Source organism: Elephas maximus, chromosome 5, assembly GCF_024166365.1.
Source record: "Elephas maximus indicus isolate mEleMax1 chromosome 5, mEleMax1 primary haplotype, whole genome shotgun sequence".
In the NCBI taxonomy this organism is placed as follows: Eukaryota; Metazoa; Chordata; class Mammalia; order Proboscidea; family Elephantidae; genus Elephas; species Elephas maximus.
The window spans coordinates 32901571-33189928 of NC_064823.1; the positions used below are offsets into that span (position 1 = coordinate 32901571).

General features: G+C 37.6%; 1 protein-coding gene across 1 annotated transcript; it reads right to left on the reverse strand.

The window, feature by feature from the left end:
* Nucleotides 1–62801: 62801 nt before the first annotated feature.
* On the reverse strand, nt 62802–184687 carry LOC126077516 (uncharacterized). The gene is made up of 7 exons (XM_049887055.1): nt 184676–184687; nt 183970–184210; nt 183345–183616; nt 110444–110507; nt 106888–106955; nt 84554–84691; nt 62802–64233 (listed from the first exon to the last, which is right to left on the reverse strand). Exons 1-5 carry the CDS (start codon nt 184685–184687, stop codon nt 106888–106890), a joined length of 657 nt encoding a protein of 218 aa, XP_049743012.1. The 3' UTR covers nt 62802–64233; nt 84554–84691.
* Between the last annotated feature and the right edge of the window lie 103671 nt (nt 184688–288358).

The window sequence follows — 288358 nt, forward strand, 5'->3', positions numbered from 1 at the left end:
GTACTTAAACTGAGCCCTGGTAGTGCAGGGGTTAAGAGCTCAGCTTCTAACCAAAAGGTCAGCAGTTTGAATTCATCAGCCACTATTTGAAAACGTTATGGGGCAGTTCTACTCTGTCCTATACAGTCTCTCTGATGGCAATGGGTTGAATTTGTGGAGTACTCAAAGTATCGGTTGAGACACATGAAATTTATCAAAGAACATAGGTTGTTTGATGTCAAACAACTAATTTGACTGAATCTTTCAATTTATTTGTTGCTTTTATATTCTATTAATCACTTGCTTTTGATTCTATTCAGCAAAAATTGAATGAAAATAATTCAAAAGAATAAATTTATTCATTATTCTCTTTAAATACCTTTTCAAATATAAAGATTCTCTTTGTGGATGAAATGCTCAGAAAATCCCTGGCCATTTGATAATAGCCCTTCATCTTGCTTATAGTTGGTATTTTCATGCATTTTTTTTCTGAATTTGACCTTCTGAGTCCCTGCTGAGAAGTTAAACTGCTTTCTGAAATAAGTGTTCAGAACAGGCTGATGGGTGATTCAAATAAGGCTACTTCAGGTATACTGGGGAAATTAAAAAAAAATTGGTACTCTCACACAAGATTACTTAGGTCCTCAGGAACGGCATTAGTTTCTAAGAAAAAAAAATTTCAGTTCTTGAAATATCCCTCTCAACTGTATTTCACATTCATATTATTTATTCACTGCCTCTAGATATGTCTGAGTATTGCTCCCTGGTATAACAGCTTCTCTTCTTAATATCAAGTCCAACAAATCAGCAACCCTATAAAGATTGTGTAGGCTTTAAGGAAAATAATTTCTTTTTCTGTACATACCAAGGTAGAATCCCTGAACAGTGTTTAGGGAAAGCACTTTCTTTGATTATGTTCCTGAGAGATGGAAAACAACTTTTATGAGGAAACAAAGAAACCAAACTGGAATTGCTTAAAAATCTCTGTTGAAAGAAAAAAAAACAAGTTTTTTTTCTTGTTTAATTTCTTACTACTTCTACCTGCTTAAAATCCAAACAGAAGTATATATATATATATATATATATATATATATGTACATATATATTTTTTTCTCAAAATTATGTAATTCCAACAGTGGCAATTATTTGATCCTATACACATGAGGCAGTGGTCATATTTTAGATAGTTCAGTACAATGAACTATTGTTAGTGGTCACCCGGTTGATCTCGGCTCATGAGCTCAAGGAGATCCTATGCGTAACAGAAGGAAATGTTGCCTAGTCCTGTGCCATCTTCATGATCATTGGTATGTTTGAGTTTATTGTTGTGGCTATTGTATCAATCCACCTCAGTGAGGGTTTCCCTCATTTTTATCGGCCCTCTACCAAGCACGATCTCCTTTTCTAACCATTAGTCTTTCCTGATAACATGTTCAAAATAAAGATTTTTATGAAATGCTGCAATCTGAAACTGATCAAACATGCAATAAAAATATATTGATAATTACTATGATTGGAATTCAAAAGTTGGAAATAAAGAAGGGTCAGTTGTTCAAAAATATGGCCTTGATGACAAAAATTATGCCAGAGATCTTATGACAGAATTCTGCAAGACTAAAGACTTGTCAGAAATAGAAATACTTCCCCCTCAGCTAGTACAATACAAATACAAAGGGCTCAAGAACTGATAGTAACCCTGGGACAGTCACTGTAATATATACACATACACACAGCACTCCAAAGACTAAAATATCTGTGAGGACACTGACAGTGTCAGATGTAATTGTTCATTTCTTGTATGCAGTTGAGTAGTAACATACATATACATATTATTTACTCAGTAAATTCTTATTTAATTATTGCTGAACTTTAAAGTAACTCATATCAGGTTCACCTAAAAGCTTTTTTTTAACTACTGTACCTAATCCTTAGCAAGAGGACTAGAGCTAATTGAATGAGCATTTTCTTCTTTTTTTTTTTTCCACAATGTGTCGACATTCTTTTTGTTTCCAGTACTCTAGTTTCTCTGTCCCCGTATCTTCCCATCTTTGCTTTTGAGTAATTGTTGACTTTTTGGTCTCATACTGACGGCTTTTAAATTCAGTACCAATCTTACTGGTAATATCCTTTATTTAGTGTTTCATTCTGCAATTTTGTTAATAGGTGATCTCAGGGGATAGGCTTGGTTCTAGGTTTAAAGAGCGTCTCAAGGCAATAGTCTCAGGGGACTCCTCTGTTCGCTGTTCCAGCTTATCTGGCTTTCTTTCTTTCTTTTTTTTTTTAATAACAATTTGAGTTCTCCTCCACATTTTTCTCCCATTCTATCCAGGACCATCTATTTATGACCCCAGCCAGAACAGTCAGTGGTGGTAGCTCAGCACTATCTAGCATTACTCTCCTCAGGGCAGATGAGGTTGTGACTCGTATAGTTGGCTTGTTTCTTCTCTGAGGTTTTGGTTGCTGTCTTACTCTTTTACTCCTGGTGAGTAAACACTAGTAGTTGTGTCTTAAGTAGCTGTTCACAAGCTTTTAAGACCCCAGACACTACTCATTTCACTAGGGTTCAGATCATGATCTTTGTGAACTATGTTAGGCCAATTGACTAAGTTGTCCCATGAGACTATGGTCCTAAGCTTTCACACACATAAAACTAATCTTGGAAGATGTTTGGTTATGTCTGAGCAGTATGTGTATTTGTGTCTTCAGTGAATATATGTGCCTGCACACATATATTTGTATTTATATGTAACTACAAATACTTCTGTTCTCACCTATGTACACACCTGTACCTACCCATTTGCCAGTATGCCTATACCCATCCATATGTGCTCATACGCTCATTTTTACTTTGGTTGTGCTGTGCTCATTACATACACATTCAGTGCCACTTTTCCCGTCACCAAAAATAACAATAGTCTAGGGTCTAAAGCATATTTTCCCTTCTTCTCTTTTCTCCCTGGCAACCACCAATGAACACTGGTCTCTCTGTATTTTATTCTTATTTTCCCACAAAAGAGGGATCATACGATACTGTCCTTATGTGTTTGACTTATTTCACTTAACGGTATGCCCATCACGTCCATACACTTTATAATGTATTTTCCTTTTGATTTCAGACTATATGTATGCACTGCAAATTGCTTATCCATTTATCTGCTAGTGAGTGCTTGGTTGTTTCCATTTATTTCCTACTGTGAATAAAGCAGCAATGAACATAAGTGTACATACATGTGTGTTTGTGTCATTATTTTTAGGTCTCAAGAATACATACCTAGAAATGGGATTGCTGGATCATGTTGTTGTTAGGTGCCATTGACTGTGTTCTGACTCCTAGCAACCCTGTGTACAATAGAACGAAACACTGCCAGGACCTGTGCCATCTCACGATTGTCGTTATGCCTGAGGCCATTGTGGCAAGCACTGTGTCAATCCACTTGTTGAAAGGCTTCCTGTTTTTTGCTGTCTACTTTACCAAGCTTGATGTCCATCCCCAGGGACTGGTCCCTCCTGATAACATGTCCAAAGTATGTGAAACGTAGTCACACCATTCCTTGCTTCTAAGGAACATTCTGGTTGCGCTTCTTTCAAGATAGTTTGTTCTTTCTTTTGGAAGTCCATGGTATATTCAATATTCTTTGCCAACACCATAATTCAAAGGCATCAATTTTTCTTTGGTCTTCTTTATTCATTGTCCAGCTTTCACATGCACATGAGGTGATTGAAAACACCATGGCTTGGGTAAGGCACACCTTAGTCTTCAAGGTTCACCTTTGCTTTTCAACACTCTATAGTCTCTTGCAGCATATTTGCTCAATGTAATGCGTTGTTTGATTTCTTGACTGCTGCTTCTGTGGGTGTTGATTGTACTTCTAGTTTTTTGAGAAAGCACCATACCATTTTACAGTCTCACCAGCAATAGATAAGGGATCCAACCTCCTCACATCCTTGAAAACATTTGCTGTTATCTGTTTTATTTTTAATCAATGCCATTTTAGCCAGGTTAAGATGGTATCTCATTGCAGTTTTGATTTAGCTCTCTCACTGGGTAATGGTTAATAGGAAACCCTCGTGGCGTAGTGGTTAAGTGCTACGGCTGCGAACCAAAGGATCGGCAGTTCAAATCCTCCAGGCGCTCCTTGGAAACTCTATGGGGCAGTTCTACTTTGTCCTATAGGGTCACTATGAGTCGGAATTGACTTGACGGCACTGGGGTTTGTTTTTGTTTTTAATGATTAATAGGAAACACTGGTGGTGTAGTGATTAAGTGCTACAGCTGCTAACCCAAGGGTTGGCAGTTCGAATCCGCCAGGTGCTCCTTGGAAACTCTATGGGGCAGTTGTACTCTGTCCTGTAGGGTCGCTATGAGTCAGAATCAACTCAACGGCACTGGGTTTGGTATTTGGTTTTTAATGGTTAATAATCATGAACATCTTTTCATGTTTGTTTGTTGCTTGGATGTGCTCTTTGATGAAGTTTCTGTTCATGTCCTTTGTCCATTTGGTGATTGAATTGTCTTTTTGTTGTTGAGTTGTTGCAGTTTTCTATAGATTTTAGAGATTAGACCCTTACCCATTAAGTCGTTTCGTAAGATTTTTTCCCAGTCTGTATATTGTCCATTTATTCTTTTAATAAAGTCTTTTGATGAGAATAAATATTTAATTTTTATGAAGTCTTGCTTATCTATTTTATAGTCTTCTCTTTGTGCATTTGTTTTAGTTTGTTATCCAATTTTTACAAAAGAATTAGGTCTTATAGTTTTCTCTCAGGAATTTTATTGTTTTAGGTATAACATTTAAGTCTTTGATTCATTTTGAGTTAGTTTTTCTTTATGGTGTGAGGTATCAGTCCTGTTCATTTTGGTGCACATGGATATCCAGTATCGCCAGCACCATTTATTAAGCAGACTGTTTCCTCCTCACCGAATGGACTTTGACTCCTTGTCAAAAATCAGTTGTCCTTAGATAGCTGGGTTTAATTCTGAGCTCGAAATTCTATTCCACTGGTCTATGTTTCTATCACTGAACCAATACCAGGCTGTTTTTATTACAGTAGCTGTGTAGTACATTTTGACACCTGGGAGTATGAAGCTTCCTGCTTTGTTCTTTTTCTTCAATATTGTTTTGACTATTTAGGTTGTTTTTTTTTTTTTCTTTCCATATGAAGTTTGTCATTAGTTTCTCTACTTCAGTAAATAATGTTGGGATGTGGATCAGGATTTCATTCTACCTATAGATTGCTTTTAGGTCGAATTGACATTTTCACTGTATTAAGTCTTCCAATCCATGAGCATGGCATGTCTTTTCATTTTTGTAGGTCTCTTTCAGTCTACTCTAGTAGTGTTTTATAATATTTAAATGCAAAATCTTTTATGTCCCTGATTATGTTAATTCATAGGTATTTTATCGAGTTGGGGGCTATTGTAAATGGTATTGTTTTCTTGATTTCTTTTTTGGAGTAGTCTTTGTTAGTCATAGAGGAACCCAGCTGATTTTTGTGTATTGATCTTGTACCCTGCAATGTTGCTAAATTCTTCTATTAGTTCCAGCAGTTTTCTTGTGGAATCTTTACAGTCTGTATAGTATCATGTCATCTGCAAATAGAGGTAGTTTTACTTCTTCCTTTCCAATGCATCTTATTGCTCTGGCTTGTCTTCCAGTAAAATGTTGAATAAGAGTGGCGATAATGGACATTCTTGTCTCATTCCTATTCTCAAAGGGAAGGATCTCAGCCTTTCTCCATTGAGTATAATGTTGGCTGTTTATTTTGTATATGCGCCCTTAATTATGTTGAGAAATCTCCCTTCTATTCCTACTTTGCTGAGTTTTAATCAGAAAAGGGTGTTAAATTTCATCAAATGGCTTTTCTGCTTCAATCGATAAGATCATATTGTTCTTTTCCTTTGTTTTATTTATGTGGTGAAGTACATTGATTGATTTTCTAATGTTGAAACACCCTTGTAATCCTAATATGAATCCTACTTGATCATGGTATCTGATTTTTTTTTTTTTTTATGGTGCAGAAATCTGTTAGCTAGAATTTTGTTGAAAATTTTTGCAAGTATGTCCATAAGGGACATTGGTATGTAATTTTATTTTTTGTGATATGTTTCCTGGTTCAGATTTCAGAGTTATGCTGGCTTCATAGAAAGAGTTTGGTAGTGTTCCTTCCTTTTCTATGTTTTTGAAGAGATGGGAGTAGGATTGGTGTCAGTTCTTCTCTGAATATTTGGTAGAATTCCCCAGTGTAGATCTGGTCCTGAGCAGTTTTTTGTTGGCAGTTTTTTAATGATAACTCCTTTTTTAAATGGGTATGTGACATTTTCTATCTCTGTGTTAGTTCAGGTATGTAGTATGTTTCTAGGTATTTGTCCATTTCATCTATGTTTTCAAATTTGTTGGAGTACAATTTTTCAAGTAAACACAATTTTTACCTCTGTTGGATCAGTTTTAATGTCACCAATTTCATTTTTTATTCTGGTTATTTGCCTCTTTTTTTTCTTTCTTTCTTTCTTTTGTCAGTCTAGCCAGTGGTTTGTCTAATTTTATTGATCGTTTCTAAGAACCAACTTCTGGTTTTGTTGATTCTTAACACTGTTTCCTATTTCATTTATTTCTTCCTTGATCTTTATTATTTGTTTTTTCTGGTAGCTTTCGTTTTCTTTTACTCTTCATTTTCTATTTGATCAAGTTGTCTGTTTAAGGATTGTCAATATTTCTTTTTAATGTAGGCATTTATTGCTAAGGCTTTCCCTCTTAGTACTGCTCTACCTGTGTCCCAAAGGTTTTAATATGTTGTGTTTTCATTTTCAGGAATCTTGGTGGCACAGTAGTTAAAGAACTTGGCTGTTAACCAAAAGGTCAGCATTTCTAACCCACCAGCCACTCTGTGGGAGAAAGATGTTGCTCCTGCTTCTGTAAAGATTATAGCCTTGGAAACCGTATGAGGCAGTTCTACTTTATCATATAGGGCCACTATGAATTCTAATTGACTTGACAGCAGTAGGTTTTTTGGTTTTGTTTTCATATTCATTTGGTTTAGAAAGTTTTTAATTTCACTTTTGTTTTCTTATATAACCCAATAGTTTTTTAGCAGTGTATTATTTAGTGTCCATACATTTATTTATTTTTTTCCTGTTGTTGGTTTCTAGCTTCGTACTGTTATGGCCAGAGAAAACACTTTGTATGATTTCAAACTTTTCAAATTTGTTGAGACTTGTTTTGTGTCCTAGCATATGGTCTATTCTTGAAAATGATCCATACACACTGAAGAAGAATGTACTTTGTTCTGATGCTGAGTAGAGTGTTCTATATATGTTGGTTATGTCCATTGGTTTATGATTTTATTTAAGCTTTCAATAACCTTAGTGATCTTATTTTTAGATGTTCTGTCTATAGCTAAAAGTGGTGTGTTGACATCCCCTATTTTATTCTGGAGTTTTCTATTTCTCCTTTCATATTAATCAGTATTTTTTTTCATGTATTTTGATGCATTGCTGTGAGGTACATATAAATTTATAATTGTTATGCCTTTTTGGTGGATTGACACTTTTATTATTACACAATATCCTTCTTTATCTCTTGCAATAAATTTTGATTTAAAGTCTATTTCATCTTATATCAGTATGACTTTTTTTTTTTTTTACTGGCTACGTGGAATATTTTTCTCCATCTATTTATTTTCAGTCTGTTTGTGTCCTTATGTCTACTGTGTGCTTCTTTTAAACAGTAAAAGGATGGATCACATTTTTTTTTAAATCTATTCTGCCACTCTGCTTTTTGCATGGGCCGTTAAGACCATTTGCCTTTAAGGATGTTACTGAAAATGAAGTGTCTACTTGTTTTGCTTTTTTTTTTTTTTTTTGAGTGTTTCATATTGCCTTTTTTTAAATTCTGATTTTTCTGTTTTGTTTGTATTTGGCTGCATTCTCTTGATAAGCCTTTTTTTTCCTTTCTGCTTTTCTTCTGAATGTTTTTTCTTAGAAATTTCTTACTGGTTATCACATATATTACATTTAAAAAAAACTACATTACACAACTTAAAATAGTAACAATGTTTAATGTATGAACAACAGTTAACTTCGACATAATACATCTATTCCTGATACGCTCCTCCCTCCCCCATTTTTGTTGATGGGTCTCCATTAACATCAATATACAACCTGTATTTGATAAGTTTACTTTGTACTTATTTCTTACAAACTTGATGTTGTATTGTTTGTGAGATTTAATTATTGAGTTTATTCCCTGAAATCATACTTGGTCATTAGGATTGTCCGTGTTGTTGCATTTTTTGTAGCTCTATCTCTCTTATTTTTTATTTATTCATTTATAGATACTAGTATTTGTAGTATTTATTTAATGATCTTGTCTTCCCATTTGGAGTACTCCCTTGAGTATTACTTGCAAAACTGGTCTAAAAAAAACCAAAATCTAAACCCATTGCTGTCGAGTCAATTCTGACCCATAGTGACCCTATAGGACAGAGTAGAACTGCCCCATAGAGTTTTCAAGGAGGGCCTGGTGGATTTGAACTGCCGAACTTTTGGTTAGCAGCTGTAGCACTTAACTACTACGCCACTGGGGTTCCCAAAAATGGTCTGGTAGTGGCAAATTCTCAGAGCTTCTGTTTGTTTGGTTATGTCTTGATTTCTCCCTCATTTTTGAATGACAACCTTGCTGGTCAAAGAATTCTTGGTTGGCAATTGTTTTCGTTCACTATTTTATATATGTTGCTCCATTGTCTTTTAGCGTCTAGAGTTTCTGGGATGAAATATGCACTGATTCTTATGAAAGTGCCTTGGTATGTTATATTGCATTTTTTATCTGGCTGCTTTCAGAATTCTCTTCTTATCTTTGGTTTCCAAGAATTTTATTAGGATATGACACTGAGATGATATTTTCATGTCTCTTCTAATTGTGGTTCATGTAGTTTCCTGCACTTGTAGGCTTTGTTCTCTGTTAAAGTCTGTGAAATTCTCTCTAATTTTCTGTTGGAGAATTGTTTCTATGCCTTTATTGTTGTCATGGTGCTTTGAGATTCCAGTAATTCTAATGTTACATTTTTTCATTGAATCTCATATTCCCTTTTGGGTTCGTTCATTTTTCTTTGTTGTTTCCTTTTCTCTTGAGACTTGGTAAGTTCAGTTATTTTGTTTTCTACTTCATTTACTCTATCTTTTGTCTGTTTGATTCTATTATTGAGTGTTTCACTTGCTTTTTCAAATTCATTTGCTTTATTCTTTAGTCCCAGAAGTTATCTTTGTTTTGTTTTGTTTTTTGATGTTTTCAATTTCCTTGTTGAGTCTCTGATTTTGCTTCTCCATTTAGTTTCTCATTTTTTACCCTGATTTCTGCTAGTTTATTTTCTATTGCTCTTTGCTTTATGTAAACATATTTAGTGCTATACTAGGAAAATTATCAATTCTTTGCATTAGTTTGGACTCCATAGAAGAGGTTTCCTCCTCTTCATATTTTGTTTATAATTGGTCCTTCTTCTCTTGTAATTTCGTGTGTTTTACTATTTTTTGTTGAACTTCAGCCATTTTTTAAATCTTTTTATTTATTTTTTTACTTTAAATTTTGTACTCTGGTTTTTTTTTTAATTTTTATTGTGCTTTAAGTGCAAGTTTACAAATCAAGTCAGTCTCTCACACAAAAACTTATATACACCTTGATAAAAAAAAAATACTCCCCCTAATGAGACAGCCCACTTCCTCCATCCACTCTCTCTTTTCACGTCCATTTTGCCAGCTTGTATCCACCTCCACCCTCTCATCTCCCATCCAGGGAGGAGATGCCAACATAGTCTCAAGTGTTCATCTGATCCAAGAAGCTCAGACCTCACCAGCATCCCTCTCTGACCCATTGTCCAGTCCAATCCCTATCTGAAGAGTTGGCTTTGGGAATGGTTCCTGTCCTGGGCCAACAGTAGGTCTGGAAGCCATGCCCAAGGGGGTCCTTCTAGTCCCAGTCAGGCCATTAAATCTGGTCTTTTTATGAGAATTTGGGGTCTGCATCCCACTGTTCTCCTGCTCTTTCAGGGGTTCTCTGTTGTGCTCCCTGTCAGGGCAGTCTTTGGTTGTAGCTGGGCACTACCTAGCTTGTCTAGTCTCAGGTTGATGTAGTCTCTGGTTTATGTAGCCCTTTCTGTCTCTTGGGCTTGTAATTACCTTGTGTCCTTGGTGTTCTTCATTCTCCTTTGATCCATGTGGGTTGAGACCAATTGATGCATCTTAGAAGGCCGCTTGCTAGCATTTAAGACCCCAGATGCCACTCTTCAAAGTAGGATGCAGAATGTTTTCTTAATAGATTTTATTATGCCAATGGACTCAGATGTCCCTTGAAACCATAGTCCCAAACCTACACCCCTGCTTTGCTAGCCTTTGAAGCATTCATTTTATTCAGGAAACTTCTTTGCTTTTGGTTTACTCCAGTTGTGCTGACCTTGCCTTTATTCTGTGTTGTCTTTCCCATCACCTAAACTAATTCTTATATACAGTCTAATTAGTGAACATGGGTCTCCCACCCTTCCTCCCTCCCCCCCTCATACCCATCAAGGAATATTTTCTTCTCTGTTTAAACTATTTCCTGAGTTCTTATAGTAGTGGTCTTATACAATATTTGTCCTTTTGCAACTGACTAATTTCACCTAGCATAATGCCTTCCAGATTCCTCCACGTTATGAAATGTTTCAGATTCATCACCGTTCTTTATCAATGAGTAGTATTCTATTGTGTGAATATACCATAATTTATCCATTTATCTGTTGTTGGGCATCCTTGCTTCTATCTTTTTGCTATTGTAAACAGTGCTCAATGAACATGGGTGTGCATATATCTGTTTTTGTAAAGGCTCTAATTTCTCTAGGATATATTCCAAGGAGTGGGATTGCTGGATTGTATGGTAGTTATATTTCTAGCTTTTTGGAGAAGCACCAAATTTATTTCCAAAGTTGTTGTACCATTTTACATTTCCACCAGCAGTGTATAAGCGTTCCAATCTCTCCACAGCCTCTTCAACAGTTATTGTTTTGTGTTTTTTGGATTAATGCCAGCCTTGTTGGAGTGAGATGAAATCTCATTGTAGTTTTGATTTGCATTTCTCTAATGGCTAATAATCGTATTTCCTCATGTATCTGTTAGCTACCTGAATGCCTTCTTTAGTGAAGTGAATGTGCATATCTTTTGCCTATTTTTTAATTGGGTTGTCTTTTTGTAGTTGTGTTTTTTCAGTATCATGTCGATTTTAAAGATCAGGCGCTGATCGGAAATGTCATAACTTTTTCCCAGTCTGTAGGTAATCTTTTTACACTTTTGGTGAAGTCCTTGGATGAGCATAGGTGTTTGATTTTTAGGAGCTCCCAGTTATCTAGTTTTTCTCCTCCACTGTTATTAATGTTTTGCATACCATTTATGGCATGTATTAGGGCTCCTAACGTTGCCTCTATTTTTTCTCCCATGATCTTTATCATTTTAGATTTTCCATTTAGGTCTTTGATCCATTTTGAGCCTGTTTTGTGCATTGAGTGAGGTATGGGTCTTGGTTCATTTTTTTGCAGATGGATATCCAGTTGTGCCAGCACCATTTGTTAAAAAGACTGTCTTCCCCATTTAACTGTTTTGGTGACTTTGTCAAATGTCAGCTGCTCATATGTGGATGTATTTATGACTGGATTCTCAACTGTGTTCCACTGGTCTGTGTATCTGTTGTTGTACCAGTACCAGGCTGTTTTGACTACTGTGGTGGTATAATAGGTTCTAAAATCAGGTAGAGTAAGGCCTCCCACTTTGTTCTTCTTTTTCAGTAATGCTTTACTTATCTGGGGCCTCTTTCCCTTCCATATGAAGTTGGCGATTTGTTTCTCCATCTCATTAAAAAATGTCTGTGGAACCCCTGAGGGAGCAGGAGATCAGTGGGATGCAGACCCCAAATTCTCACAAAAAGACCATAATTAATGGTCTGACTGAGACTAGAGGAATCCCAGCGGTCATGGTCCCCAAACCTTCTGTTGGCCCAGGACAGGAACCATTCCCGAAGACAACTCATCAGACATGAAAGGGACTGGACAGTGGGTAGGAGAGAGATGCTAATGAAGAATGAACTATTTGTATCAGGTGGACACTTGAGACTGTGTTGGTATCTCCTGTCTGGAGGGGGGATGGGAGGATAGAGAGAGTTGGAAGCTGGCAAAATTGTCACAAGAGATTGGAAGGGCTGACTCATTAGGGGGAGAGCAAGTGGGAGTACGGAGTAAGGTGTATATAAATTTATATGTTACAGTTTGACTTGATTTGTAAACGTTCATTTGAAGCTCAATAAAAGTTAATTAAAAAATGTCTCTGGAATTTGGATCAGAATTCCTTTAAATCTATAGATCACTTTTGGTAGAATGGACATTTTTATAATGCTAAGTCTTCCTATCCATGAGCAAGGTATGTTTTTCCACTTATGTAGGTCCCTTTTGGTTTCTTACAGAAGTGTTTTGTATTTTTCTTTGTATAAGCCTTTAACATCTCTGGTAAGATTTACATGGTATTGATTTGTTGATTTCCACTTTGATGTTCTTTTTGCTGGTGTAGAGGAATCCAACTGATTATTGTATGTTTATTTTGTATCCCAATGCTCTACTGAACTCTATTATTAGTTTTAGTAGTTTTCTTGAGGATTCCTCACGGTTTTCTGTGTATAAGATCATGTCGTCTACAAATAGAGATAATTTTATTTATTCCTTGACAATCTGGATGCCCTTTATTTCTTTGTCTAGCCTAATTGCTTTGGCTAGGACCTCCAGCACGATGTTGAACAAGAGCAGTGATAAATGAATGTTTGCATAATTCCGAACAAGAAAAACCCTATGGGAAAAAAATACATGTGCAAAATTATAAAATAAGGATATTATACTTTAGTGGGTTAACTATCATTAAATATCAATAAACTCACAGTGCAATCAAATGGCATTTAATTAATAACTGTGTACTTGCAAATTAAATACTTATTTGAGCAACCTAATTGAAAGTGATTCCTTAATCTCTTTATTGATTTGACTAACAACTTTGAGTATTTCATCAGTTTTTGCTGTCTAAAGCAATTGAAGCAATCTTAAAAAAAAAGTAACCTTAGAATTTCATAGATGCTTAGAATAATAACTCTTAAATAGATCCCTACTGATCTTATTCAATTACATGAAACATTCCAAATTTTACCAGGTTTTGAAAAAATGTTAAGTTCACATTATGAACTTAAAATAATTGAGTCGATGGATGTATAAATGAAAAGAGGGACTAGAGATTAAAAAAGAAGTGATATTTTCCCCATAATTCAAGTTAATTAGATGTTAGCTCTATAGGCAAGGTCATTAAAGTAATTTTCTGTTTCAATTTACCAATTCAATCTAGTTAAAAAAAAAAAAAACTCCTACCCCTAAAGAAGAAATTGGATATGATATATAAACTTATACATACCCAAACCCAATGCATATGTATATGATATACATATATATGTGTGTATATATATATATATTTACACACAGAAATAGCTACTGTTTAGCTATTGAAGCTAAAATTTTAGTACCTCTCTTGAAATAATTGTTTATATAGAGTCTGGGTTATTTAAATGCCTTCATAAAATGATAAAATCAGTAGAATTCCAGGTACAAATTAAATCTTTTGTTAACAATAATAAGAAGAAGAAAAAGAGAAAATAATTTAGTAATCTGATATTGAAATCATTAGTTTGTAAAAGTGAATACTGGAGTGAAAGTTAAATGGTCACTGAGGTCTGAAAGCCTTTATCAAAATCAATAGTTTCACTTTTATCATGTGATGCACATGTTTTTCCATTTTATTCGCCGCTAAGTTAAAAAAATTATCTTAATGGAGTTGAAATTGTGCAATTTCCTCCAACTCAGTTCAGTACCTTCATAATATTATATTAAATTCCATGTATTAATGAAAGGTAAGATTGGTTTCTGATTTCTCTGTGAAAAAGTGTAAGTTTTTTTTATGCTTAGAGTTACATGGTCAGATATTTAAAGAGACTGGAAAAGAATGGAAGTAGTTTTTGTGAAAAATGGGAGAAAAATAGAAGATAGTCCTGAAAGATTGAGGGCAGAATTGAAGTTGAAGAATGTAAATTAATAGTGGCAACACATTTAAAGTTACATTATTTTATCCATGAGTATTCAGCAACTTCAGATTTGGTATACAGAATGCGTAGTAACCAACTTTTGATGATTTCCAGGTTTATTGTTTTACTAGATAAGTTCAGAAGGATAATAGAAAAAGAGTTGAAATTCTAGTTATTATATTTAAGCTAGAAATTTGACAAGACAAATAAGAAATCTAATTAAAGAAACTAACAAAGCTAAAATAAAAAACTTAGGGGGTCATGGGATTTGAGTTCTCAATAATGCCAAAGGAAAATATACTGGGAATAAGGCAATGAGAAGAATTGGTATAAAATACAGGATGCTTCAAGTCAAGATTTCAAAGATGGAGAAAGAGAGTATTATTAAAAAGAACAGCATGTATCTTTGAGAATGGACATGAAAGGAAATTCAATCGTTATGAGGGTAAGAAGCAGCTAAGAGACTTGATGATGTTGGATATTCAAGATAGAATAGTAAGCAAGCAAAACCCAAACCAAACCCACTGCCATTGAGTCGATTCCGACTGATAGCGACCCTAGGGGACAGAGTAGAACCGCCCCATAGAGTTTCCAAGGAGCACCTGGTGGATTCGAACTGCTGACCTTTTGGTTAGCAGCTGTAGCACTTAACCACTATGCCACCAGGGTTTCCAAGTCAGCAAAGATATTCAAAAGAATAGGAAATTTTGATCTAGGTTCCAAAATCAAGAGTAAACGAATATAAGTTCACTTGAAAACAGTAAGAGGTAAAAAGTCCTGTAGTTGATTCTGTTAACTTCACTGAATCAAGACTAGTTTATAAAAGGAAGGGGTGGGGAGTCCAGGAGCAATATCAAACAGAATATCTAAAAGTCTCATTCCTCACCTTTCCGTCTTTAGGGCCAAGACATAAAAAAAAAAAAAAAACAAGACATAGAGGAGGAGAATAAAGAATTTTCACCTGAGTAAGTAGCAGGGAGAGTTTCCAGTTTCAGTTAAAGCAAGGAGATGAAGGGACTGTGAAGGGAAAGAGTTAGAGATTACAGTTGGTTTTCTAAAAAGTAGAGGTTCCAGAGTATATAGTGAAATGATTTGAGGATTGAAGACAGAGCTTTGGGTGAGACTGAAGGGATGAGAGGCCCATATGAGGTAAAAGTGTGGGAGAGGACATGCATCCAAAGGGGACTCAATCTTGGTTAATGAACATTTATAATAGGAATATAAAACCTCATGATTTTAACTAACCACAGTATTTGTCGAGTATTAGTTAAAAGAGTATTCAAGTAGATTGGGGCACACCAGGCCATGCAGAAGATTGTCAGCAGTGACCTTGTTGCATTGGACCTCATATAGACTTTTAGTCTTGGTTAATTATGGGAACATCAGCTTACTGGGAAGGATTATTGTTTAGATTCATTGCTTTATCTAGACATGCTATGAGGATTTTGGTAGAGTCTCCACATTTACTGCTGCTTGTATTGAGGTTCCCAGGGTTCCACTTACCATTCAGTTGATTCTGACTCATAGTGACCCCACGTGTACAGTGTAGAACTGCTCCATAGAGTTTTCATGGCTGTGACCTTTTTGACCCAGATCACTAGGCCTTTCTTCTGAGATGCCTCTGGGTGGGTTCAAACCACCAATCTTTTGGCAGGTAGGCCAGCACTTAGTCTTTTCACAATCCAGGATTATTGTTAGGTGCTGTTGAGTCAGTTCTTTACTCATAGCAACCCTATGTAAAATGGAAGGAAACACTATCCAGTCCAGCACCACCCTCACAATCATTGCTATATTTGGGGCCACTGTTGCAGCCATTGTGTCAATCCATTTAACCCAGGGTTAGAGGTTTAAAATAAGTAATTCCAAGACAAAAATGCAAACATGTTTCACATGCTCAAGAAGGTAGAAAACATTGCTAATTTAAATACATGTAGGATTCCTCTGGCTTACTTTGGACATGTTGTCAGGAGTGACCAGTCCCTGGAGAAGAACATCATGTTTGGTAAAGTAAAGGGTCAGTGAAAAAGAGGAGAACCCTCAGTGAGATGCATTAACACAGTGGTTGCAACAGTGAGGATGGAAAAGAACTGGGCAACTTTTCATTCTGTTATACATAAGGTTCCTATGAGTTGAAATTGACTTGTTGACACCTAACAACAACAGCTGGGCTTTCTTAGAAAAGACTGGAGAATAGTATATCGATATTCAAGGCTGGCAATCATCTTAAAGTTCAATTCATATTAGAAGAAAAAAATATTGTATATAACTTAACAAAAGGAGGAGGTTAAGTTTCATTTAAGTGTCTGGATATAGGAGGAAACACAGAGTCTAATAAAATGATAAATATACTTTTCATCCTTGCTGGGTTTTGAACAAGCTGAGACATAAATTTTAAAAAGGGGTTCTTGCTGTTGTTAGTTGTCTTCGAGTAGGTTCTGACTTATAGTGACCCTACGTACAATGAAACACTGCTCAGTCCTGCACAATCCTCACAATGCTGTATTTGAGCCCATTGTTGCAGCCATTGTATCAATCCATATCATTGAGGGTCTTCCTCTTTTTTGCTGACTTTTCTACTTACATATCAAGCATGATGTCCTTCTCCAGGGACTGGTCCCTTCTGATAACATGCCCAAAGTACATGAGAAGAGGTCTCCCCATTCTCGTTTTCAAGGTGCACTCTTCTTGTACTTCTTCCAAGACAGACTTGTCCATTCTCCTGGCAGTCCATGGAGTATACAGTATTCTTTGCCAACACCATAATTCAAAGGCATCAATTCTTCTGTCTTCCTTATTCATTGTCCAGCTTTTGCATGTGTATGAAGCAACTGAAAATATCATGGCTTGGGTCAGGGTCACCTTAGTCCTCCAAGTGAAATCTTTGCTTTTTAACACATTAAAGAGGTCTTTTGCAGCAGATTTGGCCAATGTAATGTGTTATCTGATTTCCTGACTGCTGTTTCTATGGGTGTTGATTGTGGATACAAGTAAAAGGAAATCCTTGACATCAGTCTTTTCTCCAATTATACTGATGTTGCTGATTTGTTCACTTGTGAAGAATTTTGTTTTATTTATATTACAGTGCAATCCAAACTGATGTCTACAGTCTTTGATCTTCATAATTAAGTGCTTCAAAGACTCTTCCCTTTCAGCAAGCAAGGTTGTGTCATCTGCATATCACAGGTTGTTAATAAGTGTTCCTCCAATTCTGATGCTGTGTTCTTCTTCATATAGTCCAACTTTTGAAAATATTTGCACAGCATACAGATTGAGTAAGTATGGTGAAAGGATACAACCTTGATGAACACCTTTTCTGATTTTAAACTACTCAGTATCCCCTTGTTCTGTTTGAACAACTGCCTCTTACTGTATGTACAGGTTCCTCATGAGCATAATTAAGTGTTCTGGAATTCCAATTCTTTGCAATGTTATTCGTAATTTGTTAAAATCCACACAGTAGAATGCCTTGCATAGTCAAAAAAACACAGGTAAACATCCTTCTGGTATTGTCTGCTTTCAGCGAGGATCCATCTGACATTAGCAATGATATCCCTGGTTCCATGCCCTCTTCTGAATCCAGCTTGAATTTCTGGCAGTTCTCTGTTAATGTATTGTTGCAATCACTTTTGAATTGTTCTTGTTGTTGTTAGGTGCCGACGAGTTGGTTCCAACTCACAGTGACCCTATGTACCACAGAAGGAAACACTACCTTGTCCTGCACCATGCTCACAATCCTTATTATGCTTGAGCCCATTGTTGCAGCCACTGTGTCAGTCCATCTTGTGGAGGGTCTTCCTCTTTTCTGCTGACCCTCTACTTTACCAAGCATGATGTCCTTCTCCAGAGACTGATCCCTCCTGACAACATGTCCAAAGTATGTAAGACCCAGTCTTGCCATCCTTGCTTCTAAGAGGCATTCTGGTTGTACTTCTTCCAAGACAGATTTGTTTGATCTTCTGGCAGTTCATGGTATGTTCAATATTCTTTGACAACACCACAATTCAAAGGTGTCAATTCTTCTTCGGTCTTCCTTATTCATTGTCCAGCTTTCACATGCTTATGATGTGATTGAAAATACTATGACTTGAGTCAGGTGCACCTTAGTTTTCAAGGTGACATCTTTGCTTTTCAACACTTTAAAGAGGTCCTTTGCAGATTTGCCCAATGCAATGCGTCTTTTGAAGTCTTGACTACTGCTTCCATGGGTGTTGATTGTAGATCCAAGTAAAATGAAATCCTTGACAATATCAATATGTTCTCCATTTATCATGATTTTGCTTATTGGTCTGCTTGTCAGGATTTTTGTTTTCTTTTGTTGAGGTGTAATCCATACTGAAGGCTGTGGTCTTTGATCTTCATCAGTAAGTGCTTCATGTCCTCTTCACTTTCAGCAAGCAAGGTTGTGATATCTGCATAAAACAGATTGTTAATAAGTCTTCTTCCAATCCTGATGCCCCATTCTTCTTCATATAATACAGCTTCTCAGATTATTTGCTCAGCATACAGATTGATTAGGTATGGTGAAAGAATACAACTCTGACACACACTTTTCCTGACTTTAAACCACGCAGTACGCCCTTGTTCTGTCAGAACAACTGCCTCTTGTTCTATATACAGGTTCCTCATGAGCACAATTGTTTTGGAATTCCCATTCTCCAAAATATTATCCACAATTTGTTATCATCCACACATAGTCAATAAAACACAGGAAAACATCCTTCTGGTATTCTCTGCTTTCAGTCAGGATCCATCTAACATCAGCAATGATATCCCTGGTTCCATGTCCTGTTCTAAATCTGCCTGTATTCCTGGCAGTTCCTTGTCGGTATACTGCTGCAGCCGCTTTTGAATGATCTTCAACAAAATTTTGCTTGAGTGTGATATTAATGATATTGTTTGATAATTTCCACATTTTCTTGGATTGCCTTTCTTGGGAATAGGCATAAATATGTGTTTCTTCCAGTTGGTTGGCCAGGTAGTTGTCTTCCAAGTTTCTTGGCATAGATGAGTGAGCACTTCCAGAGCTGCGCCCGTTTCTTGAAAAATCTCAATTGATATTCTGTCAATTCCCAGAGCCTTGTTTTCTGCCATAGCCTTCAGTGCAGCTTGGACTTCTTCCTTCAATTCCTGATCATATGCTACCTCTTGAAATGGTTGAACATTGACCAATTCTTTTTTGGTATAACGGCTCTGTATATTCCTCCCATCTTCTTTTGATGCTTCCTGCCTTGTTTAATATTTTCCTCAAAGAATCCTTCACTATAGCAAATGGAGACTTGAATTTTTTCAGCTTGAGAAATGCTGAAAATATTTTCAGTTTTAGTTTTCTATCTCCAGTTCTTTGCACATGTCATTATAATACTATACTTTGTGTTCTGGAGCCACCCTTTGAAATCTTCTGTTCAGTTCTTTTATTTATGTACTTTTTTTCTTTTTTATTGAACTTTGGATGAAGGTTTAAAGAACAAACTTGTTTCTCATCTAATAGCACACAAATTGTATGACATTGGTTAACAACCCCACCACATGTCAACACTCTCCCTTCTCAACCCCGGGTTCCCTATTACCAGCTTTCCCGTTCCGTCCTGCCTTCCAGTCCCTGCCCCAGGGCTGGTTTGCCCCTTTAGTCTTGTTTTGTTCCATGGGCCTGTTGAATCTTTGGCTGAAGGATGAATCTCAGGAGTGGCCTCATTACTGAAAGGGTGTCTGCGGCCATAGTCTCAGGGTTTCTCCTGTATCTGTCAGGCCAGCAAGTCTGGTCTTTCTTTTTGAGTTAAATTTTTTTTTTCTACCTTTTTCTCCAGCTCTGTCCATGACTCTCTATCGTGATCTTCGTCAGAGCAGTCAGTGGTGGCAGCTGGACACCATCTAGTTTTACTGGACTCAGTCTGGTGGAGGCTGCAGTAGATGTGGTCCATTAGTCTTTTGAACTAGTTTTTCCCTTGGGTCTTCAGTTGTCTTCAGTCTTTCTTGCTCCAGAAAGGATGAGACCAGTAAAGTAGCCTAGATGGCTGTTTACAGGCTTTTAAGACCTCCGATGCTACTCACCAAAGTAGGATGTAGAACATTTTCTTTATAAACTGTTATGCCAATTGAGCTAGATGTTCCCTGATACCACAGTACCCACAGCCCTCAGCCAAGCAATTCGGTCCCTCAGGTAGTTTAGATGTGTCTATGGAGCTACCGTGCCTTGCCTTATACAGGTTGTGGTGGCTTCCCCAGTGCTGTGTAGTGTCTTACCCTTCACCTAATTTACCACTTATCTTTTGTCTGTTAAGTGTTTTTCCATCTCCACCCTTCCCTTGTAACCATCAAATATTGTTTCCTTTTGTATGTAAACATTTTCATGAGTTTTTACAGTAGTGGTCTCATGCAATATTTGTCCTTTTGTGATTGACTTATTACACTCAGCATAATGTCCTCCAGATGCATCCATGTTATGTTTCACAGATTCGGTGTCGTTCGTTATCGTTGATTTTATTGCTGTCATTTTGTAGTGCTTTTTTTTTTTTTTTTGTGTGTGTGTGGTGCTAACATTTTCTTTGTTCCTTTTACTCTCCTGTGCTGGGTTCTTTTTGTTTGTGGATTTCTTTTGTTTTTTGTAGATTTTGTTTTTATTGGGGCATTATGTTTTTCTTCTTTATTTTGATGAGTAGGTTTGTTAACTTCCTTTGTGGTTACTTTTAAATTCACCCTTTTCTTCCTAGTTTTGAACCAGTCTATTATTACTTGGCTTCCTCTCCATCAGAGAGTTCTATACCTATACCATTTATTCCCTCTTTTATTTTTCTCATATTGTTGTCATTTACAGATTAAACTCTCTGTTTCTCTGTTGCAATTGTTTTGGTTTTGCACAGTCCTTGAAAGTTCATTTCCTAGGTTGGTATCCGGCTGGTACAATGTTGCATCCGAGATTCAGACTGTGGTCTGATGTTGTTTGTTCTCAGACCAAAGGACTCCCTTTAATAATCCTTGTAAGTTTGGTTTGGTTTTTACATATTCCCTTAATTTCTGTTTATCTGGAAATGTCCTAATTTCACCATCATATTTGAATGAAAGTTTTACAGGATATATTATTCTTGCTTGGCAATTCTTTTTCTTTCAAAGTTTTATATATGTCATCCCATTGCCTTCTTGCCTGCATGGTTTCTGCCAAATAATCAGAGTTTAGTCTTATTGTTTCTCCTCTGTGTGTGACTTCTTGTTTTTCACATGCTCCTCGAAGGATTCTTTCTTTGTCTTTGGTTTTAGCAAGGGTGATTACGATATTCCTTAGTGTTTTTCTTTTGGGGTGTATCCCTTATGCGGTTCGTTGCTTCTGGGATGGTCAGCTTTTCATCATTCATGATATTAGGGAAGTTTTCTGTCAACAATTCTTCAATGATCCTCTCTGTGTTTTCCATTTTCTCCCCATTCGGAAACTCTAACCACTCGAAAATTTTTGCTTTTGATTATATCCCACATAATTCTCAGGGTTTCTTCTTTTTCTTCGTTCTTTTTTCTGATTTTTTCTCAAACAGGGTTGTATCCAAGTGTTTGTCTTCAATTTCACTGATTCTGTCTTCCATTGTTTCAAATCTGCTCTTCAGCCCTTCTATGACACTGTCCATTTCTGAAATCTTGTTTATCTTTTGGATTTTTAATTGTTGTTTTTGTATGATTTCTAGTTATGAATTTATTTTGGCATTTTGCTCCTGTATTACTTTCCTGGATTGTTCCATTTTTTTGTCTGTATTTTCCATGAATTTGCCTGCCTTTTCCAAAAATTTGTCTATTTTATCCTCATTTTTGTCTGCTTTTTGCTTCAAACTCTTGGATTGCTCTGAATATTAGAGATTTGAATTTCCTGTCAGGTAGTTCTAGTGCCTTTTCTTCTACTGGAAAGTCATCTGGTTTTTTATTTTGGACACCTACTCGACCCATCCTGACCTGTTTTTTAAATATGTTTTGATATTGTCTGCTGTTTTGGGGACATTCAGTAGTTATTTTCTTCATTTCTTGATTGTAGATTTGTTTGTTTCATCCTGCTTTTTTGTTTTATTTAGTTATATCTGAGCAGGTGGGCTATGCATTCTTTTTTGTTTGCTCTCCTGTAGTCACAATACTTTTCACCTCCTTGTCCAATGGGCAGGGCCAGTCATTCAGCTATGGTGCAGAGCAGGTCCAGCTGAACGGAAGGGGCTGGGATAGATTGTTTGTGGCACCTACTAGGGCCAACAGGGCGGGCCAGGAATCAGTGCTGGGCAGCTTCCAGTAGGCCTTGACTATACTGCTTGGAGTTTCAATGCTCAGTACATGGTGCAGGTAGGGCAGAAAAAGGGTGGAACTTGCAATATGTTAAGCTAATAGGCATATGGGAAAGAGGAGAGAAAAATAGAAGCCAAAAACAAAAGAGGAAACAAATAAAGAAAAAGAGTGCTAACAGAGCTTGCCATTGGAGTGGAGAGATGAGAATTCAAGAGATGGAGAAAAGCAAAAAGGGTGGGGGGAACAAAGAAAAAAAATGATTAGATAAAAATTTGGAAAAGAAAAAAAACAAAAGCCCCCCAGGAGTCCTGGAGTCCCACTGGTGGGGTTGCTAAGACCATGGAAGTGGCTCCCAGGCTGCACAGCATAGCCTGGCTAGAAGAGGTATAGCAGGAGGTCAAGCAGCAGCAGGTATTCAGGAGACAGGAAAAGAAGATAAATATAGAGAGATAAGAACTGAAAAATGAAGATAGAAAGGGAAAAAGAGAGAGAAAATAAAAAAAGAAAAAAGGAAGAAAAAAAATGCCCCCAGGGATCCCACCTACATGGCTACACAGATTGGGGGAGTGGTTCCTATGCTGTGCAGTGCATCCTGGATAGAAGGGGCTCTCAAGCTGTGAAAAGAAAAAGAAAACAAACAAAACAAAGCAAAATGAGGGAAAAAAAAGCCCCAAGGAGTCCACCAGTTTGGTGTCGTGGGCCGGGGAAGTGGTTCCCCAGTCAAGCATGGCTTCACAGCCTTTCAAGAAGAAGCAAAGATGGCACACTTAGCCAAGTGTTCCAGAGAAAGGAGGGGGAGGTGGTATGAGGCACAGAAGAAACCAAAAGAGACGGAAGGAAGCAATAACAGCTCAGGGGCCCGGCCAGTGTGGGCAGGGCGAAACCAAGCAGCTTGAGGTCAAAGCAGTTTCCTCCTTGACAAGAGACTGTAGCTGGTGGGAAGCAGAGGAGGCCAAAGTGGGGGATGAAGGGGGTGGGCTAGGAAAGCATATATCGCTCATTACTGGATGGTCTCTCTCCTGCTGGGATCTTCACGATGCTGCTTTACTGTACTCCCTGTCTGCTGACATGGGTGGGGCAAATCCAAGCAGCACAGATGCTGCACTTCCTGGTGGGCTGGGCCACCACAACCAGCCAGGAAGCCCGGCGGTAGAGTAGCAGGGTGAGAATGGGGGGTGGGAAAGCACGTATCACCGGTTACTAGATGCTCTGTTTCCTGCCAGGAATTCTGCAAAGCTGCTTTCTTGTGCTTCCTGTATGCTGATCCCCGACTGGAGTTCAAGATGGCAGTTTCATGCTGTGTTAGCTAATGGGGCCCTCTGCACGTATCTCTCCTCACTCTCTGCCATCTGTCAGTTTCTTATTCCATTCAGTGCTTGGTTGAGTTCTCTGTCTCTTCATTTGGCACTTCAGGTTATACAGGAATGACGTCTGTCTGTGTTTTACTTAGTTTTTTTGGTCTTTGCTGTGGAGGGACGGCATGGTGCTTCTTTCTATGGTACCATGTTTCAACAAGAATTTTTCTGTTCAGTTCTTTTACTTCATCATTTCTTCCTTTTGCTGTAGCTGTTCAACATTCAAGGTCAAGTTTCAGAGTCTCTTCTCACATCCATTTTGGTCCTTTCTTTCTTTCCCATCTTTTTAATGGCCTCTTCATTTCTTCACGTATGATGTCCTTGATGTTATTCCACAACTTGTGGTCTTCTATTATTAGCATTCAACACATCAAATCTATTCTTGCGATGTTCTCTAAATTCAGGGGGGATATACTCAAGGTTGTACTTTGGTTTTCGTGGACTTGTTCTAATTTTCTTCAGTTTCAACTTGAACTTGCATATGAGCAATTGATGGTCTGTTCCACAATCAGCCCGTGGCCTTGTTCTGACTGACATTGAGCTTTTCCATAGTCTCTTTCCACAGATGTAGTCCATTTGATTCCTGTGTATTCCATCTGGAAAGGTCCACGTGTATAGTTGCCATTTATGTTGATTAAAAAAAGGTATTTGCAATGAAGAAGTCATTGGTCTTGCAAAACTCTATCACACAATCTCTGGCATCATTTCTATCACCAAGACCATATTTTCCAACTACCAATCCTTCTTCTTTGTTTCCAACTTTTGCATTCCAATCACCAGTAATTATCAATGCATCCTGATTGCCTGTTCGATCAATTCAGACTCAGAAGCTGGCAAAAACCTTCAATTTCTTCATCCTAGTGGTTGGGGTATAAATTTGAATAATAGTTATATTAACTGGTTTTCCTTGTAGGTGTATGGATATTATTCTATCACTGACAGCATCATACTTTAGGATAGATCTTGAAATGTTCTTTTTGATGATGAATGCAATGCCATTCCTCTTCAAGTTGTCATTTCAGCATAGTAGACCATATGATTGTCTGATTCAAAATGGCCAAAACTAGTACATTTCAGCTCACTAATGCCTAGGTTACTGATGTTTATGCGTTCCATTTCATTTTTGATGATTTCCAATTTTCCTAGATTCGTACTTCGTACCTTGCATGTTGTAATCATTAATGGATATTTGCAGCTGTTCTCATTTTGAACCATGCCACATCAGCAAATGAAGGTCCTGGAAGCTTGACTCCATTCATGTCATTTTTGAATTATCTTCAGCAAAATTTTACTTGTGTGTGATATTAATATTGTTCAATAATTTTCACATTCTGTTGGATAATTTTTTTGAAATGGGCACACATATGGATCACTTTCAGTTAGATGGCCAGGTAGCTGTCTTCCAAGTTTCTTGGCACAGGAGCGTGAACATCTCCAGCAGTGAATCCACTTATGACCTGGAGTATATCCCACCTGAATTTGGAGACCATCTCAAGAATAGATGGACACACTGAAGACTAATGACCAAAGGCCATATGAGTTGTGGGATGACATCAAGGACATCATACATGAAGGAAGGAAAAGGACATTGAAAATGCAGGAAAGAAAGAAAAGACCAAAATGGATGTCAGAAAAGACTCTGAAACTTGTTCTGTAATGTAGAGTAGCTAAAGTGAATGGAAGAAATGATGAAATAAAAGAGTTGAACAGAGGATTTCAAAGGGTGGCTCAAGAAGACAAAGTATCATAATGAAATGTGAAAAGACCTTGAGTTAGTAAACCGATAGGGATGACATGCTTGGTATTCCTAAAGCTGAAAGAACTAAGCCTTGAATTGCAGTTTTAAATAATCATATTGGTAAAATACAGAAAGATGCAGGAAACAGCAGAAGATGGTAGGAATACACAGAGCCATTGTATCAAAAAGAATTGGTCAACATTCAACCATTTCTGAAGGTAGCATATGATCAAGAACTGACAGTATTGAAGGGAGAAGCCCAAGCTGCACTGAAGGCATTTGTGATAAACTAGGTTCCAGGAATTGACAGAATACCAACTGAGATGTTTTCACAAATAAATTTTTAAAAAGGGCCCCCCATTGTTGCCGAGTCGATTCCGACTCATAGCAAACTTATAGGGCAGAATAGAACTGCCCCATAAATTTTCCAAAAAGCAGCTGGTAGATTCAACCACTGCAGCCCCAGAGCTGTAGATGGGTAAAAATATCAACTTTATTACTGATAGAAACCGGATTGATGTTTTGGCTTTAGGAGTTCTAAACATTTTAGCCTCATATAGCATCCCAAATCAGGCATGTGTTCTCAGGGTAGACCTGTTCAAATTACCGCATGGGAAAGCACAGGAGAACCAGAGCTCCACTGAGCAGACTTTATTTGGAGAGAAAGAAAGATAGTTGTAAGTCAACCATACCTTATTGCTCTTCACAAATTTCCAATCATGTGAATTTCCTCCCTTATTAGGGATAAAGTGTGTGAAGGGAAAAAAAGAGTCTGAGAGCAGGCTTATGGGAAACCTGTCCACAAGAAAACCAGGAGTGGAGAAATATGTTTCTAACACAAAGAAATTAAAAACAGATAAAAAAGGAAAGAAATGCATTGCAAGCATTTTTCATTAGAGATTCACTAGAGGCATAATTGAACAAAATTTTAAACTTCAAAGAAAAAATATGTTTTCAAAGGAAAAAAAAAGCAAAACCTCAATCTTAAATGTATGAAGGCACTGGAATAATATCATTGATCAATGAAGAGTACATTTTTAAGTAAAATTGCTTCATGGATTTGAATTGTGTTTTATGCATAAATAGATATTTTTCAGATATATAAATATTAAAAATTTTAATTCCCAAACACCCTTGATAAATGCATTCATGGAAAACTTGCTTCAGAGAACTGGTATATTAATTTCAGCTAGTAACAAAATTATGTGTGCTTGTAAAGAACTGAAAGTAAGTCTATTCAGCATAGAGAGGACGTTTTCGATGATTACCCTAATTATGCTCATAAATTTAGTCTCAAAAATATTGTAATTGATTATGGCATTGAAAGTATAAATAAATTAACAATTATTAGCAAGATGTCCTATGAGAGAGATATAAGAGGAAAAAGTGCATACTTTTTATGAAAAGATTTAAGATTTTTGTACTGGGGATTAAAATAGTAAAGATTTTATTACCTTGGATTTTTTTGTTTCTTATAGGTGGATATTATAATGGTACCAATATTATTCTGCAACTTATTATGCATAATTATTATCAACTGTCTATATTGTCTGAGCCAAAATTCACTAAAAATATGTATATTCCAAACAAAATATTTAGACTCAATTATTTAATCTTGTTTTCTCTTTTTCATTCCAACCTATATATCATCGGTATATGCATCTTGCATGTATATTCATTTATTCATTTTAGGAACATTTATTCTTTATCTTTTTGTACTACTGATTGGTAAGGTGAGAAAGAGATTAAAAACAGGATCTACATTCCTTAGAAGTCCACTGTTAATCTGTAAACCAAAATTTTAATATTGACAATAAAAAAGGGGGGTTGATATAAATAACGAGGGCAATAGAAAACTAGACTTCTTAACCCAATTGAACAGGACCAAGAGGGCTTCCAGAGGTGTGCTAGCTTTGTATTTTGTAACCATGCACAATAAATAGGTCAGTGTGAACCACCGTTTACTAAAACATGATCATCCAGTTAAACAAGACATCACATTTCTATTGCTGTTTAGCCATTGCTTGCTGATGGAAAATTTCTTTTTCTGAAAAGTTGTCTTACGAGTCATTCATTTGTATTAAATTCAATTGACCTGTTGTTTGATTAATTGATAGAAGGATTTGTTTTACTTCTTCACAAGCTAGAATGTGAAAAGGAGAGATAAAACTGGCTTGCTGTTGCTGATCTGCTTGAGTCTCTCCTCACTTTGGACAATTTAGTGACATACACGGAAAAGAGAACATGTTGTCCCTAAAAGTTGAGAATTAAGTCAACTCAAATATATCTGTAATAGCTGCATATACTGCAGCTGCATGTGTTGTCAAAACAATCATCTTCAGTGGAACCTAGAAAATTCTTGTCCACATTTTATCTCAATATTGCATTAGGATCCTTTAGGTTACCAAATGTGAGGATGACGTAGCTCAAAAGATCATATGAAAAATAACTTGGCTTTATATTTCTAAGAGATTCTTTGGCTAACATTGCTTTAAATTGGATGTGTAATGAATATGTTACTGGAAAGACAGGGACATAAAACCTATTATAAACTTGAAATGAAAATGTGCAATGGCAAATTACTTTCTAAGCTGCAGAATTTTCTCTTCTACTGTTTTGCTTTATTCATTTGCTAAGGCTTTACTGAAAAGCAATTACATTACCCCTTCTCTTTATGTTTATTACTTATGACTTCTATGCTAACTTTGACTTCACTTCCATTTTATTTATATTTAAGAAACCATCAGGATTGCAAGGCTCCATTGACATGGTGACAGTGTTTTGTATTCTCTTTTCACCTATCATTTCAAAAATCTCTCATTCATGACCTGAAATGTTTGTAGAATCACACAACTTAAAAAAAATTAAAGGGAAAATTTCATTCCTTGATATGTACAACGTATAACTCCATAAAAGTATCGTGAAAGACAAGAAATCAAATATCCAGATTTTACCACTTTATTTCCTAAATTCTGTTTGGTGTTGGATATGTGATTAATTTAATTAAAAAGTCTACTTTAGTGCCACTAGATGTCCATTAGGTACATATATGCAAATTAGATCTCTTTTTACCTTCTTCATAGGGTATTGATGAAATATCAGGGTTAAAGATCAGTGTATAAATAAATTATGTCTCCTAAAAAAGAAAGTCAACTATTTGAGTAATTATGACACATTAGTTTGTGCAATAGGTTCCTGGGTGTTAAGAATAATTAAAATCACAGATGTATAGTAATATTATGTATATGGGAAAAACAGGATTAGTGGTCATTCAAACCTCTGCAACTTTGTAACCAAAGCACAAAGACATTAATGACAGTCCAAATCCATATAACGGTATAGTAAAATTTGTAGTGAATTTTCAAATTAAACTCTGTACACAACTTTACACCAGGGTTGTCCTTTCTCCACCCTCCTTCCAGTGGCTGAGGTTCCAGAGAAGAAAAAAATCTCTATATATATCTGCTAACTCAAAATATGGAGCATCTTGCAATAAAGTTTCCTGCACCTCAAATATTCTATTCTTTAGTGATTCTAAACTTTGAATTTGTTTTCCTCATGAAGTCCCTTCTAAAGAATTTCAACAGTCACATGGTTCACTTGGTTGTACCAAGTATCTGGATCAACTCCTTCACACCCTGAGAGAGAACAATATTTCCTCAGACACTTCTTTCCAGTACAGACTTCATATAAAATATTTCCACTACCTGCTCTTTCTGAATCTTTGTGTTTGCACTATTAAGAACAACATTAAAAATTAATATGTATATATTGTCAGGGGTAGGGGGATAATCCCTCTCAAAACCATCCAACTGGGAAGAAGCAAGTCCCACTCAACAATGACACAGTTCTTTCATAATGACATTATGTGGGGAAATGCCTCTCTGCCTTATGCTCTCACTAAACACTGTAGCTCCTGAGAGCTAGGATCATCAAAGGTATTGTGTTGATAATGCATAACAAAATGACTTATTCTCATGGCTTCTTTTTTGCCCCAAATACAGGGACATTCTCTTCTATATTTTCTTCAAGTAACAACCTTTGGAGAAACAACAATCAAAAATAAGTAAATAAAACAAACAAAAAACTTCTTGCAGCTTTGAAATGGCAGTTTTGATCCAAACTAAGGTTTGATCATGTATTTGTTGAAGTGTACATGGTATATTGTTGTTGTTAGTTGCTGTCGAGTCGCTGGCGGCCCCATGTGTGCAGAGTAGAACTGTTCCACAGGTTTTTCTAGACTGTGACCTTTCAGAAACAGGTAGTCAAGCCTGTCTTATGAGGGGCCTCAGCATGCATTCAAACTGCCAATTTGTCAGCTAATACCATATTTTTATGCAAATAACAGGCAGCGTCTACATTTGGTTGCCAACCACTCCCTCCCACTGTGAGACATTTTTTAAGTGCTACTATGCCAATTTTTTTGCATGTTGTTGTAAAAAAAAAAAAAGTAGCATAGTGCACTTTGGAAAATACTTTCTGGGGAAGGGAGTGATTGGCAAACAAACATAGAAAGTGTGCTTTATTTGTGGACAGAGGTTGAGCACTTAACTATTTGTGCCACCCAGGGACTGCATACAGGATAGTAAAAACTAAGTAACATTAATAATGCTTATCAAGATGTTAAAATATCATCATTACCCATTTCTAAGTTTTTTCATGACATTTATCAGAAGCTCAATGTTGTTCTAGCCCGCCTGTAGTAACCACTAATAAAATTTTGTCTCTATATACTTGCTTATTCTAGATATATCATTTAAGTGGCACTATACAATATTTGTTCTTTTTTTGACTGACTTATTTCACTCAGCATAATGTTTTCAAGGTTTATCCATGTTGTAGCATGTGTCAAAAATAAATTAAGTCAAGTTAGAATATGAGCAAATAAGCTTTATTGAAGAACAGTCTTTCCAGAGTGGGGGATATCCTCAATGAGGAGATTAACTCCTTAGATTACAATTTTAGATGATTCACATACACACTATAGTTAGGGGCTTTCTGTACAACCACTTTGGAGCTTTCTGAAGGGGAAGTTACAGTAATTGGTTGGCATTTGCTTAGTTAGCGGAGCATCTCCTATCTAAAAAGAGGGCTTTGGTTCAGATTGGTTGTTACATGGGTGGATCTATAATCTTAGTTTGTTGTTACTGTTGTTAGGTGCAGTCAAGTCGGTTCCGACTCATAGCGTCCCTATGTACAGCAGAACAAAACACTGCCCAGTCCTGTGCCATCCTCACAATCGTTGTTATGCTTGAGCCCATTGTTGGAGCAACTGTGTCAATCCATCTTGTTGAGGGTCCTCCTCTTTTTCGATGACCTTTAGCAAGCATGATATCCTTTTCTAGGGACTGATCCCTCTTGATAACTTGTCCAAAGTATGTGAAATGAAGTCTCACCATCCTTGCTTCTAAGGAGCATTATGGTTGTACTTTTTCCAAGACGGGTTTGTTCATTCTTTTAGCAGTCCAGGGTGTATTCAATATTCTTTGCCAGCACCACAATTCAAAGGCACTGATTCTTCTTCAGTCATCCTTATTCATTGTCCAGCTTTCTCATGCATATGAGGCGATTGAATACACATGGCTTGGGTCTGGTGAACCTTAGTCTTCAAAGTGACATCTTTGCTTTTCAACACTTTAAAGAAGTCTTTTGCAGCATATTTGCCCAATGCAATGCATCTTTAGATTTCTTGACTATTGCTTTCATAGCTGTTGATTATGGATCCAAGTAAAATGAAATCCTCGACAACTACAATCTTTTCTCAGCTTATCATTATGTTGTTTATTGTTCCAGTTGTAAGGATTTTTGACTTCTTTGAGGTTTAATTCATACTGAAGTCTGTCGTCTTTGATCTTCATCAGTAAGTGCTTCAAGTCCTCTTCACTTTCAGCAAACAAGTTTGTGTCATTAGCATAATGTGGGTTGTTAATGAGTCTTCCTCCAACCTTGATGCTCCATTCTTCTTTGTAGAGTCCAGCTTCTCTGATTATTTGGTCAGCATAAAGATTGAATAGGTATGGTGAAAGGATACAACCCTGACGCACACCTTTCCTGACTTTCAACCATGTTCTTCTTGTTCTGTTCTAATGACTGCCTCTTGATCTATGTGTAGGTTCCTCATGAGCACATTTAAGTGTTCTGGAATTCCCATTTTTTGCAATGTTATCCATAATTTGTTATGATCCACACAATTGAATACCTTAGCATACTCAATAAAACTCAGGTAAACACCTTTCTGATATATGTTGCTTTTAGCTAGGATCCATCTGACATCAGCAATGATATCCCTGGTTCCATGTCCTCTTCTGAATCCAGCCTGAATTTTTGGCAGTTCCCTGTCAATATACTGATGAAGCTGCTTTTGAATGATCTTCAGCAAAATTTTGATTGCATATGATGTTAACGACATTGATAATTTCTACATTCGGGTGGATCACCTTTCTTTTGAATAGGCATAAATATGGATCTCTTCCAGTTGGTTGGCCAGGTAGCTATCTGTCTTCCAATTTTCTTGGCATAGACAAGTGAACACTTCCAATGCTGCATCCGTTTGTTGAAACAACTCAGTTTTCCTTCAATTCCTGGAGACTTGTTTTTCACCAACGCCTTCAGTGCAGCTTGGACTTCTTCCTTCAGTATTGTTGGTTGCTGATCATATGCTACCTCTTGAATTGTTTGAATTATGACCAATCCTTTTTGGTATAGTGACTCTGTGCTTAATCGTTTGTGGTTAGGTTTTCTACAACTTGGCTATTTTAAAACCTGCTTAACTGCCTTTTCTCTGAGCTGTCTTTGCAAGATGTTCTCAGTTTTTCAGATGGGATTAAGTTCAAACAAGGAGGTCCTTTTTTCTGCAATACATGTATCAAGAATTCATTTCTCTTATGGCAGATTAATATGCCATTGTTATATATATATACATATATATACATACACACACACTCCACATTTTGCTTATCCACTGATCTGCTAATGGACATTTAGGTTGCTTCCATCTTTTGGATATTGTGAATAGTGCTGAAATGAACACCGGTGCACACTTTGAGGACTAAGGTGCCCCTGACCTAGCCCATGGAATTTTCAATTGCTTCATACACATGTGAAAGCTGGGCAATAAGTAAGCAAGACTGAAGAAGAATTGATTAATTTGAATTAAGTTATTGGCAAAGAATATTGAATACCCCATAAACTGCCAGAGTAACAAACAAATCTCTTGGAAGAAGCACAGCCAGAACGCTCTTTAGAAGATGGATAGACTTCATCTCGCGTATGTTGGACATGTTCTCAGGAGGGACCAGTCCCTGGAGAAAGACATCATGTTTGGTAAAGCAGAAGGTTATCGAAAAGAGGAAGACCCTCAACAAGATGGATTGGCACAGGGGCTGCAACAACGGGCTCAAGTGTGGCAATGACTGTGACGATTGCGCAGGACCCTCAGCATTTTGTTGTGTTGCACATATATATGGTCACTGTGAGTCGGAACTGACTTGGTGGCACCTAACAACAACAAAATAACAAAACAGCATGACCAATGCAATAGAAAATCTACTGTTTAGCCTCAAAAAAGTTGAACATATAAAGACGACAATCCATTAAAAAAAAAAAATTTTTTTTGGAATAAGAAATGACAACCAACTTCCCCCTATTAAATGATGTGTTAGAGATTGCACATGCCATGAATATCATTAGTTAAAACAGGCTGAAAAACTTGCATTTCTGTAGGTTGATCTTCAATCATTAAACTATTCTATTACAGCGTACCTACTATGTGACAGGTATTGTTCTGGGAATTATACCTGAGTAATGAGCAAGAGATAGGTGTGCTTTCATTTTATTGAGCAAGGATGAAAAATAGGCAAGTGAGCAAACAGACAAGATTGCTGTAGAAAATGTTAATGGCTTTGAAGAAAATAAAATGAGAAAAGTGGTTGACGGACAATCTACGGTGAGGGCTACTTTTCATAGGTTATTGAGCAAGGCCATTTAGAAGGTGATATACAATGGAGTTAAAAAAAACTCAGAAAATACTATTACAGGTAGTAGAGACAGCAAAATCACATCACAGCATCTCAGGTGAGAGGGACCTAGGGATAAATGAGGAACAAATTTTGTTTGGAGGGTAGCAAGGGAGGAGGCAGTAAGCGTAGGTTGGCTATATCTTGTAGAGCCTTGCAAGCCAAAATATGAATTTTGGATGATTTTCCTAAGTGTGGTGGGGAGCTCGGTAAAGATGTTTTAGTATGGGAGTAATGTAAATTTAATTATGGTTAAAATTTTACTCTGGCTGCTATGGAGAAAGAGAGCAGTTTGAAGGCTATGGCAGCCATCTTTGAGAAGATAAGCCTCACATGTACTTGTGTGGTCTCAGTGAAAATGGAGGAATTAGGATTTATTTTAGTGTTGGAGTCTCACTGGGCTTTCTTATAGACTAGATAATATGGAGGAGAGGGGCTGAGAGAAATCAAGGAGTTATTCTTAGGCATTGACTGAAAAGTAGTAATTATTCAGATAAAGGAGGATGAGGGAGGAACTGACCTATGAAGAAGAATAGTGTTTTGTGTATATTGAGTTTGAGATTAATCTTAATCTATTAATCATCCAGTTAAAGGCACTGAGAAAGATGTAAATTTACAAATCTTTAGGTCAGAGATGAAGTAGAAGTTAGAGATAGAAATAAGGGTCAATAGCATATTGACAGTCAGAAATATAAAGCAAATTTAGATAAAAGATGTGTGTTTTAACTGATAGTTTTGCATTTTGAATATTTTTATACAATCAAATTTAGTGCAACAGGAAAATTACCTAAGAGTTAGTTGGAAAATTTGGGTAAATATTTGAAGACATCTATCTATGTATTTCTAAACAAGTAACTACAGAAAAATACAAATAAACAGGCAATCATTCTGGGAAATTTTATTTAATTCATGATTTGATATTTATATAGAAACTTCTGAATACTTTCATCTAGAAGAGCTTGGAATTGTATTCATAAGTATTATTATAAATATTTTACATTTCTCACTTAGTGGAGTCTTTAATATTGAATATACTACTGTGGACTGCCAGAAGAATGAACAAGTCTGTCTTGGAAGAAGTATAACCACAACGTTCCTTGGAAGCAAGATTGGTGAGACTTTGTCTCAAGCACTTTGGACATGTTATCAGAATGGATGAGTCCCTGGAGAAGGACATCATGCTTGTTAAAAAGTAGAGGGTCACTGAAAAAGAGGAAGACCCTCAACGAGATGGATTGACACAATGGCATAACGACGATTGTGAGGATGGTGCAGTATTTCGCTCTGTTGTACATAGGGTCACTCTGAGTCGGAACAGGCTCAACTGCACCTAACACCTATGCACAAGAAAACTTAATTACCTACGGCAAGAATTTTATATACATATATGCTAGATATGATATAGAGGAATTTAATAGTTTTCATCTATGTAAGGGAGGCAAAGCTTAATTTTTTTTTCTTTTTCACATAATTTTATACATCTTGGAAAACAGTGAAAAAATTTACAGTTCAGTCCGATCAGTAATTTTACTGGTTAAACGCACAAACTGCAAAACCAACTACCATCTCTAAATGCATATTAATCTTTTTTTTACCAGCTCTAAACTCTTTTCTGATGAGAGACTGTCATTCCACATTCTATATTTAGCAACTGCAATATATTTTTCCTTATTTTACATAAATATTTCAACTATCTACATCACTGGAGTAACTGTAAATCTAACTATCAATTTGTTTAAATGCTTATAATTTGAAAGTTGGCTCCTCTGACATCAGTAGTGCCTATTTGATATGATAATGTATTTCATGGTGCCAATCGTATTGTCTCCAGATGAGATAATTTGTTATTTTGCATAGAAGAAAAAAATGTTATCTCCCCCTCCCCCCCCCCCCTTAACAAATCAAATGAAAGTGAAGTGAGAAAAGCATTGCTGGACCACACATCTGGAAAAAGTTGCCTCTGCCTCTTGAGAAGAAAGCTGGCTGAGATGCTGGACCTTTATAATCAGATGATGACAGCACTCAGCCAATTCTAATGACACCAGATAAATTGTGTGATGTGGATTAAAATGCATTTAGACATCTCTCCTGCTTACCAAATGCAGGCTATATGCAACTTATCCCTCTAAGCTTTTTCAAACAAATACAGCCATGAAAGATAGTGTTCCCTCTCCTTTCTGCTGCCACAGTCAATTTCCCTTGAGATAAGTTTGCTTCCCTTGCAGATAATGTGTGCAGTTCTCTTGCTGTGAATAAATTCTATCTGGGGGAAAGAAAAATGGAAACTCATTCTAGATTTAGTCCTAATCCAAATTTTTCTACTTTTCCTTTCTTTTTCAGTAATAAACTACATTTTTTATTTTAAGTGAAACAGGATAACCACTATTTTAGAGCATCTAAATATTTATCCATGTGCTAAGGAATAAGGAGGTTCATTGATCACTCATAATTTATTAACTTGTTAATGTTGTATTTTTCTCTTCCTCAGTAGAGGACATGGTACAGAAAGCTCATTTGATTAACATTTGGGTAATATTCCAGTGTATGGAAGCATCTCAATGTGTGTGTATGTGTGTGTGCATATTACACAATGATATACGGAATTGCAAAGAAAATTACAAGAAATACGAATGGAAAAAAAAAAAAAAAAGATTTAAACAAACCTTCTTTGAAGGAACTTCACTTCTGTCCTGGGGAGGAAGATGTCTTATAAATAGTTACAGCTCTCAGATTCTGCAGGAGTATAACTGGACGGTCACATAAATTTGGAGCAATCTAATCATGCTGTTCACCACCATTTTATGTGATCCGTCTTAAATTAGCACACTTAACTAACCCTTTGAAAAAAGTACTAATTCTAAGGCTACAAGAAAGGAAGAAAGAGAACTAATATTTGTTGTGTATCTACCATGTGCCAGACAATGTGATAGGAAATCAGCATCTACCGTAATTAGCAACATTCTACCCTTCAACAAGGAATCCCTGGGCTGTGCAAACAGTTGAGCTCTCAGTTCTAACCCACCCAGAGGTGCCTTAAAGAAAAGTACGGCCATCTACTTCTGAAAGGTCACCAAAATTTAAACTGTTACTGTTGAGTCCATTCCAACTTGTAGCAACCCTCTAGGACAGAGGAGAACTGCCCCATAGGGTTTGCAAGAAGAAGCTGGTGGATTGGAACTGCTGACCTTTTGGTTAGTAGGTGAGTTGTTAACCACTGCACCACCAGGTCACAGCCATTGGAAATCCTATGTGCAGTTAGTGCACTTCTACTCTGAAACACATGGAGCCGCCATGAGCTGGAATCAACTTTATGGCACTTTTTATTTATTTTTTAACCCTTTAGTAGCTTACCAGGCCAGACCCAGTTTGTTTATATTATGATCCACAATTGTTTTGTCCACATTTCCTACATTGAAAGATACTTGGCCTGGTTGCTTTTCAAAATTATTTTCCACTTAATGTTGTGCTAATGAAGTGGACAGTAGACATTTGTGTCATGTCAAAGTGAACTGTTCCTTTAAAAAGTAGTTGAACAAGCCAAGAAACAAACCAAAAATCTGAACACTACTAACAAAATCATTGTTTTATTTTGTTTGACCATAGAAAAATGGTACTTAATAAAACTTCACTTTTTTCCCTTCCAACAATATTGATATTAATGGTTGCTTGATGACGTGGCAAGAGTATGCAGTGAAGCAAGTACCATTCAAGATGAAAATTTTTCTGATTAGCTTTGTATGCCTACTTGTATTTCTAGCCATAGGACCTTAGAGAATAAAAGGAGAGTTGTGTCCTTGTGTGTGTAAGAGAAAGAGAGAGAACAGAAAAGGCTGATAGTCGTCTTCTTTGAACATGTTATCAGGAGGGGCCAATCCCTGGACAAAGACATCATGCTTGGTAAAGTAGAGGGTCAGCATAAAAGAGAAGACCTTCAAGGAGACAGATTGATGCAGTGGCTGCAACAATGGGCTCAAACATAACAAGGACTGTGAGGGTGCCATGGGCAGTGTTTTGTTCTGTTGTACATAGGGTCACAACGTATCAGAACCGACTCCAGGACACCTAACAACAATAACAACTTCTTTTTCCAATGACTATTGAAAGAAAAATGAAACTCTTACTACCTTTCTACACAGGAAGGCCAGTTTTGATGTAAATATATATATTTTTGTTTTGTGTTTTTTTGTTTGTTTTTGTGCTTCCTGTGTTTGAGGAGCCTTGGTGGAGCAATGGAGCCCTGGCGGCACAGTTTTTGAAAAGGTCTGCAGTTTGAATCCACCAGCCATTCCTCAGAAACCCTACAGGGCAGTTCAGCTGTGTCCTATAGGGTCACTATGAGTAGGTCCTATAGGGTCGCTATGAGTGAGAACTGACTGAATGGTAACAGGTTTGGTTTTATTTTGAGTTGGAGTAGTAGTTAAATTTCTGGGCTGCTAATCAAAAGGTCAGCAGTTCGAACCCACCAGTCGCTCCCTGGGAGAAAGATGTGGCAATCTGTTTCCATAATGATCTACAGCCTTGGAAACCCTATGGCGCAGTTCTACTCTGTCCTATAATGTCACTATGAGTTGGAATCGACTCAAGGGCAGTGGGTTTGGTTTGGTTTGAGTCCTGTGTTTGAATTTCAGTCATATTGAAATTGGTTACCTTATTGAAATCCCAAACCCTGTGTACGGTAGGTTAAGATTTGATAGGAATCCCTGGGTGGGGCAAGTGATTAATGTGTTTAGATGTGTACCAAATTTTAGAGATTTGAATCCACCCAAAGACTACTGGAAAGAAAGGTCCTGGCAATCTGTTTCTGAAAAATCAGCTGTTGGAAGCCCTGTGAAGCACAGCTCATAATGGACATGATGGCAGCTTTAAATTTTTTTTTTTTTTTAGGATTTACTAGCTTATATTTGTTTATTTCCCTCAATTTTAGTTCAGTTTATTCAAAACAAAACTCGAATTATTTTAAAATGCCAAGTACTGTAGTCTGAATATTTTTAATGATAAAAAGTCTGTTTAAATGTTTTTGAATATGACAGCATAAATTTTGTATTGTGTGGCACATGTCATACTAGCTTATTTCAAAATAAAGGTTCTTAATCTTTCTGAATTATTTTCAGGAATCCTTAATCCTATTGTTTCATCTTCACACGGGGGCCGTCTATTAGTTTTAGATTACATTAGTCCTTTGAGATCCTAAATAGTCCTTTTGCTGTTTTTTGTTTTTTTTTTCCATGTGGGAGTATTTCATAAAATCTTCTGGCTAACATTGTCATTTGAAAATACTCAGGAGCTTACAATATGATAAACATTATTAATGTCACTGAATTGCAAAAGTGAAGAATGTTGAAGTAATAAGTGTTTTGTTACTATATATTTACCAAAATAAAAAAAGTATATTATTTTTAGAGATGGCTTTCTTAAAATATATACATGAATGAATGCTTATTTACTGAAGAGAATTAGTAGTTTCTATTGCCACAGTTTTAAAACTTATTTTTATGGTTCAAATTAATATTCCAGGGATTCATTAATAAAATATTTGTTCTATGATCAGGAACATAATAAGTTCTAATTCAGCGCGGTCCAATAGAAATGTTCTATAGATTTGTGTTTTCTGATACGTTAGTCACTAGCCACTGGCCACTTGTACCTACTGAGTACTTGAATTGCTGCTAGTGTTACAAAGGAAGTAGATTTTAATTTACTTTATTTTTAATTATTTTAAAATGAAATTTAATATGAGACTAGCAACTATCAGACTGCATAGTATAGTGTCTTGTCATTATCTAACCTCACATAAACTTGAGTATAGGTTTTTCATTACTCTAATTCCTTCCCATTAAAGGCATGTACTTACATAAAAATATTTTATAATAAAGTATTGCCGTAACTTCTATCTTCTTCAGGTTCCCATGTTCCTCCCAAGTGCTTATCTTTACATTGAGCAACGAACGTAAGTGTACATTGTGCTTCAGCTAATTGCGCATTACGATCACAATTCTATTTTCCTTATGGCAAACTTTTATAAGATTATCCAACTCTATTTGTGTTCCAAATTTTGCTATCCCCTGTGATTTTCCACTGTGTGCATTTAACTTCTACTTCTGTGTTTTGTGTTGCCTGTACTTAATTAGTGCCTTCAGATTCTAGTTATTATTTTGCCTTTTATATTGACAATCTTTGTCCCCAAAAATAAGCCTTATTTTTAATTGCCATACATATTTTATAGTAATTTTAAATAGTTATATAATATTATATTTTTAGAGACATACTCTTTGCTGTAAGTTTATTTATGTTTTTACTACTGAGAATAAATAGCATGTATTTTTCACCTTTGTTCCTACAAGGAAGTTCTCTGGGACCCCTCTCTCCTTCATTCCACTCAACTAGTGGGGAGAGTAAAGTGGGTATGCACGGCTCATTTACATCCTTTTTTTTTCTCTCTGGAGGTCAGATTCTCCTGTAGACTTCATGAGATCTCACTGCTGTACCGTGCCCTAACACTTTCATGTGGCCTCCCATGTGGCTGAACCTGGCTAGTCCAAAGTTACTGCTTCTTAGAGGTAAGTCTGGGTCACGCAGAGCTGAATCTTTTGGTTTCCAGATAAACTTCAGCATCCAATGTGTTCTTGTCAATATTACCAAAAAAAAAAAAAAAAAACCAAACCCAGTGCTGTCAAGTTGATGCCGACTCACAGTGACCCTATATTAGAGGTACTCTTTTATTCTTTCTTTCCAAATTGTTTAGACTCAGGGCAAGGAGAAAGTGTACCCGTTATTTGATCACCTGGGACACCTTTAGAAGGGCATTTCTTCTTTTGCTAATTACTATTCTTGCTCTTTGCCTTTCTTTTCTTAACTAATTTTTGTCACATTATTTTATTGTGAATGCATACACCTGAACACGTGTGTGTGTGTGTGTGTGTGTGTGTTACCAGCAGGCCAAGCATATATATCCTTACTGATGGGGCATAAATAGTTCCCAGCACAACGTGGCAACAAAATTGAAAAAAATGTCATGGTGGTGACCCAGGAAAAGGTCTCAATGGATGAGAATGCTGTGACATTAGTATGATGCTGATATTTAGAAATAAGGTAAGAGGGGTGTAATGCCTAATAGAGAATTAGACTGGTTACTGCTAATTTTATTGATATTCTCCAGAAGGATTATGATTACCTGAAGGCTTTTAGCAAGTTGTTCAAGTATAAGATTGAGAGCCATAAGCCCTCTATAATAGGTTAAAGGACTCCTGTTTTAGCTTCTGTAACAAAAACACCACAAGTGGCTTTAAAGAATAGGATTTTTTTTTCTAACAGTTTTAGGAAAAAACAAAAAACTGACTCATAGCAACCCTATAGGACAGAGTAGAATTGTCCCATAGAGTTTCCAAGGAGCGCCTGGTGGATTTGAACTGCTGACTTTTGGTTAGCAGCTGAACTCTTAACCACGATGCCACCAGGGTTTCCTCTAACAGTTTTTTTTTAAAAAAAAAGGCTAGAAATCTAAATTCAGGGAGACTGAATATAGGGGAGGGCTCCCTCTCCATCATCTCTGGGAGAAGATCCTTGTAGTATCATCCACAGCCTCAGCATTCCTCAGTTCCTTGGCAATCTTCACATATGCCTGTCTCTGGGTCTATGCTGCTGCTTATAACTCAGAAGTAATTAGGTTTAGGTCACACCCTACACAGATATAGCTCATTAACATGACAAAGAAAACTTTGTTCCTAAATGCGATTACTTCCATAGGCATAGGTGTTAGAATTCCAATAAATATTTTGGAGGGGGGCACAATTCAATTCATAACCACCCCTTTACCACTTGCAGTAGAAGAACAGACACAGCTGAGTGGCCACACTCAGGCTTGCTGATTCACTAATAAGACTCACAGAAGTCAAGGTACAGGCTTACTCATAGCTCCACTTTATTACAGTCGAAGGTACAAGGAAAAGTCAGCAAAGGAAAAAGGTACATGGAATGAGGTCTAGAGGAAACTAGGTTTAAGTTCCCAAGAGTTCTCTCTCAGTGGAGTCACACAGGATGTGTTTAATTTCTCCAGCAATGAAGTTGGACAACATGTGTGAAATGATGTCTACCAGGGACACTCAGTAGGGACTCAGTGACCAGGGTTTGTAACAGATCTGGTCACGTAGGGACCCCCTGTTTACTGTGTACCAAAACTCCATACTCCCACATGGAAAGCAAATGTTTAGCATAAATCACATTTTTTACAGAAACAATTTAGGTACAGTGAACCATTTTTATCAAGAAATGGGAAGAACGGTTTGGAAATCTGAATTCCTAGCTGTTAACCAAGGGCTGACCTTGCAAGCAGACCTTTCTAAGGATAGAAGTCTCAGGCCTGCTATGTTAACTCCTATGTGCATAAAATCTAATTGTTCAAGATTCAAATGTATCTGAATGCCAGACAAGGAAGGTCTGTTGCAAAAAAAAGTCCAGATACTGTGGATAACCTGGGGCCCTGAAATATGGGATGGGTACATTTCCAGGGAAAGAGCCCTGGTGGTGCAATCCTTAAGCACCTGGCTGGTAGCAGAAAGGTCAGTGGTTCAAACTCTCCAGTTGCTCTGTAGAAGAAAAGATCTGGCAATCTGCCCCACAGAAATTTCAGCCTAGGAAACCCCATGGGACAGTTCTACCCTGTCCTATAGGGTTGCTATGAGTTAGAATTGACTTGACAGCACAATGACACATCTCCATGGATGCCTCTGAGTATCATCTGCCTCACCGAAGTGGCTCACAATTCTTTAGTGTGGTGTGAAGAATTTAACTTTACCTAAAATAATTTAGTCTTTGCTGTCGTTTTCTGAGAGGTAACTCTAAACCCTTCGAAATTTCCTGAGTAATTGAGGTACTTTGTTATCTAAACACCTGAGGATTTGTGCAAATGAGTCAAGCGCTGGCCAGGCCACAAAGATCCCCTGGTAGCCTGATATCAGCTGAACTCAAGGAGGAAAGGGAGCATGAACCAATCATTCATGCCTATGAAGTAAGGTTTCAATCATTATTATGCAATGTGGCCTCAATTATGACTACATAATTAGACTGGGTTGCTCCTCGGGCATCCTGGTCGGTGAAAGATATCCATGCTCATGGGAATGTAGCACCCTTTAAGGCATGGAAACTCTGAGTTGGGAACTCTCCCAGACCTCATTCTATGCATCTGTTTGTATTCTTTTTACTTTCATACAGCAGAATCATAAGTGTAGCAGTTTCCATCAGTTCTGTGAGTGATTTCAGTGAATTATCAAACCCAAAAAAATAGTGGTAGCCAACAGGAAGCCTGGGTGTGGGGAGTCTTCTGAGCTTTTTTGGCTGACATCACAAAGGCGTAGAGGGAATTTATAGCCAGCTGGCTGGAAGTGAGGGTGTGGTGTAGACTTCCAAACTTGTGGCTGGCATCTGCTATTTGGCTGTGTGTAGGGTGGCTTCTTTTTAATTTACGAAATCTAACCTACTCCAGGTGACCAGAATCAGAGAGAGAAGTGCTGCATGTTCAGCTGGAATCTGACATCTTCGTTGAAGGACATGTGTGAGATTTGACCTAGCTCCAGGTGGCTGTAGTCAGAGAAAGAAGTGTTGTATGGGTGGCTTGTGTCAGAACTTAACAGAGTAATGAAAAGTGAGAATTTGTTATATCCTCATAGTTGAGGACAGAATAGTAGGATTCTGAGAATACCACATAATACATCTAGTAAGGGCTAGCATATCTTTTATGCTGCAAGATTCTTCAAGGACCTCTTTCTCAACAAGGTAACAGGTGCCTCCTTCAGGAGTTGCCCTTATCTCCTCTCTTGGCTTCCAGGCAAAAAATTTTCATTAAATCTCAGCATAAGCTGACAGCAGAAATTGAAATAATTAGCCAGAGTTGCAAAAAGTAGCCAGGATGTACTGACAGGAGTCAGGGAAGTACTCCCGGAATTGGATTTTGAGAGTGCTTCATTAAGGGAACCTGGTCTGCAAAGAAGTATGAGTATGTTAGTAGAGCCCGCTGGCCCCAAGGGCAATACGTGAGTGCTGCTTAACATGTATAACTATCTCCCAAAAATTGCAAAAATAGAGAAGTGGGAGGCTGAGGGATATTGCCCCAATAACATATCATGAACTAATTTTCAGATCAAGAAAACTATTGACTTAAAAAGTAGCCAGATCCTAGGGAAAAGAACAGTATAACACCATCACAAACATAGGTCATGATAATTTCCAGACCTTGCCCAAAGAGAACTATGATCATTTACTTGGATGGCTGTTTAATGGGAAGAGGGAATAATCAGACATTTCAAGAACTATTGGCTAAAGGTTCTTTGTTGATACTGATACTAAGAAATTCATGTGTCATCATGGCCTCTTATACAGAGTTGTACCTTAAAGAAGCAAAACAATTCATAGTGTCTGGGCTAAATTCCAGCTCCCACTGTGCTCTCTGGTTCCTTGTATGCAACCAGTGATGATTTCTCCAGATGACCAGTATTGCAATTGATGTAGTCGGTAGTAACCTCCACATTGGATTTCTGATATGTGGATTATGAGCCATTACAGTGGAGGTGGCCAGTGGGAAATCTCTGAAACTGCTCTTTATGCTGGCTGAGATAGTTATTTAGTAAGTAAATAAATAATATATATATATATAAACACATATATATATATACACACCCATGTATTTTACCTTGGAGTCATGGATACAATTAGTGCCACTATTAAAGACCTAAAAAATATAAGGGACACACTCCTTCCATAACTCTATTTAATTTGCCAGGTTAATTCTTTCAGAGAACAAATGGGTCCTGTAGAATGGCTCTAAACCACCACAGACATAGCAGCCTCAATTGAAGCTTTTGCATCCTCTACTATCGTTGCTATGGCAGGTTAATAAGTCTCCAGTTCCATGGCATGAACCCATTGATTTGGCAAACGTTTTCTTTTCTATTTCAATTCTAAAAAAGGATCAGGAATAGCTCAAAATCCTGTAAGGCAGACAACAATATCTATTTAGAACCTCGGCAAGGTGACTCAGTGATTTGTGTCCCTTTAACCATAACAGTTTCAGCTCACTAATGCCTTAGGATATTGATGTTTGTTTCCCATTTCATTTTAGATGATTTCCAATTTTCCTAGATTCATACTTCGTACATTCCAGACTCCAATTATTAATGGATGTTTGCAGCTGATTCTTCTTATTTTGAGTCTTACCACATGAGCAAATGAAGATCCCGAAAGCTTGACGCCATCCATGTCATTAAGACTGACTCTACTTTGAGGAGGCAGCTCTTCCTCAGTCATCTTTTGAGTGCCTTCCAACCTGAGGGCTCATCCTCCAGCACTATATCAGACAATGTTCCACTGCTATTCATAAGGTGTTCACTGGCTAATTCCTTTCAAAAGTAGACTGCCGGGTCCTTCTTCCTAGTCTGTCTTAGAGTGGAAGCTCAGCTGAATCCTGTCCTCCATGGGTGACCCTGCCGGTATCTGAATACCAGTGGCATAGCTTCCAGCATCACAGCAATATGCAAGCCCCCATAGCATGACAAACTGAAAGACACATGGGGGCTTTAGTGAGCAGAAATGGACTGGTATGGGCCATTTTGAACAGGCAATCATATGGTCTACTATGCCAGGAATGACAGCTTGCAGAGGAATGGCATTGCATTCATTGTCAAAAAGAACATTTCAAGGTCTATCCTGAAGTACAACACTGTCAGTGATCAGATAATATCCATAAACCTACAAGGAAGATCAGTTAATATGACTATTATCCAAATTTACACATCAACTTCTAAGGACAAAGATGAAGAAATTGAAGATTTTTATCAGCTTCTGGAGTCTGAAATTGATCAAACATGCAATCAGGATGCATTGGTAACTACTGGTAATTGGAATGAGAAAGTTGGAAACTAAGAAGAAGGATCGAAAGTTGGAAAATATGGTATTGGTGACAGAAACGATGCCTGAGATCTCATGATAGAATTTTGCAAGATCAACGACTTCTTCATAGCAAACACCTTTTTTTCACCAACATAAACGGTGACTATACACATGGACCTCACCAGGTGGAATATGCAGGAATCAAATCAACTTCATCTGTGGAGTTGGAAAATATGGTCTTGGTGACAGAAACGATGCCTGAGATCTCATGATAGAATTTTGCAAGATCAACGACTTCTTCATAGCAAACACCTTTTTTTCACCAACATAAACGGTGACTATACACATGGACCTCACCAGGTGGAATATGCAGGAATCAAATCAACTTCATCTGTGGAAAGAAACGATGGAAAAGATCAATATCATCAGGCAGAACAAGGCCAGGGTCCGACTAAGGAACAGATCATAAATTTCTCATATGCAAGTTTAAGTTGAAACTGAAGAAAATTAGAACAAGTCCACAAGAGCCAAAGTACAACCTTGAGTGTATACTGCACCTGAATTTAGAGACCATCTCAAGAATAGATTTGATGCGTTGAACACTAATGACAGAAGACCAGACGAGTTGTGGAATGACATCAAGGACATCATATGTGAAGAAAGCAAGAGGTCATTAAAAAACAGGAAAGAGAAGACTAAAATGGATGTCAGAAGAGACTCTGAAACTTGCTCTTGAACACAGAGCAGCTAAAGCAAAAGGAAGAAATGATGAAGTAAAGGAACTGAACAGATGATTTCAAAAAGGACTGCGAGAGAAGACAAAGTAAAATATTATGACGTGTCCAAAGAGCTGGAGATAGAAAACCAAAAGGGAAGAACACACTTGGCATTTCTCAAACTGAAAAACTGAAGAAGAAATTCAAGCTTCAAGTTACAATAGTGAAGGATTCTATGGGGAAAATATTAAACAACGCAGGTAGCATCAAAGAAGATGGAAGGAACACAGAGAGTCATCATACCAAAAAGAATTGGTCAACATGTGACCATTTCAAGAGGTAGCATATGATCAGGAACCAGTGGTACTGAAGAAGTCCAAGCTGCACTGAAGGCACTGGCAAAAAACAAGGCTCCAGGAATTGACGGAATACCAGTTGAGATGTTTCAACAAACGGATGCAGAATTGGAAGTGCTCACTTGTCTATGCCAAGAAATTTGGAACACAGCTACCTGGCCAACTGACTGGAAGAGATCCATATTTATGCCCGTTCCCAAGAAAGATGATCCAACAGAATGTGGACATCATCAAACAATGCCATTAATATCACACACAAATCATTCAAAAGTGGTCCCAGCGGTATATCGACAGAGAACTGCCAGAAATTCAGGCCAGATTCAGAAGAGGCCATGGAACCAGGAATATCACTGCTGAAGTCTGATGGACCCTAGCTGAAAGCAGAGAATACCAGGAGGATGTTCACCTGTGTTGTATTGACTATGCAAAAGAATTTGACTGTGTGGATCATAACAACTTATGGATAACATTGAGGAGAATGAGAATTCCAGAATACTTAATTGTGCTCATGAGGAACCTGTGCATAAATCATGAGGCAGTTGTTCAGACAGAACAAGGAGGTACTGCGTGGTTCAGAGTCAGGAAAGGTGTGCGTCAGGGTCGCATCCTTTTACCATGCCTATTCAAACTGTATGCCGAGCAAATAGTCCGAGAAGCTGGGCTGTATGAAGAAGAACAGGGCATTGAAATTAGAGGAAGACTCATTAACCATCTGTGTTATGCAGATGACGCAACCTTTCTTGCTGAAAATGAAAAGGACTTGAAGTACTTACTGACGAAGATCAAAGACCACAGCCTTCAGCATGGATTACACTTCAACATAAAGAAAACAAAAATCCTCACAACTGGACCATTAAACAATGTCATGATGAACGGAGAAAAGATTGAAGCTGTCAAGGATTTTCTTTTACTTGGATCCACAATCAACACACATGGAACCAACAATCAAGAAATCAAAGGACATAATGCATTAGGTAAATCTGCTGCAAAGGACTTCTTCTTTCAAGTGTTGAAAAGCAAAGATGTCACCTTGAAGAGTAAAGTGTGCCCGACCCAAGCCATGGCATTTTCAATTGCATCATATGCATGTGTAAACTGGATGATGAATAAGGAAGACCAAAGAAGAACTGACACCTTTGAATTGTGGTGTTGGCGAAGAATATTGAATATACCATGGACTGCCGAAAGAATGATCAAATCTGTCTTGGAAGAAGTACAACCAGAATGCTCCTTAGAAGCATGGATGGCGAGACTGTCTTACATACTTGGGACAAGTTGTCAGGAGGGATCAATCCCTGGATAAAGACGTCATGCTTGGTAAAATGCATGGTCAGTAGAAAAGAGGAAGACCCTCAAGAAGATAGATTGACACAGTAGCTGCAACAATGTTCTCAAGCATAACAACGATTGTGAACATGGCGCAGGACCAAGCAGTGTTTTGTTCTATGGTACATAGGGTCATTATAAGTCGGAACTGACATGACGGCGCCTAACAACAACAACAACCACCACAACTGTAACCCATTGCCATTGAGCTGATTCTGACTCATGGTGACCTATATGGAACATTAATAATAATACCCATCTCTTAAGTTACTTTAAAAATTAAGTGAGGCCATTTATGCAAAATACATAGCACAGTGATTGATACATCCTAAGTTAGCAAATTCTGAATTAACTGTTTTCACTCACCAAGATATAGTTTTCAGCCTCATTCTTTCCTTTACTAGGAATCTCCTCAGAGACTTACTTTCTATCCATAAAGAAATAGAAAACTTGAATGACTCCTGAAACCACGCAGCAGGCAAATGTCCTAATGTTTTGAGTTAAATTGCTCTTCAGTCATAGAAAATACAACACATAGTGACTTTCAGAGTGTGGAGAGAGGACCATCTGTCCTCCCTTGCTGTGCAATGTCCCTTTGAATTATAAGAGTAGGATCGCTGGGATGAGGAGTGTACTTTCATGAACCAGTAAATAATCAAATGTGCCTACGATGAATGCTCTGTCATTAAATAGTTGACGGTGAAAGTAAAGAAGTGGCTGCTGTTATTGCATTCAACAGACGGGTGAGATTAAGTCAGTATTTCACCATTTGCAATAGCACTAATTTTTTTTCTCAAACAAATCTACCAATGAATTTTAAAAAGAAAAGCACTAGTTGATGCTGTCTTTTTCTTATAGCTTTCTAAAAAAAAATAAAAGCTCCATTTTATGAATTAACATGGTCTTTATATGTGAGGATGATCATGCTAAGCTGAAAAACTCTCCCTGTATTAAATAGGTCATTTTTTAGGCGAAAATACTGGGTTTCTATTGTTAGTGTATCTCATCTCTGAAGGAGATTGAAAACTGCAATTGGAGAATTATTAAGTAAAGCACAAGATCTCTCCCTGACCTCTTTTCTTCAAATAATAATAATAAAAAAAGATGCTGTTGTACTGCAGGGTGAAGTTACTTCCAAACCTAAGAGCAGCAGACTTTCCAAATACTGTTTCAGAGAGTTAAAATCAGTCAAGATGAACAAAAATCCCATAAACACGATTAATCCCTGTTCACCTCACCAGCCTGTGCAACTTCTAATAGTGGATTCATTCAGCATCATTTTGTAAAAATTTAAGACATTTGAAGAGAATTTCAGTTAAATACTGTGTTTTTCACATTGTACTCTAATACTCGGGAAATTGGTTCTTAATTAATGTTGGCATTTGAGAAGCTCAAACTAATGAATTTCTTAAGAAATTATTCAATCAAATAAAAGGAATCTTCAGGATATTTACTTCGACTACATTGTAAGATGTATTTTTTTTTTCTTTTCTCTCTCTTCTCAGTATAGCCCCATGGTAATTTTTATTATTTATACTACCAGTCAAAAGGTGAGCTACCAAGAACTAAAGTGAATAACAGACAATAAATTGAGGAAGAAAGTAATACTTGCTTTTGGTTAGCAGCCATAACACTTAACCACTACACCACCAGGGTTTCCAAGGGTTTCCTTTAGGAGGATAAAACTCTGCAGAACAAATTACATTAGTTTTCAAGCTTGAAAATAATCCTGTCCTCTGAGACTATCTGGGCAATGGTCCTGTCCTCCAGACTCTGAGTATTGGCCATACCCTCCAAATTATGGGCTTCAGCCCTGCTTTCCAGGCCCACTCGGATGGTAACTCTGCTCCTCAAGCTTTGGGCAGCCCATTCTCCTATTCCACTAAGTGGCAACCCCACCTTCTTTCTCTTTATATTATATACGGGCTTCACTGGTGCTCCTCTAGAGAATCCAGCCTAAAACAAGTACCTCACCATAGAATGGGTGACAACACCTTCAAAACTGTAATGCTATCATCTCCCTTTAGTAAACAAGTTTATTAATTTGCTTCAAATTTGGCAGAGGGCAGTTACTGTTGGGAGTGTAACAGCAGATATTTAATTACTGTTGCGTCTGGTACTCATAAACAGTGGCTAGATCTACCCCTAGTATAAACCCAGCCATTTCCCCTAGGAGATCGTGTGATAGATATAATCCTCTACTTACAGTAATGTTTAGGGACAAAAGTGAGAAGCCACCGCATTGATCTGATGCCAACCCACAGAGTGAATTAAAAGAAAAGCACTTAATGGTAACAACTGCCTTCTCTCTACCTCCTGGAAAAGCACAGCAAATTCAGTTACATTCATGAGGTCATTTAAACACTTGTTGCCAGTTAATCTGACACAAATCACATGCATGGCTAAGTCTGAAATGCAAATCTCACATACATAGAATAGCAGACTATCTCTATTATGTCACAAATTATTTTTTGCTTGTTTTTATTTGTATTACCAAATAATTTGCCTTTTTGTTTCAAATTTTTATTTAAAAATATATTTTTTACCTACAATAAATAGAATATCACTTTGTCAGTCTCTGAATTTACTGCACTTTGCAATTCTGTGTGTGAAAATAGCTTAATTTATCATGTTAAGAATTAAATGATATTTTCTAAAAAAAGTAAAAGAATCTATAGATTAAATGATAATGATTTGTAGTTCTTTGTTAATGAAAGATGCTTAGTAAGAAATATAAATTCAACAAATACGATTCATCTTTTAGTAGGTGATAATAACATAAAATTCATGGGCATATTACTTTCTTATCATAATACCCCAACATCACATTTTTGCCAATCTATTTAATTCATATTTTAGCTCTGTGCGACCACTGCCTCTCACACTACCAAAAAACCAAACCAAACCTGTTGCTGTTCAGTCAATTCCGACTCATAGCGACCCTATAGGGCAGAGTAGAACTGCCCCATAGTTTTCAAGGATCGCCAAATGGATTTGAACTGCCAGTCTTTCCGTTAGCAGCCCTAGCACTTAACCACTACGCCACCAGGATTTCCATCGCACTAGTATTCATGAAATTACCAAATTGTTTTTGGAATTGGGATGTTTATCTGTTCCGTTCTCCAAAGACATTGCTTTGTTTTGTTCTTATTGAGGAACAATTGATAATTTTCCCGTACTTCTCCTTGTCCATCCGTGCTTTTTTGTATAGTTGAAATGGAAGCTAATGACCCATTGCTTTTTGAGATAGCTTAAGAGCAATTTCTAGACTGAGGATGTGCTAACTGTTGGTTTGGGAAAGGTGGGGCTATTGTAGCTTATTTGAGCTAGGTGTTTTTTATATATATATATATACACACACACACCATCATTATACTGAGTTGTAAATTTACTCATACTCCTCTGTGAAGATAATATGTAGCTTTTTTCTTTGTATTTGATCTGATCTCCTATATTGGCCATTCCTCTTCTAGTGGGTAATAGTGAACTATTTATTTGAACAGTCTCTTGAGAAATGAGTTTTTCACACAAACACTCAAACTCTCAAAGTTTTGTCACCACTTTCTTCCTCTTTTATTCCCCAAACTACTTCTGGCTAAGAGTCAAAGAATTTGTGGCTTATGCAACCTATATGTAAAAGACAGACGGTATCTTTAGATCTACACAATGACTTCTGAACATATTCTGCAGAGGTGCCAGGCTGGTTTGTTTCTGCAAGTGGTGACTTTTGAAGTGTAACTTGTATCTCTGTTTGGACTGCTGGTATCTAACATTGGAATGTATGGTCCTGTCCATTTACTTTAGGACTTAACATTTCTAACCTCAAATGTCTCTTTATTGAAACCCAGGATTCTCCTAAACACATGCCTTCTAAATATTTCTTATCCGTTATTTGGATAAATGGGAACTGTGGAACCATGTGCACAATTCTAAGGCACGGTAATTCTGGAGTACTTCTTGATGTTCACCTATTTCCTACTTTTTACAATGTGCCATTGCCTCATACCATATTTGAAGTGGTTACATTCAAAGCTTTTCAGAAGGCTTGGAAGCATCCACGCATGAGTAAGACAAAAAAAAATTATACCATCAAACCTGATATGCTACGCCAAACAAACACACAAAAAACTCTTGATGATTCTGAAGTCTCACCCCCCTACTCCCTAATATAAGTGGAAGTGGAAGTATAAGAAAACAAGAATCCTGGAACCAAATCTTCTTGCATGACATTTTTCTTGCTTCCTGCTTCATTTCCACATTTCCCAGGACTGGAAAGGGAAGATTGTTTTACCTTCTCTACATTGTCTTCATTCACTGTAAGTTAGAAAGACTCATGTTGTTGTTGTCAAGTGCTATTCAGTCGGTTTGGACTCATAGAGAACCTATGGACAACAGAACGAAACACTGTCTGGTCCTGCGTCATCCTCACATCATTGTTATGCTTGAGCTCATTGTTGCAGTCGCTGTATTAATCCATCTCATATGTCCTCCTCTTTTTCACTGATCCTCCATTTTACCAAGCATGATGCCGTTCTCCAGGGACTGATCCCTCGTAACATGTCCAAAGTATGTGAGACGTAACCTTGCCACCATTGCTTATAAGGAGCATTCTGGTTGTACTTCTTCCAAGACAGATTTTTTCATTCTTTTTGGCAGTCCATGGTGTATTCCATAATCTTCGCCAATACCACAATTCGAAGGCTTCAATTCCTTGGTCTTACTTAGTCATCGTCCAGCTTTCCCATACATATGAGGCAACTGAAAACACAATGGCTTGGGTCAGGTGCACCTTAGTCTTCACGGTGACATCTTTGCTTTTTAACAAAGAGGTCTTTTGGAGCAGATTTGCCCAGTTCAAATGTGTCTTTTGACTTCTTGATTGTTGCTTCCCTCGGTGTTGATTGTGGCTCATAATTTAGTCATTAGAGGAGGAAAGTTTTTCTCCTGTACAACTAAAGAGAAATTGTTCATGATCGTTTATGTGGAATGTGGTATTATGCATATAATATATATATACACACACATATATTTATGAGTTGGGCACTTATAATTTGATGTATTTATGATTCTTTTTTTCTATTTTCAATTCCAGCATGAATATTTGAATTTTTATTTGTAGTTTTATAATTCAAGTATACATGTTTTGTTTGTTTTGAGTTTCTTGTAATGGCCATTTAGAGTGTGTCAACTAATGGGTATTGCTAAAATAAAAACAATTATTTCAATAAGATAACAATTTTTCATATAACGAATAAATATGTATTGAGTGAAAGACACGTAGGCCCCAGTAATTTACGAAATGATTGTATCAAAGCCCTAGTTCTCAAAAAATAATCTAGGAGTATTTTCTTCCTTCTTCTCTCTCTCTCTGTTTCCCTCTTTATTTCCAGAACAGGTTAAAAGCACATGAAGGCCATTAATAGCTGAGCAAAACAGCATGCATTATGTGAAGGCATATTTTGCACTAGCAAAATAATGAGTACACCTGTTTGGTTGCAGCTCAGCATGTGTACAGCAGAGAGACAAGAGCAATGACATGTGATGTGAGCTGATGTTAGAGCTGAATACTGAAATCGTAGGCTAAGATCTCTAACTTCAATAACAAGAATATCCAGTATAAGTTGTTGTGGTGGTTAATGGTATGATATGAGCTCTACTATAGGTCACTATGAGTCAGAATGGACTTCACGGCAACAGTTTTTTTTGTTGTTGTTGTTTATACGTAGGTGACCCCAGTTTCGCTATTAAAAAAAGATGAATTTTAAACGAAAGTAGGAAGTAAGAAGGTAGCAATTTTGGAAGAGATGTAAGATATATTGCTAAGTAAAAGCATTAGAAGTAGTTCTAGGATCTCATGCTTTTTTAACTAACAGAATTATATTATCCATAGAAAAAGTAGAAAAGGGCATTACAAATGAATTCATGTGGAAACTACATCTGGACACTACATTCAAAGCCCAAAGATCCATACTTATATCAATCCCTCTTGCTAGGTTTTCTTCTTGCTTGGCTCCCACACTGCAAGAGTCAGTTTATCTCTAGTCACTTGGCTTTATATGGGTTCACCATGCCTTGGAGTCCAAGGCTTAAAGCATGAAACCAAGGCCATTCCCAGGACCGCTCCGTAGAATGATTGTGAATGTGAAATTCACCAGATATTGACAGTATCTCAGAGTGGAGTGAATTACAATGTATCAAAATACTGTGTTATATATTTATTAACAAAATAATCTGGATTATTCACTCTTAACACCATGTGTAGGACTGTACCATGGTTATTTTCATGCCTCCTGAATGAAATGAAATCTTATGCTTTTGTGGCTTTTTTTTCAGTCCTTTTTTTTTTTATGGCTCTCAAGTTTGTATTTTCCACAAAAACACTTATACATGGACACAACTTTCTGACAACAAGCAATATTTTAAGACTTTCCTAGAGAGGGATAGGGCGGGGTGTACAAGCCAGATATGATTAAATTAAGTCAGCAAAATCCAGATAACTTGAGAATGGATTCATTTCTGTGGAGTTTCCAATTAAGTAAGTTTTAAAATCACTTTCTAGTAGAAAAATTTTCAGCAAGTGCCACGACAACAGCCAAGGGAGAGGATATTGAGTTCTGGTTGTCATAATATGTATGTGGTATAGACATAAAGATACTCAAGGGCCTGAGATCTGGAAGCATGTGAGTCAGAATCTGCAAGGCTTCATATTTTATAAAAATTATCTTTCATGTCCTACCTATTCATTATCAGTGCAAAGAGTGTCTGGGATACATGCTCTGAATTCATAATTTCTTTTCAGTGAAAAGGAGCAAAGTATTTTACCTGCCTGCGGTTTGTATGATCTAGGGATTTCTTAAGGGAGCAGCAGAACATGGTTTATAAAATCAATAAATGAGTGTACAGTTTCAAGCAAACATGATTTTGAATCAATGTTGGTTTATAACTAAGTTGTTTATTAAATAATTTTGGAGTTCATAATAACCCAAACAGGATATATGAGAATTATAATACTAAAACTATCATGGAATTTCCCCAACAACAAGACCAAACGATAAATACAGATATCAGACAAGAACAGGGTTCATGAACTGGGAGTGATACAGTTATGTTTAAATGTACTCACGTAGGTCATTGGAAAGTGAGATCCTGGTAAAAGGTTGCCGATATTTAACAAGGGTCTTCTAGACCCATCCTCTTTCTTGGGTTAGAGGAAGAACCCACTAATTAGCTTTCAGTGTGTCATGATGAATTGACAGTGGAATCATTACTATTTAGCTATATTTTCCTTTAGCTTTTTTTTTTTCCCAAAGTATTTAGTGAAAGTACATAAGCATTGAGTGTGAGAGAGTCTTTCACACTGTTATTTACGAGAATGATGAACATCTCGTATTTAATCTTCATACTGAGGTATAAGTAACTCAGAAGCACAGAGCCTAATGCAGGCATGCTATCCTCTACCTATTCTTACTGCCTTTACCTGGGAAGAATTTTATTCCACCGCTTCAGGGTGTTCCAGAAGAGGAATGAGTCTGGTAAAATCTCCAGAGTCTTCCAAAAGAAATTAGATTCTGCCTAGTAGAAATATGAGAAGCACGTATATAAGTGGTGACATTATGAACATTTTGGCCTGTCTTTGTAAGGATATTCAAAGTTTGAGAAGTGCGAAAGTAACACAGTACATGTACATTTATGCATAAGGTTTACCAACATTGTTTACTGGCCAGCTTCCTGGATATTTCTGTTCAAAACCAAAGAAATTCAGTATAGAAAACTAAGATTGGAAAGGAGGACCAGGGGCTGTTTGCTGTATTTTCTTCAGTGTGAGAAACCAAAGAATAAAATAAGTAGAAAGGAAAATACCCAAAGAACCATCTAGCATTGGTAAGTTAAAAGAATAGAGAGAATGAAATCAGATGAATGCCTGTTTTCACGAGTTATTCAACAATATTGTGTGTGGAGTTATGAATTGGATCCTCTATTATATTCAGTGAGAGATTCAGGTGTAGAAACAAACAAACAAACAAGTAAAGACAATCCCATTTCACTGGTTCCTTCCCTGGCTATTTAAAATCAAGCTGTGGCAAGAGACTGCCAGGCTCTAACCTGTACTTTGGGATGAAGAAATCCATGAAGTTGAGTTGTTTGCTTAGGCAAAGCACAGAGGTGAGATTTTCATTGACAGAGGCATTTATGGCAACTTAGGTAAGGACTGAGAATGTTTAGAGACCATTTGCCTTGACAACACTAAGGGTATAAATCATAACCCACATTATAAAAAGGTATATTTGGTTAATATACGTACATGTTTTCTGTGCTTGCTAACTTGGTAAAGAGATTTTTTTGAGACATTGGGACACAAAAAGCTTAATATGGTCATCTATGGTATATAATTAAGCATGAGACTATGCAAGTTTAATGCTTATCATGGACAACTGCATTTCATTTAACTTCATTTACCTGAAAGGAGTTTGAAATCTCTGCTTAGTCAAAAATGATCCAAAATCTGTCTCGTTTTCTTATACCAGGCCTATTAAGATATAAGATATACAGTGAATTGATTTTTAAAATCAAAACAAATTTAAAAGTTCTCTGTCCAAATACTAGGGTCTCTTTGTATTACTTTCACTTGGTGAATTTACTTCTAATGTGACATTTTGCAGATCCTGGACAATGCACAGCTTCCAGAAGCACAGCAACACACAATCCACGACACTATGACAAACGGTCTGAAAACTATGCCTCCAGTATTTCAAATATCAGCAGGGTCACCCACGGTGGACAGGTTTCGGCAGAGCTTCCAAGGAAAAACTTATGAATGCCATCGGAATATTGTCTAGTAAGTGCCTGAAGATAATTCCCTTAGGTCGGAAGGCACTCAAAATAAGGCTGAGGAAGAGCCGCCTCCTCTAAATAGAGTTGACTTTAACGATATGGATGGAGTAAAGCTTTCTGGACCTTCGTTTGCTGATGTGGCACAACTCAAAATGAGAAGAAACAACTGTAAGCATCCATTAATAATCAGAGCATGGAATGTATGATTACGAACCTAGGAAAATTGGAAATAATCAAAAATTTAACGGAACGCATAAACACTGACATCCTAAGCAACAGTGAGCTGAAATGGACTGGTGCTAGCCATTTTGAGTCAGACAATCACATGGTCTACTACGCTGGGAATGATAAATTGAAGAGGAATGGCACTGTGTTCGTCATCAAAAAGAATATTTTAAGATCTATCCTAAAGTACAATGCTGTCAGTGATAGGATAATATTCATACTCCTACAATGAAGACCAGTTAATATGACTATTATTCAAACTTATGCATCAACCACTAATGTCAAATATGAGGAAATTAAAGATTTTCACCAACTTCCGCAATCTGAAATTGATCAAATATCCAATCAAGATACATTAATAATTACTGGTGATTGGAATGTCAAAGTCAGAGACAAAGAAGGATCAGTAGTTGGAAAATATGTCCGTGGTGACAGAAACAATGCCAGAGATTGAATGAAAGAATTTTGCAAGACCAACAACTTCTTTATTACAAATATCTTTTTCAACAACATGAAGGGCGAACATACACATGGATCTCGCCAGATGGAATACACAGGAATCAAACTGTCTACATATGTGGAAAGAGACCATGGAAAAGCTCAATATCATCAGTCAGAACAAGGCCAGGGGCCAACTATAGAAAAGACCATCAACTGGTCATATGCAAGTTCAAGTTGAAGTAGAAGAAAATTAGAACAAGTCCATGACAGTCAAAGTACAACCCTGAGTATATTCCACCTGAATTTAGAAACCATCTCAAGAATAGATTTGAGGCATTGAATGCTAATGACCAAAGACCAAATGAGTTGTGGAGTATCATCAAGGTCACTATACACGAAGAAAGCAAAAGATCATTAAAAAGACAGGAAAGAAAGAAAACACCAAAAAGGATGTCAGAAGAGAAGCTGAAAGTTGCTCTTAAATGTACAGTAGCTAAGAAAAATGAAAGAAATAATGAAGTAAAAGAGTCACAGAGAAAATTTCAAAGGGTAGCACAAAAAGACAAAGTATAGCATTAAAATGACATGTGCAAAGACCTGGAATTAGAAAATTAAACAGGAAGAACACACTCAGCATTTATCAAGCTGAAAAAACCTGAAAAATTCAAGCCTGGAGTTGCAATATTTAAGGATTCTACAGAGAAAATGTTGAAGGACGCAGGAAGTGTCAAAAGAAGATGGAAGGAATACACAGAATCACCATACCAAAAAGAATTGATCAACTAACAACCGTTTCGGGAGGTAGCATATGATCAAGAACTGATGGTATTAAAGGAAGAAGTCCCAGCTGCACTGAAGACACTGGCAAAAAACAAGGCTCCAGGAATTGACAGAAGAGCGATTGAGATGTTTTGGCAAATGGATGCAGTACTGGAGGTACTTACTCACCTATGCCAAGAAATCTGGAAAACAGCCTTCTGGCCAACTGACTGGAAGAGATCCATATCTGTGCCCATTCCAAAGAAAGGTGATCCAACAGAATGTGGAAATTATCAAAAAATTTCATTAATATCTCATGGAAGTAAAATTTTGCTGAATATCACTCAAAAGCTGTTGCAGCAGGACATTGACAGGGAACTGCCAGAAGATCAAGCTGGATTCAGAAGAGGACGTGGAACCAGGGATACCGTTGCTGATGTCAGATGGATCTTGGCTAAAATACCAGAAGATATTTACCTGTGTTTTATTGACTATGCAAAGGCATTCGGCTGTGTGGATCATAACAAATTATGGGTAACACTACAAAGAATAGGAATTTCAGAACACTTAACTGTCCTCATGACGAACCTGTACACAGATCAAGAGTCAGTCATTTGGACAGAACAGGGGAACTCTGAGTGGTTTAAAGTCAGGAAAGGTGTGCGTCATGGTTGTGTCCTTTCATCATACATATTCAATCTGAATACTGAACAAATAATCAGAGAGGCTGGACTGTATGAAGAAGAATGGGGCATCAGGACTGGCAGAAGACTTATTAACAACCTGCAGTACGCAGATGACACATCCTTGCTTGCTAAAAGTGAAGAGGACATGAAGCAATTTTGATGAAGATCAAAGACTACAGCTTTTAGTATGGATTATACCTCAATATGAAGAAAACAAAAATCCTCACACCTGGACAAATAAGCAACATCATGATAAAAGGAAAAAAGATTGAAATTTTCAAGGATCTCATTTAACTTGAATCCACAATCAACATCCATGGAAGCAGCAGTCAAGAAATCAAACAAAGCATTGTGTTGGGCAAACCTGCTGCAAAAGGCCTCTTACAGGTGTTGAAAAGCAGATGTCACCTTGGAGACTGAGGTGCTCCTGACTCAAGCCGTGGCGTTTTCAATTGCCTTATGTGCATGCGAAAGCTGGACAATGAATAAGAAAGATTGAAGAAGAACTGACACCTTTGAATTGTGGTGTTGGCAAAGAATATTGAATATACCACAGACTGCCAAAAGAACGAATAAATCTGCCTTAAAAGAAGTACAACCAGAATGCTCCTTAGAAGCAAGATAGCAAGACTATATCTCACACAGTTTGGACATGTTATCAGGAGGGATCAGTCCCTGGAGAAGGACATCATGCTTAGTAAATTAAAGGGTCATTGAAAAAGAGGGAGATGGTCAAGGAGATGGACTGACACAGTGGCTGCCACAGCAGGCTCAATCATAACAAAGATTTCGAGGATGGTGCAGGGCCAGGCATTGTTTTGTTCTGTTGTACACGGGGTTGCCATGAGTCGGAACTGACTCGATGGCACCTAACAACAGCAACAAAGAAAAAATGCTATAATCTTAATATATAAAATCACATTAAATATACAAATGATGTGTCAGAATTTGTGGGGCTGATATATGCTATATTCATTTGAGCTGATCTATAAAGAAAATAATAATTTTCATTGCATATAAAGAAAATAATAATTTTCATTGCCCAGGTTCAATCAATCTTTCTAAAGCAATCTATATTCACAATGTGTACCTTCTTCCTTTCTCCCCAACCACAAGTGATGTCATCATAAATTGCTAAAGTGTGAAGAGATTACTTGCTGCTATCTGAAATTATACTGTAATCAAATCAGATCAATTTTGAACATCTTTATTCTGGGAGGGATAAATCAATAGCAAACTCACTTCTATAGAAAGGAAGAAATGCTTGTTTACAGGCTAGTTGATTAGACAGCCCTTAAATCATATATGAAATGTTATCAAGAAAGCATCAAATTATTTTATGATAAAAGTATTATTCAATCTAGTTGAAAATATGTATACATTTTATGAGTTATCCACCAGAGATTTAACTCAGGGGAAGAAACACAAATTCTCTAGGCTTGAGAAGTGATAAAATGTTCATCTTTCCCCAATAAATTTGTGTTTGAAAAACTGGAAGGTCAGGCAACCAAGCCACAGACACGAGACCTCCCTCAGAGCTAATAAAACCAAGAAATAAAGTAACAAAGGAGTGGGCTTTCTAAATGCTTGCATTACATTTTTTTTTTTAATGAAAAAGATATGTAAAAATATAGGATGAGAAAAATATGAAAATAGTAAGTTAAAAAAGGCAGCAAAAGGCAAAAAAGGGGAAGCAAGCAAAAGAGAAAACAGGAGAAATAACGAGAAACTGATATTTGCCTGTCAAAGACATACCAAGAAAGATACACCCTGGCTGCACACTGGTTAAACACCGCACTGCTAATAAAAAGGTCAGCATTTCATACCCACTACCTGTTCTGCAGGAGAAAGATGAGGCAGCCTGCTTCTGTAAAGATTCACAGCCTTGGAAAACCTATATAGGGTGCTATAAGTTGAACTTGACTTGATGGTGATGGGTTTGTTTTTAGTTTTTTCTTTATACACACTAAAGTCTTAGAAGGAGAGAAGAAGCAACTTGCGCACTGGAATAATAATGCAGGTGATATTAGTGATATTACTGGTATCTTGAAATTCAAGATAAAGTGTGTGTAGAGGTGTGGATGTGTGTGTGTGTGTGTGCACATGCATACTGAGAGAGAACGAGATAGCAAGCCTTACTGAGATGTATTTCGCATACCACAAAATTCACCTGGTTAAAACTGTACAATTCAATTTTTTTTGGTATATTCATAGTATATTCGCAATATATTCACAATCTACTTTTAGACATTTTCATCCTCCTGGAAGAAGCATAGTACTCATTTGCCACCAGTCACTTCCATCCCCACACCTCCCATCCCCCAGATCTCAGTAGTCACCTTCTGTCTCTATAGATTTACCTACCCGAAAAATCATATAAATAAAAATAAAATTATTTCAAGACATTAATGAATAAATGATCGTTACTATACAATCAATAAATTCTAAAGGTGCTATGCCTCATGTTCTTCAAAGGCTAAAAATATGTTTCTCTAGTCTTGCTTGGACCTTCTTAACATTAACAATGTTGTTTCTAAAGGAAAATGCAGGTCTATGCTTGTACTTATAATTTATGCATGAATATTGAATTTCAATTTATTTTTGCAAACCAAGAAACTCCTAAAATGACTACAGAGTCTCGGAGGAGCATGGAAACCTACAGGCAAATGCAAATGCGTGACAATTCAGGAAAGCACTGATAGCTGCAGGAAAATTCGTAATTTTTAAAGGCATGACTATTAATTTAAAATATTATGCAACTTTCCATTAACTTATATTGCCATTTTGTGCATACCATGATTGTTTTCTTATTTGTCAATGGTACTAACACACAAGGTGCTGAGAAGAAAAATGCAGCCAATTGTGCAGAACTACAGCAACAGAGTACAGAATTCCTTTCTTGCTACCACCACTGCTACAGTGTAAGACAACTTTTCTCCTCATCAAAGGGATCATCATACTATCCCTTAGGAGCACAGATACAAATGAGTTGAGGGTGATCTGCCCTTGAACCATCTGATGACTTGCTGTCACCTCCTCTCTATAAGAGAAATAGTCTTTGGTACTAGTTTGATAGATATGGCATGAGCTGTATCTATCAGGAGAGTGTCATCTGAGCATGTAAAGGCACCACAATCCATAATTTTCCCCCAAAATGCTGAGAAATACTATCCAGTATTCAGTATATTACAATAGGCCGACTTTTTGGTTAGCAGCCGTAGCACTTAACCACTTAGCCACCAGGGTTTTCATCCATTTATATACTTAAAGTAGAATTTTTTAAATACATGTGCAATTAAGCTGCATTTTTTAATTAATTAATATTATTTGTAGGTCATCCTTAAAAAAATGAGTTGGTTAAATATTGAAGGTATTAGCTGGTTATTTTCATGATTTCAATATTTACATGATTCAGCGATTACATTAAACTCTCCTATAACCATTACAGAAAAAGAGATGACAAAAGTTAAGATATTAGCTTTTCTTTGAATTTAATAGCAGCATGATGTAAAACCAGATTTGGAGATGACTTTTATTTCAAAAGGCCCCTAGGTGGCACAAGATGTTTGTGCTCAACTAGAAACTTAAAGGTTGGCAGTTCAAACCTACCCAGTGGTGCCACAGAATAAAGGTTTACCAACCTACTTTTGCAAAGATTACAGCCAAGTAAAGACTCTGTAACACATTGGTGGCTATGTTTTGTTTGTTTGTTTGGTTTTTCTAAACTAGTCACTTATTATAGAAATACTGAATTAAGGCCTATTACAGTGAAAGAGACTCGTCTTTGCTAGTATAAAAACTGATACCCTGAAGTCAATTGCAAGCAATAGGCGCTGAGGGAAATTGGGGAAAAATGAAATGTATCATCAGCAAAATTGGGGGTGAAGACAGTGAAAGTTCAGTTGGTGATGAGAGTCAGGGATTTGGTAGCCTATGATATCCAGCAATGAAACAGTTAATTAGAGTAACACCTATTGGCACCTGGAATGAAGAGACTTTTGAAAGAAAAAAAGAAAGGAATATATAAGCAGCTCAGTGGACATTGCCCTACACCAATGTGAATGTCATGAAAATTCCAAGGAAAATTGCATCTAATAACATTAAACTATTTAAAGAAGGAGATTATAAGAATATATCACTAAATTTTTTAATCAATATATAGCCTGGAACCCAGGTTGTTTATTTATTTATTTTAACTATACTTTTAGTATAATGTTTATCTTGCTATCACAAGGTATAGATGGCTGAATAACACACATACGCTCTTAGAAATCTTCAGGTTGCTGATCTGAAATATACCCACTCAAAAAGAGGTATGGACTTAACCAGAATAATGCGTAAGGGAGAGTGAGCCATCCTTCTTCTCACTGCCAGAATAGAAGATACACACTGAGAAATATTTAAAAATAGAGAGTAGTACATCCAGTAATAGGTCTTGATCTGTAGTCTTTTCAGAAAGTCATTTTTCAAACCACAGGTAGTACCTATTATTGGGCTATGAAATCAATTGATCCCAATTAAGTTTTTAATAAAGTATTATGGGGGGGGAACATCAGAGTGCATTTCACATAATAAAAGTACATGTTACTTTGTGTAACTCTTGTTTCCATTATATAAGGGTATTGTGTATTACATAAAATGTGGAATGTCTGTGTGTATGTGTGAGTGTCTTTGTATGTGCTAGGTATAGTGCCTGTTTTAGTTTCCTAGGACTGCCATAACAAGTCACCATAAACTCAATTGCTTAACAGAACAGAAATTTAATTCTCACACAATTCTGGAAGTCAAAACTCTGAAATTACGTTGTCCACAGGGCCACACTTCCTCCAAAGGCTGTAGAAGGGAATCCTTCCTCACTCTTACCTGCTTTGGGTGACTCCAGGTGTTCCTCATCCTTTGGCTGCATAAATTCAATCCCCACACCCATCTTCACATGGTTTTTATCCTCTTCCCTGTGCATCTTCTCCTCTTCATTGGCGTCTTCTGTCTCTTATAAGGACACATGTCATTGAATTCAGGCCCTATGCAGGTAATCCTGTGTTTTTGTTGATCAAGGCTGAGTTACCTGATCAGAGAGCTTTTCCTCTCATGATCTGAGGAAGGTAAAAAGCAAAAGGTCTACCCATGTAAAAAAACGATGCATAGCAGTTTATTAGCACTTACGGGGGTAACAAAACAAAAGAACCAAAACTATTGCTGTTGAGTCGATTCCAACTCATAACAACCATATGGGATGGAGTAGAACTGCCCCATAGGCTTGCAAGAAGTGGCTAGTGGATTCAAACTGGTTTTTTTTTGGTTAGCAGCCAAGCTCTTAACCACTATGCCACCAGGGCTCCTTATGGGGGATGCCAACCAGGAAATCTGACCATGCAGTGTCAGGGCATGGGCAGCCAGGAAGAACATCTGCGGGGTATTTCTTATGCCAGAGTTCAGTCAAAGTTGTTACCAGGTACATCTTCATGTCCTCCGAGAAGCAGCTATTCATGGAGGTGCTCACCCCTTTGGTGGAAGATGTGTGTTCCATCACTGACATATGTGTCTTTTAAACACCACATCTGCAAAGTAAAATTGGACTTTGTGACACATATCGTTCTTTTACACTTGAGAAACACCTTCTAGGTCAAAGTAACACATCATCCCAACTACGAGTCATTTTTTAAATCTAATGTGTTATTACATCCAGGATGATCTCATCTCAAGACCCTTAATTATATCTGCAAAGATCATTTTTCCAAACAAGGTCACATTCATATGTTCTCGGGAGCATATCTTTTTGTAGACCACCATTCAATCCACTACATTATGTATTTCTAATTGCTTATTTGGCTAGAAAATTTGAAGGTTACTGTCTTAAGAAACCAGAAATGGTTGAATGTGAGAGATAACCATCAAATCTTATCGTTTCTACCAAATCCACAGATGATGTTGCTCATAGATATGAAATTAATTTGTTTTATTTTTGTTATTTTAACATTTTGTTTAGGAGTTGGAGGGTCTCACATGTTTTGTGAGATACAAAAGTCTAAGAAGGACACAAGATGAGACAAATTTCTTCAGTAAAAGACAACCAATAGATCTCTAACAATGCAGTTATACTTGCTCTCTCTGTGATCATACACAAGCATAGTCAATACTACCGACCAATATAAAAATAATCTTAGAGGAACAGATACAGTTCTTTAGCAAAAAGAAAACTTCCCATATATACTTTTTCCTATTTTGATTACAGATTAGTGTTTATGCTTAAAACGTCAATAAGGAATTAGAAAAAAATATAAAGTTATTATTTAATGAGAAAATCTACTACTAGAATTGATTTTCCCTCTACACTATGAAAACAATTTGCAAAATGTTTCACAAAATATTTTAAATTTATGAACTTATTGTTTTCTTTTATATGCTAATTTGGTTAAACAAAAGAGAGGTAACTAATCAATAATAACAAATAATTTTAAATCATTAAAGTAAGTTGCTTTGTTATGCTTCACACTAAGCAAATATTTTTTTTAATTTTTACTGTGCTTTAGGTGAATGTTTACAGAGCAAATTAGTTTTCCATTCAATAGTTTGTACATAAGTGTTCCAAGACAGTGGCTGCATTCCCCACTCTGTGTCAGCACTCTTCTCATTTCTGTTCTGGCTTCCTCATTTCCTTTCATCCAGATTTTCTACTGCTTCCTGCCTTTTCATCTTTGCTTTTGGGCAAATGTTGTACTTTTGATCTTGTATAATTGATTGTTCTAAGGAGCACATTCCTTTCAATGGTTATTGTTTATTTTATGGGCCTATCCATTGTTTGGCTAAAAGGTAGTCTCCAGGAATGGCTTCAGTTCCAGGACAGAAGGATGTCTTAGGGCCATAGTCTCAGAGGTTTCTCTAGTCTCTGTAAAACTTGTAAGTCTGGTCTCTGTTGTGGATTTGATGTTTTGTTCTGTATTTTTCTCCTGCTCTGTCAGAAACCCTGTGTTGTGATTCCAGTCAGAGTGGTCAGTAGTGGTAGCTGGGTATCATCTAATTCTTCTGGTCTTGGGGTTGTGGTGGCTGTGGTTCATGCAGTCCACTAGTCTTCTAGACTAATTGCTCCCTGGAGTCTTTGGTTTTCTTAACTCTCCTTTGCTCCAGACAGGAAGTGACCAATAGTTGTATCTCAGACGGTTTCAAAAGCCTTTAAAACCCAAGACGCTACTCACTAATGTAGGATGCCTGACATTGTCTTTATGAACTATGTTGTGCCAATTGACATAGACGACCCCCAGGTCTACAGATCATTGCCTTCAAGCCTATGAATGTCATCCTGCGAGATGTTTGGTTATGTCTAAGAATTTTCCACGACTGTGCCCCTTGTGTGCACTATTGTCTATATCGATATACACGCAGAACCTACAACTATGTAGAAATATCCACAACCAAATCTACATCTGCAGGTGGGTGTGCTAACTTACACAACCTGACACCTCTTCAGCATATCTATCTACCTATGTATCCACTTGTAAATTTTTATTTGTTAATACTATCATTTCAGGATTGTCTCTGTTACAGTAATTACCATAGTTGCCCTTTACTCTTGTGTTCCTCTTAGTATTTTCCTTTTCCTTGGTCATGTACTGACTTCCCCATATTGTGTACTGCATTTCCCTTCTCCAATATTAACATGTGTCTTCTATCTTCTATCAAAAAAGCTAGCAGTTTTTTCTCCCTTCCCCTCCTATTCCTGGTAACCATCGAATAATTTTTTTTTTTTCCTTTGTGGGTAAACATTTTCTTTTTTCTTTTTAAATAATAATAGTCTCATCCAATATTCATCATCCTTCTCCAGGTGTTAGACGCTCCTGAAAACATGTCCAAAGTACGTGAGGTAAAGTCTCACCACGCTTGCTTCCAAGGAACATTCTGGCTATACTTCTTTCAAGGCACATTTGTTTATTCTTCTGAAAGTCCACCATATATTCAATGTTCTTCACAAACAACATAATTCAAAGGCATCAATTCTTCTTCAGTCTTCCTTACTCATTGTCCAGCTTTGGCATGCACATGAGAAGATTGAAAATACCATGGCTTAGGTCAGGACCACCTTAGGCTTTAAGATGAAGTCTTTGTTTTTAACACTTTAAAGAGGTCTTTTGCTGCAGATGTGGTCAATGTAGTACATCACTTAATTTCATGGCTGCTGCTTCCATGGGTGTTCATTGCGGATCCAAGTAAAATGAAATCCCTGAGAACTTCAATATTTTCTCCATTTACCAAGATGTTGCTTATTGGTCTGATTGTGAGGATTTATGTTTTCTGTATGTTGAGATGTAATCCATACTGCAGGCTGAAGTTCTTGATCTTTATCAGTAAGTGCTTCAAGTCCACTTCATTTTCAGCAATCAAGGTTGTGTTATCTGCATATCGCAGGTTGTTAACGCGTCTTCCTTCAATTCTGATGCCACATTCCTCTTCATATAGTCCAGCTTCTTGGATTATTTGCTCAGCATACAGATTGAATAAATATGTTGAGAGGATACAACCCTGATACACACCTTCCGGATTTTAAACCACACAGTATCCCCTTTTTCTGTTGGAACAATGGCCTCTTGGTCTATGTACAGGCTCCTCATGAGCACAATTAAGTGTTCTGGAATTCCCATTCTTCTTAATGTTATCCATAATTTGTTATGATCCACAAAGTCAAATGCCTTTGCATAATCAATAAAACAAAGTTAAACATCTTTCTGGTATTCTCTGTTAGTCAGGATCCATCTGACATCAGCAATGATATCCCTTGTTTCATGTCCTCTTCTGAATCTGGCTTGACTTTCTGTCCATCTACTTCTGCAGCTGTTTTTGAATTCTCTTCAGCAAAACTTTACTTGCATGTAATATTAATGATACCGTTCAATAATTTACACATTCATTTGGATCACATTTCTTTGAAATGGGCACAAACTTGTTAGTGTTCCAGTCAGATGGCCAGGTAGCTGTCTTCAAATTTCTTAACATAGACAAGTGAGTGCTTCCAGTGTTGCATCCGTTTGCTCAAACATCTCAATTGGTATTCCGTCAATTCCTGGAGCCTCATTTTTGCCAATTCCATCAGGGCAGCTTGGACTTCTTTCTTCAAGACTATTTGTTCTTGATCACATGCTACCTTCTGAAATGGTGGTCACTCAGCGTAATGTCCTGAAAATTCATCCATGATGTGAGATGTTCTGCAGATTTGTTGTTATTCTTTATTGCTGTGTAATATTCCATTGTTTGTATGTACCACAGTTAGTTTATCCATTCATTTGTTGATGGGTACTCAGCTTGTTTCTTTTTGATATTGTGAATAATGCTGAAATGAACATGAGTGTGCATGTCTATTTGTGTCATGGCTTGGATTTCTTTAGGATATTGTCATGGATTGAATTGTGTCCCAAAAATATGTGTCAATTTGATTAGGCCATGATTCCCATTATTGTATGATTGTGTACCATTTTGTCATCTGATGTGATTTCCCTATGTGCTGTAAAACCTATCACTATGATGTAATGAAATGGATTGGTGGCAGTTATATTGATGAGATCTACAAGACTAAATAGTGTCTTAAGCCAAGCTATTTGGAGATACAAAAGAAAGAAGCAGAGAGACATGGGGACCTCACACCACCAAGAAAGCAGTGACAGGAGCAAAGCACATCCTTTGGATCCCAGGTTCCTGCACTGAGATGTTCCCAGACCAAGGGAAGATCAATGATATGGACCTTCCTTCACAGCCAACAGAGAAAGCCTTCTCCTGAAGCTGACACCCTGAATTTGACTTGTAGCCTACTAGTTTGTGAGAGAATAAATTTCTCTTTGTTAAAGCCATCCACTTGTGGTATTTCTGTTATACCACCACTAGATGACTAAGACAGGTATATATCTAGGAGTAGGATTGCTAGATCATACGGTACTTCTATTTCTATTTTTTTAATGAAGTGCCACTGTGTTTTCCACAGTGGTTTTACCATTTTATATTCCCACCAACAGTGTATGAGTTCCAATCTTCCCACAACCTCACCAACATTAATTATTTTCTGTTTTTTGATCAGTGCCAATATTATAGGCATGAGATAGTATCCCACTGCAGTTTTGATTTGGATCTCTCTAATGGCTGATGATCATTCAAAAGCGGCTACAGCAGTATATCAACAGGGAACTGCCAGAAATTCAAGCTAGATTCAGAAGAGAATATGGAACCAGGGACATCACTGCTGATGTCAGATGGATCCTGGCTGAAAGCAGAGAATACCAGAAACATGTTTACCTGTGTTTTATTGATGATGCAAAGGCATTTGACTGTGTGCATCATAACAAATTATGGATAACATTGCAAAGAATGGGAATTCCAGAATACTTAATTGTGCTCATGAGGGGTCTGTACATAGATCAAGAGGCAGTTGTTTGGGCAGAACAAGGGGATACTAAGTGGTTTAAAGTCAGGAAAGGTGTGCGTCAGGGTTGTATCCTTTCACCATACTTATTCAATCTGTATGCTGAGCAAATAATCCAAGAAGTCGGACTATATGAAGAAGAACAGGGCATCAGGATTGGAGGAAGACTGATTACAAACCTGCCTTATGCAGATGACACAACCTTGCTTGCTGAAAGTGAAGAGGACTTGAGCGCTACTGATGAAGATCAAAGGCCACAGCTTTAGAATGGATTACACCTCAACATAAAGAAAACAAAAATCCTCACAACTGGACCAATAACCAACATCATGATAAATGGGGAAAGACTGAAGTTGTCAAGCATTTCGTTTTACTTGGATCCACAATCAATACCCATGAAAACCTCAGTTAAGAAATCAAAAGACACACTTCATTGGGTGAATCTGCAGGAAAAAAAACCTCTTTAAACTGTTGAAAAGCAAAGATATCACCTTGAAGACTAGGCTTCACCTGACCTAAACTATGGTATTTTCAATCGCCTCCTATGCATGTGAAAGCTGGATGATGAATAAGGAAGACCAAAGAATTGACATCTTTGAATTGTGGTGCTGGAGAAGAATATTGAATATATCATGGGCTGCCAAAAGAACAAATAAATCTGTCTTGGAAGAAGTACAACCAGAATGTTCCTTGGAAGCAAGGATGGCAAGACTACTTCTCACATATTTTGGGCAGGTTGTCAGGAGGGATCAGTCCCTGGAGAGGGACATCATGCTTGGTAAAGTAGAAGATCATCAAAAAAGAGGAAGACCCTCAATGAGATGGACTGACACAGTTGCTACAACAATGGGCTTACACATAACAGTGATTTTGAGTATGGTGCAGGACCAGGTAGTGTTTCGTTTTGTTATACACAGGGTTGCTATAAGTCGGAACCAACTCCACATCACCTAACAACAACAATGGCTAATTGGAGCCGTGGTGGTGAAGTGTTTAAGAGCTACAACTGCTAATCAAAAGATCAGCAGTGTGAACCTACCAGCAACTCCTTGGAAACCCTACAGGGCAGTTCTACTTTATCCTATTGAGTCACTATGAGTTGATATGGACTTAAAGGGAACAGGTTTGGTTTTTGGAATGGCTAATAATCATGAGCATTTCTTCATGTGTTTGTTAGCCATTGAATGGTTTCTTTGTTGAAATGTCTGTTCATGTTCTTTGCCCATTCTTTAATTGGATTATTTTCTTTTTGTTGTTGAGGTATCGTATTTTTTATAAATTTTAGAGATTAGACCTTTGTCAGATACGCCGTAGCCAAAATTTTTTTCCCAGTCTGTAGGTTCTCTTTTTACTCCTTTGGAGAAGTCTTTTGATGAGCATAAGTTTAATTTTTAGGAGGTCCTATTCATCTAGTTCATCTTCTGCTCTTTTGTGCATTTTTAGCTATGTTTGGTATTATATTTATGCCATAAATTAAGGCCCATAGTGTTGTCCATATTTTGTCTTCCATGATCTTTATAGTTTTACGTTTTATATTTAGGTCTTTGATTCATTTTGAGTTAGTTTTTGTGTATGGTGTAAGACAGTTCTGTCTCATTTCTGTATAGACGGACATCCAGTTTTGCCAGCACTGTTTGTTAAGGAGACTGTCCCTTCCCCATTTAATGGATTTTGGCTCTTTGTCAAAGATCAGCTGTTCTCAGGTGGACAGATTTACAGCTGGGTTCCCAATTTTGTTTTGTTGGTATATGCATCTGTCACTGTACCAGTCCAAGGCTGTCCTGACTACGTTGGCTGTATAGTAAGTTCTGAGTTCAGGTAGTATGAGGCCTCCTACTTTGTCCTTCTTCTTCAATAATGCTTTATTTATCCAGGACCTTTTCCCTTTCTGTATAAAGTTGGTGATTAGTTTTATCATCTCGTTAATAAATGTCGTTCGACTTTGGATCGGGATTGCATAATATCTATAGATCACTATGGGTAGTATTGGCATTTTCATGATGTTAAGTCTTCCTGTTCATAAGCGTGGTATATTTTTCCATTTACGCAGGTCTTTTTTGGTTTCTTGCAGCAGTGTTTTGCAGTTTTCTTTGTATAGGTCTTTACGTCCCTGGTTAGATTTATTCCTAAGTAATTTATATTTTGGGGGACTATTGTAAATGATATTGTTTTCCTGATTTCCGTTTCAAAGTTTTCTTTGTTGGTGTAGTGGAATCCAAATGATTTTTATCCTTCTACTTTGCTGAATCTTTATATCAGTTCCAGTAACTTTCTTGTGGAATCTTTGGGATTTTCTATATATATATATATATATATATATATATATATATGATCACATCACCTGTGAATATAAATAGTTTTATTTCTTCCTTACCAATCTGAATGCCTTTATTTCCTTTTCTTGTCTTATTGCTCTAGCCAAGACTTCCAGCACAATGTTAAAAAGGAGTGGTGATAAAGGGCATCCTTGACTGGTTCCGATTCTCAGGGAGAATTCTTTCAGTCTCTCTCCACTTAGAATGATTTGACTGTTGGTTTTGTATAAATGCCCTTTATTAGGTTGAGGAATTTCCTTTCTATTCCTATTTTGGTGAGAGTTTTTGTCAGGAATAGGCATTGGACTTTATCAAATGCCTTTTCTGTGTCAATTGAGATGATCATGTGCTTCTTTTCTTATATTTTATATTGTGTGGTGGATTATGTTGATTGGTTTTCCAATGTTGAACCATAGTTGCATACCTGGTATGAATTCCACTTTGTCATGATGTATTACTTTTTTTGATATGCTGTTGTATACTGCTTCTCCTGCTTTTCTTTGGTCTATCTGGTTAGTTGTTTGTCGATTTTATTGATCTTTTCAAAGAGCCAACTTCTAGTCTTTTGATTCTATTATTTTTCTGCTCTGTTTATTTCTCCTTTAATTTTTTATTCTTTACTTTCTTATGGTGAATGTGGGCTTCTTTTACTGCTCTTTTTCTATTTGTTCCAACTGTACGATCCATGTTTTGACTTTGGCCCTTTCTTCTTTTGTGTGTGTGTGTGTGTGCATTTATTGCTATAAATTGACCTCTGAGCAATGTGTCTCTGTGTCCCAAAGTTTTTGGTATGTGGCATTATCATTCTTGTTTGATTCTAGGATTTTTTTTTTTTTCATCTTTGATTTCTTCTATTATGCAGTGATGCATAAGCAAGGTATTATGCAGTTTCCCTGTATTTGATTTTTTCTTTTCCTTGATCTTCCCATTATTGATTTCTACTTTTACAGCAGTGTGATCAGAGAAAATGCCTTGTATTACTCTGATGTTTTGAATTTTATTGAGGCGTGCTTTCTGGCCTAAAATGTGGTCTATTCTGGAGAATGATCCATGTGCATTGGAAAAGAATGTGCACTTTGCTGCCATTGGGTGAAGTCTTCTGTATGTCATCTGTGGGGTAGAACTGGTTGGTTGTGGGATTTAGATCTTATGTATCTTTGTTGAACTTCTTTCTAGTTGTTCTGTCCTTCACTGAAAGTGGTATGTTGAAGTCTCCTGCTATTATTGTGGAGTTCTCTATTTCTCTTTTCAATGTTGTTAGAGTTTGTTTTATATATTTTGAGCCCTGTTGGTGGTTCATATATATTTATTATGGTTATGTCTTTTTGGTAGATTGACCCTTTAATCATTATATAATGTCCTTCCTTATCTTTTATGGTAAAATTGGCCTTTAAAGTCTAATTTATATGAAATTAATGTTGCTGCTTCTGCCTTTTTTTTCCATTACTTTTGCTTGATATATTTTTTTTTCCAGTCTTTGAATTTTAGTTTATTAATGTCTTTGTGTCTAATGTGTGTCTTTTGTAGACATCATATTGATTTTTTTTTTTTTTTTAATCCATTCTGCCACTCCATGTCTTTTTATTGGTGCATTTAAGCCATTTAGGCTCAATGTGATTATCAATACGTATGAGTTTACTGCTGTCACTTTTTCGTGTTTTGTTTTGTGGTGTTGAACAGTTTCTTTGTTATTCTTAATTTTCTGTGCTGAGTTCTTGTTTGTGAATTTTTTTTTGATTTCTTTTGTTGTTTTTGGTTTTGTGTGTTATTGAGTCTTTATGTTTTCTTTTTTATTTTGATCAGTAGGTTTGTTAACTCTCTTTGTGATTACCTTGAAATTTACTTTTATCTTCCTAAGTTTAAAGTAGTCTTTTATTTCTTGATATTGTCTGACTTCCTTTCCATATGAAAGTTCTACAACTACTCCATTTAGTTCCCCTTTTTGCTTTCATACCATCATTTACAAATTGATGTCTCTGGTTCTCTGTTTTCAGTCTTTTATCTTTGTCTTATTTTTGAAAGTTCTTTATCCATGTTGGTGTCTGACTGATGCTGTTCTGTGTCCTAATCTCAGGTTGTTGTCTGATGTTGTTGGTTCTCTGTCCGAAAGACTCCTTTTAATATTTCTTGTAAGTGTGGCCTGGTTTTTTACAAATTCTCTCAATTCCTGTTTATCTGGAAATATCCTAATTTTGCCATCAGCACTGACAGACAATGTCTTAGGCTGGGTTCTTTAGCGAGGCAAAACCAGTAAAGCGTATAAAAATATATAGAGAGAGGGATTTATATCAAGGAAATATAGCTCACGTGATTGTAGAGGCTGGCAAGTCCCAAGTCCGTGGATCAGGACAGAGGCTTCTATCGATTCACATAGCCGCTGGGGCTGGCAAACCCAAGATCAGCCGGTTGGAAGCAGGGCTCCTGCTCTCAGGCTGTGAAGATTGATGAATACTAAGATCTGCAGATAAACTGATAGCACAAGTCCCGAGAGCTGGCAATCAGAAGCAAAGGAGGCAGCCACAGGGTCCAGAATATTTGCTTATATTCAGATGCATGCCACACCTCCAAGGAAACGCCCTTTCAACTGATAGGCTATTCACAGCAGATTCTATCATGGGAGTGATCACATATAAACACTGAGAATCATGGCCCAGCCAAGTTGACACACAATCTTAACCATCGCAGTCCACCCCTTGTCAACTTGGCACATGTACACATCTCCTTAAACCACACATAATCTCTGAATAAAGACAATTATAAAGTCATACTTGTGCCTAACATGATACAACTAACATGCGTACAACTGAAAACACACTAGGCCCATTTACATCTTATATTTTATAAGCGAAGAAAATAAAAATATTTGATGCACACATATAAAGCCGAAATAACAATTATAGTCCTTGTTTCTGCAACTGGCTACATGGCCATAACTGATATTTAGAACTACTTTCTTCCACCACCCATTCCATGTTCCTTTTGCCCTCAGCAAGCACCTCGGCTGGTCATAATTCTTTGCCTGGTGGAGTGACATAAACCTTCATTCCTGAAGGGTCTGGGTCATTAAGTCATGTCAGAATTAGGTTGCTGTAGTTTTCCATTGACTTTAATCACAGATTATGGTAGTAGTAAGAGACATCCTGCGGAATCTCCTGCATTCCAGACATACTCTTCTTTACTTTCATTATACAGTATCAATCTGATTTCCTCTTGGTAATCAGAATCAATCACACTAGCCAGTACGGTAACTCCTATCTTTGCCTGTTGATCCAGAGGCATAAGGAGCGCAAAATGGCCAGGTAGCATTCTTAGCTTCCAGTTCAATGGAACATATCATCCTATCTACTTGATTGTTAAAATCATCCTCTGCTGAGGTCACCCTTTGGTGAGCATTCATATAAGACACAAGTATCTTCACGTCTTTGGCCCATTCAGGGAAGTCTATAGACATACCTCTTCCCCATGAATTCATGTCTCCAATTTTCCAATCATGTTCCTTCCATGTCCCTGATCATCCAGCCAAACCACTGACCACAGCCCATGAGTCAGTACACAATCGCACATCAGGCCATTTCTCCTTCCAAGCAAAGTGAACAGCCAGGTGCGCTGCTCAAAGTTCTGCCCATTGAGAGAATTTCCCTTTACCACTGTCCTTCAGGGAAGTCCCAGAAAGGGGCTGTAGTGCTGCTGCTGTCCACTTTTGAGTGGTGTCTTCATATCCTGCAGAACCATCTGTAAACCAGGCACGAGTTTTCTCTTCTTCAGTCAAGTGATCATAAGGAACCTCCCATGAGACCATAGGTGCAGACTGGAAGATGGAAGGTAACGAGATAGGAGTGGAGACCATGGGCATTTGGGCCACTTCCTCCTGCAAATTACTTGTGCTTTCAGGTCCTGTTCAGGTCCAATCTTGTATATAGCATGTCCATTTAAAGATGGAGTGCTGCTGTACACGTCCAACTTTATGACTCTGTGGGTCAGACAACACACAGTTCATAATGGGCAGTTCAGGCTGCATGGTGACTTGGTGTCCCATGATTAAGCGTTCAGTCTCTACTAGGGCCCAGTAACAAGACAAAAGCTGTTTCTCAGGAGAGTGGTTACCTGCAGAGGATGGCAGGGCTTTGCTCCAAAATCCTAAGGGTCTGCGGTATGATTTACCAATAGGGGCCTGTCAAAGACTCCAACAGCATCTCTATCTACCGCTGACACTTTAAGCACCACTGGATCAGCTGGATCATACGGCCCAAGTGGCAGAGCAGCTTGCACAGCAGCCTGAACCTGCTGCAGAGCCTTCTTTTGTTCTGGGCCCCACAAAAAAACTACCAGGTTTTTGAGCCACTTGATAAACAGGCCAGAGTTGCACACCCAAATGAGGAATGTGATGCCTCAAAAATCCAAATAGGCCCACTAGATATTGTGCTTCCTTTTTAGCTGTGGGAAGGGACAGGTGCAATATCTTATCCTTCACTTTAGAAGGAATATCTCAACATGACCCACCACTTGGACCCCTAGAAATTTCACGGAGGTGGAAGGTGCCTGAGTTTTTGTGGGATTAATTTCCCACCCTCTGGCACGCAAATGTTTTACCAATAAGTCCACAGTCATTGACACTTCTTCCTTACTAGGTCCAATCAGCATAATGTCATCAATATAATGGACCAGTGTGATGTCTTGTGGAAGGGAAAAGTGATCAAGCTCCCTTCAGACTAAATTATGACATAGACCTGGAGAGTTGATGCAGTTCTGAGGTAGGCAAGTGAAGGTGAATTGCTGGCCTTACCAGCTGAAGGCAAACTGCTACCGACGGTCATTCAAAACAGGTATGGAGAAAAAGGCATTAGCCAGATCAATAGCTACATACCAGGTACCAGGAGATATATTAATTTGCTCAAGCAATGAAACTACATCTGGAAAAGCAGCTGCAATTGGAGTCACCACCTACTTAAGCTTTTGATAATCTACTGTCATTCTCCAAGATCCATCTGTTTTTTGCACAGGCCAAATAGGCGAGTTGAATGGGGATGGGGTGGGAATCACCGCAGCAGCATCCTTCAAGTCCTTCATGGTGGCAGTAATCTCTGCAATCCCTCCAGGAATCTGGTATTGCTTTTGGTTTACTATTTTCCTAGGTAGTGGCAGTTATAATGGCTTCCACTTTGCTTTTCCTATCATAACAGCCCTTACTCTACTTGTTGATGATCCAACATGGGAGTTCTGCCAGTTGCCGAGTATATCTATTTCAATTATGCATTCTAGAACTGGGGAAATCACTACAGGATGGGTTTGGGGACCCACTGGACCTACTGTGAGATGGACATGAACCAAGACTTCATTAATAACTTGGCCTCCACATGCCCCAACTCTGACTGGTGGGCCACAGTGACATTTTGTGTCTTCTGGAATTAGTGTCAGTTCAGAGCCAGTATCCAGTAATCTGTGAAAAGTCTTATTATTGCCTTTTCCCCAATGAACAGTCATTCTTGTAAAAGGCTGTAGATCCCTTCGGAGAAGGGTGGGAGAGAGATTAGCAGTAAAAATTTTTGTCAGTGTACTGGAGTCCTTCCTCAAGGGGACTCAGTCTTCCCTTCATTCAAGGCGTTGTGGATCTTTAAACTTGCTCAAATCCAGGAATTGATTGAGGGACCGTGATTCTCTATTCTGGCTCCTAGAGTTAGACTGCTGTTCACCTGACCTAGAATTCACCCATTTGTATAGAACAAGTACATATTTAGTAGATTTTCTATCTATTTCACTCCTAGGGACACCATGACTAAGTAGCCAACACCATGAGTCCATATGAGTCAGACTGTTCTGATTACTGCTTTGACTCTGCTGTCCATTACTGTAACCACACCCAACTTGTCTTTGTTGATTGAGTGCAGCCACTTGGCCAATACTACCACAGGGTTCAATCAGCCCATTGTAGTTAGGTGCCTTAATTCAATTATGGCAGTTCCCACTGTCAAATCTGATTTATATAAAATAGCAATCACAGCAATCTACAAGGATGTTGGAGCTCCCTTCACAAATTTGTACCTCACAGTTGTGGTAAAAGGTGTGTCCTATGGATATTCCATGTGTGGGTTCGTGGGTCTAATGTGATAAATCTACTCTAGCATGCCAATTTCCCTAGGCCTTTGGATGCCTACTTCTACAGTATACTAAGGCAGTCTGGTTCTTCACCTTGCTTTAGTGTAGGTCACCTCGTAATTCATGCTTTAGCAATCCAAGTAAACTATAAGATCATTTCCTAACTTCTCGAGCTGAAACACTGAATGAAGAATCTGTACTTAGTGGACCCATATCAATAACTCAGACTGATCCATCTTTATGTTCCTTCTATCATTATTCCACACCCTTAACAGCCATTCCCACACATATTCCCCAGGTTTCTGTTTGTACATATTAGAAAATTCAAGCACTTCTGTTGGAGAATAACATACCTCCTCCTGGTTCACACTTTGTACTTCACCTTTTGGGGCTCACTGGAACTTAAGTCTAATTATAGGTCTAGAAGACAGGATCAGTAGGGTGGAATTGTTTTGAGAACATTCAGCATTGTCTTGTAAAGCATCTATCTCAGGTGATGCCCCTGGCAATGTCTCAGGTAAGGGCTCTTGAGAGGCAGCTAGGCTATGGCTAATCTCGTTAGATGGGAGTGGAGGGGCTAATGGTTTCCCTGGGCAGGGTGGTTTAGCAGACGAACATGAAGTAATCTCTTCAGATGGATAGTAGCTCTGCTGGCAGGAGTGATTAAATGGAATTTAGGGGCTCAGCATATCCAGCTTCCTGACTATCTGCCCATATGTCCCCATCCCAAGTTTCAGGATCCCACTTCTCCCCAATCAATGCCGTTACTTTAACTTCAGACACTTCTCAAGGCTGGCAATCGATGTGCCATGGTAATTCAGCCACTTTTACAATAAGGCTCTTGGTTTCATTTTCAGCAATTTCAGCTCTGTTAATACAAGAAATAAGGCTTTCTTTCAAAGCACAAGTGGAAGACTTAAGGTCATTTATGAGGCACTTGAGCTTTGACTCTGAAGCCCTGAGCACATCTCTTTTTTTCACCAGTTTGTCTAGTGAAAGTAGCATCAAATAACCAGCTTCCTTATACTTCCTGGAAACCCTGGTGGCATAGTGGTTAAGTGCTATGGCTGCTAACCAAAGGACCGGCAGTTTGAATCCACCAGGCGCTCCTTGGAAACTCTATGGGGCAGTTCTGCTCTGTCCTATAGGGTCACTAGGAGTCAGAATCAACTCGACAGCATTAGGTTTGGCTTTTTTTGTTTTTTATACTTCGCATTCTGACAAAATTGTAGAAAGATATCACTTATGTGTTCACCTGGAGCCTTTCATCAATACCTGATCTGCTGGTGGTGATATTTTGTGTAATTGTATCACCACCTCATGCATTAGCAGTGCCCTCTTTACTGCTAGGAGCAGAGTCATCAACATCTTTAAGACTAACAAGACTTGAGGACCAATTTAGAAAACTCATCTTTACAATTTTGTTTCTCTAGAACCACTCTCGATGCCAAATGTCTTGTGCTGGGTTCTCTAGAGAAGCAAAACCAGTATATAAATATATAGAGAGAAAGCTTTATATCATGGAAACAGCTCACGTGATTGCAGAGGCTGGAATGTTCCAAGTCCATGGACAAGGATAGAGGCTTCTCTCAATTCATGTAGCCGCAGGGGCTGGCGAACACATGATCAGCAGTTTGGAGAGCAGGGCTCCTGCTCTCAGGCTGTGAAGATCGACAAATTCCAAGATCTGCAGATAAGCTGATAGCTCGTCACAAGAGCCGGAGGTCAGACGAACAGGAGGCAGCCAGCCAAAAGCAAGAATGTCTGCTTTTATTTGGATGGAGACCCCCCCCCCACCCCAGGAAACTTCCTTTCAACTGTTTGGCTACTCACAGCAGATGCCATCATGGGAGTGATCACATATAAACACTGAGAATTATGGCCCAGCCAAGTTGACACACGATATTAACCATCACAGAATTTTTCTGGATATACAATTCTTGGTTGGCAACCATTTTCTTTCAGTGTTTTATATATGTCATCTAGTTGCCTTCTTGCCTGCATGGTTTCTGCCAAGTAATCAGAGATTGATCGTATTGGTTCCCCTTTGTAGGTGATTTTTCATTTTCCCTAAGTAGCTCTCAGGATTCTTTGTCTTTGGTTTTGCCTAGTTTGATTATAATATATCTTGGTACTTTCGTTTGGGGTCCATCCATGCAGGCTTTGTTGAAATCCTTTAATGGATATCTTCTCATCTAGGGGATGTTTTTTGCCAGCAAATCTTTAACAATTCCTATACGATTTTTGTTTGTTTTGCCTCCTCTTTGGGAATTTTGATCTTGCGTACATTTTTCCTCTTGATAGTGTCACACATAGTTCTTAGGCTTTCTTCTTTTTTTTTTCCCCTCAAATTGGTGCCAAGGAATTTGTCTATTTTGCTGATTCTTTCTTCCATTGATTCAATTCTGCTCCTATGTCATTTTATTGAGTTGTCTAGTTCCAAAGTTTTATTGTTAATATTTTGGATTTCTAGGTGCTGTTTATGTATGGTTCCTAATTGTCTATTTTTTTGTTTTGTTCTTGTATTGTTTTCCCGAATTCTTCTATTCCTTCATCTTTTTTTTCCTTGATTTTGTCTGTGTTTTCCTTGATATCTTTCTTGATCTCTTGGAAAGCCAAATACATTAGTCTTTTGAATTCCCTATCAGGTAGTTTCATTATCATATCTTCCTCCAGAAGGTTGTCTGTTTTTTCTTTTTATTTTGGTCACCTGCTGAAGCTGTATTGTCTTGCTTCTTTCTTTTGATGTCTGTTGTCTCCAAGGTATTGAGGTGTTATTGTATTTATTTATTGTAAGTTTGTTTAATGCATCCTGATTTTTTGTTTTGTTTTGATACATCTGAGAAGGTGGGCTGTGTGTACTACTCTGATCACTAGTCTGGTTGCCCTGGAGCTTTTGCCATTTGTCTTCATGCAGGTGAGGCAGTGACTGGGTGTCTCTGCTGGTTTTGTGGGGCTGGTGAAGATTTAGCTGGCTTTGCTGGTGAGATGATGTGTCTCTCTGGCCAGTTACCTGGATGTGAGTGCAGGTAGCATTCTCACTGGTCATTGGATTCGGTGTTGTCTGAGTGCACTGCTGGTTGCTGGGTGATTGGGGCAAGAGTAGCTGTGTCACTGGTCACTGGGTGGGTGGGACGGAAACACTCACCAATGGTCCAAGGTGGGCAGGATTACGTGGGGGTGGTCAGAGCAGGCACAAGCCTATGGTTGCAGGTGGGGGTGGTACAAGGAGTGAGGCAATGGGAATGCCACCAGTTAACAGGTGCCCACCAGGAGGGGATGCCCTAGTCCGCTAGGGCATGACATGGGGAAGGATATACCACTGGTCCTTGGGCCCCTGATGCAGGTGGCTGGTAGGAATAGGAGGCAACACTGCTCTGCAGGGCCCAGCAGAAGCTGCTGGGCATAAGAAAGGTTGCCAACAGTCTTCAGGCGCCCTGTAAATTTGGATGGGTGGAAGAGGGGGGCCACTGGGCCCTGGGCCACTGGTGGTAGAAGCAAGGTAGAGAAGTGAATGCCTTTGATCCACAGGCCCTTAGGGAGGCTGGATGGGAAAAAGTGGGGATACTGCTGGTTCAAAGGTTCCCAGTGCAGGTGGCTAACTGAAGTGGGCACTATCATTCTATGTGCCCCAGCAGTGGTGGCTGGGTGAAGAGGTGGGCACCTCTGGTCTGCAGGTCCACTGTGTGAGTGCTTGAAAAAAAGATGGGTACTGCTGGTCTGTGGGCCCCTGGCTCAAGGATGGGGTGGTGGTGGTACTGCTGGACCGCAATCATGTTTGGGGGGGGATGAGTGACAGGATGGAGGACACTGCAGGTTTGTAGGCCTCCAGCACAGGGGGCTGAGTGTAACAGGCCGGGGGAGGTGAGTACACTCAACTTTTGCAAGGTGGGGAGCACTCCTGCTGGCTCTGGACATGGGTGCACAGCTGTTTCTGTTCAGCTACACCAGGTGATGGGGGCTTCAGCCGGGAACGCTGCTAGCTTTTTCTTCATATAACTGCACTATGCGGATTTGGCTGGCAGGCTGTGACAATCTATAATTGTCCATGTCCACTGCTTTTGTACAGTCTCTCCTTCCACTTGGCACTTGGTCCTATTCTTTAGCCTTGCCTTTGATGCTCAGGGTTCCAAAGTTGTCATCTTTATCTGATTCATTTGTTTTCTGGGGTCACTGTTTTAAGAGGGACATTGTGAGGTGTCTGTCTATGCCACCATTTTCTCAGCTTCACATTAAGCAATTCTTATGGAAATACGGTAATGCTAGTGCCAATATCTTATATTTTACAATCCAAATGTGATGAATAGTTGTTAAATATTTATTCTTTGATGATTTACTCCTTTGAAGAGTTTCTAAAAAGTATTTCTACCTTAAAATATGTGCAATCAGAAGACACTGATTTTCATTACACTGGATTATACAGACATTCCCCATGCTGGCCAAGCATAAAAGAAAAAAGATCAACTAGGATAAAGAATAACCCCACAGAATATTTTGTTTAATCTCTGTCATTAATTTTGAGTTTGTGCAAGATAAAAGAACAAAGGAGGAAAACTGCTGTTGGTCTTAGTTAAAAATGTGCTTCCATCTGACATTTAGCAGTTTTCTAGTGTGATTTGTGTTATGCTAATGCATATGTAAATACACAGCTTCTTCTTGCCTTTGTCAACTTTCTCCTTTTCATCTTCCCCAGCTAAACAATTCAAGTTTTGATTTTTTTAATAAAGTGCATAGTTTAGAGAATCAGAATTCAAATGGAATGTTTCGTAAACTGACATGTACTACCTATAAGAAAAAACCCTAAGACCCAAAGTAATCATTGCTTGCACAGATGACCCCCTTGAACAGAAACTACAGAAATGAGCTCTCCTTTTTATCTATGCATTCTCAAATTTCCAGAACTTCCTATAATCTATTCCTTCTTTACATTTGTACTCATGAGATTATTAAAAGTAATTATATATATATATATATATATATATATATATAGCAGTTAAAATAAATGTCCACAGTGTTGGAATCAAGTCAGCAGCAACGACAATGGATAAGGAAGCTAAATCATCATTCTTTTGATAACAGAAACAATTTTATTTGAAATCCATAAAAGAAATATGCAAATAATGAACTCAGTGGGGAAGAGATGAGAAGCTTGACAGACTCTTCAGAGCAGAGTGAAGATGACAGGAAGTTTTGGTCTAAAGGGCCTTCTGCCTATATTAATGAATGCAGCTATGTTCATGTATCAGTTAACGATTTTATTTTTAAATAAATTAAGTCTGGATAACTGACTCTGGACAACTTAAGTGGGAAAACAATTTATTAAATGTATATTGGGTAGCTTATGGATTTTCCAAGGGGGTAGGAGAGTCAGGTGTAGAGACTGAGCCACAAGGAAAAATAAATACCCACAATCATGCTTACAAATGCTTCATAGGAAGCTATCCTTCTGATGTTCCCCATGCACCACAGCTTTATATTCATTCAAAATAGCTTCAACAATTAAAAAGTGAATATACATTTCTCCCAGTAATATCACAGAAAATTTTCAGAGAACTATAATATTCATAAACACCACTTACAGGAAACTACTCCCATTACCCACTCCTTGGTATAATTGTAAGGAAATGCACTGGATTTTGATGGTTTATTTTTTTTTTTATCTCATTCCACAAAGAAAAGGAAGGGGAAAAAGATAGAGATACTACAGTGTTTTTCTTTTAATGCTGGAATTGATGCTTAAAATACAAAAATCCAAACTAACTCAGTTTTATTTTTACAATGTTAAAAAAAGTTTAAATATGTGTATCCATGTAAGAAAAAAATTGCCTTAAACTTACAGCTGCATAATGACAATGTGCTCCCCTTTCAACTCTTCAAGGACAAGGAATTGTAATTGACTGTGAATTCCCAGGGATGCTTGAAGCTCAAACATTATCTGATTTACTTTCCTATGTCCATATTTTTCACACAACATTCCACTTCTCTTCCAAACTTGCCTGAATGGGAATACCCTGCCATTTGTGATACAACATTACATGGGTTCATCTTTTTACACTGTGGTGGGTAGAATTATTTCTACCAGGCATACTGTGCATATAATAAAAACACATTTGTACCAAATAATTTTGTTCCTAGACCAAATCTAAAGTGAATGGAATTTGTCTACACAGACTTCTAAGATTTCACTCAAATTTCTAGCAAATAGCTGAACTTTAATGATGAAATTTTGGCACTTAATCCAAAACCTTCTAGGATACATGTAGGATATATGATATGTATACTAATGAACCTTCATCTTCTGGCCCTCTAATAAATTTGTTTTTCAACTCTAATTCTTAATAATATTCAAAATATAATAGTCTACCTCATAAAGACTGTATAACTTGCTTTAAGTAATTTGGATTAATTTGAATCCTTCAGAACTGTGACTTAAAAAAAATGTTAAATGTAAATAGCAAATGTATATACATAATGAAATTATTTTAGATACTATATCATGATTTTTCCTGTTAATATGCTCACTTTAAATTTTCTCAATTACCATAAAGATATTATTTGCCCTTGTTTTGGTATAATACTTGGCAGAAATATGTTTCCCTTACAGATAGATAAGCTGCCAACTTCTGGACAGACTGTGTTGCCATTGCTAGCATATAAATGGTGGTTCATTACTGCATGTAATGAAAATCCATCTGTCCACGTCAATAATCTCCTGTGCAATTTCCCACTTCACCACTTATGTTTTAATGAAGGGTTAAGTATTATAAGTGGAATTTCTAAAGATGTTTTTGATTCCCGTAACACACAGAAACTTCAAAATTGCTCCACATAACAGAAAAGCCTACCGAAATCAATTGTTGTTTTAACTGAAAAAAAAAAAAAAATTTTTTTTTTTTTACTGAAGCTTTTAAAAAAAAGTCTGTTTTGAAAATTAATAAATTTTAAATCAGACCACTTAAGATACAAAACTCTGAAAATAATCTTTTCAACTTTTCAAATAATTTTTTACGGTTTTATCAAATTCAATAGAAATGTTTGGTGACTATTAAAAAAAGTAATAAAAAACCAAACCTGTTGCTGTCAAGTGGATTCCAACTCATAGTGACTCTATAGGAGAGTGCAGAACTGCCCCATAGGGTTTCCAAGGAGTGACTGGTGGATTTGAACTGCTGACCTTTTGGTTGGCCGCCAAGCTCTTAACCACTGCACCTGTTGTATATGTCAAAAAATAAAGGCATAGGAAGATGAGGTAAGTTACTTCCAGCTGTAATTCTCAACCTGTACCTCAAAATTGTCTGGTAAGGTGGTTAAAAACACAGACGTCTATACTGCCTTCCAGCTCTACTAAATCATAATCCTTGAGAATGAGGCTCAAGTATTCTAAACAGGTTTTGCAGGCAATTCTAAATTGCTGTTAATGTTAAGAATCATTGGACTAGACATAAAGGGATTTTGTACTAAAATTCAAGCTGCATAAAAGACACATAAAATACATATCAGTCCTGTTTTATAAAATACTGTATGTATACTCTAGAAATATTGTATGTAGCCTCACTCACATTCATAGTTTAAAACATGACTTTGATGTAATTAGCTCTGTTGATAAATTCAGAATTGCGTTCTTGTTTTGTTTTTCCCATTTGCTTATTCAGTCAAAAACTAGCTACCTTTCTGTACTAATTTACAACTGCAGAGCTATGTACCAATCTGGGACAAGTGTTACTCTTTCTATACAGAAGTTAAAGAAATAGAAAATTTGAAAGATTAAATAAATTGTTCAAAAGTATTTGCCTGGAAAATTATACTGTGAAAATTTGCATTTAGATTTTTCAGCAAAGACAGAGCAGTAAAAGAGAGACAGAGAGAATGATCACACACACACACACACAGAGAGAAATCAAAAGATGTATATATAGTGAGCATATGTAAAATTTAACATATTTAGCCAGATTCCAATACACAAATATGTACAAAGATACATTTTAAATTCTCAGTTATTCCATACTGAAGTCGTTTTAAAACACATTATCACACCTGTCATTTGAGTACAATTAATATATTACCTTCCTGAAGATTGTTCCATTGAAAATTTGATATTAACTTAAACCCAAAACTCAACTCATTTTACTTCCCCCGTACCAGCTACACAGAAATTCTCACTATTCTCCCAAGTTCCAATAACCTTAATCAAGTTCTCTAGAGGAGCAAAACAGTGAGACATAAACCATATTTCTTATGCAAATAACACACACCTTCTATGTCTGTTTGCCAACCACTCCTCCCCCCCCCACGAAGTACTGTCGTGCCACTATGCCAATTTTTTTTTTTTTTTTTTTTTACATGTTGCTAGAGAGAGAGAGAGACAGACAGACAGACAGAGATTTACTTCAAGGAAATGGCTCAGGAAATTGTGGCAGCTGCAAGTTGCAAATCCACAGGTCAGGCAGCAGGCTGGAGATTTTTGCAAGCTTATGTCTCAAGATCTGGAGGTCAGGCAATGAGAAGAGTGAAGGGTTAAGAGGGAGAGCGAGTTTCTCCATTTATATTGTGGAGGCAGAATGCACCCCTAAGAAAATTCCCCTTTCAACTAATTGGTTGATTGCATCATGGAAGATGATTACATTACATTGCATTGCATTACATTGCATCACGGAACAGCTACCAGTTCAGTGTCTGTCAAATGACTGAGAATCATAGCCTAGACAGGCTCACACATAAAATTAACCATCATGCATAACTTAATGGCTTGGAAGATACTGGTCTAGGCTACATTGCCACTACCCATTTTTCTCTCAATATCATACTTCTCCAGACACAGGTCATATATTACTCATTCCTCACTCAAGAGATAATTTATTTCCCTTTACAATGTGTTTCTACAACTGGTTTTGTTGTTATTATTGTCAGGTGCCTTTGAGTTGGTTCTGAGTCATAATGACCCTATGTACCACAAAACAAAACACTGCCCGGTCCTGCGCTATTCTCTCAATTGTTGCTATGAGTGAGCCCATTGTTGTAACGACTGGGTCAATTCATCTCATTGGGGGTCTTCCTGTTTTTTGCTGACCCTCTACTTTGCCAAGTATGATGTCCTTCTGCAGGGACTTGTCTCTCCTGATAACATGTCCAAAGCATGTGAGATGAAGTCTTCCCATCCTCTTAACATATTTATTTGAAATTGTGTATATAATTTTAAAAATAGACTTTGAGCTCCTAAAGATCAGGAACCTGGCCCTAATTTTCTAAAATAAAGTTTTGTAAACCATACAGAATCAATGAATGTTGTGCTGATGAATGAATTTTACTACTGGCCTTTAACATAAATAGTGACAATTTAGAGGAAAGGAAGTAAGAAAAATTGAAGTAGTTATGATCTAAACATCTTTATATTTCCCCATCCTAATTAATGCACTGGAAAATTTTCAATTTTTATTGTCCAGTATTGTTATCCTGGTTTTAACAACACCTCTCTTGTTTGCTAGACAATTATCTTTCTCATTTTAACACCTCCTATCACACTCTACTCAATCAAATATTCTTTCCTAGAAATTTATATCTGAAGCAGATTAATAAGCACAGTACACAGTGAGAGATTAGGCAACCTGATAGTAATTTATTGGGCTCTCCTGGCTCTTAAACTTTCAAGGCCGGGGTTCTGTGGCTTTTCTGTGATTTTGTGAGTTACCCAGGATCACTTTCGTTCATTATTTGGTTTAAGCCTCACAGAGTCAATGTTCCAGTGGTTTGCTACCAAGGAACCCAAACTAATATAGATGGAAAGCTAATAATATATGTTAGGCACATTCATTTGAAAGTATTATGGTGCATACATTTTTTTTTAAAGAAATAACTTCTAGATTCATAAGATGGGTACCCTTTTGGCACTGCCCCTACTCTCTCTTTCAGAAAATAAGTCATCATTCTCCAAATAGAAGTTTTTTTGCTTTTTTTTTTTAACTGGAGCAAAAGTCACCTGCAGACAAAATGAAACGACAACCATGGGGTCATTTCCAATTTTGACTCATTCACGCCCTGGCTATTTCAATTTGCTGTGTTGTGACCACGAAAAACACTTACGTATAGTGTAATTATAAGGCATATTGTGGCACTACAACTAGTGATTGACAATATAGGAATTGGGGCTAATATTCTTTCTTCTCCATATAAAAGCATCACTTCAAAGCTTTGGGACTCTTCTCACGATAGATATAATTCATAGAATATTTTTAAAATATTGGATTTGTATTGTGTACAAATAAATATCTTTAAGATCTTTAGATAAATTCAATAAGAATAAAACTGAAAGTTTCAAACTAATATTTTTATTTCATTATTTAAAGGAAATATCAATAGATATAGGTAGACTGGGAATAAACTGAATACCAAATTTTATTTCAGGCTAACTTTCAAAGAAAAGATTAACATAAAGCTACTATTTAGATACATGAAATAGTATGTATATATGGAACAAGCTGAAAATTCATAACTAAATTAGATAACAGTATTAAACAAAAACACTGACCCTGAACACATATAATATATAGTGTTGTTAGTTGCCACTGAGTGGAACCCAACTCAGGACAACCATAAATATGCAAAGTAGAACTACTCCATAAGGATTTCAAGACTGACTTTTTGGAAGCAGATTGCCAGGCCTGTCTGCTGAGGTGCCTCTAGGTGGGTTTGAATTGCCAATCTTTCAGCTAGTAGTCAAGCACTTAAGTGTGCCACTCAGGGACCCCACCTAATGCATAATACACAGTGTATAATATATAACATATAATTATACATGTATGCTATACATAATGCATAAGTAATAATATAGATAATGTAGAACATATATGATCCATATAGTGTGAATTATATACTGATGATATGTTGAATAATACATAAGTACTGTCATATATATGTAATACAATTACTCCCCCCAACTCATAACTTATCATTCAGGTCTTTTCATTATGTCTCTTTTCACTGGGAGGTATCACCTGAGTCTCCTCTTCATAAAAAACAGGGTTCTCATAGAACTATTATAATTGCCTGTTTCCCCGTCTAATTTCACCATTGACTGTTAACTATTTTGTTTATAAAAAGGTCAAAAATGACTTATAAAAAGTTACATACACACGTTTCATGTCGTTGTTAGGTGCCACTAAGTCGGTTTTGACTCATGGCGACCCCATGTGCAATACAACAAAACACTGCCTGGTCCTGCACCAGTCTCACAATCGTTGCTATGTTTGAGCCCATTGTTGCAGTCACTGTGTCAATTCATCTCCTCAAGGGTTTTCCTCTTTTTCACTGACCCTCTCTACCTTATTGTCATGGATTGAATTGTGGTATTTCTGTTATAGCAGCACTAGATGACTAACACAGAAATTGGTACTGAGAGTACACTGCTGCTCTAACAGATACCTAAAATGTGGAAGAGGTTTTGAAACTGAATGGATAGAGTTGTGATAGCAGCAGATGACCAGCACAGCAGAGAACCTGCAGCAGCAGAGAAGTGGCAACAGCATCAGAACCAGGAGACCAGTGCAAAATGGGACTGGAGCCGACCCACAGAGTGAGAAAGCTTGAGTGCCTGTGTGCAGGAGCCTTCCTGGCAAAGTGGGGTGCCTCCAGGTACTTATTGGTGGAGCTACTGAGCTTTGGAGCACTTGTCCCAGCAGGGCAGACTTGGGTATGAAGCCCAAGGAACTGAGGGGCCAAGAAAGCAGGAAACAGAAGCGGAAGAGACAAGCAACACAAACAGCTGAGTTGCCTCAGTCTCAAAAGGTATGGCCATGACCTCAGGGGTCTCAAAGGGTGGAGCCATGGCCTCTTAGTGTTTCTAAGGGTGGAGCTGCTAAACAGATAGACTAAGAATGGTGCTCTTAAAGCTGAGGGAGCCGGGTTGCTGTCCCAGTGGGCCTGGAAGGCAGAGCTGAAGCCCAGGGCCCAGGGGCCTACACTCAGAATTCAGAGAGTATGGCCAATACCTAGAGGCTGGAGGGCAGGGCCATTGTGTGAATTGTCTCAGAGAACAGAAGATTATTTTCAAAACTTTGAGGGCTAATGTAATGTGTTCTGCTGACTTGCTTGGTGGCTGTTACGCATTCTTTCAGTTTCTCCCGTTTGTAATGGAAATGTCTAGCTTGTGCCTGTTCTGCCATTGTACCATTGGAAGCAGACAACTTGTATTCTAGATTTCACAGATGAAGAGGAATTTATGGATTTTGGACTTGGAATTAAGACATTTGCTATGATATGATGAGATGAATATGTTTTGCATGTTGCAAGGATGTGATTTTTTGGGTGCCAAAGAGTGGAATATTATGGATTGAACTGTGCCCCCCAAAAAATATGCGTCAACTTGGTTAGGCCATGATTTCCAGTATTGTGTGACTGTCCTTCATTTTGTGATTGCAATTTTTTTTTTTTTAATTTTTATTGTGCTTTCTGGGTTTTAAGTGAAAGTTTAAAAACCAAGTCAGTCTCTCATGCAAAAACTTATATACACCTTGTTATATACTCCTAGTTGCTCTCCCTCTAATGAGACAGCACACTCCTTCCCTCCAATCTCTATTTTGGTGTCCATTCGGCCAGTTTCTGACCCTCTCTGCCTTCTCATCTCTTCTCCAGACAGAAGCTTCCGACATAGTCTCAGGTATCTACTTGATCCAAGTAGCTCACTCTTCATCAGTATCGTTTTCTATCCCATAGTCCAGTCCAATCCCTGCCTGAAGAGCTGGGTTTGGGAATGGTTCCTGCCTTTGGCTAACAGAAGGTCTGGGGACCATGACCTCTGGGGTCCTTCTAGACTCAGTCAGACCATTAACTCTGGTCTTTTTACGAAAATTTGAGGTCAGCATCCCACTGCTCTCCTGCTCCCTCAGGGGTTCTCTGTTGTGTTCCCTGTCAAGGCAGTCAACGGTTATAGCCAGGCACCATCTAGTTCTTCTGGTCTCAGGATGATGTGGTCTCTGGTTTATGTGGCCCTTTCTGTCTCTTGGGCTCAAAATTACCTTATGACTTTGGTGTTCTTCATTTTCCTTTGCTCCAGGTGGGTTGAGACCAATTGATGCATCTTAGATGGCCACTTGCTAGCATTTAAGACCCCAGATGCCACTCTCCAAAGTGGGATGCAGAATGTTTTCTAAATAGATTTTATTATACCAATTGACATAAATATCACCCGAAACCATGGTCCCCAAGCCCCCACCCCTACTACACTGGCCTTCGAAGTGTTCAGTTTATTCAGGAAACTTCTTTGCTTTTGGTTTAGTCCAGTTGTGCTGACCTCTCCTGAATTGTGTGTTGTCTTTCCCTTCACCTAAAATAGTTCTTATCTACTACCTAATTAGCGAAAACTCCTCTCTCTTCCTCCCCTCTCTCGTAACCATCAAAGAATATTTTCTTCTCTGTTTAAACTATTTTTCAAGTTCTTATACTAGTGGTCTCATACAATATTTGACCTTTTGCAACTGACTAATTTTGCTCAGCATAATGTTTTCCAGGTTCCTCCATGTTATGAAATGTTTCACGGATTCATCATTGTTCTTTATTGATGCATACTATTCCATTGTGTGCATATACCATATTTATCCATTCATCTGTTGATGGACACCTTGGTTGCTTCCATCTTTTTGCTATTGTAAACAATGCTGCAATGAACATGGGTGTGCATATGTCTGTTTGTGTAAAGGCTCTTATTTCTCTAGAATGTATTCCAAAGAGTAGGATTGCTGAATTGTATGGTAGTTCTATTTCTAGCTTTTTAAGGAAGCGCCAAATCGATTTCCAAAGTGGCTGCACCATTTTACATTCCCACCAGCAGTGTGTAAGTGTTCCAGTCTCTCTACAACCTTTCCAACATTTATTATTTTGTGTTTTTTGGATTAATGCCAGCCTTGTTGGAGTGAGATGGAATCTCATTGTAGTTTTGATTTGCATTTCTCTAATGGCTAATGATCATGAGCATTTCCTCATGTATCTGTTAGCTACCTGAAAGTCTTCTTTAGTGAAGTGTCTATTCATATCGTTTGTCCATTTTTTAACTGGGTTATTTGTCTTTTGTAGCTGAGTTTTTGCAGTACAAGCAGGTTTTAGAGATCAGACGCTGATCAGAAATGTCGTAGCTAAAAACTTTTTCCCAGTCTGTAGGTAATCTTTTTACTCTTTTGCTGAAGTCTCTGAATGAACATAGGTGTTTGATTTGTAGGAGCTCCCAGTTATCTAGTTTCTCTTCTGCATTATTAATAATGTTTTGTATATTGTTTATGCTATGTATTAGGGCTCCTAGCATTGTAACTATTTTTTCTTACATAATCTTTATCGTTTTAGGTTTTATATTTAGGTCTTTGATCCATTTTGAGTTGGTTTTTGTGCATGGTGTGAGGTATAGGTCTTGTTTCATTTTTTTGCAGATGGATATTCAGTTATGCCAGCACCGTTTGTTAAAGAGATGGTCTTTTCCCCATTTAATCGACTTTGGGCCCTTGTCAAATATCAGCTGTTCATATGTAGATGGATTTATGTCTGGATTCTCAACTCATTCCATTGGTCTATGTATCTGCTGTTGTACCAGTACCAGGCTGTTTTGACTATTGTGGCAGTATAATAGGTTTTAAAATCAGGTAGAGTGAGTCCTCCCACTTTGTTCTTTTTCAGTAATGCTTTACTTATCTGGGGCCTCTTTCCATTCCACATGAACTTGGTGATTTCTTTCTCCATCTCATTAAAAAATGTCATTGGAATTTGGATCAGAATTGCATTGTATCTATAGATGGCTTTTGGTAGAATAGACATTTTTACACTGTTAAGTCTTCCTATACATGAGCGAGGTATGGTTTTACACTTACGTAGGTCTCTTTTGGTTTCTTGCAGTAGTGTCTAGTTTTCTTTGTACAGGTCTTTTACGTCTCCAGTAAGAATTTTTCCTAAGTATTTTATCTTCTTGGCGGCTAATATAAAGGGTATTGATTGGGTGATTTCCTCTTCAATGTTCTTTTAGTTGGTGTAGAGGAATCCAACTGATTTGTGTGTTTCTCTTGTATCCTGATACTGCGCTGAACTCTTTTCTTAGTTTCAATAGTTTTCTTAGAGTTTTCTGTGTATAAGATCATGTCATCTGCAAGAAGAGATACTTTTACTTCTTCCTTGTGAATCTGGATGCCCTTTATTTCTTTATCTAGCCTAATTGCTCTGGCTAGGCCCTCCAGCACAATGTTGAGTAAGAGTGGTGATAAAGGGCATCCTTGTCTAGTTCCAGATCTCAAGGGGAATGCTTTCAGACTCTCTCCGTTTAGGATGATGTTGGCTGATAGCTTTGTATAAAACCCAAACCCAGTGCTGCTTTGTATACATGCCCTTTATTATGCTGCGGAATTTTCCTTCTATTCCTATTTTGCTGAGAGTTTTTATCCTGAATGGGTGTTGAACGTTGACAAATGTCTTTTCTACATCAATTGATAAGGTCATGTGGTTCTTGTATTTTGTTTTATTTATATGATGGGTTACATTAATTGTTTTTCTAATGTTGAACCATCCCTTCATACCTGGCATGTACCTCACTTGGTCATGGTGAATTACTTTTTTGATATGTTGTTGAATTCTATCTGCTAGAATTTTGCTGAGGATTTTTGCATCTAAGTTCATCAGGGATTTAGGTCTGTAATTGTCTCTTTTTGTGTTGTCTTTCCCTGGTTTTGGTATCAGGGATATGGTGGCTTCATAGAATGAGTTTGGGAGTGTTCCATCCTTTTCTATGCTCTGAAATATCTTTAGTAGTAGTGGTGTTAACTGTTCTCTAAAAGTGTGGTAGAACTCTTCAGTGAAGCCATCCGGGCCAGGGCTTTTTGTTGTTGTTGTTGTTGGGAGTTTTTTAATTACCTTTTCAACCTCTTCTTTTGTTATGGGTCTATTTAGATGTTCTAGCTCTGTCTGTGTTAGCTTAGGTAGATAGTGTGTTTCTAGAAATTCATCCATTTCTTCTAGGTTTTCAAATTTGTTAGAGTACAATTTTTCATAGTAATCTGATATGATTCTATTAATTTCAGTTGGGTCTGCTGTAATATCGTCCACCTCATTTCTTATTCGGGTTATTTGCTTCCTCTCCTGTTTTTCCTTTGTCAGTTTGGCCAATGGTTTATCAATTTTGTTAATTTTTTCAAATTGAAGGAGTCTTGTTAAGTCTTTCAATTGTTTTTCTGTTCTGTATTTCATTTAATTCTGCTCTAATTTTTATTATTTGCTTTATTCTGGTGCCTGTGTGTTTATTTTTATTGCTCTCTTTCTATTTGTTCAAGTTGTATGGGTAATTCTTTGATTTTGGCCCTTTCTTCTCTGTGTATGTGTGCATTTATTGACATAAATTGACCTCTGGGCACCGCTTTTGCTGTGTCCAAAAGGTTCTGATAGGAAGTGTTTTCATTCTCATTGGATTCTATGAATTTCTTTATTCTATCCTTAATGTTTTCTATAACCCCGTCTTTTTTGAGCAGGGTATTGTTCAGTTTCCAAGTATTTGATTTCTTTTCCCTAATTTTTCTGTTATTAATTTCCACTTTTATGGCCTTACGGTCCAAGAAGATACTTTGTAATATTTCAATGTTTTGGATGCTTCTAAGGCTTGCTTTATGACCTAATATGTGGTCTATTCTAGACAATGTTCCCTGTGCATTGGAAAAGAAAGTATACTTGGCTGCTTTTGGGTGGAGTGTTCTGTATATGTCTATGAGGTCAAGCTGTTTGACTGTGGCACTTAGATCTTCCGTGTCTTTATTGAGTTTCTTTACAGATGTTCCGTCCTTCACCGAAAGTAGTCTGTTGAAGTCTACTGTAATTGTGGTGCTATCTCACTTTTCAATGCTGTCAGGGTTTGTTTTATGTATCTTGCAGCCCTGTCATTGGTTGCATAAATATTTAATATGGTTATGTCCTCCTGGTGCATTGTCCCTTTAATCATTATATAGTGTCTTTCCTTATCCTTTCTGATGAATTTAACTTTAAAGTCTATTTTGTCAGAAATTAATATTGGCACTCCTGGTCATTTTTGATTGTTGTTTCCTTGATATATTTTTTTCCATCATTTGAGTTTTAGTTTGTTTGTCTCTAATTCTAAGGTGTGTCTCTTGTAGGCAGTATATACTTGAATTGTTTTTTTTTTTTTTTTTTTTTAACCCGTTCTTCCACTCTTTATGTCTTTATGGGTGCATTTAGTCCATTTACATTCAGCATAATTATGGATAGGTATTTTTTTTTTTATGAGCTTAGTGCTCTCATTTTGATGTCTTTTTGTTCATGTTGTTGACAGTTTCTTTTTCCTACTTAATTTTTTGTGCTGAGTAATTTATCTTTATATATTGTCTTTTTGTCTTATTCGTTGTAGTTGATTTTTTTCCTGCTGAGTCTCTGTTTTCTTCTTGTATTTTATTTTGATGAGTAGGATAGTTAGTCTCCTTTGTGGTTACCTTAATATTTACCCCTATTTTTCTAAGATTAAACCTAACTTTTATTTTTTTACATCACCTTGCCTTCTCCATATGAAAGATCTATGACTACGTTTCTTAGTCCCTCTTTACTGTTCTAATCTTGTCTTCTTTTACATAATGACATCGTTGTTTTCCTGTTCTGAGCTTTTTTTTTTTTTTTAACTTGATCAGGTTTTTTGATTTCCTTGTCTGGGCTGACATCTCATTGCTCTGCCAAGTGTTCTAGTCTTGAATTGATATCTGATATTATTGATTTTCTAACCAGAGAACTCCCTTTAGTATTCCTTGTAGTTCTGGTTTGGTTTTTACAAATTCCCTAAACTTCTGCTTATCTGGAAATGTCCTAATTTCACCTTCATATATGAGAGACAGTTTTGCTAGATATATGATTCTTGGCTGGCAATTTTTTTCCTTCAATGCTTTATATAATCATCACACTGCCTTCTTGCATGGTTTCTGCTGAGTAGTCTAAGCTTATTCTTATTGACTCTTGTTTGTAGGTAACTTTTTGTTTATCCCTATCTGCTCTTAAAATTGTCTATCTTTGGTTTTGGCAAGTTTCATTATGTCTTGGTGACTTTCTTTTAAGATCTACCTTATGTGGAGTTAGATGAGCATCTTGGATAGATATCTTCTCATCTTTCAGAATATTAGGGAAGTTTTCTGCCAACAAATCTTCAACAATTCTCTCTGTATTTTCTGTCATCTGTTCCTGTTCTGGTACTCCAATCATTCATAGGTCATTTCTCTTGATAGTGTCCCACATGATTCTTAGGGTTTCTTCATTTTTTAAAATTATTTTTAAAAGAATTTTTCATCAAATATATTGGTGCCAACTGCTTTATCTTCAATCTCACCAACTCTGCCTTCTACTTGCTCAATTCTGCTCCTCTGACTTTCTATTGAGCTGTTTAATTCTGTAATTTTATTGCTAATCTTCTGAATTTCTGATTGCTGTCTCTTTATAGATTCCTACAGCTTACTAAATTTTTCATTATGTTCTTGAATAACCTTTTTAATTTCTTCAACTGCTTTATCTGTGTGTTCCTTGACTTGTTCTGCACATTGCCTGATCTCCTTCCTGATCTCATTCCTGATGTCTTCAAGAGTTCTGTATATTAATCTTTTGTATTCTGCATCTGATAATTCCAGGAAGGCACCTTCTCCAGAACATCCTTCGATTTTTTGTTTTGAGAGCTTGTTGAAGCAATCATGGTCTGCTTCTTTAAGTGATTTGATATTGACTGTTGTCTCTGAGCCATCTATAAGTTATTGTATTAGTTTATGTTTGTTTACTATATCCTAGCTTCTTGCTTTGTTTTGTTTTGATCTGCCCAACTAGGTTGCTTGAGTGAGCTAGCTAATGTCCTGCCACCAGATGGCTAGAGCTGTTACCAGGTATATGAGCCTAAGGGTCCATTCACTTCTCTTGTAAGGATTCTACTTAGTTGTCTAGGTAGCTGGTCATCAAGTGTGTGGTACAGGCTCTGTCCTACAGTCTTAGAGGGGCAGTGGTGATTGGTGTAGGTACCGGTATCTGGTTGCAGGAGGGGACCACAGTCTGAACCAGGCGGGGGCTGACAACTGTCCCTCCAGTGTTTGTGAGGAAAGTGCATCCCTGTTCCTTAGAAAACACAGGTGGGCGGGTTCTGCAGACAGACTATGGGCACCCAATGCTTTTGGCTGTAAGGACTGGGAGGTACCAGCTATTCTTGGATCCCTGTCGCAGATGGCTGGATGACCTGAGTGGAGTCACCCATCGTTAGGCCCCTGAGGACCCTGTTTAATAGGCAAAGCAGTGTCAAACATCAAACACCCACCTCTCCACCACACAGCTGAAACAGTTGCAATCCGCCAACAAGCACCTATTCTCCTAAAATAGGCCCACACAGGTCCGTGCAGGGGGAAAGGTATTCAAAGTCCATGGACTGTTTATGCCTGGACAGGAGCCACTTCTGTCCTGAGCTCCCCAGGTTGGTCGACCTGGCAGATTATCTCTTCCCCAGTTGTGAATTTATTCCTTCTCCAAGGCCAGGAGAATGGCTCAGAACACGCAACAGAACCTATCTCAAGCCCAGGGAAATCAACAGCGATAGAAGCCCAGCTGGGCACTGCAGGCATGGTAAAATATACACAAGTACTTAGTTTTTTCTGAGAATGCCATTCTTTTTTGTTTCCAGAGGTGTGAGTAGGCTGTGCAGCTGGCTGTTTCTCCCTGAGGAAACTGCAGCCGAAAGCTACCACAGCCTGATGGTTCCCAGCAATTCAGGTCCGGCAACTCCTCTCCACTTCTCAACCATCTCTCCCTCCCTCTGCCACTCAGTCTATTTTCTAACTTTGCCTTTGATGTTCAGGGCTTCTAGTTTCTCATAAATGTTATCATTTCACTTGTTTTTTCAGGTCTTTGTTGTAAGAGGGTTCGCCGGAAGCATCTGACTACTCTACCATCTTGGCCCCGCCTCCTCTGTGATTGTAATTTTATGTTAAGAGGATTAGGGTGGGATTGTAACACCACCCTTACACAGGTCCCCTCCTTGATCCAGTGTAAATGGAGTCTCCCTGGATTGTGGTCTGTACCACCTTTTATCTCTCAAGAGATAAAAGGAAAGGGAAGCAAGCAGAGAATTGGGGGGCTCATACTACCAAGAAAGTAGCACTGGGACCAAAGTACATCCTTTGGACCTGGGGTCCCTTCTCCTGAGAAGCTCCTTGACCAGGGAATGATTGGGGACATATACCTTCCTCCAGAGCCAACAAAGACAGAAAGCCTTCCCCTGGTGCTGACACCCTGCATTTGGACTTGTAACCTACTTTACTGTGAGGAAATAAAACTTCTCTTTGTTAAAACCATCCACTTGTGGTATTTCTGTTATAGCAGCACTAGATGACCAACACACTTACCAAGCATGATGTCTTTCTTCAGAGACTGATCCCTCCTGATAATGTAACCTGACACTTCTAGGTCTGCTTGTGCAGATAGGAAGATACACAGAGTGGACGAAAAGTGAAAGAAGAAGCTTTATTTAGTTGGCCAAGTAAAGGAGCACAATGGGACTCAGGTCACCAAGGTGTCTCCCAGAATAATAGTGCAAAAAGTTTATATGGGTAAAGTAAATCGGGTCTGGGGTCCCCAGGAATACCCCAAGGTGGGGCCAGATGTTCTTTGGTTTGACATGCGAGGGCATTCTCTGGCAGTCTGATCTTCTGTGCCTGTTCAGTCTGAAATGGGGGGGGGGGAGGGCACAAAGATGACATTTTGACCACATCCAGTGCATTTTTTTTTTTTTTTTAGTGCATAGATGGGGGTGTGTTTTTCAGCCTCTGACATCAGTTAATCCTCTGAGGTGCAAGGTATTCAGTACTGCACCAGTTCAGGCAGGCCTGAACTGGTGCATGACTGGTTTTTGCTGAAATGAAGACCTTAGTCTCTTGTTTTCTTTAACTGAGTCAGAACTGTAAGTATACCTAAAAAAAGGGATACTCTAAAAGCAGAGGTTAGTTCCTATATTGCCTAATAAGGGGATAGCTTAAATACTGGGAGTTAACTCTCTATGTTACAAAAATAGCAGAAATGGCCCCTTGGCACTGCCCCTTGTTTATTCAATGTGCCAGTCTCAATAACATGTCCAAAGTACATGAGACCAAGTCTCACCATCCTCGCTTCCAAAGAGCACTCTGGCTGCACTTCTTTCAAGACAGATGTCTGTCACCTAGTGCTGGTGTAACAGAAATACCACAAGTGGATGGCTTTAACTAAGAGAGATTTCTTCTCTCACAGTCTACTCGACTCTGGATAAAGGTCCTTGTCATCAATCTTCCCCTGGCCAAAAAGCTTCTTAGGCACAAGGACCCTGGGTCCAAAGGACATGCTCTGTTCCTGGTGCTGCTCTCTTTGTGGTATGAAGTCCCTGTATCTCTCTGCTCACTTCTCTCTTTTATATCTCAAAAGAGACTGGTTTAAGGCACTATTTAATCTTGTAGATCTCATCAATACAACTGCCACTAATCTATTGCATTACATCATAGTGATGGGATTTACAATACATATGGAAATCACGTCAGATGATAAAATGGTAGATGATCATACAATACTGGGAATCATGATCTAGTCAAGTTGACAGATATTTTGGGGGGACACAATTCAATCCATGACAACAGACCGCAAGTTTCATAGCATTGACTATATAGCTATTTATCATAGGTAGTCTGAGTAGTTGCAGAACAGGAAGTAGAACACAATGGAAAGAAAATTTAACAGGAAATCAGAACATCTGAGCTCCATTAAAGTATTGCCAGCCTTTACTATGTAATTTCTAGGAATCTGCCTTTGTTTATTGGCTATTTTTTTTTTTTTTCATTTTTGGATTTCATTTTGATCGATAATTAAATTTTATTATTTTACACATAGAAACATTCACTAGATTTTGGAAAACTAATGTCCCAGACTTTGTTTATGCACATACAGAAATTGATCGTACATTCTCAGATATTCTTAAAATTATATGAAAAAATAAAATATAAACAGTAAAAATAATTTATTAACTTTAATACGGCAAGTGCAGACTCTAGCCTTTTAATAACTCAGGAATGAAAATCTTATATCACTTCTTTAAACTTGTTATAATGTATATAAGCCTCTATTGATTAAATATTGTGATTATTTATATGGGAATACAGACATTTAAAGGAAGGAGCAAACTCCCTTTTGAGGCATACTTTTATGAATTCCATATTTTACAAAAGCATCAGTTTCTATAATACAAGTGAATCTATATAATTGGTCACTGTTTTTTTGTTACTTATTATCTTTAAGACCATCATTCAATATTGCCAGGAACATTTTATTAAAATATTGAAATTATCACTTATCATAATTATAAACGACATATTTTCCTTTTATTAAGAAAGGCCTGTGATCTACTCCTAAAAATCAGTCAGTGAAAACCTTTTTTAAAAAACGAAACTAACTGATAAAAAAAAAGAAAGAAAAAGAGATCAAGGGAGAAGAAAAACACAAAATCCTTTCTAAGAATGCCTAAATAATTTGTGAAAAATTCAACATTGAGTCCTAATCGTTAAGATTTGATTAAACAGAAATATAAGGCCTACTTTCCTCAAACAAATAGTTAACACCTTATTTAGGGGTGAACCATTGAAGACATTTTCATTAAAGTCAGTAGCAGCAGAAGCACTATCACCACCCGTAGTTAACATTATGTTCTAACTGCTAGGCAATAAATCCAATGAGAAAGTCATAAATATCAGAAATAAGGAGGCAAATCTATCATTATTGAAAATTCATAGAACTCTCTACTTGAAATACCCAGAGAATATTAAAAAAAAATTAAAATTAAAAAACAATTTACTAAGGTGATTGATTAGAAATTAATGTTTTTCTGTATATCAACAGAAGTGTAATAGCTACAAAAAATAAAAATTAACTGAAGAGTAAATATTATTTATACAAAAGCTTTTAGAAAGTAACACAGATCATTAATTATACAGTGGATCCTGGGAGAGCCAGAACTCAATAGGACTGCCTTGTTTTTCAGGGTCTCATAAGTTTTCCACCTTTGAGAGGGTGCAGTCTTACCACTTTTCTGTCACCCGTTTTAGTGGAAAATATTTGAGTTTTCCTTCTCTGACAGATTTCTGCCTTACACAGGTTCTGGCTTTGGTAGGTGTTATTGTATATGCAAATTTCAATTATAAATACAATTTGTTGAATGCATTTGTAGGCCGCTTAAGCTCAAAAGTAAACCAAAAACCCACTGCCATCCAGTTGACTTTGACGCATAGAAACCCTATAGGACAGACCAGAACTGCCCCCATAGGGTTTCCAAGGCTGCAAATCTTTCTGGAAGCCACATCTTTCTCCTACAAAATGGTTGGTGGTTTCAAACATCTGACCTTTTGGTTAGTAGCTGAGTGCTTTCAGGCCCCATAAAATAGAAGTAAATAAAACTAAGCCATGGACAATGTGACTGAGTCTATTTTTAAAAGGTAGAGTTAAAATGATATTTAATTAACATGCTGTTAGTGTAATATTTACTTTTAGAAATATTTCTCTGTTGTTCTTTCAAAGACATTTTTCTTTGCTATTAGCAGTCATTATGTATAAATAGTATATTTCCAATTTAGGTAACTGCACAGAGTAACACAGCCTCAAAACATTGTTTAGGAAAATTAAAGAAGATCTAAATAAGTGGAAAGACATACTATGCACATGGAACAGAAAGAAGCCTCAATATTGTTAAAATGTTAATTTTTCTCCAATTGATTTATTGATTCCACAAAATGTCTATTAAAATTTCAGACAACTTTTTGGTAGATATTTACAAACTTATTTATATGAAAAGATAAATAATATAGGACCTAAATTAGCCAAAAATAATTAAAAATTTAATTTCATGAATTATCATTTTAGCCAAAAGCACATAGTACCAGAAAGATGTTTACTTATATTCTATAGGCCACACAAAGAATCCCACTGTATGGATCATAAAAAATTATAAATAATATTATAAAGAATGGGAATTCTAGAATTGTGCTCATGTGGCATCTGTAGATAGATCAACTGTGCTCATGTGGAATTTGTAGACAGATCAAGATAGAACAAGGGGATACTTCGTGGTTTAAAGTTGGAAAAGGTAATGAGTAGGGTAGTACCTTTTTACCTTATTCAATCTGTACGCTGAGCAAATGATCTGAGAAGCTGAACTATATGAAGAAGAATGTGATATCAGGATTAGAGAAAGACTCATTAACAAGCTGAGGCAATCTTGATTGCCAAAAATGAGGAAGACTTGAAGCACTTACTGATGAAGGTAGAAGGCCACGGCCTTCAGTATACCTTACACCTAAACATGAAAAAAATGAAAATCCTCACAACCGGGCCCATAAACAGCATCATGATAAATGGTTAGGAATTTGAAGTGTCAAGGATTTCATTCTACTTGGATCAACAATTCAGGAATGATACAACATTTTGCATTGGGCAAAAGAATACTTAAGGTCTTAAGAAAAAAAATACATATCTTTGATGACTAAGGTGTGCCTGATTCAAGCTATGGTATTTTCAATTGCCTCGTGCATGTGAAAGTTAGACAATAAAAAGGAAAACCAAAGAAAAATTGGCACATTAGTGTTTTGCTGTTTGCCAAGGATGTTGAATAAATCATGGACAAAAAAAATCGGTCATGGAGGAAGAAAAAATCAGTCATGGAGGGAGTACAGGCAGTATGACTTTAAATGCATCATACATGAATTTAAAGACAATTTCAAGAACAGACTTAATACGGTGCACACTAATGGCTGAAGATCAGAAGAGCTGTGGGAAGAAATCAAGGACATAATACATGAAAAAAGTGAAAGGTCATTAAAAATATAGGAAAGAAGGAATGTTAGAAGAGACTCTGAAATTTGCTTTTAAGTGCTGTTAGGCTACGATCTCTAAAGGAGGAAAACCAGTAAAGTGTATATGTAAATATATAGAGAGATTTATTTCAAGGAAATGGCTCAGGTACTTGTGGAGGCTGGTAAGTCCCAAATCCATAGGTCAAGTGTCAGGCTGGAGGCTTCTCCTAACTCACATGGTTGCAGGGGCTGAACAAACTCAAAATTGGCAAGTCAGATGGTAGGTTGCTGGCTCACGTTCCAAGAACCAGAGGTCAGAGGATGATGAGTTAGATGGATGATCGAGAAAAGGTGAGTTTTGCCAGAGCATTCATATATATTGAATGCAGGCTACACCCCCAAGGAAACTCTGCTTTCAAATGACTGGCTGCTCACATCAGTTCACAAAATGATGGATGATTACATAATATCTCCCAAACCACTGAGAATCATGGCCTGGCCAAGTTTAGCTAAATCGAACGAAGAAATGATGAAGTAAAAGATATGAATAGATAATTTCAAATGACAGCTCTCTACCTCTTCAAGGTAAAGTCTTATGATGAAATGTGCAAAGACCTGATGTTAGAAAACCAAAAGGAAAGAACACAATCCATTTTCTCAAACTAAAACAACTGAGGAGACATTTCAGTCCCGAAGTTGCATTACTGATGGATTCTATGGGCAAAGAATTAAATGGCACAAGAGGCATCAAACCAAGATGGAATGAATACACAGAGTCACTGTACTAAAAAGAATTGGTTGACATGCAAACACTTCAAGAGGCAGTTTATGATCAATAACTGCTAGTAGTGTAGGAAGAAACTGAAGTTGCATCAAAAGCATTGGCAAAACACAAGGCTTCAGGAATTGATGAACAATAATTGATATGCTCGAACAAATGAACTCAACACTGAAAACACTCATCTGTCAGTAAATCTGGAAGGCAGCTACCTGGCCAGCCAACTGGATGAGATCCATATTTGTGCTCATTCCAAAAGAAAGGTGAACAAAAGGAATTTGGCAATTATCAAACATTAGAGTTAATATCACATGCCAGCAATATTTTACTGCAGGTAATTAAAAAATGACTGTATCTGTACATTGACAAGGAACTTTCAGAAGTACAAGCTGAATTCAGAAGAGGATGTGGAATGAGAAATATCACTGTTTTTGTCAGATGGATCTTTGCTGAAAGCAAAGAGTATCAGAAAAAAAAAATGTTACCTGTATTTTCATCAACTATACAAATGCAGTTGATGGTATGGATCATAACAAAGTATGGATAACATTACAAGACACACAGTTGTGCTCACATGGAACTTATACATGGATCAAGAGGCAGTAGTTTAAACAGAATAAGGGTATATTGCATGGTTCAAAATTAGAAAAGGTGTACCTCAGGCTTGTACCCTTTCACCTTATCCCTACCCCAAACAAATAATCCAGGAAGCTGGACTACATGAAGCAGAACTCGGCATCTAGATTGGAGGAAGATTTTTTAACAACCTGCAAAATGCTGACAACCTAACCTTGCTTGCTAAAAAGGAGGAAGACAACTTAAAGCACTCACTGAAGAAGGTCAAAGACTACAGCCTTCAGTATGGATTATACTAATGTGAATGAAAAAAAAAATCCTCACAACTGGACCGATAAACAATAACATTATGATATACAGTGAAGAAATGGAAGTTGTCAATGATTGTTTTCTTCTTGGGTTAACAACAGTGTCCATCGACGCAGAAGTCAAGAAATCAAACAGCATATTACAACTCAGCAAATCTCCTGCAAAAGACCTCTTTAAAGTCTTAAAAAAGCAAAGATACTACTTTGATGACTAAGGTGCTTTTGACCCAAGCCATGTCTTTTCAATTGCTCAAATGCATGAGAGAGCTGGACAATGAAGAAGGAAGAAAGAAGAATAATTGGTGAGTTCAAAGTCCAAACTGTGGTGTTGGTGAAGAATATTGAATATACCACTGACTGCCAAAAAAATGTACAAATCAATCTTAGAAGAAATAAAACAAGACTGCTGTTTAGAAACTAGGATGATGTAACTTTGGCTTGCTTATTTTGGACATATCATTAAAAAAACAATATATTTTTTTTATTGACATAATAGCCATAGTAATATACTTAAACACACCAGTGATCATAAAGGTGGCGCAGGACCTGGTAAGGTTTTGTTCTGTTATACATAAGGTCATAAGATTGCCATGAATTGGAACCAACTCAATGGCCACTAAAAACAATAACATTTATATATATATGTGTGTGTAGATATGTATATGTAGAAGTGAATATGAACTGTGAATGCTACACATATACACACAAAGATATATATAAATGCATGCACATATGCACATGAATATCCAATAAAACGATTCAACATTAGTGTGAGGTAATTTTATCATTCATTTGTTAATAAGGAAACCAAGCTAATTAGTTTATCTCTGTTCACACCTGTAAGAACTATGGAGCCCAGATTTAAACTCAAAATGCTTGAGTCAAAGCTAACGTTTATGTCTTTATACTACACGTCTCTAATTGATATGCCAGAATTAAATGAGGTGATTATAAGGTAAATGGGTAAATTTAATTTTGAAGGCGCCTTGGTGGCATATTGGTTAAGTGGCCGGCAGTTAGAAACCACCAGTTGCTCTACAGGAGAAAGATGTGGTAATCCCCTTCCGTAAAGATTACAGCCTTGGAAACCCTACGGAGTAGGTCTACTCTCATATAGGGTCCCTGTGAATAGGACATTGAGAAGAATGGGAAGTTCAGAACATTTAATTGTGCTGATGAAGAGCCTGTACATAGATCAAGAGGTAGTTGTTCGGACAGAACAAGGAGATACTGTGCAGTTTTAAGTCAGGAAAGGTGTGCATCAGGGTTGTATCCTTTCACCGTACCTATTCAATATGTACACTGAGCAAATAATCTGAGAAGCTGGACTATATGAAGAAGAATGGGGCATCAGGATTGGAGGAGGAAGACTCGTTAACAGCCTGCGTTATGCAGATGACACAACCTTGCTTGCTGAAAGTGAAGAGGATTTGAAGCACTTACTGATGAAGATCAAAGACCATAACCTTCAGTATGGATTATACCTCAACATAAAGAAAACAAAAATCCTCACAACCAAACCAATAAGCAACGGGGAAAAGATTGAAGTTGTCAAGGATTTCATTTCAGTTGGATCCACAATCAACACCCACGAAAGCAGCAGTCAAGAAATCAAAGGACGCACTGCATTGGGCAAATCTGCTGCAAAAGATCTCTTTAAAGTGTTGAAAAGCAAAAACGTCACCTTGAAGACTAAGGTGTGCCTCGCCTAAGCCATGGTATTTTCAATTGCCTCATATGCATGTGAAAGCTGGACAGTGAATAAGGAAGACCAAAGGAGAATTGACACCTTTGAATTATGGTGTTGGAGAAGAATATTGAATATACCATGGACTGCCAAAAGAATGAACAGATCTGTCTTAGAAGAAGAGCAACCAGAATGCAACTTAGAAGCAAGGATGGCGATACTGCATGTTACATACTTTGGAGAAATTGTCAGGAAAGATCAGTACTTGGAGAAGGACATCATGCTTGGTAAAGTAGAAGGTCAGCAAAAAAGAGGAAGACCCTCAAGGAGATGGACTGGCACTGTGGCTACAACAATGGACTCAAGCATAACATGGATTGTGAGCATGGCGCAGGACTGGGCAGTGATTCGTTCTGTGGTGCATAGGGATGCTATGAGTCAGAACTGCCTCGACGGCCCCTAACAACAACAATGAAGAGGAATCCACTTGACAGCAACAGGTTTGGTTTATTACATTTTAAACTAGAAACTCCTTTTTCAAACATTTTTTCTCTGAATATATTTTTACATAAAAAATCCATAATTATCATGTATTTTAAAATTGTATTAAGCATGCCATTATACTTATTTAAAATTAAATTATTTAAATTAATATATAAAAAGCCCTGGTGGCACAATGGAGCACTGGTGTGTAATGGTTAAGAACTCGGTTGCTAACCAAAAGGTCAGCAATTCAAATCCACCAGCCAGCCACTCCTCGGAAACCAAATGGGGCAGTTCTACTCTGTTCTATAGGGTCGCCATGTTAAAACTGACTTGACCCCACAACAAAAGCAAGTTAATATATAATTCTTAGGCACGGCAGATAATATCCCTAACCTTAGAGGAACCCATTACATAATTACTACAGAATTTCAAGCATGTGATTCAAACTGAATGAAACTAGGAATTAAAAAAAAAAAAAACTGGAAACTTTCTAATCAATATAACCATTTATTTACTTTAAAAAATTTCTCTGTGATTCATACGTCCATGAATGAAGCAGTCAATTCATATAAACAAAATTATACCAGAGTAACTTTTAAAACTTATACTATTTTTAAATAGAACCAAATTAACTCCTCTTTACAGTGACATCCATGACTTCATCAGCTTTTCTTCCAACATTATTTGGTAACAGAAATCTGGAGGCATCCAAAAACACAAGCCCACATAAAACACCTTACTTATGCAAATAGTGCATCTGCTGCAGTGTGCGGAGGCCAAACAGGATTTCCAACTAGACTCAGACATCCTTGACAATACAAAAAAAAAAAAAAATACAGTGAAGATTAAATCAATTAAAACCACATTCTACTAGAAATTTTTTAAATCTTAATATATTCATGCAGTATTATTAGGTACAATCTGCTCGTGAAGACGCTTCACATTTCCCAGAACATTTTAATGTCAAATTACATTTTCTCCTACTGACAGCCTTGTCCACACACACACGTTTTTTCTACATTTCAGTCAGTAGATTTACGATTTCTCAAACTATTTTCCATCCAACCATATTAACAAATTATCTTCTGATTATTATTAAAATATGTGCAGTATTCACCAATAAAAGTTAAAGAGCATGAACTTTTTCTTATATTTAAATATTTTTAGAATTACTTATATTTTCATATAAGATTGGCTATATATTCATGCTTCTAATTCAATTAATAATATTTATAACATAAATATATTTGTTATATATATTTATATTATATATTTTATATATTTAGGTGCTATTATAGATATTTTATGGTTTTAGAAAAGTACTTATAAAACTTATAACAAATGTTTTACCAAACACTCTGGGAAGAAATTTCACCAAATATCAACATAAAGAAAACAAAAATCCTCACAACTGGACCAATAAGCAACTTCCTGATAAGTGGAGAAAAGATTGAAGGCATCAAGGATTTCATTTTACTTGGATCCACAATCAACGTCAATGGAAGCAGCAGTTAAGAAATCAAATGATGCATTGTGGCAAACCTGCCGCAAAAGGCCTCTTAAAAAAAAGCAAAGATGTTACTTTGAGAACTAAAGTGCGCCTGACCCAAGTCATGATATTTTCAATCACCTCATATGCATGAGAAAGCTGGACAATGAATAGGGAAGATCAAAGAAGAATCGATGCCTTTGAGCTGTGGTGTTGGCAAAGAATACTGAATATACCATGGACTGCCAAAAGAACAAATACATCTATCTTAGAAGAAGTACAGCTAGAATGCTCCTTAGAATAGAGGCTGATGAGACTTCATCTCACATACTTTGGACATGTTATCAGGAGGAGGGATCTGTTCCTGGAGAAGGACATCATGCTTGGTAGAGGGTCAGTGAAAAATAGGAAGACCCTCAATGAGGTGGATTGACACAGTGGCTTCAATAATGGGCTTAAGCATAACAATGATCATGAGGCTGGCACAGGACGGAGCAATGTTTCATTCTGTTGTACATAGGGTTGCTGTGAGTTGGAACTGACTGGACAGTACCTAATAATAACAACCTGTCTGTCGGTTTGCCTTACTGTAGTGGCTCGTATGTTGCAAAAATGCTGGAACGTATGCCACTGGTATTTTACATACCAGCAGGTCACCCACGGTAGACAGGTTTCAGAGGAGTTTCCAGACTAAGACAGACTAGGAAGGCCTGGTAATCTAGTTCTAAAAATTAGCCAATTAAAACTTACGGATCACAAGAGAACAGTGTCTGACTCATATGCTTTGAACACATCATCAGGAATCAATCACTGGAGGAGAACATCAGGTTTGGTGAAGTAGAGGACTAGCAAAGGTGAGGGAGATTCTTGGTAAGATGGATTGGCACAATAGCCCAAGAATGCCTTGTTCCAACATGTCAGCAATTGTGAGGAGGAAGCAGGACAAGGCAACATTTTGTCTGTTATACATGAGGTTGCTATGAGTCAGAGTCAACTCAAGGGCAATTATCTGTCTCTACTACCTATGTATCTTTCCATCTCTCTATCATCTACCTATTATCCCAAAAACAAAAACTGATACTTATTTAGAAAATTATGTGCTCTAAATACAAAGACATAGTTTTCTGAACCCTGAAGATAATGTTAAAGGTCTGCAGTTAGTAGGTCTGCTCTGCACTGAATAGTTTTAAGTTTACCTTATTATAACAGCAATTTAGGTGCTATTAGATATTAAATTATTCACAAAACAAATGTAGTGTTTACTTTGGTCATGGTAGAGTTCAATACTAAGCAAGTTAATGATGATCGTTGCTGTTGTTGTGTGCTGTCAAATCAATTCCAACTCATGGTGACCTCATGGGTTACAGAGTAGAACTGCTTTATAGAGTTTTCTTGGCTATAATCTTCACATAAGCAAATCACCAGGCCTTTTCTTCCATGGTGCTGTTGGGTCTGTTCAAACACCCAACTTTTTGGTTACCGGTCAAAGGCATCTTTTGTCCAGCCAAGGACCTTAATGATGATTATTGTTACTGTTATTGTCGTTAGGTGCATCAGGTCTTTTCCTTAACTTTTCTCTTTTTCTCACAATCCACAACCAGTCCACCAGAAAGCAAATGCTGTTTAAAATTCGAGAACATATTCCAGGAATAAATCACCAACTGGTCTAAGTAATTAAATCCTTGACCTCTTACAGTCTGTTCTCAAAACAGAATCCAGAGTATTCGTTTTAGGTTGGTCTAATTTTTCTTTTGTTAAAAACCCTGGAGTGCTTTATCTTATTAGAAACAGAAGTTTTACGATGTCCTATAAAGCTCTTTCATAAACCTGCTGCACCTCTGCCATTCTCCTCATCCTAAAGCCAGTATCGCCAACACTTTTTTCACTCTTGCCTTTGTTTACCCTTATCCAGGCCAATTTGTCTCTTTCTTTAAACTCTCCAAACATGTTTCTGTTTCAGAGCTCTGCATCTTCTACTTCCTCTGCCTGGTACACCCTTTTGCACCCTTTTCAGTCCTTGCTAAAAAGTCTATTAATGACCCATCCCTTGACTATGAATAGCACAGTTTTAGCACTATTGGACTTTCTTCCTGCTTTTTCTCTGTAGTACTTATCACCATCTGACATAATACATACCAACTTATTTGTTGATTTTCTGTCACCTTCCATTAGAATATAAACTTACTGAGGATAATGATTTGTGGTCACTTCTTACCTTCAGTTCCTAGATTAGTTTTTAACTTGTGATATATTCCCACAGTGTATTATTAAACAGCAACAAAAACGGAAAAAAAAAAAAAAACTAAAGCTACACACGACATGGATGTATATGAGGATTGTAATATTTACAGAAGGTACAAACAGTATGATAATATTTTTATAACGTTCAAAAATGAAACAGTGCTAGGCAATATACATTGTGGAATTTCATGCGTAAGTGGTAAATTGTTAAAAATTAAGAAATGATAAAAGTTAATTTCAGAGGAGTGGTTGCCTGAGGGATGATAGATCAGTTTAAAAAATATGTGTAATACTTTAATTCTTAAATTGGGTGGTTGATTTGTTATTAATGACAATAAAAGACAGTAAAGAAAACTAACTAAAGAAATAAATGAAGTATTTGACTGAAGTCAGAATAGAATTATGATGCACTCTGTGAAATGGAACCCAATTCTAAGATGAGGTCTACCTGTATCAGATATTGCATAAAGTGTTATTTTGGAATTGGGAGTCTAGGTCTAAAACTTCCTGAATTTTCAGCAAAAGGTTTTGTAGCCATACCATAGGCTGCAATTTATTGGTATTACCTGCGCTTTGGTCTTTGTTCTGAAGCCATTTCTTAATTTGAAAATATTTTGTCATCTGGAAAGGCTGAAAATGAAAATCAATTTTATTTTCAAATACAGGAAGTCTTGGTTCCCTTCTATTTCCTCAAATATTTGTTGGAAAACTGAAATATTTTTCTATAGCTTACTTCTTTCTATCTGTAACTAAAAAAAAAAAAAAAAAAAATTCATTGCCATAGGCTTTCCAAGGCTGAAATCCTTAGGAAAACAGGCTGTCATGTCTTTCTCCAGCAAAGAGGCTGGTGGGTTTGAACTGTCAAGTCCTTAGCCACTGGGCCTCCAGGGTTCCTCACTATATGCTGCTAGAAGAAATCATTTAGCACTTTCAGCATTCTTCCTGAAAATCTCTTTAGCCAGATCTGGCAGTTAATTCGAACTATTTATATGGTGTTTTTAATTTGTTTTTTTTCTGTTATTGTAGGCAACACTTTTGTCAAACTTCTTGCCACTATATAACTACAGTCATGTTTTTGCTCTAGCCTGCAATGACAATTTTTTCATGTCCTTTAAGATCCCCATCAAAAGATACACATCACCTGGCCCAAAACCCATACATCATACTTTAGGTTTTTATTACTGTAGCAGCCCAATCCTATGTACAGAACTGTGGTTTTGTTATTTACTGCTACGTGTCAGCTAACTAAAAATTTAGTACCTTACAAAATTGTTTTATTCTGTTAACATTTTTTTTTGGAGTCAGAAAACTGGGCACAACTTTCTGGGCAGTTTGTATCTTATTCATGTGAAATCAGCAGAGGTAGATGTGGTTGGAGTATCTATTTCAAAGATAGCTTACTCAGTGCCATGTTTGATGCCTATATGATTTTTGGTTGTCCTCTCTAACCTCATGCTGTCTTTCTACACTGCTGAAACTTCTCCCAGCCCGTTGGTCTAAAGGTCGTAGTACTTCTTCACTGACATCTGGCTTCCAAGCAACTGGAAGCTGCCTGGCCAATTAAGGATATAATGGTCAAACAGTCACAGGACCCTCCCAGATTCAAGAGAATGAAGAAATAAACTCCACTCTCTGGGAGGGAACGGTAGGATCATATTGCAGAAATGCATGTGTGGCTGAGAACTAGTGTAGTCATCTTTGGAAAATGCATTTGGCCACAATCAGTGTCATCAAATGCTTCAAAAAAGAAATTATAAGGTAAATCCACTATCGATTAAATTGTTCAAACAAGTCACGGAATTAAAATTAATTTTTCTCGAAGCTGAATCCACCTCCATTTTGTGAATGCAATGATAATTTTTGTTAAAACTTTTAGCACTGAATTTTTTTTTTTTTTGTGACTATATGATTACGCACCTTATGATTACACACCTTAGTAAAGCACGGTGTTGAGGTTAAAACAGTGTTTTCATTAAATTTAGAAACCAATGTGCATCTTTAATATTATCATCATCTATAACACAGTCAGCTAAAGTTGTCAACAATTTCATTTTAACTAATCACGAATTGCAAACTTAAAGACTGCAATAAAATGAATAAAAGATTAATTATGCATTACTCAAATAATACTAAAAAAACAAACTAAACCCATTGCCATCAAGCCAATCCTTACTAATGTCAACCCTATTGGACAGAGTAGAGCTGCCTCACAAGATTTCTAAGAAGCAGCTTGTCTATTCGAACTGCTGACCTTTTGGTTAGCAGCTAAATGCTTAACCACTGTGCCACCAGGGCTCCCAAATAATACTAGTGACACATAATTAGGAACTGAGATTGCCAAATATATATATACATATATAAAATATTTTTGCTTTTAATGTAATCAGTAGAAAGGTTTATATCTTTTAAAAATGTATTGATGTTATTTTAAATTTTTTTAATAATTTTTATTGTGCTTTAAGTGAAAGTTTACAAATCAAGTCAGTCTGTCACATATAAGCTTATATACACCTTACTCCATACTCCCACTTACTCTCCCCGTAATGAGTCAGACCGCTCCCTCCTTCCAGTCTCTCCTTTCGTGACAATTTTGCCAGTTTCTAACCCTCTCTACCCTCCCATCTCCCCTCCAGACAGGAGATGCCAACACAGTCTCAAGTGTCCACCTGATACAAGTAGCTCACTCTTCCTCAGCATCTCTCTCCAACCCATTGTCCAGTCCCTTCCATGTCTGATGAGCTGTCTTCGGGAATGGTTCCTGTTCTGGGCCAACAGAAGGTTTGGGGACCATGACCGCCGGGATTCCTCTAGTCTCAGTCAGACCATTAAGTCTGGTCTTTTTATGAGAATTTGGGGTCTGCATCCCACTGATCTCCTGCTCCCTCAGGGGTTCTCTGCTGTGTTCCCTGTCAGGGCAGTCATCGGTTGTGGCCGGGCACCATCTAGTTCTTCTGGTCTCAGGATGATGTAAGTCTCTAGTTCATGTGGCCCTTTCTGTCTCTTGGGCTCATAGTTACCTTGTGACTTTGGTGTTCTTCATTCTCCTTTGATCCAGGTGGGTTGACATCAATTGATGCATCTCAGATGGCCGCTTGTTAGCATTTAAGACCCCAGACACCACATTTCAAAGTGGGATGCAGAATGTTTTCATAATAGAAATTATTTTGCCAATTGACTTAGAAGTCCCCTTAAGCCATAGTCCCCAAACCCCCACCCTTGCTCCACTGACCTTTGAAGCATTCAGTTTATCCCGGAAACTTCTTTGCTTTTGGTCCAGTCCAGTTGAGCTGACCTTCCGTGTATTGAGTACTGTCCTTCCCTTCACCTAAAGTAGTTCTTATCTACTAACTAATCAGTAAAAAATCCTCTCCCACCCTCCCTCCCTCCCCCCCTCGTAACCACCAAAGTATGTGTTCTTCTCAGTTTATACTATTTCTCCAGATCTTATAACAGTGGTCTTATACAATATTTGTCCTTTTGCCTCTGACTAATTTCGCTCAGCATAATGCCTTCCAGGTTCCTCCATGTTATGAAATGTTTCACAGATTCGTCACTGTTCTTTATCGATGCGTAGTATTTCATTGTGTGAATATACCTTAATTTATTTAACCATTCATCCATTGATGGACACCTTGGTTGCTTCCAGCTTTTTGCTACTGTTAACAGAGCTGCAGTAAACATGGGTGTACATATATCTGTTTGTGTAAAGGCTCTTATTTCTCCAGGGTGTATTCTAAGGAGTGGGATTTCTGGGTTGTATGTTTTTTTTTTTTTTTTATGGTAGTTCTATTTCTAACTTTTTAAGAAAATGCCAGATAGATTTCCAAAGTGGTTCTACCATTTTACATTCCCACCAGCAGTGTATAAGAGTTCCAATCTCTCCGCAGCCTCTCCAACATTTATTATTTTGTGTTTTTTGGATTATGCCAGGCTTGTTGGAGTGAGATGGAATCTCATTGTAGTTTTAATTTGCATTTCTCTAATGGCTAATGATCGAGAGCATTTTCTCATGTATCTGTTAGCTGCCTGAATATCTTCTTTAGTGAAGTGCGTGTTCATATCCTTTGCCCAATTTTTGATTGGGTTGTTTGTCTTTCTGTGCTTGAGTTTTAACAGAATCATACAGATTTTAGAGATCAGGCACTGGTCGGAGATGTCATAGCTGAAAATTCTTTCCCAACCTGTAGGTGGTCTCTTTATTCTTTTGGTGAAGTCTTTAGATGAGCATAGGTGTTTGATTTTTAGGAGCTCCCAGTTATCTGGTTTCTCTTCGTCATTTTTGGTAATGTTTTGTATTCTGTTTATGCCTTGTATTAGGGCTCCTAACATTGTCCCTATTTTTCCTTCCATGATCTTTATTGTTTTAGTCTTTATGTTTAGGTCTTTGATCCACTTGGAGTTAGTTTTTGTGCATGGTATGAGGTATGGGTCATGTTTCTTTTTTTTGCAAATGGATATCCAGTTATGCCAGCACCATTTGTTAAAAAGACTATCTTTTCCCCAATTAACTGACACTGGGCCTTTGTGTTATTTTTAATTTTTATAAATAGTTAATACATTTTAAGCATAGCTTTTGGACAGAAGTATTCCAAAAGTACACCAGTAATTATCTAATTTATTATGCAATAAATAAATACAGAATACTATGTAATTTTCTTAATTTTTCATCTGTCACTCTCAAAAATACCCTAGCTTTTTGAGAAATCTCACTTCATTACCTTGAAATTTACCTAACATGTACGACACAATTTATACTATTCCACCCTTTTGATTAATGCCTGTGTTTCCTTCACGGGTCTATACCTCCTTGATACATCTTATCCTCAAGGTGGAGCGAGGGAGACTGCGTGGGAAACAGATGGTCTTACTATTTCCACCTTTAGTTAAGAATTACTATATTTGACTGTCTTTCCTATTTTAATATCTTTAAAATGGTGAGCCATATATTTGTTAATTTTTAGTCAAATTTGTTTAGCTTTTATTGAGTATAACCATTTGTTCTTGAGCCAACTCTGACTTGTGGTGACTACATGTGAGTCAGAGTAGAACTTTTCACAATAGCATTTTCAGTGGCTAATTTTTCCAAAGTAGATCTCCAGGACTTTTTTCTGAGGCACCTCTGGCTGGACTTGAACCTTCAATCTTTTGTTGAACGGCACGTTAACCATTTACACCACCCAGGGACTCCTTTACAGAATGCAGCAGATATTTAAATATTATACACGGTAGCTCATTCTTTCATTTTGTTTTTGCTTACTTTTGTTTTAATACATTTTGAAATTGTGGCTATTATAATTACACATTTTATCAAAATGAAATGTCCTCTTTTTATATGTACTTGATTATATTTTGTTATTGTAATAACCTTTTTACATTTTCTGGGACATGCATATTCCAGTTACATTTTCTGCCCTGGAGGTTTACTGGCAGGCATTTGAGCCATGTTAGTAAATTCTGGCATCTCGGCAGATACTGGTACAACTGCCTAAAAAACAAGGATATGGCTGGGCCACATTTGAATGTTGAAAGCCATTCATATGAGGGGATGCTTCCTGGAGGAGTGATTGTTTGAAACTTTTTTGTCTTTCAGCTTCTGTACAGTGAGATAAGGCTTGCAAGTATGTTTACTATCTTCTTTGTGTTACTGAGAAGGTACGGTTACCAGTGCTAGTTTGGGTTTCATTGATTCTAATTTACTTCTGCTTTTTTATTTCTAATTTCATTGATTCATTCTTTTACCACTATTATTTTCATCCTTCTGCTGGATTTGGTTTCCTTTTGTTCTTTTTTGTAGTTTCTTAAAGTAAAAGCTTAATTTTCAGACCATTCTTTTTTATTATTTTAACTTTTTTTACTATAAGCATGGAATGCTATAAATTACACCCAACGCATTGTTATAGTTTCATCCCATGATGTTTGAAAGAATCTTTTTATATTTTTGTTGAATTTAAAATATTTTTTTGATCCCACCGATGCTTCCTCTTTGACTGATGGGTTACTAAGAGTAAATTACATTTAACTAGATATTTACCATTTCTGTTTCTCTTCTTTCCTTTCTTTCTGATATTTTAGGTTACCATCTGGTATCGTTGCCCTTCTGCTTGAAGAACTTTCTTTACTAACAATTCCAGAGCATGACTGATGGCTGGACATTCTTTTTTTTTTTCCATCAGGGAATATCTTTATTCACCTTCATTCCTGATGGATATTTTCACTAGATCTAGAATTTAGTGTTGTCCCAATTCCAGTGGAACACATGGTTTCTGATGAGAAATCTACAATGATTTGAATTATACTACGAACAAGAATTAGGATATGAACATTACCATTGTTCCCTTATAGCTAATATATTATTTCTCTCTCTGCTGTTCACTATTACTGCTAATACCATTGAATTGCCTAAGGGCTGGGGCATGACAGAACAGAAAAAGAGGAAACAACAAAGAAAAAAATATATAGATTTCCTCCATTCTCTCTGACCTTTAGGAATTCAGTTTCCTATTCCTTAATCCAAAAGCAGAAAGCTTCTCTTGGAGTTCTATGTGTCTGTACCATATTGTTCCATGCTAAATTCAAGCATAGCAAAAATAGAGTGGGTACAGAGAAAAGTAAAACAGTAAACTCAGACAATTCAATGGTACTCCAAATGTTATACTTCACAGTCCTGCTGGCTGTTATTTACCTTTCAGAGTTCTCGAATAGCATTCAATTCAGGCTTTATAGTTATATTCATTCGGTAAAAGAGACAAGGTGGCATATTCAGATGCCACTTTAATGAGATCAAATTACTTTGGAAATTTCTTAAGCTTTCATCTGGAATAAGGACAGAAAGGATACTGACAGTTTAAATGGATAGTGGGGGCAAAGAAAAAAATATTTTTTCATGCTTGGGCCTTATAGTCTTATTCTACATTTCACCTAATACCCATAGACTATTTTCGATATACCAAATATACCTATTTTATGTTTGCTACCATAAGCCCATGGAGGACATGCTTGGTAAAGTAGAGGGTCTGCGAAAAAGACAAAGACCCTCAACCAAGTGGATTAACAAGTGGCTGCAACAAGGGGCTCAAACACAGAATGATTGTGTGGATGGTGCAGGACTGGGAAATATTTTGTTCTGTTGTACATAGGATTGCTATGAGTTGGAACCAACCTGACGGCATCTAACAACAACAATTGTATGCTGTGCTTCTCTAATCTCATACTTAAGGATTTTATGCTCTGCAGCAGCCTTTTATTCTAACCATCATAAAATAACTTGAAACTTAACTCTTATCCAACCAGCCAGCTCCAGTTGGTTGTTAGGTCCCAACCAACTCCAGGGGGCGATTTAATCATTGTACCTTTGGGTTTCTATACTTGTGTCCTTGTAAAAACAAACAAGCAAACAAATAAACAAAGACAAACTTATAAAGACATGATAGATACATGCGCTGGGTATGTTCATACATCTGAGGTCATTTGTAAGGTAACAAGATCTTTTTAAAAATGCAAATAACTGAAAAAGGAGATGTCACTAAAATCCTAAAATAGTATTTTCCTACACTGACTAATCCTCAAATCCCAGTACCTATATCAGATTCATTATCATGCTTCTCATGCAAGGGTTTGATTTCTCATGATATTTTCATGCAGAATCACCCTTAAATGCCTGCAGTCACTGCACTATGAGGTTGTACACAATGTGGAATAAATGTCCTGTAATATTAATAAGCCCTTGTGGCTCAGTGGTTAAGAACTTGGCTGCTAACCAAAAGGTTGGAAGTTCAAATCCACCAGCCACTCCTTGGAAACCCAATGGGGCAGTTCTACTCTGTCCTATATGATCTCTGTGAGTCAGAATCAACTTGATAGCAACAGGTTTTTTTTGTGTGTGTGTCTTTTAATATTTATAAATGTTAAATTTTCTTTATATAATTTATAGGACAATTTTACACACAAAATTACAGCCATTTGAATGGCTGCTACTTTTAGGAAACAAAATTCTCCATTTCACAGTATTTTCACAGCTAAAAACCAAAGTATATAATTTTATAATTTGAAGTGTAATGAATGTACGTTATCATCACACCAAACTAGTGATAATTTTTGTGTCTTAAATGAAAGCCTGACACTTTAGTAGTGAGTAACTGAGAATACATTTTACTTTTAATGGAATTTCAGAAGCAACCAGTAGAAGGATAAGCAAAAATGCTGCCTTTGCCAAAATGTCAGTTTATATAACTGACATTTTGGCAAACCAATATTAATGGCTGAGAATTCATAATGCCTTGGGAGTCTCTTCATTTCCTGAGACATGATAACCAACTACGCCAGGCTATGTGGCCTCTGTCTCTGCCAACTCATGAATACATCCTACAAAATATGCCATCAACCAACAAGGATGTATGCTGCTTCTGTCCTCAGAACCTTCTGTCAAGAATTTATAAGTTGTCTTGTTTGGAAAAGGAAAATTAAATAGAAGCCAAGTTGAAAATGGCGTCTCTTACTAGGTAAATAAGATTTATTTCATATTCAAACCGAAATGGTATTAACATCATGAAAAAAAATTAAAAATTACTATTTTCAATCCAAAATATTTGTGTATCTAAAACATATGCCAGTGTCATTTTAATGAGCTCTCTAAATTCTATGAAAATGTAGCATATTATTCTCTTGATTCACCAAAATAGTGTTACGAATACCCGGGTGATTTCCTTGTTCTTGATGTTTTACTGTTTAACATCTGTGTTCCTTATATCTAGATTTTCATTTATTAATACTTGTGTTGTAATTGTTAGGTGTTGTTGAGTCAGTTCTGAATCATAGCGACTCTATGTACAATTGAACAAAACTCTGCCCAGGACTCTACCATCCTCTCAACTGTTGCTATGTTTGAGCCCACTGTTGGAACCACTGTGTTAATCCATCTCGTTGAGGACCTTCCTTTTTTTCCCCGACCTCTATTTTGCCAAGCATGATGTCCTTCTCCAGGGACTGGTCCCTCCTAATAACATGTACAAAGTAAATGAGATGAAGTCTTGTCATCCTCACTTCTAAGGAACATTCTGGGTATACTTCTTCCAAAACAGAATTGTTCTTTCTTCTGGCAGTCTACTGTATATCAAATATTCTTCCCAACAACATAATTCAAAGGCATCCATTCTTGTGCAGTTTATCTTATTCATTGTCCAGCTTTCATATTCATATAAGGCAACTGAAAATACCATGGTTTGGGTCAGACACACCTTCGTCCTTATAGTGACATCTTAGCTTTTTAACACTTTAAAGAGATCTTTTGCAGCAGATTTGCCCAATGCAAATATGTTCTCTGATTTGAATGCTGCTTCCATGGACACTGATTGTGGATCCAAGTAAAATGAAATCCTTAACAACTTCAATATTTTCTCCGTTTATCATGATGTTGCTTACTGGACCAGTAGTAAGAATTTTTGTCTTCTTTATGTTGAGGTGCAATCCATACTGAAAGCTGTAGTCTTTGATCTTCATCAGCATGTGCTTCAAGTCATCTTCTCTTTCAGCAAGCAAGGTTGTGTCATCTGCATACTGCAGGTTGTTGATGACTCTTCCTCCAATTTTGATGCTGCATTCTTCTTTACTTTGTCCAGATTTTTGGATTATTTGCTCAATGTAGAGATTGAATAAATATAGTGAAAAGATACAACCTTAACACACACCTTTTCTGATTTTAAATTACGCAGCATCCCCTTGTTCTGTAGGAACAACTGCCTCTTGGTCTATGTACAGTTTTTGCATGAACACAATTAAGTGTTTTGAAATTCCCATTCTTTACAATGTTATCCATAATTTGTTATGATCCACAAAGTTGAATGCCTTTGCATAGACAATAAAACATATGTAAATGTCTTTCTGGCATTCTGTCTTCAGCCCAGATCCATCTGATGTCAGCAATGATATGCCTGTTCCACATCCTCTTCTGAACCTAGCATGCATTTCTGCCAGTTCACTGTCAACGTACGCTGCAAGTGCTTTGGATTATCTTCAGCAAAATTTTATTCCCATGAGAGAGTAATGATGTCGTTCCATCATTTCCGCATTCCACTGAATCTTTCTTTGCAACGGGCACTTATATGGGTCTCTTCTAGTTGGCTGGCCAGGTAGCAGTTTTCCAAATTTCTTGGCATAGACTACTGAGCATTTCCAGTGTTGCATTCGTTTGTTGAAACATCTCAAATGGTACTCAGTCAATTCCTTGACCGTGTTTTTGCCAAAGCCTTCAGTACAGCTTAGACTTCTTTCTTCAGTATCATCAATTCTTAATCATATTCAACATCCTTAAATGATTAAATGTCAGCCAATTCTTTTTGGTTCAGGGACTCTGTGTATTCTTTCCATCTTCTCTTGATAACTCCTGCATCCTTCAATATTTTGCCCTTAGAATTCTTCAGTATTGCAACTCAAAGGCTTGACTTTTTTCTGCAGTTCTTTCAGCTTGAGAACTGCTGAGCGTATTCTTCCCTTTTGGTTTCTAACTCCAGGTCTTTGCACATTTCATTATTATACTTTACTTTGTCTTCTTCACCTGCCTTTTCAAATCTTCTGTTGACCTCTTTTACTTTATCATTTCTTCCATTCACTTTAGCTACTCTATATCCAAGAGAAAGCTTCAGAGTCTCTTCTGATGTCCATTTTGTTCTTTTCTTTCTTTTTAATGACCTTTTTTCTTTCTTTATGTATGATGTCTTTGATGTCATCTCACAATTTGTCTGTTCTCCCATAATATTTAGGGGAGAATAAAGTTAATTCTAAACATGATCAGATAGAAATGTGTGCTTCCTCTAATTTATGCTGCCACTGCAAGGTCACTAAAACTACAATGAGGCATATACATATAAAGGATTTTTAATAGGTTCATTTAAAAAATCTCAAAATTCTAACAATCTATCATATCTGCTTCGATCAGTCAGATAATCTGGGATAGGGGGTTGAAACCATTGCTCAGTTACATAGTCTTTCTATGTGCCAGCAACAGCTGGGCAATCAAGTTTCAGTCATAACTATCTACGTAAGCAGCGTGTCCAGGGCCAAGTCAATAATTACAGAATCAAATGGTACATCAATTTCCTTCCAAGATTTAATCTGGCACACATTGCCCCGAAAAATAAGCCCATCATAAAATATTGATATAATATCTAAATCTAATGTTCTACTAATATTTCTGATCAAGTTACATGGAATAAATTTAAATGTTTCCATTAATATATTAGAGAGTCATTTTCAAATTGAATTCAATAGTAACATACTTGAAATTGCTTATGAAGAGCTATTGTATATTGCTGAATTGCTTGTGCTAATTTTAAACAGATTTTAATATCATTTATTTCGCACCATCTTTTACATAGGTTCTGTGTGTGACAATTCATCACAAAAAATATTTTTTAGTCTGATTATTCTTGGTTTGAACATTTGCCAGTTCTCATTTCATTTGTGTAGAATTTTAGCAGACTGTTTAATAGCTATCAAATAACTAAGAGACGAGACTGATTATCTTTTATAAATATTGCCTAGCTTTCCTAAGCAGTGGTTTTTAAATTGCAGTGGCTCATGTCTGTGAGTAATAGTGTATTTCTAGAAATAGCTAGGTGTTCCAGGATCTGTAAACCATCATCCTAAAGGAATCCATTGATGATAAAATTACTTAAGTGAATATATTTAAAAAAAAAAAAAACAAACCCAGTGCCGTCAAGTCGATTCTGACTTATAGCGACCCTATAGGACAAAGTAGAACTGCCCATAGAGTTTCCAAGGAGCACCTGGTGGATTTGAACTGCTGACCCTTTGGTGAGCAGCTGTAGCACTTAACCATTATGCCACCAGGGTTTCCATGAATATATTAGATAGTTAAAAAAAAAAAAAAGGTGTCATTTTCCATATAACAGCAAAATAATAAAGAGTTTTGTAATAACACTATTTATGGTTATGTGGAGAGATACGGCCACATTAGTGGTTAGCAGCCAAACACTTAACCATTAAGTCACCAGAGCTCCACCACAGGACTAGAGTTTAGGACTCACAACACATAATTTTGGGGGATGCAATTCAATCCATAACAGTTATCTTACTGAAATCATTAGTACATACAGATGCAAGGAACTTATGAAATCATCTAAAAGAAGCATCTATTATTTCTTTAATAGGTGATAAATAAAACTGTAGTTACAGTGATAATAAAAGATAAAAATTTCTGAGATAGAGTGTTCTAGTTTTGGAAGGCTCTAATTATTTTAATTTCTTCTAAATTAAATATGTTTGTTTGACATTTACATTTTAGATCTTGTTCCAAATTATGAAATAAAACAGGACAAATCTATTCACCTTTTTGCATAGAAGAAATTCACATGGTAAAAAGAATGAAGATATAGCACTTACATTTCTCTAAAGTGAATGAATTTATATTCACTCACATGACATAATTGCAAGAAGTCCTTCTTTACATATGCTTCTGTTGTGCTATCAGCAAGTGGACCTAGCCAAATCAGTACTGAACATTTGATCTGAGAAACCACTGACTATTATGAGATAGTAAGAGGTGTGCAGATCCGTTGCTAAACCTGCAATCAACAACTGGAGGTTAATTCCCCTTGAAAACTGGCCATCCCTAGTGAATTTCTTGACCTAAAGAATGGCAGAAGTGACATTCAGGGACTTCTGAGAATAGGTCCTACAGAAAATTAAATACTGATTATCAGTTGTGGTAAAATATGAAATTATTTTTTCTCTGAAAATAAGTAAATTATCTTAGTAAATGAGATCTGACTTTATATCGTATTTAAATCACAGAATATCTATCAATCTATTTATATAAAAAAGGATCTGTTAGCCTCAGAATGTTCACACTCATGACGTTTGCTCTTGGAATGCTGTTTATCAAAATTTTGCTTCCATCCTGTGGAAACTCAAGTCTCATAGAAAAGCCATATGTAACTGTTCCTATAGACAACTACAGCTGAACCAATAGGTGGTTTCCAGCATTAATTGCCAGCCATGTCTGTGTAAGTAAGACAACTTAGAAATCTAGCCTTTCTGGATGGCTCAAGCACCATCTGATGTACTCATCTGACGAAGAACTTTAGTCAAGAAATCTCTGCGTGAAACTATCAACCCCAGGACCATGAAAGCTAATGATAAAAAAAAAAAAAAAAAAAATTCTTCTTTCATAAAATATTAAGTTTGGGGTAGTATGCTACTGAGCAAGAAATAACAGAACAAGGAAATAGCTTCCCTTGTTCTGAATAGAATTTTTATATTAATACAGGCTCTTTGTAGTAATTTATGCAGCAAGCTATCACTTTAATATCCTAAATGAATTTTTTTACTAAACTAACCAAGGCTAACAGATCCTTTTTTATATAGATTGACAGATATTCTGTGATTTAAACATTATATTATGAAGTCAGATCTCATTTACTAAGATAATTTACTTATTTTCAGAGAAAAAATAATTTCATATTTTACCACAATTGATTAATCAGCATTTAATTTTTGGTTTCAAATTTCTCTATTAACAGCCTCAATTATTAAATATCAAAACCTGAGGATTGTTTTTGTATTCATAACGTAAAAAAAAATGGAAAAGACATACAAGTGTATAATATATGAAAATGTTTTATGAAGCAATTGAATACTCAAAGAATAAAAAAGACCTATGACAAAACACTGTTACCTCTCAGTCTAGAAAATAATTAATTGCCCTTTTTTTAAAATTTCCCCTGAACATTTTGTCTTGAGTGTCAAAGTTCTCTATTAGTTTCTACAGTATATTGAATGAAATAACAGTATATTAGCCATTATTTTTCACATGTGTATGACAAAGAAAACTAATATAGTGATAAAATAAGAACTAAAAAATACAACTAAAATCCCACCAAATTATTTCTCCATTTGCTATAACTTCCTTTTTAACATGCAAGGAATGGACTCAGATTGTATTAACATTTCAATGCTTCTTTAAAGTTGAAAATGGAGAGGCGGGGCCAAGATGGCTGACTAGGTAGACGCTACCTCAGAACCCTCTTGTGGCAAAGACTCGGGAAAACAAGTGAATTGATCACATACGTGACAATCTATGAACCCTGACCATCAAACACAGATCTAAAGAGTTGACCTGAGTGACAGGTGAGTGAAAAGCTGTGTCCCGAAGCAGCAACTGCCTCGGGAGCCGGCATCCGACACCACAGCATTGAGCCCTCGCGGTTTCCTGGTGCCAAATGGCGGGGCTGATTGCAGCTTGCTGAGGTAGGGCAGGCACGGGACACAGCCCTAACCCCTAGACCCTTGGGGTAACCTCATAGAGACTCACCCAGCACAAGCAGGCTGCACACTGATGTAGCAAATGAGAGAACGAGCAACCACGGGGAAGCAGCGACTGTTTTCAGAGCCTGGAGCCAGTGTCCCAGTCAGAAAACCCTGGCACTGGGCTTTGGACTGGGAGCAGGGGAGCTGAGCACGGCATCCTGAGATGGCGAAAACACGGGACGCAGCCCTAGCTGCTCCCTGAATTGACCTGGGGGGAAGCCCAGCCAGTGCATGCAGGCAGCACAGTGACACGGCTGACAGGAGGAGAAGTCACCAGGAGGCAGAGACTGCTTTTGGAGCCTGGAGTGTGGCGTCCCAGCTGGGGAACCTTGGTGCTGGGCTTTGGACTGGGAGCAGAGGAACTGACCACGTCTTCTGAGATAGCACAAGCACAGGACAGGGACCTGACCCTCGGGGGCAATCTCGACCCAGCCAGCGCACACAGGCTACACACCCCTTGGGAATCACAGATAAAACAGTCATCACCAAGCAAGATAAGTAACTTTGTCTATATTCCTGGGTGCTACTCTCTCCTATCTATCTGCTCCCTCCCCTCCCTTCCCAGGCCACTTCATTAATTTCAGAATTTCCTGGGCCAGGAAGTGAAGTGCTCTGTGTTTTTTTTTTTTTTTTTCTTTTCTTAACCCATTCTCCTGCCCTGAGAGAAGCAGCTACAAAAAACCCAGGGACCAAAAATCCTTCCCTGACTTCCCAAAATTGGACTAAAAATACAGAACCAGCTCCAGCCAAGCATATGAGATCCACAGTCTTTAATTTCATCCCTTCAGGGAACAAGGTGGCTATTATAATGCAAAGGCAATTCTGATAGTGATCTGACTGTAATTGTTTTAGCAGGTTACTGGAAAGACAAGTTTTCCAAGTCTGCTATCTCTACCTATTAAACAGAGCCCTCACTGACCCACAACGGGGAACTGAGAGATGAAGCTCCACCCAAACCACATAGCCTCCTGCCAAAGGGGTCTGGCGATAGTGACACCTACCAGTCTGTACAAGTACATGCACTGGGTGCATAAGGTACAGCTGCAGAGCCCACCCACCAAAGTGCTTTAGGAATAGAGACACACCTACCTCACTGGCACTTGGGGAAAGGCTGTCAGCATTCTGTCCTGGAGTGTGACCTCCTGCTGCTACTAGAATCTGGTGCACACAACTTGTACCACTACTCCTCTAAATGAATAGGTGACAGTCTACACCACACACTTGGTGACCCAAAATCAGATTCTATTCAAGAATAGTGAATGGACTCTTATGCTTATATATCTGGTAACAGCCCAAACCACCTGGTAACAGGACATAAGTGATTCAAAGGCTATCACAATCAAGACAGCACAATCTAGTTACCCATCTATGTATATTGAAAGAAAACAAAACAAGACTCAGTGAGCAAATATAAAATAAATCACTACAATATCTTATAGATGGCTCGGAGACAGCAGTCAATATCAAACCACATAAAGAAGCACACCATGATTGCCTCTACAACTCCCCAAAATAAAGAATCAAAATCTTTCCCAAATGAAGATACAATCTGGAATTGCCAGATGCAGAACATAAAAAACTAATTTACAGAATGTTTCAAGACATCAGGGATGACCTCAGAAATGAAATAAGGCAACCAACAGAAAAAGCCAAGGAACACACTGATAAAGCAGTTGAAGAAATCAAAAAGATTATTCAAGAACATAGTGGAAAAATTAATAAGCTGCAAGAATCCATAGAGAGACAGCATTCAGTAATCCAAAAGATTAACAGTAAAATTACAGAATTAGACAACTCAATAGGGAGTCAGAGGAGCACAATCGAACAACTGGAATGCAGAGTGGGGGAGTTGGAGGATAAGGCAATTGATACCAACACAGGAGGCATAGAACTGACATATGGAGAGGAAAAAAAGGCGATACAGGACGATACAAGTTAGGTTTTTACTTAGAAAAATAGGGGTAAATATTAAGGTAACCACAAAGAGGTCTAACAATTTCATAACTCATAATAAAAACCAAGAAATACATAACGACTCAGCAAACAAATTCAACTACTATGAAAATGAGGAACACACACTTTACAAAGAAAAACGTCTCAGCATAAAGAAGTGGAAAAATGAAATTGTCAACCACACATATAAAAGGGCATCAGAATCACACCACTAAACACATACTTATCTATAATTATGCTGAATGTAAATGGACTAAATGCACCAATAAAGAGACAGAGAGTCTCAGACTGGATAAAAAAACATGATCTGTCTATATGCTGCCTACAAGAGACACACTTTAGAGACACAACAAACTAAAACTCAAAGAATAGAAAAAATATATATCAAGCAAACAACAATCAAAAAAGACTGGAGTAGCAATATTAATTTCTGAAGAAATAGACTTTAAAGTTAAATCCACCACAAAGGATAAAGGAGGACACTACGTAATGATTAAAGGGACAATTGACCAGGAAGATATAACCATATTAAATATTTATGCACCCAATGACAGGGTTGCAAGATACATAAAACAAACTTTAACAGAACTGAAAAGTGAGATCGACACCTCCAAAATTACAGTAGGAGACTTCAACACACCACTTTCGGAGAAAGACAGGACTTCCACTAAGAAGCTCAATAGAGACACGGAAGACCTAATTGTTACAATCAACCAACTTGACCTCATTGACTTGTACAGAACACTCCACCCAACAGCTGCAAAGTATACTTTTTTTTCTAGCACACATGGAACATTCTTTAGACTAGATCACATATTAGGTCATAAAACAAACCTCTGCAGAATCCAAAACATTGAAATATTACAAACCATCTTCTCAGACCATAAGGCCATAAAACTAGAAATCAATAACAGAAAAACCAGGGAAAAGAAATCAAATCTTTGGAAACTGAAGAATACCCTGCTGAAAAAAGACTGGGTTATAGAAGACATTAAGGACAGAATAAAGAAATTCATAGAATGCAACGAGAATGAAAACACTTCCTATCAAAACCTCTGGGACACAGCAAAAGCAGTGCTCAGAGGCCAATGTATATCGATAAATGCACACATACATAAAGAAGAAAGAGCCAAAATCAGAGAACTGTCCCTACAACTTAAAAAAATAGAAAGCGAGCAACAAAAGAATCCATCAGGCACCGGAAGAAAACAAATGATAAAAATTGGAGCTGAACTAAATGAATTAGAGAACAGAAAAACAATTGAAAGAATTAACAAAGCCAAAAGCTGGTTCTTGGAAAACATTAACAAAATTGAAAACCATTGGTCAGATTGACTAAAGAAATAAAGGAAAGGAAAAAAATAACCCGAAACGAGATGGGCCATATCACAACAGACCCAACTGAAATTAAAAGAATCATATCAGAGTATTACGAACAATTGTACTCTAACAAATTTGAAAACCTAGAAGAAATGGATGAATTCCTAGAAAAACACTACCTACCTAAACTAACACAGTCAGAAGTAGAACAACTAAATAGACCCATAACAAAAAAAAGAGATTGAAAAGGTAATCAAAAAACTCCCAACATAAAAAAGCCCTGGCCCAGATGGCTTCAGGGCACAGTTCTACCAAACTTTCAGAGAAGAGTTACCACTACTACTAAAGGTATTTCAAAGCATAGAAAATGATGGAATACTACCTAACACATTCTATGAAGCCACCATATCCCTGATATCAAAACCAGGTAAAGACAACACACAAAAAAGAAAATTACAGACCTATATCCCTCATGAACATAGATGCAAAAATCCTCAACAAATTCTAGCCAATAGAATTCAATAACATATCAAAAAAATAATCCACCGCGACCAAGTGAGATTTATACCAGGTATGCAAGGTTGGTTCAATATTAGAAAAACCATTAATGTAATCCACCATATAAATAAAACAAAAGACAAAAACCACATGATCTTATCAATTGATGCAGAAAAGGCATTTGACAAAGTCCAACACCCATTCGTGATAAAAACTCTTAGCAAAATAGGAATTGAAAGAAAATTCCTCAACACAATAACGGCATCTACACAAAGCCAACAGCCAACATCATTCTAAATGGAGAGACCCTGAAAGCATTTCCCTTGAGAATGCCCTTGATCATCACTCTTATTCGACATTGTTGTAGAGGTCCTAGCCAGAGCAATTAGGCTAGACAAAGAAATAAAGGGCATCTGGATTGGCAAGGAAGAAGTAAAATTATTTCTAGTTGCAGATGACATGATCTTATACACAGAAAACCCTAAGGAATCCTCCAGAAAACTGCTGAAACTAATAAAAGAGTTCGGCAGAGTCTCAGGTTACAAGATAAACATACAAAAACCAGTTGGATTCCTCTACATCAACAAAAAGAACATTGAAGAGGAAATCACCAAATCAATACCATTCACAGTAGCCCCCAAGAAGATAAAATACTTAGGAATAAATCTTACCAAAGATGTAAAAGACCTATAAAAAGAAAACTACAAAGTACTAGTGCAAGAAACTAAAAGGGACCTACATAAGTGGAAAAACATACCTTGCTCATGGATAGGAAGACTTAACATAGTAAAAATGTCTGTTCTACCAAAAGCCATGTATACATATGATGCACTTCTGAACCAAATTCCAATGACATTTTTTAATGTGATGGAGAAACAAATCACCAACTTCATATGGAAGGGATAGAAGCCCCAGATAAGTAAAGCATTACTGAAAAAGAAGAAGAAAGTGGGAGGCCTCACTCTACCTGATTTTAGAACATATACAGCCACAGTAGTCAAAACAGCCTGGTACTGGTATAACAACAGCCACATAGACCAATGGAACAGAATTGAGAAGAGCAGCTGATATTTGACCAAGGCCCAGTGTCAGTTAATTGGAGAAAAGATAGTCTTTTTAACAAATGGTGCTGGCATAACTGGATATCCTTTTGCAAAAAAAATGAAACAGGACCCATACATCACACCATGCACAAAAACTAACTCCAAGTGGATCAAAGACCTAAATATAAGACTAAAATGATAAAGATCATGGAAGAAAAAACAGGGACAACGTTAGGAGCCCTAATACAAGGCATAAACAGAATACAAGACATTACCAAAAATGTCAAAGAGAAACCAGATAACTGGGAGCTCCTAAAAATCAAACACCTATGCTCATCTACAGACTTCACCAAAAGAGTAAAAAAACCACGTACTGATTGGGAAAAAATTTTCAACTATGACATCTCCGACCAGCGCCTGATCTCTAAAATCTATATGATTCTGTTAAAACTCAACCACAAAAAGACAAACAACCCAATCAAAAAGTGGGCAAAGGATATGAACACATACTTCACTAAAGAAGATATTCGGGCAGCTAACAGATACATGAGAAAATGCTCTCGATCATTAGCCATTAGAGAAATGCAAATTAAAACTACAATGAGACTCCATCTCACACCAACAAGGCTGGCATTAATCCAAAAAACACAAAATAATAAATGCTGGAGAGGCTGTGGAGAGATGGGAACTCTTATACACTGCTGATGGGAATGTAAAATGGTACAACCACTTTGGAAATCTATCTGGCATTTTCTTAAAAAGTTAGAAATAGAACTAACATACAATCCAGAAATCCCACTCCTCGGAATATACCCTAGAGAAATAAGAGACTTTACACGAACATACATATGCACACCCATATTTATTGCAGCACTGTTTACAATAGCAAAAAGCTGGAAGCAACCAAAGGTGTCCATCAACAGATGAATGGTTAAATAAATTATGGTATATTCACACAGTGGAATACTACGCATCGATAAAGAACAGTGACGAATCTGTGAAAAATTTCATAACATGGAGGAACCTGGAAGGCATTATGCTGAGTGAAATTAGTCAGATGCACAAGGACAAACATTGTATAAGACCACTATTATAAGATCTTGAGAAATAGTATAAACTGAGAAGAACACATTCTTTTGTGGTTACAAGTGGGGGGAGGAAGGGAGGGTGGGAGAGGGTTATTTACTGATTAGTTAGTAGATAAGAACTACTTTAGGTGAGGGAAAGGACAATACTCAATACAGGGATGGTCAGCTCAACTGGACTGGACCAAAAGCAAAAAAGTTTCCAGGATAAACTGAATGCTTCAAAGGTCAGCGGAGCAAGGGCGGGGGTTTGAGGACTATGGCTTAAGGGGACTTCTAAATAAATTCTATTAAGAAAACATTCTGCATCCCACTTTTAAGTGTGGCATCTGGGGTCTTAAATGCTAACAAGCGGACATCTAAGATGCATCAATTGGTTTCAACCCACCTGGATCAAAGGTGAATGAAGAACACCAAGGTCACACGATAACTATGAGCCCAAGAGACAGAAAGGGACACAAGAACTAGAGACTTACATCATCCTGAGACCAGAGGAACTAGATGGTGCCCGGCCACAACCGGTGACTGCCCTGACACGGAGCACAACAGAGAACCCATGAGGGAGCAGGAGAACAGTGGGATGCGGACCCCAAATTCTCATAAAAAGACCAGACTTAATGATCTGACTGAGACTAGGGGAATCCCGGCGGTCATGGTTCCCAAACCTTCTGTTGGCCCAGGACAGGAACCATTCCCAAAGACAACTCATCAGACATGGAAGGGACCGGACGATGGGTTGGAGAGAGATGCTGATGAAGAGTGAGCTACTTATATCAGGTGGACACTTGAGACTGTGTTGGTATCTCCTGTCTGGAGGGGAGATGGGAGGCTAGAGAGGGTTAGAAACTGGCAAAACAGTCACGAAAGGAGAGACTGGAAGGAGGGAGCATGCTGACTCATTAGGGGGAGAGTGAATGGGAGTATGTAGTAAGGTGTATATAAGTTTATATGTGACAGACTGACTTGATTTGTGGACTTTCACTTAAAGCACAATAAAAATTATTTTTAAAAAACTCAGATAAAAAAGTTGAAAATGAGACTTGTTTAGTAAAAAAATAGCAGCTTGCAAAACATACTATTATCTTAGAATTCTTCCTCTAAGGTATGCTTACGTTTCTTCTACTCATATATATTACCTGAAATTTTACAAGTAAAAATTTATAATTTTCTAAATTTTCAAATAAAAAAATACATGGATTATTCGCTAATATCTAATGCTAATAATACCAATTAATATTACTAATATCATACGCTATTTTGGACACTGTACTGGGAAATTTTCATAAATTTTCTGATTCAATCCTTGAAATTGCTCTACCATATAGATATAAAAAGAAAGGGAGAAGTAATTTCACACTTACTGTCTGAATATTGAAGCTAGCAACAGAATTCTGCTTCAGCTTTGTATGACTACAAAACTTGTGCTTTTTTATCCACACACTTTATTTGGGTATAAAGTATATCATAGTAACTAACCAAGAACTTAGTCTCTGGACTTCAATTCATAACATGTATCATATACACAAAAAGCCATGAATTTATAGTAAATGGACCTCCCACTGGCAATTTGACAATCTGGGAGAGGAGGATTGAGATCTCAAACACTGTATTGGCAGAATAGATTTAATGTCTCTGAGCTATCAAAGAAATGTCTTATAGCCTCTTGAATGTCCCCTGTGTGTACAGGAAGCAGTGAATGAGTAGGCGATCTAAGCAAGGAATCAAGAAAAACAAAAATGAAGTAATGACTGAATATACTAGAATTATAACCTTGAATGAACGAATAGGTACTGTAACCTTTCAAAGAGTCAAAAACAACAATATTTGCCTTCTCGGTGTTGTGCTTGCTAGAAACACTAAATAGATTTAATTATTCTTGAATACAACTTTCCAAGGCAAAACTCTGTTAAAGCTATCAACCAGCAGGTGGTACAAAAGAAGTTCTGAAATAAATCAAGTTATACCTGAGACACTTCCAGAAACCTCTGCAGGTGTTTAAAACAAAATAAACATGACCATCTGTGACTGTTTGTACACAAAGACCATTTCAATAAATCCATATAAACAAAAACAGCCAGATTTTCAGCAAGCTCCTACCAGGTGCACTTTGTATGAGATTCACTCTACTCATAGTGCTTTTTTATTGAGAGAAGAGGCTGTGTTTGGCGATGAAAGAGAATGAAGGAGCTGCCTGTGATCCATCACTTCAAATGCATGGACCAACTGATTAATGCAGAAAAAAAAAAAAAACTGAAAATGTCAGAGACTATATAAAGCTCTGGCATGTTGTTGCCAAGTGGCTTATGTATGAAATGCCATTTTACTAGACACATATCACCAGATGCTGGCATCCTCAAGACATCTCATTTAATGACATTGTGGCACAGTGCTGACCAAACCCCGGAGCAGAATTTTTCATTTGTATAAAACTGTAGTGAAAGAGGGAGCAGTAAATCATGGTAAAAAATTCTAATTCCATGATTCTCATCTGTATATGAATATTAAGACCACATTAAAACCATTTAGAGGTGCTTAAAGAACATTAGAAATGAGTTTGAACAAATAAGTCAGTTTATCTATGGGTAGAATATGGGCACCACTCACCTGTATTCACCCCAGGAACTCCAGCATATAGCCAGTGTTAAGAAAGTACTGCACTATGGTGCAGGTGGGGGACACATACAATGGATGAATTATTTAAAAAAAAATTTAAAACCACATAAATCATTAAACCCGTTGCCATCAAGTCAATTCCAACTCATAGTGACCCTATAGGATGGAGTAGAACTGCTCCATAGGGTATCCAAGGAGCTCTTCGTGGATTCAAACTGCCAACCTTTTGGTTAGCAGATGTGGTTCTTTATCACTATGCTACCATGGTTTCCACATAAATCATTAGCTGTGGAAAAAGAGAAAATAAATTAGAACATAAATTGGGTACTCAGAAGGGTAAAATTTCAGGGAAGTTTTTAGTAAAAAGAAAATTCATTTACATTGAATATAAAAGGAAAATGTTCTATTTTCCACTGTAGGCAAAAATTAATAAACGGAAAGACAGCATGATTATAGACTTAGAAGAAGCATGAGAAAATAAATAAATAGAATTTGTAAGATGTGTTGCAAATCTTGTTAAGAATAAAGTGGAAAATAAAATATTTGTTGATGTTACCGATATTTCGATTCCACACAGACCCATAATCACAAAAGAGGATGGCAATATTTTTAAAGGTTTTGATCCATAGTCTAATGCAAGTTTTACAGCTCTACTTCAACGTCTTCCTTTTATCCTTCACCACCTTTTTTCCCTGCCTCACCACAAACAGTTATTCGTATAACCAGTGTTGATATAATTCACTGTCTTCAAATTGCATTTAGCATTTGCTCCCTTTTCTACACTTAAAAAAAAAAGTTGCAAGCAAGTTAATTTTACTCATGGTGGCCCCATGTGTGTCAGGGTAGAACTGTGCTCCATAGGGTTTTCAATGGATTACTTTTCTGCGGTAGACTGCTAGGCCTTTCTTCCTAGGTGTCCCTGGGTGGACTCAAACCTTTAACCTTTGGGTTAGTAGCTGAGCACATTGATAATTTGCACCAGCCTAGGGAATTCATTCTCGCTTTCTATACAATGCTGAGACCTCTATATTCATGATTGTGTTTTCAAATTTTACTATCTCCTACTGTTGTTCTTCACAAAACATACCTCTTCTACACAACAGTATAACAATCATATTTGTTAAAATTGATGAACCCATAAAATCAAAACCAAATCAGTTTCTATGGAATCTCTTCCAACTAACAGTGAATACACGGGGTCACCATAATGAACCCATACAGATACATTATTATTAACTGAAGTCCATAGTTTACATTAGGGTTCATTCTGTGCTGTACAGTCCTATGTGTTTTTGGCAAACAAATTATATCAGATGTCCACCATTACACTATTATTGAGGGTAGTTTCACTGTCCTAAAAATGTCTAGTGCTGCACCTATTCATTCCTTCCCCTACCCTCACACACCAAAATCCCTATCAATCACTGATTTTTTTTTTTTTTTTTTAACTGCTACCTAGAAGTCAAGCCATAAAAAACAACTGGGTTGGAGAACTCTGAAAAAGAAATCAAGAAAACAATACCGTTTACAATGGTCCCCAAAAGGATGAATAAAAATAAACCTAACCAGGGATGTAAAAGATTTATACAAGGAAAAGTATAAAATGCTACTGCAAGAAAGCAAAAGAAACCTACATAAATGGAAAAACATTCTATGCTTATGGATTGGAAGACTTAATATTGTGAAAATGTCAATAATACTCAAAATGATCTATATGTAGTCCCAATCCAAATCCCAAAAATATCCATTAATGAAATGGAAAAACTAATTTCCAACTTTACATGGAAAGGAAAGAGGCTTTGAATAGCTAAAACAATACTGAAGAATAAAGTAGGAGGCCTCACACTTTCCAATCTCAAAACTTATAAAGACACAGTAATCAAAACAGCCTGTTTCTGGTTCAGTGACAGACACACAGATCAACTGAATAGAATTTAGAACTCAGAAGTAAGTCCATCCATCAATGGGCAGCTGATCTTCTACAAAGGGACGAAGTATCATTCAATGGAGAAGAGACAGTCTCTTTAACAAATGGTGCTGGCAAAGCGGGATATCCACTTGCATAAAAATGAAACAGGATCCACACCTCACATCACACACAAAAACTAAGTCAAAATAGATCAAAGACCTAAATACTAAAGCTAAAACTATACATTTCTGAAGATAAAACTAGGGGACCTAATTTTTGGCATAAGTAGTCTATCAAACACAACAAAAAAAGATAAATTAGATAACTGGGGCTTCCTAAAAATTAAACACACTCATCAAAAGATTTTACCAAAAGAGTAAAAAGAGAGGCTACAGACTAGGAAAAATTCTTTGGCAACAACATATCTGATAAGGGTCTAGTCTCTAAAATACATAAAAAAACTTCAACAACTCAACAACAAAAAAGATGAACAATGCAATTAAAAAATGGGCAAATAACATGAATAGACTCTTCACCAAAGAGGACATTCAGGCAGCTAACACTCAAAAAGATGCTTTCAATTATTAGTCATTAGGGAGATGCAAATCAAAACTACAATGAGATAATAGCTAACCCTGCAAAAATGGCACTTATTTAAAAAAAAAAAATGAATGCTGGCAAGGTTGTGGAGAGACTTGAACTCTTAAACACAGCTGGTGGGATTGTAAAACAGTACAACCATCATGGAAAATAGGATGGCACTTCCACAAAAAGCTAAAAATAGAAATACCATATGATCGAGTAATCCCACTCCTAGGTATATTTCCTAGAAATATGACAGTAGTGACAACATGAACAGAAATTTGCACACTTACCTTTACTGCAGCATTATTCACAACAGCAAAAAGATGGAAGCAACATGAGTGCCCATAAATGGATGAATGGATAAACAAATTGTGGTACATACAATGGAATACAATGCAACTATAACAAAACAACATGGATGAATCTGGAGGACATTAGGCTGAGTGAAATAATTCAATCACAAAAGGACAAATATTGTTTATGTTCTCACTTTTATAAAAAGTTAAAAATAGGTATACACACAGAAAGCAATGTCCTCTGATCATTAATGGGGACAGGAGAGGGGATAGTGTGAAGTCTATACAACTTGACAAAGGCAAATGAAGACACTAAGAAGTATGCAACAGCAGCAATGTCAACCAAAAACCATGAGTATGGCTACAAAGGTATATATGTATGCATACATGTCTACAGAAAAGCATATGAGTACATGCACATGCATGTATAGATGTATCTGTAGGAACATGTATATGTTTTTGAGTGTGCAGCATATATATTTATATATATAAAAAAGCACACAGGCACAGTTATGGAGACTTCCTAGACATAGCAAAACAGCTCAAGGGATTGGTTTACTGGGTTAAAAGGTTTAGGACCACAGTCTCATGTACAACTCAGTCAATTGGTATAACATAGTTCATAAAGACAATTTTCTACATCCTAGTTTGGTGAGTAGCTCCTGGAGTCTTAAAAGTTTGCAAGCAGCCATCTAAGATAGAACTATTCATCTCTACTCCTGTCAAGCAAAAGAGAATGAAGGAAAACAAAGATCCAAAGAAAAAAAACCAACTAGTGAACAGGACTAATTGCCCACATGAACCACAGCTTCTTCTAGCCTGAGACAAGAAGAACTAGATGATGTCTAGCTACCAATACCAACCATTCTGATGAGGGTCACAATAGACAGTCATGGAGAGAATGGGAAATATGTAGAACAAAATTCAAATTCCTAAAAAAGGCCAGACTTACTGGACTGGTAGAAACTAGAGGAACCCCGAGACTATTGCCCTAAGATAACTTTTGAACTTAGAATTGAAGCCTCTTCCAGAGGTCACGTTTCAGCCAAATAATAGATTGGCTTATAAAATAAACTATATCACCCACATAAAAATATACTCCCTTAAACAGTCAACTATATGAGATCGACCAGTCAGTATCTACTTAAAAGCAAAGATGAGAAGGCAAGGAGAGGCAGCGAAGCTAGATCAATGGAAACAGAACAAACTGAATGTTAAGGATCAGAATGTTGATGCATTCTGAAAATTATAACCAACGTCATGGGACAATTTGTGTAAAAATTGTTAAATGGGAACCTAACTTGCTGGTTAAACTTTCACCTAAAACACAATAAAATATTTAAAAAAAAGAATCGTGTTATTTCTGCAAAAGTAACTCCTACACTATTGTGCTAAATTGCTATAACCTATGGATTTTCCTCAAGTAGGATCACCCTACTTGAATGTGGCACACAACATGGTTTCTCCTTGCTAGCACCCAATCTATGTGTGCCAAGCCAAAAGTTCTTACAGCTAGGTGCTGTCTTCTGCTCCTGACATCAGATCATTCAAAAGTGGTTGCAGCAGTATATAGACAGGGAATTGTCAGAAGTTCAAGACGGATTCAGAAGACGACGTAGAATGAGGGATATCACTGCCAATGTCACATGGATCTTGGCTGAAGACAGAATACCAGAAAGATGTTTACCTGTGTTTTATTGACTATGTAAAGGCATTCGACTGTGTAAATCATAACACTGTGAAAAATAGGAATTCCAGAACACTTAATGGTGCTCGTAAGCAACCTGTATATAGGTCAAGAGGCAGTCATGCAAATACAAAAGGGGATACTACATGGTTTAAAACTGAGAAAAGTGTTTGTCAGGGTTTTATCTTTTCACCATACTTATTTAATCTATATGCTGAGCAAGTAATCTGAGAAGCTGGACTATAAGAATGTGGCACTAGGATTGGTGGAAGACTCATTAACAACTTGTAATACACAGATGACACAACCTTGCTTGCTGAAAGTGCAGAGGACTTGAAGCACTTACTGATGAAGATCAAAGACTACGGCCTTCAGTATGGATTGCACCTCAACATAAAGAAAACAAAAATCCTCACAACTGGTCCAGTAAGCAACAAGATGATAAACAGAGAAAATATTGAAGTTGTCAAGGATTTCATTGTACTTGGATCCACAATCAATGCCCATGGAAGCAGCAGTTAGGAAATCAAATGACATATTGCATTGGGCAAATCTGCTGTAAAATACCACTTTAAAGTGTTTTTTTTTAAAAAAAAAAAAGATGTCACTTTGAGGACTAAGTTGTCCCTGACCAAAGCCATAGTGTTTTCAATCACCTTACATGCACGTGAAGGCTGGACAATGAATAAGGAAGACTGAAGAATTGATGCCTTTGAATTACGGTGTTGGCAAAGAATATTGAACATACCATGGACTGCCAGAAGAATGAACAGGTCTGTCTTGGAAGAAATATAGGCAGAATGCTCCTTGGAAGCGAGGATGTTGACACTTCATCTCACGTACTTTGAACATGTCATCAGGATGGGATCAGTCCCTGGAGAAAGACATCCTGCTTGGTAAAGTAGAGGGTCAGTGGAAAAGAAGAGTTTCAACGAGATGGCTTGACACAGTGGCTACAACAATGGGTTCAAACGTAGCGACGATTCTGAGGATGGTGCAGGACTGGGCAGTGTTTCTGTTTGTTGTACTTAGGATCACTATAGGTTGGAACCAACTCAATGGCACTTAACAACAACAAGTCATGTAGTTATATAACAAGGAAAAAATATATTGTGTCTATCTGGCTTCAAAAATTCAGCTTCTTTCCATTTTACTCTACCTGCAAGGTTGATTTTGAACTAGTTTGCACACCCTAGGTACATTATGAAGAAAATAATTCTATCCATGGAGAAAAGGAAGCGGTAGGGACTACCCACCTCTCAATTCTCCCTTATTGGTCCCAGGTTATTTTGCTCTCATAAATAAGTCATTTTCCCCTAGTAATATCAGGGGAACTCTTGGCTCTTGGTCTATGTTTCACTTCATTTATACTATTCAAAATCAGAGGGGGTTTGTAGTCTCAGCACAACACTGAAAAAGGAAGGATATGTGAACCAGAGTTACCAGGGTTTATGACAAGGCCTTAGACCTTTAATAGTAATCCCATTTATCAGCTCATTTAATTCAGAAATGGGCAAACTCTTGGTGGCTCTAATCCCTAATTTTTTCATACAAGATGTAGAAGTTTATATTTTATTGATAGCTCTACTACTAAGATAAATTTAGAGGAAGTTTTAGCTTAATGAAATGGATTTAAATGGTTTATTAGTGAGACAAAGCCTATTAATACATGCTGTTGTTTCCTGCTGTCCCATAAGCTCTCAACTCATGGTGCCCCATGAACAATGGGATCAGACTACTGTTTTCCATAGGATTTTAAATGAGTAATTTTCAAAAGTAGATCTCCAGGTCTTCCTTCTTAGTCCGTCTTAGTCTGGAAGCACTGCTGATACCTGTTCAGCATCAAGGCAACACCTAAGTCTCCACTGACAGATGGGTGATGGCTGCACATGAAATGCATTGCCTGGGATTGAATGTGGCCTCCTGTGTGGAAGGAGAGAATTTTACCACTGAATCACCACTGTCATCAATACATAGACATAAATTAATTGTATGGCCAAGTATCATGAACAATAACAAGCACTTTGATCTATTATGTATATTATTCCAAAATACACTCACTGCTTTAAAAATAGTAAGCATTATTCCACTTATTTAATATTAGATAACAAATTACTATAAGAATTCCTGGCATAAAACAGCCACTGGGTTGTGTGGGTCAGGATTTCAAACAGGACACAGCAGGAATGGCTTGTCTATGTTCCACAATATCTGTGGCCTCAGCTGTGAGACTCAAAGGCTGAGGTCTGGAATCTTCTGAAAGTTCATTTACTCACACAGCTGGTGGTTGATGATGGCTTTCTTCTAAAGCTCCTAGTTTCTCTTAATTGTGCCTCTCTGTGTGGTCTCTTCAGAGGGGTTAGTTTAGGATTTCTCATAACATGGTGACTAGGATCCAGAGAGAATATGCAGAGTAAGAGAAAGCACAGCAGCATTTTTAAGACCTAACATGGGACTTAAAGATGAAAATCATTAAGATCAAAGACTACAGACTTCAGAATCGGTTACACCTCAACATAAAGAAAAAAAAAAAATCCTCACAACTGGACCAATAAGCAACATCATGATAAATGGAGAAAAGACTGAAGTTGTCAAGGACTTCATTTTACTTGCATCCACAATCAACAACCAAGGAAGCAGCAGTCAAGAATCAAAGGATGCACTGCATTGGACAAATCTGCTGCAAAAGACCTCTTTAGATGTTAAAAAGCAAAGATATCACCTTGAGGACTAATGTGTGCCTGACCCAAACCATTGCGCTTTCAATCACCTCATATGCATGTGAAAGCTGGACAATGAATAAGGAAGATCGAAGAAGAATTGATGCCTTTGAATTGTGGTGTGGGCAAAGAATAATGAATATACCATGGATGGCCAAAAGAAAGAGCAAATCTGTCTTGGAAGAAGTACAGCCAGAATGCTCCTTAGAAGCGAGGATGATGCGACTTCATCTCACACACTTTGGGCGCGTTATCAGGAGGCACCAGATTCTGGAGAAGGACACCCTGCTTGGTAGAGTATCGGTGAAAAAGAGGAAGACCCTCAATAAGATAGACTGAGGCAGTGCCTACAACAACAGACTCAAACATAACAAGGACTGTGAGGATGGTGCAGGATAGGGCACTGTTTCATTCTGTTTTACACAGGGTCATTAAGGTCGGAACCAACTCGAGGGCACCTAACAACATGGGAATTACGTAGAATTCACTTCCACCATCCTCTATGAAAAGGATGCAGTTGTGATTTCAACCAGAATGCAAGAAGCGAGATCACAGATTTCACCTCTTGAAGGGAAGTGTCAGTCACATTGTAAGAAGAGCATGCAAAATGGGATATGTGATCATCTTTGGAAAGTAAAATGTTACAAATACCAATATGAGTTTACCATTTCCCAATGAGCTAGAGCAAATTCTTCATGTACTTATCTTTCCTCCAGCCATCATTAGGTATTCAAAATGGTTATGTAACTCCCTACATACCAATCCACCTTTAATTAATGGAACATGTAGGTATTGTAAAACTTAATAGTGAGAAAATATCCGTATTTTAGAAATACTGACTAGCAAAAAATTTTGATTTGTTATGATGTAAAAATCATGGTTTACAACAAACCTGTGAGCTATCTTGTTGTAAGATGTATTGTTGCAACTAGTTAAAAAAAAAAAAAAACTAGTTAAGGGACACAAATTCATTAGGAAGAAACTGAAAGTGGCATTTCCTCTAAAACACAATAAATGCAGAAAAAAATAGATCCCCAATGCCTATAGCCTAAGGGAGCCCTGGTAACACAGTGGCTGCTAAGCAACAGGTCGTCAGTTCAACTCCACCAGCCACTCCTTGGAAACCCTATGGGGCAGTTCTACTCTGTCCTATAGGGTCGCTATGAGTTGGCGGCAACGGGGTTTTTTTTGGTGTATAATCTTAAGTAACATCATAGTTGTGACATAATGGTGTGGATATTTTTCTTAAATTTGCACTTATTTATAAAAAAAAAAAAAGACCTTTAAAAGGACATAACAGCCCTATAAAAAATTTCTGTAAAAAAAAAAGCTTAGGATAGTCTATAGATAACCAGTTGCAGAGGAGTCCATCCTGACTTATGGCAACCCCTAAATAGCACTCACCAATCCCTAGCGTTTTATTAGGCAATTTCCCAAGGTAAATTAGTGCTAAGTAATTTCATTTGTCATTATAAATCTCTCTACATTATCACAGTGCTCATCATCATCAATTTGCCTTGGCTAATACAGTCCCCTAAAGGGAAATATACTGAGATATGTATTTCTTACAAAAGGAAATCATGGATGGATTCAAACTACCAAGCTTTTGGTTAGCAGCCGAGCTCTTAACCCCTTTGCCACCAGGGCTCCTATAAAGTACAGTCCAACACTGTTGTGTAAACATTTTCCTTACTTTGGATTGCCCAAACCATATTTATAAACATACACACACCCTTTTTTATTTATTTTTTGCAGCTTTTAACACTCAAAGGAAACTGAGAATTTTTAGTCTTGTCTTTTACATGCAAGTGGTTGAAATGTCATTTTTGGAGATGGGCAAAGTTGGTTAATTTCATCTCCCTAACTAACTATGTGACTTTTAGCAAGTGACTCAAACTCTCTAAACGTCAGTGTTTAGCTCTCTGAAGTGCTAAAAATAAGAGGATTTACCTCACAGTTTGGGAATGACTAATAAAATAACATAGGTAAAGCATTAAATGCAATTATTGACAAATGATAAACATCAACTTTTTCCACTATTATTGTTAGTTCCATCCTTGCTCCATTGCTTTTATTCACCTGATACTCTACATTATTCACACTTAATTATATAGAGGATATTATGATGTTACCGTTCCCCCCCCCCCCCTTTATAAAAATGAATCATTCTCTACTTCCTGGACCATTCCTTGGGCTTGCTACCCTCTTGCTCTAATTAAACCCTCCTGGAGTAACAAGAGGTAGCAACCTGTCAAATGGAATGTTAACAGGGAGTGTCATTTACGTGAGTTTTGGTTAATAGTGACATAATCAACCCAATATCTGCATGCTGTTGAGGAGAATTACCTGAAATCATACATTAGAAAAATTGGGACTAAGACTGAGGATGGACTATTCTATATTGTAGGGTATCACATTTTATAACGTCTAAATGTATTCCTACATTCCTAGTTTGGAGCTCTAATGACAGTGGTTAAGATCGGCTGCTAACCAAAAGGTCAGCAGTTCGAATCCACCAGCTGCTCCTTGGAAACCCTATGGGGCAGTTCTACTCTGTCCAATAGGGTTGCTATGAATTGGGGTCGACTCGACGGCAATGAGTTTTTTTTCCTTAGTTTATTCCCTCTTTCTGATTCTTTGAATTTGAGATCAAATTTTTTTACTTCCTAATAGGGGAAAATCAAAAATAGTAGAAAATATATATTACTAAAGCATTCGCTGTGAGATTTCTGGGCAGGTAGTTACGGTAACAGAATTTTCTAATCTTTATCTTTGCATAAAAACAGGGAAAATAGCAAAACCAACTCTCGTTCTAAATTAACCCTTGTTGCCTTACAACTTCTCATAGAAGCCATCACTTGTCTTTCAAGTATGTAGTAGTCTGTAAATGAATATCCTTACATAATTATTTTATTTGTAAACAGCTCCATGAAGATTAATAAGTGCATCTATTTTGTTTATGGCTATAAATCCAGGGCTTTGCCAACAGCACTCACTAAATATTTTTGAAAAATAAACTGGTTCCATAGTTCCCATCCCCCTTTCTAGTCTTCATTTCTTCAATTATGTTAGTAAGATTAAACTGTTGAGTCTGCAAACAGACCCAGGATCCCTTACAGAGGAGTTTTAATACTTGTATAATGAATGTGTAAAGAACAACTTTGGCTCTGCAGTTGAAAATTTTTGTTTTTTCCACATAGATACTTTGTACTTAAATTTTACACATTTATGTATTTACAACAGTATATACAATTAAACATTGCGTTGTTTGCCCTCATTCTGTACCAAATATTTTCCAGATAGAGGATGTTGAGGACAACACAACTTTAGCAAGCTTGAAGTGATACTGTTCTCCTTAGAAAATAATTTTCTATTAATATTTCCCAAATAAAAAAAGAAAATCAGTGTTCAGCTGTTTTCAGCAACACAGTAAGCCTCACTACTGAAAAAATTATTTTTATCACTATCCTTGATAATTCTTTCTTTAAATTCATGCAAGCAATTAAGGTTGCCATTTTACTTTTAACCAATTTTTCCACTTCAATCTTTTTGAACAAGAAAAACCGCTCACATTTCCACTGATGACAAAGAAACCTTTTGCATATTTCCACATTCTGTACATAATGTTAATTTAAAAATCCTCACAGTGACGGAAAGTTAAGCAGATTCACTGAACCATAAAATGAGTACAAACCTAAAACAATCACTTTGCTTAAAATGTCCCATTTCCTGGGAATAGGAGAAATTGAAAGTCATACTTTGGTTAACGATCTTAAAAAGTATTGAAAATTTTACATTTACATTTACAATTACATAAACTCAAGACAGAGTTTCCCCATGTTTGCAACTTCAAAAAGCAATGGCATTTGAACCATTTTTTCATATCTAAGAAAAGACATCTCTCCAGGTGTTAGCTGGGTGTATGCATGTGCACGTTTGAAAAATGGAATTACAGCCTTCAGAACATAGTACACACATACACGTATATATTTGTATGTGTGCACGTGTGCAAACAGTATATGTGGGAGGGAATCAATTCATGAAGTTGTTACGAAAGCCAATGTGTTTTCCTAAGGTGAAATTCTGATGAGTCACACACGTTTCATTCTTTGGTAGAATGTGTGTTCTCTGATAGCTGGAGTAAAAGGAGTTCCGTAGCGACTGCTATATCTTGGGGAGAGTAAGAAATGGTAGTGACTGTTGGCAAGGCAGCCCGATATATATATATATATATTTTTTTTTCAAAAGATGGAGTCCCTAGCGGCGCAGTTAACATGCTTATTTGCAAATCAAAAGGTTGATGGTTCGAGTGCACCCAGAAGCACCTTAGAAGAGAAGCTTTGCAATTTACTTTTAAAAAATCAATCATTAAAAACTCTGACATGCACAGGGTCACCATGAGTCAGAATCAACTCAAGGACAGTTGGTATACTGATATTCAAAAGCTGCTGAATAAATCAGCAAAATCTGGCTATTACTCCACGTTAGAGAATTAAAACTTAGTTTTGCCTACGGAGATTTTTAAATATTACAAAGTGTTCTGTCTTAGGTTCAGTTCTCTAGAGAAGCAAAACCAGTGAAGTCTCTCTCTCTATACACATACAGATGCATATATATGTATATACATAGAGAGAGAGAGAGAGATTTATATCAAGGATATGGCTCACGCAGTTGTAGAGGCTAGAAAGTCCCAAGTCTGTGGGTCAGGCTGGAGTGTAGCCACAGGGGCTGTGAAACCCAAGATCAGCAGGTCAGACAACGGGCCTCTGGCTCACAGGCCATGCAGGCTGACAAATTCCAAGACTGGCAGGTAAGCTGGCAGGTGAGCAAAACCCAAGTGCCTTGCCAAAAAGTCCACCTACATTCAATGAGGCCACGCCATCAAGGAAACTCCCTTTCAACTGATTGGCTACTCACAGCAGATTCCATCACAGGGGTGATCACCTTATATCAGATTTCATCATGGAAATGGTTACATCATTACACAACTGCCAAACTACATTATAACTACCAAACTGCTGACAATCATGCCCTAACCAAATTGATACACAACCTTAAGGATCACAAGTTCCTTTCTAATTTGGTTTAAAAAAGTTAAAAAAAAAAAATTGAGAGAAATTATTACCTCTTCATAGAAATCACTTTTTTAAAATATCATAAAATAAGAAGATTGTGCAAACAATCTCCAAGGTTCAATTTTAAATGTATGTGAATCTCTCACATAATCATTTTTAAATGATATTATATTGGAAATCTAAATATACTTTTCTACGGTCTACATATTTCTAAAGAAGTATCTTATCTCACCCTATGAAAGACAATAACCTCCTAAAAATCTGACAATTGTATTTAGTATTATTTGGCTAATATTTACAAAACATGCCACCAGATTTTTCTCATTCTTTTACACAGCTACCTTTGATTTATCATGTCAATTTCTGCTTGCTAGTTGGTGTGTGAAAAGCCTGCTCTGATGATCTTGTTCTTTTGAACAGACTAAGGGTTTTAAAATCTTTCTTTACTGACCACTACATCCTTACTGTTGTTAAACTTTTCTTTTGAATTCTCAAATCTTTTTTAATTCCATCCTGCTATGTAACAGAATAATTCTTGGTGATATTTAATCTTTACATTTTTCTCAGGAATGCAGCACAGTTTCTCATCCTAATCTCATCATAATTTTGAAAGAGGCAGCGTGGGAAAGAGGGTGTATAGGGTGTATAGGCCTAACGTCCTGGGCACTGTGGTATTGTTTTTACCTAGCTTGCACTTTAACTTTTGCATACCCAAGTGATTCTGTGATTTTGCAGTTTCCCTCTCCCCCACCTTTTTGTCTTTTCCATCAGCCTATAAAGCTTGAAATTAACCTATGTTCCTTTTTGAGAAGTAGAACAACAAGTGATAAATCTGGAGGAGAGAGAGACTAAACAAAGGGCCAATCTGGTGACTGGAACTAAAATGGCGTCAGAGGATCTTTGAGAATACTCGCAGGTCAACATGTCTGGAAGGTAGTCATTGTGCCCACATCAGAGAGGAACAAACAAATTTCTTGAGTTCTTCAGACCCCAAACCCATCCCTATAAAACCCTCTGGTCAGCCTCCAGAAGACAGAGAGATTTTGGAGGAGCTTATTCCCCTCTGTCTCTTGTATACTGGTGTACAGTAAAGTCCCTCTTGCTTCTCACCTCAACCCTGTCTCAGTTTTGGCTTCTGAGACAGGCGGCTCGAATCCGTGCTTTGCAGTAACAGTTTCACTCATTTTACTGTGACAATTTTAGGAACTGTCTTGATGAAATTGAACTTAGGAAAAAAGTTAAGGAGTGTTCCAATGTCATTCTTAGTAAATATATTTCTCTATTATTTCTAGAAATGAGCAGATTTACAGGGTTAATTATCTATGGCATATGACTAGATTACCACCTTAAAAATAATAGATACAGGTAAATCAAATTCATACCTCATTGAGATATGATAACATATATGTTATTCTCAGAGCAAATTAAAAAAAAAAAAGCTTATTAACTTGACATGGAGATTTATAAACATGAACAATCTCTTTGAATTGTATTTTAAAATGTCCAATTACAAGCAGATGTAAGTAGATGAAGGTAAAATATTAGCATATTTTCCCCAGGATGATTTATCTATGCAAAGAACAAATATAAGAGGAAGCTAATAGCTTTGCCTATTTGGAGACATTAACAATAGAATATGTTAGATTTTAGAGATCATCCAGTACATTAATTTCATTTTTAATGAAAAAATGAGGCACTGAGAGTGCTGAAATGACTTGACTAAAATCATACAAATTGCTAATCCATGATCAGCCTTAAGACTCAATTCACTACACCAAAAAATAGATGAAGTATTTGATGAAAAATATCAAATTGCATCACTATTTACAAAGTAAAACACCACTACTAAATAAATACCAGCAAAGTTCTAGTACCAAGCAAAATTCAATAAATGTTGAATTGATTTTAAACTCATCTAAATAGTCCACTAAAGCTAATATAGAAATAAAATTGTAATTCCCAAGAATATCTTTAGTTATAGTTTCTTTCTTCCATTGATATCCTTGTTTTAAAAAGTTGTCTCCATTAATAAAACTAAATACATTAAGTAATGATCAAAGAAGTCTGCCATTGATAGGAACATATTTGGTTGGAACACATTAAATTGATTTTCAAATTCTACTCAAAGGAAAGAAATCTGAGGTTCTAATTAATTTATTCTAACTTTTTAGCAGGAAGCATAATTTCTGCTAGAATGTCAGAAATACTAGATATAGCTTACAAATACTTTTAATACTTTACTGTATTTGTATAGGTTGGGAAACCCTAAAAATATGGACTACAGGTACAGCCTTTGCTCACAGTTTTGATAACAAAGAGCATGACAGAACTATCCAGTAGCAAAATTCTTAGGTTACAGGTGTCATTGGGCTAACTGAAATTTAATTTAACATTTCTAAACAGTGCACTGTAAACTTCACCTTTGTGAAGAGAACGAAATGAAAAAAAAGTCATCACTCTACAATTACAAAACTTTTCTGCAAAGACTGTGCACTGCTTCATTACTTAGAGAGAACAGAAATACATTCTTCCAAGATTCAAAAGCCAGCTAAATATGTATAATGAAATTACTAGTTTCCCTCAGGAAATCTCAGCATCAGAACACAACAGAGTGCACTGGGAAGAGCGCAGGTTCAGAAGTTAGCGAACTCTGAGCTAAATCTCAGTTCTTCCTTTCATTCATTGGGAATCTTGTGTAAATTATATAGCCTCTTCAGTCCTCAGAAGGAATAATGAAAGTACGCAATTCAAACACACAAAAAAGGGTATAATGTAAGTAAAGTTTTTGGTCAAAACAAATGCTATTAGACTTTCTTCCATTCTATTCTCATTGATGCCCCTTTTTATTAAACATGTTATTTTGAGATAACTGCAGATACACATGTAATTGTAAGAAATAATAGAGACCCAGTGTACTTTGTGTTTCTTCCAATTGTAACAGTCTGCAAAACTACAGCACAATGCCAGTACAAACCAGAATATTGACACTGGTACAGTCAAGATCCAGAATATTTCCACCATCCAAAGAATCTCTAACGTTGCCCTTTTGGAGTCACACCCACTTCCTCCTCTCCCTTCTCTCTCCCTGCCTCCTTAATTCCTGAAAGTCACTATTCTCTATTTTAATAACTTTGACGTTTCCAGAATGCTAGATAAATTAATTCATATGGTTTTAAATCTTTTCTTACTTTTTTTCACTTAGCATAATTCTCTGGAGAGTCATCAAAGTTACTGTGTATATCAATATACAAGTTCTTTTACATTTTTCTTTTATTGTACCAGTTCATACCTCACTATGCACCACAATTTGTTTAACCATTCACTTATGAAAGCCATCTACTTTGAGTTTTGGCTATTATGAATAAAATTGTTAGGAACATCCATGTACAGGTTTTTGTGTGACCATACGTTTTAATTTACCTGGGATAAATGCCCAGGAGTGCAATTCCTGGGCTGTATGGTATGAGTTACAGCACTGGGTTTTTTGGGTTTGGTATGAGTTACTATTATTTTGTTAATGAAACTTCCAAACTGTTATTCAAAGTGGCTGTGTAATTTTATATTCTCCATCAATATATTAGTGATCAGTTTCTCTACATTCTCACCAGCATATGGTGTTGCTACCTTTTTTTTTTTAATTTTAGACATTTTGATAGGTGTGTAGTAGTATCTCTTTGTAGTTCATTAATTTGCATTTGTTTTTCCATCTTTGTCATATACTCTAGGTACCATACTGTTGTGGTATATACTCTGAAAGTATAGCTTTTGGAGTTGAAAAATGTTAACTCATTTGTAGGTTCCAACACTCCTCTCTTCTGATGTCTTTTCTAAATCTCCTTGTATTGTTGTCACTTCATCTGCACTTCAGAGGCAGACTGGACACTGGGTTCATGGAGTAACCAAACTGTTATGATGACCTTAATTTTGATTAATGGTTGATCAACTCTTGCATTCCTGAGTCTCATCAGTGCTTATTTTACTGCTCAGGGAAGCCTCACAGTTCAGAATGTTAACGAAGAGGAAGATAGAAAACAATGCTGAGAATATCTGTAGAGGGCTCCAGGTCCTGCTACCTTGTAGGTGGTGATACTACAGACATAACAACATGAAGGTGGTATTATTTTGTTTCCCCATGATGAAACATCTCCACTTTTACCCATGATATCCCCCTGCTGCTTAACATTTTGTATCTCTTTAGAACACAATGGCCAGCATGAAAATCAGTTACTTGTTGCAGTTATATGTTCTCAATTGGAGAACTGGCAGAAGTCCCTTAGTGGGTTATGGCAAAAATCAAACAATCTAATCACATCCTACCTGATTTCACCTTCCCCTGCAATATGATGTAAGTCAAGCGAGGTGAGATTTATAGAGAGTTGCCTCTTCTTACTATTCTATTTCCTGTACCTAAATTCCTATTTTTTCCTGTATCTTTTATTTCTCTTTATTCATTTTTCTTGTTGGATTTTGCCCAGACTTTACAAAGAGAAAGAAACAGATCATGGGGTTCCCCCTCCCCAAGAAAAATGATGCAGGCATCTATGTTCTTTCCTGAATATTGCAATTAAATTTGAGATAAACATATCCATTGGTCTTTCTTATTTGATTTCCTTAACTCTTACTTTGGGGCTATTTTAAATGAGAGTTGACTACATTGCCTATAATTGCCTCTTGCTTATTACTTTATACCATTAAACTGGTTGCCAAAGAGTCGAATTCAAACTCATATATGCATGATAAAAAGCAGCTGAAATTTAGTTATTTGTAGCTGGAGTTTCCTGGTCTCTGAATTACCCTGATTTTTTTTTTTTTCCCATTTAAGGATGAGAGAAGTGTTTCGACCCAGAACACAAATTCCTAATTTTAAGTGGTCTGACCTGAATTACTAAAAAACTATGTTCTTGGTTATTACCAATTATTACTTATTAATATTGTACATCTGTTACATGACTTGTAACAACACAACAGCATTTAATCCATAGAAGGCCCTCTCTGATAATAAATAAAAAACTATCACTGAATATGAGGTTACCATGTGTCAGGCAGAAACCCTGGTAGCATAGTGGTTAAGAGCTATGGCTGCTAACCAAAAGGTCAGCAGGTCAAATCCACAAAGCGCTCCTTGGAAACTCTATGGGGCAGTTCTACTCTGTCTTATACAGTCGCTATGAGTCAGAATCGACTCGATGGCAACGGGTTTTTTTTTTTTTTTTTTATGTGTCAGGCATTGTGCTGTGTTATAAGATTATCTCAATTAATTCTCATAATACCCCAAGACAGTAAATTACATTTATTCCCATTTTATAGATGAGTCAATTAAGACTCAGAGAAAAAAGAATAAATTTGCCCCACCCAAGTCAACAGAGCTAGTGGGGAACAAACCTGAATAAAAATCCAATTTGAGCGACTTGGAACCCTAAGGACTTTATATGGAGTGTAGTTTATAAGTAAGTTTGGCATTTGATAATTAAATATAATTTAATTGTCCATTAATTCTATGACTTAATTTGGAATTTACAAATATTATTATTAATGAGTGACTTGGGATAATTTTTTTTTTTTTGGGATAAAGTATAAATCTAAAAAACCTACAGATAAGGGAATGCTTAGCCATGGATTGCCAATTAAACAACTATATATATTTTTTCTAAATTACAAACTATAGAGTAAGACTGAAAGAAGATTAAGACTGTTCTTTGGCATTTATTAGCTGTGTAACCTTGGCCATCTTTAAGCTAGTTATCTACAAACAGAGATGACATAGTTTCTATCTCCCAGAATTCAATGAGATGGTGCAGGAAAAGCACTTAGCACAGTGCCTGGAACAAGGTGACTGCTTTTCAAATTGCAACCATTAATTTTGTTTGCATCTTTATATTTCTCTGAAAAATACACAAAATTTTCAGAATATCAAGAGAAATAAAAGAAGATGAAACACACCCAAAACTCTCTTCCAAAATAAATAAAATAAATGGAAAAAGTTTGCAAGAAAAGTATTTGAGATTCAAATTTTACAAATGAGTTTTAAAGTTTTCAGAGTAGCTATTACAATTTAGTAACAGTTTTCACAGTAATATGATCTTCCTGTTCTTAGACAATTCCAACTCTATTGTTGGGGTAGCTGCATATCTTACAGAGATTAAAAAAAAAAAAATTTTTTTTTTTTAGAGATAGCAACAGCTATTTTAAGCATTGGTTTCAGCAACCTCCCACGGTCCATGTTCCTTTGCACAGAGCAAGAAAACTATTGGGTGAGCTCTGGGAATTCCCCAAAGAAAGGCAGAAAAGGGATCTTGGGAGAAGAGGAGGAAAAGAGGCTCAGGTTATGGTTAGGGAGCCAAAAATGTACAGACCTCCATTTTTCAGGACTTTTAAGAGTAGAAAAGAGAATCTCAATTGTCATGTAATGTTTCCTGGGTAAATTCAGGTACTTCTGTATAGTTCTTCCCATAATTTCAAGCTCTCCCTATAGATACACTGTGGTATTCTTTTTATCTGTCTGACAATTCAACAGCTCCACCCCAACACAAGGAGCCCTGGTTTCCCAGTGGTAAGAGCTATGGGCTAGCCAAAGGTTAAAAAAAAAAACAAAAAAAAACTAGTGTTAGGCAGTTCAAAATTCACCAGTCACTCCTTGGAAACGCTATGGGGCAGTTCTACTCTGTCCTATAGAGTCACTATGAGTTGGAATCGACTCGACGACAACAGGTACAACATGTACCCCAACACACATAAACAGAATGCTCAGGAAACTACAATCATCACCCTCTGAGTAGGCCCAAGATTAGGAAGACATTATGTACAACATTCAACTCCTAATATCTTGGTGTTCCTATGTTGTGACTTTAGTATTGCTGTGGTATAATTTTGTCAGGGATACTTGCATAACTATTATACATAAATGAAAAGGTCTCACCCCATGTTCTGCAAAGTTAGCAAAATTTCCTATAAGCAAGGGATTTTAAGAAAGGTTTTTAAAGCTTTCTATCTTTTTTATTCTGAGGAATTACATCTCAAAGGCAGAACAAGATCCTAGGTTGGAAATAGTGAACAGTAGCTAACATCAAGAGAAATTTCATACAAACCCCATTTGACTTAATGAAGTGTCACCTCTTCTTACTATTCTATTTCCTGCCAACTAACCTCCTATATTTTCCTGTACTTGTTTTCTCATCTCTCTTTATTCATTTTTCTTGTTGAATTTTGCCCAGATTTTACAAAGAGATAAGCGGGAACTCACTCACGGGGTTGCTATGAGTCGGAATCGACTCGATGGCAATTGCACCAGTAAGGGTAAGCAGCAACTGTGAACATATAGCAGATGATGGACTGGAAGGTGTGTGCTCCCTGTATAGAGACTGACCAGTTTCTCTGCCTCAGCCACCACTTGCTCTCAACCAGCATATCTAATGGTTTCTGCTTGCAAAAGTCTTTGCCCCATTTTCCAGGAGGGTCAGTTGTCTCCCTATGGTTGGCATGTGGCATACTAAAGCCACCTCAGCTCACCTGGAAAAGAAGCAAGGAGTCAATGTCAACACTCATCATGTCTGGCAGGCCAGGCAATTCTGGTGCTCTGGGTGTGCCTCACATTCTTTTGTTTTGCAGTTGCATCCACCATATTCTGATATGTTACATGCAAAATAACATAAAACACCATAGCACTGATGAAGTAATTTACAAGTTAATCATCTCCTTATCGATGCATTCCAGAATTTTTCAGTATTCTGCAAAATATGTTTACAATTTTGGGGTACAGCAGGTGTTTATGTCTTTTGAGCACAGCAGCCATATGTGCAGGCATAATGGGGTAAATATATTTCCAAATTCAATTACTTTTGAGAAAAAAATTACAAACAAAGGAGCATTTTTGTTGGAAAGCATACTTAAGCATAACAAACGGTTTTATTTACTCCTCTGAAAATGTAGCATAAAACATTCTTAAAAAAAAAAAAATTCACACATCACACCATGCACTGTATTTTTGTCATTTTTGCTACTGGAAAAAAAAAAAAGACGTAGTCAATCATAACATAATTTTAAAACATGAGCTGTGGGTATGAGGTTTTTATGATATTCCCCAATATTATTCCCCAATATTTTTATTTGTTTGGTCTAAGAGACTTAAGGGAATAAGGCCTTTAGGGTCCCTTATGATTACAGTTACAGCTTTCAAAAATCTTGAATTGGAAGCCCAAACATTCATTGAAATATAATATCAAATGTACCAGGATCAAGTCCATGGTTCAATAAATTCCACAGATAAAAATAAGAATTCACTTATTCTAAAAATTATTTTTCTTATTATTCATATACACATGAAAATCCTAACAATGTTATTGGTACATAAGCAGAATTCTGACAATCTTCGTGTTTACTAACTCCTTAAAAGATGTCAAAAATACAAATATTGACAATAGTAAAAATGAAAAATTTAAAAATCATGTACAGTTGTAGGAAAACATGCCATGTCATAATAAATTATTTAATATAGCAGCAGATAAAAAACACCATATTTATTTACTATAATAGATAACACATGTATGATAAAAATTCCAAAGTATGAAAGACAATAAAACAAAAAATAAGTCTATTTCATTTCTGCCCTTTATTTTTTCCACTTCCCTGTCCAGATACATCCAGTGTCATCAGTCTATTACAGACATTTTTAGATAGGTAGGTAGACAGACTGACAGATAGACTTGAATAGCTAAGTGATCTTTGACAAATTATATAACCACACCATGACTTAATTTCATACGCTATAAAATAGGCAAAAGATAGTAACAAACATAGAAATAAAAATGTATATATTTAGAAAACTTAGAAATAAATACATATATATATGTATATGTCAGTGTTGTATTCTTTCACCACTATTTAATCTGTATGCTGAGCAAATAATACAAGAAGCTGGACTATATGAAGAAGAACAGGGCATCAGGATGGGAGGAAGACTCATTAACAACCTGCATTATAAAGATGACACAACCTTGCTTGTTGAAAGTGAAGAGGACTTGAAGCACTTACTAATGAAGATCAAAGACCACAGCCTTCAGTATGGATTACACCTCAACATAAAGAAAACAAAAATCCTCACAACTGGCCAAATGAGCAACATCATGATAAACGGAGAAAAAATTGAAGCTGTCAAAGATTTCATTTTACTTGGATCCACAATCAACAGCCATGGAAGCAGCAGTCAAGAAATGAAAAGACACATTGCATTGGGCCAATCTGCTGCAAAGGACCTCTTCAAAGTGTTGAAGAGCAAAGATGTCACCCTGAAGACTAAGGTGCACCTGACCCAAACCATGGTATTTTCAATCACATCATACGCGTGTGAAAGCTGGACATTGAACAGGAAGACCGAAGAAGAACAGACGCCTTTGAATTGTGTTGGCAAAGAATATCGAATATACCATGGACTGCCAAAAGAACGAACAAATCTGTCTTGGAAGAAGTGCGGCCAGAATGCTCCTTAGGGGCAAGGATGGCGAGACTGCGTCTTACATACTTTGGACGTGTTGTCAGGAAGAATCAGTCCCTAGAGAAGGACATCATGCTTGGCAGAGTACAGGGTCAGCGGAAAAGAGGAAGACACTCAACGAGGTGGATTGACACAGTGGCTGCAACAATGAGCTCAAGCATAACAACGATTGTAAGGATGGCGCAGGACCGGGCAGTGTTTCGCTCTGTTGTGCATAGGGTCGCTTTGAGTCGGAATCAACTCGACGGCACCTAACAACAACATATATACATGCACATAGTTGATATTGCTGTTAGGTGCAGTCAAGTCAGTTCGTACTCATGCTGTTGTTGTGGTTAGGTGCTATCGAGTTGATTCTGACTCACAGCGACCCTATGTACAACAGAACAAAATATTGCCCAGTCCTCTGTCATTCTCATAATCGTTTACTCATAGTGACCCTATGTATAAATGAAAGAAAAATTGCCAAGTTCCACCCATGTGTATGTGTGTACATGTATTTACAGAGAGAGACAGAGACAAAGAGATACAGAAGAGAGGGAGTGCCCTCCCCCATGGCATAATGGTTATGCAATTGGCAGCTAACCCAAAGGATGGCAGTACAAACCCACGCAGTGGCTCCATGGAAGAAAGATTTGGCAATATGCATCAGTAAAGATTGTTGCTGTAAATTCTAGTCAATAGATTTCAAAAACATATCAATAAAATAATTCACCATTACCAAATGGGATCGATAACAGGTACGCAGGGATGGTTCAGCATTAGAAAAACAATCAATATAATCCATCACAGAAATAAAACAAAAGTCAAGAACTACATGATCTTATCAATTGATGCAGAAAAGGCGTTTGATAAAGTCCAACACCCATTCATAACAAAAACTCTCAGGAAAATAGGAATAGAAGTGAAATTCCTCAACATATTAAAGGGCATTTATACAAAGTCAACAGCCAACATCATCCTAAATGGAGAGAGTGTGAAAGCATTCCCCTTGAGAACAGGAACCAGACAAGGAAACCCTTAATCACTCTTATTCAACATTGTGCTGGAGGTCCTAGCCAGAGCAGTAGGCTTCGGGAATGGTTCCTGTCCTAGGGCAACAGAAGGTTTGGGGACCATGACCGCAGGGGTCCTTCTAGTCTCAGTCAGACCATTAAGTCTGGTCTTTTTATGAGAATTTGGGGTCTGCATCCCACTGTTCTTCTGCTCACTCAGGGGTTCTCTGTTGTGTTCCCTGTCAGGGCAATCATCAGTTGTGGCCAGGCACCATCTAGTTCTTCTGGTCTCAGGATGATGTAGTCTCTGGTTCATGTAGCCCATTCTGTCTCTTGGGCTTGTAATTACCTTGTGTCATTGGTGTTCTTCATTCTCCTTTGCTCCAGGTGGGTTGAGACTCATTGATGCATCTTAGGTGGCCGCTTGCTAGCATTTAAGACCCCAGACACCACTCTTCAAAGTGGGATTCAGAATGTTTTAATAGATATTTTGCCTATTGACTTAGATGTCCCCTGAAACCATGGTCCCCAAACCCCTGCCTCTGCTTCACTGAGCTTCGAAGCATTCAGTTTATTCACGAAACTTCTTTGCTTTTGGTCCAGTCCAGTTGAGCTGACCTCTCCTGTATTAAGTGTTGTCCTTCCCTTCACCTAAAGTAGTTCTTATATACTATCTAATTAGTAAAAACCCCTCTCCAATTCTCCCTCCCTCCCCCCTTTTGTACCCAGAGAGGAATGTGTTCTTCTCAGTTTTAACTATTCCTCAAGATTTTATAATAGTGTTCTTATACAATATTTGTCATTTTGCAACTGATTAATTTCACTCAGCAAAACGTCTTCCAGGTTCCTCCACGTTACGAAATGTTTCACAGATTGATCACTGTTCTTTATCCATGCGTAGTATTCCACTGTGTGAATATACCATAATTTATCTATTCATCTGTTGATGGGCACCTTGGTTGCTTCCATCTTTTTGTTATTGTAAAAAGTGCTGCAAAAAACATGAGGGTGCATATATCTGTTCATGTAAAGGCTCTTAACTTCTTTAGGACATATTCTGAGGAGTGGGATTGCTGAGTTGTACACTAGTTCTATTTCTAGCTTTTTAAGGAAGGGCCAAATAGATTTCCAAAGTGGCTATACCATTTTACATTCCCAACGGCAGTGTACAAGTGTTCCAATCTCTCCGCAGCCTTTCCTACATTTATTATTTTGTGTTTTTTGGTTTAATGCCAGCCTTGCTGGAGTGAGATGGAATCTCATTGTAGTTTTGATTTGCATTTCTGTAATGGCTAATGATCGAGAGCATTTCCTCATGTATCTGTTAGCTTCCTGAATGTCTTCTTTAGTGAAGTACCTGTTCATAACATTTGCCAATCTTTTAATTGGGATATTTGTCTTTTTGTGGTTGAGTTTTAACAGAATCATATAGATTTTAAAGATCAGGCACTGGTCGGAGATGTCGTAGCTGAAATTTTTTTCCCAGTCTGTAGGTGGTCTTTTTACTTTTTCGGTGAAGTCTTTAGATGAGCGTAGGTGTTTGATTTTTAGGAGCTCCCAGTTATCTGGTTTCTCTTCGTCATTTTTGGTAATGTTTTGTATTCTGATTAAGCCTTGTATTAGGGCTTCTAACATTTTCCCTGTTTTTTCTTCCATGATCTTTACCATTTTAGACTTTATGTTTAGGTCTTTGATCCATTTGGAGCTAGTTTTTGCACATGGTGTGAGGTATGGGTCCTGTTTCATTTTTTTCCGGATGGAAAGCCAGTTATGCCAGCACCATATGTTTAAAAAGACTATCTTTTCCCCAATTAACTGACACTGGGCCTTTGTCAAATATCAGCTGCTCATATGTGCATGGATTTATATCTGGATTCTCAATTCTGTTCCATTGGTCTATGTGTCTGTTATTCTACCAGTACCAGGCTGCTTTGACGTCTGTGGCTGTATAATAGGTTCAAAATCAGGTAGAGTGAGGCCTCCCACTTTCTTCTTCTTTTTCAATAATGCTTCACTTCTCCGGGGCTCTGTCCGTTCCATATGAAGTTGGTTATTTGCTTCTCCATCACGTTCAAAAATGACGTTGGAATTTGGATGGGAAGTGCATTGTATATATAGATGGCTTTTGGTAGAACAGACATTTTTACAATGTTAACTCTTCCTGTCCATGAGCAAGGTATGTTTTTCCATTTATATAGATCCCTTTTGGTTTCTAGCAGTAATGCCTTGTAGTTTTCTTTGTATGGGTCTTTTACATCTTTGGTAAGATTTATTCCTAAGTATTTTATCTTCTTGGGAGCTACTGTGAATGGTATTGATTTGGTGATTTCCTCTTCAATGTTCTTTTTGTTGATGTAGATGAATCCAACTGATTTTTGTATGTTTATCTCGTAATTGATAGTCTGCTGAACTCTTCTATTAGTTTCAGTAGTTCTCTTGAGGATTCCTTAGGGTTTTCTGTGTATAAGATCTCATTTCATCTGCAAATAGAGAGGATTTTACTTCTTCCTTGCCGAACTGGATGCCCTTTCTTTCTTTGCCTAGCCTAATTGCTCTGGCTAGGACCTCCAGCACAATGTTGAATAAGAGCGGTGATAAAGGGCATTCTTGTCTGGTTTACTTTCTCTAAGGAAATGTATTCAGGCTCTCTCCATTTAGGGTGATGCTGGCTGTTGGCCTTGTATAAATGGCCTTTATTATGTTGAGGAATTTTCCTTCTATTCCTATTTTGCTGAGAGTTTTTATCATGAATGGGTGTTGGACTTTGTCAAATGCCTTTTCTGCATCAAATGATAACATCATGTGGTTTGTCTTTTTTTTACTTATCTGGTGGATTACATCAATTGTTTTTCTAATATTGAACCAATCTTGTATACCTGGTATAAATCCCAATTGGTTATTGTGGATTATTTTTTTGATATGCTGTTGAATTCTATTGGCTAGAATTTTGTTGAGAATTTTTTTATCTAGGTTCATGAGGGATATAGGTCTGTAATTATTTTATTTTATTTTATTTTATTTGTGCTGTCTTTAGCTGCTTTTGGTATCAGGGATATGCTGGCTTCATAGAATGAGTTAGGGAGTGTCCCATCCTTCTCTATGCTTTGAAATACCTTTAGTAGTAGTGGTGTTAACTCTTCTCTGAAAGTTTGGTAGGACTCTGCAGTGAAGCCGTCCGGGCCAGGGCTTTTTTTTGTTGGGAGTTTTTGATTACCTTTTCAATCTCTTTTTTTGTTATGGGTCTATTTAGTTGTTCTACTTCTGTTTGTGTTAGTTTAGGTCGGTAGTGTGTTTTTAGGAATTCATCCATTTCTTCTAGGTTTTCAAAGTTGTTAGAGTACATTTTTTCACAGTAATCTGATATGATTCTTTTAATTTCAGTTGGGTCTATTGTGATATGGCCCATCTCATTTCTTATTCGGGTTATTTGTTTCCTTTCCTATATTTCTTACTCAGTCTAGCCAATGGTTTATCAATTTTGTTAATTTTTTCAAAGAACCAGCTTTTGGCTTTGTTAATTCTTTCGATTGTTTTTCTGTTCTCTAATTCATTTAATTCTGCTCTAATTGTTATTATTTGTTTTCTTCTGGTGCCTGACGGATTCTTTTGTTGCTCGCTTTCTATTTGTTCAAGTTGTAGGGACAGTTCTCTGATTTTGGCTCTTTCTTCTTTATGTATGTGTGCATTTATTGATATAGATTGACCTCTGAGCACTGTTTTCGCTATGTCCCAAAGGTTTTGATAGGAAGTGTTTTCAGTCTCGTTGCATTCTATGAGTTCCTTTATTCCCTCCTTAATGTCTTCTATAACCCAGTCTTTTTTCAGCAGGGTATTGTTCAGTTTCCACGTATTTGATTTCTTTTCTCTGGTTTTTCTGTTATTGATTTCTAGTTTTATGGCCTTGTGGTCTGAGAAGATGCTTTGTAAAATTGGATGTTTTGGATTCTGCAAAGGTTTGTTTTATGACCTAATATGTGATCTATTCTAAAGAATTTTCCATGTGCACTAGAAAAAAAGGTGTATTTTGCAGCTGTTGGGTGGAGTGTTCTGTGTAAGTCTATGAGGTAAAGTTGGTTGATTATGGCAATTAGATCCTCTGTGTCTCTATTGAGCTTCTTACTGGATGTCCTATCCTTCACCGAAGGTGGTGTGTTGAAGTCTCCTATTGCAATTGTGGAGGTGTTTGTCAAACTTTTCAGTTCTGTTAAAGTTTGTTCTATGTATCTTGCAGCCCTGTCATTGGGTGCATAAATATTTAATACGGTTATACCTTCCTAGTAAATTGTCTCCTTAATCATTACGTAGTGTCCTCCTTTATCCTTTGTGGTGGATTTAAAGTCTATTTTGTCAGAAATTAATATTGCCACTCCTGCTCTATTTGATTGTTGTTTGCTTGACATAGTTTTTTTTTTTTTACCCTTTGAGTTCATTTGTGTCTCTAAGGTGTGTCTCTTGTAGGCAGCATATAGATGGATCATTTTTTTTTTCCAGTCTGAGACTCTCTGTCTCTTTATTGGTGTATTTAGTCCATTTACATCCAGTGTAATTATAGATAAGTATGAGTTTAGTGCTGTCATTTTGATGTGGTTTTTTGTGTGTTATTTACAATTTCATTTTTCCACTTACTTTTTTGTCCTGAGTTTTTGTTTGTAAATTGTGTGTTCCTCATTTTCATAGTAGTTGAATTTGTTTTTACTGAGTCGTTATGTTTATCCTGGTTTTTATTTTGAAGTATTTAATTGTTAGACCTCTTTGTGGTTACCTTAATATTTACCCCTATTTTACTAAGTAAAAACCTAACTTTTATCATCCTATATTGCCTTGGTTTCCTCTCCGTATGGAAAATCTATGCCGCCTGTATTTAGTCCCTCTGTTTTTGATTACTGTAATCTTTTACATATTGGGTAACACTGGTGCCATAGTGGTTAGGTGCTACAGCTGCTAACCAAAGGGTCCGCAGTTTGAATCTACCAGGCTCTCCTTGGAAACTCTATGGGGCAGTTCTACTCTGTCCTATAGAGTCACTATGAGTCAGAATCAACTTGGCGGCACTGGGTTTGCTTTGGTTTTTGGTTTTTACATAATGACATCAATGATTCCCTGTTTTGAGCTCTCTTTTTATTAATAATTTTGTTTTTGTGATTTCCGTATCTGAGTTCACATCAGGATGTTCGGTTCTAGGCCCTTGTGTTTTGTTGGTATCTGATATTACTGATTTTCTGACCAAAGAATTTCCTTTAGTAATTCTTGCAGCTTTGGTTTGGTTTTTGCAAATTCTTTAAGCTTGTGTTTATCTGTAAATGTCTTAATTTCACCTTCATATTTGAGAGAGAGTTTTGCTGGATATGTGATTCTTGGCTGGCAGTTTTTCTCCTTCAGTGTTCTATATATGTCATGCCTTTGCCTTCTTGCCTGCACAGTTTCTGCTGAGTAGTCTGAACTTATTCTTACTGATTCTCCTTTGCAGGTGACTTGTCGTTTATGCCTGGCTGCTTTTCAAATTTTCTCTTCACCTTTGGTTTTGGCAAGTTTGATGACAATATGTCTTGGTGATTTTCTTTTGGGATCTATCTTGTATGGGGTTCAATAAGCATCTTGGATAGATATCCTTTCATCTTTCACGATGCCAGGGATGTTTTCTGCCAACAGATCTTCAACTATCCTTTCTGTATTTTCTGTTATCCCTCCCTGTTCTGAAACTCCAAGCACATGCAAGTTATTCTTCCTGATAGAATCCCACATGATTCTTAGGGTTTCATTTCTTTAAAATTCTTTTATCTGATTTTTTTTCATCTATATTGGTGTCAATTGCCTTACCCTTCAAATTCTCCACTCTGCATTCCAATTTCTTGATTCTGCTCCTCTGACTTCCTACTGAGTTGTCTAATGTTGTAATTATATTGTTAATCTTTTGGATTTCTGAATGCTGTCTCTCTATGGATTCTTGCAGCTTACTAAATTTTTCACTATGTTCTTAAATAATCTTTTTGATTTCTTTTACTACTTTATCAGTGTGTTCCTTGGTTTTTTCTGTAGATTGCCTTATTTCATTTCTGAGGTCATCCCTGATGTCTTGAAGCATTCTGTGTATTAGTTTGTTTGTTTTTTTTTTATATTCTACATCTGGCATTTCCAGGAATGTATCTTCATTTGGGAAAGATTTTGATTCTTTGATTTGAGAGTTTGTAGGAGCAATCATGGTCTGCTTCGTTATGTGATTTGATATCGACTGCTGTCTCTGAGCCATCTATAAGATACTGCAATGATTTCTTTTACATTTGCTCACTGATTCTTATCTTCTTGTTTTGTTTTGTTTCAATACACCCAGATGGGCTACTAGATTGCGCTATCTTGATTGCTGTAGCCTTTGAATCACTTATGTCCTGTTATCAGCTGGTTTGAGCTGTTACCAGATATACGAGCCTATGAGTCCATTCACTATTCTTGAATAGAATCAGCTTACGTGTCCTGATAGTGGGTCACCTAGTGTGTGGTATAGGCTGTCACCTATTAACTTAGAGGAGTAGTGGTGATGCTTGTTGCACTAGATTCTAGTAGCGACAGGGGGTCACACTCCGAGGAGGACAGGATGCTGAAAGACTTCCCCCACGTCCCAGTGAGGTAGGAGTGTCTCTATTTTCTACAGCACTCTAGTGAGTGCATTCTGAGGCTGTACCTTAAGTACCCAATGCTTGTACCTCTAAAGATTGGTAGGCATCACTATCTTCAGACCCCTTCAGCAGGTGGCTAGGTCATGTGGGTGGAGCTTCAGCCCTCAGTTTCCTGCTGTGGATCAGTGAGAGCTCTGTTTAATAGGTAGAGTGGTATCAGACCTCCAAAACGTGCCTTTCCACGGCTCAGCTAAAACAATTGCAGTCAGATCTCTATCAGAATTGCCTTTGCATTATAATAGCCACCTGGTTCCCTGTAGTGATGAAAGCCAAAGACTGTGGATTTCTTATGCTTGGCTGGAGTTGGTTCTGTATTATTATTCCAGTTTAGGGAAGTCAGGGAATGATTTTTCACCCTGACTCTGAATTGCCATTTTTCTCAGGGCAGGAGAATGGGTTAGAAAAGCAAAAAAAAAGAAAAAACCCTCAGAGCCCTTCACTCCCTGGCCTGGAAAATTCCAGTGTTAATGAAGCCAGCTGGGACAGGGAGGGGAGGGATCAGATAGATAGGAGAGAGTAGAGCATTACTTGTTTGGTGAGGACTGTTTTATCTGAGAATCCAGAGGGGCGTGTAGCCTGTGTGCACTGGCTGGGTCAAGACTGCCCCCGAAGGTTAGAGCTGTGTCCAGTGCTTGCACTGTCTCAGGAAGCTGTGATCAGCTCCTCCGCACTTAGTCCAAAGCCCAGCGCCAAGTTCTCTTGGTTGGGACGCTGCACTCCAGGCTCTGAAACCAGCCACTGCTTCCCCGTGGTTTCTCATTCTCCTGTCAGCTGTGTCGGTGTGCAGCCTGCGTGCACTGGCTGCGCCCCCGCCGAGGTTACTCCAGGGGTTTAGGGCTGCGTCCCGTGCTTGCCCCGTCTCAGTAAGCCATGATCCGCCCCACTACTCTGGCTCCAGGGAACCACAAGGGCTCAAGGCTGTGGCACGGCTCACCGGCTGCAGAAGCGGTCACTGCTTCAGCACGTGGTTTTTCACTCCCGTCACTCAGGTCAACTCCTTAGTTCTGTGTTTTATGGTCAGGGTTCAGAGAATGTCATGTATATAACAGATCCATTTGTTTCTGAGTCTTTGTTGCAAGAGGGATCAGCAGAAGCATCTACCTAGTCAGCCATCTTGGTTTCATCCCCATACTTAAGAATTTTTGATACCTTTCCCCTGAAATCAGAAAGAAGGTGAGGATGATATTTAGTAGCAACTCTTTTATTCAATACTGTACCAAAGGCCTAGTCACTGAAAGAAGACATATTAATTAACATTAGACAGGAAGAAATAAATGTTACAATTCTTAAGTGAATGGCCGTGTATTTTAAAATCACATACATTTTTATTTACATATTCTGAATTGTACATAAAGAATATATATTCATAAAATATTAAAAGTTAATAAGTGATCTTAGTATTGTCACAGGATATAAAAGACGCTGTATTTCTATATATCACTGTTCCAGTGATCTACTGTTGCTCAAAACTTAGTAGCCTATAACAACAAAAATTTTCTTTAATCTTAAGATTTTGTGAATCAGCAATTAAGGTCTGGCTTGAATATACTATTCTATGTAGCATCGACAGAGGTGTCTTTTTGGTATGCAGCCGGTAGATGGAATAGTCTAGAGGGTCCAAGACGGAACAGTCTAGAGAGTCCAAATATTCATATTTTCGATACATTGCTGGAAATGGCTGGAAAGCCAGGCTCACCTGGGACTGATTATCAGAGCACCTACACAAGGCCTCTGCAACACAACAGTCTCAGGTGTAGTGAAAATACTACGTGGCAACTTCTGGCTTCTAAGATGTAACGGTCACAATCATTTACAAACAGTCACTGTTTACTAAGCTCTGTACTAAATATCATTGTTGTTGGTGGCCATGAAGTTGGTTCAAGGCTACAGTGACCCTATGTATAACTGAACAAAACGTCACCCCATCCTGTGCCTTCTTCCTGCTCCTTGGTATGTCTGAGTCCATCGTTGTCTATTATGTCAAACCATCTCATTGAGGGTTTCCCTTGTTTTGTTGTCCCTCTACTTTATCAAACATGATATCTTTTTTTTTAGTGATCAGTCTTTCTTGATTATGTGTCCAAAGCAAGCAAGAAGTTTCATCATCCTTGCTGCTAAAGAACATTCTGATTTTATGTCTTCCAAGACTGACTTGTTATAGATTATTTCATCAATTACACAGTCCATTCTACAGATGAAAAAATCAAGGCACAGAGAGGTTAAGTAAACTGGACAAGCCCTAACAAACTGAATCTTCATTTAATAATAAAAATACTAAAGAATTGACAGCTATTCCTTTAGAGGAGAAATATATGATTTGAGGATTCCACAATGGCACAGAATGAGTCAACGAAAATTTTGAAAGCACATGAGTTGGACGCAGTATTAGTATATTACACAAAGTACCCAGAGAACAAACTTTTGTGACAAAATGGAACCTTGTAAACAGCCATACACAGCAAAAAAGCCAGGTTATTTAAACTATCAATGAAACAATAACGGGAGGATGTAGGTGGGAAAAATAATTATGCCACAACGTGTCATAAAATGTACCACCTTTTTGATGGTGAATTGAGTGTGTGTGTGTGTGTGTGTGTTTTGCTTGGCGCAAAGAGGAAGAGAGAAAAGAAGGCCTGCAGCTTAAATCAGGGAAAACTAATAAATATAAAAAAAAAAAATTTTTTTTTTTTTTTAATAAATATACATGACTGTAAACAGCTTTCTAAAAACAGGTACACTGTGCTGAACATGATTTATAATTTTAGCTCCCAGCTTGCAAGTGAGCAACACTTCTGCATTCACAAAAGCATGGCTGGAAACTGTTCAATAACTGAACTTCATTCTCAAGAAGCCACCTGACTGCTTTGTAATTTTGTGCAACTTTTACACCTGGTTAATTGAGTGTAAGGGAGGGGCAGGGAGGAAGGCACCATGAGGGCTTATTTGATTGGATGTACAATTCACAGTTAATAAATTTTAACAAGTTTTAGTAACAAAAGAAATAGTAGCTTAACGAGCACAGACAAAGAAGCATTCATTTTCGCCATTAACTGTACTTAATTGGCACAGCTCATCCTATGGGAGTCAAGAAATAATGAGACCATGGCTGTCCTTGACTATGAATGTTCTAAAGCGCTTTAAAAGCAACAGATACTATGAATGTAAAAGACAAAAAAATTAATACCTCTTATTTCAAGTAAAGAGTCATTTAGAAATGATAAGGAAAGTAAATTTGCTTCTGTAGAATTATACATTTCCATAAATCTGTGTAATTTTATATTCACAGCTAGGATACATCCTTTTCAAAATGGATTGAATTTTCCAAGCACACAATAATTGATGAAGGATGCGTTTGTAGTCTGTGTACACAATAAAATGAAAATGTGTGAACACCAAATACATTTCATGAGATGAAGCACATTTTGAAGGATAGAAAATAAAGCAATCATTTGAGGGCACACCCTCATCCAGCCTTGTACAAATATTACAAAGTAGGTATTGTCATCTCTATTTTATAGATGAGATCTCTGAATAGTATAAATGGTTTGCGCTTGAATACCATCATGAAGATTGGCCATTTGAATCCATCTGTGGTGTCACAGAAGAAAGGCCTGGAAACCTGCTTCCTTAAGAAGTACAGCCAAGAAGACCCTATGGAGCAGTTCTACTCTAAAACATGTGGGGTTAACATGAGTCATAATTGACTCAACAGCAATGAGTTTTTATTTTCAAGATGAGATGACTAAGATGTGGCAGATTAAGAAACTGACAAAAGGTTTGCTTAGTGTGCATCTGAAATTCCAGCAGTGGTCTTCTCAAGTCCAAAGCCCATGATCTTTTCACCTTACTCTAATCTTTGCTAGTAAGAGAACAATAGTTTCTTGGTTCTACAAGCATTAAGTTAGTTATACTTTGAGCCTAGACTTGGGGAGGAAAGAAGTAAAGAGAGATGTCAAAATACATGTCTTCCTTAGAGCAAAACAATCCAGGTCCTCAGCAGCTAGTCTACTGTGTGGTACTAGGGAAAAGATACTTTAGTCACCACATTAAATAATCAATTGATGAGGACATTAAAATGAGGGCTTGCTATTTGTATTACACCATGTTAGGGACAGTCACAGACCAAAGCAAACGTACCACATTATTTCATCCATAAGAAGTCTAGTATCTCATCAGAAGGCATATAAGTGCAATGTTAAATGGAGGGCAGTTTGTGGTCTAAAACTTCAGATGAGATTGTTTCATGAGTTAATTTAGGAATAAGAATTTCCCTGTAAAATAGTGAAGTGCAGAATTATTTCAGGATCCCTTCTACTTCCATATCATATGAGTACGCCCATGCCAGGACCTTAATGGCAAAGTGATCCAGAGTTTACAGTCTTTGATTCTCTTCTCTACTTCATTTGATTATTCCCTCCTTAACAGTGCCTGGTACATACCATGTATAACTTTTGGATCCTTAGAACAAACCAGAGATATTTCATCCAGTCTTGGGGTTTTAAATACCATCAATATGCTAATGAATTCCCAGTTTATATCTCGAGCTTTGATTTTCCCTCAACTCTAGGCATGTATATTCGACACATCTTCACTGCCATGTCTAAAACCTGTATCAAACTCGTCACTCCAAAAGTGAATCTTGACCAATCTCCCCTTAGTAAAAACAGACTTTTAAAATTCATTGAAATGAAGTTCACAGAACATAAAATGCACCATTTTAACATGAACAATTCAACGGCACTTAGTACAGTACATTCAATTTTTAATCATTAGAACAAACTTACAGAATCATTGCCATCAGGATTCTCAGTGCAAGTATGGGGACACTGAGGCACTGAGAGATTACGAAACATGCCCGTGGCTAGTAACCGTGTAGGTGGATGCAAATCCAGTCTGCCTTCAGATTCCATGCAGTCAACCACATTTTATCATTACATGTTTCCGACTATACTTCCAACATACATCACAAACCTACTACTTCCCCACATCTTCACTGCCATTCCTCTGTGACATACATATGTATGTCTACTCAGATGTCTAATAGGTGTCTCACGCCTTACATGTTCTACCCCCTAAAATGAAAACAAAACAAAAAAAATTTTTTTTTTGTTCTTATCTCAGTAATAAAATGTACCACATGCCAAGGACTGTTCTAAACAATTTTAATGCATTAACTCATTTAGTCCTTAGCATAATTGATGAGATGGGTGTTATGACTCTGATTCTACATAAAGAAGTTAAGGGCCTTGACTACGACCAGTAAGTGGGAAAGAGGGAAGCAAACCCTGTCTGTCTCCAGAGACCATGCTCTCACAAACAATACACTACATACCTCTTTTCTCCCAATCTTCTCCAAGCAGGGATGCCCCCCTCTCCAAGCTGTCAGTCCCACCAAATCCCCAGGACTTATCCCTGATTTCTCCCATTTCCTTAACTCCAGTACATCTCAACATACAATTCTTAAGCATGTCCTCTCAGCACTACCTCCACCTGATTGCCTCAAACCCGATTACTCTCACCATCCTTACTACCATTATTCTCTAGCATTCCACCATTCTTTCGCTCTTGATCTACTGCACTAGCCATTTAACAGGTCTCTCACCTTCCCCCATTTCCTAAAGTCCATTCTCTGCTATATCAGCCAGTGTGATTATTTTCCAAGAATCCTCTAATAGCTGTCCCCTGACACTGGCATAAAATATAAACTCTTTTCCATGACCACTGAATGTTACATAATCAGGTCCCTGCCTGCCTTTCTTATCTAATCTCACACAAGGGTCCCTGATGTCCACTGAGCTCCAGTCACACTGGCCTTCCTTCTTTTTCTTGACTACACCAAGCTTAAGGGACTTTAGGGTTCCCTAGCCCAAATCATCACACTGTAGATTCTTCCCAACTTACAGATAAACAGCTCAAATGTCACCTCAGAGAGTCTTTCCTTAGGAACGTTCACCAAAGGAGAACTCACTCCCCTGTGCGCATCCTGTCCCTCTTTATCCCATACACTTTTGTTTTCTACACAGTGCTTATAGCATCTGAAATCATCCCATTTATTTATTACTTGACTTTCTGCCTTTCCTCTCTAGAAAGAAAGACGAAGAGAGCAGGGACTTGCCTTTGTTTTCTATCACTTTATAACAACCTCCTGAACGTGTACTTAGCAGACAACAGGCACTTAAATATTTTTTTGAATAAACGAATGGCTGAAAATAATCCTACTCTCTGAGTTTACGCCTCCAGAATTTTTAAAAGAAACTTATTTTACTCATTTTAGGACCTCTTCAAAACTGCTTTCTAATTATACTATTCTCACTCATGGTAATAATCATCAGGATAAACAGTATCAATTACTAACGAGTTCACTATGTTTTACATTTTATACGCTTTTAATTCTCACAGATAACATATACAGCCTACGAAGTCTGTGTTCTTATTTTGCAGAAAGGATATTGATGCTAATTAAGGTTAAGGAACTTTCCCAGGACCACAGATAAAACATGGCAAGATTGGAATTTAAACAAAGGTTTAGCTCAAGTTAAATCTCGATCTGATTCAAATGTACCCAGTTATGCATCTGACAAGGGTAAATAAACAATGAAAGAGATGAAAAAGGACTTTTTACTCTTGCAAATGTGAAAGCCAAGAGGAAAATTGTTGAGTTTATAAGTATACAGACAAAATGATACATACTTGGTTATGGAGGAGGAGCTGGTCAATTCATTTCAAATAAGAGATCAGCTTTTGGAACTTATCACGTAACAGATGGTAGATACATAAATATCTTCAAATGTGTCACATGTTATTTAATAGATGGATAAGTTATTCAGGGAAACCACAGTGCCTTAGAATTTTATCTCTCACCAGAGGAGGCTCAAATTAGGGAGGTCAACTGTACCCTCAAACAGTCTTGATAGATCTGTTAGGCAAAGCACACCATGTAGAAGGTTAATGGGAATTCTAATTCACATTATAAGGTATCTGTATTTATGACTATTCCAAAGTAAGGAGACTAGCTGAATGCAGAAATTATTGAACAATATCATTAATATCACATGCAAGTAAAATTTTGCCAAAGATTATTCAAAAGTGGTTGCAGCAATACATAGACAGGAAATTGCCAGAAAATCAAGCCAGATTCAGAAGAGGACATGGAACCAAGAATATCGTTGCTGATATCAGATGGATCCAGGCAGAAAGCAGAAATACCAGAAAGATGTTTACCTGTGCTTTATTGATTATGCAAATCATAGATAACATTGTAAAGACAGGGAATTCCAGAACACTTAATCGTGGTCATGAAGAACCTGTACATAGATCAAGAAGCAGTCGTTTAAACAGAACAAAGGGATACTGCATGTTTTAAAGTTAGGAAAGGTGTGTGTCAGGGTTGTATCCTTTCACCATACTTATTCAATCTGTATGCTGAGCAAATGATCCAAGAAGCTGGACTATGTGAAGAAGAAGGAGGTATCAGTATTGGAGGGAGACGTATTAACAACCTGCATTACACAGACGATACAACCTTACTTGCTAAAAGTGAAGAGGACTTGAAGTATTTACTGATGAAGACCAAAGACTACAGCTTTCTGTATGAATTACACCTCAACATAAAGAAAACAAAAATCCTCACAACTGGACCAATAAGAACATGATGATAAACTGAGAAAATATTGAAGTTGTCAAGGATTTCATTTTACTTGGATCCACCATTAACACCCACGGAAGCAGCAGTCAAAAAATCAAATGATACATTGCATTAGGCAAATCTGCTGCAAAAGACCTGTTTAAAGTGTTAAAAAGCGAAGAGGTCACTTAGAGGAAAAAGGTACGTCTGACCTAAGCCATGGTGTTTTCAATCGCCTCGTACGCATGCAAAAGCTGAAAAAGGAATAAGGAAGACCAAAGAATTGATGCCTTTGAATACAGTGTTGGCAGAGAGTATTGAATATACTGCCAAAAGAATGAACAAATCTGTCTTGAAGGATGTACAGCCAGAAAACTTCTTAGAAATGAAGATGGCAAGACCTCGTCTCACATACATTGTACATGTTATCAGGAGGGATCAGTCCCTGAAGACAGACATCATGCTCTGTAAAGTAGGACAGTGAAAAAGAGGAAGATCCTCAATGAGATGGATTGACACAGTGGCTGCAACAGTGGGCTCAAGCATAACAACAACCATGAGGATGGTGCAGGACTGGACAGTGTTCTGTTATGTTGTGCACAGGGTGGCTATAAGTAGGGACCTACTGGAAGGCACCTAACCACAACAACAATTCACAAAAGAAGAGGATGTTCTGCTCATTCCATTTTACCGTATAATTACTCTGTTCAAGTCAACGGATGCTGGGCTTCCCTTAGTAATGTTTTAGAGGATCTCACATAGTTAATTAGAGCTGATAGAGACCTTAGAAATGAGTAGATCTTCACATCTTACAAACCAAAAAATTAATAAACCAACTGATGAAAACAAATCTATAATCTGTAAAGAGCTTTCACATCCACATGCTTGTTGCATTCTCATAAAAAAAAAAAAAATGTGACCTAGGATGTATGGTTATTTTCATTCTCATATTTACAGAGGAGGAATCATACTCCAAGTTGTGACAGAACTGTGAAAAGTTACATAGTCATTAAGCTGCAAAAGCTGTGATCCATAGGGTTCCTCAGAACAGGGACTAAACTGAGAAGGGATACAGGACATACAGACTTGATATCTTCTCTAAAAGGAGTCCCCGGGTGGCCCGAATGGTTAAGTGCTGGACTACTAATGAAAGGCCGGTGGCTCAAACCCACCCACAGGTGCCTTGGAAGACAGTCCTGGCAATCTGCTTTAGAAAGGTCACAACCTTGAAAACCCTAAGAAGCAGTTCTATGCTGTACACCTGAGGTTACCATGAGTCGGAATCGACTAGAAAGCAACTATCAACAGTCTCCTAAAAGAGGTTGCATAAGCCTTTCTCTGTCTACACTACCACTGAGATTCCCGTAAGCCAAGTTTACAAGGTTTACGTAGCTCTATGAAAACATAGGCACTAGAGCTTCATTTATTAACCAGGAAACATACCATTCTATTTGTAGCATGCTTATTAAAATAAAAAGAGGAGCAGGGTTTTTTTTAAGTGCGGTAATTGGTGTAGAGATTATCAGGTGAAAACACCATGGAAAAGGGAAGTTAAAACTGAGATAGATGGACAAATAGGCTCATGGAGAAAGAGAAGATAATTGAGGAGGAAAAAAAAGGAAGAAAATAAAAACAGCATGGCAATGGCAATGGGGACAGAAGCTTGTGACTGTGTTGCAGTCCTAATCAACTGCTTTTTGTCTTTTAATTCATGCTCTTTAATTATAAGTTAAAACTGTTGTAATTCCAAAAGCATAACAATTGGAAACTTATTAAATAGTTGACTGAAAATGATCATGTATTCGGTGCAATACCTGGAGAGCTCTTTTCTCCCTTCTCACAGAACTGCCTCCCTAAGGCGGACAATGGATGTGCTAGATCACACCACTTGACCAACCATGTTACCCTCTTAGGAGCATGAAAGATTATCCTCTCTTCCCAGTGAGTCACAGAGCTATGATTTCCTTTATTTTGTTGATAATAATTTAGAAAGTAAATTCATTACCTGGCCGTAAAAAAAAAAAAAAAAATTTTTTTTTTTTTTTTTTTAAGCTACCGTTATTTTCATCTGCCTGGCAAGGAGAACAATGACAATGAATTTTGAGAAATTAAGTCATTTTAAGAATTGTTAAACTTAGTACATAAAAGTGGGAAATTAATTCCTGCTATTACTTGAATAAAAAATAATTTTAAAAAACTGCTAAATTATATGAATTGTGCTCAATTCTTGTTCTTTCAGTGATCTACCACAAAGAAATGCCTCATTATCACTGTGTCCTCCTAACTCTAAACACATCTCTAAAGAGATAACAGAAGGCACTTTCTAGTATACAGTTTGCTATAAATTTTGGTAGAAAGGATGAGCTGTGTTAGTGTACATATAGGAAAAAATGTAAAGTGTCGAATATACTTATACTAGAAACGGTATACCATCACTTGAGAATAGACCATGACAGTTAAAGATGTACATTATAAATCCAAAATTAGACCCTGTAATAATAAATTCAAGAGTTATAGCTGATAAGCCAATGAAGGAGAAAAATGCAACCATAAAACTCCATTAACCTTGAAGTGAATTCTGGGCTGTGGTAACCTCCTATAACGCAATCACACACCCCATAGTCCTAGCTTTATAAAGAGCTGGTACTTGTGCACTGTTCAAGATTTAGGATCACAGTAATGGTACCTGGATAATATATGCCATTTTCTGTAATCTTGAAGGTATGTAATACCTAGCCAACCTATCTGTTTTTAACTTATTACACATACTTAAAAGTCAAGAAAGTTTGCAAACGTTTCATTATGTTGCCTTGCCTCACTTAAGCCCTTTTTTTAATGTTAAGTTGTATATATAACACTTTTTTTTTGTATATATAATAAAATTTATTAATACATTTATATTTAAATTCAGGAGAAAAATAATATTTCCCTTTTGTTTTGTTTTGTTTTTCATTAGCATTCCCTTTGGGTAATTAAAAACAAAAAACAACACCAAAAAAAAACCACTATGTTCCCTAGCCAAATTTTCTAAGTGTGTATTTATGCAGTTGAATTTCTCCTGAATTAGGAAATTCTTGGGGTCAGATGAATATGAGCAGTCAAACAATTTTCAAAGCACAAAGACCTCTGGTACGAGACCAGGAGAGTGTTATGTGAATTCCTAAAGAATAAAATAAAATTATTATCTACCTTATATTCACTGTCTGTAACATTCCATTTGTGTCTGTGTGTGTGCGCTTGGAGAAAGCATGATGGTTATATGAAAATTGCTAAAACTTCCTGAAATATCCTGTTGTATTATAGTTTAAAATTTCATTAACATCTTAATGACTTCTGGGAGATTCAAGCATGTTTCTAACAAGTTAGAAATGTGGGTGGCTTCTTAAAGTAGACTATTATTAGAATCTTATATTGTGTTTATTAATAAATGTCTATGTCAACCAGTATTTACTGATTACCTACTATATTCTAGGCAGTTTCCCAAGGGTTACAAAAAGAAAAAAAAAAAAACACAAGACAGGGTCATACCTCTAGTTCTGCCTTATACTGTGAAGGTTTGCTCCATTGCCCTTTCACATAAATTGCTGATGGTAGGCTAAATGATTACTAAATCCCTCCTGGCGTTAAAATCTAGTACTATTACCTATAAAGTTATTGGTGAAGAATATTGTAATAGATTAAAGATAGCTGCAGATTCTTTGTCATTTCCTCCATCATGAGATGACAGTTATTTCCCCTCTCCTAAAACCAGGGCTGGCCATGTGACTACTTAGCATAAAGGAGGCAGACATGCTGTGCCAGTTCTAGGTCTAAGGCTTAGGAAGACCTTGCAGTTTTACCTTTTGGTTGTTTTGAGGAGCCCTGAGCTTCCATGTGAAAAATTCTGCTACCACTCTGGGAAGAACACATGGATATGACAGATGGAGAGGGGAGGTCACCAGGGCTACTTCAAGAGACAGGAAAGTAATTCCATCATAGCTTGCCAGTTGAACCTCAGATGCTCCCATTCCCCAGCTGCCATCTGATTACAACCAATGAGACCCCAAGCAATAGCAACAGGACTGCCCAGCTGGTCCCAGGAACCCACAGAACCAGGACAAATATTAATATGCTGTTGCTTTAGCCATTCAGTTTTTAAATAGTTTGCTATGTAGCAATAGGTAAATGAAACAAATATCTCTAAGCATTATAATAATTCCATCATTTATTCTATGAATTATATATTTCAGGTCACACATTCAACAAATACTTATAAAATGTGCATATATACATACGCAGTCAGCTCTGTCATAATGTGACATCCAATATTCATAGGCATTGCTAAAACTCACTGATCTATGTAAAACTGCAATAAAAACCAGAGGGTTTATGGGAAACAGGAGATTAGGGGCCCAACAATCAAAACTATCAATGACACATAAAGACAGGAACATACTAAAAATGGCAGCACAATCGTACAGATGTTAAATGGTTAAGAAATACATAAGTACTACAATACGGCACTGTAACCTAGAAAAAGAACTGAGATTTGCTTGTGGAAGCGGGCATCAGAAGGGCTGCAGCTTGTGAGTTGTTGTAAAGTGGTGGCAGGAGGGTAACAAACGTGACAGAATATTGTAATAGCAAACGTTCATGGGTGTGGCTCATAACACATGTGTGAAGTGCAGTAGCTAATAGAAGTTTGAGGGGTGTGTGTGTCTGTCTGTTTTGGGTAATCCTACGTGGCTTAGTTCACCTCAGTGCGGTTTTCTTGTTCAGCCAGTGTTTCTTGCAGATGGAATCATGCATACACATATACATAAAATTTGCATTATGCTCAAACTGTTCTCTGATATACCAATGGTGTGGGATCAAATTCGTGTTCCAAAACAACTGCTACAGCAGAACACCTTGTATACATAAATATATAGAGTTCTGAATTATAAAGAAGAGACTGGAACTAGAATGATGGACAACATGCTGAGTAGAGACAAATGACTGTAATGAGATTAGAGAAGAAAGGGACCACAGTAACTGGAGAAGTCAGTGCACTGAACCAAGGGGAGGCAGAATTGGGGCAGACCTTGAAAAACAAGTAGGATTTAGATTCGGAGGTGGAGGGAACTCTGTGATAGCAGCACTGAACACAGTAACGGGTCAGGAGTTGTCTGATAAAGAGTACAAGCAAAGAGCATGTCTGTAAAAATATTAAAATAGTAACAAATTAAAAATATAGTAAGACTTGTAGCATGCAAACTATCCAGACATTTAAGTACCAAATAAATAAATACATAAAAAGGATCTTTGTAACCGTGACAGACAAGAGAGAATCATTACGAGTTCTTAAGCAGAGGGGGAACAGGGCAAGAGAGGGAATTTTCAGGAAGATGAATTTCTCAGTAGGGTAGAGGATATTTTACAGCCGAATGAGATTTAAAAAAAAAAAAAAAGTCTGACAGGCAGCGACTACTTATTTCTAGCAAGAGACCTCGTATCTTTGTTTATTTCTACCATTGATCTGAGATCTGTGGTACATCAACTTCCTGCCAAGTAAAAAGCCCAAACAATCTGAAGGTCTCTCAAATAAACCTATTTTTAAAAAGCTGACATTTTTAAAGCATTCGCTAGGGCAAGTCCATATCTATGCCCAAAAAAGTAAACCTGTTGCCATCAAGTCAGTTCCAACTCACAGAGACCGTAGAAGGTAGACCTGTCCCACAGGGTTTCCAAGGAGTGCATGGTGGATTTGAACTGTACACCTTTTAGTTAGCAGCCAAGCTCTTCACAACTGTCCCACCAGGGCTCCTCGTATCCATCCAGCTATGCTTAATTTCAGCAAATACATCTATAACCTGGAATAATTGAAATGTATTACTGAAATTAAAATTATTTCATATCAATAATGCCTAAAAATATGGCATTTTTAAAACTCTGTAATTTGCTTATAAATAATACTTATCTGTGTATGCCTATCTTAGATTTAAGTTTGTGAATTTAAATTTTAGATTTAAATTTATGAAAAGGAGCCTGGGTGACACAGCGGTTAAACGTGTGGTTGCTAACTAAAACGTTGTGGCTGAAATTCACCAGCTGCCCCATAGAATAAAGATGTGGCAGTCTGCTTCTGTAAAGACTTACAGCCCTGGAAACTCTAATTGGCAGTCCTGCTCTGTCCCATAAACTCGCTGAGTCGGAACCAACTTGATGGCAACAGGTCTGGTTTTTGGTGTATCTCTGCAAAGTGTTTTGGACTGGATTAAAAAAAAAAAAGGTAACATTTCACATTCCAGATAGCACTGCAGTGTGCTTCCAAAGGCCACAAGTGAAAATCATGTGCCACATGCTTTTAGCTGTGATGATGTAGAGCTGTGAGACCTATTTGCCTCCAACACTTACGACTGATATTAAGAAGCCATCAGGGTTATTTTCCTTTTTTGCAGGTGTAAAAAGCCCAATCTCTTCATATTTCCTCCTCAGGACAAAAGGCATTACAATATATGTCCCTGAGGGCAGGATGTGTTCTGATACCTTTAAATGGATTAGATGCCTTAAGATTCTCCTGAGAGCAAGGTTTTCTGCATTTTTTTTTCCATTGCACACCTCTCTTTAGTGTGGCCAAATTTAGTCTTTGACATGAACTCTCTAAAGATACTGTTCCTACTGCAATTTGCTCCTGCAACAGCTACATCTGAGTTCTGGTATGTGTCTATTCTCTCTGAAAGCCTTAGGGTGGGCTGACCTGTTGCTTTCACTCCTTCTTCTGCAGGGGAGGGCATGTACGAGCAAGCAGAGACAAAGATGCAACCTTCTCCTGAGCCTGCACTGTTTGGGCATCACTAGGAGGCCATATAAACCAAAACCAAACCTGCCACCATCGAGTCGATTCTGACTTATAGCAACCCTATGGCACAGAGCAGAACTGCCCCATAGAGTTTCCAAGAAGCACCTGGCGGATTCGAACTGCAGACCTCTTGGTTAGCAGCCAGAGCACTTATCTACTACGCCACCACGGTTTCCAGGAAGCCATATAGAGGTGGAAAATTAAGCAGCTTCTCTTCTGGGCATCTCTGTTACACATAATCACCCTGTGAAGCCTCTGAACTTCTTTGTTAGTTTTTCATTCTGTGTAAAAAAAAACCAAAATTCAACAAATTAAGCATCTCAAAAGAACACACATTGATAATCTCACAGAATCTGTATAGCAAGAGCCTAAACCTAGAGTCGAAATCAAATCCATTGCCATTGAGTTGGTTCCGATTCATGGCAAGCCCGTAAATTAAAAGCAGAACTGTACTCCATAGGGTTTTCTTAACTGTAACCTTTATAGATTCAATGGACTGAACACTAACGAATGAAGACAAGTTGTGCAATGGCATCGAGGACATCATACACGAAGAAAGCAAAGTGCCATTAAAAATGCAGGGAAGAAGGAAAAGACCAAAATGGATGTCAGAAGAGATTCTGAAACTCACTATTGAACTTAGAGTAACTAAACTGAGAGGAAGAAACAATGAAAAAGAAGAGCTGAACAGAAGATTTCAAAGGACACCTGGAGAAGACAAAGTAAAATATTATAATGAAATGTGCAAAGACCTGGAGTTAGAAAACCAAAAGGGAAGAACACGCAAGGCATTTCTCAAGCTGAAAGAGCTGATTACATAGAAAAAATACTGAACAAGGCAGATGGAAGGAATACAGAGAGTAACTGCACCAAAAAGAACTGATGGATGTTCAACCATTTAAGAGAAACTAAATGATCAAGAATGGATGGTACTGAAGGAAGAAGTACAAGCTGCACTGAAGGCAATGGAAAAAAACAAGGCTCCAGTAATTGACAGAATACCAACTGAGACGTTTCAACAAACAGATGCAGCAGTGGAGGTGCTCACTCGTCTATGTTAAGAAATTTGGAAGACAGCTTCCTACCCAACCCACTGGAAGAGATTCATATTTGTGCCCATTTCAAAGAAAGGTGATCCAACAGAAGGCAGAAATTATCAAACAATATCATTAATATCACACACAAGTAAAATTTTGCTGAAGATTATTCAAAAGTGGTTGCAGCAGAACTGCCAGAAGTTCAAGCCAGATTCAGAAGAGGACATGGAACGAGGGATATACTGTTGATGTCACATGGATCTTGGCTGAAGACAGAAAATACCAGAAAGACGTTTACCTTTGTTTTATTGACTACGCAAAGACATTCAACTGTGTGGATCATAACGAATTATAGATAACACTGTGAAGAATAGGAATTCCGGAACACGTAATTGTGCACATGTAGAAACTGTACATATGCCAAGAGGCATTCGTTCGAACAGAACAAGGGGATATTGTGTGGTTTAAAGTCAGGAATGGTTCACAGTCTTTCACTATACTTATTCAATCTGTATGCTCAGCAAAAAATCTGAGAAGCTGGACTATATGAAAAAGAATGGGGCATCAGGATTGAAGGAAGATGCATTAACAATCTGCAATATGCAGATGATACTACCTTGACTGCTGAAAGTGAAGAGGACTCAAAGCACTTACTGATGAAGATCAAAGACTACAACCTTCAGTATGGATTGCAACTCAACATAAAGAAAACAAACATCCTCACACCTGGACCAATAAGCAACATCATGATAAATGGAGAAAAGATTGAGGTTGTCGAGGATTTTTTAGATGGCATATACGTAAACATTTTAATTCTGCTGCATTCAGTGCTAGGACAACAGACCTGTAATATCCCACCATAAAGCAGAAATGCTGCCATAGTAACATATAAATCCTCACCCACCCCAAAATATTAACCAATCGTTTAACCACTGGACTGGAAGCATTGATTGACTACTTGTTTTGGGCTTAGTGCCATACTATCGTTGTTGCATACCATGCCATACTAGGTGCCTAATAAAGCCACAAAAATAATATCATGTAGGGTTCTTCTATAATCTTTTTAGAGAAATAATACTAAGAAGTATGAGATATAATAGCCAAGATTACATAACAGTATAAAATAAACACTAACATATGCAGTTTTGAGTATGTGTGGTACAGGATTTGAGGACAGAGAGAGAGGTCAATGAAGTTTAGGGAAGTTGGGGAAGGTTTCAAACAGAAGATGGTGCTTGAAGTGAATACTGAATAATGCAGAGCATTTGGGTAAGAGGTCTAAGAAATGCCGTGAAAATGCAGTGCTCATTGAAAAAGCATTGTAGAATAACTGTAGAGTTCTATACAGTGCAGGTGGCTGACTCTTGGTGCAGAGATGTGTTGTCAGGTGGGTCTCTCAGAGCAAAGGAGGAAACCTATTTGGAGTTATAACCATTACCAAGCCTTCTCTTCTCCATAGACAACCTCACCTATGCCAGTGGCTTCCATTACGATCAAGTTTCCCATTAACTTATAACTTTTACATGTTTATTTCTAACTAAGACCTCTGTATTCTGAGACTAAAACTGAAGATGATATGGTAACAACTCACATTTACTGAGCCCCTACATATTGCATGCCAGTCACTATTTGTCACCAGCAGGATCATGTCACAAACAATCTTAAATTATTCAAAACTGAATTTATGATCTTCCACTTAAAACTTGTTCCTCTTTAAAACTTCCCATAACCACCTGTTATGTACTGAATTGTGTCCCTCAAAAATGTGTATCAACTTGACTAGGCCATGATTCCCAGTATTGTGTGATTGTCCATAATTTTCTCATCTGATGTGATTTTCCTAGGTGTTGGAAATACTACCTATATGATGTTAATGAGGCAGGATTAGAGGCAGTTATTTTAATGAACCAGGACTCAATCTACAGGATTAAGTTGTGTCTTAAGTCAATCTCTTTCGAGATATAAAAGAGAGAAGTGAGCAGAGAGACAGGGGGATCTCATCACCACCAAGCAAGAAGAGCCAGGAGCGTGTGCCCTTTGGACCAGGAGTCCCTACGCTGAACAGCTCTTAGACCAGGGGAAAGCTGATGACAAGGACCTTCCCGCAGAGCCAACAGAGAGAGAAAGCCTCCCCCCTAGAGCTGGCATCCTGAATTCGAACTTCCAGCCTCCTGAACTGTGAGAGAATAGGTTGCTGTTTGTTAAAGCCATCCACTTGTGATATTTGTTACAGCAGCAATAGGTAACTAAGATACCACCCAGTGGCTCATTCCCAGAATCAGGATAATTATTGACTCTTCCTTCTCTCTCATATATGCTTATCTAAATAACCCCCAAGTCCTCTCATTTCCATTTCCTAAAACTCAGACTCAGTGTGCTTCTCTCCTTATCCAGCAACATAACTCTTACTTCAAATACTGTAACAGTTCATCTCACTGTAAACACGCCTGGTCACCTCTATGCATTTTCTCAATGCAGCACTGAAGTCATTGTTTCTCCCCAGCTGAAAATCCATTAATGGCTATTTCACCTGCTGATTCAAACACAAATTGCTATAAAGGTTCCACAAGAACCTCTGTGATGGATCCCTCCTTCCTTCTCTCATTTCTTCCACGATGATTGTATAGTTTGCTCCCCACTAAATTCCAGGCAAACGGGTCCTCTTTCAGTTCAAGCCAAACTTTTTCTGTCTCAGCGTCCTCTCATATCACGTTTTCTTTTTATGAAAATTTTCTCCCCACTTCGTCCTCTGGCTTCATCTTTCCCTCTCTGTGGCTCTAAGTTTCATGTCCCTGCCTCAGAAGTCTTCCCTGACTCCCCAAATTGATCAGGTCAGGTCGCTCTTATACATTCACACATCACCCTCTACCTTCCTAGTGTGGCATGTTCCAGTTACGGTAGTTTGTCAAACTATTTTCTGCATGATAAATCTCTTAAGCAAACAGGAAGCATCAGTAGGCACCTGTCTTGGTCATCTAATATTGCTATAACAGAAATACCACAAGTGGATGGCTTTAACAAAGAGAAATCCATTCTCTCACAGTCCAGTAGGTTACAAGTACGAATTTAGGGTGTTGGCTCCAGGGGAAAGCTTTCTCTCTGTGTTGGCTCTGGAGGAAGGTCCTTGCCCTTAATCTTCCCCTAGTGAAGAAGCTTCTCAGGCACAGGGACCTGCGTCCAAAGGAGATGCTCAGCTCCTGGTGCTGCTTTCTTGGTGGTATGAGGTTCCCAAATCTCTACTTATTTCTCTTTTCTTTTATCTCCTGAGAGATAAAAGGTGTTGCAGGCCCCACCCCAGGGAAACTCCCTTTACATTGGATGAGGGAGGTGACCTGAGTAAGGGTGGTATTACAATCCCACCCTAATCCTCTTTAGCATAAAATTACAATCACAAAATGGAGGACAACCACACAATACTGGGACTCATGGCCTAACCAAGTTGATACACATTTTTGGGGCGACACAATTCAATCCATGGTAGAACCTGTCCTCTTCACCTCTATATTCTTGAAGTCTAGCACTGTGCTTGACACACCATCACATCTTCAAGTTCAAAAATTGGCTCTCAGTACCAAAGAGTAACCGAGACACAGCTTGATTAGAACAAAGTTATACAGTAAAATATCCCATAATTAAAAAATAAATCACGATTTGCCTAAACCCACATTAACCATTTTATATTTAGATTCTATTTCATAATAAAATTTAAAGTCTATTTCATAAATAAAAATTCATCATTATCTGCATGATGAATGGTACAGAAAAATGTATTAAAATAGTATCATGATTGTATTTAAAGCAAACTAAATTTTATCAAAATTATTCAGATATTTGCTACTTTTCCCAAGAAAATTAACTAAAAGAGAATGCCATGTTATAAATCGACCAAATTAAATAACAAATCTCTTTAGACTAAGTGTTCTTATTTTACATTTTATTAACTTAATTTATTATTTTATTAGGGTCCTTTATTTTAAATACTGTGGAGAAAATTTTTAAATCCTAAAAAAAAAAAAAAAAGACAAGTTTAGTATCAACATTTTACATATGCAAGAAAATAAGCCCTCAGTGTTTGCTACAAACATTTTTATAAATGGTCTGTGGGTGGTGCAAACAGTTAAGTACTCAACTACTAGCCAAAAGGTTGGTGTTTAAAACCCAATCAGAGGCTCCTTGGGAGAGCCAGGGCTTCAGAAAGATCAAAGAGCTGAAAATCCTATGGAGCAGTACTACTCTGGACACATGAGGCCACCATGAATTGGTATGGACTCTATGGCAACTAACAACAAGACCTAAATAAAAACAATTAGAATATCATAGCGAAGATACACAGCGTGGTAACTAGAGAGAACAGAAAAAGAGCAGACAAGTTTCTGTTAGGAGAAGCCTCTTGATAATTAAGAGTCTCCATTTTCTTTTCGAAGCTCTTTTAATATTTACAGAAACCCATGGGAGCAAAGAAGGGGAAATGCACTTTCAATGTAGACATTTCAAAAATTATTGACATCATTCTGCTCTAACGTGGCTCTCTAAAGGCAAAGAAAGAACGTCTACGTGTTTTTGACCAGTTTCACCCATGCTTCCATATTTAAGTATCAGCATTTTAATATGGACTTTTACATATTTTTAAATGAGTATTTCTCTCAAAATTCTTCCAGATGACATATGTTGCCATAAATGTTTATTTTTTTTAAAGTCAAACTTCCATCTTACATAAATTTAAGGTCCAAATGGTTTTCCAAGTCAGAGTAATTACTAAAGGATGAGAAAATGCCTTGTATCAAGTACCAGTCCCTGTAACCCAAAACCTCCCTGTAAATGCTACAAAATTCTAGCTAGGTCTTAAGGCAACAGAGGATGTGGTTTATTTAACAAATACATGGAAGAGACAATTACAAGTTTTTTTTTTAAAATCTATCTTAAACAATTATAAAGGGATGGTCCCTCTTCTTAATATCAGAATTTTGCAAAGAAGAGACTTTAAAAATAGCATGGAGTGATAAAAGGTGGTCTCTTTTGTTTTAGCTGGGTTAATTTATTTATTTAAATCAAGACAACAAAATTAGGCACTGGATCAACTCGGAAGTTCTCATAGTGAGTAGAGTCGTTTCATTTCTTTTAAAAGTTAATATATTTATGATTGAGCCATGATTATTGGGTAGGGAAAGTAAAAGACACACTTACCTGAACTTAAAGTACGTCCACAAAGTGAAACAGCACTTGAGAATATTTTAAGATAGGAAAAAGCGGAGAACTGCAGTATGCAAGCGACTCAAATTAGGCACACAAAATCTATCAATCTGGTGAGGGTCATGGCGCCAGAGTGTAACATGCAAAACCCATCATCAAAGACCGGTTTTGTCACCACTAGGTTCCCCGACAGATGCTCTCGAAGCTGATTAATAACACGGGTGCTGGAACGCGACAGCTAACCTGCAACTGTCTTCACAACTACATTAAATTGAAGGGTCTCTGTAATAAATATCCTTACTCAAGTAACCACAGCATGCTAAAACGTTCAAGATTACTTTTTCAACCCAAAACCATCCAAGGGGCCATTCTTGCCTTCTCTAAATTAACTTATTTAAAACAGAAGCGCAATAATAAAATTCGTGTCAGAAGCAGCTTGCCCTGAGCAGCGTGTGCCGCTTCTGGAGTCCGCATTTCAAGTTGCCAGGTCCTGCGTCCCGGCGAGGACGCCCCGCCCGGCCTTCCATCCGTGATTACCTCGAGCTGAGCCGTTCGCAGGTATCCTCCGTCCCCCGGTCCTGCGCCTCGGCAGACAGCGGCCGTGGGTGAGTCGGGGTCCGCCGGGAGAGGGGGCGCCGCGGGGAGGGCGCGACTGCCGGGCAAGCGCGCAGGGCGTGCCGGGGACTCCAGCGCTCGCTCGGACGCGAACCGCGGCCCTCGGACCCGCCTTGCCGCGGCGCCGCCGCTCTCACGCCGTCTCCCCGCTTCCGGCCGCGCGCGCACGTCGGAGCGAGGACCCGGGGCAGGAGCTCAGGTGCGGAACCCGGGGGGAAGCCAGGAACACGTCCAGCAGAGGGAGCGCGAGCGTCCTGACCTGCCGGCTTGTTCCGACGGCCGCTCTGGGTGAGGTTGGTGGCGGCTGCCGAAGATGCACTGAGGTCGCTCCAGCTGGGAAGAGGACCACAGCCTTTGAGGCAGCACCAGGCGGGCGGCTATACCTAACACTTCAAAGTTGGGCACACACACAAACAAGGACTTTTACTCCCCATTCTTGGGAGGATGGGTGGGAAGAGACCCCTATACTTAATAACGGTAATGTTTTATTAACGACTTGGCCGCTTGGCCTTGTCAGTAATTTATCTGTAATCACGGCTCCGTTGACCTTCGCTGTCTTCCTGGAGTTTCATGTACTTCCCGTGTGCACACCTATTGGACAGAGCCGGAGGTCCACAAGAAATAAGACTGAGACTTTGTAAATCTGCAAATTCAGCACAATGATTCTGCACAGAGTAGGCTACAGCAGATCCGTCTGTTGAATGAAAGAATGAATGAACTGTTGCAAGATAGTAAATCAGGAGTTTTCCTCTATCCTTCACCTTCCGAATGGCCACGTGTTCCAGGCTCTAGAAGACAAATGAGGGACCCAGGGCCCGCTTAAGGCATGAGAGCCCTAAACACTGATAGTCTGTGGTGCCCCCTCCTCTGCTTGCTCACGCGTTCAGGGAAATATGTGAGTTATATGCGCACACACTCATCTATATCTCTAGCTCTATCTATGTATCTATATCTGTATGTATATATATATATATAGGAGCCTTGGTGGCACAGTAGTTAAGAGCTCAACTACTAAAAGGTTGGTGGTTTGAACCTACCAGCAGCTCTGCGGGAGAAAGATGTGGCAGCTGCTTCCATAAAAATTACAGTCTTGGAAACCCTATGGAGCAGTTCTACTCTGTCCTATAGGGTCTCTATGAGTTGGAATCTACTGGAGGGCAACGGGTTTGGTTTGCTTTTATACACACACACGTCTTAGCGAGCCATAATGTAACTTCTTATTTATTTATTTATTTATACTTCCCTTCCCCTACCCCAGGATGCATTTTGGTTTTGACATGAAAGAATGGGTCCCTCCAGGTAATCTTGTAGTCCAGGAGACAGGCTCACTCAAGTCCACCAGGAAGGGATGGTAAAATATGGAGCAGGTGAGGGGAATGTTCTGAAGGCTCTCCAGGGAGTAGCGTGCACGAGAAGCTAGGCAGACAGAGCAGAGGGGGCTGCACTGAGGTTTTGCTTTTGGGAGTGTGAGAACCCTTATCCCCACAATAAAGAACTAATTATAACACAGCTGTTGCCCTTTTCTGTTCTAGAGCATCAGAGGATAAAAAAATCTGTTCATTTCTGGAATGGCAAGACAGCTAAAGCATTTCTAGGTGGAATCAAGTGGGTGCCCCCAGCTGTCTGGAGGGTGGCTGTGGAGAGGCTGCGCAAGCTTTTCACCAGGGAGTACCCCAGCCCCCTCCTCGGTGCTCCTTGCTGCTCTCTGCTGGGGCCAGTTACTAGATGTGTCACCAGTGGGCTTCCTCTGGGCACTCCATTCCTGTGCCCCCTGCCATCCCTACACCTGCTGCTGGCTACTGTGACAGGGTTGCCTCTGCTGCTCTCCCTCAGCTGGACCCACCTGGTGGCCTCTAACCCGGACCTCAGAGGTCACAGCAGAGAACTTGCAGAGCCAGAGCTGAAACCCACAGCTCAACTTTTGCCCCTGAAGGGTCCCAGAGAGGAGGAGGCAGCAGAACCTGCACACACGGATATTTCTTCTTCCTCCTCTTCCTCTTCTGCGGAAGAGAATTTGGAGAATGATCTGGAGATGGGCCCTCTGCGAATACTGGTGGTGAAACAGCACAGTCAACACAGACCCCAACCCTCTTGAGAAGGCTCCATGGCAGAGTGGCCTCTGCAAGCCAGAGTAGAGGTATCAGAGGAGAAACGGCCCTGAGCCTCGTCCTAGGAAGCCAGGTGTACCAGGGGTGCAGGGTTCTCAGCTAGGGCAGTGACTGAGGCCCACTGCTCCATTCCTACCCATGTGTCTCTCAGGAATCTGATACAGGTTTCCACTATGTTGGGATTGGAAGTAACTCTGGAGTGTGGTCATGTTGAAGGGGAGGCTGTGATAAGGGTGAAATTATAGGTTTCCATTTAAGCAATAAAGCCCAGCAAGACAGAACAAGCTGATCTTTGTGCTAAGGTTTGCATCCTTGTTTGATACCTGTCTTTTCTTTCTTCACTGGCCTTTACTGACAGGGCACTGCCATTGTCTGTTTTTGCCATTCTCCATCTTTTTTTTTTTTTTTCTTGAAGGACTTGATTTTTCTCTGGATAAACTGTCAAAATGCCTCCAGGTGTTGACTAGTGTGGTCAACTCCCTGAAAAGTACAGAAACCTAAGGGTAAACACTGCTCTTTAGGCCCCTCGTCCAAGATGAGCCCCTTAGTTAGAAAGGGAAGGACCAGGGCGCTATATATGCTGCCAATTCTTCCCAACTAGGGGGTTAAAAAAAAAAAGGGGGGGGTAAGTAGTGTTTAAATTGTTGTTGCCTTCTGCAGCCGTATTTATACTTCCTTACCTTCATCTAAGAACGGTGTGACATCTCCTGGAAGTCCGAGGAGCAGCATATCATTGATCTGCCTCACAACCACCCAGCTAAATTCATAAGAAAACCAAAAGAGAGCAGAAGCTTAAGTCAGCTGGCAGAGCTATGTGAAGTGCTGGTCTGGATAGGCCTGGCCCTAGACTAGATTTCTTGGGAACCTGAGGTCACTGATTTAAAGTCCAATGGAGGTGGTACATGGGGCAGGGATACTGTAAGGGTTAAGGAATACCACCTGTTTTAAGGGCTTAAGGATCCCTAGACACTGTGAGTCCCTGTTTGAAACTGTCCTATTTCCAGGACAACTGCTTACCAGGAAGAACCTCTCAGCCCTCGAGAATTTCAACGCTGCCTTAAGGGTAAGGACTTTATTAGTCTTCAGTTCTGGAAAATTGAGAAATTGTTTCTACAATGGGAAGATTTCTTGAATGCTTCTTTTGGACCCCTGGGCTTTGGAATAGGTGTGGATGTATTGATAAGTTTGCTATTATATTTTTTTTTTCCAAAGTGAGCCCCAACTTTATTTATTTAGCCTTTTCTTCTGACAGAATAAGGCATTTATTAATTATTATTATTATTTTGTAAGGGCAGACTTTACTCAAAAGGGTTGTTATAATCGGGGGAGGAGGACTACTGCAATACAGGAAAATTCTCCTACCATAGAACAGAGGCTCTGTAAGCAGCTCAAAGGTCAGGCAGAAATGGGCTTTTCATTATAGGGAAGAGTAAGCAAGGCTAGAAGGAGCCAGATGTGGGAGGTGTAGTGAACTGACAGTTGATCAGGGAATGTTTTTCCGTGAGGGCAGGGAGGGGCCCTTAGGGAGGGCGTGTTCTTTTTTTTAATTTATTTATTTTTTATTGTGATATAGGTGACAGTTACAGAACAAATTAGTTTCTCATTAAATGGTTAATACACAAATTGTTTTGTGATATTAGTTGCCAAACTCACAATGTGTCAACACCCTCCCCGTCTCCACCCAAGGTTCCGTGGTTCCATTTGTCCAGTTTTCCTGTCCCTTCCTGCCTTCTCTTCTTTGCTTTTTGGGCTGGTGTTCCCGTAGCCTTGTATACATGGTTGATCTATGAAGCAGGTTCCTCAGGTGTGTTATTGTCGGCCCTATAGACCTGTCCAATATTTGACTGAAGGGTGAAGCTCAGGAGTGACTTCACTACTGAGTGTATTTTCTTTTGAAATATGACTGTAATATTAGCAATTGAATGAAAAAGTGGAGTATGCAATTTTAGTAGAATGAAATGCACTGGATTATAAAATTTTCAGTAGATGCGGAGTACTAAGAGTTTTACTATATACCACATTTTCTACAAAAACAACGTTCCACATTGAATATGAGTCAGTAAACTTAGTTGATTCAACAATCACTGTAAAATTCTATTGATCTCCCACAACAGAAAATTGACTTTTACCAATTTTGCTTTAAATGGTGCTTACTTCAATTTTGATGCTTGTTTCATAATAAAATCATAAAAATAAATGTTATAATTATAAATGAAAAAATAAAAGGTGTTATAAAACAAAATGTAATGATCAGAAAACAAATATTACAACAAATTACTATATTTTTAGACAGTTCCTGCATCGCTAATGTATTATAATTAAAAAAATTTATTTCTATTCTTTGCTGTTAAAATTCTTCAATGATTTCATCACAATTAAGCTGCTGAACAGTATCTACTTCTGTATTTAATAAGGATAATGAATCGAGTCTTTCTTGAATCGTTGTACACAGAGGGTTTTTGAGTCTCTTTAGGGACAAAAATGAGCATTCTGTTGTGCAGCTTGTAACCATGAAAGTTACAAATATATTAAAGCAATTTCAATATTGGGAAATGTGCATTGTATTTTATCTTCTATTATGGAATCATACATGCCTACATGAGTAAAATTTGTCTTTCCTGAATCTGTAAACTTAGTTCTCATTTAAGAATGAAATTGTGTCACTTTTCCATAAACCATTTTTATTTAAATCATTGGGATAAGCCTGCACTAATTTCTTGAATGCCTTCATGCATTATTGCTTCTTAAACAATGTGCATACTGTTTAAGAAGGAAAATCTGTTTGAAAAAACTTCATATACTTTTGCCCTTCTTTTCATGCGGATTTCAAGTGTGTCAATAATGGTGTAGTATGTGGTTACAGGAAATTGATCTCTGGCACTCAATGACACTTCTGGGATCACTTCTGTCACTTAGTCATTTCTAATGCTTCTGCAATGGTGGACTGCTTGATAATCAGTATTTGACAGAATTGTTTTGTTGTGTTTTCAAAATTTCCTCTTAAATTAGGTGAACACCCTGTTAATGACTGGTAGATTTCCGTGCATGTCTATAAATTTACCTCTGAATCTTGAATAGCTTGACTGGTCTGATAAAAATGCTACAGTATATTATTCCACATGTTGTTGTTGTTGGATGCCACCCAGTTGATTCCGACTCATAGCCACACTATGTACAAAAGAATGAAACACATTCAGGCCTGCACCACCCTCGCAGTCTTTGTTACGTTTGAGTCCATTGTTGAAGCCACTGTGTGTGTCCATATCCTTGAGGGTCTTCCTCTTTTATGCTCACTCTCCATTTTATCTTGCATGATATTCTTCTCCAGGGACTGAACCCTCTTAACAATGTGTCAAAAGTACATGAGACAAAGTCTCGCCATCCTTGTTTTTAAGGAACATTCTGGCTGTACTTGTTCCAAGACAGATGTCTTGGTTCTTCTAGCAGTCCATAGTATATTCAGTATTCTTTGACAACACCATAATTCTCCATCTGTCTTCCTTATTTGTTGTCTAGCTTTCACATGCATATGTTACAATTGAAAATACCATGACTTGGGTCAGGAGCACCTTACTCCTCAAAGTGACATCTTTGCTTTTTAATAGTTGAAAGATGTCTTTTGTAGCAGATTTTCCCAGTGCAATACATCCTTCGATTTGAAAACTTCAGTATTTTCTCCATTTATCATGATGTTGCTTATTGGTCCAGGTATGAGGATTTTTTGTTTTCTTTGTGTCGAAATGTAACCCATACTGAAGGCTGTGGGCTTTTGATATTCATTAACAAGTGCTCCAAGTCTTGCTTGCTTTCAGCAAGTAAGGTTGTGTCATCTGCATTTCACAGGTTGTTGATGAGTCTTTCTCCAATCCTGATGTTACGTTCTTTTTCATATAGTCCAGCTTCTCGGAGTATTTGCTCAGCATACAGATTGAACAAGTATGGTGAAAGAATACAACCCTGATGCACACCTTTCCTGACTTTAAACCACGCAGTGTCCCTTTATTCTGATCAGACGACCGCCTCTTGGTCTATGTGCGTGTTCCTCATGAGCACAATTAAGTGTTTCGTAATTCCCATTCTTTGCAATGCTATCCATAATTTGTTATGATCCACACAGCCAAATGCCTTTGCATAGTCATAAAAACACAGATAAACATTTTTTTGGTATTCTCTGCTTTCAGCCAAGATCCATCTGGCATCAGTAATGATACCCGTTTTTCCACATCCTCTTCTGAATCCGGCTTGACTTTCTGGCAGTTCCCTGTTGATGCACTGCTGCAATCAGTTTTGAATTACCTTCAGCAAAATTTTACTTGCATGCGATATTAATGATATTGTTCGATAATTTAAAATTGATTTGGAATATGAAATTTTGTTCTTCAGGTCCGAGAGAGTCAAAAGAAATAGGACTTAAAAGGCAGTCAGAAATAATTGCATTCATTTGTCTAAGACGATGTTTGTTGGTAGACCCTTCTCAGATCTCCAGGAGTATTTTTCATCTTGAAATAATACTTAAAAACTTGCACACTCACTTTCACCCCTTTGACGCTAAGTCTTCACAGTTTTTTGGACTACTGCTGATACCTGACGAGGGCTAGAGTGATTGCAAAGAGGATGATACAAATACAAAAGTATGCTTAATCTGAAGTATATTCTTGTTCCATTTGTGCGTGTCACAGTCACATGACTATGGTGCCACTGGCTCATTCTTATATGGCCAATGACAGAGAGCTGAATGTGAGGTTTTACCCAATAGGTCCAAAAATGAAAAAGATATGATTTTTATCATATAGAATGGTGTCATAAAATGGTGTCTGTTTCATTTAGTGCCCTGCCAGTTCCCTTCCACTGCAGTGCTCGCTTTTCCTTGTGTCCTGTCTACTCGGCGTTTGTGGGTCTTTGCTTTGGACAGTCCATGACCCCGTTTTGTTGATGCTGTAACCACATGTTTTCTTCGTTTATTAGGTAAACTGACCCTGGGGAGACAGTAATTAAAATAAGATTTTTGGACGTAAAAACGTATGGTTTTGCTGTCTAAACTAGTTGTTTGATGGTTGTTGTTATTGTTGGGTGCCGTCCAATCGATTTTTAACTCATTGTGATCCATGTGACAGAACAGAATTGCCGTATCGGGTTGTCTAGGCTGGAAACTCTATGGGCAGTTCTACTCCATCCTATAGGATCGCTATGAGCCAGAATGGGCTCGACGGCAGCAGGTTTTTTAAGTCTCTATGGAGGAGGAGTCCTTGTGGTGCAGTGCTTAAAGCTCTCATCTGCTAAATGAAAGGTTAGCAGTTTGAAGCCAACAGCCATTCCAGGAGGAAGAAGTGAGAGTCTGCTTTCTGTAAAGATTTACAGCCTTTGAAACCCTATTCAGCAGTTCTACTCTATCGTATAGGGTTGCTGTAAGTCAGAATAGACTCTGTGAGTTTTTTTTTTTTTTTTTAAATCTTCAAGGGCACAGATGGCCAGGTCTTTATCCCATGGGGTCACATGGTAGGTTCAAACTTCCAACTTCTCTGTTAGCAGCTGGCACTTAACCATTGTGCAACCACTGATCTTAGTGTTTGATAAAGGATCTCTAATTCCTTTTTGTTGTTGTTGTTGTTTTTAATTTATAATTTGTTCCCAGTAACACAGAGCATGTAAAGATTTAGTAAGTAGGCATCTACTAATGGTAAATTGTTTTGGATATTTGCAGGTTTGCTGTCCAGCATTCCCACCCCAAAAAGTCACTGTACCTCAGTTTTACTTTTTAACAAAAAATCATCCCGCACTTCCAGCCCATTCAGATGTTGCTAATACATGCCCTGGCTCCATGGGTGCACATGGCAACGAAAGCATTTTTCTTCTCTGGTGAAAGGGATTGTTTCAGGGATTGTTCAGCAGGTTTCCAAGGCCAGGCCAATCAGGGACAAAAATACATAGTTTCATATTATGGAACTGTATTACCCTTCTGTTATGGTTGAATTATGTCTGCCAAAAAGTTATGTTCAAGTCCTAATCCCTGGTGCTTGTGAATGTGATATATATGGAAAAAGAATTTTTGTAGATGTATTCAGGTTAAGATAAGATTAAGTTAGGACTATAGTGAGTCCTCATCCAATGACTAGCATCCTTATAAGAAGAGGGAAATATAGGCGTAGTAACACAGGCACAGGTCGGAGAGTCTTATTTGTTGATGGAAGCAGAGATTGGAGTGAAGCATCTATAAACCAAGGAATATCAAGAAATCCTGGAAGCCAGTCGGAAGCTAGAAATGAGTTGAACTCTGTGAGGGAAGACACATCCAGGGTATATAGAAAAGAGCATCTCTTCTAAACCATTGTAGTGCATGTGTCCCACTGAATCAATTATATACAAAAAAAAAAAAGGTCTCATTAAGTGAACAACACCTCCTAGCTCTGCTGTGGCTAATATGTTCAATTACCTCATTAACGAAAAGAATATAATCGTTCAACTAGACCTCTTGAATTACCAACTGTAGGACCCTGGTTGAACGAAATTACTAAGAAAATATATCGGTAGTAGCTGACTGGACTTGAACATCATTCATGACCATCACAATTTCAAGATAGGGAAGGATTCGCAATGTTTTCAAAGCTTTGAAAAACACTTTCCTTTTTTGAGATTGCACAAAATTCCTTGAAACAAGTTAACCAGTTTGTGCCATGTATTATCTATGGCCTCATCTGTTAACAGCATAAGTTTCAAACAAAAAGGTATTTTCCACAAACATTCTATTTCAATTTTCTTGATTAATATAAGGTAGTAGGAGCAAAGTAGGAAGAAAAATCTATTCAAAAAGAGATGGTACAGTCAAAACGATGTCCTTCATAGCATAAACAGTATATAAAACCTCATTAAGAATGCAGAAGAAAAACTAGATAACTGGGAGCTCCTAAAAATCAAACACTTATGCTCATCCAAAGACTTCACCGAAAGAGTAAAAAGACTACCTACAGACTGGGAAAAAGTTTTTAGCTATGACATTTCTGATCAGTGCATGATCTCTAAAATCTACATGATACTGCAAAAACTCAACTACAAAAAGACAAATAACCCAATTAAAAAATGGGCAAAAGATATGAATAAACACTTCACTAAAGAAGACATTCAGGTAGCTAACAGATACATGAGAAAATGTTCACGATCATTAGCCATTAGAGAAATGCAAATCAAAACTACAATGAGATTTCATCTCACTCCAACAAGGCTGGCATTAATCCAAAAAACACAAAATAACAAATGTTGGAGAGGCTGTGGAGAGATTAGAACACTTATACACTGCCGGTGGGAATGCAAAATGGTACAACCACTTTGGAAATCTATCTGGTGCTTCCTTAAAAAGCTGGAAATAGAACTACTATACGATCCAGCAATCCCACTCCTTGAAATATATCCTAGAGAAATAAGAGCCTTTACACGAACAGATATATGCACACCCATGTTTATTGCAGCACTGTTTACAATAGCAAAAAGCTGGAAGCAACCAAGGTGCCCATCAACGGATGAATGGATAAGTAAATTATGGTATATTCACACAATGGAATACTCCCAGTGCTACCCAGTGCTGTTACTATGCATCGATAAAGATGAATCTGTGAAACATTTTCGTAACATGGAGGAACCTGGAAGGCATTATGCTGAGTGAAATTAGTCAGTTGCAAAAGGACAAATACTGTATAAGAGCACTATTATAAGAACTTGAGAAATAGTTTAAACTGAGAAGAAAACATTCTTTTGTGGTTACGAGAGGGAAGAGGGACGGAAGGTGGGAGAGGGGCATTCACTATTAGATAGTAGATAAGAACTGCTTTAGGTGAAGAGAAAGACAGCACACAATACAGGGGTGGTTGGCACAACCGGACTGAACCAAAAGCAAAGAAGTTTCCTGAATAAACTGAATCCTTTGAAGGCCAGTGTAGCAGGGGTCTGGGGACCATGGTTTCTGGGGACATCTAAGTCAATTGGCATAATAAAATCTATTAAGAAAACATTCTGCATTCTACGTTGAAGAGTGGTGTCTGGGGTCTTAAATGCTAGCAAGTGGCCATCTAAGATGCATCAATGGGTCTAAACCCACCTGGATCAAAGGAGAATGAAGAACACCAAGGACACAAGGTGATTACAAGCCCAAGAGACAGAAAGGGCCACATGAACCAGAGACTACATCATCCTGGGACCAGAAGAGCTAGATGGTGCCTGGCTATAACTGATGACTGCCCTGACAGGGAACACAACAGAGAACCCCTGAGGAAGCAGGAGAGCAGTGGGATGTAGACCCCAAATTTTCATAAGACCAGACTTAATGATCTGACTGAGACTAGAAGGACCCCAGTGGCCATGGCCCCCCAGACCTTCTGTTGGCCCAGGACAGGAACCATTCCCAAAGCCAACTCTTCAGACATGGATTGGACTGGACAATGGGTTGGAGAGGGATGCTGGTGAGGAGTGAGCTTCTTGGATCAGGTGGACACTTGAGACTATGTTGGCATCTCTTGCCTGGAGGGGAGATGAGAGGGTGGAGGGGGTTAGAAGCTGGCGAAATAGACATGAAAAGAGAGAGCGGAGGGAGAGAGCAGGCTGTGTCATTAGGAGGAGAGTAATTGGGAGTGTGTAGCAAGGTATATATGGGTTTTTGTGTGAAAGACTGACTTGATTTGTAAACTTTCACTGAAAGCACAATAAAAATTATATTAAAAAAATAGGAGGCGGAGCCAAGATGGCGGACTAGGCAGACGCTACCTCGGATCTCTCTTACAACAAAGACACGGAAAAACAAGTGAATCGATCACATACATAACAATCTACAAACCCTGAACATCAAACACAGATTTAGAGACGGAGAACGAACTAATACGGGGAAGCAGTGATTGTTTCCAGAGCCTGGAGGCAGCGTACCAGTCAGGTACGGCACAAGCACAGAGACCTGCTCCACCCTCCTGAACTAACCCCGGGAGGGGGACCAGCAGGTTCCACGGGCGGCGTGGGACGCAGCCGGTAGGAGAAGTCCCCGGGAGGCAGTGACTGGTCTTGGAGCGGAAAGAGCAGCATCCGAGCCGGGGAACTGTCCCGCAGGGATTTGGACTGGACGCAGGTACGCCATAAACACGGAGAGTTGCTCCACCCCCCTGAACTAACCCCGGGAAGGGGACCAGCCGGGTCGTGCGGGCGGCGTGGGACGCAGCCGGTAGGATAAGTCCCCGGGAGGCAGTGACTGGTATTGGAGCAGGGAGAACAGCGTCCCAGCCGGGACACTCGGTCATGGCACAAGCACGGGGACCTGCTCCACCCATCTAAACTAACCCCGGGAGGAGGCCCAACTGGTTCTCAGAGGCGGCACGGCCATGCGGCTGGAGGGACGAGAAGTCCCCGGGAGGCAGTGACTGATTTTGGAGTCGAGAGTGCACCGTCCCAGTAGGGGAGACTTGACGCTGGGCGTGGGGCTGGAAGCGGAGGATCTGACCGTGACTCCAGCGGGCCAGACCCCCCGGGGGCAATCTCCACACAGCCAGCACACATAGGCGATGCGCCCGCGGGAATCTCAGATATAATAGTCATTCCAAGCAAGACAAGAAACTCTGGCTATATTCTGAGGTGCTACTCTCCTATCTCTCTGTTCCCTCCCCCACCCTCCCCAGGCAGCTTCATTAACATCTCAATAGCCTGAGCCAGAGGGAGAACTCTGATAGGGATCTGACTGCATTTTTTTTTTAGCGGATTTTCTGGAAAAACTAGTTTCCCAGTGATGGCTCGGAGACAACAATCCATATCAAACCACTTAAAGAAGCAGACCGTGACAGCTTCTCCAACCCCCCAAACAAAAGAATCAAAACATTTCCCAAATGAAGATACAATCTTGGAATTATCAGATACAGAATATAAAAAACTAATTTACAGAATGCTTAATGATATCACAAATGAAATTAGGATAAATGCAGAAAAAGCCAAGGAACACACTGATAAAACTGTTGAAGAACTCAAAAAGATTATTCAAGAACATACTGGAAAAATTAATAAGTTGCAAGAATCCATAGAGAGACAACATGTAGAAATCCAAAAGATTAACAATAAAATAACAGAATTAGACAACGCACTAGGAAGTCAGAGGAGCAGACTCGAGCAATTAGAATGCAGACTGGGACATCTGGAGGACCAGGGAATCGACACCAACATAGCTGAAAAAAAATCAGATAAAAGAATTTAAAAAAATGAAGAAACCCTAAGAATTATGTGGGACTCTATCAAGAAGGATAACCTGTGGGTGATTGGAGTCCCAGAACAGGGAGGGGGGACAGAAAACACAGAGAAAATAGTTGAAGAACTCCTGACAGAAAACTTCCCTGACATCATGAAAGACAAAAGGATATCTATCCAAGATGCTCATCGAACCCCATTTAAGATTGATCCAAAAAGAAAAACACCAAGACATATTTTCATCAAACTCACCAAAACCAAAGATAAACAGAAAATTTTCAAAGCAGCCAGGGAGAAAAGAAAGGTTTCCTTCAAGGGAGAATCAATAAGAATAAGTTCTGACTACTCAGCAGAAACCATGCAGGCAAGAAGGGAATGGGTCGACATATACAGAACACTGAAGGAGAAAAACTGCCAGCCAAGGATCATATATCCAGCAAAACTCTCTCTGAAATATGAAGGCGAAATTAAGATATTTACAGACAAACACAAGTTTAGAGAATTTGCAAAAACCAAACCAAAGCTACAAGAAATACTAAAGGATATTGTTTGGTCAGAGAACCAATAATATCAGATATCCTCACAACACAAGGTCACAAAACAGAACGTCCTGATATCAACTCAAATAGGGAAATCACAAAAACAAACAAATTAAGATTAATTAAAAAATAAAAATAAACATAACAGGGAATTATGGAAGTTGATAGGTAAAAGATCACAATAATCAAAAAGAGGGACTAAATACAGGAGACATTGAACTGCCATATGGAGAGTGATACAAGGCGATATAGAACAATACAAGTTAGGTTTTTACTTAGAAAAATAGGGGTAAATAATAAGGTAACCACAAAAAGGTATAACAACTCCATAACTCAAGATAAAAACCAAGAAAAACGTAACGACTCAACTAACATAAAGTCAAGCACTATGAAAATGAGGATCTCACAATTTACTAAGAAAAACGCCTCAGCACAAAAAAGTATGTGGAAAAATGAAATTGTCAACAACACACATAAAAAGGCATCAAAATGACAGCACTAAAAACTTATTTATCTATAATTACCCTGAATGTAAATGGACTAAATGCACCAATAAAGAGACAGAGAGTCACAGACTGGATAAAGAAACATGATCCATCTATATGCTGCCTACAAGAGACACACCTTAGACTTAGAGACACAAACAAACTAAAACTCAAAGGATGGAAAAAAGTATATCAAGCAAACAATAAGCAAAAAAGAAGAGGAGTAGCAATATTAATTTCTGACAAAATAGACTTTAGATTTAAATCCACCACAAAGGATAAAGAAGGACACTATATAATGATAAAAGGGACAATTGATCAGGAAGACATAACCATATTAAATATTTACGCACCCAATGACAGGGCTGCAAGATACATAAATCAAATTTTAACAGAATTGAAAAGCGAGATAGATACCTCCACAATTATAGTAGGAGACTTCAACACACCACTTTCGGAGAAGGACAGGACATCCAGTAAGAAGCTCAATAGAGACATGGAAGATCTAATTACAACAATCAACCAACTTGACCTCATTGACTTATACAGAACTCTCCACCCAACTGCTGCAAAATATACTTTTTTTTCTAGCGCACATGGAACATTCTCTAGAATAGACCACATATTAGGTCACAAAACAAACCTTTGCAGAGTCCAAAACATCGAAATATTACAAAGCATCTTCTCAGACCACAAGGCAATAAAACTAGAAATCAATAACAGAAAAACTAGGGAAAAGAAATCAAATACTTGGAAAATGAACAATACCCTCCTGAAAAAAGACTGGGTTATAGAAGACATCAAGGAGGGAATAAGGAAATTCATAGAAAGCAACGAGAATGAAAATACTTCCTATCAAAACCTCTGGGACACAGCAAAAGCAGTGCTCAGAGGCCAATTTATATCAATAAATGCACACATACAAAAAGAAGAAAGAGCCAAAATCAGAGAACTGTCCCGACAACTTGAACAAATAGAAACTGAGCAACAAAAGAATGCATCAGGCACCAGAAGAAAACAAATAATAAAAATTAGAGCTGAACTAAATGAATTAGAGAACATAAAAACAATCGAAAGAATTAACAAAGCCAAAAGCTGGTTCTTTGAAAAAATAAACAAAATTGATAAACCATTGGCTAGACTGACTAAAGAAATACAGGAAAAGAAACAAATAACCCGAATAAGAAATGAGAAGGACCACATCACAACAGAACCAAATGAAATTAAAAGAATCATTTCAGATTATTATGAAAAATTGTACTCTAACAAATTTGAAAACCTAGAAGAAATGGATGAATTCCTAGAAAAACACTACCTACCTAAACTCACACATTCAGAAGTAGAACAACTCAATAGACCCATAACAAAAAAAGAGATTGAAACGGTAATCAAAAAACTCCCAACAAAAAAAGCCCTGGCCCAGACGGCTTCACTGCAGAGTTCTACCAAACTTTCAGAGAAGAGTTAACACCACTACTACTAAAGGTATTCCAAAGCATAGAAAATGACGGAATACTACCCAACTCATTCTATGAAGCCACCATCTCCCTGATACCAAAACCAGGTAAAGACATTACAAAAAAAGAAAATTATAGACCTATATCCCTCATGAACATTGATGCAAAAATCCTCAACAAAATTCTAGCCAATAGAATCCAACAACACATCAAAAAAATAATTCACCCTGATCAAGTGGGATTTATACCAGGTATGCAAGGCTGGTTTAATATCAGAAAAACCATTAATGTAATCCATCACATAAATAAAACAAAAGATAAAAACCACATGATCTTATCAATAGATGCAGAAAAGGCATTTGACAAAGTCCAACACCCATTCATGATGAAAACTCTTACCAAAATAGGAATTGAAGGAAAATTCCTCAACATAATAATTTTTATGCAAAGCCAACAGCCAATATCACTCTAAATGGAGAGACCCTGAAAGCATTTCCCTTGAGAACGGGAACCAGACAAGGATGCCCTTTATCACCGCTCTTATTCAACATCGTGTTGGAAGTCTTAGCCAGGGCAATTAGGCTAGACAAAGAAATAAAAGGTATCCGGATTGGCAAGGAAGAAGTAAAGTTATCACTATTTGCAGATGACATGATTATATACACAGAAAACCCTAAGGAATCCTCCAGAAAACTACTGAAACTAATAGAAGAGTTTGGCAGAGTCTCAGGTTATAAGATAAACATACAAAAATCACTTGGATTCCTCTACATCAACAAAAAGAACACCGAAGAGGAAATAACCAAATCAATACCATTCACAGTAGCCCCCAAGAAGATAAGATACTTAGGAATAAATCTTACCAAGGATGTAAAAGACCTATACAAAGAAAACTACAAAGCTCTACTACAAGAAATTCAAAAGGACATACTTAAGTGGAAAAACATACCTTGCTCATGGATAGGAAGACTTAACATAGTAAAAATGTCTATTCTACCAAAAGCCATCTATACATTTAACGCACTTCCGATCCAAATTCCAATGTCATATTTTAAGGGGATAGAGAAACAAATCACCAATTTCATATGGAAGGGAAAGAAGCCCTGGATAAGCAAAGCACTACTGAAAAAGAAGAAGAAAGTGGGAGGCCTCACCTTACCTGACTTCAGAACCTATTATACAGCCACAGTAGTCAAAACAGCCTGGTATTGGTACAACAACAGGCACATAGACCAATGGAACAGAATTGAGAACCCAGACATAGATCCATCCACGTATGAGCAGCTGATATTTGACAAAGGACCAGTGTCAATTAACTGGGGAAAAGATAGCCTTTTTAACAAATGGTGCTGGCATAACTGGATATCCATTTGCAAAAAAATGAAACAGGACCCATACCTCACACCATGCACAAAAACTAACTCCAAGTGGATCAAAGACCTAAACATAAAGACTAAAACGATAAAGATCATGGTAGAAAAAATTGGGACAACCGTAGGAGCCCTAATACAAGGTATAAACAGAATACAAAACATTACCAAAAATGATGAAGAGAAACCCGATAACTGGGAGCTCCTAAAGATCAAACACCTATGGTCATCTAAAGACTTCACCAAAAGAGTAAAAAGACCACCTACAGATTGGGAAAGAATTTTCAGCTATGACATCTCTGACCAGCGCCTGATCTCTAAAATCTACATGATTCTGTCAAAACTCAACCACAAAAAGACAAACAACCCAATCAAGAAGTGGGCAAAGGATATGAACACACATTTCACTAAAGAAGATATTCAGGCAGCCAACAGATACATGAGAAAATGCTCTCGATCATTAGCCATTAGAGAAATGCAAATTAAAACTACAATGAGATTCCATCTCACACCAGCAAGGCTGGCATTAATCCAAAAAACACAAAATAATAAATGTTGGAGAGGCTGCGGAGAGATTGGAACTCTCATACACTGCTGGTGGGAATGTAAAATGGTACAACCACTTTGGAAATCTATCTGGCGTTATCTTAAACAGTTAGAAATAGAACTACCATACAACCCAGAAATCCCACTCCTCGGAATATACCCTAGAGATACAAGAGCCTTCATACAAGCAGATATATGCACACCCATGTTTATTGCAGCTTTGTTTACAATAGCAAAAAGTGGGAAGCAACCAAGGTGTCGGTCAACGGATGAATGGGTAAATAAATTGTGGTATATTCACACAATGGAATACTACGCATCAATAAAGAACAGTGATGAATCTCTGAAACATTTCATAACATGGAGGAACCTGGAAGGCATTATGCTGAGCGAAATTAGTCAGAGGCAAAAGGACAAATATTGTATAAGACCACTCTTATAAGATCTTGAGAAATAGTAAACCTGAGAAGAACACATACTTTTGTGGTTACGAGGGGGGGAGGGAGGGAGGGAGAGGGTTTTTTATTGATTAATCAGTAGATAAGAACTGCTTTAGGTGAAGGGAAAGACAATACTCAATACATGGAAGGTCAGCTCAATTGGACTGGACCAAAAGCAAAGAAGTTTCCGGGATAAAATGAATGCTTCAAAGGTCAGCGGAGCAAGCGTGGGGGTCTGGGGAACATGGTTTGTGGGGACTTCTAAGTCAATTGGCAAAATAATTCTTTTATGAAATCATTCTGCATCCCACTTTGAAATATGGTGTCTGGGGTCTTAAATGCTAACAAGCGGCCATCTAAGATGCAACAATCGGTCTCAACCCACCTGGAGCAAAGGAAAATGAAGAACACCAAGGCCACACGACAACTAAGAGCCCAAGAGACAGAAAGGGCCACATGAACCAGAGACCTACATCATCCTGAGACCAGAAGAACTAGTTGGTGCCCGGCCACAATCGATGACTGCCCTGACAGGGAGCACAGCAGAGGACCCCTGAGGGAGCAGGAGATCAGTGGGATGCAGACCCCAAATTCTCATAAAAAGACCAAACTTAATGGTCTGACTGAGACTGGAGGAATCCCGGCGGCCATGCTCCCCAGACCTTCTGTTGACACAGGACAGGAACCATCCTCGAAGACAACTCATCAGACATGAAAGGGACTGGTCAGCGGGTGGGAGAGAGACGCTGATGAAGAGTGAGCTAATTATATCAGGTGGACACTTGAGATTGTGTTGGCAACTCTTGTCTGGAGGGAGGATGGGAGGATAGAGAGAGAGGGAAGCAGGCAAAATTGTCAAGAAAGGAGAGACTGAAAGGGCTGACTCAAGAGGGGGAGAGTAAGTGGGAGTAGGGAGTGAGATGTATGTAAACTTATATGTGACAGACTGATTGGATTTGTAAACGTTCACTTGAAGTTTAATAAATGTTATTAAAAAAAAAATAATGTCCTTAATGTACAACACCTCAGAAGTTCAAAACTTCCTTAAACTTTGCAGGTTTGGACAAGAATTCTAAAAATGGCCTGTATTTAAGATGTTCCACAACATCCATAATGCCATCATCAGAAAACATCACCTCAGAGTTATCTTACTGAGAAATGAGATTGCTCTAGTAACTTCAGACACATGGTGTAAACCTTCTGCATTCTCTTGTTTCTCAAGGCTTGGAACAGCTGCAGTAGTTATGTTAGCATAGTATTTGTTTTCCAAGACGAGAGGCAGAGCTTCCCTATGAGTAGGAATAAAGATAACTGAATCTGTAAGCTCCTCAGTCTTACCAAATTCGTGTGTAGGCAGGTCAATCAATGACTGGTTTCAGGCATTTGAACTTGCTCTTCTTTCCATTCCTCGGTGAGACCCTGTGTGACATACTTTGAATCTGAAAAGGCTTTATCCTGATCTCACGATAGTCAGCATTTTCCTAAAAGCTTGAAGCCATATCATAGTCTACAACAATTAAAGAGTCATTACTGGTACATCTGGTCCCCTGTAAAAATTTCTATGAGATAAGAAAACAACATACAGAAATAATATATGTAAGCCCATTTTTATTAAACAATGATAATAAACTTACCTCATTAACAACAGGCAGAGGTTAGGATTTATAACACATTGGAAAGTTACATCAAATCACAAAATGGTGGACAGCCACTGATACCGTATCATGGCCTAGCCAAGTTGACATATTTTGGGGGGACACAATTCAATCCATGACAGCATTATAGCATAGTGGACCATGTGGAGAGTCAGGCAATCCACACCCTACTTTTGACTATGACACCTGTTGGTTTCTTGACTTTGACAGCTATCATATCTTTATCTGCTAAATAAAACAATAATGCTAACACCAGAGTGCTGTTTTGAAAATTAGAAAACACATGAAACATGCTATGAGTATGAAAAAGGACAGTAAAGATACACAATATTATTATTCCCATTATTGATATTATTGGTTTTATCAGACTGATCACATTTGCAGGGACAAAAGATTAACTGTAGGATTATGTTAAGGAATCCTGGTTGCTCAGTGGTTAAGCACTCAACTGCTGACCAAAAAGTTGAAAGTCTGAACCACCAGTCTCTCCATGGTAGAAAGATGTGGCAGTCTGCTTCCATAAAGATTCCAGCCTTGCAAACCCTATGGGGCAGTTCTATTCAGTCCTACAGGGTTGGGATGAATTGGAATCAACTCGACTGCAACATTTTTTTTTTTAGGACTCTGTTACTTGATTGATTTACTCTAGAAATAAACATAAGTACACAAAGAAAGAGAACACAATTTCTCCGTTGAAAATCATGCCCTCTTAGATTACAACCACTTTATTAATGAAACTAGAGATAGTAGTAAGATTAGTAGTTGTAATGTGGTTATTAGAGAACATTATTGAATGCTTAATCTATGTCACAAATTGTCATGTACACCACCTTGCATAATTCCTACAAGATCTATTTATTGTAAAATGATATAATCTGATAACCATCCTCCAATCCCTTTTTTTTTTCTGTAATAAAACTCTATTTAAGAGCACCATTGCCAAATAGAATCATTAGCAAATAGGACCCAGCAATGTATGAAAAGAATGAAAGATCATAATCAAGTAGGTTCATTCCAGGATTACAAAGCTGGATCAATACTTAAAAATCACCCAATGTAGTTAGCCATATTAAAAGACTAAGTAAGTAAAACCATATGATTATTCCATCATATATTTTAAAAAATTAAAAACTTTAGTATCTATTCATGTGAAAAAGTTTCAGCAAACTGGAATGAGAAGGGACTTTTTTTAACCTGATAAAGGACATCAACTTTAATCCTACAGCTCACAAGAAGCAAAATAACATGATAATCAATACTTTCTCCCTACGATTGGGAACAATGCCAGAAACTGCCTTCTGTCTCCTCTTCAAAATTATAGTTCTATCATTGTAACAAGGCAAGAAAAAGATACATACAGGTTGGAAATAAATAAATAAAAACATTTCTATCTGTAGACAGCATTGTTGTTCATGTAAAAATCTCAAATAATCTATAGAAATTCCCTAAAACTAGTAAGTGAATTTAGCAAGTTCCTAAGATGTAAGGCCAATAGCAAAAAGTCAACTGTATTCCTATACACCAGCACTGAAAATTTGGAATTTGGGTTTTAAAAATAAACACCATTTACCATCCCACTAATAAAATAAATTATGTTTAAATCTAACAAAATATGTATAGGATCTGTATAATGAAAACATAAAAATCACTGATGAAACAAAACAAAGATCTAAATAAATGGGGAAATATACTATGTTCATGGATTACAAGACTCAATATTATTATGTGTCAATTCTTTCCAATTAGTTCTATAGATTCAACACAATTAGAAACACACCACAACAGGTTTTTTAGGAGTTACCAACAGGATTATTGTAAAATGTTTATGGAAAGGCAAATGAACTCTTAAAAGAATAAAAAGACAAGCCAGAGACTGGCAGAAAATATCTGCAAATCACATATCTAATATAGAACTTATATCCAGAATTCATAAAGGACACTTAAAACTGAAATATAACAAAACAAATGTAAAATCCAATTAAAAAAATTAGCAAAGGATCTGAAGAGGCTTTTCATAAAAGAAAATATAGGAATGGAAAATAAGAATATGAAAAATTTTAGGGAAATGAAATAAAACCACAATGAGATACCACTACACACATATTAGAATAGCAAAGGAAAAAAAAAGAAAACACTAAGGGCTTCTGAGGAGGCAGAACAAGAAAAACTCTCATTCATTTGCTTTTGGGAATGCAAAATGGTACATGCATTTTGGAAAACGGTTTGGCATTTTCTTGTAAAATTACACATATACTTACTATACAAACTAGTAATCCTAGTTCTAAGTATTTACACAAGTGATTTGAAAGTGTACCATCATACAAAAACCTTTCCACAGATACTTACAGCAGCTTTACTGGTAATCACTAAAAATTGATTTGCTTAAGAAACAATCAAAATGTTCTTCAATAGGTGGATAAATAAGCAAACTGCCATTTACCCATACTATGAAACACCAGTCAGCAATAAAAATGAATAAACTATTGATTCATGCAGCAACACGTCAAAATCTTAAATGGATTTTGCTAAATGAGAGAAATTAGACACAAAATGCTACATACCGTACAATTTCATTCATTTGACATTCTGGGAAAGACAGAATTGTAGGAAAATAAAATAGTGATTGCCAAGAGTTGGGGATGAGGAATATTTCCCTAAAAGGGGGCCTAACAAGGGAATGTTTAGGTTGGTGAAATTACCTGTTGTGGTTGTTTGTAGATACATTATTCCTTTTTCAAACTCCATATGAGTGCACACCACAAAGAGTGACTTTTGCTGTATTCAAATGAAAACAAAACAAAAACCCAGCTTGTTAAGAAGCTAGGGTCTCTTGCAAATACATGGCATAACTTTACTGATGTAGATGGGGAAGAAAGAAGCTGACTACACAACTCTGAGAAAGAGGGTTTTCTTAGAGTAATTCTAAAGAACTGAACAAAAACTGTACTGTAGTTGGTCAGTTTGTTTTTTGCAGGACTACCGTTAACAACTTCTGATTTTACCTTACATGTAAGAGTAAGAGAAAGTTACTGTATGCCCAGAACAGGGAAAGGCTTCTCTAATAAGGAGAAGGACCTGGGAGAGGAGGTGACCCAATTCCCAGCCACCTTATCAGAGAATGTTCAGGGCCCAAGGCCTTTACTTAGGCAGCCTGAATGGAAGGCATAGAGGCAAACCATTTCCCCAACAGTCTACTCCCTGACTACCATCAGGGTGCTAGAAAAAGAAACAAAGCAGTACCAAGTCCTGGTATGACCATCAACCATTTTGGATGTTGAGCTGCATGTCTGTGGTTTGTTGCATAACTCTGGTGGACTCTATATCTCTGCAACATTTGAGGCAGTATTTAATGAGGGTTACCAATAGGATGGAAACCCTGGGGGCATAGTGGTTAAGAACTATAGATGCTAACCAAAAGGTCAGCAGTTTGAATCCCCCAGGCTCTCCTTGGAAACCCTATGGGGAAGCTCTACTCTGTCCTATAGGGTTTCTATGAGTCGGAATGGACTCTGTGGCAGTGGGTTTGGTTTTGGTTTTTTACCAATAGCACTGTCCCCAGCAGATTGATCAGGCCTGCTTGGAAGAGAGATCCCAACCAGCCACATCAGTTGTGGCTTAACCCTAGCCCACTGAGTAGATCAAAGGGCTGCATTTGTCCAATCTTATGTATGTACGACATGTGCATTGATGTAAAAACAGCATATTTCCGTAATATGACACATTATATGAACAGTACATATTTCAGTACACGTAATACAAAACTGCCCTTTCTCAGCACAGTTGAACAAGGTATTACCAGACCAGGCTAATTCAGACTTGGTGTAGTCAGTCAATATACACTGGACCATCTGGTCATCTCACATGTGTCTATTGCACTGTAGGGGCTTTGCTGAAGATCATTCAAAAGCTGCTGCAGCAATATATTTAGGAGAACTGTCAGAAATTCAGACTGAATTCAGAAGAGGACTGGCACCAGGGATATCATTGCTGATGTCAGACAGATCCTGGGTGAAAGCAGAGAATACTAGAAAGGTGTTTACCTGTGTTTTATTTACTATGTAAAGGCATTTGACTGTGTGGGTCATAACAGATTATGGATAACATTGTGAAAAATGGGAATTTCAGAGCACTTAATTGTGCTCATAAGGATCTTGTACATAGATCAAGAGGCAGTTGTTTGGACAGAACCAGGGGATGATGCATGACTTAAAGCCAGGAAAGGCGTGCCTCAGGGTTGTATCCTTTCACCATATCTATTCAATCTGTATGTTGAGTAAATAATCTGAGAAGCTGGACTATATGAAGACGATGGGGGCATCAGGATTGGTGGAAGACTCATTAGCAACCTGTGTTATGCAGATGGCACAACCTTGCTTGCTGAAAGTGAAGAGGACTTGAAACACTTCCTGATGAAGATCAAAAGCCACAGCCTTCAATATGGATTGCACCACAACATGAAGAAAACAAAAATCCTCACAAGTGGACCAATAAGCAACATCATGATAAATGGAGAGAAGATTGAAGTTGTCAAGGAATTCATTTTACTTGGATCCACAATCAACACCCACAAAAGCAGCGGTCAAGAAATCAAAAGACACATTGCATTGGGTAAATCTGCTGCAAAAGACCTCTTTAAAGTGTTAAAAGCAAAGATGCCACCTTGAAGACTAAGGTGACTAACCTGACCCAAGCCATGGTATTTTCAGTTGCAGCATATGCATGTGAAAGCTGGACAATGAATAAGGAAGACCAAAGAAGAATTGATGCCCTTTGAATTGTGTTGGTAAAGAATATTGAATATACCATGAACTGCCAAGAGAATGAACAAATCTGTATTGGAATAAGTACAACCACAATGCTCCTTAGGAGCAAAGATGCCGAGACTACATCTTATATACTTTGGAAGTCTTGTTAGGAGAGATCAGTCCCTGGAGAAGGACATCATGCTTGGTAAAGTACAGGGTCAGTAAAAAAGGCAAAGACCCTCAATGAGACGGATCAACACAGTGGCTGCAACAGTGGGCTCAAGCATAAAAACGATTTTGGGCATGGCCCAGGATGGGGCCGCATTTGGTTCTTTTGTACATATTGTACTCGTTATGAGTTGGAACTGATTGACAGCACCTAACGACAACAACAACACCTTGTCATGTTATGAAAGTTTTCCTTACCTAGAGTAACATCAAACTGAGTCTTAAAAGTACCATTCTCAGTGTCAAACCATCTAGTCCCACGCCATTTACATTTTAACACACAGACAGAAATTTCCTTTTAAATTTGGAGCACTCCACAGAGGCAGGTTTCATGCTTCAAAAGATGTTTTCCATGAGTACTGGAACTGACTATATTCATTTACTACATGATTGCTTCAGTACAGGTTACACACTCAGTTGGTCCACAAGGTGTCCTCCTCGTTGACAGATAAGCTGGAAAAACGTGGGGAGGTGACTCTTCATCTTGATTAAAATGTTGACAGAGCCAACAGTTGTCTTGATTGGTAGCTCTCGCAAAACCTTATCACTGGAGCCCGTGGGTGAGTGTCCTGTTCATCATTGTGAGATAATCTGGGAATAAAAAGCAGCAACATTAACAATTCCTTCCTCCCCTCCCCTTTCTCCTGTGGGACTTGAGGTGAGGGCTGCCCAGGTATAGCCACCCACGCTGTATGTCCTGTTCTTGGGGCAGTGACCTCTGTGGGAATCCTGATCTTTTGTCAGAAACAGTTGTATACTAAAGATACATGTTTTTTAGAATAGACAGTTTGATCAAACATATGGTACAAATGAGATATGCTCTTGCAGGGAATTGCTGCATTGAGACCCGGACTGCTTCCCTGAAATGTATAGTTCAGGCTGGGGTTGTCTTGTCCCCTCCAATCAGCCACTTAAGCCTGTCCTTTGAATAGCTCAATCACTCCTATGGCCTGGGGGCGATAGAGAACGTGAAAAGTCCGTTCAAGATCCAGTGAAAGCCTCTGTATAGGATAAGAGGCCCTGATATGATTTACCTGCCAAGAATGCCTTAGCCTGTTGGGTCAGCAATCTGTCCCTAGGCAGGTTTTAGCTTTGGCCAGGGTCTCTTAGGCAGGTCAGCTTTTCTATGCCATTCAATGTTTCCCAATGTCAGTGGAAGTCCCTTCACAAAGGCCTAGTGTGTGAGTCTCCATGGACTGTCCTCTGTTAAATCCAGGAGGTGGTCAGTTGCACATCTCTTTGCTCTGGAGCACAGGATGCTTCAGCCTTTATACGATGGCAAGAGTGGTCTGCTCGTTGGTTGTCTTCCCCTCTCAGCATAGGGGCTTTTCTGGTGACCATCCACACAAGTAACAAAAGTTTGTCCGAAGCAGAACAGTTTTTTTTTTTTTTATCGTTATGTCTCATTCTCACATGGGCTTGCTTTATATGTCGGTCTGAGGGTTGTCAGTGGCCATATTGAATGTCCAAGCTATTAGCTATAGCCCACATCACAGTTTCCATGTGCCCCGCTAAAATTGCCCTAACTACAACAATTCCTGTCAGGGTTTGGAGGCAAAAGTGTGTATTAATACGTCAACATCACCAGTACATATAATAGGGGCTTGTAAGGGCCAAAAAGAACTTATCCATAGTCAGACATGGGCAGGGGTCTCAGTGTTGGTGACCTCAGACCCAAAAGTTTTCTTCGTTTTGATGCCAGCTGTTAAACAGATCACAGTCACCTGTGCAATGGTATCTAAAAACCCAAGACATGCAATTCTTTTCATTTCTTCATTGAACTTTAATTGCAGCCTAAGGCTTTTGATCTTCAGCAAAATTTTCCTTGTGTGTGATATTAATGATATTGTTCTATAATTTCCACATTCGGTTGGATCACCTTTCTTGGGAATAGGCATAAATGTGGATTTCTTCCAGTCAGTTGGCCAGGAAGCTGTCTTCCATATTTCTTGGCATAGACAAGTGAGCACCTCCAGCGCTGCATGTGTTTGTTGAAACATCTTAATTGATATTCCATCAATTCCTGGAGCCTTGTTTTTGGCCAATGCCTTCAGAGCAGCTTGGACTTCTTCCTTCAGTACCATCAGTTCCTGATCATATGCCACCTCTTGAAATGGTTGAACATCAACTAATTCTTTTTGCTATAATGACTCTGTGTATTCCTTCCATCTTCTTTTGATACATCCTGCATCGTTTAATATTTTCCCCATGGAATCCTTCACTATTGCAACTCGAGGCTTGAATTTTTTCTTCAGTTCTTTCAGCTTGAGAAACACCGAGCGTGTTCTTCCCTTTCGGTTTTCCATCTCCAGCTCTTTGCACATGTCATTATAATACTTAATTTGAAAAGTGGCCCTTTGAAATCTCTGTTCAGTTCTGTTACTTCATCAATTCTTCATTTTACTTTAGCTGCTTGACGCTCAAGAGCAAGTTTCAGAGTCTCCTCTGACATCCATCTTGTTCTTTTCTTTCTTTCCTGTCTTTTCAGTGACCTCTTGCTTTCTTCATGGATGATATCCTTGATGTCATTCCACAACTCGTCTAGTCTTCGGTCACTAGTGTTCAATGCATCAAATGTATTCTTCAGATGGTCTCTAAATTCAGGTGGGATATATTCAAGGTCATATTTTAGCTCTCGTGGACTTGCTCTGATTTTCTTCAGTTTCGGTTTTGCATATGAGCAATTGATGGTCTGTTCCACAGTCGGCCCCTGGCCTCGTTCTGGCTGATAATATTGAGCTTTTCCATCGTCTCTTGCCACAGATGTAGTCAATTTGATTTCTGTGTGTTCCACCTGGCGAGATCCATGTGTATAGTCACCGTTTATGTTGGTGAAAGAGGGTATTTGCAATGAAGAAGTTGTTGGTCTTGCAAAACTCTACTATTCAATCTCAGGCATTGTTTCTAACACCAAGGCCATATTTTCCAACTACCGCTCCTTCTTCTTTGTCTCCAACTTTCGCATTCCAATCGCCAGTAATTATCAATGCATCTTGATTGCATGTTTGATCAACTTCACACTACAGCATCTGAAAAAAATCTTCTATTTCTTCATTTTTGGCCCTAGTGGTTGGTGGGTAAATTTGAATAATAGTCGTATTAACTGGCCTTCCTTGTAGGCGTATGGATATTATCCTATCGCGACAGCGTTGTACTTCCAGATAGATCTTGAAACGTTCCTTTTGACAATGAATGCAACACCATTCCTCTTCGAGTTGCCATTCCCAGCATAGTAGACTATATGATTGTCCGATTCAAAATGGCCAATACCAGCCCATTTCAGCTCACTAATGCCTAGGATATCGATGTTTATGTGTTCCATTTCATTTTCGACGATTTCCAATTTTCCTAGATTCATACTTTGTACATTCCAGGTTCTGATTTTTAATGGATGTTTGCAGCTGTTTCTTCTCATTTTGAGTCGTGCCACATCAGCAAATGGAAGTCCCAAAAGCTTTACTCCATCCACATCATTAAGGTGGACTCTACTTTGAGGAGGCAGCTCTTCCCCAGTCATCTTTTGAGTGCCTTCCAGCCTGAGGGGCTCATCTTCCAGCACTATATCAGACAATGTTCGGCTGCTATTCATAAGGTTTTCACTGGCTAATGCTTTTCAGAAGTAGACTGTCGGGTCCTTCTTCCTAGTCTGTCTTAGTCTGAACTAAAAATTTTGCTGAAGATCATTGAAAAACAGCTGCAGCAGTATATCGACAGGGAACTGCCAGAAGTTCAGGCCAGTTTCAGAAGAGGGCGTGGAAGCAGGGATATCATCGCTGATGTCAGATGGATCCTGGCTGAAAGCAGAGAATACCAGAAAGATGTTTACCTGGGTTTTATTGACTATGCAAAGGCATTCAACTGTGTGGATCATAACAAACTATGGATAACAGTGTGAAGAATGGGAATTCCAGAACACTTAATTGTGCTCATGAGGAACCTTTACATAGATCAAGAGGCAGTTGTTCGGACAGAACAAGGGGATACTGATTGGTTGGAAGTCAGGAAAGGTGTGCATCAGAGTTGTATTCTTTCACCATACCTATTTAATCTGTATGCTGAAGAAATAATCCGAGAAGCTGGACTATATAAAGAAGAACACGGCATCAGGATGGGGGGAAGACTCATTAACAACCTGTGTTATGCAGATGACACAACCTTGCTTGCTGAAAGTGAAGAGGACTTGAAGCAGTTACTGATGAAGATCAAAGACCACAGCCTTCAGTATGGATTACACCTCAACATAAAGGAAACAAAAATGCTCACAACTGGACCAGTGAGCAACATCATCATAAACGGAGAAAAGATTGAAGTTGTCAAGGATTTATTTTTGCTTGGATCCACAATCAACAGCCATGGAAGCAGCAGTCAAGAAATCAAAAGACGCATTGCATTGGGCCAATCTGCTGCAAAGAACCTCTTCAAAGTGTTGAAGAGCAAAGATGTCACCCTGAAGACTAATGTGCACCTGACCCAAGCCATGGTATTTTCAATCACATCATATGCATGTGAAAGCTGGACAATGAAAAATGAAGACTGAGGAAGAGTTTACACCTTTGAATTGAGGTGTTGGTGAAGAATATTGATACCATGGACTGCCAAAAGAACAAACAAATCTTTCTTGGTAGAAGTGTGGCCAGAATGCTCCGTGGAGGCAGGGATGGCGAGACTGCATCTTACATACTTTAGACATGTTGTCAGGAGGGACCAGTCCCTGGAGAAGGACATCATTCTTGGCAAAGTACAGGGTCAGCGGAAAAGAGGAAGACACTCAACGAGGTGGATTGACACAGTGGCTGCAACAATGAGCTCAAGCATAACAATGATTGTAGGGATGGCGCAGGACCGGGCACTGTTATGTTCTGTTGTGCATAGGGTCGCTATGGGGTCGGAACCGACTGGATGGCACCTAACAACAACAACAAGGCCTTTGATCCTCTGTCATAATCCTTAGTCATAACTGTTTCTGAAAGTCAGAAGATCTGGGCAAAGTTAGCAAAAACTCTGTCATTTGTGGAGCCATTCCTCCACCATACCAAGTGCAAGTATGGGTTCAGCCCCGCTGTCTGGTAACATGGAGGCAGTACTTCCTATTTTAGTTTTCCCCTTCCTATTGCAACTGTGGAAACCGTGGTGGCATAGTGGTTAGTGCTACGGCTGCTAACCAAAGGGTCAGCAGTTCGAATCCGCCAGGTGCTCCTTGCAAACTTTATGGGACAGTTCTGCTCTGTCCTATAGGGTCGCTATAAGTCAAAATTGACTCGATGGCACTGGGTTTGGTTTTTTTTGGTACTGCAACTGTGTTGCCGCTGATTGTCTTGGTGGGGGAAGTTGTCAGAGGAATCCAGAGAGGGCCTCTAAGGTCTCTTTGAGGTGACTCAACACAAGCTATCTTGAAGGGCTTTTTCTTCTTCTTCTTCTTTTTTCCTCCTATTTTAATTCTTGCTTTCTGCTGGATATTACAGTGTGTTCTCAGTGCTGGGAACCTGGTTAGCCCCTCCAATTATCTGGTCCCATTGTTGGAAGACTTTGAGAAATGGCTGAGGAATTGTTCCTCTAGCCCTTGAATCCCCTATCTTTACAAACCTGAAGGCAAGTGTTTCCGGTTGTTCATCCTGTTCACAGAGGCAGCTGCTAAATACGTCATTCATGGCCCACACAACAGCTGCACATCTTTTTTTTTTTTTTAATGTAACTCTTCCTCCAAAGCTCTTATGCATGCTTCAGCAGCTGGCTAGGCTTCAGCAGCCAGCTAAACAGCCCAGCATAGTGGCCACCTCATGGCTGCTACTGATGTCCTAGCTTCTTTTCCACACTTATGAAGATGCACATCTGCCCACAACCAGCCCATGCCCTTGGAGTTTTCAGGGCATCCTTGTACTCATGCGATGGTCCACAGGCATCAATCACATAAGCCAGACCCCCAGACATGAAAATCTTCAGTCAACCTGGGATTTCCCCCACAGAGAAGCATACAGGCTAGACCTCTGTACCTGGAGATTACTGGCCAACCCAGAATTTTCCCTGAAGAGAAGCATACGGGCCAAACCTTCAAACATGGAGTTACTGGCCATATCCACATATCTCCCACAGAAGCCTCATTCCTACTCACCATTTCCTTGGTCTCCTGGCTGGCTTGCCAATTGAATCAGTAATGTGAAATGTGCCTCTAAGAATGGAGGGCGCCAAGAGCCTGAAGAACGAGGTGGGCAACTCCAGGGCAGCAGCAAAGGAGTTTATTAGGGAGACTTACAGACAAAGTGAGTCCTGGGCAGCCACAGGACCAAAGAAGTTCTCTGTGCCCCACAGTGGGAGGGCAGATGTTTTATAGTGGTGGTAGACAACGGTGGCTACATGCCACTTAGATAAGGATGCAAGCTGTAGTGAACCAGCTGCAACCATGAGGGTGCCATGTTTGGCCTCAAAAAGTCTCTTTCCCCTTCATACGGATATATTATTATACATCTAATCTTTATAGGTGAAGGGAGATACAACTTGTTCTACCTATAAGTGAGTTTTGAAATGAAACCTGCAATTCAGTCCTTTTTACTCAAAATTTTCCTACTCCTTATAGTAAACAACACTGTTTCTTCAAAAAGTATGCTTTAATTTTGGTGGTCTGGGTTAAAACAGTTATACCTCATATTTAAATGCTAGAAATAATTTTGCTTATTTAAATACTGAAAAAGATTATTATTTGAAACTGCCCAGCAAAGATATTATAACCTCATATTTTTCTCTATTTTTGAAAATTGAATAACATTTTAAAAATGTTATTTACATTTTGTATATTGATCTAGTCCGTTTTCTGCTTGATCAATAGAGAATGGGCATGGTAAACTGCCTACATACGTTAAAGTGGAAAGCTGGTGAAAGTTTGGGGAAAATTGAAAGTTTTTACTTCACACTGTAGAGTAGGGTCTCTCTAAGTTGGAATCGACTTGATGGCAATGGGTTTGGATTGGTTATACAGAAATTCTAGAGTCCATTTGGTTGCAGTTTTATGTAAAGCAAAATGTTTTAATAATTTGACAATTAATAGTAATTCCCAATTTCAAAATAGTATGTCAGCACTTTTTTTTTTTTTTTTGCTTGAGATTATTTATTAATAGCAAAAGGGGTGCTGTCACTGGTGGTTTCTAGAGTTGCTTTAGTGCAAATTATGTTTTCTTTGTAAATTTTACTTCTCTTACAGCACAAGGCTCATGTTCTAAGTTCCCTTTTATATCTTTTACCAGTCATCAATGTGATTTTATTCATCCTCTCTGGACTTGGAATAACAATAATATGGGAATATCCAAAGTTATAGCTAAATAGCTAACTCATTGCCATTGAGTGTATTCCAACTCGTAGTGACCCTATAGGACGGAATAGAACTGTCCCTTGGGGTTTCTAAGGAGCAGCTGGTGGATTTGAACAGCTGACTTTTTTGTTAGCAGCCAAGCTTTTAACCACTGTGCCACCAGGGCTCCAAAATCGCTAACAGTGATAGCTAAAAGTGATAACTGAACAGATGTAATAGAGCGCTTTCCAGAAAAAAAAAAAAAAAAGATGACTATTCTAATTACTAATTTCTGTAATTCATGGTCAAAATATTAATTTTGTGGTCAAAACATAGTAAATAATAACAGTGATGATGTGCTTAACCTATATATCAAGCTAATAGCACCTCATTTAAATGGAATTTTAAAATTCTATCAAGTTATTGAACATTTTGGTATTATAGAAAAAGCATTGAATTTGAAGTTAGGGCCCCTGCATTTTTGTACTTCAGTGTCAGTGTTTTTAAATAGATTCCCTGGATCAAAATCATCTGGTTAAAATGTAAATCTTTGAGGGCAGTATACAGATGTATATAATTAGAATCTTTCACAGTAATATATTGAGAATCTACATTTTTATCACAAACCTCAAGTGATTCATAAGAACATCTATTTCTACCTGTACTGCTTAAGTGTTCCATACCTATAAAGCAAGCATGATATCTTTCAGAACTTTTAGCTTTGTATCAGATATTATGATTACCTGTAAAAAACTCATTGCAATCAAGTAGATTCTGACTCATAATGATCCTATCAGAGTAGAAAAGCCCCCATTGGGTTTCCAAGGAGCAGTTTGTGGATTCAAACTGCCAACCATTGAGTTAACAGTTGAGCTCTTAACTACTGTGCTACCAGGGCTTCATAATAATTACCAAAACCGAAACCCATTGCTCTCGAGTCAATTCTGATTCGTAGTTACCCTATAGGACAGAGTAGAACTGACCCATAGGGTTTCCGAGGAGAGCCTGGGTGGATTCAAATGGACGACCTTTAGTTAGCAGCCAAACTCTTAACCACTACACCACTAAGTTTTCCATAATATTTACCCCAAACTCATTGCTGTCAAGTTGATTCTGACTCGTAGCAACCCTATAACAAAGAGTAGAGCTGTCCCATAGGGTTTCCAACAAGTGCCTGATGGATTTGAACTACCAAGCTTTTGGTTATTAGCCATAACTCTTAACCACTACGCCACCAGGGTTTCCATAATGATACAGTAGTCCTTAATTGGGGCAATAGTTGTTTTTTTAATTAAAACTTTTACTCTAAAAAAAAACTTTTACTAGATTCCATTAAATAAAATAATTAAATAAACTAAAAGTATGTATAATAATAGTTTGTTTTAGTCAGTCTACTGGTCATAAAGATATTATAACTACAATTCATTAATTGTATACTTAACTGCACTATTAATTGATCTAAAATACCAGAATATCTTAGAGCTATGTGACTCCTCTTGCTCTTGGCTTTTAAATGTGCTGTCAAAAAAATGTTTCCATAAAAAATATATTGGCATTTATTTTCTACATTGGAAGCAGATATATAATGAAGATGAAGGAGAAGCTCTTACAAACTTAACAACAAGAACTATAATAATTACAGAGTTGGGTTTTCTTTGAGCAAGATGATGGTACTGAAGAAAAGCACTTAACTCCTTGGCTTCCAATTTTCAAGCAAACTGATCTTCATTATCTGGTAATATCCTTACTAAAACAATAAAGATTTTTAATCTGAATACAGAATATATCTTAGAATATTTCAAAGTATGCTTTAAGCTACTTAAATATTGACTTTAAAACAAAAATTTAAGAACACAATTCTAGTTATCATAGAACCAAAAGTAAAAAGTAAACAATTAGGGGATTTTTTTTTTTAAAGAATCATAGAACTGTATATACAAAACATGCCACGTGTTTGTATATACATAGGGCAGATTAAAGAATAAACATAGTTGTCTTAGTCATCCTAAAAAACAAAACAAAACAAAACCCCTGGCTCTCAAGTCAATTCTCACTCATAGTGACTATACAGAACAGAGTAGAACTGCCCCATAGGGTTTCCAAGGAGCACCTGGTAGATTTGAACTGCTGACCTTTTAGTTAGCAGCCATAGCTCTTAACCACTATGCCACCAGGGTTTCCCTTAGTCATCTAGTGCTGCCATAACAGAAATACCACAAGTGGGTAGCTTAACAAGGAGAAATTTATTTCATCACAGTCCAGATTCAAGGCTAAAAGTCCAAATTCAAGGCGTCAGCTCCAGGGGAAGGCTTTCTGTCTCTTTCGGCTCTGGAAGAAGGTCCTTGCCCTCAATCTTCCCCTATTTGAGGAGCTTCTCAGATACAGGGACCCCGGGCCCAAAGGATGCACTTTGCTCCTGATGCTACTTTCTTGGAGGTATGAGGTGCCCAACTCTCTGCTTGCTTACCTTTCCTTTTATCTTTTGAGAGATAAAAGGTGCTGCAGGCCACACCCCAGGGAAACTCCCTTTACCTTGGATCAGGGAGGTGACCTGAGTAAGGGTGGTGTTACAATCCCACCATAATCCTCTCAACATGAAATTAAAATCACAAAATGGAGGACAACCACACCATATGGGAATCATGGCCTAACCAAGTTGATATACACGTTTTTGGGGGGACATAATTCAATCTGTGACAATAGTGATAATAATTTTTATGGGAAACATGATACCCTACAACATGTGCCTTCTACCGTGTATATGCTTCTTATTCTTCTTATACTATCTTTAAAACAGTTCTCCAGTAAGTACATTCTGACCAAAGAAAAGAAGTATAAGAGAGAAAGAATGAATAGGAACTTAATTTAGAGTCCCAAATAAATTCTCACACAATCTATTAATGTCTAATCTGCTCATTGCGTAGGGAATTCAGAAAATATAATTTAAACTTTTCCAGCAGAGAAAATCAATGATTGCATTTATGAGTAATGCTGTATTACCTGATAAAAATATTTCTCTTGAAAAATTTAGAACAGCTAGTATTTGAAGTTATTTTTTTTGACTTTGTTTATTCAGTCATATCATTAAGCATTTATTGAGAGTGAATTTTCTACATTATTTTATGTTACCTTTGATTTTCCTAATTTTGATAGCCATTTGGAGCTGTTCCTAATCATAGATTTGTAGAAGTGTTTCTGTCAAATAAATATTCCTTTAAACTGTACTTCCTCTCATTGCCAAAAACACTGTTCAAGGTACTCCCATCTGAGGGTGTCCAGCTACTAATAGACTTATAATGATTAATGCATCCTCGAGTGTTTCCTTCATTTTACTACATGAAGAATAATTATGGTGCTATTCAGTCACACATCCTGCTCCCCAGAATCAATCTTTGTTGATTCCTAGGACTTGGTCCACTGAAAAATGTGTTTTAACCTATTGTTCACTGGTTTTTCCCTGGTTGGTATCTGAAATATACTTTATCTCAGTGGCCCTGTGAAAATCTCAGTCGTATTTTGTTGTCAATGGAATCCAATAACTTTAGGCTTTACCTTTCTATTCATACTATTTATTCATGTATTATTTCCATAGAAATTTTCCAAAAGCATAATTTTTAAGTTTTTGCTATATGTGGGTAAATTTAATTAAAGTATTATTTTTATAACTATGTGAGCCATTTCCTTGATACAAAGATCTCTGTGTATTCATACGGCCCTGGTTGCATAGTGGTTAAGAGCTTAGCTGCTAAGCAAAATGTCAGCAGTTTGAATCCAACAGCCGATTCTTGGAAACCCTATGGGACAGTTCTACTCTGTCCGGTAAGGTTGCTAAGAGTCAGAATCGACTCAATGGCATTGAATTTTTTTTTTTTTTTTTTACTGGTTTTGTTTCTCTTAAGAATCCAGTCTAAGACAATTGCCAAATCAAAAAAAAAAAAGTTTCTATTTTGTATTAGGGAATTTTTTTTTTTTTTTTTTGCGTGAAATATGTTTCCTGATGCCTTGAAGTCTAGTGTTATGGAGGCCCTTTGATTTTCTCCTCTGTTTATGCTGATATGCTGAAGCATCATTGTTAAGAAAAGTTTAACAATATGAATGCTGAAAGGCCTGTTTGTTACAAAATATAAATAAAATAGACCTCATTTTTAACAAAATACGCTTTTGTTCGTATTTGCATGAAAAGTTCCGGACAATGAAATTCAAAACTTTATTCCGATCAAGGAAGATTATAATAGTATATTAATTCCTTAAGATTGCCATAACTCAGTATCCCAAAACAACAGCAGTACATTGTCTCAAAGTTCTGGAGGCTAGAAGTTCCAATTCACAGTGTTGATAGGGCAATGCTCTCTCTGAAAGCTGTCTTCTAAGGTATATTCTTTCTTGTCTCATCTAGTTTCTGGTAGCCCTAGGCATTCCTTGGCTTGAGGCAGCTTGTGCCTTCATGGTCACATAGCGTTCTTTCCTTTGTGTCTCTGTTTCTGTGTCTCCTCTCTTTTATAAGGACAATCAAATGGTTAAGCCCTCAGCTACTAACTAACAGGTTGGCAGTTTCAACCCACGCAAAGGCATCTGAAGAAAGGCCTAGTGATCTACTTCCAAAAGGTCACAGCCTGCTTATAGAGCAGAGTTCTCTGCAAAACATGGGGGTCATCATGAGTCAGAATCAACTTGCCAACAACTCTGTTCTTTTTTTTTTTTTCCAACTGATTAGTACCTACCCTATTTCAGTATAACCACATGTCAATTTAGTTAATAATATCTTCCAAGATTATCTCTACAAACAAAGACACCTTCACAGGTATCAGAGGTTAGGACTGCAGCACGTATTTGGGGGGCACATATTTCAAGACATAACAAATAGTATATTTAGAATCTATATGTTTGATATTTATAGAATTTTTATACCTTTGACATGATTTTGTAATCCATTAACATGATTTTGCAGTGGTATTTGTGAACACAGAAAAGAGACATAGATTTTTGGAACTTTTTGCTAGATCAGTAAACTAAGTTTAATTTTGTATTAGCTTTTTAGCAGGGAGGAGGTAATTCAATTATTTGTAAGCAATTTAGTTAATTATTTTTCCCATTTTTAAGGTGATGAAATGGAAGAATGCATAAATTAATAAACTTTCTAAATAAATGAATTATAGACATTAAAACACAATTCATTTCATCTTATTTGAAAGAAAATGAAATAAAAAGGAATTATAGTTTTAATAATTCTAGAGTCGAAAATGATATTACATTTTTGACTGAAGAATCTGTCTATGTGGCTTATATGTTCTGGATAATTGTGGCTACTTAATTATTCAGTACCAACAGATTGATTTCCTTATTTTTTTACACATTCTTTCTGAAATGAACAAATGAAATTCAACTATATATTTCTATTTTAAATAGCTTTTATTGTTTTTATACTTTATCATTTTTTCTGTTCACTTTAGTTACTCTGAGCTCAAGAGCAAGTTTCAGATTTCTTCTGACACGCATTTTGATTTTTTCTTTCTTTCCTGTCTTTTTAATGACCTTTTACTTTCTTCATAAATGATATCTTAGATGTCATACCACTACCCTTTTGGTCTTCAGTCATTAGTGTTCACTGCGTCAAATCTATTCTTCAGATGGTGTCTAAATTCAGTCAAAATATACTCAAGGTCATACTTTGACTTTTCTGGACATACTTTGATTTTCTTCAGCTTCAACTTTAACTTGCGTATGAGCAACTGATAGTTTGTTCTGCAGTCAGCCTCTGGCATTGTCTTGATTGATAATGTTGAGCTTCTTCATCATCTCTTTGCACAGATGTAGTCTGTTTCTCAAGCTGAAAAAACTAAAGAGAAAACTGAAGTCTCCAGTTGCAATATCAAAGGATTTTGTGGGCAAAAAAATTGAATGACAGAAGAAATGTCAAAATAAGATGGAAGGACAGCTACTTGGCCAACCAAACGGAAGATATCCATATTAGTGCTCATTCCAAAGAAAGTCAATCAAACTGAATGCAGAAATTATTGAAAACTATGAATATCATATGCTCGTGATTTTTTTTTCTGAAGATAATTAAAAAAAAAAATGGCTGCAGCCTTATATAACAGGAAACTGCCAGATAGTCAAGCTGAATTCTGAAGAGGATGTGGAACAAGGGATTTCGCTGCTGATATCAGATAAATCTTTGCCAAAAGCAGAGAATACAAGAAAGATATTTATCTGAGTTTTATCAACTACAAGAAGGCAGTCGACTGTGTTGGCCATAACAAATTATGGATAACATTGGGAAGAATATGAATTTCAGAACACTTAATTGCCCTCGTGTGAAATCTGTACATAGACCAAGAGGCAGTCATTTGAACAGAACAAAAGGATACTATGTGGTTTAAAACTGGAAATGATGCAGTGGCAGGGTTGTATTCTTTCACCTTACTTAGTCAATCCACATGCTGAACGAAGAATTCCAGAACTTGGGCTATACAAAGACGAACACAGCACCAGAATTAGAGGAAGATCCATTAAGAACTTGAGATATGCAGATGGCAGCCTTGTTTGCTGAATGTGAACATGACTTGAAGCAGTTACTTTTGAAAGTCAAAGACTACAGCTTTCAATATGGTTTACACTGGAACATAAAGAAAATGGAAATCCTTAAAACTAGACCAATAAACAATATCATGATAAATGGCAAATAAATTGAAGTTATCAAGGATTTCATTCTTCTTGAATAAATAACCAATGTCAATGTAAGCAGCAGTAAAAAAGCAAATGGCATATTGCATTGGGTAAATCTGGTGCAAAAGATTTTAAAGTGTTAAAAACAAAGATGTCACTGATGACTAAGATACACTTGACTGAAGCCATAGCATTTTTAATCACCTCATATGCATGTGAAAAGTGGGGCAATGAAAAAGAAAGATTGAAGAAGAGTTGATGCATTAGAATTGTTATGTTGACAAAGAATGCTAAATATACCGTAGACTGCCAGAAAACTAATAAATCTGTCTTGGAGGAAGTACAGCCAGACTGCTCCTCAGAAGAGGGGATGGAGAGGCTGTCTTGCTTACTTTGAGTATGTAATCAGGAGGTACCAACTCCTAGAAAAAGACATCATGCTTTGTAGAGAGTCAGCAAAAAAGTGTGAGACCCTCAATGAGATGGATTGTCATGGTGGCTCCAGTAATGGTCTCAAACATAGCAATGATTTTGAATACGGTGCAGGACTAGGCAAGGTTTTATTTTGTTATACATAGGGTCGCTGTGAGTTGGATCCAACTTGATTGCACCTAACAACAAAAACATCAGTGTTTTTATAAGATAGAAATATATAAGATATAATCCTATTATTGAGAATACTTTATGAACATCTTAATCTAGTATATTCAAGTATTTTTTCTAATATTTGCCAATTTTTTTACATAACTTAGTATTGCTATACTCTTGAATATTCTGGCTATTTTCAATACTTTGTCTTCATAAACTGTAATATGCAAAATAGCACACTTGTGTACGTATGTGTATGTATATATATGTGTGTATATATGTATATGTGTGTTTGCCTGCTTATTTAATATTTCTGATTAGTTCCTTTGGATAGGTTTCTAAAGGTAGCAAAATTCCATCAAATGCTGTGAGGGTTAAGGTGATGGCACCTTGGCTGGGCCATGATTACCTGGTTTGGCAGTTGTGATGTAGTTTGGCAGTAGTACAATGATGCAGTCACCTCCATGATGAGATCTGATATAATATGATCACCTCCATGATGGGACCTGCTGTAATGACCAATCAGTTGAAAAGGAGTTTCCTTGGGGGTGTGGCCTGTATCCAATATAGGCAAAATTTCTGGCAAGTCTTGCTGGCTTTTGCTTGCTGTGGATCTTACATCTGGCTCCTGTTCATCTGACCTCCAGTTCTTGGGACTTGAGCTGGCACCTTACCTGCTAATCTTGGGATTCATCAGCCTCTGTGGTCTGGATCTTGGGTCAGCCCCTGCAGCCATGTAAGTTGGGAGAAGCCTCTGGCCTGACTCATGGATTTTGGACTTTCAAACCTCTACAACTGTGTGAACCATTTCCTTGATCTCTCTCCCTGTATATATATATGTATATATATAGGGAGAGAGATGCTTCACTGGTTTTTCTACTATAGAGAACCCAGCCTAAGCAAAGGCTATGAATATTTTTTCAATATTTGTCACATAATTTTAAACTTGCTTTTGAGGTTAGCATTATCATTTAATACATTCCACTGTGTGTATGAATGCTTATGTTGAGTATTCTACCTATGAATGTTATAACTAATAAGGTCTTGGAATATTTTGTAGGTGAAAACTGAAAGTTCAATGCTATCTTTACTTGAATTTCTTTGATTGTTATTGAGAATGATTTTTAAAAGTAGTTTACTTCTGTTTTGTTTTCTATGAATTACTAGTACATTTATTTTATTTTGGGACTTGGGACTTACATATTCCACAAACATTTTAAAATATTTTTTTATTAACCAATAATTTGCTATGTTTTACCCTGTTGATTTGATATTAATATTATGATTATGCTTTTGATATGTAATTTGAAAATATTTATGTAATAATTTCTTATTTTTGCTTTATGTTTTTTGAAATTGATTTAAAGGGTTTTGTATTGGGGGTGGGGCCAAAATGCCTGAGTAGGTAAAAGCTTCCACTGATCTCTCTTGCAACAAAGACTTGAAAAAACAAGAGAATCAATTACATACATGACAATCTACAAACCCTGGCCATCAAACACAAAACTAAGAAGTTGACCCGAGTGATACTGGAGTGAAAAGTAGCGATGAAGCAGCGACTGCTTCCGGAGCCAGTGAGCTGCACCACAGCCTTGAGCCCTCACAGTTCCCTGGAGCCAGAGTGGTGGGGCTGATTGTGCCTTGCAGAAATGGGACAAGCACAGGACACAGCCCTAGCCCCCTGGAGTAACCTCAGTAGGGACCCAGCCAGCACGCGTAGGTTGCACACTGACACGGCTGACAGGACAATCAGAAATCACAGTGAAGCAGCCACTGAATTTAGACCTTGAAGCCCAGCATCCCAGCCAGGAGACCTTGGTGCTGGGCTTTGCACTAAGCACAGAGGGGCTGATTACGGCTTCCTGAGATGGCACAAGCACAGGACGCAGTCCTAACCCTCTGGGGCAGTCTCGACCCAGCTAGCGCACACAGGCTACACACCCCTCTGGAATCTCAGATAAAACAGTCCTCACCAAACAAGATAAGTAGTGCACTTCTCTCTCCTATCTATCTTATCTCTACCCTCCCTGCCCCAGCTAGCTTCATTAACATTGGGATTCTCTGGGCCAGGGAGTGACATGTTCTAAGGGTTTGTTTTTTTTTTTTTCTTTTCTAACCCATTCTCCTGCCCTGAGAAAAGCACCAATTAACAATCACGGTGAAAAATCCTTCCCCGACTTCCCTAAACTGGAATAATAATACAGAACCAGCTCCAGCAAGGCATAAGAAATGCAGTCTTTGGCTTTCATCCCTACAGGGAACCAGGTGGCTATGATAATGCAAAGGCAATTTTGATAGAGATCTGACTGTAATTGTTTTAGCGGAGCAGTAGAAAGGTAAGTTTTGGAGGTCTGATACCTCTCTACCTATTAAACAGAGCCCTCACTGATCCATAGCAGGGAACTGAGGGATGAAGTTCCACCCACACGACCTAGCCACCTGCTAAAGAGGTCTCAGGATAGTGATGCCTACCAATCTTCAGAGGTACAAGCATTGGGTGCCTAAGGTACAGCTGCAGAGCCCACCCATCAGAGTGCTGTAGAAAACAGAGACACTTCTATCTCACTGGGACATGGGGGAAGGCTGTCAGCATCCTGTCCCCCTTGGAGTGTGACCCCATGTTGCTACTAGAATCTGGTGCATACAACCATCACCACTACACCTCTAAGTTAATAAGTGACAGCCTACACCACACACTAGGTGATGCACTATCAGGACACTTAAGCTGATTCTATTCAAGAATAGTGAATGGACTCATAGGCTCATATATCTGGTAACAGCTCAAACCAGCTGATAACAGGACATAAGTGATTCAAAGACTACAACAATCAAGATAGCACAATCTAGTAGCCCATCTGGGTGTATTGAAACAAAACAAAACAAGAAGGTAAGACTCAGTGAGCAAATATAAAAGAAATCATTACAATATCTTATAGATGGCTCAGAGACAGCAGTAGATATCAAATCACATAAAGAAGAAGAACATGATTGCTTCTACAAACCCCCAAATCAAAGAATCAAAATCTTTCCAGATGAAGATACATTCCTGGAAATGCCAGATGTAGAATATAAAAAAAATAATATAAAGAATACTTCAAGACATCAGGGATGACCTCAGAAATGAAATAAGGCAATCTACAGAAAAAGCCAAAGAACACACAGATAAAGCAGTTGAAGAAATCAAAAGGATTATTCAAGAACATAGTGAAAAATTTAACAAGCTGTAAGAATCCATAGAGAGACAGCATTCAGAAATCCAAAAGATTAACAATAAAATTACAGAATTAGACAACCCAATAGGAAGTAAGAAGACCAGAATCAAGGAATGGGAATGCAGAGTGGGGGATGTAGAGGATAAGGCAAATGACGCCAATATAGCTGAAGAAAAATCAGATAAAAGAATTAAAAAAAATGAAGAAACCCTAAGAATCGTGTGGGACTCTTTCAAGAAGAATAACTTGCATGTGCTTGGAGTTTCAGAACAGGAAGGGATAACAGAAAATACAGAGAGAATAGTTGAAGATGTGTTGGCAGAAAACTTCCCTGGCACCATGAAAGATAAAAGGACATCTATCCAAGATGCTTATTGAACCCCATACAAGATAGATCCCAAAAGAAAATCACCAAGACACATTGTCAACAAACTTGCCAAAACCAAAGATGAAGAGAAAATTTGAAAAGAAGCCAGGGATAAATGACAAGTCACCTACAAAGGAGAATCAATAAGAATAAGAAATCATGCAGTCAAGAAGGCAAAGGGATGACATACATAGAGCACTGAAGGAGAAAAACTGCCATCCAAGAATCATATATCCAGCAAAACTCTCTCTCAAATATGAAGGTGAAATTAAGACAATTACAGATAACCACAAGCTTAGAGAATTTGCAAAAACTAAACCAAAGCTACAAGAATTACTGAGGGAAATTCTTTGGTCAGAAAATCAATATCAGATACCACCACAACACAAGGTCACAGAACAGAATATCCTGATATCAACTCAGATAGGAAAATCACAAAAACAAAATAAGATTAATTAAAAAAAAATGCTCAAAACAGGTAATCATTGAAGTCATTATGTAAAACATTACAATAATAAAAAAAAAAAAGAGACTAAGTACAGGAGGCATGGATCTTCCATATGGAGAGGAAACCAAGGTGATATAGGGCGATACAAGTAAGATTTTTACTTAGAAAAATAGGAGTAAATATTAAAGTAACCACAAAGAGGTCTAACAATTCAACAATTCAAAATAAAACCAAGATAAACATAACGACTCAGCAAAAATAAATTCAACTACTATGAAAATGAGGAATACACAATTTTACAAAGGAAAACTCAGCACAAAAAGTAAGCGGAAAAATGAAAGTGTCAATAACACACACAAAAAGGCATCAAAATGGCAGCACTAAACTCATAATTATCTATGATTACGCTGAGTGTAAATGGACTAAATGCACCAATAAAGAGACAGAGAGTTGTAGAAAGCATTAAAAAAAAAAAAAAAGATCCGCCTATATGCTGCCTACAAGAGACACCCCTTAGATTTAGAGACACAAATAAACTAAAACTCAAAGGATGGAAAAACTTATTTCAAGGAAACAACAATCAACAAACAGCAGGAGTGGGAATATTAACTTCTGACAAAATGGACTTTAAAGTTAAATCCACCACAAAGGATAAAGAAGGACACTACGTAATGATTAAAGGGACAATTGACCAGGAAGTTATTACCATATTGAATATTTATGCACCCAATGACAGGGCTGCAAGATACGTAAAATAAACTTTAACAGAATTGAAAACTGAGATAGACACATCCACAACGAGAGTAGGAGACTTCAACACACCACTTTCGGTGAAGGATAGGACATCAAGTAAGAAGCTCAATAGAGACACAGAAGATCTAATTGCTATAATCAACAAACTTGACCTTATAGATTTATACAGAACACTCCACCCAACACCTGCAAAGTATACATTTTTTTCTAGTGTGCGTAGAACGTTCTCTAGACTAGATCACATATTAGTCATAAAATAAACCTTTGCAGAATCCAAAACATGGAAATATTATAAAGCATCTTCTCAGACCACAAGGCCATAAAACTAGAAATCAATAACAGAAAAACCAGGGAAAAGAAATCAAATACTTGGAAACTGAACAATACCCTGCTCAAAAAAGTCATTATGGAAGACATTAAGTAGGGAATAAAGAAATTCATAGATTGCAACGAGACTGAAAACACTTCCTATCAAAACCTTTGAGACACAGCAAAAGCAGTGCTCAGAGGTCAATTTATATCGATAAATGCACACGTACATAAAAAAGAAAGAGCCAAAATCAGAGAACTGTCCCTACAATTTGAACAAATAGAAAGAGAGCAACAAACGAATCCATCAGGCACCAGAAGAAAACAAATAATAAAACTTAGAGCTGAACTAAATGAATTAGAGAACAGAAAAACAATTGAAAGTATTAACAAAGCCAAAAGCTGACTCTTTGAAAAACTAACAAAATTGATAAACCATTGGCCAGACTGACTAAAGAAATACAGGAAAGGAAACAAATAGCCTAAATAAGAAATGAGATGGGCCAAATCACAACAGACCCAACTGAAATTAAAAGAATCATATCAGATTACTATGAAAAATTGTACTCTTATAAATTTGAAAACCTAGAAGAAATGGATGAATTCCTAGAAAAACAGTACCTACCTAAACTAACACGAACAGAACCAGAACAACTAAATAGACCGATAACAAAAGAAGAGATTGAAGAGGTAATCAAAAAACTCCCAACAACAACAACAACAAAAAAAAACCTTGGCCCGGACGGCTTCACTGCAGAGTTTTACCACGCTTTCAGAGAAGAGTTAACACCACTCCTACTAAAGATATTTCAAAGCATAGAAAAGGATGGAATACTCCCCCAACTCATTCTATGAGGTCAACATATCCCTGATACCAGAACCAGGTAAAGACACCACAAAAAAAGAAAATTACAGACCTACATCCCTCATGAATTTAGATGCAAAAATCCTCAACAAAATTCTAGCTAATAGAATTCAACAACATATCAAAAAAATAATCCAACATGACCAAGTGGGATTTATACCAGTTTTTCAATGCAAGGATGGTTTAATATTAGAAAAACAATTAATGTAATCCATCATATAAACAAAAGACAAAAACCACATGATCTTATCAATTGATGCAGAAAAGGCATTTGACAAAGTCCAACACCCATTCGTGATAAAAACTCTCAGCAAAATAGGAATTCAAGGACAATTCCTCAACATAATAAAGGCCATTTATACAAAGCCAACAGCCAACATCACCCTAAATGGAGAGAGTTTGAAAGCATTTCCCTTGAGAACTGGAAGCAGACAAGGATGCCCTTTATCACCACTCTTATTCAACATTGTGCTGAAGGTTCTAGCCAGAGCAATTAGGCTAGACAAAGAAATAAAGGGCATCCAGATTGGCAAGGAAGAATTAAAATTATATGTATCTGCAGACAATATGATCTTATACACAGAAAACCCTAAGGAATCCTCCAGAAAACTACTGAAACTAACAGAAGAGTTCAGCAGACTATCAGGTTACAAGATAAACATACAAAAATCAGTTGGATTCATCCACATCAACAAAAAGAACATCGAAGAGGAAATCACCAAATCAATACCATTCGCAGTGGCCCCCAAGAAGATAAAATAATTAGGAATAAATCTTACCAAAGATGTAAAAGACCCATATAAAGAAAACTACAGGGTACTACTGCTAGAAACCCAAAGGGATCTATATAAGTGGAAAAACATACCTTACTCATGGATAGGAAGACTTAACATTGTAAAATTGTCTATTCTATCAAAAACCATATATATATACAATGCACTTCTGATCCAAATTCCAATGACATTTTTTAATGTGATGGAGAAAAAAATCATCAACTTCATATGGAAGGGAAGGAAGCCCTGGATAAGTAAAGCATTACTGAAGAAGAAGAAGAAACTGGGAGGCCTCTACCTGATTTTAGAACCTATTATACAGCCACAGTAGTCAAAATAGCCTGGTACTGGTACAACAACAGACACATAGACCAATGGAACAGAATTGAGAATCCAGACATAAATCCATCCACATATGAGCAGTTGATATTTGACAAAGGCCCAGTGTCAGTTAATTGAGAAAAGATAGTCATCTTTTAAACAAATGGTGCTGGCATAACTGGATATCCATCTGGAAAAAAATGAAAGAGGGCCCATCCCTCACACCATGCACAAAAACTAACTCCAAATGGATCAAAGACCTAAACATAAAGATTACAATGATAAAGATCATGGAAGAAAAAACAGGGACAACCTTAGGAGCCCTAATACAAAGCATAAACAGAATACAAAACATTACCATAATAACTGGGAGCTCCTACAAATCAAACACCTATGCTCATCTTAGGACTTCACCAAAAGAGTAAAAAGACCACCTACAGATTGGGAAAAAATTTCAGCTACAACATCTCTGACCAGTGCCTGACCTCTAAAATCCACATGATTCTGCTAAAACTCAACCACAAAAAGACAAACAACCCAATTAAAAAATGGGCAAAGGATATGAACAGGCACTTCAGTAAAGAAGACATTCAGGTGGCTAACAGATACATGAGGAAATGCTCTCGATAATTAGTCATTAGAGAAATGCAAATCAAAACTACAATGAGATTCCATCTCACTCCAACAAGGCTGGCATTAATCCAAAAAACACAAAATAATAAATGTTGGAGAGGCTGTGGAGAAATTGGAACGCTTATACACTGCTGGTGGGAATGTAAAATGGTACAACCACTTTGGAAATCAATCTGGCGCTTCCTTAAAAAGGTAGAAATAGAACCACCACACAACTCAGCAATCCCACTCCTCGGAATATATCATAGAGAAATAAGAGCCTTTAAATGAACAGATATATGCACACCCATGTTTATTGCAGCACTGTTTACAATAACAAAAAGATGGAAGCAACCAAGGTGCCCACCAACAGATGAATGGAAAAATAAATTATGGCATATTCACACAATGAAATACTACACATTGATAAAGAACAGTGATGAATCTGTGAAACATTTCATAACATGGAGGAACCTGGAAGGCATTATGCCGAGTGAAATTAGTCAGTTGCAAAAGGACAAAATTAGTCAGTTGCAAAAGGACTAACATTGTATAAGACCACTCTTATAAGATCTTGAGAAATAGTTTAAAGTAGGAAGAAAACATTCTTTTGTGATTACAAGACGGGGAAGGGAGGGAGGGTGGAAGAGGGGTATTCACTAATTAGATAGTAGATAAGAACTTCTCTAGGTGAAGAGAAAGACAGCACACGATACAGGCAAGGTCAGCACAACTGGACTAAATCAAAAGCAAAGAAGTTGCCTGAATAAACTGAATGTTTCGAAGGTCAGCGAAGCAGGGGCAGGGGTTTGGGGAGCATGGTTTCAGGGGATTTCTAAGTCAATGGCATAATAAAATCTATTAAGAAAACATTGTGCATCCCACTTTGAAGAGTGGCATCTGGGGTCTTAAACTCTAGCAAGCAGCCATCTAAGATGCATCAGTGAATCTTAACCCACCTGGATCAAAGGAGAATGAAGAACACCAAGGACACAAGGTAACTACAAGCCCAAGAGACAGAAAGGGCTACATACCAGAGACTACATCATCCTGAGACCAGAAGAACTAGATGGTGCCCAGCTACAACTGATGACTGCCCTGACAAGAAACACAACAGAGAACCCCTGAGGGAGCAGGAGAGCAGTGGGATGCAAATACCAAATTCTCATAAAAAGACAAGACTTAATGGTCTAACTGAGACTAGAAGAACCCAGTGGTCCTGGCCCCCAAACCTTCTGTTGGCCCAGGACAGGAACCATTCCCGAAGCCAACTCTTCAGACATGGATTGGACTGGACAATGGGTTGGAGAGAGATGCTGATGAAGAGTCAGCTACTTGTATCAGGTGGACACTTGAGACTGTGTTGGCATCTCCTGCCTGGAGAGGAGATGGAAGTGTTAGAGGGGCTTATAAACTGGCAAAATAGACACGAAAAGAGAGAGTATAAGGAGGGCGTGGGCTGTCTCATTGGATGGAGAGTAATTGGGAGTATGTAGTAAGGTGGATATAAGTTTTTATGTGAGAGACTGACTTGATTTGTACAATTTCACTTAAAGCACAATAAAAATTATTTAAAAAAATAATAAAAATAGTGTATTGTATTGTTTCCCACCCATGACTCAGATAAATCTTTCCCTCAAATTTATGCTACTACATATTTATTTTCTGTTTCATGTTGTTTTCTTTAACCTATATTAAATAAATTTTGCCGAGTGACGGAAAATGATTCACTATACCCACTCCTCACTTATTAACATATTTAGGTTCAAAAACCCAGGTCTTTATGTGAAAATCGACATTATTGTGAAAATGGAAGAGGACCACATCAGATCACAAAATGGAGGATGACTACATTATTACACAACTGCCAAATGACATCATTACATAACTGCAATATTACTTCATTATATAACTGCCAAACTTCTGAGAATCATGGTCCAGCCAAGTTGACACATAACCTTAACCATCACAGAGACTGTTAATCTTGCCTAGCACCTTGGCTTTCATTACTGCCAGATGTACAGCATCAATGTGCAAAATAGTCAGATAATAAATATTTTACTATTGTCATAAATGCAAAATGTTGGATCATAAGTGCAAAATATCATACAACAAAATAATTGATAAATGAGGAATAGGTATACTTGCTTGTATTTTTCACACAAAAATGCCAATTATCTGAAAACCCACTATTTTCCTATTGACTCGGATCTTTCTTTTGTCATATGTGAAATGTTTACACGTAAGAAGATCTATTTCTGATTTCTCTGAAATACCTGTCTGTTCTTGCATCTGTACAGCTCTATTTCGATTACCTTGCTTTATAACATGCTTGAATGTCAAATAGAAAAAAAAAAAAGACTTCCTATTTTTTTAAAACAATATTTATTTTTGACTGATATTCTTTTTTGAATAATTTAGAATTTTTTCTATAATTGTTCAGGTGTGAAAATTCTGTTAAACCCACAAATTATTTGGGAATAACCAATATTTCTAAAGCACTGTCTTTCTATCCAAGAATATGGTTATTTTTCTTCATCCAGATAAATTAACATACATTGTGTGCCTATTGGTCTCTCTCTCTCTCTCTCTATGTCTCTCTCTATCTCTCTCTCTATCTAATCTATCTATATTTCTTCCCATCCATCCATCCATCCATCCATCCATCCATCCATCCATCCATCCATCCATCCATCCATCCATCCATCCATCCATCATCATCTACCTATCTAATTTTCATGCATTTCTTCAGATCATCCTAATTATGGTTCTTCCCCCCACCACATAAATTATTGCTTTTAAAAATAGACAACTTGTTTTGTACTTTGGTTTTAAATAGTCTTCCTAAGAATATTTCACATGATTGCTTAGTTGAAATTATAATGTTGTATTTGAATTAAACTGTTGGCATTACTTACTATCAAGTTGTCAATCATTAAGCAATTCATTTCCATTTTTTTTTTTGAGGTCTAGATAAGCACATATTTTAAATAAAGCTCATTTCCTATAAAAATCCCAAACCAGTTGCTGTGAAGTCAGTTCTGCCTACTGGTAGCCTCATGTCTGTCAGGGGAGAGCTGTGCTCCATAGTGTTTTCAAAGGCTAATTTGGAGTCCCGAGTGGTGCAAATGGTTAAGGGGCCGCCCGTTAACCAGAAGACTGGAGGTTTAAGTCCACCAAAACGCACCTCGCAAGAAAGGTCTGAAGATTTATTTCTGAAAGAAAAAAAAAAAATCAGCTATTGAAATCTCTTTGGAGCATAGCTCTACTGTGACACACGTTGTCACCGTGAGTCTGAATTGACTTTTTGGTAACTGATTTTCATTTTCTATAATTCAAATCATCCAAATGCTCAGCTATTTTGAAGGCAAATGAAAATGTTGAGAAATAAAGTAGCAGTTGATACAACAGTTCACTGCTGTCAGGAGTGACATAAAAAAGATTCTGAATGTATGTAGGTTTTCTTGAAAAAGAATCGCACCAGTAACAATTTAAATTGAGAAAAAGCTCAGGAAAGATCTTTCAATCACTTGCTCATCTCCTATTGCTCCTGTAGTGCTAGAACTTGTTACACTGATTTTTCATTTCTATGTTTTATTTACTAATTTAGAACATCTATCTGTTTCATCCAGCCAGTACTGCAAGTCCCATACTGAAATGTTCAACATAATATTAAAGCCACAAATTTAAGTGTTGTTGTTGTTATGTACTGTTGATTCCATTTGGACACATAGTGACCCCAGGTACAGCAGAATGAACCACTGCCTCGTCCTGTGCCATCCTTATAATCATTGTTAGCTTTGAGCCCATTGCTGCAGCCACTGTGTCAATACATCTCATTCAGGGTATTCCTCTTTTTCACTGACCCACTGCATTACCAAGCATGATGTCCTTCTCCAGGGACTGATTCCTCCTGATAACATGTCCAAAGTGTATGAGACATAGTCTCTTTATCTTTGCTTCTTAGAAGCATTCTGGTTGTACTTCTTCCAAGGTAGATTTGTTCATTCTTTTGGCAGTCCATGATGTATTCAATATTCTTTGCCAACACCACAATTAAAAGGCATCAATTCTTTGGTCTTCCTTATTCATTGTCTAGTTTTCACATGCATAAGAGGCAACTGGAAATATCATGGTTTGAATCAGGTGCACCTTAGTCTTCAAGGTGACATTTTTGCTTTTCAACACTTTACAAAGGTCTTTTGCAGCAGATTTGCCCAAAGCAATGCGTCTTTTGATTTCTTGGCTGTTGCTTCCATGGGTGTTAACTGTGGATCCAAGTAAAATGAAATCCTTGACAACTTCAATCTTTTCTCCATTTATCATGATGTTGCTTACTGGCCCAGTTGTGAGGATTTTTGTTTTCTTTATGTTGAGATATTATCCATACTGAAGGCTGTAGTCTTTGATTTCCATCAGTAAGTGCTTCAAGTCCTCTACACTTGCAGCAAGCAAGGTTGTGTCATCTGCATAACGCAGGTTGTTAATGAGTCTTCCTCCAATCCTGATGCCCCATTCTTCTTCATATAGTCCAGCTTCTTGTATTATTTGCTCAACATACAGATCGAATAGGTATGGTAAAAGGATACAACCCTGACGCACACCTTTCCTGACTTTAAACCATGCAGCAGCCACTTGTTCTGTCTGAACGACTGCCTCTTGATCTATGTACAAGTCCCTCATGAGCACAATTAAGTGTTCTGGAATTCCCATTCTTCTCAATGTTATCCATAATTTGTTATGATCCACACAGTCAAATGCCTTTTCATAGTCAATAAAACACAGGTAAACATCTTCCTGGTATTCTCTTCTTTCAACCAGCATTCATCTGACATCAGTAATGATATCCCTGGTTCCACATCCTCTTCTGAATTTGGTTTGAATTTCTGGAATTTCCTGCTGATACACTGCTGTAGCCACTTTTGAATGATCTTCAGTAAAATTTTACTTGCATGTGATATAAATAATATTGTTCAATAATTTCTGCATTGTGCTGGATCACCTTTCTTAGGGTTAGGTGTAAATACAGATCTCTTCTACTTGGTTGGCCAGGCAGCTGTCTTCCAAATCTCTTGGCATATATGAGTGAGCACTTCCAGTGCTACCTCCATTTGTTGAAACATTTCAATTGGTATTCCATCAATTCCTGGAGCCTTGTTTTTTGCCAATGCCTGCAGTGCAGCTTGGACTTCTTCCTTCAGTACCGTTGGCTCCTGATCATGTGCTATCTCCTGAAATGGTTGAGTGTCAACCAATTCTTTTTGGCATAGTGACTCTCTGTATTCCTTCCATCTTCTTTTAAAAGAAGCATTAAAAGAAGATGGAAGGAATATAAAATGAAGTAAACATGAGGTAATTTAATTAGTATAAACCAAATGTTCTGAGTAGAAAACAAAACTAGTTCATTAATTGTAGCAGTGGAAATTCATACATCATTTTGAAAAACAATGTGCCAATACATGTCATAAACTACAGAAATATATCTTTGGCCTTTAACTCAATAATTCCATTATCAGGAATGTACATTGTGTAAATACATCAAAAGAAGAAGAAAAAGCTTAAGTAGCAGGAGGAAGATTAAGATTAAGAAGAAGAGATTTAGTAGAAGCCTTGGAAAGAAGGGGTGGGGGAGAAAAAGAAAGAGAAGAGAAAATGGAGGGAAGAAAGGATAAACACAGAAAAGCTTAGAGCAAAAATAGGTATAATGTATATAGGCATCTGTCAGTTTGTTGTACTCTGGTGGCTTTTGGGTTGCTGTTGTGATGCTAGAAGCTGTGCCACTAGTATTTCAAATATCAGTAGGGTCATCGATGGTAGACTTTTTTCCAGACTGAGACAGACTAGGAAGAAGGATCTTGAAGTCTAATTCGGAAAAAAATTAGCCTGTGAAAATCTTATGAATAGCCCCAGAACATTGTCTGACACAGTACCAGGAGATGTGCCCCTCAGATTGGAAAAATTGGAAGGGACTCAAAATACAACTGGAGAAGAGCTGCCTCCTCAATGTAGAGTCAACCTTAATAATGTGAATGGAATCAAGTTTTGGGGACCTTTATTGCCTGATGTGGCATGACTCAAAATGAAAAGAAACATCCATTAATGATAGCAACATGGATGTACAACACATGAATCTAAAAAAAAAAGGGAAATTGTCACAAATGAAATGAAACACATAATGATCAATAACCTAGGAATTAGTGAACGAAATGGACTGGTATTGGCTATTTTGGATCAATCATATGGTATACTGTGCCAGGAATGGTAAATTGGAGAGGAATGGTGTTGCATTTATCTTGAAAATGAATATTTCAAGACATATACTGAAGTATAATGTGGTCGTGATAAGATAATATCCATACAGCTGCAAGAAGGACGAGTTAATATGACTATTATTCAAATTTATTCACAAACTACTAAGGTCAAAGATGAAGAAATGGAAGATTTTTACCAACTTATGCAACCTGAAATTGATCAAACATGCAATAAAGATGCATGTTTATCACCAGATAATTACTGGTGATTGCAATGCAAAATGTTGGAAATAAGAATAAGGAACAGTAATTGGAAAATATGGCCTTGGTGATAGCAATGACACCAGAGATCATATGATAGAATTTTGCAAAACCAACAACTTATTTATTGCAAATATGTTTTTTCACCAACCTAAACAGTAACTATACATGTGGACCTCCCAGAAGGAATACATGGGAATCAAATTGACTACATCAGGGGCAACTGTGGAACAGGCCATCAAATACTCATATGCAAGTTCAAACTGAAGCTGAAAAAAATTAGAACAAGTCCACGAAAACCAAAGTACAACATTGAGTATATCCTACCTGAATTTAGAGACCATCTGAAGAATATATTTAACACGTTGAACCCTAATGACTGAAGACCAGACAAGTTGTAGAACCACATCAAGGACATCATACAAGAAGAAAGCAAGAGATCATTAAAAAGACGGGAAAGAACAACAACAAAAAAAAGGCGGAAATGGATGTCAAAAGATTTTTTTTAAAACTTACTCTTGTATGTAGAGTAGCTAGAGAAACAGGTAAGAAATGATAAAATAAAGAGCTCAACAGAAGATTTCAAAGGGCGGCTCAAAAAGACAAAGTAAATGGTATAATGAAATGTGCAAAGATCTGAAGTTAGAAAATCAAAATGGAAGAGCACACTAAGCATTTTTAAAGCTGAAAGAACTGAAGAAAAATTCAAGCCTCAAGTTGTAATAGTGAAGCACTGTACAGGGAGAATATTAGACGACACAGGGACCATCAAAAGAAGACGGAAGGAATACACAGCATCACTGTACCAAAAGAATTGCTTGACATTCAAGCATTTCAGGAGGTAGTATTTGATCAATACTAATGATACTGAAGGAAGAAGTCCAAGCTGCCCTGAGGGCATTGGTGAGAAACAAGGCTCCAGGAATTGACGGAGTATCAATTTAGATGTTTCAATGGGCACTCGTTTATGCCAAGATATTTGGAAGACAGCTAACTGACCCACCAACTGCAAGAGATCCATATTTGTGCACATTCCACAGAAAGGTGATTCAACAGAATACGGAAATTTTCGAACAATATCATTAATATCACACAAAAGTAAAATTATGTTGAAGATCATTCAAAACGGCTGCAGCGGTATATTGGCAAGGAACAGCCAGAAATTCAAGCCGGATTTAGAAGAGTGGGTGGAACGAAGGATATCACAGTTGATATCAGATCAGTCCTGGTTGAAAGCAGAGAATATCAGAAAGATATTTATCTGTGTTTCATTGACTATGCAAAGGCATTCGACCGTATCATAATTGTAATTTCAAAAAGTATCTGTGACTTCTGACAATAGAATAATATACAAAATGACAAAGTTAAAATATTGCGTACTAAATTTGTAGAGGAACAGTATACTGTTTGACAAAAAATACACAATTAAAATAATAAGAGAAATTATTTGCAAAACTAAATTTAAAACTTGTACATACATACACACAGCTATACACATTTCATCCTTTGACAGTGTCCAATGTGAGTTCTTAGATATTTCAGGGACCTTAATAATCATTTGGATCAGGGATTGTTAGCTTTAATACCTATAAAGACCAGGTCAGCAACAGAAATAAAGCTTTGCGTTTCCATTTACAGTGTATGACCAGTCCAGATAGGGTAGCAATGAATGAATGAGAAAGTAGACCCAGTGCTCAAAAGAGGCTAGATATCTAGATTTTGATGAAAAAATTGTTTTGTTTAATGTTATTGCTGTTAGTTGCTGTCCAGTCTATTCAAACTCATAACGACTCCATTTGTTACAGAATAGAACTGCTCCACAGGGTTTGTAATGCTGTGATCCTTTGAAGCAGATTGTTAGGATTGTCTTCAAAGGTGGCTGCGAGTGGATTCAAACTAACAAGTATTCAGCTAGTAGAGGAGCACTTAACCATTTGTGCCACCTAGGGATGTGTTTGATGTAGGAATAAACCACACACACATACACCTATGTGCATATATATGTGTGTATATACATATATACTTATATAGGAAACCCCATATGTATGGTTTATTCCACCTATATATGTGTGCATATATACACAGTGCATATATATGTATATCTATATGCAGACACACATACTAATATATCATATGCCAAGTAAACCATGGCCATGTTTGCATGTCATATCTAGTTTGTAATTTGATTCTACCTCAAATTTTTATATTTTTTAAATTAAGATGTAAGTTTTATGAAGTGAAACAACTACTTGGAGGTCACAGAGCTAATTAAGCACATGGCTAGTACTGACACACAAGGCTCCTGGATTGTTTTTGCCACACAATATATTTTTCTGCTAATTAAGAATTACTAAGCATGCCAAATTTACAAACAAATGCAATTTTAATTTTTAAATGAGAATTATAATAAAATACCTTTTAACATTCCTAAATATTTAAATGTATAAAGCATTAAGTTTTTTTTTCCCTCTGAGTAACTGGCAATTCAAATGCTTTGTTTCAAAACCTCCTTTTCTATTAAATCTTCTAAACCCCAATTTTTTCTTAACAGCTCAATCCAATTAAGAAAAAAAAAAAAGTGAATCCTTCTGCTGATATTAAAGCCAACAACTCTTTTAATCTTAAAATTAAATGAAAATTAATTTGACCAACAAATTTGCATTTTGTATGAAATGTTGAAACTTTGTCATTTTCTACACCCCAATAAATTGGCACATAAGACATAATTTAAGAAGAGCTTTCTTGTGCAGCCTAGCTTATTTCTCAAATTTCTACCTTAAGCAGTAGATTTTCAGTATGTTGACCTCTGTGCATTCTTGCAGTTTTTAGAACAATAAATGATTTGCAATATTCATTTATATTTTAGATTTTCTTATGAATAATTGGTTACATTCTCTATACTAGCTTTAAGTTGCCATTTGTATTCTGAATTTCTTCTCAATGCCATCTCCCTTTTCCTCACTCCTTTTTTTCATTAATTTACTGCCCCCAACTTTGCCAGTCAACTGAATGGCACTGTTAAGGATTGAATTGTGTTCCCAAAAAATGTGTGTCACCTTGGCTAGGACATGATTCCCAGTATTGTGTGATTGTCCATCATTTTGTGATCTGATATGATTTTCCTATGTGTTGTAAATCCTATCTCTATGATGTTAATGAGGCAGGATTAGAGGCAGCTGTGTTAATGAGACACGCCCCAATCTACAAGATTAGGTTATATCTTGAGTCAATCTCTTTTGAGAGACAAAAGAAAGAAATGAGCAGAGAGATGGGGGGCAGGGGGACTTCCTAAAACCAAGAAAGCAGAGTCTGTAGCAGAGCATGTTGGACCCAGGGTTCCTGTGCTGAGAAGCTACTAGACCACGGGGAAGATTGAAGACAAGGACCTTCTCCAGAACTGACAGAAGAGAGAAAGCCTTCCCCTAGACCTGGCACTCTGCATTTGGACTTCTAGCCTTCTAAACTGTGAAAGAATAAACTTCTGTTTGTTAAAGCCATCTACCGGTGGTATTTCTGTTATAGCAGCACTAGATGACTAAGACAGGCACTTTCAGTTACAATGGATTTTCACGTAAGGAAACACAATGGTCATAAAAGGAACAGGCTAAAAAAAGTTAATCCCTTATTTCTGTGTCTGTCTACTCTTCTTTTTTTGAGTCTTTTCCTTCCTCAAACTATCCTGTTTTCTAATTTCAATAATTTTTAAGACATTGCTTTCAGTAAATTATTTTGCCAGTCTTTAATTATCCTTAGTAGTTAGTGTTATGTATAAGCCCTATCTTTGTATCCAGTGTTCTTTAAATTTTGCTGAAAATTAATTGTAATATTATTTAAACCATTTTCCTATTTTAATTCTCTAAAAGAGAATTAAAATTGATTATCCTTAGATATTAGATTGGTGTATTTATTGTCTCTTGAACCTTATCATTCAAGCCACTGTTTTCATTGTTAGTTCTCCAAAATTTTTTTCCCAGCCAATTCTTTTTCACATTTGCCAGGATAATTTTTTCAGAATTTACTTCACATTTTGCTTTCCTTGTATTTTCCTCTCACTCTTTCAAGCATAACAATGATTGTGAGAGTGGTGCATTACTGGGCAGTGTTTCATTGTTCATGGATGGGGCTGCTACAAGTTGGAACCAACTCGACAGCACCTAACAACAACATTTCAAGCAAGAGTCCTGGTGCCACAGTGGTTAAGAGCTTGGCTGCTAACCAAAAGCTCTGCAGTTGGAATCCACCAGCCACTCCTTGGAAACTCTATGGGGCAGTTCTACTCTGTCCTATAGGGTCACCATGAGTTGGCATTGACTTAAGCGCAAAGAGTTTGGTGTGTGTTTTTGGATGTCAAGCAGCTTCCCAAGCACATAGATTCTTGACAAAGGGAAATTTGTTTTCCCAGGAAGAAAGTAGGAGCACTTCATAGAACTTGTTTTCTTAGCTTTGTTTGTCTCCTAAGGCCAAATGCCTTGAGGGGTTTCTACTTATGTTAATGGGAGAGAGAAAAAAAGAGATGGGAGATAAAGGAAATTAGAAATTAATGAGTATCGGAGAACAGTACTGGCAGTGGCCAGGAAGGGTGGCCACATATCAGAAGAGAATGACTTGATTCCTAGTACCCACAAAAAGGAGAGAACTTAGGTAAGAGATTTCCAACAGAAGCAAAGAGTTTTGTGTCCAAACTTTTGTGTCCAAAATGAGCATAGAAGCAGTGTTCATTTACAATCAAGTGGCCGCATTGACTTTAAGAAAATAATTATAAATTTTTTTACATATCTAATAGTAAAGTATGATATATCTCTACAAACAACTGTTCTCCAAGACTGAATTCAAATTCTACATTATTATAACTTTTTTTTTTTCTGAAATGCCCACAGTTTAAACAATTTCTTTTATTCTCTATTGATTGTTCCTTTCATTGGTAATTTGTCATGTATTACCTCATGTCTTTTGTACAGAAATTATTTGTAATTTCTAGCATGTATAGTAATTTATAACTTCATGTATGTATATCCCTTCACTACTAGGTTAAAACATAAGCTGCTTTTAAAGTAGAGACTATGCTTTATATCTTGTGACAGTATTTAAAACTTTTGTCACTGTGACTTGGTTCCAGAAAACACAATTGAAATTGATTTGATTTATTCATTTTACCTTTTGTTCATATTTTCCCCTATTTATTCTTTGATATATATATTTTAAATATATATTTTTTTTAACAAAAAGATTGTTTCTAGTACATTTCCAATGCAATCAGATAGTTTGAGTTTTATAAGAAACTATTCAGCCTGAGAATAGTAATTCTGAATTCAGCCAACCCATTCTGAGACAACTGGTAAGTAAAGAAGTAAGTTTTTGTCTTCTAAGCCTCTTGGTTTCCCATATACTTCTTTTCATGTTGAGCAGCATTGCTAGCCACCCTTAGCAGTTTCTGAATTTCACAATTAAGCTGGATTTTTCAGAAGTATATGAGAGTGAGCTCTGAGTGTGAGATGCATTCCAATCTGATCTACAGATAAATCCTCTGGGGTTCAGTCAATGTCCTTACTGTGATGTTCTGCTCTACTTTGTCCAGCTTCCTTGATGTTCAAATTTTATACTATATTAGAACTGGAAATAAATGAAAACTCAGGAAAAATCAAATGCCAAAAAAAAAAAATTTACGGTCATTTATCAAAGAAAAATAGTTTTCCATTTTGTGTCCATGCAGTATGTTGTTTTCTTCTGTCTGACCAGGGAGATTGACAGACTTAAGTAAAACCAAGAATTCCTAATGTTAATGAAATTTTTCTTCAGTTCCAAATCATGCTATGCTCAGCATAGAGTTGATTAACTTCAGGAAATATATAAAATTTTCGTACTTTGGGAGACTATCAGATTTTAGGTCTGTTATGACCTTTAACTTAATTTCTTGTTTAAATCAGTGAAGGTAAAAAGTAGTATAATCATTAAATACTTAATTCTTTTCTAACTATGATGATAAAAAGTAACCACTTAGAAAATGTCTTAAATCAAATCATAATGAAAAAAGTACACAAGAATTTTTACCTAGATCTAAATATACAACAAAATTACAAATATAAATCAATTTCTGCGTGTTCAATTGATTTCATGTTGTAGTAACTTCCTTTAATCCATCTTTCTAGATATCTAATCTATGTATCCGGGTCTCTCAAACCCCTATCACTACATTGATCGGTTCCTTAGGCTTTGCAATAAATCACGTACATAGTTCAACACTTGCGTGTCCTTTCTGCTAGGCTTACTCTGGCCCACAACACATAAGAGGACTTTTATCTTGTTCCTAAGAATAGCCTAGCCTTTAGTGCCATCGTTTTCATAAATAGTAAGTGGTTAATATCTTGCATGGTCCTTAAGTGTTGTTATTGGTTCTCTCATAATACTATTTTTTGTTACTGAGCTCCATTCACATTCACTGGAGCTCTTTTCCCCACCTCCACCACCAGATTAGTGGATCTCAGACCACCAGCTCACTTCCCTGTGCTTCTTGTAGACATACATCCTTTATATATATTTTTAGAACTGTATCTCTTATTTTAAGATGCAAACTTTACCCTGTAGTTCAGTTAAAATTAGGGAGCAGATAAGGGAATGAAAGACAAAGAAAGGCAACAAGTAAAAGCAAAAGGCGCCAGGATACGAAAGTAGACCAGGGGCTGCAGCAGCTATTCCCAAACAACAATACAAGTAGCTCAACCATGTATACTATGGTACATACACACGATGGAATACTATGCACTTATAAAGAACAATGATGAAGTGTGAAACATCTCACAACGGGGTTGAATCTGGAGGACATTAAGCTGAGTGAAATAAGTCAATCACAAAGGACAAATACGTATGAGACCACTATTATAAAAACTCATGAAAAGGTTTACACTGAGAAAGAAACAGTCTTTGATGATTACCAGAGATGGGAGAGGTGGAGAGCAAGAAACATCAACTAGATAATAGGTAAGTGGTAACTTTGCTGAAGGTAAGATGGTACACAATACTGGAGAAGCCAACATAGCTTGACCAGTGGAAAATCACAGGAGCTTCATAGACACAACCAAACTCCTGAGGGACTGGGCAGAGGGCTGGGGACCATGGTCTAGGGGGATATCTAGCTTAATTGGCATAACATAGTTTATAAAGAAAATCCTACGTCTTACTCTGGTGAATAGCGTCTGGGGTCTTAAAAGTTTCTGAGTGGCCATCTAAGATACTCCACTGGTCCCACCCTTCTGGGACAAGGGAGAATGAAAAAAACCAAAGAAAAACCAAAGGCACAGGGAAAAATGAGTCCAAAGGACTAACAGACCAGAACTACCACAACCTCTACCAGGCTGAGTCAACATAACTAGATGGTGCCTGGCTGCTACTACTGACTGCTCTGACAGGAATCACAATAGAGGGTCCCAGACAGAGCTGGAGAAAAATTTAAAACAAAACTCAAACTCACAAAAAAAAGACCAGACTTACTTGTCTGACAGAGACTGGAGAAACCCAGAGAATATGGCCCCTGGACAATAATTAACTCTGTAGTGAAGTCACTCTTGAGGTTCACTTCAGACAAAGATTAGACAGGTCCATAAAACAATAAATAATACATGTAGCTCAACCATGTATAGAAGACTAAATGGGTACACAAGCTCAAAAGCAAGGACGGAAGGCAAGAGGGGATAGGAACATGGATGGATAGAAGAGGGGAACCGAAGGTTGACAAGGGGAGAGTATTGACATGTCAGTGGGTTGGCAACCAATGTCAAGAAACAATATGTGTGTTAACTGTTTGATGAGAAGCTCATTTGCTCTGTAAACCTTCATTTGAAGCACAATAAAATTAAATGAATAGTAATTAAAAAAAAAAAGAATATGGAAGGAATAAATTGAGTCAGTATACCAAAAAGAACTGGTCAATATTCAAGCCTTCACGTGGTAATATACAAAGTCCAAGCTGCAGTGAAGACATTGGCAAAAAAAAAAAAAAAAACCCAAAAAACAAAAAAACAACAAGGATCCAGGAATTGACAGAGTACAAATTGAGATGTTTCAACAAAGGGTTGCAGCAATGGAGGTGCTCAATCGTCTATGCCAAGAAATTTGGAAGACAGCTACCGGCCAATGGACTGAAAGAGATCCCTATTTATGCCTTTTCCCAAGAAAGGGGATCCTACTGAATGCAGAAATTAATGAACAATATCGTTAATATCACATGCAAGCAAAATTTTGCTGAACATCATTCAAAAATGGCTGCAGCGGAATATTGACAGGGAACTGCCAGAAATTCAAGCCAGATTCAGAAGAGGATGTGGAACTAGGGATATCATTGCTGATGTCAGATGGATCTCTTTCACCATAGCTATTCAATCTGTATGCTGAGCAAATAATTCAAGAAGCTGGACTATATGAATAGGGCATCAGGGTTGCAGGAAGACTCATTAACAACCTGTGTTACGCAGATGACACAACCTTGCTTGCTGCAAGTGAAGAGGACTTGAAGCACTCACTAATGAAGATCAAAGACCACGGCCTTCAGTTTGGGTTACACCTCAAAATAAAAAACCCAAAAATCCTCACGACTTGACCAACGATCAACAGCATCATAAACAGAGAAAAGATTGAGGTTGTCAAGGATTTCCTTTTACTTGGATCCACAACCAAGACCCATGGAAGCATCAGTCAAGAAATCAGAAGACCCATTGCATTGGGCAAATTTGCTGCAAAAGACTTTTTTTAAGTGTTAAAAAAGCAAAGATGTCACCTTGACGACTAAGATTCACCTGACTCAAGCCATGGTGTTTTCAATTGCCTCATACGCGTGCAAAAGCTGGATAATGCATAAGGAAGACCCAAAAATAATTGACACCTTTGAATTGCAATGTTGGTGAAGAATATTGAATATACCATGGACTTGGAAAAGAACAAATACATCTGTCTTTGAAGAAGTACAACCAGAATGCTCATTAGAAGCAAGGATGATGAGTCTATATTTCACATACTTTGGGCATGTTATTAGTAGGGATCAGTTTCTGGAGAAGGGCATCATGGTTGGTAAAGTAGAGGTTCAGTGAAAATGAGGAAGACCCTCAACAACACGGATTGACACAGTGACAGTGACTGTAACAATGGGCTCAAGCAGAGCAACAATTGTGAGGATGGTGCAAGACCAGTGTTTCATTCTGTTGTGCATAGGGTCGCTATGAGTCAGAACTGACTGGACAGCACCTAACAACAACAACAATTACAACATTTGCTACAAACAAGATGTCAGGACCAGTTAGTTTCTTCATGAATTTCTCATCACTGTATTTTTCTCGGTATATGGCTTTTCCACCAGTGTCATTACGGCCTGTGAAATCACTACCCTGCCATGAAAACTCAGGAATCATATTGTGAACTTTGTTGGCGTTGTCAGCTCTCATGGAGTCAGCCCCCAAACCTGGTAACTCTAAGCACAAGGTAACTAAATAGAGCTCCTCCTTTGCTATCCTCATGGTGGATTGTGGATTAGGCTGTTGTGATCCATAGCCAAACCTGAATAAGTAGCCTATGAAAACCCTATGGATCACAAGACTGGGCACATTTTTGTTCTGTTATATGTAAGGCTACCTTGAGTCTGCTGACTGGAGGGCAACTAATAAAAACAACAACTCTACCCTATGGCTTGGAAACTGCCTCCAGGCTGTAAAATGGAGCAAATACGGTGCTAAACTCTTTACCTATCTCCTCTGAGTTATCACAGTCCTTTCCCGCCTGTGGCCAAAATCTGAAACTCATTTCTATACATTTTGCCAGTTTTTCTGTTTTTTTTTTTTTTTTTTGTAGTGGCAAGGTATTTATCCTACAGCTAATTCTGCAGAGATGAAAGAAGGAGTCCTCACTCTGTCACTTTAATTGAATGTATTATTTACCAATCCTTGATTTATAAATGGCAGCTTTCTTTTTCATAGACTCCTTGAGGATGGGATTTTCTTTGAGTTTGTCACAGGAATCATTAAGAGAGAAGTTACAGGGGACTTACAGATGTTTTCAGTCTGTACTTAATTAAGCATCACCAGTTGCTTGAGGGTGGCTTTTGGCAATTTCAAAGCTGCAGTAACACATAAATTTCACCATATGCAAAGCGTTGTGGCTCCGCATGTACTTTCCTAACAGAATGACAGCTTCGAGCCAGCAGGTTAGAAAACAATGACTCATAAATCTGAGATTATACTTTAGTAAAAGGGGAAAATTTAGCAGATGATAAACTTTTATAGTTCTTGTTCATGGTGTGTTTGATAGAAAAACAATTAAAATTACAGAAAATTCCCTTTTTTCTCACTCTATTTTCTTTCATCCCAGGCCACATAAAATCTAACAAAATCAGTCCGGTCTGGGTGTGAAAAGTTTTCTTCCTGTATCATAACATTACAGAACATTTTCACAGCTACCTCTTCTACCTCTCTTGATCTGGTCTTTTTCAGGGCCCTATTTTATGTGATTAAAAGAAAATCATGATCTTTTTTTTTAGGACAGTAAGTGGACATAAATATATAAATAAATTTTGACTTGTGATTGTGAATATGATAAAGCAGACAGGTGTGTAACAGTTTTTCATAATGTACTAAGAAAAGGGCATAAATAACTTTGGCAATTGTTTCAAATAAATCCTATACCAAACCCATTCTAATCCCACTGCTGTGAGTCAACCCCGACTCATAGCGACCCTATAGGACAGAATAGAACTGCCCCATAGAGTTTCCAAGGAGCGCCTGGAGGATTTGAAGTGCTGACCGTTTGGTTAGCAGCTGTAGCACTTAACCACTACGCCATCAGGGTTTCCAAATCCTGTACAGGCATCCTTACTGTACTTACAATACCTTCAATCACCACTTCCAACTTTATAATGTTTTTTGCTAGTTTGATATTTGACTTTATATGGTTAATAGTTGCATATGTTTAAAGTTCCTGCAGTTTAAGAAAATTATTAAACTACATTTTCCAATAATACTAGCACTAATATTATCGGTAAATTAAAAATAGGTGACACTACAGTATTTATATAGCCTAATATAAGGTGGCTATGAGTTGAAATCAATGGGATGAAAACAGATTTGTTTTGAGGCTTTTTTTTTTTTTTTTGGTAATGCACTGATACATACAACAAAAAGCTGTTGATGAAGCAATATTTTCACTTGCTTGTGAGATTAGTTAAAAATAGGATAGAGCTTAAGAAACACTATATTTTTAAAACAAAGCATTTAATATTGATTTCGCAATAATGGTTAGATAACTGATACTGAGATTCTAGTTTTAATGCTGTTACTGACTCTTTGGAGCCCTCGTGGCTTGGTGGGGAACCCTGGTGGTGTAGAGGCTAAGACTTTGGCTGCTAGCCAAAACGTTGGCAGTTCAAATCCACTAGGCACTCCTTGGAAACCCTATGGGTGATTCTACTCTGTCCTATAGGGTTTTATATAGTCCAAATCGACTTGATGGCAATGGGTTTAGTTTTCTTGGTTTTGGTGGTTCAGTGGGTTAAAATTTCAGCTGCTAACCAAAAGGCCAGCAGTTCAAATCCACCAGTTGCTCCTTGGAAAACCTACTATTTCCTGTAGGGTCACTAAGAGTCAGAATAGACTCGATGACAGCGGTTTTTCTGGCTTTTTACCTAAACCACTTAAGCTTTCTCTATAAGATTTAAAATGCCATTTGCTGAGCTAAACATGTTTTGCCTCATTATGCTCCAAGAGCTTTCCCTTGAGATGCTGTTCTTTTGTTGTTGTTGTTCCTATGTATCAGGGAGTGGAATGTGAAGTTCATTTAAGATGTGTTGTTAGAAGACCTATTATTTTGTAGAAACACATTCCATAATTATAAATTGCTTTCTTTTAATAATTGCCATTGAATAATGGCACCAAGGAGGGACTTGAGTGGGGAATAACTTTTCTCCCACATAATCTCCATCAATTTTCCATACATACTATGCAATTGAAAATGAGTGTTGGGGAAAGAGAGTACTTAGACTTGGCCTTGGGCCTCCCATTTTCTAGATGGCCAGCTGTAACAGCAAATGGCACTGCCATTTTTTCTGTAGTGTTTTGCAGAGGTAGAAGCTTTGTTGTCTTCATATTTTTTGTTTTTTTTTTTTCCCTCAAAGGTAACATATGTTTATGGAGATTCTGAGGTCTTAGTACAAAATTATTTCCATAGCCAGGGAAACAATCTAAAATAAGTGTTATTGCTAACATGGTTTTAAGGAATTTTACTCAGTGAACGATCTTCTGTGATTAATGCTTTTTCTGATTTTATGCAGATGGCAGTCTTTAAATATCAGGGTAGAATGTGGTATGAAAAAGTTGGTAGCTTCGTACTCACGGATATCTCATGCACAACAGAAAGAAATGCTGACAAGTCTTGTGTCATTCCCACGATTGGTTGCAGATTGCACCATTATGATCCACAGGGCTTTCATTGGTTGATTTTTGGAATTAGATTGTTAGGCCTGTCTTCCTAGTCTGTCTTAGTCTGAAAGCGCTGCTAAGATCTATTCAGCATCATAACAACATGAAAGCCTCTGAGACAGATAGGGTTAACTGTGCTGGTGAAACAAAAGAGCAGTTAAAAGATTACCATCTAAAAGTTGGGTAAACAGGAACCACACCCTGCCAACAGGAAATAAGGTTAAAACAACCCATGAATTACTACCTCCTTTTTTTTTTTTTTAGTGTTAGTAGTAATTCACGGGTTGTTTTAACCTTATTTCCTGTTATCTCCTTCTTAGTGTTAGGAAACCCTGGTAGTGTAGTGGTTAAGAGCTATGGCTGCTAACCTAAAAGGTTGGCAGTTCAAATCCACCAGGCTTTCCTTGGAATCTGTATGGGGCAGTTCTACTCTGTCCAGTAGGGTCACCATGAATCAGAATCGACTTGATAGCAATGGGTTTTCTTACTGTTAAAACCACCCGTGAATTACTACCTATTTCTTAGTGTTTTTCTAGTCCCTTCCCCTTTTACAGGCTCCACATGTGCAGAGGAACAAAGTATGACAGCTGTTTGACTTTCCTTAGACTGCCGAAGAGGGTGATGTAGTGCCGAAGATCAGTGCGCCTGTGCTATATTCCATAATAAGTGATGCCAAGGGCTACCAGGAAGACCCCGTCTTGAAAATCAGTGGGGTTCCATCTTGGATTCCAGATGCAGGGTGCAACCTAATTAGTATGCACCGTCATTCTGAGAAGTAACCTCCCCTTGAAAGAAACCCACTAAATAGCCTACTCTCTTGTCTCCATTGAATCCATACAAGCCCTAGCCTTGCTCCCCTTTCCAAGTCAGTCTTTTGGAGAGACATAACCCCCTACTGACTCCTTTTAGTTGTCACAAGTGAAATAAACCTGTTAGAGCTGAATCCAAAATTGTCTCCTCTATGTATTCTTACAAGAGAAAGACAAGGACCCATTGAGTCTGGAGGGCCTTTGTGCCCTCGGTAGTAACGCCTTCACTGACAGACAGGATGGCTGTGCATGAAGTGAATTGTCAGGAAATTGTACCTAATTCTCCTGCATCAAGGGTGAGAATTCTACCAGTGAGCCACTGATGACCCCTGATTTTATTTAATTCTGCTTAAAAATCATTGATGATCTTACTTTGACTTTTCATTTGTTCAGGACTCACTAAATTGCCTTTGTAAATAGTTTATCACAATTGATCTCATGTTAATTGACTTGTTGGCTCAGGACTGGAGTTGCTTGACAGGTATGATTATGTCTTGGGAATATCCCCTGGCAGTGGGTGGCTTCTACAAAGCAGCTTGTTCTATCTCAAAGATAATCTTGTAGACCTGAGAAGCAACTACAAGGTCCTTAGGAAATACTTCTAAAAACTCAGGGGTTCCTTAAGGAAAAGATGAAACGATAAGCTGTGGGAGGTATAATGATGTTACTAAGGTCAACGTCCACTGTACAAAGTTATATATCTGTGTCTCATCAGACACAGATACCAAGCAATTTAGGAAAAAGTTTATTGTCTTTTGTTCATTAATGAAACAAATCTTAAATATTTCTGTTCCTCCTCAACACATTTTAGAAGCTTCTTGATATATCTGTATAAGTGACCTTAATGTATAATTACCATGAACATTTTCTAGGAAAATTTAAAAGTTAAGTACTATAAGAAAATAATACAAAAAATAACTTGCAAAACTGAGCTCATTCCTGGTATCATGGAAGTTGGAAGAGGCCAGTAGTATAAGAAAAATGGTGCAGACTTTTAAGTAAAACAAACTAAGCCAGAGTTGTCTCTCTCTCTCTCTATATATATGTTGTTGTTGTTGGGTGCTGGCGAGCCTTTGAGTTGATTCCTTCTCATGATGACCCTATGTATGACAGAACGAAACACTCCCCTGTCCTACACCATCCTCACAGCCCTTGCTACGTTTGAACCCATTGTTGCAGCTACTGTGTCAATCCATCTCATTGATGGTCTTCTTACATGGACTGTCTACTTTATCAAGCATGATGTCCTTCTCCAGGGACTGGTCTCTCCTGGTAACATGTCCAAAGTACGTGAAACGAAGCTTTGGAGGAGCATTCTGGGTGTATTTTTTCCAAGATGGACTTGTTTTTCTTCTGTCTTCTTTATAAAGTAGATAGATAAACTAAGAAAGACTAGGAAGAAATAACTGGCAGTATACTTCTAAAAATCAGCTAATGAAGCCCCTATGGACCACAAGAGAATATTGTACAATAAACAATACAGTGCTTGGAAATTGCCCTCTAGGTTGGAAGGAACTCGAAATACCCAGCGGCCACAACCATAGGCTCAAGCATGCCAACAATCAGGAAGATAATGCAGGACCAGGCAATGTTTAGTTATGTTTTAGTGGTTCATCATGAGTCAGAACTAACTTGGTAGCAACTAACAACAATAAGACCTATACATTAATTAATTGAGATGCTAATAAAAAGCCTAAATTTAATTGGATCAACTATTTTTCCAATGTCGTAAACAATCTCCTGTACCTACCCTTTTTTTTCTTCTCTGTCTCCACTATCATGTTTTCTCAACGAGGGTGAGCAGCGTAACACATAATAATTCATATATTAATTGAATCCTACAAATATTTATTGAACAACTATGAAGATGACAAGGAATAGATGTTGAGACCCTGCACAGGATTGGGTAATCCGGAATTTTATTATAATTCTATGAAATGGAAAGGGAGCTGATATGCCTTAAGTACAATTTGCTAGAAAACTTTACATCCAAAACCAAAAACCAAACCCACTGCTGTCGAGTTGATTCTGACTCATAGTGACCCTATAGGACAGAGTAGAACTGCACCATAGAGTTTCAAAGGAGGGCCTGGTGGATTCGAACTGCTGACCTCTTGGTTAGCAGCCACAGCACTTAACCACTACGCCACCAGAGTTTCTAAACTTTACATAAAAAAAAAAAAAAAACTTTACATACGTTATCTAATTTACCCGTCTATTAAGCAATGAGATAGATGCTGCTTTCCTATCTTCTAGATAAAGAAACTGACTCAGAGGTTAAGTTACTTATTCAAGGTCAAAAAGCAGTGAGACTTAACTTGCTAATGAGACCTCCTTATATATGGAGCTATTCCTGTATTACACAGACTAAATAATTCTTATTATCCTCTCCCCATTTTCAAATGAAAATATTTTAATTGCACTTCTCTGAAGCTTAAAGGCTTTTGATGCTATGATCAAAATGGATCTCTGCTTTAGTCAGCAGCAGAATTTTGACTAGCCGCTTAAGTAAACCCTGAAGAAGCGTTTCCCCTCTCTTCATAGCTTTAATAGCAATATTTTCTCACTAGATGTTCTTTTGAGGTGATATAAGGGCTTGGTATTTTCCATAGATAACTCTACACAAGATCAAAATACACAGAAATAAAATAAATGGTGTGTGAAGATCATCTGTTTGTCCGTAGGCAGTGCGTTGGCAGCAATTCCGTTTGCTTTACTGCAGGCTTCACAGGCGTCCTGCTCCCTGATGGTGAAGCTAACATGCCTCGGCAGTGGCTGCAAAAACAGCTTCAGCTTCCTGTGATTACATCTCTGTCTTTTTCGTCAGGAAACTGCCTGTGATGTCTTTTCTCACAACTACTTACGTCTCATAAGTCTCCTTTCTTCTCTGTAGATTTGACGCTGGCGTTGCCCAATAATATACTCACATGGCATGTTTTGTTGTCCAAGTGTCTTACTTTTATATTTATGATAAAAAAGTTGATGTATTAAGAAAGAAGCAGAAACTAGTAAAAATATATTTATAAGAACATTGAAAACTGCATATGCCTTAGAATCTAAACGTAAACCCTTGACTATTCCCTAAACACATGAAATTGCATTTCTCTATTTTACTGGTATGTTCTGAACAAACATTTTATTTCAAATAGCATTTTAGTGCATGCTTTGCTATGGGTTTGTGCAGTACAGATAAAAATATACAGAAATAATTAAATTTACAATCCAATTTGCTGAAGTCATAGGCAAAGAAAAATATTGTAAAAAATATGGGCACATTGATTTGGATAATAAACAGGTTTTCTGGATGGACTGTGTTGTTAGAAAAGATGTGAAGACTATAAAAAATATTTGAGATAGCTTAGTTCAAAGTAAAAGCTATGGCAGACCTAAAACATTATGCTTCTAAATAAATACAAATAAATCAGGACCGTGTACATTTATTTAAAGAAAAAGAAGCAGCACCAGGTCATATAAACTATAACATGCATCTGCCATCTGTTCTTTCTTAATTTGCTCCCTCTTCCTTCCCTATATGCGCTGAGGAATGGATGAGTACATCTTCTAAAATGAACTAATCCATGATTGTTATTAAAGGCAAGTGTCAAGAAAAACAAGCTAGTAAACCTTACCAGTCAATTGCATGAAAATAGTGTGTACATACACTCACACTTACACACACAGAACTGATCTAAGTCAAAATAATTGTGATTACTCTTTGATTATTTGACTAAAATAGATCCTGTACCTTCAAATACCTTACCTACAATTTTGCCTCTTAAAACGAACTTTTATGAGCAAACGGACTCAATTTTTAAAATGTTGGCATATTGGTGATAGATTACCGATCAAACTGTTTCCCACAGGTTAGTGCTGATTAATGGATTGCCATTCTCTTAAGAGCTATATAAATTCAATTGAAGAAAATGTGCTTTCATAGCATATTAAAAGTATTTTCTTTAACTGTGAGATGTATAGGATAAAATATATTGTAATGGGAAGCTTTGGGTAGCTCAGAAGCAGTATGAAAATTCTGGATACATGCTGAGACGTGTGAAGGTACAAGGAAGAAAATTTTCCCCTCTTATTCATCTGAGTTTGGAAATCCTGTGTATGGCTATTTGAACATACCTGGAAAATTATCATAAAGTCATAAGATAATTTGTAAGTTATTATTCATACGTATTATAATATAATGCGCAAAGACTTGGAGTTTGAAAAACCGAAGGGAAGAACACACTTGACATTTCTCAAGCTGAAAGATCTAAAAGAAATACACAGGCCTCGAGCTACAATTTTGAAGGACTCTAGGGGCAAAATATTGAACAACACAGGAAGCATCAAAAGAAGGTGGAAGAAATACACACAGCTACTGTATCAAAAAGAACCTGTCCACATTCAACCATTTCAGGAGGTAGCATATGATCAAAAAGTGATGGTACTGAAGAAGAAGTCCAAGCGGCACTGAAGGCATTGGCGAAAATCAAGGCTGCAGGAATTGACTGAATACCAGTTGAGACGTTTCCACACACAGATGCAGCACTGGAAGTGCCCACTCTTCTATGGCAAGAAATTTGGAAGACAGCTATCTGGACAACCGACTGCAAGAGGTCCACATTTGTGCCCATTGCAAAGAAAGGTGATCCAACAGAATGCAAAATTATCAAACAATATCACTAATATCACACACAAGTTTTGCTAAAGTTCATTCAAAAACTATTATAGCAGTACAGTCACAAGGAACTGCCAGAAATTCAAGCCAGATTCAGAAGAGGAGGTGGAAAGAGGTATATCATTGCTGTTGTCAGATGGATCCTGGCCAAAAGCAGAGACTACCAGAAAGATGCTTACCTGTGTTGTATAGACTATGCAAAAGCTTTCGATTGTGTGAGTCATAACATGTTATGGATAACTTTGGGAAGAATGGGAGTTCCGGAGCACTTAACTGGGCTCATTCGGAACCTGTACATAGATCAACAGGCCTTCATTCAAACAGGACAAGGGGATACTGCATGGTTTAAAATCAGGAAATGTGTGTGTCTGGGTTGTATCCTTTCACCATAGCTATTCAGTCTGTATGCTCAGCAAACAATCTGAAAAGCTGGAGTACATGAAGAAGAATGCTGCATCAGAATTGGAGAAAAACTCTTTTAACACCTTGCAATATGCTGATGACACAATCTTGCTTTCTGAAAGTGACAAAGTCTGGTTCTGAAGCACTTACTGATAAAGATAAAAGACCAGCCTTGCATATGGGTTACACCTTACCAGAAAGAAAACAAAAATCCTGACAAGTGCAGCAATAAGTAACATCATGGTAAACAGAAAATATTGAAGTTGTTAAGGATTTCATTTTACTTGGATCCACAATCAATGTCCGTGGAAGCGGCAGTAAAGAAATCAGACGATGAACTGCTTTGTGTAAATCTCCTGCAAAAGACCTCTTTAAAGTGTTAAAAAGTAAAGATGTCACTTTGAGGACTAAGGTTCACTTGACCCAAGCCATGATATTTTCAATCACCTCATACACATGTGAAATCTGGACAATGAATAAGGAAGACCAAACAAGAATTGATGCCTTTGAATTACGGTCTTGGCAAGGAATGTTGAATATATCATGGACTGCCAGAAGAACAAACAAATCTGTCTTGGAGGAAGTATAGCCAGAATGCTCCTTAGAAGCCACAATGGCGAGACTTTGTATCATGTTCTTTGACTGTTTTATAAGGAGGGACCAGTCCCTGGAGAAGGACATCGTGCTTGGTAAAGTAGAGGGTCAGCAAAAAAGAGGTAGACCCTTGACAAGATGGATTGACACCATGGCTGCAGCAATGGGCTCAAGCATAACAATAATCGTGAGGATTTGCGCAGGGCCAGGCAGTGTTTCCTTCTGTTGTGCATAGGGTTGTTATGAGTCAGAACCAGCTTGTTGCACATAACAACAACCACATTCGGAGCCGTAAAGTCTTCATTTTATGAAAATAATCAAAACTAGAACACTGCATATCTAAACAGCATTAAAATGAACAAGAAAGTTTAGTAAACTTGAATCAAAGGGATTAGAAAATAGTATAATCTAGTACGTGGATGGTATGAGATAGCTCAGAATTTCAAGGCTGGAACCCACAATATTAAAAAAACAAAATGAAAACCTTCTTTGAGTCTTTTATGTGGTGCCTCAATTCTAGTTTTTTTTTTTTTTTTAATTCTCTTTTACTTATTATCTGTACCACACCCACCCCAACGTCTGGATGATTTCAAGATTAAAACAAATGAACAAATATTGATTTAATAAAATTACCAAATTATTTCTAAGTTGGTTTCTTTTATTTTTAAATGTATTTTCATGGAACTCAGTGAGTTCCTGGTTTTGAGAATTTGCTTTTCTTTAAGTGGAAATCACTTCATTCTATTATGTCTCTGAATATTGTTTCTCAGCCAAAATATCAATAGTTTCTAGTTTTTTAAGTTATTTATTTCTTATTTTACTTCTGTCTTTTCTGTCTGTATTGTGCAATTTTCTGGAATTTTTCTTTCACATTACTGATGCAATTTTGTGCAAAAAGAAAAGAACTATGCATTTATATTGTCTTTTATCATTACATTTACCTGTGCTCTTTTTTTTTTTATATGATTTCGAAATACTAATGGGGTCTCTTGTTTTCAGTCTTTAAAACTTACTTTAGTAAGTTTTATAAGGCTGATCTACTAGCGATGAATTCTCTCAGCTTTTGTTTTTCTGGTACAGGTAGTCCCCGACTACAATGGGGTTCCTTTCTGACGAATCCATATCATAGGTCTGTTCTGCCATAAGTTGAATAAGTCAAATACATTTTTTGTTTTTCTTTATTATTGCCTTTTGTTATTAACATCTTTATATAGTCATTCTTTGAACATCTGCTAGTGAACCTTTGAGAATGATAACATCAGGAAATTACATGCTGCAACATTGTATGTAGTACATATTACTAACAATAAGGTGTCCAAAAAAACTGACGTTTGTAAGTGCAGGTCACGGTAACTGGAATATGTTGTCGGGGACTACCTGTATTGTCTTTTTTTTTCTCTTTCCATATAAGATCGTTGGCTGATATTTTTTTCTCTCCCTTTTGCTTCCTCCCTTCCTTCCTTTTGAAATTCCCCGCCAGCTACCCCAACCCTCAATGATTGGATTATTTCTCCTTGCCTAGGCACAAAGGCCTACCACACTTGTCCTTACTTAAACTCTCTTGTATTAGAATTTTTCAGGGCTGGGGGAAAATAATGACAAAAGTACAGAAAAGGTAAAAAGAAGAAGAGAAAAATCCGACAATCAACAATTCAATCTAAGAAAATCTGTGGACTTATTTATTTATCCAAATATTTACCAATTCCTGGTATTGAGTCAGAATCAACTCGTCAGCACTGGGTTTTTTTTGGGGGGGGGGGGTTGGTATTCTTCATTTCTGTAAACACAAATTTACACCTTGAAGCATTTTCTTTCAGCTTGATGAATTTTATTTAACATTTCTTCTGATTCAAATATCCATTGCTGGCAATGGATTTTCTTGTGTTTCATTTATTTACCTTCATTTTTGAATATTATTTTTATTCAGTATAAAATTCTGAATTGAAAGTTTTTGAGCACTTTCAGTACTTTAAAGATGTCATTGTGTTTTTATCTCAGCTCCATTGTTTCTAACATGAAATCAGGCATAATTTATATTATTGTCCCCCCGAATATAATGGGATTTTTATCTCTGCCCCCATTCAATGTTTTCTGTTTACCTTTGGTTATCAGTATTTTGATTATAATGTGCTAGTGATTTATTTTTTTAATGTATTTGGAAGTTTTTTTTTTTTAATCTACTTATTGTACTTACAATTTGATATAAAAACAACATAGAATTTAATGTTTTTACATCAGTATTGAGGAAAAATTGCCATATTTTTTCAAATCATTTTTCTACAAAATTTCCTCTCTTTCCTTATTTACCAAGAATCTAATTATATATATGTGTGCTTGTGCATGTATTAGACTGCTTGATGATATGCAAAAGCCAGATGACCTGCTTTTTAAAAATATTTTTCTTTTCTCTCTGTTACTCAGATTGGATAATTTTAATCGATGTGTCTCTATTTTTAAGTTCCTTCTGCACTCCCCAATCTGTGAAAAACCCATCTGGTGAAATGTTCATTTCAAGTGTTTTATTTTTTGTTCTAGAATTCAATTTTTATTGTATTTTGTTTTTTTTTTCCATTACTTTAAAGATATTCCTTAAGTAGTCAAATATTATGATCATAATTTTCTTTAGGTTTATTTTCTGTCATCTACATTTTCTCTTAACCACCATCTTTCCCGATTTCTTTGCCTGTCGGATTTTTTTTTTTCCAGCACATCTTCTCTTCCTCTAAGTATGTTGATCTTTGTTCTAGTAGTCAAATAAATTACTCACTCAATTGACTAAAATAACAAAATGTTCTTTTGTGGCTTTATCCTGAGACCTGTGGAGATTTTTGTTGTTGTAGTTGTTCACACATAGTTCAGCTTTGATCTGAGAATTCGGGCAGGGCTTAGAGGCACATTTTGGGACTCCTGCTGTGACTTCTTCCTTTATGGGATATCTTTTCTCGTATTTAGTGCACTCTGGCTGTTTCCTAACTCCATCTTCTGACATCACAAGCTAAAATTTGAGACTTTAATTCTATCTGCACTGATGAGTGTCTTTGACCACGGAGTGCCCCGTAAGAGAAGTCATATAATACTGAATCTTACTTTGTTTCACTGTTTTCAAGGGTTAAATAATTTCAACCACTACCTTTTTGTTGTTACTTACTGGTGGCTTCAAGTATTTCCCCTTATATATAGTTTTGTACTTTATATAAAGGAGGAGCCCTGGTGGCACAGTTATTAAGCACTTGGCTGCTAACTGAAAGCTTGTTGGTTTGAACCCACCAGCTGCTCCAAGGGAGGAGCCTTAGGGGTGCAATGTTTAAGCCCTTGGCCATTAAACAAAAGGTTGGTGGTATGAACCTTCCACCCATTCAGCAGTAAAAGAGACCTGTTTCTCCCATAAAAATTAAAGCATAGGAAACCTTATCAGGAAGTTCTGCTCTGTCATATACAGTCATTATGAGTCAGAATCTACTCAATAACAACTATACGTAAGTATATGGGTGTTAAAAATGGTTATGTGCTTGACTACTAACTATACTAGCCTAAATTACTGGCCACTCAGTGGCTCCTCAGAGGAGAGGCCTGGCTATCAGCTTCAGAAAGGTCCAAAAAAAAAAAAAAAACCCAAACCCATTGCCGTCCAGTTGATTCTGACTCATACCAACCCTATAAGATAGGGTAGAACTGCTCCGTAGGGTTTCTTTTTGGTTAGCTGCCATAGGTCTTAACCACTACGCCACACACTTGGAAAGGTCACAACCTTGAAAACCACCTGGAACGGTTCTACTCTGTACACATGGGATTGCCAACAGCTGGAATTAACTCCATAGTGACTAACAACAGCAGCAATGTGCTTTATACGGAAAGAATCTGTTTTTTCCCTGAAGGAGCACTGACCTAAAATTAGCTCTCTGTTGTTAACAGAGGTCCCATTCCCTACCTTATGTTTCTTGACTTTCTGTGTTACATGTCAACCTCCAAAGCATTAACTTTTATAATAATAACAACTAATACTATTCTAGTATTTGTTTAGTTCAGTAAATATATTGTTGTCACTTATATTATGTCATTTGGGAATATGCACCGAACCATAAATAGTTGAAAGATAAAAAACATTTTTTTATCATCATGCTGTTACAAAGAAGAGTCACTTCAAGAATGATAAAGAATAAAGGATTTTTATTTAAATTCTGAAACTAAACTAGGGAGGAGGACACACAATGACAGTAATTGAAGAGAAATCTGACATTCAGTACTAGGCTTCTCCAGGACCCCTTGGCAAGCTGTGCTGAGAAATTGCTTAAAACTTATTCTCTCCTTTGCTTTCCGTGATAACCCTTACTTTTCTCTCTGTCAGAATCTTTTTCTTTTCTTTTGTGGGAGAGGTTGGACTTAAAAAAATATATATATATATACCTAATCAGTAATAGCAGTTTAATGTCTTTTGAACAACATTTTGGAAAATTCCATAATTTCAGAACATTTTTTCATGCTTATGTACAAGTTAGAAACATAGGTAGGGTTACTTGTTTTATAGTTAGTGTTTTTACAATTTTAGAATGCTGACCTAGAATACAGCCTTAAATAAAATTTACATAAGGTGGAAAACATTTAAATTGCTTTACGAGTTCAGAATATGTTAATATATTCTTTCTAAATTTAAATAAAGCTTCCATCTGTTCTTTTACCCAGGCATCTCTGATTAAATTTTTACACAAAGTGCATATAAACACAATAGGCACGTGAAAGCTATGAAAGTTCCATTAAAGTTCACTTTCCCATTCAAATGTGATTTTACAGTTGAGGCTCCTTGTTCAAGAGTTTTGTCACCATAGCAAGTTGTGATTCTGTCTAATTTCAGCACAGACACCTTGTGAGTCCAAGTTTTAGGATGCAAACTGGTGTCTTTATGGGAATATTTTGTTTACTACTGTTCACTATCTATTTTTCTCAAGATATTTTTTTATTTTTAAAGTAAGGACTTGGGAAGAATGATTATATTTGGTGTTTTCTGTTTTGCCATTTCTTTTTAAAGTTTTGTGTATATTCTGAGTTTGGGGAATGTCAATTGTATTTTCTTTTTCATTTTATTTTGTTGTTGTTTAGAATATGCACTGTAAAACACACCGATTCAACAGTTTCTACATGTACAATCCAGTGATATTGATTATATTCTTCAAGTTATACAATTCTCACCCTTCACAGAGAGGCGCCTTGGAGGTAAGACCTGGTGATCTGCTTCCAAAACCCTATGATGCAGTTCTGTTGTGTACACAGGAGATCACCACGAGTCAGAATTGACTCAATGGCAGCGGACAACGACAACGTGTTTAAATCTGTGTCTATATACATATCTACATGTATTGATATATTTATCTTTACCTATTTATCTACCTGCATATTTTTTAAAAATCACAGCAAATACTGAAGTCAATGGTACAGCTATCAATTGGTGTCTTTTGAAGCCAGAAGTAAATATTGTATTGAATATCACTGCTAAGAAAATTACACAAGAAAACATAAAAGTGAAAAAAGCTGGAAAGGAATAATAAAAACTATTTTTATTCACAAATGAAGCAATTGCTTAATATAGTATAAAGGCAATTTTTGAATTCAGAAGTAAATTTTGCAAACTCATTGAATTTAATGTCAATATACAAAATTAATTATATAGCAATATATCAGCAAAAAATTGAAAATGAAATATTAAAATGCCATTTATAATAACATCAAAATTATTGAATAGAAAGACAAATCTTGAGACAGGAAACACATAAGATTTTTACATTTATAATTTGAAACAGGGAAATTTAAAAAGACATTAAAAAGGGAGCTATATGCCATGTTGATTAAAAGATTCTACATTGTTAATATAATTTCCAAATTAATGTATGTTGTTGTTAGGTGTCTTCAAGTCAGTTTTCACTCATAGCGACCCTATGTTCAACAGAAGAAACAATGCCCAGTCTTGCACCATCCTCATAATTGTTATGCTTTAGCCCATGGTTGCAGTCACTGTGTCACTCCATCTCACTGAGGGTCTTCCACTTTTTCACTGACCCCCTACTTCACCAAGCATGATGTCCTTCTCCAGGGACTGGGCTCTTCTGATGACTTGTCCAAAGTATGTGAGGCATAGTCTCACCATCATTGCTTCTAAGGAACATTCTGGCTGTACTTTTTCCAGGGCAAATTTGTTTGTTCTTTTGGCAGTCCATAATATATGGATTTAATAAAAATCAAATTAAATTTCCAGCACTTAAAAAAAAATTACTATTTTAACCTGATAAAACAGAAAATTAAATAGTCCTATATCTATTAAGGAAACCCTACTAAAAAAAAAATTAAAAAAAATTAAAAAAATAAATTTTTAAATTTTTTTTTTAGTGGTATAGTGGTTAAGTGCTATGGCTGCTAACCAAGAGTTCAGCAGTTCAAATCCACCAGGCACTCCTTGGAAACTCTACGGGGCAGTTCTACTCTGTCCTATAGGGTCACTATGAGTTGAAATCGACTCAATGGCAGTAGGTTTGGTTTTTTTTTTTTTTTTTTTAATCTATTAAGGAAAGCTGGTGATGCAATGGTTAAGAGCTTGGCTGCTAACCAAAAGGTCAACAGTTCAAATTCACCAGCTGCTCCTTGGAAACTCTATGGGGGGAAGTTCTACTTTGTTCTATAGGGTCACTATGAGTTAGAATTGACTCAATGGCAATTTTTTTTTTTTTTTTTTTTGCTTTGGTAAAGCAGTGGTTAAAGCACTGGACTGCCATCCGAAAGGTGGTGAAGGTGGTGGCTCGAACCCACCAGCCACTTCATGGGAGAAAGATGTGGCAGTAAAGATTTACAGCCTGGGAAGCCCAGTGAGGTAGTTTTATTCTGTTCTATAGGGTCAGAATAGACTGAAAGACAACGGCTTTTTTTTTTTTTTTTAATAGGGTTGCTATGTATCAGAATGACTTGATGGAAGTGAGTTTTTATATCTATGAAGGACATTAAATATATAATTAAACCACTCCCCCCCCCCAAGTAAAAATCTCTTAATGTCCAGATGGCTAAATTCTCCAAAACATAAACATTACAAAAACCTAGAATTTATAGGGAAATGCAAGTTTACAACAGGCAAGGAAAATCTGAAGAAGGACAATATTAACGAAATTTCACTACTTAATTTCTAGGTTTACTTTGGAGATTTAATAATTAAATCAGTGTGTAATTTGTATAAGCACAGAGAAATAGACAAATGGAGCAAATAGTGAGATATTTATATTTGATTTATGGGAAAAGAGACATTGTATTTTGTTTGGGAAAACAATACTCATTTCAATGGATATGGGAGGGAAAATTGACACTTAAACTTCACAAATAGGAGCCCTGGTGGCTCAGTGGGCAAGTGCTCAGCTGCTAGCTGAAAAGCCGGAGGTTCAAACCTACCAGCTGGTCCAAGAGAGAAAGATGCAGCAGTCTGCTTCCATAATGATTTACATCCTTGGGAACCCTATAAGGCAGTTGTACTCTATCCTTTAGGGTTTCTATGAGTTGGAATTGATTCCATGGCACACAACAACACTTCACAAATTCTCAAAAATTAATTTTATATGGATCACGAACAGCAAAGCTAAAACAACAGAGGTAATAGAAGTAAGCATAGGACATATCTTTCTGGTATTGTATAGCCCAACATATGTCATGCTAGTCAAAATATTGCTGTTGTTAGGTGCCACTGAGTTGGCTCTGACTCATAGTGACCTTATTTATGTACAACAGAATGAAACACTACCCAGTCCTGCGCCATCCTTACAATCATAGTTATATTTGAGCCCATTGGTGCAACCCCTGTGTCAATCCATCTCTTTTTTTGTTGATGTTTTTCTTTACCAAGCATAATGTCATTCTCCAGGGATGATCCCTCCTGATAACATGCCAAAAGTACATAAGACAAAGTCTCACCATCGTTTCTTCTAAGGTGCATTCTGGCTGTTCTTAGTCCAAGATGGATTCGTTCATTTTTCTGGCATTCCATTATATATTCAATATTCTTGCCAATATCATAATTGAAGGGAGTTAACTCTTTGGTCTTCCTTATTCATTGTCCAACTTTCTCATGCATATGAGGAAATTGAAAATACCATGCCTTGTGTTTGGGGGCACCTTAGTCCTCAAAGTGACACCTTTAGTCAAAAGAGTACTGGACATTTAAAAAAAAAAAATGGATTTAACTGACTTTAAGAACTTTATCAAAATACAGTCCTCAGAAGTAAACAGGCAAGTTGCAGACTGATGGAATATGTTTAAAACTTCTATATGCATAAATAATAACATTCAGAATACATGTGAAAAAATTCCACAGACCAGGAAGAAAAAGGTAACACCTGATTCATGTATTGAATAAAAGTCATGAGAGGACGTTTAACAAAAGATAATATCCAAGTGGCCAATAAACATATAATACCATGCTAACACCATTACTCATTTGGGAAATGAAAATTAAAACCACCATGAAATATTGCTGCACATTCTAGAAGAGACAGAAATTTTTAAAGGTTGACAGCTTCAAGTGTTAGGAAAGATGTCCATAGAAATATAAAATCAATACAGATAATAATAGAACTATTTAAGTGTTCTTTTACATTAAAAAAAAAGAGAGAGAGAGAATTAAACATATACAAAACCCATTCTCAGAGATCTTAAACAAAAGAACATGTTGGAGCTTACGTTCTTTGCCTCTCTCCCACTTTGAAGACCCTACTGCCTCTACGCCTTCCACTTTCTTCACAAATACTCATCCACATTCTCCTTTTTGTCCTCCATCTCCAATGTTCCACCATTTTTGGGAGAGGAAACAGTGACTTTCCAAGCAGCAACCGAAAATTTCTGTCTTAATAAAAAGTACAAATGTTCTTTCCATGTACTTATTTTTGCTTTGGTGTGGGCTGGAATTTCTATCAGGGTCCCATAAAAAAAAAGATTAGTATTTTGAGGTATAACCTTTCAACAGTATTTTTTTCTTTTTTGATAAGATTGCCTTTATATGATACCTCTTTATCCTTTGGAAACCCTGGTGGTGTAGTGGTTAAGAACTATGGCTGTTAACTGAAAGGCCGGCAGTTCTAATCCATCAGGTGGTCCTTGGAAACCCCATGGGGAGGTTCTGCTCTGTCCTATAGGGTTGCTATGAGTTGGAATGGACTCAATGGCAATGGGTTTGGTTTTTGTTTTTTTTCTTTATCCTTTTGTAATATAGATGTTATTTCTATAAACTGTTTAAATATCTGTATTTATCATGCTTTTCTTTCCCTATTAATGAAATTTAGCATAAATCTTGACTCTGCAGGGCACTTATCACTGAGAATAGTATTAATCTAAGTAAAGTAGTCCTTTTTAATTAAGTAGAAAAAATGTTGCTTCCAGTTTTTTAGACTTTTTGTTTTATTTCGTTTTATGCCGTGTTTTTGTTTTGTTTTCTTTTTATCATGAAAAAATTAATAAACCGTATAGTATAATAAAACAGAAAACTATAAGGCATTTCCAGCTATTGATATTCTCAGTCTTGAATCTATTGCATGTTCCCGTATTTTTTTTTTGTAGCATTTTAAAACAAAACCCCAACAACATTTCATGTTATCCACGAACTCTTCGTCATATACCTCTAACACGGCAGCTGCTTTCTTCTACTTTTTTCAAAAGTATTACGCAAAGTGGCAAACGGTTACGGTATTATTTGTCCATAGTTTATTATAACCCGTCAAAGTTCATTTACTGTGAATAGTAGAGAAAAAACCTGTTGTTATCATCTAAGCTCTACTGATTTTTTAGTGCGAATTTTTTTATAGAACTAGAATTTTAACTTGCTAAGGTCCTATAGGCTAAGTACAAGCTTATTGCATTTTAGTTAGATATATTTAGTGTGGACCCTTGGTAAGTGCAAAAATTCAGGTGTGAAATACAGCATGCAATGAGGTGTCCGTTTTTTCACAGCTCCTGAGTCGTTGGTAACTAGGGTATATTTTAGTGTGATGTTTTTGAAAACCCTTTGAAGGTTTAAATCCTGAAGAGGAGAAACATAAAGACACAGGACAGATGTTATGGCAAAGGCTCATAATTGTACTGGGACGACTGTGTGAAATGGTGAGTGCTTTTACTGTGCGAGGTATGGAGTGAACAGGGTATCCCAGAGGAGACAGAAAACAAAACACTGAGTCCCCAAAATGCTGTCACTGTCTAGCATCCTTAACAGCTCAGTCAGCGCAACTAATTCCCTGCAATTGAAGATTTAGTGACCTGTGGCACAACAGAAACGTAAGTAACTTTTAGATTTCCTAGTTGTTCCTTTTTTTTGGAAGTTGATAGGATGCGTAGCCTATCAGTAAAATTTGTCCAATACTCTCATTCCCGCACAGAGAGAATTTTAGCGCATGCAGCCTCTAGTCCGGTGATATCCAAGCTTTAACAGGCATCAGAATCACTTTGAGGGTGTGTTACAAAACAGGTTTCTGGTTCCCAGTTCTAGAATTTCTGACTCCGTAGATGTGTGTATGGGCACGGTGTGTGCGTGTGCAGGTGTGTGTGCGAACGTTTGCATTACTGATAAGTAAAAAAAGAAATAAGTACGTAGGTATAATTGATACCACTGTTCCAGAATCACAAACCAAGAACCACTGCTTAAGGTTAACAATTTTAGTTACAAGTTAGTTTCAAAGAGGGTAAAAGTGCTAGCATTTCTCTGATTGATTTGGTACAATTTTGAAAGAAAGAGTACATTTCTTATTTTTGCAAATCTACTCTGATTTTTTTTATTAACTTTTATTAAGCTTCAAGTGAACGTTTACAAATCCAATCAGTCTGTCACATATAAATTTACATACATCTTTCTCCGTACTCCCACTTGCTCTCCCCCTCTTGAGTCAGCCCTTTCAGTCTCTCCTTCCTTGACAATTTTGCCGGCTTCCCTCTCTCTCTATCCTCCCATCCCCCCTCCAGACAAGAGTTGCCAACACACTCGCCAGTGTCCACCTGATATAATTAGCTCACTCTTCATCAGCGTCTCTCTCCCACCCGCTGACCAGTCCCTTTCATGTCTGATGAGTTGTCTTTGGGGATGGTTCCTGTCCTGTGCCATCAGAAGTTCTGGGGAGCATTGCCGCCGGGATTCCTCTAGTCTCAGTCAGACCATTAAGTATGGTCTTTTTATGAGAATTTGGGGTCTGCATCCCACTGATCTCCTGCTCCCTCAGGGGTCCTCTGCTGTGCTCCCTGTCAGGGCAGTCATTGATTGTGGCCGGGCACCGACTAGTTCTTCTGGTCTCAGGATGATGTAGGTCTCTGGTTCATGTGGCCCTTTCTGTCTCTTGGGCTCTTAGTTGTCGTGTGACCTTGGTGTTCTTCATTTTCCTTTGCTCCAGGTGGGTTGAGACCAATTGATGCATCTTTGATGACCACTTGTTAGCATTTAAGACCCCAGACACCACATTTCAAAGTGAGATGCGGAATGTTTTCATAATAGAATTATTTTGCCAATTGACTTAGAAGTCCCCTCAAACCATGTTCCCCAGACCCCCGCCCCTGCTCCGCTGACCTTTGAAGCATTCATTTTATCCCGGAAACTTCTTTGCTTTTGGTCCAGTCCAATTGAGCTGACCTTCCATGTATTGAGTGTTGTCCTTCCCTTCACCTAAAGCAGTTCTTATCTACTAATTAATCAATTAAAAACCCTCTCCCTCCCTCCCTCCCCCCTTCGTAACTACAAAAGTATGTGTTCTTCTCAGTTTTTACTATTTCTCAAGATCTTATAATAGTGGTCTTATACAATATTTGTCCTTTTGCCTCTGACTCATTTCGCTCAGCATAATGCTTTCCAGATTCCTCCATGTTATGAAATGTTTCACAGATTCGTCACTGTTCTTTATCAATGCGTAGTATTCCATTGTGTGAATGTACCATAATTTATTTACCCATTCATCCGTTGATGGACACCTTGGTTGCTTCCAGCTTTTTGCTATTGTAAACAGAGCTACAATAACCATGGGCGTGCATATATCTGTTTGCGTGAAGGCTCTTGTATCTCTAGGGTATATTCCGAGGAGTGGGATTTCTGGGTTGTATGGTAGTTCTATTTCTAACTGTTTAAGATAACGCCAGATAGATTTCCAAAGTGGTTGTACCATTTTACATTCCCACCAGCAGTGTATAAGAGCTCCAATCTCTCCGCAGCCTCTCCAACATTTATTATTTTGTGTTTTTTGGATTAATGCCAGTCTAGTTGGTGTGAGATGGAATGTCATCGTAGTTTTAATTTGCATTTCTCTAATGGCTAATGATCGGGAGCATTTTCTCATGTATCTCTTGGCTGCCTGAATATCTTCTTTAGTGAAATGTGTGTTCATATCCTTTGCCCACTTCTTGATTGGGTTGTTTGTCTTTTTGTGGTTGAGTTTTGACAAAATCATGTAGATTTCAGAGATCAGGCGCTGGTCTGAGATGTCATAGCTGAAAATTCTTTCCCAGTCTGTAAGTGGTCTTTTTACTCTTTGGTGAAGTCTTTAGATGAACATAGGTGTTTGATTTTTAGGAGCTCCCAGTTATCGGGTTTTTCTTCATCATTTTTGGTAATGTTTTGTATTCTGTTTATGCCTTGTATTAGGGCTCCTAGGGTTGTCCCTATTTTTTCTTCCATGATCTTTATTGTTTTAGTCTTTATGTTTAGGTCTTTGATCCACTTGGAGTTAGTTTTTGTGCATGGTGTGAGATATGGGTCCTGTTTCATTTTTTTGCAAATTGATATCCAGTTATGCCAGCACCATTTGTTAAAAAGACTATCTTTTCCCCAATTAACTGACACTGGTCCTTTGTCAAATATCAGCTGCTCATACGTGGATGGATTTATATCTGGGTTCTCAATTCTGTTCCATTGGTCTATGTGCCTGTTGTTGTACCAGTACCAGGCTGTTTTGACTACTGTGGCTGTATAATAGGTTCTGAAATCAGGTAGAGTGAGGCCTCCCACTTTGTTGTTCTTTTTCAGTAATGCTTTGCTTATCCGGGGCTTCTTTCCCTTCCATATGAAATTGGTGATTTGTTTCTCTATCCCCTTAAAATATGACATTGGAATTTGGATCGGAAGTGCGTTGTATGTATAGATGGCTTTTGGTAGAATAGACATTTTTACTATGTTAAGCCTTCCTATCCATGAGCAAGGTATATTTTTCCACTTAAGTATGTCCTTTTGAATTTCTTGTAGTAGAGCTTTGTAGTTTTCTTCTTTTATATCCTTGGTAAGATTTATTCCTAAGTATTTTATCTTCTTGGGGGCTACTGTGAATGGTATTGATTTGGTTATTTCCTCTTCGGTGTTCTTTTTGTTGATGTAGAGGAATCCAAGTGATTTTTGTATGTTTATTTTATGACCTGAGACTCTGCCAAACTCTTCTATTAGTTTCAGTAGTTTTCTGGAGGATTCCTTAAGGTTTTCTGTGTATAAGATCATGTCATCTGCAAATAGTGATAACTTTACTTCCTCCTTGCCAATCCGGATACCCTTTATTTCTTTGTCTAGTCTAATTGCCCTGGCTAGGACTTCAAGTACGATGTTGAATAAGAGCGGTGACAAAGGGCATCCTTGCTGGTTCCCGTTCTCAAGGGAAATGCTTTCAGGTTCTCTCCATTTAGAGTGATATTGGCTGTTGGCTTTGCATAGATGCCCTTTATTATGTTGAGGAGTTTCCTTCAATTCCTATTTTGGTAAGAGTTTTTATCATAAATGGGTGTTGGACTTTGTCAAATGCCTTTTCTGCATCTATTGATAAGATCATGTGGTTTTTATCTTTTGTTTTATTTATGTGATGGATTACATTAATGGTTTTTCTGATATTAAACCAGCCTTGCATACCTGGTATAAATCCCACTTGATCAGGGTGAATTATTTTTTTGATGTGTTGTTGGATTCTGTTGACTAGAATTTTGTTGAGGATTTTTGCATCTATGTTCATGAGGGATATAGGTCTATAATTTTCTTTTTTTGTAATGTCTTTACCTGGTTTTGGTATCAGGGAGATGGTAGCTTCATAGAATGAGTTGGGTAGTATTCCGTCTTTTTCTATGCTTTGAAATACCTTCAGTAGTAGTGGTGTTAAGTCTTCTCTGAAGGTTTGGTAGAACTCTGCAGTGAAGCCGTCTGGGCCAGGGCTTTTTTTTGTTGGGAGTTTTTTGATTACCGTTTCAATCTCTTTTTTTGTTATGGGTCTATTTAGTTGTTCTACTTCTGAATGTGTTAGTTTAGGTAGGTAGTGTTTTTCCAGGAATTCATCCATTTCTTCTAGGTTTTCAAATTTGTTAGAGTACAATTTTTCGTAGTATTCTGAAATGATTCTTTTAATTTCATTTGTTTCTGTTTTGATGTGGTCCTTCTCGTTTCTTATTCGGGTTATTTGTTTCCCTTCCTGTATTTCTTTAGTCAGTCTAGCCAATGGTTTATCAATTTTGTTAATTTTTTCAAAGAACCAGCTTTTGGCTTTGTTAATTCTTTTAATTGTTTTCTGTTCTCTAATTCATTTAGTTCAGCTCTAATTTTTATTATTTGTTTTCTTCTGGTGGCTGATGGGTTCTTTTGTTGCTCACTTTCTATTTGTTCAAGTTGTCGGGACAGTTCTCTGATTTTGGCTCTTCTTTTTGTATGTGTGCATTTATTGATATAAATTGGTCTCTGAGCACTGCTTTTGCTGTCTCCCAGAGGTTTTGATAGGAAGTATTTTCATTCTCGTTGCATTCTATGAATTTCCTTATTCCCTCCTTGATGTCTTCTATAACCCAGTTTTTTTTCAGGAGGGTATTGTTCATTTTCCAAGTATTTGATTTCTTTTCCCTAGTTTTTCTATTATTGATTTCTAGTTTCATTGCCTTGTGGTCTGAGAAGATGCGTTGTAATATTTCGATGTTTTGGACTCTGCAAAGGTTTGTTTTATGACCTAATATGTGGCCTATTCTAGAGAACGTTCCATGTGCGCTAGAAAAAAAACTATACTTTGCAGCAGTTGGAAGGAGAGTTCTGTATAAGTCAATGAGGTCAAGTTGGTTGATTGTTGTAAGTAGGTCTTCCGTGTCTCTATTGAGCTTCTTACTGGATGTCCTGTCCTTCTCCGAAAGTGGTGTGTTGAAGTCTCCTACTATAATTGTGGAGGTGTCTATCTCGCTTTTCAATTCTGTTAAAATTTGATTTATGTATCTTGCAGCCCTGTCATTGGGTGCATAAATGTTTAATATGGTTATGTCTTCCTGATCAATTGTCCCTTTTATCATTATATAGTGTCCTTCTTTATCCTTTGTGGTGGATTTAAGTCTAATGTCTATTTTGTCAGAAATTAATATTGCTACTCCTCTTCTTTTTTGCTTATTGTTTGCTTGATGTATTTTTTTTCCATCTTTTGAGTTTTAGTTTGTTTGTGTCTCTAAGTCTAAGGTGTGTCTCTTGTAGGCAGCATATAGATGGATCGTGTTTCTTTATCCAGTCCGTGACTCTCTGTCTCTTTATTGGTGCATTTAGTCCATTTACATTCAGCGTGATTATAGATAAATAAGTTTTTAGTGCTGTCATTTTGATGCCTTTTCATGTGTGTTGTTGGCCATTTCATTTTTCCACCTACTTTTTTGTGCTGAGACGTTTTTCTTGGTAAATTGTGAGATCCTCATTTTCATAGTGTGTGACTTTATGTTAGTTGAGTCATTACATTTTTCTTGGCTTTTATCTTGAGTTATGGAGTTGTTATACCTTTTTGTGGTTACCTTATTATTTACCCCTATTTTTCTAAGTAAAAACCTAACTTGTTCTATATCGCCTTGTATCACTCTCCATCTGGCAGTTCAATGCCTCCTGTATTTAGTCCCTCTTTTTGATTATTGTGATCTTTTACCTATTGACTTCCATGATTCCCTGTTATGTGTATTATTATTTTTTTTAATTAATCTTAATTTGTTTGTTTTTGTGATTTCCCTATCTGAGTTGATATCAGGACGTTCTGTTTTGTGACCTTGTATTGTGCTGGTATCTGATATTATTGGTTTTCTGACCAAACAATATCCTTTAGTATTTCTTGTAGCTTTGCTTTGGTTTTTGCAAATTCTCTAAACTTGTGTTTATCTGTAAATATCTTAATTTCGCCTTCATATTTCAGAGAGCGTTTTGCTGGATATATGATCCTTGGCTGGCAGTTTTTCTCCTTCAGTGCTCTGTATATGTCGTCCCATTCCCTTCTTGCCTGCATGGTTTCTGCTGAGTAGTCTGAACTTATTCTTATTGATTCTCCCTTGAAGGAAACCTTTCTTTTCTCCCTGGCTGCTTTGAAAATTTTCTGTTTATCTTTGGTTTTGGCAAGTTTGATGATAATATGTCTTGGTGTTTTTCTTTTTGGATCAATCTTAAATGGGGTTCGATGCGCATCTTGGATAGATATCCTTTTGTCTTTCATGATGTCAGGGAAGTTTTGTGTCAGGAGTTCTTCAACTATTTTCTCTGTGTTTTCTGTCCCTCCTCCCTGTTCTGGGACTCCAATCACTAGCAAGTTATCCTTCTTGATAGAGTCCCACATGATTCTTAGGGTTTTTTCATTTTTTTTTAATTCTTTTATCTGATTTTTTTTTCAGCTATGTTGGTGTTGATTCCCTGGTCCTCCAGATGTCCCAGTCTGCATTCTAATTGCTCGAGTCTGCTCCTCTGACTTCCTATTGCGTTGTCAAATTCTGTAATTTTATTGTTAATCTTTTGGATTTCTACATGCTGTCTCTCTATGGATTCTTGCAACTTATTAATTTTTCCACTATGTTCTTGAATAATCTCTTTGAGTTCTTCAACAGTTTTATCAGTGTGTTCCTTGGCTTTTTCTGCAGTTTGCCTTGTTTCGTTTGTGATGTCTTGAAGTATTCTGTAAATTACTTTTTTATATTCTGTGTCTGATAATTCCAGAATTGTATCTTCATTTGGGAAAGATTTTGATTCTTTTGTTTTGGGGGGTTGGAGAAGCTGTCATGGTCTGCTTCTTTATGTGGTTTGATATGGACTGCTGTCTCTGCGCCATCACTAGGAAACTAGTTTTTCCAGAAAATCTGCTAAAAAAAAAAAATGCAGTCAGATCCCTATCAGAGTTCTCCCTCTGGTTGAGGCTATTCGGATGTTAATGAAGCTGCCTGGGGAGGGTGGGGGAGGGATCAGAGAAATAGGAGAGTAGCACCTCAGAATATAGCCAGAGTTGCTTGTCTTGCTTGGAATGACTATTATATCTGAGATTTCTGAGGGGCACGTCGCCTATGTGTGCTGGCTGTGTGGAGATTGCCCCCGGTGGGTCTGGCCCGCTGGAGTCACGGTCAGATCCCCTGCTGCCAGCCCCAAGTCCAGCGTCAAGGTTCCCCTACTGGGACGGTGCACTCCCAACTCCAAAATCAGTCGCTGCCCCCCAGGGACGCCCCGTCCCGCCAGCCGCGTCGCCGTGCCGCCCCTGAGAACTAGCTGGGCCCACCCCGGGTCAGCTCAGGCGAGCGGAGCAGCTCCCCGTGCCTGCGCCGCGACTGCGCATCCTGGCTCGGACGCCAATCTCCCCGCTCCAAGACCAGTCGCTGCCCCCCGGGGACCTCCCCCACCGGCCCCGTCGCCACGCTGCCTGCTCGAACCAGTTGGGCCCTCCCCCGGGGCTAGTTCAGGGGGATGGAGCAGCTCGCCATGCCTATGCAGTGTCTGCGCTCAGTTAAAATTCCGGTGGGACGGCTCCCCGGCTGGGACGCTGCTCTTCCTGCTCCAAGACCAGTCACTGCCTCCCTGGGACTTCTCCCACTGGGTGCGCTGTCACTCCGCCCGCGCAAACTGGCTGGGCTCCCTCCCGGAATCAGTTCGGGGGCCAGGGCTGGGCCCCTTGTTTGTGCCGTCTGTCCCCCTGGGCTCTGCCCCAAATCCGGCGCCGAAGGTCACCTGACTGGTACGCTGGCTCCAGGCTCTGAAAACAATCGCTGCCTCCCCATATTTGTTCATTCTCCATCTCTAAATCTGTGTTTGTTGTTCAGGGTTCATAGATTGTTATGTATGTGATCGATTCACTTGTTTTTCCGAGTCTTTGTTGCAAGAGGGATCTGCGGTAGCATCCACCTGGTCTGCCATCTTGGCCCCGCCTCCTCTACTGTGATTTTTTAAGAATTTTTTTTTTCTTAGAGAATTTACACTGAAGAATAAAGCAATGAAGTTTTGTGTTATATACAACCTACCCTCAAACTTTCCAACGGGGAGAGAAAGAGAAGCAGAGAGAGAGAGGCAAAGACAGAGATGGAGACAGAGTGTGAGAATGAATGATAAAACAAAAAGCAAATGTGGGAAATGTTAAAAATTGGTGAATTTGGATAAAAGAAGTTCTGTGTGCAATTTGAAATCTCCAAAGTTTCTGTAACTTTGAAATTATTTCAAAGATAAGAGTTACAAAAACAAACTGAAGAAAACATTGGGACCTATGGTTTTAGTTAGTTGTATTGCTTTTCTGTCATTGGTGGAATAAATTACCATGAATCTAGTAGCTTATAACAATAAATAATTGCGATCTCACAGTTCTGTAAGTCAGAAGGTCAGAAGTCTGGCACAGACTCACTGGGAGAAAATCAAGGTGAGAGTATGACTATGTTGTTTTCTTGAAGATCTAGAGAAGAGTCAATTTTCTTATCTCTTCCTGCTCCTAGAGGCCAAATGCACTCCTTGGTCCTTGGCCTCTTCATCCATCTTCGGTCACAATGGTGGGTTAAGTCTTTCTCACATTACATCACTCTAATCAACCCTTCCTTCCTCTTTTTTTCTACTTTTAAGGGCGCTTACAATTACGTTGTATCCACCCAGATATATCAGGACAATCTCCATATTTTAAGGCCAACTGAATAGTAACCTCAATTCCATATGTGAACTTGATTCCTCTTTGCTATGTAACATAACATATTCATTGATTTCAGGGATTAAGACCTAGATATCCTTGCTGGGCCGTTATTCTACCTACCACAATCCACCTTCTGATCCCCCTAGATACACATCTTTCTCACATGCAAAGTACATTTATCCTATCCTGAGGTCCCTGAGTGGCACAAACAGTTAAGCATTCAACTACTAATCAGAAGTTTGGTGGTTTGAGTCCACAAGAGGTACCTCAAAAGACAGGCCTGGCAATCTGCTTCCAAAAGGGCACAGCCTTGTAAACTCTATGGAGGAGTTCTACTTTGTGCACATGGGATCACCATAAGTGGAAATCGATGTGATGGCAACTAACAACAATAGCAAGATCCCCGAAGACTCATCGCCTCCAATAGAATGGAATTAGAGCTGCCCCATAGGATTTCCAAGGAGCAGCTGGTGGATTAGAACTGTTGACCTTTTGGTTAGCAGCCAAGCTCTTAACCACGGAGCCACCAGTGCTCCTCAAAGTGAAAAGTCTTATCTAAACCTCATAGGCTTGTTGTTAGGTACCACTGAGCCGATATACAACAGAACAAAACATTGCCTGATTCTGCACCATCTTCACAATTGTTGCTATGCTTGAGCAGATTGTTGCAGCCTTTGTATCAATCCATCTTGCTAAGGGTTTTCCTATTTTTCACTAACCCTCTGCCTTACCAAGCATGATGTTCTTCAGGAATTGGTCCCTCCTGATAACATGTCCAAAGTACATGAGACCAAGTCTCCCTATTCTTACTTCCAAGGAGCACTTTGGCCATATTTTTTCCAAGACAGATTTGCTCATTCTTCTGGCCCAGTCCATGGTGTATTCAATATTCTTTGCCAACAGCATAATTCCAAGGCATGAATTCTTCTTCGGTTTTCTTTATTCATTGCATAGCTTTTGCATGCATATGAGGTGACTTAAAATACCATGGCATGGGTCAGGTGACTCTTAGTCCTCAAAGTGACATCTTTGCTTTTCAACACTTTAAACTGGTCTTTTGCAGCAGATTTGCCCAATGCAATGCATCATTTGATTTCTTGACTGCTGCATCCATGGGTGTTGTTTGTGAATCTAAGTATAGTGAAATCCTTGATGCCTTCAATATTTTCTCCATTTATCATATTGTTGCTTATTGATCCAGTTGTGATTTTTATTTTCTTTGTTAAGTTGTAATCCATACTGAAAGAGGTAGTCTTTGATCTTCATCAGTAAGTGCTTCAAGTTCTCTTTGCTTTCGCCAAGCAAGATTGAGTCATAGGCTTACGAACCCAAACTAACATCATATAAATCACCTAAATTAGGTGTGGTTGTGGCTATGCATATAATTCCTCCTGAGGAAAAATTCCTCTCCATTTATAAACTTGTTGACCTAGAAAACAAGTTATCTGCTACCAAAATTAGATGATAGAACTGGCATAGGATAAGTATTATAGCTATTTTGGATCAAAAGAGAAGGAAATGGAAGAAGAAAAGGAGTCACTGGCCCCAAATAGTTTTGAAACTCAGCTAGGAAAACTCCCCCATAAGTTATTTTCAAAAGCTCCACTACGCCAAACATTTTACATATTGCTTTAAATTTTTTTTAAGTGATAGAGCACTGATGAAAGTACCTTTTGAGGGAAGGGGGTAGCTGGCAAACAAACATAGAAGCTGTGAGTTATTTGTGTAAAAATAAGGTATTATTTGAGGCATTGGCAAAGGTTGTACAGCTATAACCTCAATTTTTTCTTTAGAGCACACATACCTGTCAATGAATCTTCTAATTTTAGTATTTTTTGCAACCTGGATACTTTGAGATTTTCCCATATCACCAACCTCTTGTTCCTTTTCGTTTAACAGTTCTTTCATCAATTTATCTATTTCCTCTCACTTTTTACTATAAACCATTGGAAGAAACCAGGCCACACCTTTAATAATTTTCTTGGAGATCACAGCTTAATAGTTAACTCTTTGTTAAGTTCTACCTTGCACATAACTACAGGACACAATACCAGTAAGCTTGCTATCATTACCTAATAAGGATCCCTTTTCTTTTGGTTTCTGATTGAATGTTTTTAAAATTTCTTTCCAAGCCTCACCAATAACACTTCTAATATCCTTATTTCTACTATAACACTCTGTTCACAATCATATAGGTATTTGCTGAGGTGATTTGGGCTTTCTCTACCATGTGCCTCACTTTCTTTCTTGCCCTTTCTAGTAGAGATGATAACGTCCATATATCTCCTAACAATCTGTTCAAGGCAATATATCCTTTTTTCATCATGCTTCTCAAAATTCTTAATGCTTTTTCTTACTACCAAATTCCAAAGACATTTCTACACTATTAATTGTTTTTTATAGATGCACTCCCTTCTGGTATCAAAGACTGTTTCAGTTTTCCGTGGATATCATAAAGGAAACCTCGTGGCGCAGCAGTTAAAGCACTCAGCTGCTAACCAAAAGGTAAGTGATTCAAACGTACCAGCCACTGTGAGAAATATGTGGCAGTCTGCTTCTATTTACAGACTTGGAAACCCTATGGTCCAGTTCTACTCTATCCTAGAGGGTCACTATGAGTCACAATCCACTCAATGGCAGTGGGCTTGGATTTAGTTGATATCATAACATTAACACAAACTTGACAGCTTAAACAACACAAATTTATTATTTTATAGTTCTGTGGGTTAGATATCCAGCATGAGTCTAATAGAAATAAAATCAGGTGTCAAGGCTGTGTTCCCTTCTAGAGATTCTATGGGACAATATGTTTTCTTGCCTTTTCCAACTTCTAGATGCCACTCAACATTCCTTGGTTTGTGGCCCCTTCATCTCTCTTCAAAACCAGCAAGAATGAGTTTGGTTCTCCTCAAATTTCATCACTCTGACCTCCTATTCCTGCCTTCCACTTCCAATTTCAAGGACCCTTGTGATGACATTGGACACATCTAGACAATCCCAGATAATCTCCCTATTTTGACATCTGATGATTAGCAAACTTATTGATCCACAATCTTAATCCTCCTTTGATATGTAAAGTAACATATTTACAGGTTCTGCGAATTATGTTGACATCTTTGAGGGGCCGTGATTCTCCCTATCATTGGGATGTAATTAAGTTCTAATTCCATGTGCTAATTTCTTTCTTTCTTTCTTTCTTTCTTTCTTTCTTTCTTTCTTTCTTTCTTTCTTTCTTTCTTTCTTTCTTTCTTTCTTTCTTTCTTTCTTTCTTTCTTTCTTTCTTTCTTTCTTTCTTTCTTTCTTTCTTTCTTTCTTTCTTCCTTCCTTCCTTCCTTCCTTCCTTCCTTCCTTCCTTCCTTCCTTCCTTCCTTCCTTCCTTCCTTCCTTCCTTCCTTCCTTCCTTCCTTCCTTCCTTCCTTCCTTCCTTCCTTCCTTCCTTCCTTCCTTCCTTCCTTCCTTCCTTCCTTCCTTCCTTCCTTCCTTCCTTCCTTCCTTCCTTCCTTCCTTCCTTCCTTCCTTCCTTCCTTCCTTCCTTCTTTCTTTCTTTCTTTTCTTTCTATCTACCTATCATCTATCTATCTATCTATCTATCTATCTATCTATCTATCTATCTATCTATCTATCTATCTATCTATCTATATCTGTGTATAATCTATCTATCTATTATCTATCTATCATCTACCTATCTATTTATAATTATATATCAATAGAAATAAATCAATAAAGTCTTTGGAAAGTTGAAATATGGAATAAAATCTAAATGACAAGTAATGAAGAAAAATACCCGTACTTTTAGCTTTATATAAAAACTCATCATTAATGTTCTAAGGTTTTAAAAACTATGTCTACTCTTCAACTACTTCCCTAAAGATCATATGTACCTGCAGGCTCTTCTGTCTCTGACATCTCTGAACTCTTAATTATTCAAATATCTTACAATAGGCTTTATATATATATATATATAATCTTTTTCTCACCATGTTCTCTACATCCTACATGATTGATATTCAACAAATATTTTGTGATTGATTTGTAGGTAGAAACCGATCAACAACTCTAAAACGTAAACTTTAGAAAATTACAAATGTACTATAAATTGGTTTCCCAATTGAAAAACATAATCATATAACCATGATCAACTCAGCTTTCTATGAACAATGAAAGACTTAATGAAATAATTGTAATAATACTAAACCATTAACGAATGAAGCTTCTTCCTAAAGACAAAAGAAGTCATGAAGACGTGCCCATTTTTTTTTTTTAATTACAGGTCAAGTTCACAAAGAACAATTATAAGGTTGTAGTTGAATGAGCAGATTTAATGGATGAGTGTTTTTCGTTTACTAATAGTAGCATTTTTTAAAAATACTGCACATAAAAAAAGGCACATAGGAACTTGTAAATCTAAAATTCAGGTTTGATTCGCATCCAAGACGTTGTTTTTGTATCAGATATGAAAGAAGATATCAACACAACATATCCTTTTCTTTTTAACTCCTGATACAAATGGAATAATTTTATGTACTTGTCATTAATCACCTATGAGGTATAACTAGAATGCACAGAGACACAATCAATTAATTTTTATTTATCTGCATTGGTGGGGAGAGTGAAAAATAAAGCTTTGGAGTGTATCTGGTAAAAGGCATTTTTTATAGATAAGCAGATTTAATTAACTTAATGGACTTGAGCAGTGTATCAGATTGGCATGTAGTATGTCAATATATTTCTTAACATTCTTCTTATTTTATATGTAAAGAGAGAAAACATAAAAAATGCCAAAGCTTTGGTTTTGTCCCTCTTCACTTTGTATGAATGATATTAATCTTAATGTAAATCTCCATAAAACACACGTATTTGATTTATTTCTACTTTTACTTGTTTTTATGTAGCATTTATAAACATTTTATGAAAATCTTTGCAGATATTTTATTTTTAGAACAGATTTATGAGCTTGATACTACATATTTTCTGTCAGGGATTTTATTAACTTAAAAGTTAAAAAGACTCATGTATGCCAAGTCGGAGCGGTTACTGATCCCCAGTTTGGATTTAATGACTGTTGCTTTCTCTTTGGCAAAGTTATACATTGGTTCAAGATAAATTTTGTGACTTAAATATCTTTTTCAAATTGACCGTATTTGTAATTTCATCACTTAAAATGCCCCATCCTAAAGGATATTATACCTTTTCCATTTTGTCACTGTGTTCCATATTCCATAGAGTAAAATAAAATATGACTTTGTCAAATTTTTGATGTTACAAAATACCGATTTTTGGTAACTCCGTAAAAAAAGAAAAACTGGGTCTAGAAGTAGTAAAAGAATGACTTGTCCTAGCTCCCTCTTTGATAACATTAGCTCACTTGTGGCGTCTGGTGAGGGCTTCAGTTATTCCTCCATCAGATAAACTGTGTTTTCTCAGTAAAGACAAGGACTGATGGAGTAGTTCTATTTCAGTAGTGTTCCTCTTACATTACTTCTTGGTAAAATAGAACTATAATTAGTTTCTTATATCCTTCAGTGGAGCATATCAAGATGAACTGTAAATAATACCTCCAACAATGAAATTCAAAATTTCTGAGATCATTAGCATAGGAAGTCTGTTCACTCAGATTTTACTAATTTGACTCTTTTAGCAAGTTGGAAAGTTTTCAGTACTGATACAATACATTTTGAGATAACCTCTGAAACAGAAACACAAAAAATAAGCTTTAAAATTTAAAATACTGTTACTAAATTTATTTTAAAAGATATTTCAAAATTGAACTCAATATTAAAAATTTGTCACCTTTATTGCATGTTAGCAAAAATAGTTTTAAATATGTCTGCAAATCTGACAGCAATGGGAAAGTTCTCACCAAATCTCATTGCATTACAGAAAGGGATATAGGTGGAAAAGAACATTTTGAAATTCCAATGCTTAATACTAAGCAGATTTCATTTATGACAACTAAAATAAAATGAAGCAGAAAAATAAGCTTGTATACAATTCACTACATAAATAAATTATTTCACAGTGCTTTTTCTTTTTGTCCCTTTCATTCCACTGTACTCTTTCACTAGGTAAAAGATTTCCAGGTTTTTTTAAACTGGTAAAATATAATTTTTTTTCTAGTATTTAAAATAGTCATTTTTATTCTGGACATTGATCTAAGGTTAATTCTGTAAAATCTACCTGCAAAATTTTAAATAACATTAGGTCTATTTTTTATTAAGTAAAAGGCTTCATCAAATATTTTGGATGTTATTATAAGAGAAAATATAGAGTCTGGTCTATGGAAGTTAGGTTTGGTTCTATAAACTGTACCAGATGACTTACAGAAGTAAAATAATAAATTCTGGGGAAGTCAGCACAACTTGACCAAGGCAAGGTCATGGAGACTTCATAGACACATTCAAACTCCCTGAGGGATTGAATTACTGGGCTGAGGCCTGGTGATCATGGTCTTGGGGGACATATAGCTCAATTGGCGTAACACAGTTTATAAAGAAAATGTTCTACACTCTGCTTTGGTGAGTAGTGTCTGGGGTCTTAAAAGCTTGCGAGCCACCATCTAAGATACTACACTGATCAGACCCCGTCTGGAGCTATGGACAATGAAGAAAACCAAAGACACAAGGGAAAGATTAGTCCAAAGGACTAATGGACCACAACTACCACGGCCTCCACCAGACTGAGTCCAGCACAACTAGATGGTGCCCATCTATCACCACCAACTGCTCTGACAGGGATCACAGTAGAGGGTGACGGACAGAGCTGCAGGAAAAAGCAGAACAAAATTCAAACTCACAAAAAAAGACCAGACTTATTGGTCTGACAGGGACTGAAGAAACCCCAAGAGTATGTCCTCCAGACACACTTTTAACACAGTACTGAAGTCACTTCTGAAGTCCACGCTTCAGCCAAAGATTAGACAGACCCATAAAACAAAACAAGACCAAATGGGCACACCAGCTCAGGGGCAGGGACGAGAAGGCAGGAGGGAATAGGAAAGCTGCTAACCGGGAAACCAAGGTTGAGAGGGGGAGAGCGTTGACATGTCATGGGGTTGGCAACCAGTGTCACAAAAAGTGTGTGTTAATTATTTAATGAGAGACTAATTTGCTCTGTAAACTGTCATCTAAAGTACAATAAAAGAAATTTGTTTTAAAACAATAGTAATATGTATTTTTGGTAACTGAGTGATAAGGTTCCTCTTGCGGTTCCTGAATGATTAATGGAGATTAGATGCAGCTGAATGTTGGTGTCTGTCGCTTTTCATTTTCACTTTCTGTTTTTGCAGACCTTCCTTAGTTTTCCTTAGTATGGCTTTATTAAAATTCAGGACTCCAATAGGAAGTATTGTTGTTGTTGCACTCCATTGACTCATTTCCACCTCATAGCGACCGCATGCACAACAGAATGAGACACTGCCTGGTCCTGCACCATGCTCACAATCATTTGTATGTTTGAACCCATGGTTGCAGCCACTGCCTCAATCCATCTCATTAAGGGTCTTCCTCTTTTTTCCTGACCCTCTACTTTACTAAATATGATGTCATTCTCCAGGAACTGTTCCCTCCTGATAACATGTCCAAGTGCTTGAGATGAAGTCTTGCCATCCACACTTCTAAGGAGAACTCTGGTTGCAGTTCTTCCAAGGCAGATTTGTTCATTTTTTTGCAGTCTGTGGTACATTCAATCATCTTCGCCAACACCATAATTCAAAGGCATCAATTCCTCTCTTGTCTTCCTTCTTCATTGCCAGCTTTGACATGCATACGGGCAATTAAAAATATCATGGCTTGGGTCAGGCACACATTAGTCTTCAAGGTGATAACTTTGCTTTTTAACACTTTAAAGAGATCTATTACAGCAGATTTGCTCAATGTATTGTCGTTTGATTTCTTAACTGCTGCTACCACGGACGTTGATTATAGGTCCAAGTAAAATCAAATCCTTGAAAATTTCAATCTTTACTTCCTTTATTGTGATGTTGCTTATTGGTTCAGCTTGAGGGTTTTTATTTTTTTATGTGAAGGTGCAATCCGTACTGAAGTCTTTGATCTTCATGTATGAAACATTAGAAAAAAAGTAATTAAAAGCTTAGAATATGAATGTAAGTCTCCTAGTAAATAAAATAAATGATTATATTAATGTTGGTATAATTTTGGATAAGTCTTCATATTCTACTTTGTTGGAATCTAAAATTTGACATATTGTCAATTAAAAAGATATTAGAGAATAAATTCTCATATGCCAGTAGGATAACAACTAGTATGGTATATATATATTTTTTCCTTCTAGTGATATGAGAGGCTCTGATGCAAATATTATGAGGATTGATCTATCCTTTTCTCTGAAGGGTAATTTACACTGTGTGATTACTTTAACTGTGCGCCACAGATTATTCTATTCCTGAGTTCAGCCATGGGATAGGTTGCCATTGTTGTTGCTGCTGTTAAGTGCTGTCGAGTCGGTTCCGACTCATAGCAACCCTATGCACAACAGAACGAAACGCTGCCCGGTCCTACGCCATCCTTACAATCGTTGTTATGCTTGAGCTCACTGTTGCAGCCACTGTGTCAATCCACTTCGTTGAGGGTCTCCCTCTTTTCTGAGGGTCCTGTACTTTGCCAAGCATGATGTCCTTTTCCAGGGACTGATCCCTCTTGACAATATGTGCAAAGTATGTAAGAAGTAGTCTCTCCGTCCTTGCTTCTAAGGAGCATTCTGGTTGTACTTTTTCATTCTTTTGGCAGTCCGTGGTATATTCAATATTCTTCCCCAACACCACAATTCAAAGGTGTCAATTCTTCTTCAGTCTTCCTTATTCATTGTCCAGCTTTCACATGCCTATGATGTGATTGAAAATACCATGGCTTGGGTCAGGGACACTTTAGTCTTCAAGGTGACATCTTTGCTCTTCAACACTTTAAAGAGGTCCTTTGCAGCAGATTTACCCAATGCAATGTGTCTTGATTTCTTGACTGCTGCTTCCATGGCTGTTGATTGTGGATCCAAGTAAAATGAAATCCTTGACAACTTCAATCTTTTCTCCATTGATCATGATGTTGCTCATTGGTCCAGTTGTGAGGATTTTTGTTTTCTTTATGTTGGGGTGCTATCCATTCTGAATGCTGTAGTTTTTGATCTTTATTAGTAAGTGCTTCAAGCCCTTTTCACTTTCAGCAAGCAAGGTTGTGTCATCTGCATAATGCAGGTTATCAATGAGTCTTCCTGCAATCCTGATGCCCCGTTCTTCTTCATATAGTCCAGCTTCTCAGATTATTTGTTCAGCATACAGATTAAATAGGTATGGTGAAAGAATACAACCCTGACACACATCTTTCCTGACTTTAAACCAATCGGTATCCCCTTGTTCTGTCCGAACAACTGCCTCTTGATCTATGTAAAGGTTCCTCAAGAGCACAATTAAGTGTTCTGGAATTCCCATTCTTCGCAGCGTTATCCATAATTAGTTATGATCCACCTAGTCGAATGCCTTTGCATAGTCAATAAAACACAGGTAAACACCCTTCTGGTATTCTCTGCTTTCAGCCAGGAACCATCTGACATCAGCAATGATATCCCTGGTTCCACATCCTCTTCTGAAACTGGCCTGAATTTCTGGCAGTTCCCAGCCGATATACTGCTGTAGCCATTTTTGAATTATCTTTAGCAAAATTTAGCTTGCTTTTGATATTAATGATATTGTTCTATAACTTCCACATTCGGTTGGATCACCTTTCTTGGGAATGGGCATACATATGGATCTTTTCCAGTCAGTTGGCCAGGAAGCTGTCTTCCATATTTGTTGGCATAGATGAGTGAGCACCTCCAGCATGGCATCCGTTTGTTGAAACTATGGGGAAGCATCAAAAGAAGATGGAAGGAATATACAGAGTCATTATACCAAAAAGAATTAGTCGACGTTCAACCATTTCAAGAGGTAGCATATGATCAGGAACTGATGGTACTGAAAGAAGAAGTCCAAACTGCTCTGAAGGCATTGGTGACAAACAAGGCTCCAGGAATTGATGGAATATCAATTGAGATGTTTCAACAAACAGATGCAGCGCTGGATGTTACCATAGTATGCAATAATCATTTACTTTTACTGATCTCATCATCTTGGCATCTTTGAGGTTTGTGTCTACTTTTTAGACAGAACATACGTGTTTGTCTTAGTCTGAAAAACACTATCTGGTCTGAGTCCATTGTGATAAACATTGCTGAGATGACTCACGTGTCCTGCTGCTGCATATTAGCTTTCTCAGTAGAGATTATTTATGACTTTGAGAGTTCATTTTCTGAACATAGAAAGTTACATACTTCATCTGGGAAGCAGAGAAAAAAAAGCCACAGACTTGGAAAACAAGTAAGAACACAAGGAAATTTCAAGAAAAAGATGGCTACCTTTAATATTTTTGGATGGATTATTGAAATGTCTACCAATAACACAAATGACAATTCTGTTTCCTATTGACATGAGCTGACTTTCTCAATCCTTTCAAATTTCAGAGAGCCTATTTATGCCTTCACTGACTTCCACAGAATTTAGTATCACCAAAATATTGCATTCCTTTTCTTCTCCTCCTCCTCCTCCTCCTCCTTCTTTTCTTAATCACTAAAGTATTGTGAAGTAGCAAAGAGGTGGATGTCACTTGATGCATACATAGCAGTACACTCAGGAATTCCAGTGGAATGCTTATGACCAAGCTACTTCTTTAGGCCCCAAACTGCTGTACCACACTCTCACTCAAGCAACACTCAGATTTGCTCCCTCCCCTCGATCCTTTAATATTTACCTTAGCTTCAGTTTTCCGTATGAAACCTAAACGCTCTTTAAAAAGTTTCTCTCTAAAAGGGATATTTCTGCTTCTTGCTAAGAGAAGAAGCTTGCACTGTCTCCATATCTTTATGGAGACATATATATATATATCTTTACATATATTTATTATTAAAAGAAATCTATAAAGAAAAAAAGGCATATCAGAACACTGTCAACAGCAAATAACATAAATCCCAAGTCAAAAAGGATTAAGCAATAGGGAATTATGTTGCCTTATAAACGATATCCAGGGTATGATGGACTCCCAAAGGTTCTTTTTCTAGTAATTCTGTTGACTCATCTTTCCATGTATTAAGGTGCTGGTAATAGTTTGTGATTTAACATCCTCACATGATCCCCAGAAAAGGTTAGAAAATTTTCCTGAAGAATTCTGGGGTCTTAAGCAAACTGGAATTAAACATGTGCCCATTCTGAACCGATCACAGGAAAAGAAGGAGGGAATATTCTCAGGATTTTCACTCAACCCAAGCCAATGGCAGTGATGTCAATTCCACTGATCATATGAGTTACATGGGGAAAAGCATGGACTCTTGAACAAAACAGATGTTCAGATAGAAAGCAGAAAAGATGGATGCTGCCTGGGCACGCAATAAGGTTAACTATATACACATAAAATATATTTTGTGAGGCGGGGCCAAGATGGCGGACTAGGTGGATGCTACCGCGGATCCCTCTTGCAACAAAGACTGGGAAAAACAAGTGAATCAATCACATACATAACAATCTACGAACTCTGAACAACAAACACAGATTTAGAGATGGAGAACGAACAAATACGGGGAGACAGCGATTGTTTTCAGAGCCAGGAGCAAGCGTACCAGGCAGGTGACCTTCAGATCCCGATTTAGGGCAGAGCCCAGGGGGGCAGACGGCACAGACAAGGGGCCCAGCCCTAGCCCCCGAACTCATCCCGGGAGGGAGCCCAGCTGGTTGGCGTGGGCGGAGTGATGGCGCAGCCGGTGGGAGAAGTCCCAGGGAGGCAGTGACTGGTCTTGGAGCGGGGAGAGCAGCGTCCCAGCCAGGGAGCCGTCCCGCTGGGATTTTGGCGGGCGCGGCCGGGGCGTGAGCGCAGGGACCAGCTATATTCCCCGGAATTGACCCCGGGGGGGGGCCCAGCCGTTCGTGTGGATGATGCCCACATAGTTCGAACGAGCGGCGCGGCACGCCAGAGGGAGAAGTCCCTGGGAGGAAGCGACAGGTCTTGGAGCGGGGAGAGCAGCGTCCCAGCTGGGGAGCCATCCCGCCAGGATTTTGGCGGGCGCGGGCGGGGCGTGAGCGTGGGGATCAGCTACATTCCCCTGAATTGACCCCGGGACGGTCCCAACCGGTTCGCGCGGGCCCATCTGGTTCACGCGGGCGGAGTGGCGGAGCAGCAGGTGGAAGAAGTCCCCGGGAGGCAGTGGCTGGTCTTGGAACGGGGAGAGCGGTGCCCCAGCCAGGACGCGCAGTCGCGACTCAGGCACAGGGACCTGCTCCACTCTCCTGAGCTGACCCCGGGGGGGGACCCCACCCGGTTCGAGGGAGTGGAGCACGACTCGGCTGGCGGGACGGGGAGTCCCCGGGAGGCAGCGACTGATTTTGGAGATGGGAGTGCACCGTCCCAGTAGGGGAGCCTTAACCTTGGGGGTGGGGCTGACAGCGGAGGATCTGATCGTGACGCCAGTGGGCCAGAACCCCCGGAGGGCAATCTCCACACAGCCAGTACATATAAGTGACGCGCCCTGTGGAAATCTCAGATAAAAGAGTCATTCCAAGTAAGACAAACAACTCTGGCTATATTCTGAGGTGCTACACTCCTAGCTCTCTGATCCCTCCCCCACCCTCCCCAGGCGGCTCCATTAACATCCGAATAGCCTGAGCCAGAGGGAGAACTCTGATAGGGATCTGACTGCAGTTTTTTTTAGCAGATTTTCTGGAAAAACTAGTTTCCCAGTGATGGCTCGGAGACAGCAGTCCATATCAAACCACATAAAGAAGCAGACCATGACAACTTCTCCAACCCCCAAACAACAGGATAGAAATCTTTCCCAAATGAAGATACAATCCTGGAATTATCAGATACAGAATATAAAAAACTAATTTACAGAATGCTTAAAGACATCACAAATGAAATTAGGCTAACTGCAGAAAAAGCCAAGGAACACACTGATAAAACTGTTGAAGAACTCAAAAAGATTATCCAAGAACATAGTGGAAAAATTAATAAGTTCCAAGAATCCATAGAGAGACAGCATGTAGAAATCCAAAAGATTAACAATAAAATTACAGAATTAGACAACGCAATAGGAAGTCAGAGGAGCAGACTCGAGCAATTAGAATGCAGACTGGGACATCTGGAGGACCAGGGAAACAACACCAACATAGCTGAAAAAAAATCAGATAAAAGAATTAAAAAAAATGAAAAAACCCTAAGAATCAAGTGGGACTCTAGCAAGAAGGATAACTTGTGAGTGATTGGAGTCCCAGAACAGGGAGAGGGGACAGAAAACACAGAGAAAATAGTTGAAGAACTCCTGACAGAAAACTTCCCTGACATCATGAAAGACGAAAAGATATCTATCCAAGATGCTCATCGAACCCCATTTAAGACTGATCCAAAAAGAAAAACACCAAGACATATTATCATCAAACTTGCCAAAACCAAAGATAAACAGAAAATTTTAAAAGCAGCCAGGGAGAAAAGAAAGATTTCCTTCAAGGGAGAATCAATAAGAATAAGTTCAGACTACTCAGCAGAAACCATGCAGGCAAGAAGGGAATGGGACGACATATACAGAGCACTGAAGGAGAAAAACTGCCAGCCAAGGATCATATATCCAGCAAAACGCTCTCTGAAATATGAAGGCGAAATTAAGATATTTACAGATAAACACAAGTTTAGAGAATTTGCAAAAACCAAACCAAGGCTACAAGAAATGCTAAAGGAGATTGTTTGGTCAGATGACCAATAATATCAGATACCAGCACAATACAAGGTCACAAAACAGAGCGTCCTGATATCAACTCAAATAGGGAAAGCACAAAAACAAACAAATTAAGATTAATTCTAAAAAATAAATAAATAAACAAAATAATACACTTCACAGGGAATCATGGAAATCAATAGATAAAAAATCACAATAATCAAAAAGAGGCACTAAATATAGGAGACATTGAACTGCCAGATGGAGAGTGATACAAGGCGATATAGAACGATACAAGTTAGGTTTTTACTTAGAAAAATAGGGGTAAATAATAAGGTAACCACAAAAAGGAATATCAACTCCATAACTCAAGATAAAAGTCAAGAAAAACGTAACGACACAACCAACATAAAGTTAAACATTATGAAAATGAGGATCTCACAATCTACTAAGAAAAACGTCTCAGCACAAAAAAGTATGGGGAAAAATGAAATGGCCAACAACACACGTGAAAAGGCATCAAAATGACAGCACTAAAAACTTATTTATCTATAATCACGCTGAATGTAAATGGACTAAATGCACCAATAAAGAGACAGAGAGTCACGGACTGGATAAAAAAACACGATCCATCTATATGCTGCCTACAAGAGACACATCTTAGACTTAGAGACACAAACAAACTAAAACTCAAAGGATGGAAAAAAATATATCAAGCAAACAATAAGCAAAAAAGAAGAGGAGTAGCAATATTAATTTCTGACAAAATAGACTTTAGACTTAAATCCACCACAAAGGATAAAAAAGGACACTATATAATGATAAAAGGGACAACTGATCAGGAAGACATAATCATATTAAATATTTATGCACCCAATGACAGGGCTGCAAGATACATAAATCAAATTTTAACAGAATTGAAA

What these genes read in the sequence shown, in the direction of transcription:
- LOC126077516 (XM_049887055.1), bottom strand. An exon ending in TGCGAACGGCTCAGCTCGAG is followed by an intron (nt 110,508 to 183,344) that starts GTAATCACGGAT and finishes TTTCATTTTCAG; the next exon opens with CCTTTCCAGATGACAAAATA. An exon ending in GAACAAAGACCAAAGCGCAG is followed by an intron (nt 106,956 to 110,443) that starts GTAATACCAATA and finishes TGTATTGTCAAG; the next exon opens with GATGTCTGAGTCTAGTTGGA.